At 50.6% G+C, this 227084-nt stretch overlaps 13 protein-coding genes and 1 long non-coding RNA gene across 51 annotated transcripts; 8 read left to right on the forward strand and 6 right to left on the reverse strand.

Moving 5' to 3' along the window:
- Positions 1-7601: 7601 nt before the first annotated feature.
- SET (SET nuclear proto-oncogene) lies at positions 7602-14409 on the forward strand. The gene is made up of 8 exons (XM_033123767.1): positions 7602-8030; positions 9514-9571; positions 10221-10363; positions 10719-10822; positions 10923-11036; positions 11640-11810; positions 11901-12047; positions 12638-14409. Exons 1-8 carry the CDS (start codon positions 7958-7960, stop codon positions 12659-12661), a joined length of 834 nt encoding a protein of 277 aa, XP_032979658.1. The 5' UTR covers positions 7602-7957; the 3' UTR covers positions 12662-14409.
- A 2761-nt stretch (positions 14410-17170) lies between these two features.
- On the forward strand, positions 17171-28203 carry PKN3 (protein kinase N3). 3 transcript variants are annotated; one of them, XM_033122337.1, is made up of 22 exons: positions 17171-17558; positions 19476-19716; positions 19886-20031; positions 20457-20568; positions 20645-20772; positions 20994-21177; positions 22634-22780; positions 22865-22974; positions 23084-23227; positions 23631-23706; positions 23791-23959; positions 24150-24252; positions 24357-24424; positions 24746-24809; positions 24956-25047; positions 25442-25618; positions 26363-26425; positions 26530-26606; positions 27037-27179; positions 27268-27375; positions 27517-27553; positions 27709-28203. In XM_033122337.1, exons 1-22 carry the CDS (start codon positions 17535-17537, stop codon positions 27837-27839), a joined length of 2544 nt encoding a protein of 847 aa, XP_032978228.1. In that variant the 5' UTR covers positions 17171-17534; the 3' UTR covers positions 27840-28203. The 3 variants fall into 3 exon arrangements, with proteins under 3 accessions (XP_032978228.1, XP_032978227.1, XP_032978225.1); XM_033122336.1 differs by having other exon boundaries at positions 17499-17558; positions 27517-27597; positions 27709-28192; XM_033122334.1 differs by lacking the exon at positions 17171-17558 and adding an exon at positions 17592-17866 and having other exon boundaries at positions 27517-27597; positions 27709-28201.
- ZDHHC12 (zinc finger DHHC-type palmitoyltransferase 12) lies at positions 28146-31619 on the reverse strand. Of its 2 annotated transcripts, none has more exons than XM_033122351.1 (5): positions 31436-31619; positions 29778-29914; positions 29328-29405; positions 28956-29119; positions 28146-28781 (listed from the first exon to the last, which is right to left on the reverse strand). In XM_033122351.1, the coding sequence occupies exons 1-5, from the start codon at positions 31533-31535 to the stop codon at positions 28454-28456; spliced, it is 807 nt and encodes a 268-aa protein (XP_032978242.1). In that variant the 5' UTR covers positions 31536-31619; the 3' UTR covers positions 28146-28453. The 2 variants fall into 2 exon arrangements, with proteins under 2 accessions (XP_032978242.1, XP_032978241.1); XM_033122350.1 differs by having other exon boundaries at positions 28158-28781; positions 28956-29122; positions 31436-31604.
- LOC117031725 (uncharacterized) lies at positions 30994-42052 on the forward strand. Its single transcript, XR_004424603.1, has 3 exons — positions 30994-31122; positions 41156-41390; positions 42014-42052. It is a non-coding gene; the product is annotated as an uncharacterized LOC117031725 (long non-coding RNA).
- ZER1 (zyg-11 related cell cycle regulator) lies at positions 36302-63394 on the reverse strand. Of its 11 annotated transcripts, none has more exons than XM_033122343.1 (17): positions 62973-63393; positions 55588-55715; positions 52425-52676; positions 50935-51085; positions 50274-50710; positions 49796-49972; positions 48865-48979; positions 48556-48702; positions 48053-48226; positions 45013-45228; positions 44228-44269; positions 43940-44059; positions 43046-43161; positions 42513-42701; positions 41434-41531; positions 39665-39767; positions 37997-39413 (listed from the first exon to the last, which is right to left on the reverse strand). In XM_033122343.1, exons 3-17 carry the CDS (start codon positions 52580-52582, stop codon positions 39182-39184), a joined length of 2475 nt encoding a protein of 824 aa, XP_032978234.1. In that variant the 5' UTR covers positions 52583-52676; positions 55588-55715; positions 62973-63393; the 3' UTR covers positions 37997-39181. The 11 variants fall into 11 exon arrangements, with proteins under 11 accessions (XP_032978240.1, XP_032978238.1, XP_032978237.1 ...); XM_033122342.1 differs by lacking the exon at positions 55588-55715 and adding an exon at positions 62694-62786; XM_033122341.1 differs by lacking the exon at positions 55588-55715 and adding an exon at positions 62694-62874.
- Positions 63395-70351: 6957 nt separating this feature from the next.
- Positions 70352-83943, forward strand: TBC1D13 (TBC1 domain family member 13). Of its 3 annotated transcripts, none has more exons than XM_033123329.1 (12): positions 70352-70482; positions 71435-71508; positions 73038-73078; positions 73658-73719; positions 73867-73966; positions 74805-74887; positions 76835-76994; positions 79795-80005; positions 80572-80735; positions 81704-81864; positions 81987-82044; positions 82914-83943. In XM_033123329.1, the coding sequence occupies exons 1-12, from the start codon at positions 70460-70462 to the stop codon at positions 83223-83225; spliced, it is 1449 nt and encodes a 482-aa protein (XP_032979220.1). In that variant the 5' UTR covers positions 70352-70459; the 3' UTR covers positions 83226-83943. The 3 variants fall into 3 exon arrangements, with proteins under 3 accessions (XP_032979220.1, XP_032979221.1, XP_032979222.1); XM_033123330.1 differs by having other exon boundaries at positions 81707-81864; XM_033123331.1 differs by having other exon boundaries at positions 82898-83107.
- A 1807-nt stretch (positions 83944-85750) lies between these two features.
- On the forward strand, positions 85751-90457 carry ENDOG (endonuclease G). Its single transcript, XM_033123626.1, has 3 exons — positions 85751-87666; positions 88814-88923; positions 90111-90457. Exons 1-3 carry the CDS (start codon positions 87151-87153, stop codon positions 90391-90393), a joined length of 909 nt encoding a protein of 302 aa, XP_032979517.1. The 5' UTR covers positions 85751-87150; the 3' UTR covers positions 90394-90457.
- Positions 89832-97114, reverse strand: SPOUT1 (SPOUT domain containing methyltransferase 1). Of its 3 annotated transcripts, none has more exons than XM_033123624.1 (12): positions 97032-97114; positions 96408-96453; positions 96024-96149; positions 94359-94518; positions 94068-94157; positions 93906-93955; positions 93618-93748; positions 92595-92667; positions 92389-92487; positions 91831-91933; positions 91510-91657; positions 89832-90611 (listed from the first exon to the last, which is right to left on the reverse strand). In XM_033123624.1, the coding sequence occupies exons 1-12, from the start codon at positions 97065-97067 to the stop codon at positions 90519-90521; spliced, it is 1155 nt and encodes a 384-aa protein (XP_032979515.1). In that variant the 5' UTR covers positions 97068-97114; the 3' UTR covers positions 89832-90518. The 3 variants fall into 3 exon arrangements, with proteins under 3 accessions (XP_032979515.1, XP_032979513.1, XP_032979516.1); XM_033123622.1 differs by lacking the exon at positions 97032-97114 and adding an exon at positions 96743-96949 and having other exon boundaries at positions 90476-90611; XM_033123625.1 differs by lacking the exon at positions 97032-97114 and adding an exon at positions 96675-96770 and having other exon boundaries at positions 90476-90611.
- A 3963-nt stretch (positions 97115-101077) lies between these two features.
- On the reverse strand, positions 101078-123210 carry KYAT1 (kynurenine aminotransferase 1). Of its 8 annotated transcripts, none has more exons than XM_033122821.1 (15): positions 123078-123210; positions 120761-120828; positions 112056-112179; positions 109392-109450; positions 107424-107571; positions 105262-105411; positions 105097-105183; positions 104728-104856; positions 103387-103507; positions 102994-103070; positions 102779-102868; positions 102506-102692; positions 102347-102426; positions 101723-101809; positions 101078-101624 (listed from the first exon to the last, which is right to left on the reverse strand). In XM_033122821.1, exons 3-15 carry the CDS (start codon positions 112164-112166, stop codon positions 101559-101561), a joined length of 1392 nt encoding a protein of 463 aa, XP_032978712.1. In that variant the 5' UTR covers positions 112167-112179; positions 120761-120828; positions 123078-123210; the 3' UTR covers positions 101078-101558. The 8 variants fall into 8 exon arrangements, with proteins under 8 accessions (XP_032978712.1, XP_032978714.1, XP_032978711.1 ...); XM_033122823.1 differs by having other exon boundaries at positions 112056-112182; XM_033122820.1 differs by having other exon boundaries at positions 120761-120949; positions 123078-123195.
- An 82-nt stretch (positions 123211-123292) lies between these two features.
- Positions 123293-147645, forward strand: LRRC8A (leucine rich repeat containing 8 VRAC subunit A). 2 transcript variants are annotated; one of them, XM_033122817.1, is made up of 4 exons: positions 123293-123430; positions 126615-126785; positions 138947-141111; positions 145803-146740. In XM_033122817.1, exons 3-4 carry the CDS (start codon positions 138955-138957, stop codon positions 146076-146078), a joined length of 2433 nt encoding a protein of 810 aa, XP_032978708.1. In that variant the 5' UTR covers positions 123293-123430; positions 126615-126785; positions 138947-138954; the 3' UTR covers positions 146079-146740. The 2 variants fall into 2 exon arrangements, with proteins under 2 accessions (XP_032978708.1, XP_032978707.1); XM_033122816.1 differs by having other exon boundaries at positions 123294-123430; positions 126615-126721; positions 145803-147645.
- PHYHD1 (phytanoyl-CoA dioxygenase domain containing 1) lies at positions 146249-160911 on the forward strand. 8 transcript variants are annotated; one of them, XR_004424642.1, is made up of 14 exons: positions 147788-150160; positions 150472-150553; positions 152866-153024; positions 153373-153429; positions 155541-155616; positions 155758-155805; positions 157337-157392; positions 157476-157538; positions 157798-157919; positions 158143-158164; positions 159328-159456; positions 159553-159669; positions 160294-160420; positions 160521-160911. XR_004424642.1 is itself a non-coding variant. In XM_033122828.1 (14 exons), the coding sequence occupies exons 2-14, from the start codon at positions 150521-150523 to the stop codon at positions 160564-160566; spliced, it is 1041 nt and encodes a 346-aa protein (XP_032978719.1). In that variant the 5' UTR covers positions 147788-150160; positions 150472-150520; the 3' UTR covers positions 160567-160911. The 8 variants fall into 8 exon arrangements, 6 of the variants coding, with proteins under 6 accessions (XP_032978725.1, XP_032978719.1, XP_032978724.1 ...); XM_033122828.1 differs by having other exon boundaries at positions 159342-159456; XR_004424643.1 differs by lacking the exon at positions 159328-159456.
- A 1789-nt stretch (positions 160912-162700) lies between these two features.
- On the reverse strand, positions 162701-164691 carry DOLK (dolichol kinase). Its single transcript, XM_033122106.1, has one exon. The coding sequence runs from the start codon at positions 164377-164379 to the stop codon at positions 162763-162765; it is 1617 nt and encodes a 538-aa protein (XP_032977997.1). The 5' UTR covers positions 164380-164691; the 3' UTR covers positions 162701-162762.
- Positions 164692-164771: 80 nt separating this feature from the next.
- Positions 164772-206933, forward strand: NUP188 (nucleoporin 188). Its single transcript, XM_033122104.1, has 44 exons — positions 164772-164803; positions 171468-171522; positions 172465-172538; positions 175621-175705; positions 176267-176347; positions 176820-176864; positions 177603-177695; positions 177878-177997; positions 182089-182300; positions 183469-183583; positions 184217-184417; positions 185861-185950; positions 186509-186574; positions 187543-187662; positions 188222-188348; positions 189987-190139; positions 190345-190471; positions 190683-190770; positions 190865-190941; positions 191645-191759; positions 192872-192992; positions 193120-193186; positions 193953-194081; positions 194401-194540; positions 195357-195463; positions 196495-196701; positions 196821-196990; positions 197648-197717; positions 198144-198211; positions 198644-198839; positions 200494-200571; positions 200887-200972; positions 201237-201382; positions 201682-201863; positions 202968-203168; positions 203337-203429; positions 203833-203991; positions 204281-204418; positions 205021-205095; positions 205177-205404; positions 205516-205647; positions 205936-206009; positions 206141-206270; positions 206361-206933. The coding sequence occupies exons 1-44, from the start codon at positions 164772-164774 to the stop codon at positions 206535-206537; spliced, it is 5250 nt and encodes a 1749-aa protein (XP_032977995.1). The 3' UTR covers positions 206538-206933.
- A 956-nt stretch (positions 206934-207889) lies between these two features.
- Positions 207890-224724, reverse strand: SH3GLB2 (SH3 domain containing GRB2 like, endophilin B2). 6 transcript variants are annotated; one of them, XM_033122107.1, is made up of 13 exons: positions 224472-224724; positions 220113-220254; positions 219228-219356; positions 214804-214937; positions 214469-214561; positions 213032-213043; positions 212231-212293; positions 210549-210572; positions 210013-210102; positions 209626-209726; positions 209336-209350; positions 208986-209226; positions 207890-208632 (listed from the first exon to the last, which is right to left on the reverse strand). In XM_033122107.1, the coding sequence occupies exons 1-13, from the start codon at positions 224532-224534 to the stop codon at positions 208525-208527; spliced, it is 1215 nt and encodes a 404-aa protein (XP_032977998.1). In that variant the 5' UTR covers positions 224535-224724; the 3' UTR covers positions 207890-208524. The 6 variants fall into 6 exon arrangements, with proteins under 6 accessions (XP_032977998.1, XP_032978000.1, XP_032978002.1 ...); XM_033122109.1 differs by lacking the exon at positions 209336-209350 and having other exon boundaries at positions 224472-224701; XM_033122111.1 differs by lacking the exon at positions 212231-212293 and having other exon boundaries at positions 224472-224631.
- Between the last annotated feature and the right edge of the window lie 2360 nt (positions 224725-227084).

The following is a 227084-nucleotide window of genomic DNA, read 5'->3' on the forward strand; positions in this document are numbered from 1 at the left end:
TAAAAATAAAAATAAATTTAAAAGGGGGTATCTCAAGGTAGTTCTAATTTGTTATTTGTTTTATGACGCTCCTCTGGACTAGTCCTCACTTATCCTCTTCTTTCTGGGAACCGACCTGACCCAGTACAGCGTCACGTCGGAGCACCCTGTTCTGGCTGCTGCAAGCAAGGGATTTGGGGTTTGTCCCTCTGCTTCCAGAAGTGTCCTTTGCTGATACACCCAGAAATCTGTAGCCAGGGCATCTGCCCTCTCTTCCTGCACACATCCTGTTCCTCCTGGACTACTTTGGCTGTCCAGACACCTATTCATTCTGTGGTTTGGGGCTTAGCTGACTCCCAGTTTCATCACGAGAGTTTTCATTTTTGTTTCCTATACTGTTTTTGGACAATTTTGGGGGTAAAAGCAGAGAAAAGATGACCTTTTTGTCCTCAAATGGAAAATCCTAAATCAAAATAGGCAGGTATTATTATCATCCATTTTACAGATGTAAACACTGAGACTTAGGCTGGTCAAACGGTGACCCCACGATCTTGGTTCTAGCTATAACTCAGTTATTTTCCTCATGACCTGAGGCAAATCACTTCTCTCAAGTCTCAGCTTGTTCATCTGTGAAACCAAGACACCGTGACTTTCAAAATGTCTTAGAAGGAGCCCAAAATCCCTCAGAAACTGAGAAAGAAGGGAGAAATGGAAGGGAACAAGAGGTGATTGGAATGGAAGGGAACAAGAGGCCTCCCCCAGAGAGAGCTCAGCTTTTTACCGGTGTTGACACCATTGACTTATGCCTGAGATTTATTTTGTTGAGGGTAATTAATGGGGAAAAATAAACAGAAAAAAAATAAAGAAAAGGAAAATCACTGTACTATCTCAGAGGGTGCAAACTCGTGGCTCATAGGGTGAAAGTGGCCTGACCACATGTTTTACTTGTGGTCACAGGAGTATATAAACATATGAGTATGTTTTTAAAGTGTTTAATTAGTTGCTAAGTTCTAAAAATCCAGAGATTTCACATCAAATTGTGTATATCCAGTTTCTTTGGAAAAACAAAGATCTGGTTCAAAAATCACACAGATGTAGCAAGACCCAGATCCAGAAACCAGCCTCACTAGGGCTCCAGTGGCCCCAAATGCCCCCTTCTAGTGACAGTCCGCCCAAAGGCAAGGGCGACCACACTGGGGACTTCTAACAGCATAGATGAGTTTGGCCTGTTTTTGTACTTTATACAAATGAAATCTCACTGCCTTTCCTATTTGGTGTCTTGTGTCTTTCACTCAGCACAGAGCTTGCCGGCTGTATTCACATCATGGGACACTATAGTTTCATTGTGTTCTGTTGTCTCACTATCTCATAACATTCATCTGATTGGTGATAGACGTGTGTATTGTTCCCAGATTTTGGCTATTACGAATGTCGCTGTTTTACACATTCCTGCACACACTTATCACACATATTGGTGTACAAATGTATGCATTTCCGTTGGGGATATAGCCCAGAGTAAAATTGCTGGGTGACAGAGTAACTCAGCACCAGTTCAGCTTTGGTAGGGCTGGCACCGTTTTCTGACTTTTTTTTTTTTTTTTTTTTTTTAATTTTTATGAGTTTATTTGAGCCAAATTGAGGACATAGGTTGGGGAAGAAGATCTCAAATGCTCCCGAGCATAAGTTTTGCCATTTCTTCTATGCATTTGAAATTAAGGAGGGGATGTAAGGAAGATCACATGAAGGTGGGAGAAAGCAAGGTGGGGATTGGATTACAGACTATGTGCTCTTGTGGGGCTGGTTATGGTTTATTTCAAAACTATGGTTGTACCAACTTGCCTTCCACTAGCTGTTGGGAATTCCACTTGCTTGCCTTACTTAGCTATTACCTGACAGGGCCCAAGAGGCACTGGGGTTTGTGACTTCCAGACAAGAGGCCTTCTACAGGTTCTTTGAACTCCTAACCGTCTATCCTTTTCTGAAATGAGTGAACAATGAATGGCTGCTCCAAGTCTTCTCAAAGGTACCTGCTTTCCCCTCTTCCTTTGTAATTCTTGATTGGGGGTCTTTTATTTCAATCATCCCTCCAAGCTGAGACCTGGAGGTTGGGAAGGAGTGAGCCAGACATGGTGGTGGGGTTGGAGGAATTGAAGAGTGTTCCAGGCTGAGGTGAGGCAAGGTCACGTTTTGTTTTTCTAGAGGCCAAAGGAGAAAAGAAGAGGATAATTTCTCAATGGGGGCTGCATGATCCAGGGAATTTGGGAAAAGACTGGGGATTGGGCAGCTGGTGTTTCTTGTCAAGACTAGGAGGGTCCTGGAGAGCACAGACAAGGAAATACCTCCCTGCCCACTCGAAACCTAGGAAGCCCTGTAGAGAAATGCAGAGAGCAACTAAAAGAAGTTGATCTTGATTGGAGGATGGGTGAAAGGGATGAGGCTGGGGGAGGGGGATGAGGTGCGTGTCGCACTGTCATGTAAATATCGCCTCCAGGCCCTGTGGCTCCAGGGCGGGTTTAAATCTCCGTCACCTGGGGCAGCGTCAGTTTTCAGCTTTTTCCTGACGTTCATCCTCCTTTGGGTCTCGTTCTCTGGCTTTCCTCACAGTATGGCCCCCAAACGCCAGTCTTCACTCCCACCTCAAACGAAGAAACCAAGACTGCCTCCTGCCCCCAAGCCGGAGAAGACATCGACCTCTCTGGACTTGCCGAAGGGAGGTATGTCCCCACACTACATTTTATTGGAGATTTGAGGGATTTGCGAGGATTGACTCTTAAGTTATTTATTTATTTATTTTGCCCAATCCCTTTTGAGAGTTTTAAGATGTGACCCTCAAATTCCACTGAAGGGTTTTAAGCATGGGGTGAGTAGATTAGGTTTATGTAAAGAACCAAAGGAGTGAAACTTGGGGAGACCTGGAGCACATGGGAGCTTCTCCCTGCCCCCACACCAACACCTATCCAAGCTTGGCTCCAAGCTTCCAAACACCTCTCTTGGGTTCCCCATCTTGGTAAGAGGCACCACCAGCCAGCCTGAGGCTGGGCAGACACGTGTGACCCCTTTCTTCTTCACCCCTCCATATCCCGTCAGATCTCCAAGTCCTGGAGGTGCTACCCTCTCAATCTCTCATTCTTCCACTCCTCTTTCCTGCTGTTGCTGCCTGCCCACAATTCTAGCCACCTCCTCCTCTTCATTTGCTTCCAGCTTCCTCCTCTTCCCTTCCAGCCTGAGCAGAGCCAATCACGTGACTCCCTGGCTTAAAATCCTGGCTTTCCTATTGCCCTTTGAGGTATAGATGGAGACTTCCAGGGCCCTGCCTTCCTGGTCCCGGTGGGCCTCTCCAGCACCTTTTACTTCTCTTCACCTCTTGGTGCTCTATGCTCTCACCTCCGGACCCAGACACCCACTTGTTCTCTGCCCGATCACTGCCTTCCCCTCCCCTTATCTGTGCGTGTCTCCTTGTTCTCCAGGTCTCTGCTGAAAAGTCACTTCTTGCATGCATTCTCCTTTGAGCTACAGCTGCTGGGCGTTAGGAACCCCCTTCTGCCCTAGCGTCTCCGGAGTCCAGCCTAGCTCGGCCCTTACAGTCATTATATTGTAATTGTTAGTTACATATCTGCTCCTCCCCGCCATTAACCGTTAACTTGGAGGTGAGGAGTACATTTTGCAGACACACAGCTTGGCGCCAGGCACAAAGCGGATTCTTCTGGTGATTAGGCCTCCCTGACAGAGTTGGGATGTGGCGGGGCTTTCGTGGGGGCTGGGTTTGGATAGGTAGAAGGCAAGATAACACTGTCCTAGGAAAATGTGATAGCAGGCTGGCTCAGCTCAGCAGGGAGGGGCTCAGAGTCTGAATCTTTCTCATTTGCTGATGTGGCTGAGGTCCAGCTATGCTCGTGGAAGGAGCACTGGTGGCAAGTAGGACTTTACTGAGTCTTGGTCCAATGGATGCAGAGACCTGCCCCGCTGGTGCCCCATTGTGGTAAAGCTGGATGGCCATGGTTTGAAACTTAGCTCTGTCTGGCTGTGTGACCTTGTTGGGCAAGTGACACAACCTGTGTTCTTTCCTCTTCTGCAAAATGGGCTCAATAGTACCTATCCGCTAGGCTTGCTGTGAGGCTTAAATAGAAGTAAAACACTTAAGACAGCGGTGGCACACAGTCTGCTCTTGAGATGGGTTGTAAATTCCTTGCCACTCGTGAACAGCAAAATGCACACGAGTCTTCCTTCCATTTAGCTTCCTGGGAAAATGAACAGGACCAGAAGGTGCAACCCCAGTCCTTCCGAGGTGGTTCATTTAGACCCAGATAACTGCTTATGCCAGTCACTGGGCACTGATCTGCCAGGCACTGTGCTAAGCACTTCTATGTCCACCCACCCTCACAACAGTAGCGTGCTGTGGATAACCCCGTTTTACAGATCAGAAAAAGGAGGCTCAGAGGGGTGTGTGTGTGTGTGCGCGTGTGTGTTGGAAGGCCATCCTACCTAAGATTTCCTGGTCATCTTGGGATACTGCTCCCCTGCAGGGAACACCAACATCTCTCTGTTCCAGTTTTTAAGCTGTGGGGGTCTCCTTCAAAGGAAGCTGGGAAAGAGAGGAGAGGGAGGAATTCTGAGTGAGGTAAGAGTCCAAGGAGAGAATGTTGTAATCGGGCAGAGACCACAGTGCATAAAGTACAGTGGGTGAATTATCTCCTGGTGTGTCCATACCACTCCCTTGTTTACTGGAACACTTGCCCTTTCTCTTTCTCTTTCTCTTCTACTTCCTAGTGTGTGTTCCTTGTATTCATTTTCTTTTTTGTATTAGTTCCAGGTGTACAAAACAACAGAATGACATTTACACCCCTCACCAAGTGATAACCCCATCAAGTCTATTATCTATCTGACACCATACATAGCTATTACAATACCATTGACTGTATTCCTTACGCTCTACTTTACATCCCATGCCTATATATATATATGTACATATGTAGATATGTACATATATATTTTTTAATTATAGTTGATATTCGATATTTATATTAGATTCAGGTGCACAGCGCAGTGGTTAGGCCTTTATATAATCTATGAAGCGATCCCCCTCATAAGTCCAGTACCCATCTGACACCCTACACAGTCTTTACAACATTGACTATATTCCCCATACTGTATTTCACATCCCATGACTACCAACTGGTACTTTCTAATCCCTTCACCTTTTTCACCCGTCCCCCAAACCCCCTTCCATCTGGCAACCATCAGTTTGTTCTTTGTATCTATAGTACTTTTGTTTTGTTTGTTCATTTATTCTGTTCTTTAGATTCCACATATAAGTGAGATCATGTGGTATTCGTCTTTCTCAGTCTGACTTATTGCACTTAGCAGAATATCCTCTAGGTCCGTCCATGTTGCTCAAATGGTAAGATTTCATTCTTGTTTATGGCAGAGTCCTTGCGTTCATCTTGAGGTGCCGTGGGAAAGGTGAGGAAGAGGAGCAGGATGGTCCGAAGGGCTCCTTGGAACCTCTGCAGATGTGTGGGCAGATCAGGCACTTAGGAGATGCTGTGGGTCACTGGTACCTATACCTGTGAGCAGGTTTTATGTAGCAGCAACCCTCAGCAGTGTTTTTCAGACTGTTTCATCCTATTTGTGGGTCGCGAAATCATTTTGTGGAGTGCTCCCTGCATTTAAAGAAAATAGAAGATTAAGGATTACATCACACGTAGTAAGAGTAAGCATTGTTTTGTGTGTAGGTATGTCCCAGGTCCTAATGTCAAATGTACATCTTACTGTATGTAGGTCATGTCAAAAAATGGGAAAACTCTGTCTTAGGGCAGGGGCTTTGCTATCCACTAGCTTGCTTTAGAATCTTGGCTCTGTCACTTGCGTTAAAACAACAACAACAAAAAAATTGAATTTATGTGCTCACTTCGGCAGCACATATACTAAAAAAACTGAATTTATCTGTGAAATGAGGATATTAATAACTACATTGTGTTTCATGAAGATTAAATGAGAAAATGCATGTGCTTATCACAGCCTGTGGCCCATGGTACACGCTTCAGCAGTGCCCTTAGACCCTGGTATTTCTTTCCAACTCTGTTCACTGACATCACAGTGGTAGGAGGAAATTGTTCATGGAGAGAGTATTTATACACCACTGAAATCAGCAAATGTTACAATTCAGGGTTTATTGTTTATTGTTGGGTTTACAGGTTTATTGTTGTTCTCTTCTGGGAGCTGGTTGTCATTTACTAATCTTCCTCTAAGCCTGTACAATTGGGATAGGTATGAATTGACCTGGACTCGATGAGAATCAGGTTTGGAGGGGAAGCATTAGATAAATTTCTGGGTTTTTGGGAAAGTCCCAAGGTTTTTGTATTCTGTGTCCATCAACTACATGGCAATTATTTAATATTTATCGATTACTCACCATGGACTGTCTTGAACATTAAAGACACTACTTGAGCTTTAAGAGCTGGTAGTAAGATGTGCCTGCTGGAAGGCAAATAATCCAACCCCAAATTCGGGTTACAAACGCCCAGGGAGAGATTTCAGGCTTTTTGTGGTCCATGTCTTGGGGCCCTGGAGGAGGGAGTAGAGCGTGGTGCATTTGGTGTTATCTGGAAAGCATTAAACAGAAATGCTTTGGCCTTAATGGTTCAAAACTTCGCATCTAATGCAGGCTTTGGTGGTCCCATCATCTCTCCCTGGGCGAAATGAACTTAACACAACTACCCCATAGGTCACTCATGAGGCCCCAATGAGACGCATGCTGCACGTTGCTGCACTTGCTGCACGTTGTTTGGACTGGCACTTAGCAGTGAGTAGGGTTTTTTGCGAGCATAAGGCACTGAGGGGGGCCAGAAAGACCCGAAGATTAATGTGGCACCTCCTTGCCTTTAGAGAACTTCCACTTCAGTGCCGCTCTGCTTAAATGTCACCACTGACACCACGTTCTCATGTGTGAGCCTTTTTTTTTTGCATTTTATAATTTTATAACAAATAGTACTGAGGGGAAAAGTGACTTGCTCAAGAGCACACAGCTCGCTTGGACTGAAAGCCAGGAAAAAGCCATGTGAGTGGACTGGACAGCTTTGGTATTTGCAAACAAGCCTGAGTGGTCGGAATTGCAGCTTCCCCATCTAGAAAATAGGATGGAGCTGCCGCCTTCCTTCCGCCCCAGCAGTGTCCCAGGGCGCAGAACCCGGTGTGGATGTATTTCTGAGTGCCGATGTGAAGCCAGGCTACTACTAGGCCTCCACTTTTGGGGGGCTGCGAACACCCTTCTCCGCGCCACCCGCGGAGAAGGGAAGCCGTTGCGCCACCACGTGACGCGCCTGCCGAGGGGCCTGCGTGCTGGCCGGCGAGGCCCTGCCTGTTGGGCCGCTGCGCGCCCGTAGCGCGCAAATGTCCCGGGTCGGGCTGCAGAAGGGGAAAGCGGGGGAGGGGAGCGCAGCGCGGGGGGCCGGCCCCGTACGTCGCCGCGTTCCTTCCTCCCGCCTCTTCGCCAGGCCCTGTGTCTCCTCGCCGCGGTTCCGCCCCCTCGTCCCGGAGCCCCAGCCAATGGCTAGGCGGCGCGAGCCTCTCCGGCCGAAGGCGGGGCGTGCGCGCGGGGCCTGGCGCGCCTGCGCCCTGCCGCCCGCCCCTCGCCGAGAGGAGGAGGTGGAGGAGGAGGCGGCTCGGGGAGAACGAGCAGCGAGCTGGAGCGCGGAGCGTGAGTGAGGGAGCCCAGCCGCCTGCCCGCCCGCCGCCGCCTCCCCTCCGCAAGCAGGAGCCCGGGCCGGGGCCCGGCACGCTGCCCCAGCCCCTCCCTCGTCGTCAGGCCGCGAGGGCAGCGCGCGCGAGCTAGGGGGAGGGAGAGCGAGCGGGCGCCGGGAGGAGGCGGCCGGACCGAGCGAGCGCCCGCGCGTGTGGCGTGAGGGGAAGCCGCTGCCCGCCCCCTTCGCCTTCCCTTCTCTCCCCCTCCCCGCTCCCCCCCCAACCGCGGAGCAGCACCATGTCGGCGCCGGCGGCCAAAGTCAGTAAAAAGGAGCTCAACTCCAACCACGACGGGGCCGACGAGACCTCAGGTGAGGAGCAGGCGAGGCGGGGGCCGGCCCGCGCCGCCATCTTCGCCGCCCGCCTGGCCCGCAGGCCGCCGGCGGGGCGCGGGAGCGCGGGGGGCGCTGGGCGGACGGGCCGGCGCGCGCCTCGGCGCCCTTTTTTGTGCGCGCGGGGCCGGGGCCGGGGTGGCGCCGCGGCGGCGGACGGCGCTGCGAGGCGGGGGTGCTGCGGCCTGTTCGGCGCGGGCGGAGGAGACCCCCCCCTCCTCTCCCCCCTCCCTCGCTCTCCTCCCCCTCCCTCCCTCCCGAGAAGCCTCTCTTTATTGTGCTCCGCCATGATGCCTCGCTCCCATCAGCCGCCGCCGCCGCCACATGGTGCGGCCGGACGCGGCCCCGCGCTCGGGCCTCCGCGCGGCTCCCCCTTCGTGCCCGGCCCGCGGGCGGCGCCCCCGTATCCCCACCCGAAGGCCGGCCCCGGCGCGGCCCTCTGCCTGGAGATGGGGCGGGGTGGGGGCTCGGGGAAGCACGCGGCCGGCCGCGCACTGGGCCCGGGCTGCTTGGGAGGATGCTCCGGCCGGCCCCGGGTACTCCCCACGTGGGGCGGCCACCTCGTCGCGGCAGCGCGCTGAGAAAGCTGGCGCGGCGACCAGGGTGTCGGAGGGTCTTTACAATGGCCCTTAGAAAACCTCCTAGCCTTTTCTGTAAAGGCTTCCTCGGCAGGGGGCTGCAAAACCCGGGATGGTTACCGGAAATGAACCGCGCGATCAGGCCCCTTCACGCCCACTTAGCTTGTAGGTTTTGCAGTCTTTACCGGACAAAAGGGCACCTTTTCTTTTCCAAAGCTCACTCCCTTTTCTTCCTTTCTGTGGCTCGTAGTTTTGTGACTTCATGCTTGTTCCCTGTAAGTGTGCTCCAAAATCATGTGGGGCCGCACCTGTGATCAGCTCGCCAGAAATTGGGTTGGAGGGGTGAGAAAGGTCAGATACGAATCTTGGGGTTCGTATTCTAAGAAGGTAAAGTCGAGTGTTCACGATGGTGGGGTAGTTCTGCGACCCTTCCCTCGTTCCTGTCTTTGTAGGCGTGTCTGGTGTCTTGTAAATAGACATTGAGGGATATTTTCAGCTTTCTGTTAAAAGTGATTCTCCCATTGAGATATATAGGTAGTGTCTTGATTTTTGTTATTGGCATGGGTTACTTTCCGATTCTAGTTAACAGTTGGTCCTAGTGTGTTGCAGGTACGTAATGTGATAAATAATAAATGACAATTGGTCTTTTTCTTGTAATGTAACTATTAAGAAGTGCTTTTCTAGTCTAGCAGGTAGCATGATCTGTGAATAGTCTTTCAATTAAAAAATAATTTGTCAGCTAAGTGGACGAACACGTGGAGGGCACGACTTGTAGTTGTAGGCAGTTTCTTTTTTATAAACAGCTTTATTGATATAACTCACATCAAAGACAGTTAAGTTTATTCTCTAATTAGTATTGAGACTTACACATCTTTTTCTTGCAGAAAAAGAACAGCAAGAAGCAATTGAACATATTGATGAAGTACAAAATGAAATAGACAGGTAAAGTTTTTCTTAATTTACTTTGGAGAACTTTTCTGAAATGCACCTTATGGTCTGGTGGTCATTGAAACTATGGTCAGATCTGTATCCAATGGCTAAGTGGAGCTGATTGTAACTTAGTTGGGGCTATGAAGAGTCATTGTTATTTTTTGTGGAATGTTTGTAGTCACCAGAAAGCTCTTGATGAGAGTATACTGACCTTGTAAAGACTGGGTTTGCTTTCAAAAGCTACAAATTGTCTGAATTGCAGTGCATGGACTTCTGAAAGTTTAGCATCATGGCATCAGTGTTGCTCTGGTTTGCCTTAATAACTTTGTTACTTGATTAGCAGCCTCCCCCACCTTGTTCTGCCTGAGGGGAACAATTGAAGGTAGCCTGGTAACAGAGTAGATGAGTTAAATACACAACCTTACCAAAATTCTCTGAGCACTTTGAGAACTGTCTTTTATTGAGTGCTTGTTGGTAATGTGGATCAAATTGCCATCTTAGTTTTGACTTGAGTTTATACCTACAATCCAGCTGATTTGGTTATTATAAATAGGTACTTAGCACTATTCTAAATTTAACAAGAGTAAATAACTGTAGTCTCAGCAGTTTTTTGTATTTGTCCAATACCATCATTATCAACGTGTCTTTTCACTTGCTTCAGACTTAATGAACAAGCCAGTGAGGAGATTTTGAAAGTAGAACAGAAATATAACAAACTCCGCCAACCATTTTTTCAGAAGAGGTCCGAATTGATCGCCAAAATCCCAAATTTTTGGGTAACAACATTTGTCAACCATCCACAAGGTATGTTGTGGCGGCTTTGTTAAAGAATGGGATGTCCACTAGTTCAAGAGTGGGGCGGACCTTGGGTGAGGACTGGGTCCAAAGGATTGGTTATGTGCAGAGGTTGAAACACTCAGAGGGGAGGTTTGAATTAATGCCTTCTATTTAGAAGAGACTGTATTGTGAGGATTCCTGTTCAGTTACTTGATACAAGATAGTGACAGCTTGACAGCTTTGATACTGTACCATTTGGTTTTCAGATAATGAATTCATGAACCCAAATATTTGGAAAATTTTAAGTGTTTAACAAGCTCTTGAGTTGTTTGTTAATGCTGGTCTGTTTAATATTCATTTGACCTATAATTTGCTGGTCTAGTGTCTGCACTGCTTGGGGAAGAAGATGAAGAAGCGCTGCATTATTTGACAAGAGTTGAAGTGACAGAATTTGAAGATATAAAATCAGGTTACAGAATAGATTTTGTAAGTAACAGTAACTCGTTTGCCACTATGGAAATTAATTGGAGCTTCAATTAGAAGAACTGTTTGTATTGTTTTCTAATCCTGTAATTATTTATTATAGTATTTTGATGAAAATCCTTACTTCGAAAATAAAGTTCTCTCCAAAGAATTTCATCTGAATGAGAGTGGTGATCCATCTTCAAAGTCCACTGAAATCAAATGGAAATCTGGAAAGGTATTTGAGGAATTGTTGGGGGAAAAGTATCCTTTTGTATATTTTGATTTAGTTGAGTCATTTACCAATATTTGGTACTTTGGTAATGTGTTAAATGTGAATCCTTAAAATATAAAAAAAGTCTCCAGTGTGTTAAACTCAAATATAATAGCTTGGAGCTCCCGTTACAAATTACAGTTGCAACTTTTTAAAGAGATGGACTAAATTTTTTTTGGTTTCTATTTTGGTGACTGAGCTCTTCAAATGGCTTGCCACTTCCCAAAATCCATTTATGTCTGCATTTAATTAGTAAATGTACTTTAAATTATCATACTGTGTTATACTGGCTGTTAAAGTGGAACTAATTTATGGAAAAGGCAACTTTAAATGGTACCTTTTTGGGGAAAAGCTTGTCATAAAATTGGTAAGTCTTTGCACACCTAGAATGCAAAGGACTCTTTCCTCTTTACATTTTGTAATTTCTTTTAGATAAGAGTAATAGCGTAGATAATATACTGATGTCCTTTTTTTTGTTCTGCTTTTGGGTTAAAAAACTCGTTTAAATTGTAGGGAATATAGGTGTTGTAGAGAGCCTGTATCAAAAGTTCTCCCATTTTCCTTTAGGATTTGACGAAACGTTCAAGTCAAACACAGAATAAAGCCAGCAGGAAGAGACAGCATGAGGAACCAGAGAGCTTCTTTACCTGGTTTACTGACCATTCTGATGCAGGTGCAGACGAGTTAGGAGAAGTCATCAAAGATGATATTTGGCCAAATCCGCTACAATACTACTTGGTGAGTTGAAAATAGTATTTTAGTCAAGGTTGTACTTGTCTCATTTATTTGAAAATGAGTTCTTAAGATCTTAACTCTTGGTTTTTAAAGGTTCCTGACATGGATGATGAAGAAGGGGAAGGAGAAGAAGATGATGATGATGATGAAGAAGAAGAAGGGTTGGAAGATATTGATGAAGAAGGGGATGAGGATGAAGGTGAAGAAGATGAAGATGATGATGAGGGGGAGGAAGGAGAGGTAAAAGAAAATTTGGTTGAGTAAAAATAGTCTTTAAGGACTTCACCAGGTTACTTGAGGTGTATAGTATAATGGAACTGACTCAATTGATTATGGGAAGATTTGTAGAAAAGAGTAAGCTATTTTATTGTCCAGGAGTGAAAGAAATGTTGATAAGCCTGTTTTATTACTAATTTAACGAGTTCTGTTTTTGTGGTTAGTTTCTATGACTACTCCATTCTCTTTTCCTACCCAGTACTTAGCGAAAGTAGTATGGACAGTGCAACTGGTCAAATTCTGAGAAATCTTCCCAAAGAACAAACATTTGCATGTTTAGGAGACAAAACAAAAATTATTTTAGATTGGTTTTGGGTTTGGATGATTAAGTCTGAAAGACGGCCAATGGTTTGGTTAGTGCTTAAAGTTAATTTATCTGAAACAGTATCACTGGGTCTTTTAGTCAGGGTTTGATGCAGTGATGCATAGGTTCATAAAATTAGATGTCCCTGTAGTATGTCATGCTTTGTGGAGGCCACCATGGTCCCTATGAATGCTGGGGAATGACTCCAGAATTAACCGTAGAGATTAACTGTCCATTTTTTTTCTCACAGGAAGATGAAGGAGAAGATGACTAATGGAACATTGATGGATTCCAACCTTTTTTAATTTTCTCCAGTCCCTGGGAGCAAGTTGCAGTCTTTTTTTTTTTTCCTCTTGTGCTCAGTCGCCCTGTTTTTGAGGTCTCTTTTCTCTCCTTTACACCATGGTTCTCACCTTATTTTGGGGGAAATAATTTCAGCAGAATACATTGGGAAAAGAATCTCTGCCCCTTTCTGTTCCAAATTCATTTTTATCCCTTCCTGTCGCAACAAAAACTTTATGGAATCAACACCACCGTGCTCTGTGGGAAAAAAGAAAAACCTTCTGCTCCCTTAGCTCTGCTGGAAGCTGGAGGGTGCTAGGCCCCTGTGTAGTAGTGCATAGAATTCTAGCTTTTTTCCTCCTTTCTCTGTATATTGGGCTCAGAGATTACACTGTGTCTCTATGTGAATATGGACAGTTAGCATTTACCAACATGTACCTGTCTACTTTCTCTTGTTTAAAAAAAGAAAAAAAAAAACAAAAAAAATGGGGTTATAGAAGGTCAGCAAAGGGTGGGTTTGAGATGTTTGGGTGGGTTAAGTGGGCATTTTGACAACATGGCTTCTCCTTTGGCATGTTTAATTGTGATGTTTAACGGACATCCTTGCAGTTTAAGATGACACTTTTAAAATAAAATTTTCTCCTAATGATGACTTGAGCCCTGCCACTCGATGGGAGAATCAGCAGAAGCTGTAGGATCTTATTCGGAATTGACATCCTCTATTGTAATTTTGTTCCTCTTTATTTTTAAATTTTCTTTTTGTTTCACTGGAAAGGAAAGATGATGCTCAGTTTTAAACGTTAAAAGTGTACAAGTTGCTTTGTTACAATAAAACTAAATGTGTACACAAAGGATTTGATGCTTTTCTCTCAGAACAGGTTTGACTTGTATAACATATTGTCAAACTTTGTCAGGCTAACTCCCTATTTTTTGATACGCACTTTGCAGGATGACCTCAGGGCTATGTGGATTGAGTAAAGGGATTTGAATCAATGTATTAATGTCTCCATAGCTAGGAAACATCATGGGTACAATTTGCCATCAATTTCTGAAAGTTTCAAATCATTCGGGATACCAGATTGCTCAAAACTCAGTTCTGAGTATATTGTACCCTTAATTTGTATTTCAAATTGGCATTTTTTAAAAAAAATGGGCCTTTATTTACTTGGATATAATAATAGTGCCTGCCACCACCATCAGAGAGACCTGGTGCTCTAATGCCAAGTTACACACGGGGCAATTGCTGGCATGTCTTCGTTGGCACTATGAAATGCTGCCAAGAAGATAGGCTCTCAGAGTAAGAAGTCCGTATTGGTGGTAAGAAACTCAGGTGAGGAGTACTTCTGTCTCTAAGTACCAGCTATTTAGCGTATAGTTCTCAAATGAGACCCGTCTGTGTGAATCTGGGTGAGATGATGGACTCTGCTCTGCTAAATGCCATCATGCATAGAACATTTTGAGAAGCTACCTAATGCCTAAGCTTTTTAATGCTGTAAAATATAGTAGCTAAAATTAAATGCCACTTAACTTTTTCAGAGTTGAATTAATGGACAGCCTGGTCAAATTCAAAGCTGTTTGATGTATAAAACTTTATAAATGGAACTACTCCATCAATAGGCAAAGTGTAATGAAAACCTATCTAGATGGATAGTATGTAATTTCTGCACAGGTCTCTGTTTAGTAAATACATCACTGTATACTGGTCAGGAATCTTGCTCCAATAAAGGAACATAAAGATTTTTTTTGACTGGGGTCATTCTCCTTGTTTTGTAGAGAAAACGTTTCTTGGTTTTAGATTTAGATGATAAGCTAGTTTTTTGTCCTGTTACTTGCGTTCATAGTGACTGGGGAAGGGGGGAAAATCCAAATAGTTAAGCAGTAAGTATAGTATAGATGACATCTACATGAAAATGTATGAAACACATCTGAACGTATTACTGTTACTTTGTAGTAAGTTCCTGAAGGGATTAGATAATTGATTTTGAAGTCTCAGCATTTAAAGACCTTTTCACTAGTGAACAAAAAGCCATATGAATTAATACACATGGAAGTCAGTCATTTTTGTTTCACAAGTTACAGTTTACCAAAACTTGTGTGCTGGTGAGATTGTGGCACTGTTTGGTTATAGATCATATTAAATCGGATTTTCATAATGTCTTATTTTGGGAATGTGGTCAAAAACTAGGGGTCCCCAAAGACTACTAATTCTTGAGATCACCCTTTAGTTTCCTTGTGCCTGCAAATCTTGTGGAGAGCTCGGCTGTGGGAAAACAGTCATGACCTTCACGTACAGAGTAGCTAGTGTGCTTTGGGTCCAATTGCAAGGGGAGTTGGGCTGGCCCTTAGGCAAGTATATATTAGAAGGGGCTAGATGAACAGCTCGAAGCTCCTTTGATGTAGGACGTTTAAAATAGAAAAGAGCAAAAGGTGACTGTTTAGGTCATTGCTATGGGAAGAGGACATCCTCTTCCCAAGCTGTGGTGTGCAGTTAGGCTCAGCTTATGAAGGGGACTTTACATGAATTGGGGTGTAGAGGACAGGAGCCTGTAATGTGTCTACATATTATGTAAATTTCAAAACCTTAACAAATACTCTATTTTAGACCATCCCTGCCGTTGAGGTTAATGTTGGTTTCTCCAATGATGTCCTGGTTTGTAAAAGACTTAACTGTATTCCCTCTGTGACAGTCTCTTACTATTTCACCCAAGTCAGCCTCTAAAATGTAGTGTTTAAACGATCCATGGAGTACCTGGATGCCTTGGGCTGACCAATTTGCTTTATATCTGGCCTGCTAGCTGTTAGGCTGTAAAAGGTACGCGTTTTTGACTTGAGGGATGTTGGGGGCCTTCTGGGCTTCACTCTGGACAATTGTGTTTAGTTGATGTGGTAATCTTTATTACTACTGCTTTATAACAACTCAATTCATGGTTTCACTTGGTCCCAGAAACACAGTTTTGGTTTTTCTGCATTTTCAGATTTTGCCATGAACCCTTTCTGGCTATCACAAGAATGGAATTCTGTTGCAAAAGATGAAGACGTTCAGGGTTTCCTGAAGACAGACAAGTTCTTTAGGAAATGAATGAGTAGCCTTTCCAATTGTTTAGAGGGCAACATCTTATTTTGAAAAGTATCCCACACCCTACCACTGACCATTCCCTTTTCAATATGTGGCTGTGTTTATTGAAGACTTACAAATTCACTATGTAACAGGTCTGAAGGAAAGGACTGCAGTTTTGCGATTAGAACGAGAGGACTTATAAAAAGTGGAGGGTATGTGCCAACTTAATTAGTTGGTGACACTGTACTCAGATACTCCCCAAGGGATGCAAATCTAAGTGTAGATAGATTGATATTTGCAATATTGAGAAGAAAATGTATAGGAAGGGAAAAAATGTTTCCTTGCTAGGAATTTAGGTTCCTTTCAGTTTATACAGTTAAACAGCCAATTAGCTGGAGAGTTGGTTTGCTCTGTTCACTAGCCACTGGATGTTGAATGTAAACTTCAAATTTTCTAAGAATTATAATTCATGAAGTACCATCACCATGACATAAGGTATGGCTATCTGGTCAGACTCACCCATCAGCCTAGAACTTGGTTTCCCTGTAGGTTTGCCCATCCTGGGGTTCATGGATGGGTGGATTCTGCTACTGAACTTTCCCTTAGTGAGGCAGTGAAACACTTCTCAGCAAACTTGGAAAATAATTTTGAGTTCTTCGACATAGTTCAGCTTTCTGGCTGTAGGAGGGGATAAAGGATCCAGTAGACATCCTCCTGAAAGCAGGAGCAATGCTAGTTCAATTCATGGTGTGTTTTTCTCAAGCCTGTGACCTGCAGTCAGAAGTTGATAGTCTTTCTAAATTATGGTTAACATTCAGCTCAGGACAGCTTGATAACTCCCATTTTAAAAAGCCTACTATGTGCTGGGCTAGGCTATGATTAATACGTATATGAGTTAAAAGTGCCCCGACTTGCCTCTGATTATGAGATGTAGGCATGTCCCCCACTGAACCAAGTTGCCTTTGCATTTATTGATGCCACTTCGTTGATTTCCCATTGCAGGGAAATGCAGAATTGTCCGTGGCTTGCCATTTTCACTTTCCAATCTGTGAGGGGGCTGGTGGAACAGTGGCTCTGGCTGAGACAGAAAATCTCCAGTTGGATCAAGGGGTGGGGGCCTAAGAGACGTTTCGGTTTGTTCATCTGATTTGTAATTTGGCATAACTTGGGTTAGACTTTACTTTTTTCAGACGCATACGTTCTTATAGTGACTAGACAGGGCCAAGACTTCTTGGGGGCGACAGGTTTGGGATTAGCCCTTTTCACACCAATGACATCTGAGAAGATAAATTTAGGAGCAGAGCCAGGTCATGGTGTGAGGTTCGGAGAAAAGGCTGTCTAGGAGCCGACCCGCCACACAGGCCGCGCCCTGCAGTCGGTAGGCGGCGCTGTCCCCACTCGGACCCGCCCCTCTGAGCGCGCGGCGGGGCAACCAGAGAACCCCAGCCGGGGAAATGTCCCTTCCTGCCCTTCTATCCTGGGGTGGGGGTCAGTGTCACAAGGAGCCGGAACTAAGGCCTCGAAAGAGAAGGCGCTGGATCCCAAATCCCGCGGAACCTCTGATCCGAGGGGAGGCGCTGTGGCCTTGGGTTCGGGAGTGGGGTCCCGGGCGCCGATCTGTCGCGGCCGAGAGGCGTCTCGGATCCCAGGTCCCTGGAGTGCCCGCGGACCTCGGGAGGGGGCGCTGGATCGTACGGCTCCCGCGCCGCTTCCCGGGAAGTTTCAAGTTTGAAAGTCTTGGCCGAGGGGCCGGGGCTTCCGGAACCGGAGTGGTGGAGAGGAGGGGCCGAGCGGCCGGAGCGACGCCATGGAGGAGGGGGCGCTGCGGCAGGTGAACAGCACCGGGAGAGGCCGGGCCGCGGGGGGCGGGGAAGCCTCATTCACTGCCCTGGGAGCTGGGAACTCCTGCCGCGTCCCCAGCCCTGCCCCGTGTCCCTTCCCAACTCCTGCCCCGGGCCGCCCTACCCCTCGCAGGGCATAACTGAGCACTGGGGCTAAGTCTTTCATGCACCCGGGAAACTTCCCCAAATCACCCCAAGTGGCTCAGAACCTTCAGCCAGGCAGTCCACGAGCATGTCTGTATCCTCAGTGAAAGCCACTAGGGTGGGTCCCAAAGTTTCCCAAAATCGGTTCTTCCAGGTAGGTCTCTAAGGCCGATGGGAATCGGCGCGGGAAGCAAAGGGGGGCCATGCGGGCACATTGGGAGCGACCTAGGGGAAGAAGAATGCGTGTGCTCAGGGAGAAGGGGACGGGAGGGGCCAGTCCCTGCGCACTTGCGGGGGTGGGGCGTGGGGGGCCTTCCCAGAGCACGTGGGCATGCAGAGTGTGCACGCGAGGCGGAGGGAACCAGTGCCTGCGCTGGAACCTTTGGGTACTCAGAGGGTTCCAGCCCTAATGGCGAGGGAGGCGGGTTCCTGCCAGAGCTGGCAATAGTGCTGGTGGGTACGGGGGCCAAGGCTGTGTGCACGTCTGTTACGGGGGAGGGAGAGGTGTGTGTGCACGTGGCCGGAGTTCAGCCCTGAGCAGACAGGACCATGGACCATGCTCAAGGGAGAGGAGACCTCAAGAAGACGCCCTGAGTGCCCCCACCTCAGCGGCTTAGGCAACCTTCAGGGCTGTGTCTGCCCCCTCCCACCCCCTTCCTCCGGAGGCCCCTCCGCCTGTTCCAGCAGAGGCTTGTACACATTTTCCGATTTCCTGTGAACCTCCGCCCAGCAGTGGCAGCTGGGTGACTCAGGACCCTGGTGGCCTGGCCCCCAGCTCCATGGGATCTTTGTTTGCTCAGGCCCTTGGCTCTGGCCCTCTCCCCTGGAGCCGTCAAAGGATTTCCTGAGCCCCGCCCCTGCCCTCTGACTGCTGGGCCAGCAGGCCACGAAGGCTTGGGGTGGTGGGTCCCAGAGGCCAGGGTGTTCACCCCTTCTACTAGGCTCAGGAGATGGAGAGCAGAGAGGTAAGGTGGAGGCCTTGCAGGAGTCATGGGGGCCTCCTGGGTTCCCCGGGGCTGAAGTCAGCTTTGGCCCCCCATGGTCTGAAATGGCCTCTGGGAATGAGGGTTTCCTCTTCTTGCTCCAACCTGGGGTAAAGTCATGAGAAAGCCTACTTCCTCCCAGGAGCTGAGCTAGGAGTGGGCCCCCGGAGACCTCCCCAGCCTCTCTCTATGCCTCTGTTTTGCCATCTGAGGTGAGGCATCAAGGCAACAGCCCTGGCCTCTACTCAGGCCTCTGACCTTGGGTGAATCCCTAGCGGCTTTTCTGGCCGCAGGTCTTAGCCTGCAGCCCAGCCCTCCAGCAGCCTGATGAAGCGGGACTGGGTGGGCGGGACTAGGCCCCAGGAGGTGGTGGTATCTCCTTGTTGTGACTTTGGGCGGATTACTTAATCTCTTTCTGTGTCTCAGTTTCTTCACCTATAAAATAGCAACTGCACACCTCCTGCGGTTGTTCTCAGGATTGACAAGTTAACATATGCAAAGCTCTTAGAACAGACCGGGCACCCAGTAGTATCACGTGAACGTTGAAAATTCCCCCCCCCCCACCCATCTCTCTGATGTGGAGGACCAGAGCCTCTGCTGGATAAAGAGCTTTGGGGTTTCCACCTGGCTTAGGGATACTAGCTCCACGGTCAGAGATGCTTCCCACACCCCATGCGTCAGTCCTGGGTGCTGTCCATGCCTCCCTCTCCCTCTGTCTGTGGTGAGCTGAGGCTGGTGGCGGCGGGGACTGAGTGGCATAGCTTCTCTGCCATTCCACAGCCTGGGGTGGGCCACCGGCCCCCTGAGGATGAGAAAGAGGTGATCCGTCGGGCCATCCAGAAGGAGCTAAAAATCAAGGAGGGTATGGAGAACCTGCGGCGGGTGGCCACAGACCGCCGCCACCTGGGCCACGTGCAGCAGCTGCTACGATCCTCCAATCGCCGTCTGGAGCAGCTGCACGGCGAGCTGCAGGAGCTGCACACCCGCATCCTGCTGCCCAGCCCGGGGCCTGGCCCAGCTGGTGAGTGAGGAGTCTGGGCAGACCCCGCAGGACAGGAGGCGACAGGCTGACCCAGCCCCTCGGCCTCGGTCCTGACCACCCTCAGAATCTCCCTCAGGTAGCCCGTGCCCAGGAGGGGAAGGGAGGGAAGGAGTGAGGGGTTCACGTGCTCCACACTTCATGCACACAGAACCTGTGGCCTCGGGACCCTGGCCTCTGGCAGAGCAGCCAAGGGCCCGGCACCTGGAGGCTCTGCAGAGGCAGCTGCAGGTGGAGCTGAAGGTAAAGCAGGGGGCCGAGAACATGACCCACACGTATGCCAGTGGCACCCCCAAGGTAAGGCTCCTGGCCTCTGATGGGGAGGATTTGGCTCTCAGATTATTAGGGGAGGTGCTGATCCAGCCTCTATTCTGATAGGGAAATGCAACCCAGCCATTGGCCCTATAAGGGAGACACAGTCCTAACCCTTAGTCTGATGGGGGGTGGGGGGCACAGTCCCAAATCCCAGCCTTTTGGGGAAGGCATGGCTCGACCCCCTAGTCTAACAGAAGGCACAATACTCGTCTAATGGGGGGTTCCCGGTCTAGTAGGGAAGGCCCAGCCCCAGTTCCAACTCCCAGTATGACATGGGGAGCTTGACCTCTGCCCTTATCTTTTCTGATGCGGGAGGCTGTGCCCCAGACCTAGCCTAACAAGGGAGGCTTGGCTCTAGTCCCTGGTCTGACCATAGGGCTCTGGGCTAACATGTCAGCACCCCATAGGGGAGGAAGCTCCTGGCAGCTGCCCAGCAGATGCTGCGGGACAGCCAGCTGAAGGTGGCCCTGCTGCGAATGAAGATCAGCAGCCTGGAGACCAGTGGGTCCCCTGAGCCAGGTGAGGCCTCGGGAAGCCGGGATGGGCAGGGCAGAGTAGGGCACGGGCCTGAGGGCTGCTCCCTCCTTCCATCCAGGGCCTGAGCTGCTGGCAGAAGAGCTGAGGCACCGATTATGCATCGAGGCTGCCGTGGCCGAGGGTGCCAAGAACGTAGTGAAGCTGCTGGGTAGCCGGCGTACGCAAGACCGCAAGGCATTGGCCGAGGTCAGCCCATGGTCCCCTTCTCTCTGAGGGTCTCCTTTATCCCGTACCACCCTCTGCAGTGGCAGGAGGCACTGTGGTCTGGCCATGCAGGGTATCAGTGAGGAAACATGAGGCACATCCTGTCTAGATAGACCTCATCAGAGGTGTCTTCAGGTGGCATGAGCCACTGCCCTCCCCACCCCACACCCCCCAAACCCCATGAGCCTGTGTCCCGTCTGCAGGCTCAGGCCCAGCTCCAGGAGTCCTCCCAGAAACTGGACCTCCTGCGGCTGGCCTTGGAGAAGCTGCTGGAGGGACTGCCTCCTGCCCACCCTCTACGTGGCAAAGTGGCCCGGGAGCTGCGGACTGCTGTGTCTGGGAACCCCCAGCCTTCAGGGACACTTGTGAAGCCCACCGCCGTGACAGGTAGCCAGGAGTCCCTCCTACTTCAGATTTCTCCTTCTGTTCCAGAGAGGACCCTGAAACACAGTGAGGAAGAACTTTGGAGAAGGGTTCCAGTCCTGGCCCCACCACCCCCTAGCTGCGTGACCTTGGGCAACTGATAGCCTTTCTTTAAACCTCAGTTTATCCATCTGTAAAATGGGGATGATAACAGCACCTACTTCATAGGGTTGCTGTGAAAATTCAGTGAGTTGTTGCATGTGAAATGCTAAGCACTCTCTCTGCTGACACAATCAGCACTCACTCAGTGAAGCAATTATTTAAATGGGTCACCATGACAATGCTTAAAGTGCCAGTGATTGGGAGCTCAGAGCCCTGGAGGCCTTGGTACCCAGTCCTGGGCAGCTTGAATGGACTGTTAGAAAATTCTTAATCCTGAGCTGGATCTGACTCCTTGTAGTGGCAGCCGAATTGCAATCAACAAGTGATCTGAGAGTGGCGACTTTGGAAGCCCCGAACTTCCCACCTGAGACACAGCGCCAACAGGAAAGCCCAGTGCTTTCCTGCTCAGAGCTGGTGCAGGGGTAGATAGGCCATATCCCACTGTGAGCAGAGCTGGGAAGGGAAAGTACAGGGGCTGGATGGGTCCCCTCACCTGGCCTTAGGGCATCAGGAATGCTTCCTGGAGGAGATGGTGTCTGAGCTTGGCCTTGAAGGGCTTATGGGAGATGGCCAAATAGAAAAGCAGGGGAAATGGCTTGTTAAAGGGCCTAGAACTGAGCTAGCTGGGGCTCAGGATACCCCGTATACTGTCTCCTGGCTAAACAACTCAGTTCCCTGAGTTGTTCCTCCTAAGATGATTTTCTAACCTGGGTACTGCTTGTTTTACAAGGTCTCTTAGAGTGTAACCCTAGGCCTGGACTCCGTAAATGGTGCTCTTAGGCCCAGTTTATGTCCTCAAAGGCTCCTAGAGTCCTGCTGCTTCCTCTACCCTTTGAGGAACAAAACTCTAGTGACCCTAAAAATGAATCCACTTGGTTGGCAAAACACTCCTTGTAGCCATTTGCGAGGTGAGGCAGAGCTGGGACTCATTCCCACTGTACAGATGGGGAAACTGAGGCCCAGAGAGGAGGGACAGGATAGGCAACCAGGCTTCCTGCTCCCCAAGTTCTCATCCCTGCTACGGTGCTCCCCAAGCCCTGAGCAGCATGTCATCAAGAACTGGGCTCCATGCGGCCTGGCTGAGATCTTAGTCTTGCCCCTTTGCCTGAGTGTCTGCGGCACCCAGCGCATGGAGGGTGCAGGAAGAGAGGGCCAGCTGGTTCGCCTGGAGGCTGGCAGACGGCTGCCAAGGCCTAACATGGGCAGGGGCTGGGTTCCGCCATCTCCAGGAGAAGGTAGTGTTCTGGGGCTCCAGGGGCCCGTTGGTGGTGGCAATGAGAGGATGGCACCTGATGATGTCCCCCCATGCTCCCCACAGGGACACTTCAGGTCCACCTCCTGGGCTGTGAGCAGCTGCTGACAACTGTGCCTGGCCGTTCCCCGGCAGCTGCGCTGGCCAGGAGCCCCTCCCAGGGCTGGCTTCGGGGCAAGGCCAGGCAGCAGCGTGGTAGAGGCGAGCTGGCCAGTGAGTAGGGGGACGCAGGGAACTGAGGGACAGCAAAGGCCCCTCATACCTGGCCTGCCCTGAGCTCCAGCTCTGGCCCTGCAGGCGAGGTGCTGGCTGTGCTGAAAGTGGACAATCGTGTCGTGGGTCAGACGGGCTGGGGGCCAGTAGCCAAGCAGTCCTGGGACCAGACCTTTGTCGTCCCCCTGGAGCGGGTGAGGATGGCTCTTGAGAGGCCGGGGGTGGCCTTGGGCCACGGGGTGGAAGGCTGGCCAGGTAGGACTGGTGCCGTGTTCCACTCTCAATGTGGCCTCCCCAATGTAGGCCCGAGAGCTGGAGATTGGAGTGCGTTGGCGGGACTGGCGGCAGCTGTGTGGCGTGATCTTCCTGCGGCTGGAGGACTTCCTGGATAATACCTGTCACCAGCTGTCCCTCAGCCTGGTGCCACAGGGGCTGCTCTTTGCCCAGGTGCCCACTGGCCCCTGCCCTCTGACCTCGTGGGCCCCTGGCTCCATGAGAGCTAAAAGGGCCTTCGAGAATGCGACCTACCTGCATGGGAATGGAAATTGAGGCGAGGAGGGAGGAGGTCTCCAAGAATGGATTCCCAGGCTGAGGGACTCTCTGAGGACTTCACGCGAGTCTAGAGGCCTGTGCCCTTGTCCCGACTGCCCTGCCTCATCTCTGACTCTCCTCTCTGGGCCTGTCTCCCCACTGGGACCGATGAGGACATTGGATCCATCTCTCTGGGCCATTCTGGCTCTTGCATTATTGACACTGGAGGCTCAGGCTGGGATCCTGGAGGCCGGGGAGGTGCCTGTGGCTGATGGGGTAGGAAGGGACAGTTCTTCAGTCCTGCCCCCTGTCCCTGCAGGTGACCTTCTGTGACCCTGTCATTGAAAGGAGGCCCCGACTGCAGAGGCAGAAACGCATTTTCTCTAAACGCAGAGGTGTGGACAGGAGAGGGCTGTGTGTGTAGGGAACAGAGCAGGGGTATCAGGAAGCCTTGGGACTGAACCCCCCTTTCGCCCCAGGTCAGGACTTCCTGAGGGCTTCCCAGATGAACCTCAGCATGGCGGCTTGGGGGCGCTTGGTCATGAATCTGCTGCCCCCCTGCAGCTCCCCAAGCACGATCAGCCCCCCGAAAGGGTGTCCCCAGACTCTGGCTACACCCCAGGGGGCCACTGACCCTGCCTCGCCCAGGTGAGGAACCACCTCGCCCCAGGCTCCCTGCCTCTTGTCAGCATCCGCCTCTCCAGGCACCGTCAGTGTCTGTCTTTCTGTCCCTGTGGCTCACTTCTGACCCTCTATCTGTCTCTGCATGGCTGTGTGTCCATCCCCCCAATTTTTCTGTATGCCAGTGCCCTGCCATGTGTCTGCTTCCTTCCCACAGTAATGTGCCCCCCAAGAAGACTCCCTTGGGAGGAGAGATGAGGCCCCCACCCAAGCCCCCGCGCCTCTACCTGCCCCGGCAGCCAACCCCCGAGGAGATGCCGGTGAGGGGGGCATGGTAGTCCTGGAGGTGCTGGGGTGGGAATGGCAGGGCTGGAGGGAGAGAGGAAGGAAGCTTGCTTTGTTCTGAGCCCTTCTGCTCCCACAGCGCACCAAACGCCCCCACATGGAGTCCAGGACTCGACTTGGGTCGTCTGTACCAGCCTCAGCCACCAGGTATCCCCATGGGTCTCTTCCTGTTTGAGACATTACCCACTCACTCTAGTGTCTGTCCGTTCATACAGCCCTCTGTGGCTCCTGGGCGTATTCACTGGCTCGCCCTCAGCGTCTTATTCTCTGGAGCCCATTACTGAACCCCAGCTGTATGCCGGACTCTAGGCAACTGCTGTCCTAGGAGCCCTCACCCAGGCTCTCCAGGCCCTGTTCCTCCAGCCTCATGTGTGGGGACAGCCCAGGACCAGGCATGGAGGGTTTGAATTGGCTCTTGGTGGAGGCCCAGCCCTTGTCCCATGGGATTTCCTGTACCCTCTCTTGCAGGAAACCCCCCCGGCTTCAGGACTTCCGCTGCTTGGCTGTGCTGGGCCGGGGCCACTTTGGGAAGGTAGTAGACTGAGGAGGGTGCAGTGGAGGGGGCTGGGCAGCCCTCAGCACATGAGCCAGGAGGACACTGACTGTGGGATAGTGGGTGGGGGAAGAAAAGACTCCTCTGTACGGCCTACCGGGGCCCAACCTCTCTCTGGTCCCCAGGTCCTTCTGGTCCAGTTCAAGGGGACGGGGAAATACTATGCCATCAAAGCGCTGAAGAAGCAGGAGGTGCTGAGCCGGGATGAGATTGAGAGGTGTGTAGTGACACCATGGGGCACCTGACCCCGGAGGGTACCCAAGATGGCTGGCCTGGGCTGGTGGTACCAGAAGGCAGCAGAATGTGCCTGGGGCTTTGAAGAGTTGACCCTGGGGCTGACCAGGCCTAGGTTCTCTTTTAGTACCTGCAGTTAACGGTGTGCCCGTGGACAGGTCCCCTCTTATCTCTGCACCTCAGTGTCCTCATCTATAAAATGGGACAGTAGTGGTGGTGCAGATCCAATGACCCATGTGAGCCCCTGATACATAGAAACCATCACTCTACCTGCCTGGCACTTTGAAGACCCAGTAAGCCCCGGGTGTCGTGTGGGTGGCAGGGCATAGCCAGTGGAGGTTTTCCTTCCCTTTAAAACCTACTCCCCCCACCTGCAGCCTGTATTGTGAGAAGCGGATCCTGGAGGCTGTGGGCCACATGGGGCACCCCTTCCTGCTCTCCCTCCTTGCCTGCTTCCAGACCTCCAGCCATGCCTGCTTCGTGACTGAGTTTGTGCCAGGTGGTGACCTCATGATGCATATCCATGAGGACGTCTTCCCTGAGCCCCAGGCCCGGTGGGTTCCCATCCCTTTTGTCTGCCTCTTCCAGCAACCCTTCCCTGGTTCCCTATACCAGGCCCCCTTCACCCTGCTTCCTCTAGGGTGCTCATCAGCAGAAGAGCAGGGAGTCAGGAAGGCCTTGGTTCAAATCCTGGTGATCAATTCTCACAGCATTTGTATTTGTCAGTGGGCCTCAGTTTATATAACTATGAAATGGGTTAATAACCGTTTCATAGGCTTGTTGCATAGATGAGCATAACATTTATGAATTGTTGAGCACAGGGACCAGGGAACAGTTAAGTGACTGGCAGCTGGAGTTATTTCTTACCTACCAGGGCTCTGGAGTCTGGTCTCACATTTCATCTCTGCTACTAGCTGTGTGACCCTGGGCACATCACTTACTGGAGTCTCAGATTCTCATTTGAAAAATAGGCGTGATGAGTATCAACCGCAGGCTGCTGGGAGGATGCCGGGAGAATAAGGCATGAGAACACTTGGCAACATCGCTGGCACAATCTAAGAGACCCAGAAGAGTAGGCCCACAGCAGGCAGCAACCGGGACGACCCTGGGGTCTTTGTCTGGAGGAGCCCCAGCCCGCACCCACCCTCAATCCGAAGCATGAGGCTCACCACTCTCTCACCCACATCTGACTGTCTGAGACATTCGGGGGTCCCCAGGCTGTGGCCATCCTGGTGCTTCCCTGCCCCCACCCCCATGCGCAGTCCTGGGCCTGAATCCCCCGTATACCACCCCTCCAGGTTTTACGTGGCCTGTGTGGTCCTGGGGCTGCAGTTCTTACATGAAAAGAAGATCATTTACAGGTAACTTGCTCCTGAGAGGCTAGGGGAGGGGGCGAAGGAGCAGATGCTGCCCTCCTCAGGGGCCGCTGTTCCCAGGGCCCCTTTCATCTACCCCTCACCCTCAGGGACCTTAAGTTGGATAATCTTCTGTTGGACGCCCAGGGTTTCCTGAAGATCGCGGACTTTGGGCTATGTAAGGAAGGTGGGTGTCTCCTGTCCAGGTTCCTGTACCCTCCAGCTTTACTCAGCCTTCCTCAGCCAGTCCAGGCCAGCAGGGCGGTGGGCAAGTGGCATCTCCCAGGAAATCTCCCCACCCCTACCCTCATTCCAGGGACCAGCTGGGTGCATTGGCGCTTCTTTCCCAGCCCTAAAGAGTCCTAGCTTGCCCTTGGCCCGAGGGAAAGCCTGTGCTCGGAGCTGGGAGAGGGCACTGGCTTCTGCTTTCTTTGTGACCTTGGCATGTGAGCTTGGCTGAGACTCAGCGCCCACCTCCATCATCCCACCTCCGAGGGGCAGGGCTTGGCATGGAATTCGATACATGCAGTGTTAGGGTTGGCTGTTGGTTCTTACAGCCATAGAAGTTATTGTGGACGAGACACTGAACTGGCATCGGTGTGGATGTTCGTTTACAGGGATTGGATTTGGGGACCGGACAAGCACATTCTGCGGCACCCCGGAGTTCCTGGCCCCTGAGGTGCTGACCCAGGAGGCCTACACACGGGCTGTGGACTGGTGGGGGCTGGGTGTGCTGCTGTATGAGATGCTGGTGGGTGAGGTAAGTGCTGGACCAGGGTTGCCAGGGCCTCTAGGTCAGGGTGGGGTGGGGGTGGCCCATGCAGCCTGCTGAGCCCCCATCTCTGCAGTGCCCGTTCCCAGGGGACACCGAGGAGGAGGTGTTTGACTGCATCGTCAATGTGGACGCCTCATATCCCCGTTTTCTGTCGGTGCAAGGGCTTGAGATCCTTCAGAAGGTAATCACTGCAGGGTCTAGGGCTGGGCCAGACAGCTGTGTGGCGGCGTCCCCACCCATCCCTGGGGCCCTGTGGCCCAGCTTGCTTAGGGTACTTGGGGAGGTGGCAATGCCCTCCGTGATCACCTGTTCTCTTGCCCAGCTCCTCCAGAAGTGCCCGGAGAAGCGCCTGGGCGCAGGTGAGCAGGACGCCGAGGAGATCAAGACACAGCCTTTCTTCAGGGTTAGTGACCAAGGCGGCAGTGGTCCCCAGTGCCGGGCACAGGGGGAGGTGTTGAGGGACCACGTGAGTTGCCGTCCCTGTCATCTCAGCCACCTCTGCCCTTGTCCCCAGACCACCGACTGGCAGGCCCTGCTCGCCCGCGCTGTCCGGCCCCCCTTTGCACCTACCCTCTGTGGCTCTACAGACCTGCGTTACTTCGAGGGCGAGTTCACAGGGTTGCCGCCTGCCCTGACCCCACCTGACCCCCGCCGTCCCCTCACTGCCCGCCAACAGGCCGCCTTTCGGGACTTCGACTTCGTGTCAGAACGATTCCTGGAGCCCTGAGGGCCTCTCCTGGGGTCCCTGTCCCCTGCCCCCTAGACTATTAGAGCCTCACTCGCCCACCTGTCTGCCCAGCTGTGTATCCTGCCTGCCCAGGCCTTGCGTGGTATTTATCAGTCCAGGGGGCTGCTGTTGTGTGCTTGGCTCAGTCACTGGGCAGGGTGCTCCCCTCCCCTCTGCCTCCCAGACAGACCTGCACCAGAAAGGCTGGCACGCCGAGGAGTGGTTTGGTTTGTTTTTTAATACTTGACTTGCTTTATAGATTATTAAATTTATAAAACTGTGCACTGGAGGCATTCTGGTTTGGGGGGTGGTGTGGAGGTCTCAGAAGCCCGAGGTGTTGGTGCCCCAGCCCCCCACAGGTCCTCTTCCTCCCCTTCTTTCTTTGGAGGCATAACTGCCAACTGAGGCAGGGGTCTATTGCTCACTCTGCTCGGAGGCTGGGGAGGGGTGGGCACAAGTGAGGAGCCTCAGGCTCTCCGGCTCAGCCCTTTCAGTTTTCAGGCATAAAATGGTGGCCCTGCCTCCTGCGACCTTAAACAGCCCGGCTGCTGCCCTGCTCTTCTTCTTGCTCCTCGGCCCAGAGGGTCTCCCAGGACCCTGAGGGCCAGCCACAGAAGAAGTGGGCCAGGTTGCGGGTGAGGCCGCGGTCGAAGGGGTTGCCGGCGCGCTGGCGGAGGTAGGCAATGCGGTGTGAGGAGATGAACTCCCAGGTGGTGGTGTTGCTGGCCACCAGGTAGAGGTGCGAGGCCAGGAGCAGGATGGCCACCAACGAGAAGAGGGAGAGCAGCAGGAAGGTGGCGAACAGGAGCCCGCTGGACCGCAGCCATAGCCCCCAGGGCTGGAAGAACCGGAGGCCAGACCTGTGGGGCAGGATAGGGAGCTGGGGGAGAGCAGGGGCGCCCCAGGGAGCCCAGGTGGACAGGCCATTTGGGAGAGGGTCTCAGGCTCCTGAAGAGGGAGCCCCGGCTCTCTACACACCTCGTGGGCCCATGTTGCCCACCATCCCCCACACCCAGGGGAGGGGCGGGACCCACCATGCCAGGTGCAGGCCCCACAGAAGCACCACCAGCTGCAGTGCCAGGTAGGCCACGAAGAGTGGGTGGTTGCGCTCCCCCACACAGTTCTCCATCCAGGGGCAGTGGTGGTCGTAGCGGCGGACACAGCGACGGCACTCACGGCAGTGTCGGGCCCGTAGGGGCTGCTGTGGGCACAGAGGAAGTCGGGCTCAACGCTGGCTCCTCTCTGGACCCAACCGTGAGGGAAGGGATGAGGGCAGGAGAGCAGGGCCTGACTCTGGGAGGCCTTCCCTGTCCTGGAGTGGTGAGGCCAAGGCGCTGGGGCAATAGGAGGTCAGGGAGTCTCAACCGTGCCCCTGACCCCTCCCAGGAGGCCCCTGCATCACCCACCAGCACCATGCAGTGTCTGCAGCGCCGAAGAGGGATGGCTTGAGGAACCATGGCTGTCTGCTCTTCCTTGGCTTCCTCCTGAAAATGAAAGGCTGTATAAGATGGGGTCACCTTGGGAGGCAGATGGCTCTGGTGGGCATCTCCCTTGGGGGCCAGCTTAGCTCTCGGTGTGCACATTTTAGGACCCATCCCTTGCGTTATGAAGGTGGTAGACTATGGGCAGAGTGCCCTGAGCTGAACAAGGCTGTGTGACCTTTGCCAGTTGCTTTCCCTCTCTGGGCCTTGGCAATTTCCTCATTGTAGGATGGGTTTCCTAGGGCTGGCAAGAGGATTCACTGAGATGCCCCAGGAAAGCCCTCCACACAGAGCCTGGCATGAGACTGTTATTGGGGCCTTAGGTCCCCTGTTGGTAGGAGGAGGGGTTCAGGCCCCCAGGGTTCCCTTGGTTACCTCGGGTTGGGTCTGGATATTCACATAGCCCGGGTCCATGAGCGACACGGCCAGGTAGAGCAGCAGGGAGCCCAGCACAAGTAGCAGGAAGGTGAGGGGCAGGAGCAGTTCCCCCTGCTCTTCCCATTGCCGCAGCTCTGGAGAGGCCAGAGGAGGAGCGTGAGGCTAGGGCTGGGGTGAACAGGAGAGTCTGTGGGGGAAGGTGCATTGGGGAGGGTACAGCTGGGGAGTGAGGTGGGGAGTGTGTCCCTCCCTGGCTGAGCAAAGGCCTGGAGATGGGGTTTCATGAGTGGTCAGGTGTATCCCCTGCATAGGAGGAAGTTCAGTACCAGGAAGAAAAAAAAAAGTGGTTCATCTGCACTCTCTCTGGAGGGCAACAGGGAATCATGGAAGGCTATAGGGTCAGATCTGTTTCTGGAAACCCTCTCAACAGAGAGAAGATGGATCAGAGGTGAAGCCTGGAGGCAGAGAGGCTTATCCAGAAGGGAGAGGTGGTTGGCTGGACAAGGGCATGGGCAGGAAGGGTGGAGAGGAGGGGAAGGACAGATGGAAGTAAGGGGGTGAAGGGGCCAGACTTGACTGGATGCAGGGGAGAGGAAGGAGGGATCCCTGCCCCTGGCTCCATGATAGGGAGAGACTAGCCAGGCTTGACATGCCCATGCGACAGAGACACAGGAGGACGGGGCCGGCAGGCTCAGACGCTCCGATGGTGCAGAGAAGGCCATGAGGGTGGCCCAGACCAGGAAGCGTCCAGCCCATGCAGGTGACTGAGGATTCTGGGGTAGTGGGGGGCTGAGGTGTGAGGGGCGAGAGATAGCCAGACAGCAGAGTGTGAACAACTCTGATGCCCCTTGGTTGAAAAAGGTAACAGAGAAGGAAGAGGGTTGGGGGGCCCTTCCTGATGAGACTGAGGAGGTTTTTTTAGGCTAATGGGTGAAGACGGTGGAGGAAACTTGAAAAGGCCTTAGGAGGAAGGTAAGAATGCCCCCAGTCCAGGGGTTGAGGCTGGAGCAAGGAGGGAGGGGTGAGGGCTGCAGTGAGTGGCAGTGAGGGAGGGTGAGAATTTGTGCTGGAGGCAACCTGTGGCAGGTAAAGAAGGGAGGGAAGGAAGTGGCGGGGGCCCGGTGGGGTGAACGGGGGCTACCGGTTCAAGAAGCTAGGATGGGGACATGCGGGACAGGCCAGTCCCCTATGGGGTATATTCTCTTGCCTGAGGGTGGGAGCCTGGACTTGGGGAGCTGGTCGGCACGGGGCTGGGCAGGATGCCAATCCTTGATCTAGTTGATCCTTGGACTCTTACAGAAGGAAGGTTGTTTTGTCTTTCCCAATCCTTGGGAAGGATCAGGTGGGTTCCGGGATCAGGGAAGATGGGGGCTCGAGTTGGTTATTAGATCTGGTGGTCACTGCATGGGTCCTGGGTTGGACAGGGCGTCTGGCAGGGATCAGGAAGATGCTGGGATTAATTAGGGACCGACGGGGTACTAGGCGGAAATCAGGTGCCTCTTGGAATGACAGATGGGGAAGGGGCCTCAGGAGCTAGCGGAGATGGAGTGAATCCCAGGGTCTCTGGGGCTTCGGCGGGGGACCCAGTGAGACCCAAATGTCTGGGGAACCATGCAGAATCGGGTGGATCCGGGGTCGCGCGGGGTCCGGCTCACCGGTATCGTGCAGGAAGAGAACCAGCGTGATTCCCCAGGTCAGCACGGTGTGCCCGGTCCGCACCAGGACCCCAGGGGTGAGGAGCGCCCAGGGCGCCATAGCCTCAGCCCGGGGCCCCACCCGGAAGAAGCGCCCAGAAGGGCGGGCCCTCGGAGGGAGAGGGGCAGCATCCACCCAGGGATTGGCAGATCCAGGTGGTGGGCGGGGCAGGATTGGGCCAGAGAGGCTGCCTATTGGATGGCAGCTGCGGCCGAGTAGGCCCTCGAGCCAACAGGTGCCTGAAGAAACTGAAGGCGGGGCCGGCGCGCGCGCAGCCAGTAACTTGCCACTCGCAGTGCCCACTAGCCAGGTAACTTTCGAAAGCCAAGTAGCAAGCGCCAGTTTCCACGGTTCCGCTGGGCACCCACCCCTCTCTCCAGCCCCACAGTCCTGCGCATGCATCCCTAAGCGTTTCAAAGATCCAGGTGTTTGTTGTGACTCCAAGTTGCAGAATTGTGCCTGGTTCAAAAATGTGATGTCTGTGGCTTCGCCCGAGGTTGCTCCGTGGTGACAGATACGCTTACCTCCTTGCTATTCGTGTTCAGATGCTGCAAACGGGAATGAGAGCAAAGTGGAGGTCCGGGGTGCAGATTCTGGCTGTGAGGGGCCCAACTGGCTCCGGGTCAGACATTACAGCACTGCCCCTTCCTGCCTGTGTGAGCTTGAGCAAGTTACTGAACCACTCTGACCGCTATCTTCTGTCTATGTGATAGAAATGATAATAGTTCCCCTCTTAAGGTGGCTGGAGGATTAAATAATGGACATAGGACTGTCTAAGCCAATACCTACACCCTACCAGACTGACTTGTCCCACCGATGTTTCATCCTTCACTGCTCACATGCTTTACTCGGGTCCCCAGGGCCTTCCTCACTCAGCCCTGCCTTTCCACCTGCACCTCACACTGATACCAACATCCACCTTCTTTCTCCATTACGTTGGCCCTCTCTCAGCTCCTCTAGTATCTTCTGACATAGCTTTTTTTTTTTTGTCAGCTTAACATTCCTTTTTCTGTTGGGGAACTGATTCTTCCCCATCCCATGTGGTTCTGAAGGAAATGTGTCCCTCGCTCCATACGGTGGTGGGAGTCTCTATAGAGCATATAAAATATATATGTTGGATTGAGGTTTGCAAAACAAGTTGTTTACTAGTAGGAACAGGACTATGACCACACATGTGTGAGACTGATAAGAGTGAAGTGAAAAACATGTTTTTGTGTGAAACTGAGCATAACAAAATTGAGTGATAAACTGTCATGCGAGGTCTCAGCTCCCGCTCCCCGCACAAGAACGCAGGACATGATGAGGCCAAAAAGGAACACCCACGGAGCCATTGATAGGGGAGTCACACCACTATATTCTCGCTGGTGGATGGGTTGGAGACACAGGAAGCAGGAGCCACACGATCCGCAACCTGCTGTCCGCTTCTCTGCCAATAGACCCCACTTGCTAACTGCAATTGCGCTTGCTAGCTCAGCCACGGCCGTTATATCAGTGGCTAATGGCTGACCGGTAACAGCTGACGGCCAACTAGTCACAGCTGACGGCCATCTATTACCCGAGCCAGCATCTTTCCACGTGAGGCTGAGAGCCTGGAAACTGCTCTCCTGGCTCTGTCCCCACAAACACCACCAAAACAACTTCTGGTTATCACCCGAGAAGTAAACAAGTCCAAGGAAAAGAGGATAAAAGCAGAACTCCAGAGCAGTGCTGTGAGTGTTCCGACGGGGCGCTCCGGCTAAGACCCTCTGCAAGGGGCCCTCCGAAGTTCTTCCTTGCAAGATCAGCTCGCCTTAGACCCGTCGTGGGCCCAGTTGCCTCTCCCAGACCAGAAACCTTCTCCATCCTGACTGACTCTGGGACTTGGTTCGTTATTAAATCTATCCTATTCTGTGTAACCTGTGCTTTCCAGAGCATTGGTCTCTGTAGGGACATTGGCTCCCAAATAAAGCTGTGTTACTCACTCTATCTGAACCTGTGTGCCGGGACTTTGTTCCCCACTCGAGTCACGAGTACCAAGCAGGGACGTGGGGCCCTGCCGACGGGTTAATGTCCCCTTGGCTTTCAGCAAGAGACTGAAATGTAGTGACTGCCCTTATAGGCACTCACAACAGTCACATGTGGGCACGTGATTCTAGAAGTCCAAAATGGTGCCCTATCTTCATTGTCTCCAGTGATTGGTCCTAGGTAGTGGGCGTGTGACTCAGCAGGGGCAATCAGAATCGCTCCATAGAGTACTTAACAGAGGCTGAGAGAGAAAGGTGCTTTTGTTTGGATCTCAAGCATAAAGAATAGGATATAAGGGTAACTGGCATCTGTCATTACACTATGTGGAGAGAGACTGGCACGAGAGAATGAGGCCAACTTGTAAAGAGATAGAGATAAGCAGCCCTGAAATGAGGTGAGAGAAACAGTCTTAACATTGGCTGGGCCCCTACATCCAGCTATACCTGAAGCTGATATTAGCTCTAGGTTCCCCAGTTGCATTAAGTCAATGAATTCCCTTCCACTTTTTTTTTTTTTTTTTTTTAAGATTTTATCGGGGAAGAACAGGACTTTATTGGGGAACAGTGTGTACTACCAGGACTTTTTTCCAAGTCAAGTTGTTGTCCTTTCAATCTGAGTTATGGAGGGTGCCGTTCAGCTTCAAGTTGTTGTGCTCAGCTCCAGGTCCAGTTGCCGTTGCTAGTTGCAGGGGACGCAGCCCACCCACCACCCCTTGCGGGCGTTGAACCTGCAACCTTGTGGTTGAGAGCCCGCACTCCAACCACTGAGCCATCTGGGAGGCAGCTCAGCTCAAGGTGCCGTGTTCAATCTTAGTTGCAGGGGGCGGAGCCCACCATCCCTTGGGGGATTCGAGGAGTTGAACCGGCAACCTTGTGGTTGAGAGCCCACTGGCTCATGTGGGAATCGAACCGGCGATCCTGTTGTTCAGAGCTCGTGCTCTAAGCAACTGAGCCATCGGACCGCCCACCCCCTTCCACTTTTGACTAACCTAGATAGGTGTTTGAATTGAGTGTGTCACACTTGGAACTCAGTCTTGATCACTGCAATGGGGCATGCCAGCTCTAGCACATTACCACTTAAGTAATCCTGAAACTTCCGTGAGTCAGTTACTGTGCTGGTGTCAAAGAAACAAAAGTCGGACATTACTTAAAGTGGTAAGGACAGATTTTAATCAGTAATATGCTGTTGCAGTAGGATTGAGGGTCCAGCATGAACTGAATGTCACTTCAATTTGTACAGAGGACTGGGCATTTTAAACTGATAAGAACAGACACCACACTTGATTTTAGGCAAAAGGCTGAGAAGCGATTGGTGACTGGGCATTTTATAGAGAAGGAACGGTGGGGGCTTGAACAGACTCAGGGAAGTGAAAAATGACCCAGGGTTGATCAGTGTAACTGCTGATTAGGCCAGCTGTGTCTGCTAGCTGGCAATGCCGGTAACTGGGTAACTGACGTTAGGCTTCCATGTTCCCACAGAGACTGGGAGACTGAGGCGAGGCCCCATCCTTCCTGAGGATTACATTTCAAAGGAATGGCTTTCAGGTCCTTGAGAAAGACACTCCTGAATTGCAGAAGATACAGATAACATTTCAAAGGGACAGAGAAAGGAGTCACAATTATAAGGCCTTTTTAGTAAATGCTCTAAGACAGGGTGGTGTGTGGGGTGATGTCAGGTGATGACAAAGCGAACAGTCGATTCTGTTGGCACCCTTGAGCTTTCTCAGGCAGGCACTGTAAGGGGGCGGGTGTCATCCTAGGGGTGCAATCTTGAGCTCTTAGAAAGTATGTTAGTGTTTAAGTCTTAATGTGAGGGGGAAGGAGGTGGATGAAATCGCTTGCGCTAAGCGCCTGTAGTAGTTTTAATAGGTCAAGGTGGAGGCCTAGTTGAGAAGAGGGCTCAGGGAACCTGCCTAAAATTTAGTCAAGGAGAGAATCTTCTTCTCTAGGCACTGAGCATGTTCCCACCTGGAACGTGTGGGAATGGTCCTCCTTGATCTGGTACCAGCACCCAGACTGTTCTTTGGGGAATAACCCTTCCCCTGTGGGTGCAACCTCAGGAGTTCCTCAGGGGCACTGACGGCACTGCTGATAGTCACACAGAGATAACAGGTGTAAACCAGGTCCACCCTGGGCAAAGCCAGAGTCCAGTCATCTCATGATTTGTCCCCAGTGACTTCCGCTCATGCCCTCTTTCCTTCCCTGCTGCAGCCACACAGGGTGCTCCATGGTTCTCTCTGTAAGGCCCTTCTTCCAGCAGGGCCCTCTATCTGGGATGCTCCTCCTGTGGGCCCCCCATGGCTAGGTCTGGTAGCCTTGTCCTTCTGCTGCATTCAGCTCACAGGTCTCTTGCGAGAAGCCTCCCTGACTACACTGGGCACACCATGGTATCTCTGACGTCCACATGGGCTCTTCCCACTCACTGAAGCGGTGTGGCCCCACTAACTCCCTGCACACCCCCACCAGCCCACAGGAGGTGCCCTCGGGGCTCCCTTCTTCCTGCTTGTTGCACACCACGTGGTAATCTCATACCTAACATATCTCTCTACCATCAGCCCGAGCCATGCTGGGCAGGGGCTGTGTTGGTCTGTGGCCAGCTGTACCCTCCGTGTCTGGACACAGGGGTGCAGAGAACATGAGGAAAGAGGGACTCCAGTGCCATCTGCCATCTGGCCCCAGGCTGCAGTTTATTAGTCCTCTGGGCTGGGCACACAAAGCCACTATGTGCACCCTCCCAGCCATACTCAAGGCCCACTGCCTGAGCTGGCTCAAGCCCTCTGCTGACCCCATCCCTTCCGCAAAAAATGACACTCTGCTCTTCTCCACTTTGCACAAAAATGTATTTCTTTGACATCCCAAAGTACAGACATTCATCCAGGCCCCAGGTGGTAAAGCAATGAGTTGTGAGCTCTGCCTGGGGTCTGGCTCAGGCCACATGAGCATGGAAGGGAGGGGCAGCTGTGGCCCATCTGTCAAGCTGGGGGAAAGCAGGGCAGCTGCCCCTGCCCGGGGCTGGGAAAGAAAGACTCCAGGAGAAAAAGGCCAGGTGCCTCTTCCTTGGGCTGCTCCTCTAGCCTGTTCTGCCTGGAGGCAGAAATGCTAGGAGAACCCAAAAACAGGCCCAGGGCAGGAGGAGGGAAGAAAAGCGTGCCCCAGGGGCTGCCTGTGGAGTCAACCCCGCACCCAGGCCCCGGTTCTGTAGGGGTCTCCTCACCCCCGTCTGTCCACGAGAAGCAATTCGGAGTTCCGATGAGGGAGGACAGAGATTCTGACATACATTCGAAGTTCACGCTTCTCTGAAACACAGCCGAGATTTCCAAGGTAGTGCCGGGGCGTGGGGTGTGTGTGTGGGGGTCTCCACTGCAGGCTGTGCCAACTGGTCTGGAGGCATCTGCCTGCTGCTTGCTGTGGGAAAGGCTGGCGTGGGGCGCTCCTGCCTGTGAGAGAGGTGTGGGGCCTCTGGGCAGCGGGGCAGGCAGGGGTGAACGAGGCAGGCTCAGTTCTGCTGGTGGGGTGCCTGGGCACCTTGGGTCTGCGGGCAGATGAAGGGCTGGGGAATAAGGGAGTAAGTCCCTGGCCCCAGACGGTGCTGGCTTCTGGAGCTGGGGGCCAGTTCTGGGTAGGTTTGGCAGAAGGGGCAGTGAAATCTGCCCGAGTTCTGAGCGGCCCTGGGCTGGGGCCTTCCACAGCCTGGGACCTGGTGGGAGATTAGGAGGCAGCCTCCATAGCAGCGCGGCCTCAGGCAGGCCTGGCCAGAGAGCGGTAGGGCCACGGTGAGCCCCGCTCCTTGAGGGTCCCCGGGGGCTGCGGCTGCCGGGCCGAGGCCTGGGCACGGCTCCCTTCCTTGCCCCAGATGGCCCAAGCCGGGAGCACCAAGGCATCTGGGAGACCCACTGGGGTTAGTTTTGATCCCTAAACCCCATCAGCCGCCCTCAGGACCCCAGATGAGGGTCTCGGGCTTTGGCGGGGCTGGTTAGGGAGCTGAAGTGGGTTGTTAAAAGCCTGCTGCCTCTCCTAATGGGAAGCGAGGCCAGGGTCTGAGGTTACTGGGAGAGGACCGGTCACTCACGATGTTAGAGGCATTTAGTCTGGCGGGGGTGGGAGTGAGTGTGGCAGCGATGAAGGCTTGGAGTTGGAGCTTGAGCATGGCCAATGAAGCTGCGAGGACGCAGGGAGTGTTTCTTTTGTTTTTGTACAGAAATCATACACACAAAACTTCACACTTCCTAACCAAAAAAAAAAAAATAATATATATATATAATATATATATCTCACTAATGTTAAGGAAAAGCGTCGGTTGTGCAAAAGTCCCCTGTGTCCCTCCATCCAGTGGGAGGCTCCCGGGTGGGATCTGCCATCTGGCTGCTCGAGTGCTTCCTGCCGGCCCCGTGGTCCAGAGCAGTGGTGGCCATGCGGGTGGAGGCCTCTATCTGGATGTGTCCATATTCTCCTCTTTAAAGTTACTGCAGTGCTCAATCACCTTTCTGGAGGCAACGGGAGACAGAGGATTGGCAGGCGGGCTTGGGCCAGGGGAGGCCAAGTCCATCCCGGCTGATCAGGCCGCTGAATGTTTTGGTAAGTATCACCTCCCGGATGCTGCCTGATGTGTGCACAAAATGGCTGGCATGTGCGGAGAACCCAGGAAACGGGGCCCATGGCCATGGCCTCCATCGGCACCCTATCTTCCTCCCACGCTTCCCCCGCCCCCGGGCTCCCCTGAATCAGCGTAGGTCTGACCTCAATACCCTCTGATCCTTTCTTCAGCAACGTCTTCTTCTTCACCTTTGCCCTGCACACTCCGGCTTTTTCCTCTCCAAAGTCTACTACTGGGCCCCAAAGTGACTGCACAGCAGACTCGCCCTGAGGGCTGGGTGGTGGAGCTAGGGCGGCTCTGCTTGCAGGGCCGTGTACTACTGCGGCAGCCAGGCCCCAGCCCAGCGTTTGGGACCCACCACTCTCACCTCCAGTCTCTCGCCTACTCCAGTCTGGCCCTGGGGAACTGCTGCCCACTGCTGTCAGGTGTCACCCTGGCCTTCCTGTTCAACACTGAGCCTCTGGGCTGGTCGAGGTGGCTGGGTGGGGTTGTCCACTGCAGCCTTTATGAGCTAAAGGGGTGCCCCAATACGTCTTAGGAAGTAAGGGCCACGTGGAGTGGGACAGGAGTGGAGACGAGCTGGAGGGACTTCTCTTGAGCGCCCTGTCAGTGTCACTCACACCTGCCATCACACAGGCCTGCTCAGACACACGTGTCAGGTCTCACAGAGATGTTTACAGTGTCTGGGGTGGGTTACGGGTCAGTCTTACCCAGTGCTTCTCACATCTCCTGGGGTCCCTGCAGACAATGAATGTCCCTAGGCCCACCTCCCAGACCCACTGGGACAGAACATCTAGGGTGGGGCCTGTGCATTTTTAACAGTCTTTCCAGATGATACTTTAGGGAGATGAGGTGTGAGAACCACTTATTTTACCGTTCTAAAACTCAGACAAATCTGTCAATTCACGTTTAAGCAGTGCCTTTGGCCAAAAATAACTGCAGAAACGGGCCAGTCATGTCTTGGGAGCCTCTGAACTCCAGGCCCCTCCTCCATGATACTCTTTATTCTGCGTCATGTTTAGAACTGGGGTCGTGGAGAAAGCAAGGTCATTACTGCTGGGTGTGACGTGCAGCATTCCTGAGTCTCTTGTGTACAGATCAATGTGAGGTCAGAACCGGTGATATTTTAGAGTCTGTAGTGGAAACCACACAGCGATGAAACGCCTGACAGCTCTGAACGGGACCTTCGCGTTCAGACACTCATTTGCCCTCTGCCCCGCCTGATCGCTAGACTGTATTTTACCACACTGTGTCCTCTCTTTAGTTGGAATGTCTTTGGCCAGAAGGAATGAAAAATTCTGAGCTGACTTGCTGACACCCAGTGATGAGAGGATGGAATTTCTTGGGAATAAAAGAAAACGAAGCTTACAAACGAGAGCAATGAGGCTCCATTTAGAGCTTGATCATCTAGTTTCTGGCCACACTGTGGCTGAAATGAGACTCAGGGCGGCCCCAGCGGGACATCAGTATATTTCCACGCTCAACTCCAAATTGCCCTGGGGATTTCAGCCATTCCTGACCACCAGGGGGCCCCGCCGTGTCACCCACTCCCCCAAATCAAGGCCCTGGCAGATACACTGCCTGTCCCTTACCGGGCCATCTCCTTGGTCTCCTGCCGCGCGGTGGCCATCTTGATCATGTCCCTCAGAAGGGGCATCCCACCTTCTTTGATCAGCAGGGGGCAGTACTTGTCCGCTGTAGGGCAGTAGGAGGGATCAGGGTGGTGTTCTCTCAGCCTGGGCCCAGACACCCCCCTTGCTGCGAGGACTGCCCTCCCAGAGGGGTGGGAGGAAGGTGCAGGCCTGGGCGAGGGCACTGCTGCCACCGGGATGAGCCATGTTTGCCCAGCCCCGAGTCCACCTGGGAAGCAAGGGCTGAATATTCGGGAAAGGCTCTTCCCGATCTGGTATACAGTAGCATTTTTCCCCCAGAGCTCAGCCTGTGGAAAATATCACCCCAATCAGTGGCTTCTATTCTCTGAGAAGATTTTTTTTTCCCTGTAAAAACAGATTCCTAAGCCTTGCCGTTGGGTATTCTAATTCAACAGATCTAGGAACCTGTATTTATTTGTGTTTTTAACAAAATACCACCAGGTGATTTTGGTGACCAGCAGGGTTGGAACCACCATGCCTTCTGATTGGGTGGTTTCATGGTTCACTCCAACAAAGAGCATTCTAGGGCTTGGTAGCCAGGGCTTACATTCCATGGAGAACACGGGTATTTCCATGGACCTCCAGTAGCTCTATGTAGTAGGAGCTACTTGTATTATCTCCATTTTACAGATGAGAGTACTGAGCGTCAGAGGGATGAAGTAATTCATCCAAAATCACTCCAGAGGTTTGTCCAAGGGAGTCCCAGCTCAGGGCTCTTGCCTCTGTGTTACACTGCCTGCCTCTTTGAGGTAAGGTGCTACGTTTTAGTAAGACTAACCTCAAATAATAATAAAAAAGGCTAATGCTTACTGACCAGTCAGTATGTGCACGTGTTGGTATATGGTATGTTCTAAGCACTTTACATGTCTTATTTCACAGCAATCCTATGAGGTAAGTGCTACTATTATCCCATCTTAAAGATGAGGAAATGGAGGCACAGAGAGGTTGAGAAATCTGCTCAAAGTAACACAGCCAGTGGTAGGACCAGGTTTCAAACCCAGGCAGTTTGCTCGCAGAGCCTGCACTCTTACCCACTCTGCCAGCTAACAGGACTGAGCACTGTGTAGGCACTGGGCATGGCACTTTGTTGGTTCTCTTTTCACATCAATCCCATGGGGTAGGTGTAATTTTTACAGAGGAGAAAACTGAGGCCCAGAGAGGTTAAAGAACCTGTACGAGGTCACAGAACTAGTAAGGGAGAGAACTGGGGGTCACACTTGGCCTGTCATAAAGTCTCTTAGCACCACACCCTCTTTCTCTTCTCCCCCAAAGCCACTGAACAGAGGACAGTTCAGGCTCTTCTATGGGAGGGGAGGGAAGGACTCTCTTTGAGGAGATAAGATTTGTTTTCAAGTTATCTCCTGTTCTCTTGGATGTCTATTTCCTCTGAGGTTAGTTCTTCATTTGGGTGGGTCTTACTCTGTCTTACAGAAAGCATGGAGATTTTTGACTATTCACTCAAATGGAAGCAGGAGGCATGAAGAAAGCTGTCTGGGAACTCTGGACGGGCCATCTTGCGGCCAGGCCTGCTCTGGGGCAGAGGCCAGCCCTTCTGCTGTGTGCCCCACAAATGCTGGAGGGTAGAGGGCTGTGCTCTGAGGCCAGCCCTCTTGCTGCTCCCCACCTGCTCTATAAGCTTCCTGAGGGCATGTCTGCTTCCAGCTGGGTGAGTGTCCCTGAGTCTGAACGAAGGGCAAGTGAATACTCACGGTAGACAGACACGAGGTTGTACAGGGCCCAGGTGGCCCAATGCTGGCTGACGGGGGAGATACCCTGGGGAAGGAGGCGAAGAATTGGCTCAAACGACCTGTAGGAAGAGAAACCAGAGTCACTTCTGGTGCCGGGGGAGGGGGAAGTGCATCTTGCTTGGGCTTTCTCCTCTTTGGAGGGTCCTATGGACAAACCATGAGCCGGCCAGTAGGATGCAGGAGATACGGGGCATCTGGCCCTTCAGCCCACTTCAGGCTCCACAAAGGGAGCTCCCTTGTGAGAGACGTCAAGAGCATGGACGTGTAAGGGAGACAGGAGGGACACAGATTAGGTGGTGCAGCATCTGGGGACCTCGGCAAGGAAGAGACCCAGCCTGCGGACGGGGGCGAAGTACCCCGGGATGCAGAAGAAAGTGTGATTGCACTTGGCCTTCTATGGACCATCTGTAGTCATATCCAAAAGCCTGAAAAATGTATGTGCAAATCCCCAGACCAGTGATGTCATTTCATCTCTGCTAGGGAACAATATAACTGGAGCATCAGCAAGGCCGCAGGCATGAGCCCATTCTTCCCAACACAGGTTTTCAACTCCAAAGTCAATATTGGTGCAAGATGGGCCATCCACACATCGAAAGTGACCCAGTCATAACACGATGAGAGAGACCCAGATCTGTGGCTGGCAATGCAGTCATAAGGCGGTATGACCTGATACCAGCTGGACTGAAAGCATGAAAATCTGTGTACAACTGCTGGGAGGGGACACACCGGCACGTTAGAGGGATTTCTTTCAGGGAACGAGGTTATGAATGGCTTGTTTTGTTTCCTCCTGCGTGTCTGTATTTTCTCCTTCCCACCCCCACAAATAAACGTGTACCAGATGTGTGTAAATAGCAGGCTTTGGGTACACACGGTGTTGATGTGCATGACACATGCACCAAGCAGTACAGCTGAGATGTGCGCCTCTCTGCTCAGTAAGACAGAGCTGACAGAGGGCTAGAAGAGAGGCAAGAAGCTCTGACCAGACCGTGCTGGCAACGAGCGCCCTGTCCTAGCATCGCCCCACCCTCCCCACTGCACACCTGTAGTTGATATTTCTCCGTGAGTTGATGTCCCAGCTCTGGATGGCTGCCCACATGCGTTCCTCCACCTCTTCCCGCTGGGGCTCACAGATGCCCCAGGCCTCAGGCCCATCAAACATGATGTGGGAGAGGACGCCGCAGGCATTGTAGGAAACCTCAATCCCATCGGCTTTGCTCTCTAGCAGGTTGCTGCCAAGAAGAGAGAAAAATGGAGTCCAGTTCCCTCTAAGTCCCTCTTCAGACACCAGCTGCTGGACCCTAACTGACAAAGCAGATGCCAGAGGTACTACTGATTTCTTTATCACTTATTATCCATACCCAGATGACTTCTAAAAGGCACCTGAAGTAACTAAGATGAGATATAGCTACATGAGGACCATTTATGGAGGGTTCAATAAGAAACCACATTATAGAGGGAAGGCGACATTTATAACAGAAATCTAGGCTAAGAGCAGTTGCTGTGACTGAGCATAAACTGGAGCTCTGAGCATCCTGGCAGCCAAGGCAAAAAGGGAAAGGAGAGAAGGACCAACCTGAAGACACTGATGAATTGGGAAGTCATTAACTGGGGCCGCAGCTCCTTCACCTCTGCTACGTTCCCCAACAGTCCCAGCATATTCCGATGCAGTTCCTGCTTCTCTGGGAATTCCTGGCCAAACGAGAGCCATTGGGGCCACATCAATTAGCACTTAATTAGTGTCTGGTATTAACCTAGAAACTTTATGAGCGTCTGCCTGGCCATTCTGACTAGACAAAGAGGGGGTGTAATATGCTGTTCTCCTACTTTCTAGTGCAACACCTAGGACAGTGTTGGGTATACACTATAAGGATTAAAATGGTGGGGGCTCCTTGCCACAAAATCAGGGGCTGAATGGAGATGGGACCCATAAAACTGTGAATGGGACAAATATGGTTCTGTTTACCAAAGCTCAAAATATTAGTTTAATGGAACCCTCCAAGAAACTGGAGCAAGAAAACAAGGGATAAGTTTTAGGAGGAACAGCCCATCCTACCGGACAGAATTCGGTCCAGCTGACATCCCAATGGACCCCTGCCAGGCTTGGGCAGTCTGAGAAGGCACTGCTGAGAAGGGTGGAGCTGGGTTTCCCCTTGGAGGGAGGGCTCTCAGAGAGGGCCCGGACAGGCCATCTGGGTCAGGGAAGGTCTCTGGAGCTGCTGCTGCTTTTTTCTTTCTATTTTATTTTTTTTTTTGAATTTTCATAAGAGTTTATTTGAGCCAATCTGATGAGCTATGCTGGGAAGGAAGATCTCAAATGCTCCTTGGAGCTTCTGATTGCAGCAAATCCTGGGCTGCCCTTCCGTGGGAACCATGAGAAGGGTTGCTGGTGGATTTGGTTGGTGGGGAGCCTGGGGACAGACGAGTAGCCGTGTGGGTGCTCTAGGAGGCTGCCGCCGAGAGCCACTACCTTCAGGCAGTCCAGGAAGAGCTTCATGCCGTTGAAGTTGAGGAACATCTCACAGTTGTCGGGCGTCTCGTCCGTGATGTTCCACAGGGCGCTCCAGGAGAACTCCATCACCTGGTCACACTGAAGGCGGGGAAGGCTCAGCACCGGCTCACCTGGACAGGACCTGAGGGCTCTTGGCACCCAGTGAGGGGGTCCCCTGGCAAAATGCTGACCCCCCGCCCGCCAGGGGAAAACCAGTCCCTGCGTGGGCTGCAGATGGCAGAATGGCTCCATGAAGACTCAACTTACTATCTTGTCCAGCAGCTTCTTCTGAATCAGCTTCAGCATGGTCTGTGGGCAGAGAGCAGAACTTGCAGGGGGCCAGGCCTCAAGAGCTCTCATGCCCCCCAAGAACCAAGATGGAGAGAGGAGCATCAGCGATTCTATTCCTGGCTAATATATCCTAACAAGATCAAAGCTGCCCATCTATGTGGGAGGCTGCTAGAAAAAGTGCAATCCGCAGACTTGGTACTTGGCATCAGGAGGCCTGGGTGCTAGTGCTGGCTCCACTCTGACTCCCTGTGTGGCTCTGGGCACCGCCCTCTCCCTCTGTGGAACTCAGCCTCCCCAGAGAGAAAATGAGGAGACTGGCCATTCCTTCCTCATTCTTTCCTTCCTTCCTTCAGCAAATATTTATTATCTCCCCACTGCGTACTAGACACTATGCTAGAAGCTTCCCGGGACATAATGATGGAGGGAACAAGCATGGCGTCCTTCCCCACGGAGCCCACAGCCCAGTGGGAGGCCGACATTGCATAGACAGTTCTTCCCTTATTTAATCCCAGTTGGGAAGGAAAATCAGGGCACCTGGTCTGAGGAAGCAGGAGTGACTTATACAGTGGGACCTAACGGGTGAATGGAGGGGCTGGGAGAGGATGACAGAATGTTCTAGGTGGAGGACACGTATGGGGGTCGTAAGCAACATTCACTGCTAGGAAATCCATCCTTTGGTCTAGCCTGACTCCTTCATGTGGCAGTGGGGCTATGGCAGAGGAAAGGAGGAAGGCAGGGAGGGCCAGTCCGCCTGCACGCACCACAACGAAGCCCATCTTGCCCACGGCCTCCTTGTGGTCATTGTCCACCTGGCAGACCAGGGCGTTGCATAGGTGTACGGCAATGCGCTGGATCGACTCGTCCTGCCGTGTGGGGTTAAGGATGCTGAGCAGGAGCTCGTTGACCCTGCGGTACTGGAATTCCAGCTCCTCGGGGATGCTGAAATTGCAGAGGGTCAGGCAGCAGTTCCGCTGGACCTGGGCCGGGACGGAGACAAGTGGAGCACAGTCAGGGGCAGACTCGAGCTGGACTCGAGGGGCTCGCTAGAGGTGAGAGATCATCCGGAGTTGTGGTGATCCAGGAAGGCTTCCTGGAAGAGGAGGCTGTAAGGCTTTTTAAGAAAAACGTGAACTATTCATACAGAAGAGTGTATAAAATACAAATGCATAGTTTTACAAATAATTATACAGCAAACAAGCTTTTCTACCACCATATAGCCACCACCTGGGTCAAGAAACAGAACATGGCCAGTACCCAGAGGTCCCCAAAAATCCCTTCCTGATAATAAGCCCCTCTTTCCACTAGAGATACCCACTATCCCTGCTTTTTAATTCAAACGATTCTCTAGTACCTTTCTTCTTTTTGTTCAATCATAGGTTTGCAAGATCACCCACATGTTGTAAGCAGCAGAAATGTATTCCTTTTCATTGCAGTATAGTATTCCAGTTCATTCATCCATTCCACTGCTGGTATACATTTGGCTGGACTTCAGTGTTTGACTGCTTTTAACAATGTCTACATGCGTTCTGATCTCCACTCTCATGGGTTTCTCTAGGGTACACACGCGTGGGGTGAAGCTTCTGGGTCAGAATGGGTGCATGTCTTTAACTATACCAGGTCACACCAGGCTGTTTTCCAATGTGGCTGCACCAGTTTACACTCCCACAAGCAGTGCAGGAAAGCTCTACTTGCTCCACATCCTCAATCTCTCTCTGCATTGTCTGCAGGCTTTTTTCTTTTTTTATAGTGTTCTCAGCACATTTTCCTTGTCATTTAATTTCCTTCCATCATTTCTCATTAGATATTGGAAATTCACCATACTTTATTCGTTATATAAATTAGAGGATATCACCCTTGGTTAACTCTGTCTTTCTCCTTAAAAAATACATATATTTTTTAATTTGAGAAAAAATTTATTTTAAATTATAAAAGCAATACTTACTGTAAAAAGTTCAAATAATACTATCTGAGCAGAAAGTTCAAGTCTCCTACCTCAATCCCCAGAAGTAATCACTGTTAGAAGTTTGGTGCACATCCTTCTAGATTTTTCTACTATGCAAATACAAATATATATTTGGGGGATAGGAGAGGCAAAAAAAGGTATTATACAAATTGGTCCAAAACTTCTCTTATCAATATGCAGTGGACATCCTTTTAGGTCAGGATATACAGATATACAGTAATGTCCCAATATGTGGGTGGATCATACGTTACTCTTCCAGGCCGCTATTACTAAAACATTTGGGTTTTCTCTGACTTCTATTTAATGGGTGTATGCATAGCTTTTCCCTCTAAGGACATTCTAGCTGTGGAATACCTAGGCCAAAAGATAAATGTATTTATAGGTCTGGCAGGTTCTGCCAGCTGCCCTCCAGAAAAGTTGTTCGATTTGTACCTCACCAGTGGAAAGTGCGAGAGTGCTCTTCCTGCAACCTGTCAACGTTGGGTACCATCAATCTCTTGAGATGAAACATGACATCTTGTTATTTTACTTTTCATGTCTTTGATAGAGTTTGTTAATTTGTTTGAGAGTCTTCAACTAGCATTTTTTCATTTTAAAAAAAGATGCCCCTTTTAACCTGATTATAAAATCAATCTCAATGTGGAAAAAACAGTTGCTCTGAAGTCTATACAGTTGCTCTGAAGTCTGCAGTTGGAAGAAAGTGGGAAAGTGGGTCTTTTCGTCCCTGCAGAGGCTATAGCCCCACCATAGCCTTTTTGGAGGACAATTTGAGGCTACATACCAAATGTTTTAAAAATACACATACCCACTGCCCCAGCATTTCGACTTTTAGACGTAGTTATAAGGATAATCAATTAAGTGTAGTCAGCAAAGCCTTATTTGAAATAGCCAAAACGTACAAAAGCAACCAAAATGTTCAACCAGGGGGCGGATTCCATAATTGCAGCCCATACACTTGGGGGAGCCCCAGGAAGGGGTTGGGGCTTGGCCACTGCGTCTGAGCTCCAAAACAGAGTCAGCACCCGAGAGGCCTCTCCCTGGGTGAGGACACTGAACACTGCTGACACCAACAACTATGAAACTGAACCATTAAAACCAGCTGTCTGGGGGAGGAGAGCTGGGGTTGTGAACAACTGTTACTTCTAGTTAATACATTTTTGTATTAGTTGAATTTGTTTTCTAAGCATTTGGTGTCTTAATTTTTCTCTTTTAATCAGAAGAGAAAAATTATTTTAAAACTTTTGTTGTAAAACGTTTGTTGCTGGGGAGGGTTCACATTTCACAAGACACCGTTGAAATAAAAGTCCACGTAACGCGAGCGTTACGCGCAGAGGGAGCCCCATTTACTAAATAAATACGCACGGCCTAAAATCTGGAATGACAGACATTCAGTGTTAACAGGTGCTATCTCTGGGTGCTGGGACTATGGCTGGGGTTTTTCTTTATATCTGCTCATTATAATTTTTCTATAGTAAACATTTTCATTACTTTTATAAGAAAAGCACAGCTATTGAAAAAAAATAGCCCCGGCAGTGTTACTGGGTAGAAGGGCTGAGGAGTCAGCGTAAGCAGAGGCCCAGGGGCAGGAGAACAGGGTCCCTGGGTAGAGGGTGGTGGGGCCGGGGAAGGGGGCCCTGAATGCCAGGTCCTCGAGCCTGCGAGTGATGCCATGGGAAAAGGGGATGGGGAGGGGCAGTGCAGAGCCAGGCAAGAGAGGGTGGGAGCAAGCATGGCACCCTGAGGCCCTGTGAGCCAGCTGGCGAGGCTGGGCCACAGCGAGAGCAGGACAAGAGGGTCTGGGCCAGAGCATGCAGGGCTGTGGCAGGTAGGGGGCTCACCGTCACCTCCTGGTAGGATTCCATGCCATTCAGCACCACCTGGATGACCTGCCGGCGCAGCTTGACGCTCTGCTCTGAGCGGTACTCGGAGTTGGTCAGGTAGAAGAGGGCCGCACTGCCTGTCACTTGAATGTTCTTGTCATACTTGTGGCACTTGAGGGCCGTGATGACCAGCTATATGAAGACAGGGTGCGGGTCCAGGTGGGCAAGTACTATGGAAGTTGTGCAGGGAGGGACAGGCCCAGGGCTCTGCGAGGGGGCTGGGACAGGCCCTCTGAGCCTGGAGGGGGCAGACATGGGGGTTGGGGAGCAGAAACTAGGGCAGACATGGTGCTGGGGCAAGTGGGGTGCTATAGGGTCGGGTTGGGGTTTGGGAGGTAGGACTGCCGGTATCCTGGGGATGAGGAGGGGGTCTAGAGGAGAGACAGCCAAGTCTAGCCCCTCCCAGGTGGGGATGGACAGGAGCCTGAGGGCCCCCCTCTACCCCCGGCGTTGGGGCTGACCTTTAAGGCCCGCAGAAGCTGGTTGCAACGCTCGATGCGTGCGATGTCAAAAAGCAGGTTGATGGCCCGTGAGGTGATCTCGGGCCTGTGCTCCGTGTAGGCCTCGATGGCGTTCAGCACCTGCTCCTCGTTTTTGTCACCACTTACCTGGGGAGGAGGCATGCTCAGAACAACCCGGGAGAAGCCCAGTGGTGGAATCCTCAGCCCTCAGCTCCGTCTCTGGCCCCAGGGCAGACACCTGGGGCCCCGAGCCCACCCCATCCCTTCTTCCACGGCTCCCTGCGGCTTCCCTCCTCCACTCCCTCTCACTTTGTAGGCTGGAATGTGAGTGAGGCGGCACAGGGAGGTCTCGAAGAGCCCAAGGAACTGCAGTGGCCTCTTCAGAGCCCGGAAAGGCGTGATGCTGCTCTTGGAAGGCTCGATGCTGGGGGAAGAGGGTGCTGGGGTCAGGGGCCGGGGTCTGGGGCTGCCCTGGGTTCAGCACAAAGGCGGGCCTCTCCCTGGGGGTGGTTAGGCATTTACTAGGGGCCCTTTCCTAAGCCCTCCAGCTCATCTTTTTTTTTTTTTCTTTGCAAGGGCAGGGGACATAGACCCCACCTATTGGTGGAAGGCTGGCAAGGCCACATTGTAGAAGAACGTGTGGGGCGGACAATATGGTTATAGCCATCTTTGGAAAATGCTATCTGCCATTCTAGTGAGGACGTGTCACCTTTAGGTTCCACCAATGATCAGGAAGGGACAGGCCCATCCACCAAACCCTGCTAAAGTATAGTTGGGGACAGGGCTTATGGCCAATTACAGCTGGATGGGTTTGAAGCAGATCTCACAACCAACCAACACTATCTATCCCAACACCTAACGAGTGGCAGATACTACCAGCCTCATCTTAACACCACCACACTGTCTCTGGCCAGTCTGAACGTCAGAATTGCCCAGGCATTCCTGGTGCTTACACTTTCTAGCCTTTGCACGGGATGTTCCCTCTAGAATACCCTTCCTTGGGCAACCTCAGACTGTACTTTTAGGACAGCTTGGGGGCCGTTCCTCCTCCTCCCGCCTTCCTGATCGTCATGGCAACCCTGTGCCTCCCCTAATGACTTGTCTGTCCTCACTAGCTCATACAGCCTGGAGAGGGCAGGGCCTGGTTCGTTTCTTTATCTCCTGCACCCAGAACAGCACTTGGCAGAGGGAGGCTTGTTGAAAGACACCCCACCGGCGACCCTGGTGGGCAGGTCCCCACCTGGTCTGCCCTGCTTCCTCGTCCATCTTGGAGATGCTGCAGTTCTCCAAGATCATGTGGCCAGAGATGTCCAGGGACATGAGGTTCCCCAGCTTCTGCACAAAGAGGCTCAGCACCTTGCGAGTCAGCTTGAACTTATAGTAGCTGGAGAGGCGGTCTCGGGAAATGTCCAGGTGTCTGGAGATCAGGGTGGGGGGCACAGGTCAGGGGCCACACATAGGCTGGGGCTACCTCACAGACCCCTGCTCCTTCAGTCCATGGCAGGGGAGACCCATCCCTAATACAACTGCTGCAGGGCATTCTGGGAAAAATCCTGCTGGGACCCAGGGGCCCTCAACAGCCCTGAACCAGCTGAGTTTAAGGAATGGGACTGTCTCTTCCATGCCCACCTTCTCCCTGGTAAAGGGTCAGGAACCTTCTGGACTGACGACACCCACCTCCCCACCCAGCCCCAGCAAGCTCTGGGCTGGCCGCTCACCGCAGCTTATGCAGCTGGACGATGACCCGGATGTGGTCATCTGACAGGTCCATGTTGTAGAGCACAAGGGACACGAGGCTGTCCTTCCACTGGGTGAGGAAGGCTGCATCGCTTGTCTGAATGCCTGAGAGGTCCAAGGTGGCCAGCGAGTGGAGCGGCCGCAGCAGGGACTCCACGGGGACGCCATCGATCATTCGGCCCAAGTTGAGGAAGCGCAGGCGGCTGAAGCCCTCGAAGGTGAAGTCCTTGACCAGCACCTGGCAGGTGGGGTTGACGAGGCACTCGTCTTCACAGCCCCCGGGGTTTTCCTCTTCGTAGAAAATGTTTGCACAGCCGAAGAGGCTCAAGGACACCAGCGTGTGGCTGAAGCTCCTCAGCGTCTGCAGGCTCTTGGCGGACAGCTTCTCGCAGTTGGTCAGGTACAGCTCCACCAGGTCCTGGTAGCAGGCACAGCTGTCATCACCCCTGCGCGGACCCTGCCCTAGGCCGGGCCCTGGCTACAGGTGGGCTTGGGAAGGGGTCAGCACTGGGGGAAGAACACCAGCGGGGCCCTGGGGTTCTTGCCCTGGAGGCGAGCGGCCCCTGCCCCTGACTCACTCTTTGAGCATCTCGGGGCCGGCCTCCCACGACCATCCCAGGTGCCCGGTGAGGTAGGGCTCACCTGCTTGCGAATGGCTTCCAGGTCCTGGTCCTGCACCAGGTCCTCGCGGAGGTGGATACGGGTAAGGCGGGTGCTGCGGGGGTCTGAGAAGAGGCTGAAGAAGCTGTCGTGTGGCTCAAAGTTGCAGGCGGCATTGACAAGCTCCACGTACCTGGGAGGGAAGAAAGCCTGGCTCAGGGGATGGGCACCGCGACCCTCGTACTCCCTTCAAGGCCCAGCACAAGCGCTCCCCTCTCTGAAGCCTTCTCTGATCACTCCAGCATCAACCTATCTCCCTGTTCTCCTCCTCCTCTTCCTAATAGTGTCTGGTTAGATACTGACTACCCTACAGGTGAGACTGAGGGTGGCGCCAGGAACCCCTGCAACCAGGAGTCCAAAGGTACACCTGGTGATAAAGGGGCCTCTTATCAAATAGCAAATCCCAAGCTCTTCCTCCCCCGCCCCCAAACCACAGACGCCTCTAAAACAAACATACATGTCCACACTCATCTTCTTTAAGCCAGCTCTGCTTCCTTGGCTAGCCCCTCCCAGGGTCCTTTCCAACAGGAAAGTTAAGCCAAGGGGTTTGGAGTCCCCAGCTGATTGCAGGCAAGCACTCATTAAAGCCCTGCTGAGACAGCAGCTCATACAAGAATCCTGGTCTGGTGGGGAAGGCTTTGGAGTCAAACACTCTGGAATCTAAATCTAGCATGGCTGTTCACTACCTGGGCAACTTCACACTAGTCACTGAATTTCCCCAGACCTCAGTTTCTTCATCTGTAAAACGGACATAACTCTGGTCTGCAAAGCATCCAGGCCAGTGCTGCCTGACCCACATTAAATGATCAGAACATTATCATAAGTTGGGCCCCATCGTCAGGTCACACACAGGTTCCCACTTTTACATGTAACTGTCTGGTCTAACAGTTTCCTTTCTGCGCACCTCGAATGAATTTCCAGCGGTCAGTGAACACACATCATGCTTCTAGGAGCCCCATACTAGTGGGGAGTCCCTTGGAGGGGCCACATAAAAATTTTCTGAATGACTCGAATCCTAGTCATGAATCCAGTATTTGGGCATTGGTGTATAAATCTGTATATGACCATGTTCACACATAGACATGTGTTCACAGGTACAGGTGTGCACACATGTAGGACAGCACATAAGTCCTTCATTTACGAGCAGGTTTCTATACCTGCTCATAGTGTAATGCATACCTGCAGTTTCACACAAACATTCCCTGTGCTGCAGAAGCCCATGTGTGTGCACGTACCTATTCTTTCACATGCACACCCCTCCATACACATACCAACATGTACACATATAACTTGACAGTTATGGATACACCAGTATTCTCTTGCACCCACGGACACGCATGTGCAGGCACACACATCCTCACACATCCATATCCATAGCCACACCCTACATGGTGCACACACAATGGCCACAGTCTCTCAACACATGCTCGTCCTAAGACTTGCACCCCTGCCCCCGCTCCAGGCCTGCTCACTCATTGACAAGCCGGTCACAGATCTCGCTGGGCAGGAAGATGTCTGGATGTAGCCGCAGTGTCTCCTTATCCAGCAGGTAGCCCAAGGTGCCATCCAGGTTGCGCAGGCAGAAGTCGGTGCAGAGGGCCATCAGGGACTCAGGAGTGTCAGACGCCATGCTGGGGGCAGGCAGGTGGGCCACTCCCGGACGGGGGCCTCCAGGGGTGACGGTGAGGCCTCAGCACTCACAGGATCATTGGCAGAGCCACAGCCTAGAGAATGGGAAAGAAACTAAGTGAGCCACATACAAGGGCCGGAAGCACCAGCTGCCCTATGTCTACTCTCTGAGTAGGGAAATTGAGGTCCCACATGTCACACTCAGATTAGTAGCTTAGAGATCAAATATATGGTGATGGAAAGAGAACTGACTCTGGGTGGTGAACACACAATGTACTACAGATGATGTAGTATAGAATTGTACACCTGAAATCTATGTAATTTTACTAACAATTGTCACCCCAATAAATTTTAATTAAAAAACAAATTAGCAGCTTAGCAGGGCAACAGCCCAGCACTCCTGACTGCCTCCCTGCCACTCTCTCCTGAGCCACCATCTATGCGTGACTTGACCTGCAAAGAGCAGGGGGCCTTGTCCAAGCATTTCTAGGCCTTCACAATGTCTGTGGGCAGATTGTGTGTGTTGGGGACCCAATGCTTGGGTGGGGATAATAGGGGTCTTCATTAATAGCTATACGGGGGTGTGTCTTACAGTGTAACCTAACCTGTGTATAACTGTCACTGTTTGAACACTTAGTATGTGCCTGGGCTTTATAGACACGTTACTCCTGAATCTCATGATATATGATGAAGAATGAAGGTTCCTTCTAAGAGAAATGAAAATATACACCACACAAAAAGCTGTACATGAATGTTCATAGTGGCATTATTCATAATAGCCAAAAAGTGGAAACAACACAGGTATCCATCAACCAATGAATGGATAAACAAAAATGGCCTATCCATACAATGGAATATTATTCAGCCATAAAAGGAATGAAGTACAGATACCTGCTGCAACACTGGACCTTGAAAACATTACGCTAAGTGAAAGAAACCAGTCACAAAAGGCCACATACTGTATGATTCCATTGATATGAAGTGTCTAGCCAGAATAGGGAAACCTAGGCCTGGGAGGTTAAGTGACTGTTAGTGGGTTTGGGGTTTCTTTTTGGGGGTGATGAAAATGTTCTAAAATTGACTGTGGTGATGGCTGTCCAACTCTGTGAATAGACCGAAAACCACTGAATTATCTACTTTAAATAGGCGAACTGTATGATATAGGAATTATAGCTCAATAGAACTGCTATTAAACAAGTGAAGTCTCCTACTATTTTTATGACCCTGAGATAGGTAAAGATTTCTTAAATAAGAGTCATAGGAGGAAAAATGGTAAGCTGGTCTGCGCTGAAGCAGAGAGACTTCTGTTCATCCACACACAAAAATTAATTTGAGATGGACCTTAGACCTAAAGGTAAAATAATCAAGTTTCTAGAAGAAAACATAGAATAATATCTTTACGGCTTTAGAGTAGGCAATGATTTCCTAAATAGGTGATAAAAAAATACGAATCATAAAGAGAAATTGATAAATTGGACTGCTTCAAAATTTAAGACTCTGTTCATCAAAAAATAGCATTAGGAAAGAAAAAGAGCAAGCCACAGAGTAGAAGATATTTCCAATAATATACCCAACAAAGGACTCATATTCAGAATATATAAACAACTTCTACAAATCAATTTCTTAAAAAAGGATATAATAGCCAATTTAAAAATGGGCAAAAGACTTGAGCGGACATTTCATGGACAGGAAACATGGAAGAGGGTTTGGCTTCATTGGTATCAGTAAAACCACACTGAAATAATCATTTCCCACCCACCAGAATGGCTCTATTGAAAACAACAGCAACAATAAAGGCAGTACAAAGCCTGTATTATAATGAAGATACGGAACAACGGGATGCCACCCACACTGCTGGTGGGAGTGTGAACTGGACACTGCTGGTGGGAGTGTGAACTGGGAAGTGTAATTGGAATGTTGTGTGACACTAGCTATTAAGGCTGAAGACACACATACAGGGTGCCAAAAACATGTATACACATTTTAAGAAAGGAAAACTGTATTAAAATTGTAATATTTAATATATACCAATAACAAAAGATGAATACAAGTCACATTTGACTTCTGCAATACTAAGAGGTGCTCAAAGTGGTTACCATCAGCATCCAGACACTTCTGATTACGGCCAACTACTGCTGGAGCAACGCTGACCAAAGTGTCTACTTGTATACATTTTTTTGGCACCCGTGTATATTCAACGTTCAGTGATTCCACTCCTGGGTACACACCCAACAACAGAAAGGCACATATAAATGTTCACCAAAAGACACAGACCAGAACGTTCACAGCAGCACCGTTTATAATAGCCAAAACCAGAAAAGAACCTGAATGTCCACTGACATTCCAACAATTATGATCTATTCGCCAATGAAATACCACATGGCAATGAGAACGCATGAACTACTGTTAACACAACAGCTTGGACGAAACTCACAATGTTTTGTGAAAGGAGCCAGACACAAGAATATATATTCACATGCTGTATGAATCCATTTATGTATTGCTCCATTAAGTTAAAAAACAAGGAAGTCTAATCTGTGGTGGTAGAAGTAGGCCTGTGGCTACTTTGGGGGTTTGGCTGGACGCTGGATGCTAGAAGCTTCTAGTCCCTTACCTGAGTGCTGCATATACAGGAGTGTTCGCTTTGTGAATATTCAGGGAGCTGTATATCATGATGTGTGTACTTTTAAAAATATATAATTCAATAAAAAAGTTAAGAAAATGGCCTGGACACCAAAGAGGTCCAGATTTAGAAGGGAGTCGGGGTGCAGGTAAGTGGTGATCTAACGGATGGTGTGTCCTCAGCTTTGATAAGTGGCTAACAGACAATGAAAACTGAACCATCACACTCAAACGGAGTGAACAAGATAGAAAACAGTCAACCATTTATAGAATCATGGACAGTCAGGAATTAATCCCAAACATTTTCCTACCAGAGTCTACATCAGAAAGCGGGACAAATAGGCAAAGCTAATCTATGATGTTAGAAGTCAAGGTAGTGATTACCTTTGCGGGGAGGCAGCAAATAGAAAGTGACAGCGGGGCCTCTGGAAGTTCTGGGACAGGTCTGCTCACTTGTGGAAATTCATCGAACTTCCACCCACACTGTGGGCCTTGCCTTATCTAATGTGATACTTCAATAAAAAAAAAAAAGTACAGGCTCTGTGGTCAGATAGATTTGTTTCAACCTGACTCCACAATTCACTAGTAAATTTCTTAACCTTGCTGGACCTCAGTTTCCTTATTTGGAAAATGGGGACAACAATCCCTACTTCACAGGGCTCCTGGAATAAATGAAATGTTGGGAAAATGCTGTCTTAGGCTTGACACGACTTAAATGTACAATAAATGGTGGTTACAATACCATCTTCCCCCCGCCTCCCACCTCCCTCCCATTCAGGTTCAAGCCATTGTCTGTCAGTCTAGTTGTGTTGGACACAGCTCGCTGGCCCATGCTGGTATTATGAGTCTTGCGCTCCCCCCAGCTGAGGCAGTCGGTCACTGGTCGTCTGGCTGCCCGCAGCAGCCCACGGCAGCCCACGGCAGCCCAGCTCCAGTGAGAGCCATTGTTCACAGTCTTAACTGTAGAGGGCACAGCTCACTGGCCCATGTGGGGATTGAACCAGTGACCTCGGTGTTAAGACCACGGCGCTCCAACCACCTGAGCCACCGGGTGGGCCCCACAATACCATCTTATAGATGAGCAAACTCGAGCACAGAGAGAGGCTCCTCTGTCCAAACTGGGATTTGAGCCTTTTCTCCTGGACTTCATCACATAATTTCTCGGAAGGTTCTGAAGCAGTTTGGGGCCCTCCACTGTACCTGGCTTCTTGGAGCCTCCGCGTCCATATTCGAGCCTTCCAGGCTGCTTAGGAAATCCAGTGCGCGGACACAGAACACCATGCCCTTTGGAATCGCCAGTTAGTCCTAAGTTAGGTCCCATCACTTACTGGGGACCTTGCTCTAAGACCTCGGGAGTCAGGCCAACCTAGCTTCAAGTCTCAGCCCTGCTGCTTAAGAGCAGGTGAACTTGGCCAAGTGTCTTCACCTCTCTGTGCCTCAATCTCTTCTTTAAAATAGGGAGCGCTTTGTATAGACAACATGGACTGACATAGCACGGTGCCTGGCATGTAGTAACTGCTCAGTAAAAAGCAACTATCATCATCATCACCCCGCTCCAACCTCACCTGCCCTAGTCCCCAAGTACAGCACGGTCTGTTCCTGCCTAGCTCCAGGCCTGTGCTCCCCAGGCCTGGATCTCCTGTCATGAGGCCCACTGTGTCAGCTGTCCCACTGGCTATGTGACACCCTTGAAGGCACAATAAACAGGCTGCCTGGGTCCTGGGGATGGCCTTCCTTTGTTTTTCATTCACTGTCAGACCTTTGAGAGCCCAGCAGCCGAGTCTCTTACCTGGGAAACGAGCCAGAGGGAACACTGCTGGCAGGGAGACAGTCACTGCTGGAAACCAACAGGTCCAACCTCCTGGAGCCGTCACTCAAGGCCTCCAGAATGAGAAGCTCTCTGGTCTACCTGGTGCCCACAGCTCCCCTATTCTGGCTTGGCCTCCTTCATTGTACGGGCAATAGGCTTACCTTCAGACCTGTTCTCTTTCAACTTGGACCATCAAATTCAACTCATGTTTCCCTTTCTACTCTAAGTACTGCTCCCACCTCCAAAGACACATTCATGTCCCTCCTCCAGGAAGCGTCATCAACCACTGTAGTCCACATCACCTTTGAACTCTACTCCTTGCTTTGCTGTCGCCTACTCACCCTCAGGACTGAGTGTCAACATCATTTCCTCTGGGAAGCCTTCACTGACCTGCCACGGTGAGACTGCAGTATGCCCCCAACACGCCCACAATAACAACTCACACTTTGTCCTGATGCCAGCTTATCATCGTGGCTTCCTTGCCAGGAGCCCAGCTCTGTGAAGGCTGTCTCGGCTGGCACTGCATCCCTGGGCTCAGCACAGGTCATTTATTGATTCCCTCGGTAACCGTCTCGTGAGCACTGTGTGCCCAGTGGTGAGACACCAGACGAGGGCTTTGTCCTTGGGGAGCACACTGGCTCTGGACGGGGAGACAGCCCCCTAAGAAGCACCAAACCCACCCCACGGAACTGAGACCAGTGTTCTAAGGGAGAGGGAGATACCTGGGACTCTAGATACCTGTGCCGGGGACCGGCCCTGGTCTGAGGAGGCAAACAGGCTTCCTTGGAAGTGACATTTAGGCTTCTACCCAAAAGATGAGTCAGTTATTCTGATGGTGGGCAGAGAAGGGAAAGGCGTTCTAGGAAGCCGGAAAACATGTGCACGGGCTGAGGACAGATGGTGTGGGGCACTGGTACTGTAGGCCCAGCTTCACAACTATTTGCTGGACAAAAGAAGGGCTTTTGTGCACCCATGCGGGCCTGACAAATAGTAGGGTGTCAACATATACCTGTGGAAGGGATGACATGGGACTTGTAGGTGTGCCACACGTAGAAGCTGGAGGCAAAGCATGCTCTCGTATCCTCCCTGTCCACTGTGTCCCAGAGAGTGCCAGGCACCCGGTGTCAGAGAACCCTCATGACCCTAACAGAGAGCCACAGGGGCTTTGCCTGTTCTGCAGGTCTGAACCCAGTCACCCAGGTAGCCGTTCTGCCAAACCTGTTCCCCAGCTGGAAGAAACACCACCCTGACAGCTGCCAAAGTCACCAAAAGCCCCAAAAATACAAACCAGGCAGATGGCACCATCCGCTAACTGCCTTCGGGAGTGCCTACTGCGCTGGTTGGGGCTGGGTGAGCTGGAGGAAGGAGCCGTCCTCATGTTGGCACCGAGGCTGAGAGGCCTGGGGACTGGGGTGCCCGGCCACTTGTGCTGCATCCCGCTGCAGGCCTGGCACCCGCCAGAGGCAGCCATCTCTGTCCACCCACCTCCTAGAGTTCCTCATTTTCGTGGCAGGCACCGGCCACCTGGGATTCTGGCAACTGGGGACAGAGGTAACTCTGATTATGACAGAACACCACGTGGTGAGAACAGCCCTGTGTCTTTCTCCATCACTACTAGTGCAGGTTCTCTAAAACTGGATCTATCATGAGCCTATGACATCCTGGGGGTGGGGGACAATGGGGAGAGAACAACAGCAGCAGCTGCTGCCACCTCCTTGTTGGCGGCTTCCTGACATGGCGCTGAGCTCCTTATGGGCTTTATTTCAAATGGTCTCCTATTTAACCAAGAAAACGGCATCCCCCAGGACCTTGTACTTGCAGCTAATTCATTATTTGTGTAACAATTTGTCCAACAACCACATCCTAGGCTCGTGAGCTCTGGGAGGACAGGAACCTTGGCTGCTTGCATGCTCCTGGGTCCTCAGTGCCCAGCCTGTGCCTGGCACCAACGGAATAAAGGTTTCCTTTTGCCTGAGTCACCTCACGACACCTCACGACAGCACGAGGGAGATGGTTCCCGTTTTCTGATGAAGCCACCGAGGTTTGCCTGAAACCACTCTACAGTAGGACACAACCCTAAACCAAACCTGTGCTTCTCACCAAACCATTCAGTCTTCCGTCCATCCAACGGAGGGGAGAGAAACTAAGGTGCAGAGCAGGGAACATGGGACCCCACCAGCGTCCAGAAACCCCGCCGACAGAGAGGCTGGGGGAGCCAGAAGCTCTGAGCGTTGGAGCAGTGCCCATCCTGTGAAATATTAATCCAGGAGCTGAGGGGAAAACCCAAACAAGTGCCCTATTTACAGAGGCTGGAAGCTTTCCAGGAGGGAGTGGATCACAGGCTCGATATGGGGGGTGAGAAGCTGCTGAGAGGGGAGTCAGGGCAAGTGCCAGGGGTCTTCAGGAGGCAGGGGTGCAGGTGAGGATCCGAGAGCATCCCCAAGAGGCCGTCAGCCTGCAGGTTCTAAATCTGCACGGTGGGTTACGTTAGTAAGGTGTGGAAATGGACTGAGAGAATGTGCATCACCCCCCGATGGCGCCACCTGGAGGCAGAGGGGTCTGGGGGATCCTGGCTTCTAATGAACCTTAATGTTCACGTCCACGCTGAGCACCAAGAACTCTGTGAATTCTCTCAACAACCACAGGAGGCAGGAGTTATTCTAATCTACAACTTACAGATGAGGCGGCTGAGGCTGAGTGGCAAAGTAATGTACATGCCGACATGTATACATGTATTCGTTAGTTCAAGACCCAGTGGTTTGAGCTTTGCGTGCATGATCTCACTGGAGCCACAAATAACCTACGAGGGACATATGGATTATCATTTTGTTTTCCAGATGGAGAAACTATGGTTCAAAGAAGTGCACGGACTTACCCAAGGTCCCCCGGTAAGTGCCCGGTTCTCTCTACCATTATGCTACAGGCGGGAACCGGTTCTCTAAGCCTCAGCTCTGCCTTCTGTGGAGTATCCTTGGGCACTAAGCACAGATGGTTGGGTATCGCTGGTAACCGTCCTGTGGGCATATACCATTTGCTTGTCACGGGATGGGAAGCTTCCTGAGGCAGGGACACTGTGTGATTGTTGACGTCTCCATGACACAGTGAGTGTGTGACTGGCTGGTTGTGGGTGAAGGAGCTGCAACTCCACAAGGTGCCCAGGCAATATTTACAGCCTCACCATTCATTAAGGTCCTTATCTGTCAACATGTTGCAAATGTACCTACCTTGTGGGGTTGCTGAGGACATGCCATGAAATGATGGCAAGAAGGTGGTAACCACTAAGTATGGAGTGATTTCCTGAGAATAATGCTCAGAGAGACCCTTTGCTAATTTCTGAGGCTGGAATATTTCTGAAGCTTCAGTGATCCCTGAATAGATGACCCAAGGTGGGACTCTGAACTCACATTTCAAGAGTCAAGAACAGCTGGGGTACCGAAGCCCTCTGCCTAGGGGACCCCCAAAATATGTCTGCAGAACCCTGGTGACACTAACAATAACAAGAATGGCTCTTAACCTTTGTAGAGAGCTTTAGAGAGCACCGAATTCGTTCACAAGCTTGTTTCATTTCGTCCTCCCAACAGCCTTCAGAATTAATGTACAGATAGGAAAACAGAGGCCCCGCCAGGCAATGGGACTGCCTAAGCTCACACAGTGAGCCGGCCGCAGAGCTGGGGCTCGAACCCAGGTCCCCAGATCACCACTCTGACTTTCTAGCCACAACAGCCTCCCCCAACATGCTGGCTTTCAGCATCTAAGTGCTCTGCCTTTTCACTTTCAAATCCTCTGGCCCAGTTGCCCTGCTCAGCTATGGCCCAGGCCTGATGACACAGTCCAGGCTTAGGGGGTGAGGAGGGAGATCAACCACTGTTCCACTCCCTATAAGGCAGGCTGCAAATTCTCAGCCTCTGCTGGGCACTTCTGGGATCGACAATCTCCATCAGCAGGTCAGCCACGTACACCCCGACCACACATCTAAGGCCAACATATGCTGCCCTTCCCAACCTATCTTCATGTCATATTTATTTTAACACTGTCATGCTGCCTGTTTTATGTGGCAGGATGGGGATTTGCTGAGGTCTTTAGAAAGAAGTCCCTGTCACCTTCCACTGTTGCCAAAAAGCCAGGAACAAGCTACCATCCTCCCTGTATGATATGCAATCACTGTTCCCACTGAGGGGTAATAGGAAGTTTCTATCTTGTCTCCGCCACTGTTCCCCAAAATTCCACTGGCTCAGGGATGACACCACCAGCTGGTGCTACAAAAAAAAAAAGGCTTTCATGTAGACACATTCAAATACTTCTTCCTCCTCTCATCATCATCACAACTACTAGAATTGAGTACTTATATGTGCCAATTAATGTGTGAGCTCTCATTTAACCCAACAATCCCATTTTACAGATGAGGAAACTGAGGTGAAAAAAAGGTCCCTTGTCCAAGTTCTCACAACAAGGAAGCAGTGGCATGATCTGATTTAACCACAGTGGTCTATGGCTGTCCTTTTTGTATTTATCCCATCAATGGTCATTACAAAGATGGAAAAAGGGTACTTACAACTCAAGGCCAGAGCACAATGGCCATTTGTCATCTAAAACAAATCTGTATTTTCTCCAAGTACCAGACACTTCAAGTTAGTAGTTGTAAAAGGGTGCCCCATTAGACACCCCGTGACCATGCATCACACAGACAGCCCGATACCCTCCTCACCATATTCTATCCACTCTTCTCATTAACCACTCCTCCCATCCTTCACTCTGCTCTGGCCCTATTGACCTCATGCTGTTTCTTAAAATCATCAGGTATACACCTCAGGACCTTTGCACTTGCTGTTGAATGCTGTGCCTTCAGAGAGCTGCATGGCCTGCTCCCTCACTCCCTCAGGTCGCTGCTCAGATATCAACTAATTAGACACCTCTTCTGACCACCCTCTATAAAAAGGTGACTCTACTCTCTGGCCCTTTCCATAGCCCTTCCTGCTTTATTTTTCTCCACGGCCACCCTACATATTATGTTTATTATTTGCTGAATGAACTGAAACAGAGGCCCCTCACTCCTGGCAACCACCTCCTGCTCTAAGTATAGGCGCCTGTGACCCTTTTCAGAGCTGTCTTCTATGCTCATTCTAGCCCGTTTCGACCCTGAAGAGAAACATTCTGTGGGAAAGATCCTATGGGGTGATTTTCCCGTGGAGACATCAGACATCTCTCTACCCCTGAAAAACCAAACGTTCTGGCCGGCACAGGCAAATACTGGAAATCTTGGACTCCTTGGGCCAAAGAGCAGCCAAGTCAAGTTCCACCCAGAGCTGTAGTGGCTGGCACAGTCAGTTTCACTTTCAACTCACCTACCAGGCTCCTGGTTCCTCAGGTTTGCAACCCCACCCCATCCCTTTCCCACCCTGTTGCATTTCTCTGCACCTTGTCATCCCTTTCAGGAGCTGGTCCAGAACCCAAGCCGCCCCTGAGCTTTTAAGCACTGTTTTGGGGGAACTTAAGCTCGTCCAACAGGTAGGAGGGGCAGGGGCTGGCCCTTCAGCCCTACACCGATCCCCCATTTTGTAGTGACATCCAACAGGGCGTCATTTTCTCTCTGGAGGAAGGGAGCTCAGTTTTAAAGGCACGTTTCTCAGACCTGGCAGCAGGGGTAGAGAAGGGAGCCCTCCCACCATTGGCAGAGATGGACCTGTGCAAGTGGTTGCAGCTGCGATGCTGAGGCGATGCTGAGGCGCCGGAGGCAGGAGGGCAAGGGGCAGCACGCAGATACATCCCCTGGCTCCTGGAGCGGACGGGATGCTTACTCGGCGAGGAGGACCAGAGGATGCGGCCCGGGCCGGCAGGGGATCTCGTCAGGCTAGGGCCGGGGTCTGGGGAACACGGGGGTCGGCGGGGCGGAGCTTGGGATCCCGGGGGCAGGAGCCCCGGGCGGGAGGGGGTCGCGCCGGGGGGACCCCGTGGCCGTTACCTTGCCCTTAGGGCTGCGGGCCGCCGGGTGCTGGCTCCGGGGCCCGGCCCCTCCCCCGATCCGGCTCCTACGGCTCGGAGCCTGCAGTCGCCGCCGCCTCCGCTGTCAACAAACCCCGGGCGCGTCACTTCCGGGGCCGCCCCTTAGCAACAGCGAACCGGTGCCTCCGAAGGGTCCCGCGGCGAACGTAGGCGGCGGCTGCGGAAGGTTCCGGGGTCCGCGGCAGCTCCTCTCGTAGACCGTGGACCCGTGTGCTGTGGGAGGAGGGGGCGGATGGGGCACCCACCCCAGGGGTGAGCACGCGCCTCAGGGGCTGTTCCTGGCCTCTGGGGGGGTCCCGCTCGTGTGACCCGGGGTTCGGGTCCCGCTCAGTTCTGCGGCTCACCAGATCCCAGGCAATGGTTCAGGGCGGGACTGACTCCACCTTCCCCCGTCAGCATCGACGTCTCTCGAAGCGCCAGCCCCTATATCCAAGCGCCCTATTGAACATCTTCTCTGGGTTCTCCACAGGTAATTCACACCCACACGTCCAAACGCAGTCATCTTCCTTCCAAACGCGATGCTACTTCTCCAGCTAGTTAATGGGCCACCAGGCAACTCGGCTGTCACATGGGAAACTGGGAGTCGGCCTCGGCCCCTGCGTTTTGATCAGCTCCTGGTCCAGTCGCCAAGTTCTAAGGATCTCTCAGACCAACCCCTCAGTGCCCGCCTCTGTCCACTATCATTTCTTCTCGGGGGTTTCTGCACTAGCCTCCTGCTCCTTCCCCTCATTCTTTCCACAGTACCAGACTGATGTTTCCAAAACTTAAATCCGAGCTGTAATTCCTATGTCATACAGTTCACCTATTTAAAGTACATTATTCAATGGATTTTAGTCTATTTGCAGAGTTGTACAACCATCACCACCGTCAATTTTAGAACCCTTACAACACTTAACGTAGACGACAGGATACCTGTCCCCTGTCTCCCCTCTTTAGCCTCTTGTCCTCTCCTTACTTTTCCCTCTTCTCATTCTCCAATCAGCCAGTTTCAAACATTTTTTGTTCTTTTAATGATATCCTTCTCTCCCATCGGCTCAAACCGTATCTTTCCCACTAAATACTTTTCTTACTCGGATCTGTATCCAGCACACTCCTTCACCTTCTGGTCTCAGTTTAGGTGCTGCTTTCTTGAGGAACCCTTTCTTGACACGACCCCCACCCCTATTCCAATAACTAGCTTTGTGGATTTTTTTCCCTTCTGCATAGTATCTTTTTGTTTTTGACATGTGTAACTATGTACAATTTTGAATCCTTTAAAAAGTCTATTGAGTGGAGGCCGGTTAGCTCAGTTGGTTAGAGCATGATGCCCCGAACACCAGGGTTACCGGGTAACACCAGGGTTGCCGGTTCGATCCCCCCGTGGGCCAGTGTGAGCTGCGCTCTCCTCAACATGATTGAAACAACTACTTAGAGCTGATGGGTCCTGGAAAAACATACTTAAAATAAATAAAAGTTTTTTTCAAAAAAAAGTCTATTGATTTCAAATTACTAAAGTAAGCCTTGCTTGTTAAAAAAAAAAAGAAAAGAAAAAAATCCGAACAATAGGGAAATGTATGGCGGAAAAAAATGAAAATCCCCATCAAACCCTAGCCCTACTCCAATTTCATTCCCTTCCCCATAGGTGACCACTCTTCACAATTTGGTGAGTATCCCCTTAGTCCTTTAAAAATATGTATGTATATGTAAGAGCTAAAACTAAAACTTTTAGGAGAAAAACATAGTAAGTCTTAATGACTTGGGATTAGGCAGTGGTTTCTTCAATATGCCACCAAGCATACAAAAAATTGACAAGTTGGGTTTCATCAAAATTAAAAACTTTTGTGTTTCAAAGGGCACCATCAAGAAATGAAAAGACGGGGCCAGCCTGGTGGCTCAGGCGGTTGGAACTCCATGCTCCTAACTCTGAAGGCTGCCAATTCAATTCCCACATGGGCTAGTGGGCTCTCAACCACAAGGTTGCCGGTTCGACTCCCACAAGGGATGGTGGGCTGCGCCCCCTGCAACTAACAATGGCAACTGGACCAGGAGCTGAGCTGCGCCCTCCACACCTAAGATTGAAAGGACAACAACTTGAAGCTGAACGGCACCCTCCACAACTAAGATTGATTGAAACAACTTGACTTGGAAAAAAAGTCCTGGAAGTACACACTGTTCCCCAATAAAGTCCTGTTCCCCTTCCCCCCAAAAAAAAAAATCTGCAAAAAAAAAAAAAAGAAAGTGAAAAGACAACCCACAGAATGGGAGAAGATTTTGTAAATCATATGTCTAAAAGAACAGTAATCCAGAATGTAGAAAGAATTTACAACTAAATAATAAAAAGGAAAATAACCCAATGTAAAATAGGCAAAAGAGCTGATTAGACATTTCTCCAAAGAAGATATAAATACAAGTGGCCAAGATGCACATGAAAAAATACTCAACATCATTAGTCATCAGGGAAACGCAAATCAAAACCACAATGCGGTACAACTTCATATCCTTGGGATGGATATGATCAAAGAGATAGACAATAACATGTATTGTCAAGGAAGTGCCTAGATGGGGACCCTCCTACATTGAATGCCTAATGGTGCAGCTGCTTTGGAAAGCAATTTGGGGATTCCTTAAAAAGCTAAATATAGAGGTACCACCATATGACATAGAAATTCTACTCCTAGGTATCTAACCAAGAGAGAATGTTCATAGCAGCATTAGTCATAATACTCAAGAAGTGGAAATAACCCAAATGTCAATCAACTGGTGAATGGATCTGATATGAAACAGTATATTTATACAATGGAATATTATTTGTCAATAACAAAGAATGAAGTCCTGATACATGCTATGTATGACATGGATGGACCTTGAAAACATTATGCTAAATGAAAGGACCTGTCATAAGAGATCATACACTGTATGATTCTATTCATATGTCCAGAAAAGGCAAATCTATACAAACAGAAAGTAGATTAGTGGTTGCCTAGGGCTGAGAGGGTGGAGGAAATGGGAATGATTGCCAATGGGTACAGGATTTTTGGGGTGTGTGTGTGATGAAATGGTCAAAATTTGATAGTGACGATGGTTGCATGGTTCATGTATGATAATTGTGTATTTACAACTCAATATTCTAAAAACCACTGATTTGTTCACATTAAATGTACCCTCTACATATATAGTATTGAACTACATTCCAATAAAGCTGTTAAAATGCATTTATAGGCATGTGTATATGTAAACTCATAAGGCAAGATGGATTTAAAAATATAAATAAGATCATACTATACAAATTGTTCTGTGATATATTTTTATAATTTTTTATGATAAAATAGCCTGTTTAATTCTTTTGAATGGTTGCATCGTACTCCAAAATTTGCAGTTTTCTTATTGGTGGAGTTTGGTTGACCCAAAAAAATTCACTCATGAATTCTACCAGACATTTAAGGAGTAAATAAAACTTCTACAGAGCGTTTCCATAAAATTGAAGAGGAGGGAAGAGGCCATCATTACTTTGACACCAAAAGCAGACAAAAACATGACAAGAAGATAAAATTACAGACCAATATCCCATGTGAATATAGGTGTAAAAATTCTTAACAGAACTTTTAACAGAATAAACACATTACAGAATAAATTGAATTCTTAACAGTAAATTGCCACACAGTTTGTGGTAATTTGTTATAGAAGTCCTAGGAAATTAACACAATACTCTATATAGAAAATTCTATGGAATCTATAAAAAAACTTCTTGAATTAATGAGTGAGTTTAGCAAGATTTCAGGAAACAAAATCAATAAAAGCAATGAAAAATAAATAATGAACAATAATTTATTATCATAAATCAATTTCATAAAAATGGTAATAAAATAATTTTTTATTAAAATAATAAATAATTATTATAAATTAATTTTATCATAAATAATTTAAAAAGCTAATAAAAAGTATTTTGTGTATTCCAGTAATAAACATTTGGAAACTAAAATTTAAAAAATACCATTTACGATAGCATCAAAAAAAGTGAGATACTTAGGGATAAATCTGACCAATTATGTGCAAGTCCTATAACACTGAAAACTACAAAACACTGCTGAGAGAAATTGAAGACCTAAATAAATGGAGAGCTGTATTATGTTCATGGATCAGATGATTCAATAATGTTAAGATAGTAATTATCTTCAAATTCTTCTACAGAATCAATATAATCCCAACCAAAATCCCAGCAACTTTTTTTCCCTATAAATTGACAAGCTGATTCTAAAGTTGGTAGAGAATGCAAAGGACCAAATGTAAAAACCAAAACAACTTTGAAAAAGAGAAACACAGTTGATTAACTTACACTACCTAACTTAGGGACTTATTATAGAGCTATATAAGTATTATAGAGCTACTAATATGGTGTGGTGAGGCCAAAAAGATAAATAAGGAAATCAATGAAATGTAGCAGAGTCCAGAAATAGATCCCACACATATATGATTAACTGATTTTTGCCAAAGGCGCAAAGGTAATTCGTCTGGAGAAAGGATAATTTTTTCAACAAGTGGTACTGGGACAATTGGATACTCATATGGAGATAAATGCACTTCGATCCATACCTCACATCATTTGCAAAAATTAACTCAAAATGGATCGTAAATTTTAAAAAGGGATCATAGACATAAATGTAGAACCTAAAATTATAAAACATGTAGGAGAAAACCCTTATGATATCGGATTCTGCAAAAGTTTGTTAGATATGATAAAAGGAATTGTGGATTTTATCAAAATTAAGAGCTTAATTAAAATAAACACTGTTAAGAGAATATAAAAGCAAGCCACAGACTAGAAGAAAATATTTGCAAATCACGTATCTTAAAAAGACTTGTACCACTTCATACCCACTAGAATGGCTATGACCATAAAAACAGAAGAAAAACAAGTGTTGGTGAGGATGTGGAAAAATTGGAACCCTGTGCACTGTTGGTGACAATGTAAATGGGTATAGCCGTTATGGGTATAGCAATTCTGGAAGATGCAAACTAGTCTATAGCGCCAGAAAGCAGATAAGTGGTTGCCTAGGGTGGGGAGGGGAGCAGTGGGTACAAAAAGAGGAGGAAGGGAGGAGATACAAAGAGCAGGAGGAATCTTTTGGGAGCAATGGATGTGTTTGTCATTTTAATTGTGATGACGGTTTCACATGTATATACTCGTATGAGTATACATATGTGTATAGATATACGAGTTTACATATATATATATGTAAACTTATAAAATGTATAAAAGTATACACTTTAAATATGTGCAATTTATGGAACATCAATTATACCTCAAAGTTGGTAAAATTGTATTAAAATAAAACCACTGAGGGAACTGGGTGAAAAGTACAAAGGATTTATCTGTACTATCTTTGTAACTTCCTGTGAACCTATAATATTTCAAAATAAAAAGTTTAAAAATTAAAAAAAGAAAAGAAACACACAAATTAAAAAAAATTGTATTAGTGCTTGTCAAATAAAAACTGTACCAGTTAAACTCTTTAAAGCTGTTGGAGAGAGATCTTTTTCTACAACCTAGTGATGGTGGGTGCAATAGATTACTTTGACCAATCTAAGAGGTTGTTCAATTCATACTCTTTTTGAGTGTTAGTTCAATTTAATGTCATTTCAGGTTTTGGTGGGACATTTTTGTTTTTTCTTTGAAGTGCATGTTTATAGGCCTCTCTGTCTTACTTCCTTCAGATGCTTGCTTAGATGCCACCTCAGAGCAGCTGTCCTGACCTTGCTGTTCAAAATCACTGCACCACCTCAGTACCCATTCCTGCTTTATTTTCCTCTGTAGGATTTATCACCATTTGACACACTATTCAGTTTACTTATTTAACATGTGTCTCCACACTAAATTGTCAATGCTTCAAGGGTAGGAATTTTTGTCTGTTTTGTTCATTGCTAAATTCCCAATACCTACAATAAACCTGGCACATAATAGGCACTCAATAACTTTCTGGAATGAACGAATGTGTTTTGGTTTGTTTTTCCCTGTGGGGGTATTTGTCTTTTTCTTGTTGATTTAACAACTCTGTTTGTTAGAGATATTAATACTTTATCATAAAGGATACACATATTTTCCCCATTGATATCTGTCTTTATGATATATTAAAAATTGTATGTAGTTATGTATCGGTCTTATCTTTCATGGCTTCTGGGGCTGCATTTTCCTTCTCTAAGATCGTAAAGTTTTTCTAGATATTGTTCTAACGCCATAGATTTTTTCCCTTGTGGAGCTTTTAATTCATCTAGAATTTCTTTTTTCTGTCAGATGTAATGTAGGAATAGAACTTTATTTTTTTCTAAACGATAGCTGACAGTCTGTATTTTTCTTAACATATCATTTGTGTTTTTCTCTGTCTTCCTAGCCAACATATTCAAGGGCTGTTGAGTATTCTTTTAGCTGGAAAAATATTCCTTTCCTGTTGTGCAATTAAGTCAACATTTGTTCATTTCTTGTATTTCATATAAAAGAACTTAATTTTCGTATTCTGCAGAAACATTTAGCACAGTGCCTAGCACATAGTGGGAGCAGGAATTGTGGGATGAGTGAATAAAGGAATAGATAGATATCTGTGTGCCTGCTCCATTGGTCAGTGAAGTCCTGGTTCCCCCTCCTCTATGTGCTTTTTTTTTTTTTTTTTTTTTTATCTTGGGGCAGGGAGATAACCCTGTCCCCTACTCCACAGCTGGAGGGGGTTTTGAGGTTATACAGTCCAGTGACAAAGTTTTCACCGATCTGTGGAAAAATTTTTAAAGAAGGACGATTATGCACATATGCACACACATGTGTAGAGAAAGTGTTTAAGGCTGCCAACTGTCTTCTTGGGAAAGATCTTGAAAATTCTTGGCTTTCCTTTTCTATTGTTCTTATATTATGGTAAATTTCGTGTTCGTGAAATCCAAAATTCACGGAAACACTGAATTGTAGTCCTGCTTTCCATCTACTATTTATTGAACTGTCTGCTCTGTGCCATCACTGCTGTAAGGCTCGAGGATTGCATAATGAAAAGACCTGTATAGTTTAGCAGGGAAAGTACATTCTTGAACCAATGACGCAATAGTTTAATGACGGTGAGGAACGTGTAAGGAAGAGGACAAGGTAGCATGTAGAAACTGAGGCCCAGGGCGGCGCGAGTAAGAGCCCTCGGGTACACCGTCTCCACCGTCACCAGCGGGTCCTCAAGCCTCAGGATCCGCTGGGTGGAGCGAGGTGGGGTGTGGGGGCGTGGTCTTGACACCCTAATGCCCCGCCCACCGCTCCTGGCCACTGGCAGCAGGGGGAGGGGAGGCACGTGAGCGGGGCGGGGCGTCACGGAACGCTCACGAGGGCGGCTGCGTTTCCGGTCGGAGGCTTTTGCCGAGCGCCCCGCGTCCCTGGAGGGCGGCGGAGGCGGCGGAGGCCGTGGAGGCTGTGGAGGCAGCTGGGGGAATCCGGAAGTCAACACCATGTCGAGTCTGCACAAGAGCCGGTAAGGCGCCACCGGGACCGACTGGGCCAGGCCGCTGCTGGCCAGGCCGTCTCTTCTGTCCTGTGGAAGGGGAGCGTGGATGCGGCCAGGCGTCGGGAGTCTCCCGGCAGAAGGGCTCAGGCGCTCACTTTCTAACCTCATTGCCTGTGGGGGGGGCGCAGAGCGGAGGGACTTCTGCCCACTCCGGGGTCACCCCTTCTCGCTCTCTCTTGCCCTCGCCGTGGACCCCTGGTTCACCCCTTGCCTTGGGGACTTCCTCATGCAGGGCCTCAATGCCCCGTACCCTCCGGCCCCCGTCCTTGTTAACCCCTGCTCCAGTACCCTCCTCTTTCCAAAAGCTCCCTGCCCTCTGTGTCCATTTCTTATTAGAAATGATAGAAAACCTGGATTCTCCAGTCTGTCCCCTTTCACAGGCCAAATCCTGCAGCATTGGCTAAATTTTGCTTATTTTCAGTTTTCTTCCAGGACTTATTTTTTAAACAGTTTGCCCTTGCCTTCAGGTCTTCTAATGGTTGTATTGTTGATTCTGGATGGCTGCGTGCAGGTTAGACAGGTCCCTTGTCTAGGGATCAAATTACTCCTGGTTCTTAGGGTTCGTTGAGTTCAGATAGTGGAGCTGTGGGCTGGGCCTGGCCAGCAGGAAGTGCCCAATAAATGCCAGTTCACTAAATACTAGAATTTGTCTGATTTCATGGTGCCTGTTTGAGAACCTCTAGACAAGAGTATCTCTACGTTTCTGGTGTTAGAGGAAGACGTGATCTGTAGTTCTGTAGCTCCCCAAAGCTTCCTTTGATCAGGAAGCTGAGCTTGGCTGCCTTTGTGTCCTGAAGGGGAGGGAGGAGCAGGTTGAAGATTGGCGGTGTGAGGGAGCTGTGGGCTTCAGGACTGATCACGAAACCTGTCTTCTTGGGCTTTGGGTGTACGTCATTTGCCTCCTCCTCCTTCCTTCTAGGATTGCAGATTTCCAGGATGTTCTGAAGGAGCCCACGATCGCTTTGGAAAAGCTTCGGGAACTCAGTTTTAGTGGTAAGAGGCAACTCCATTTTCAGGGTTTTCCTAGAGCAGGGTTGCGGCTGGGAGAGAGGGGAAGGTACCAAGGCCACACCTCTTGGGGCCTTCTGCAGAGTCTGTGGATCTGAACAACCAGTGACTTTGGAGGGGGTTTCCAGAGGAGTGGCTCCCACAGTTAGCGTGTCTGTAGGCCTCAGGGTGCTTCACTGGCATAGGAGTGATACTTACTGTTTCCTTGGAGTAACTGGAGACGACTGACGATGGCAGAAAGAGAATGGGGAGGGGACTTCTTGAGCGAAGGCCCGGGTCTTCCTTCATTCTTCTGCAAGCTTCCTGTGCTGTAGAATTGGGTTAACTGCAGAGTGGTTCCTGGTTCTCTCCCTGGCTTGGGATCGAAGCCTACGCAGGCGACAGTGAACTTCGGTTAATGGAAGAGTCTAGCCGGGAGACACTGGCTGGAGCAGCTGCACCTCAGCAGTGTTTGACTTTGCCCTGGCTGGCATGGTTAACCCTCTGGCACAGAGATTTTCGTTTGTCTTTCAAAAGAACCCAAGGTGTTCTGTAGAGCTTTTTGGTGCAGCTCAGCCTTTGTATCTTTGTCAGCAAGGAATTCTTGAGGAGACCCCCCTCGTCCCCATGTAGATTCTGAGGTGGGAGCATTAGTTTCTGCTCGTGGCACTTAGGGTTACCATAGCAACAGCTGCTTTAGCAAGTTCCTGACAGTATTGCGAAGTTTGTCCTTCTGTTCAGGAGTGATATTTAGGCCCTGAAGACCTTGAGGGGTCCTGGGACCTGCGCTGAGCGGAAGAATCTGCCAGGTGTCAGGGGAGGCAGGGTGTGGTTAGGAGTTTGGGCTCTAGAGTCACACAGACCCGTGTTTGAGTCCTCGATTGCTCTCTTTACAGAGGAATTTCCTGAAGTGTAAGCTGAGGACAGTGACGTTAATCTCCCCTACTTACTAGAGTTATAAAGAGGATTAAGGGAAACGATGTCCGTAAAGCACAGAGCACTTAGCATTCGCAGCTTAGTTTGTATTCCACACATACTTATGGAAAATCTTCAGTGTGCCATGCCCTGTGCTAGGTACTGGCGGTATAAGACATGTAGTTCTTGTCTTTCTGGGGCTTACCCAGTTGTAGGGGTTACAGATGTTAAATAAATACACAAATGATGTTACAATCCTAGTTGTGATGGAGGCTCTGAAGGAGACCTCACGGAGCCATTATTTATAATAAGGGACCTGACTTTGATTGAGAAGAGATGGTGGTTGGTAAAGGCTGCCCTGGGGAAGAAATATCAAGGATGAGAAGGTGTTATCCTCAAAAGAACATTCTAGACAGAGGGAGCTCTGGGCTGGGGGCTGGGGTCATAGAGAGAAAGCACACACAGGATTACCATCTAGTCATGAATCTTTCTGGTGGGAAATGATTCTGGGAGAAGTACTCCTTGCCTGCTCCACTCGCTGCCAGCTGGCTCTGAGGTGGAGGGCTAGGGGGTTCTGGGACTCTGGCCTGGGGCGTGACCTTTGCTTGCTGTGTCCACAGGCATCCCCTGTGAGGGCGGACTGAGGTGCCTCTGCTGGAAGGTGGGTGTGCGTGGGGTGCGGCTTCTGCTCTGCTGAGAGTCCCTGGGTTCCCGCATGGGCTGCCCCTACCCCCAACCCCCTGTTTCTGTTCTGTCTTTCCTTGCTTTGTTTGAGGAAGCTTTTCTGGGAAGTTCTGGGTTTTCTGTTCCCCTTGGGATCTGCTCCAGGATCCCTTTGGGGATGGAACACTTTGGAACGCCAGCGAAGCCCTTTGCTTCCTGGTCCGGACAGTGCAGTGGAAGTGATGTTTATTGGGACAGAAAAGGCCATGCTTTGCCCAAAACTGTTATCAGCTGACATGGGAGTGGAAGCCCAGTATCCTACTTTCCAGCGCCTTTGAGCACAAGGTTTGATTATCATTTGGAAGAGTCTGTGTGAGGAAAAGAAGAAAGGGCTGGTTTGGGATAAGGGAGGAGGGAAGCAATGGGGAGGAAAGGGGAGAGTCCCCCCAGCCCACGCCTCCGTTCCTGGGCTTCAGCCCATCTTGCCTTCTCTGGCTGATATGAGACGTTTTCCTTGAGGCCTGTCAGGGTTGTGCTGGGCCAGTCACCAGAGCTTTGCTCCTCTCGCTCTGTGCAGATTCTCTTGAACTACCTCCCCTTGGAGAGAGCCTCATGGACTTCCATCCTGGCCAAGCAGAGGTGAGACCCAGAGAGAGCATGACGGGAGGGCCTGGATATCAGACGCTACAGGTGGTGTTGAGCCTGTCCTGCCTCCTGGTCCGGGCTCCCTGGGATGACCAATGGGAATCATCCCTCTCTTCTCTTCTCTCCTCTCCTCTCCTGCAGGGAGCTATATTCTCAGTTCCTGAGGGAAATGATTATCCAGCCTGGCATTGCCAAGGCCAACATGGGTGTGTCCAGGGAGGATGTGACCTTTGAGGACCATGTGAGTTGGGGTCAGCAAGCGGGGACAGAGGCTACAGAGTGGGCAGGGGTGTGGGCTTTGGAGCGGGTGAGGATAGGATGCAGCCAGTCTCAGTCCCCTCTGGCCCTTCCGGTACCTCTTTTCTCTATGGGCTGCTCAGCCCCTGAAGGCCATCGTCTGTCCCCTCTCCTCCCCAGGCCCGGTGAGGAATATAAGTGACAGCTGGGACTTGGGGAGTGCTGTGTGTGCAGCCCTGAGCCAGGTCCTCCATGTGCATTGTCTCCTCTTCCTCCTTATCCCTGTTCCTTGAAGAAGGTTCTGTGATTTGGTGTTTGAAAAAAGTCAGCAGGGTGGGAGTGAGGATAAAGTGCCTTTCTGTGGCCTGGAGGAAGCCTCTTCTTTCCTCCAGGACTGAGCTCCGCCCTGCGCCCTATGTGCTTTGTGGTGTAGGAAGTGGGGAGGGATCAGATCCAGGAATGCAATTGGCGACTCAAAGCATCAATGAATCAGATTCAAGGGACATCATGATACAACATTCATTCATTCATTCAACGAGCATATAGTGAGCCCCTGTTACGTGCAGCACTTTAGAGCCGCAGCATTGGGCAGAAAGAGTCCTGCCACGCAGGGATGCACTCAGCCGACGGCAGGGCTTGGCTGCCAGTGGTGGAGTTTGAATAGGATTTGGGAGGCTGCGGGAAGCCTGTGCTGCTTCTCCAGAAGCTCGCAGGCTGTCGCAGAGCCACAGCTGGGCCGCTGGTGGCATTGTTGGTGTGAGGCCGCTGCTCAGGCCTCCAAACTGGTATCTGCCCTGGGCCCCTAGCTGGGCCTAGGACAGCAGCTTGTTTTCTCCCCACAGCCACTCAACCCCAACCCTGACAGCCGGTGGAACACATACTTCAAGGACAACGAGGTACTACTGCAGATTGACAAAGATGTCAGGTAAGCAGGTGCGGGGCTGGGAGAGGGCCCATGGGGCTTCTGGGGACTTTCCCAGTTCTGTCCTTTCCCTTTCCAGCCCTGACCCACGGTGGGGCGGGGGAGGGTTGATGGGGTGTCCGGGTAGGTAGGTCCAGGCCCCCGTGATGCTGGGCCTGAGAATGGGGCTGGCGAGTGCAGTGGTGGGGGGTATCCGGTGCCCGCCTCTCCCTTCTCCCTGCCGTAGTTTCTGTTACATGCTGGGCATTTATGGATTCATCCGATCATTCCTTAACAGATCCTGAGTCCCTGCTATACGGCAGGCTCAGTGCCAGGCTCAGGGGTGAGCATTGAATAGACAGACATGGTACCTCTCCCAGAGGAGCCTAGAACCTTGGAGGGGAAGATGGGAAGACAGATGTTCAGCAAATTAGAGCTGTGTGATTATTAGCATTTGTGGTAAAGCTCTGAAGGAAGAGTTCAGGGGTGCTTCCCGGTGTCCAGGATGCCTTGCCGTAGGAAGCAGTGTTTCAGCTGAGGAGGTGTCTGGGGGAGGAGGGCGGGAAAGGCCTGGTGGGTGGGCTCTGCCTGGGGACGCCTTGAGAGCCCCTGGAGCTTGGCATGTTCAGAGAGCAGTGCAAAGGCCGGTGTGGTCGAAACTGCAGTGGACAGAGGCAGGGTTGGACCTTGGATTTGATCCTGAGGTCAAGGGACAGTCACGCAAAGGTCTTAAGCATCGGAGTGATAGGATCACATACGTGTTTTTGTAAAATGTGAGCTGCCCTGTATGCATGTGTGTGCTTTTCCACTTGGTAAAGAAATGCGGAAATGCAGGCTGTGCTGTCTTGTTGGGTTGGGGAGTGGCAGAGGGTGGAATCTCCCACAGTCTGGTGAGGAGCTAGAAGGAAGGCCTGGTCTGCAGTAGAGCTAAGTGGTTAGAGCTTGGGTTCTGGAGTCTGTCTGCCTGGTTTTAGTTCCACCTTCTCCAGTTGTGAGTTGTGTTTCCAGCCACTTACCACCCTGGGTGCTGCCCCCCTGCCTGGGCTCATTGTGCCCGGGGCAGCCCAGCCGGATGCAGGAGGGGGCTCTCGCCTCATTCGTTCCCAGGCTGGTGCTGGGGCTCCCTCTCTATATACGAGGGATGCTAATGGCCCTCTTTGAGTCCAGCACCATGCCTTGAACCCAGTTCTGGAGCAATAGGTTCTGTCTTCCACTGTGGTGATTGTAGCATGTTCAATGTTTGCAGAGGGCAAGCTGGCAGTGTGGTGTGTATACATCTGAAAAGTGTGCATAGTCTGTAATGCAGATCTTTTTAAAGTTTGATCCCATTCTAGAGACTGTCTTCAACCTGCTTTTCCTCTCACTCTGTGTTGGACATTTCCCATGACAACTGTGTAATATTCTATTGTGTAATGTATAGCTTAACTAAACCTCTTTTAGTTAAGAGGTTTGTTTAAGGACACTTAAAACAAACAAACAAAAATACACACACACACACACATACACACACACACAGACACACACACACAGAAGGTGCCAAAAAAAGGTATACATATTTTAAGAAAGAAAAACTGTATTAAAATTGTAATACTCAATGTATACCAATAACAAAAGATGAATACAAGTCACGTCTGACTTCTGCAATTACAAGAGGTGCTCGAAGTGGTTCCCATCAGCGTCCAGACGCCTCTGATTAACGTGAACTGCTGCTTGAGCAACGTTGACCAAAGTGTCCACTTGTACACATTTTTTTGGCACCCCAGTATATGTGTGTATTTACAGATACACAGGAATATGGGTATATATACATAGATAATGACTATTTTGCTTCTTAAACACTGTATTGTTTTTTAAATGAAACGTTCCTAATTGTTTTAAATGCCCTTTGGGTGCTGGGACAGCCGGCAGCGGGGTGCCGATAAAATGTCTAGACCTCCGTAACGTACTGTCATCTCCGTTCCCTCGTGACAGGAGGTTGTGCCCAGACATATCGTTCTTCCAGAGGGCCACTGAGTACCCGTGCCTCCTCATCCTGGACCCCCAGAATGAGTTTGAGACCCTTCGTAAGCGGGTGGAACAGACGACACTGAAATCCCAGACGGTGGCCCGGAACCGGAGCGGGGTCACAAATGTGAGAGGCAACCTGGGGCCCCCAGGGCCTCCCCATGACTGCCTTTACCTTCTTGCTTCACTTGGGCCACTGGCCATTGGGCGCATGACCATGTGCCCTGCCAGTTACCTAAGGCAACGTTGGTCCTGCCAGACTCCACTCCTGCCAGGGCTCCTTTGGAAAGTCAGAGGTCAAAGCCTGGGTGTAATGGGTATTGGGGAAGGGCCCTGCTATGCAGTGAAGGAGCTGCACCGCTAGTCTTATGGTGGAGATGGCTCTTTAAAAAGCAATCACATGTGTGATGGGAGCGAGGGTGGGATGGGGAGCTGACCTGGGCTGGATGTTAGGGAAGACTTCCCTGTGGCAGTGACATTTAAGCTGAGGCTCGAGTCAGAGGAAAGAACCTTCCAGGAGGAGAGGAGGGTGTCTGTGGAAGTCCTCAGGCAGGAGAGGGTGTGGTGTGTTCAAGGAATAGAGGAGTCCCCTGGCTAGAGGCAGATGGAAAGGGAGAGGAGAGGGTGGCTGGAGGATGCTGGAAAGGTCGGTGGTGGTGAGGCCCCCAGGGGCCTTTATCCCGAGGGCTGGGGAGCCCCTGCCACTTTGCTGTGCGCAATGTTGATGGGAACGGGCAGGAACAGAGGTGGGGAGAGGGCCTGGGAGGTGGCTCCATGGTCTGGGCAAGGGTGGAGATAGAGCAGAGAGACTTAGCAGGTAGAATTGATAGGACTTGTGCTGGCCAAGTCATGTTGAGTGTTTGAACCCCAATCTTCTACAGGCTCCTGTAACTCTGAGAAGCTGCTTATAGCCAAACGAATGTATTGTCATTTTTTTTTTTTTGGAATTTTTGTAAGAACCCAAAATGACGACAGTTGCAGGGAAGCAAGATCTCAATGCTCCTAAAAGTGTATTATCTTATTCCTTAACTTACACCTACTGCGTCGGTACCTGGAACTCTCACTTGTTCCTCCAAACTTTTCACTGTCCTCCAATAATGGAAAAATCCTCCATAACCTCCAACAAGCTAGAGACAGATACTACGGCAGAAACTTTTCTTCCCTAGTGGAATGATTTGATCAAGGCTCTCTGTAGGAGAGCAGCCATTTTCTGCTTACAGGGGTGACGGGGGCAGTTACAGCTGATCCAGGGATCTGTGTGCCTGTGACAGCTGGGCGTGTTGGGGGGTGCAGAATGCTTGGCTGAAGGACTGTGGGCGGGACCTGCTCTGTGGGCTGCACTCTTACTCTGCTGCTGACGTCCTGGCTGCAGGGCCCGGTACGGCCCTGGCTTCTGTCATTCATTTCACTAAAGTCCTAGAGGGCTGCGAGCCGAGCTCTTGCCCATTTTAGGTTTGGACATTGTCCTGGGGGCAGAGCACCTGACCAGAAGCTTCATCCCGAGGCCTGGGCCCTGCCGGGGCAATGTGAATTAGTGCTGACCATCTGTTTCGGCAAGAAATACCAGGAAAATTGAAGGCCCAAGAAATTCCACCTTCCTGGGCCTCCGTTGCCGCTTCTGACCTCTTCTATAAAGGACAAAATTGCCCTGCCTGGCTTTTGAATTGCCAAGAGGGTGAAATGAGGTCATGGCTGTGCAGAAAAAGCTGCAAAGCTGGAAAGCACTGGGCATTCTTGGAGGCCTGGACCTCAGGTTCTGGAGTCAGCCAGTCTCGGTTCAACTCCCAGCGCCACCACTTAATGAGACATGACGAGTGACCTAACTTTTCTGAGCCTCCGTTTCCTTACCTTGAACATCATGTTGAGAGACTGTTCGAGGTGGTTTAGAGCATTACATGGAGGCATACTTGTAGAGCACTGGCATACACCTAGAAAGCTCTCAGGAAATGGTAATGATGTATGTTTATGCCTACACGTGTATATAATGGGAAAGGGAGCTAAATGTCCCCAGGGCCCTGCACTTCCAGGACAGTTTCCTACACTGTCCGGCCTGGGCTTGCCTGTGGCTGCCTCCCACAGGTAACCCCAACCACCCGAATCTTTACAAAGCTCCCGAGAATCCTGACAGGCAGCCAGTGTTGGGGGCCTTTGCTCTATTGCTTGAGTTTTTAGCAGGGATCATCATCTGTTTGTCTCCCACCTTTTCTTACGAAAGTTTTGAAACACTCAGAAAAGTTGAAAGCAGAGTACAGTGCACACCTATGTATGTTCCACCTAAATCCAACAATTGTTAACATTTTGCCATATTGGTGTGTGTGTGACATATAGACGGAGTAAGAAGAATATTTTTGTTTTGTTTTTCACTTTGAAGCCAGGACCCAGTCAAGGTTTGTATGTTGCATTGGGAGGTTGTTTCTTGGTCTGGAGCAGGCCTCCACTCTCCCCGACCCCCCACAGCATTTGACTTTTTGCAGAGTCTCAGCCAATTGTCTTGATTTTGACATATGTGAAGTTTTGTTTTCTAAATCCAAGTATAACATGCAGTAAAATGCACAAATCTCAGGTATACAACTAGATAAACGTGTTCTTGTGTATTTACCTGTGTAACTGCCACCCGGATCAAGACATAGAACATTTCTGTCATGCAGAAAGTTCCCTCGTGCCCCTCCCCAGTCAGTACCCCTCTCCTCAGAGGGAAGCACTATTCTGGCTTTTATCACCATACGTTCGATGTTAGTCCAGCCGTTGTGCAGAATGTCCCACGTTCTGGGTTGGTCTGCCTGTTTCCTCAGGTGGTGTCACATCCCTCTATGCCCCGTGTCTCCCATAAGCTGGAGGTTAAGTTCAGGCTTAATGGCAGCCATTTCTAGTGAGAACACGTTGCACATATGCCAGCAGTCGCCTTACGGGCGCCTCTTCTCCCCCAGATGAGTTCCCCGCACAAGAACTTGGCGCCGTCAGCCGTGAATGAGTACCAGGTGCTGCCCAGCGGCTGTGAGGCCCACTGGGAGGTGGTGGAACGCATCCTGTTCATCTATGCCAAGCTGAACCCTGGCATCGCTTACGTGCAGGGCATGAATGAGATCGTGGGGCCCCTCTACTACACCTTCGCCACCGACCCCAACAACGAGTGGAAAGGTAAAAGGACTGCCCACACCCCTTGTTGCTGGCTCCCTGGAAGCATGGACTGAGGAAAGTCGGCTAAGGGGCTTTATCAGGCTGTGCAGCTCGTGTCGCTCTCTGGGCCTCTGTTTTCCCTCTGTCAGATAAGGGGGTTGCCCTGGATCCTCTCTGAGATCCTTTCCAGGTAGGACTTTCTAGAATGTTGGAAGTTTACTGATCTCTTGATATTTGCAACTGAATTTCTGATAGAGGAGATGAGATGTATACATAGGAAGCTGAATGATAGAAAGAATTGAATGATTTGAAAGATGTCGTCAGAAGAGCACATAATCAATTGCTAAGCGAGTATACAGTGTTGCCAGAAGATGTGAGAAGAAAGAAGTGATGTCCTTAGTCTGGGGTGGAGAGAGGTCAAGGACAGACGGTCCTGAGCCTGACCATTGCGACGGTGGGGGGTGGGGCGGCGCAGTGACTGGGTGACGCTCAGAGGTGAGGGAAACCTCTCACGGAGCTGAGAGATGGGCTGGGACAGCAGGGCACCAGCTCCCTGTGGCTGCCGTCACCCTGCCCGTCTCGCCCAGAGCACGCCGAGGCAGACACCTTCTTCTGCTTCACCAACCTCATGGCTGAGATCCGGGACAACTTCATCAAGAGCCTGGACGACTCGCAGTGTGGCATCACGTACAAGATGGAAAAGGTGTACTCCACCTTGAAGGATAAGGACGTGGAACTCTACCTGAAACTGGTGAGGACCCCCAGGACCACCCGGGCTGGGCGGACAGAGGGAAGGGGCAGAGGACAGCTGAGCACCCCAGGCCGGGGCGAGCTCGGCTTGCGTCTGGGGATTGAAAGTGGCCACTTCTGCTGCCAGGGGGCGCTGACCCGCCTGCTGAGGCAGGACTGGGGGACCGGGTGGCAGACACTGGGAGGCCAGGCGGGCTGGCGGTGCAGGGGAGTTGATACGCTACCCATCGTGTGCCAGGCGCAGTGTGAGGTGTTTACCATACGCTACATTAGTTCAGCCTGTTACTCCTCTGAGAAAAGAAAGGTGCACTTCATTTTTAAAAGTTAAAAATCATTTAAAAAAACGATTGCAGTGATATTCCATGTTTCTTTTAGGAAACAGTTCAGTAAAAAGAAAAATTGTATATAAACAGAAACAGTTGTGGGAACAAGATATTACATGTAAACATCTTTTTAAACAAATACGGAGTTACGTTTTTGCTGTTTTGTCACATGCCTTTTCAGTTAATTATATTCACTGTGCCTGACCAGAGGGCCCATCTCTGTTGGGAATAATTGCCTTGTGGGGTTGTACGGAGTAAATGAGTGAGATAATACATTTGACTTGCTGAGCACAAGGCCAGGTTGCAGTAGGTGCCTAATGAGTGGTCTCTTTGTCCATAATTTGTACAGTGTTTTAAAGGAACCCGCGCGCTCCTTTATAAACCTAGAGTGCTTATATAAAAGTTTGGGTTTATGGCTTCTCTTTAAAAAAGTCAGAAGATCTGACCACAGTGGCTGGCAGCAAGCAGCAGCTGCCGCTTAAACTGAGCGAGGCTCGGTAGGCGGCCCGGTGCTTCCCGCCTCGTGTGCCTGGCACTCACACCTGGCCTGCTGCTTCTCTGAATTCACATCTGAAGGCTGTATGGTGTCACGTGGCAACCAGCCAACACGGATTCTTGCGCCTGCCCCGTGCCTCTGTCTCCCCAGCAGGAGCAGAACATCAAGCCGCAGTTCTTCGCCTTCCGCTGGCTGACGCTGCTGCTGTCCCAGGAGTTCTTGCTGCCTGACGTCATCCGGATCTGGGACTCCCTCTTCGCTGATGACAACCGCTTCGACTTCCTCCTCCTCGTCTGCTGCGCCATGCTCATGTGAGTGTGGCTGCGAGCAGAGGGGCGAGTGTCAAAGCAAACGCACTGCGGGAAGGGGCCCAGCTGGGCTTGCAGTCACAGCGGCCCAGGGTCCCAGCGCTTTTGCTGCTTGTTTTCCTTAGACTGATCCGGGAGCAGTTGCTGGAAGGGGACTTCACCGTAAACATGCGGCTCCTTCAGGTAATGGAGTTTGGAGGGGCAAGTTCAAGTCGTGACCGTGAGACAGACACTTACCAGGCACCCACCCCATGCCAGCTGCTGTGACAGGCTGGAGTCAGGAGCAGCAGAGTATAGCAGGGCTTGAGTCCAGACCCCCGAGGCAGATCTGGGTTTGGATCTGGGTTTGAATCCCGGCTTTGCCACTGACCTTGACTATGGCGTGGCCTTGACTGAATGACGGCCCCTCTGAACTCAGTGCTCTACAAAAGTTAATCATACCCGGGACATGGCGGTGCCCCGTCTGTGGTAATCCTCGTTGGTGGTCATGCTCAGACCTGGGGCAGGAAAGCGTGGGGCTTCGTGGTTAAGAACATGGGCTCAAAGGTCAGACAGCATTGGGTTCACATCCTTTTTCTGCTATGCTAGTCATGTGACCTGAGCTAAGTGACAACCTCTCTAGTCCTCTGTTCCTTCACCAACACCTGGCCTGGGGTTGGTTTTCAATAGCTTCATTGACTAGATCTGTACAATAGGCCTAATCACAGTGATCCCCTCATTGGGTTTTTGAGGTGCTCCCGCGAGCTAATGTATGGACAGTGTCCAGGCGGGGAGAGGTGAGGCGGGGGGCCCTAAGGGAGGGCTGAGGCCTTTGGTGGTGCTGGTTGGCTGGTTACGTTAGTGCTGCAGTGAGTGTCGCATTAGCTATGTGTGGGTGTTGGGGCAGAATGGTGGTGGCTGGTAACCTGTGGTCCCTACCCCTGGTACCCAGGGCCCAGCATGGTGGCAAATCCCAGTGGGAAGGGCACAGGTGTGGCAGAAGTGGTGAAGGGTGAGCTGACTTCAGAGGCATATTGTTGGCCTTTCCCGGGCCCAGGATTACCCCATTACAGATGTCTGCCAGATCCTACAGAAAGCCAAGGAACTCCAGGACTCAAAATAACCTGCTGGCACCAGGTCCCGATTTGGGAGAGAAGACACCGATCCCCAAGCCCTGGCTCCTGGGCCACGCAGAAGCCTGTGGGACCCCAGCCCGAGGAGACGCTGCAGGACTGGCCTGCTCCAGACGTCACCTGGCTCCCTCCCCCTGGGCCGCTCCCACCGGGGACACACTGTGCCATGCTCCTTCCTCATCACCGGGCCCTCTCCACTCTTCAGCCCTGGGACCCTTTGCCAAGGCTGCCGAGCAAGGCTGGAGCTCCTGAAGTTGTTTTCTGGGGCTGGGGCAGATTGGGGGCACTCGGGGTTGGCAAAGGTCCCTTCCCTCCTCTGCTCTGCTGCCCCCTTCCTCCTCTCCTGCTCTGGTTGCGGGGAGGTGCTTGGCAAATGAGCCAGAAACAGTTTCTTCCGGGGGTTGGTGCTGAGGCTTCTCCATGGGGAAATTACACTGTGAGGGAGCTAAGAAGCTGCCAGGCCAGGCCCGGGTCACACCCTCTGTCCCTGTCATTGAGTGTGTCTCTTCATCCCCCAGGTGTCTGTCTATGTGTCTGTCAGTACGGATGTGAGGCAGGGGAGGGTGTCTGAATCCCTCTAGGTCTCTGCGCGTTCTCTCTCTCTCTCTCTCTCTCTCTCTCTCTCTCTCTTTCTCTCTGCCTCTGTCTCTCTCCACCATTCACAGAGGCTGTGTGTGACTCTGTCTGCTCCTCTTTCTGTTGTTCTCCCTCCGCCCTTCTATCTTGGGGTGCCTTATCCCCAGCCTCCTCCCCTCACTCATCCCCTCCACACCTGTGAACCCCAGAGACAGAATGAAGAGCCGGGCTCAGCAAAGCCCCTGGAGGTCAACATTGGCCTTTGCACCGAGTTCCCGTCTCCCAGCCCTAGGCTCCCAGGTCGCTCAGACTGGGAGGCCACAGTGCCTCCCTAGAGGGCCTGAACCTGCTCCCCACCAGAAATCTTGGAAACCAAAAGCTGCTGAGAAATGATGGTCCGTGACTCTTTGAGCCTCTTTCCCTCCTTTCTGCCCAGGGATGGAGGAGGGAGAAGAGGGAGAACTGGGTCTTCCGGAGATTTCCCCAAAGGAAAAGGACATGAAGGTGATGTTGTTCCAGGGGTGGGGATCCAGGTGCTTCAGCAGTCATTCCCATGGCTTCCAGGGCGCAGCCCAGGGTGGGGAGCTCCATGAAGGGCAAAGGGGACCAAAGGGAGCCTTCCTAGATCCAGGGGAGCCCTGTCTCCCCCGAGTAGGCTGAAGGAGGTGCTGGCCCTTCTCTAGTCTCCCCCTTGGGCTCTTCTCAGGATTTGGGACAGGTGCACTTGGAGCAGGACCAGCTGGCTACTTCTGCTGGGCAGTGGGAGAGCGGGCTTATTCTGATCAAGTCCCCTCCTCTTATGAGGAGGCAGGTGCTTTGGGGCTGGAAGGCTGGGTAATGTAGCAAGGGTCCTCGTCTCCTCAGACTGGCTGGTAGGTGCCCTGTTGCCCTTAAAGCCTTCCTGAATCTGGCAGCCAGGTCTTCTGCTGCCCATGTGGGCCAGGAAGTTTCCCCTAGTTGACTCCTTTACCAGTCTGTCCCTTGGATGCTACTGGGATTTTCTGCACTCCTCTCCTAACACAGTTTTTGGGAGATTTTTTTTTTTTTTACTATTTATTCAGACTCCTGGTTATTTATTGCAGATTGGCCAGTGTTTGGTTTGGGGATGAGGGTGGGGGGCTGGGAAGGTAGAAAGGAGTTGGGGACACAGTCCTCCTGACTTTCTGAAGTCGGACTCAACAGCCTCTCCTCCTTCTGGGACCTTCCTGGTTCTCCAGCAGGTCCTGGCTGGGAGGGCCCTGAGCTCTGTGTTGGAACGAGTGTCAGGGAGGCTTGAAGACCCCTGCACAGAGCAGACACACTGCTTCCCGCTGGCCTGCCCCACCTTCTTCCCAGAACTTGTCAGCTGGTTGTTCATTTCCAACTTGGATCCCTTCACAGCCTGAGGCTGGGGCCACAGCCTGGGACCCAGCAGACACTGCCCAGGATACCTGATGCATTCCCTCTTGCCTGTCCCCTTGCCTTCCCTTTTGGGGCCGTACTACTTGAATCACTGCGTCCAATTTGCCTCAGTGACAGGCCTGAGTCCAGTACCCTCTCCTTGATTTTGGGATGAAGGCCAAGAGCACATGTCCAGGTTAGGCTGAGCTCCCCAGGATACTGCCCAAGGAAAGGGCCTGCCCTTGGTGATCACCCCACCCCAGACACTCAAGGGATGTTCCCAGATAGCCAGAGTGCCCAAGCCTCCTGCTTGGGAAGCTGCCCCCAGGAATTTGGACACAACACATTAGGCTGTATGAATACAGCAAGTCTCACTTCAGAGGGTTAGAATGTTAAGTCTGCTTGTGTGTTTCTTTTTGTTTTTTTTTAAATCAGTTTTGTTCTTTGAATCAATGCTATTGATAACAAGTCTTTAATAAACCATGTGTTCTTTGCAGTGGGCATTGGTGCTGTGATGGGCTGAAACTTTGAGACCTCAGAGCAGGAAATAAAAGTTTGAGCAGGGATAGAGTCAGGAGGTGGTTAGAGTGGTCTAAGAAAGGCCAGGAGATTTCTTGTTGGAAGAGCCAGTTTTTGTCTTTGTTTTGTTTTTTCCCCTTCTTCCACCTCCTCCCCGCCGGCACTCCGGTTCAAGCCATTGTTTCTCAGTCTACGTGTGTAGGACACAGTTCCCTGGCCCATGCTGGTATTACGAGCCTTGTGCTCCCCCGGCTGAGGCAGTTGCCATCATTGGTTGGCAGCTCTCGCTGGCTGCCAGCTGCTCACACCAGCTGCCGGCTGCTCATGCTGGCCGCTCCTGGCAGCACACGGTAGCCCACTGAACCTCATACCGACCTCTGGCTGCTCACGGCAGCCCAGCTCCAGGGAGAGGCGTTCATGTTCACAATCTTAACCGTAGAGGGCACAGCTCACTGGTCTATGTGGGAATCCACGGCTTTAGGAGCATGGCCCTCCAACCACCTGAGGCATCATGCTGGCCCTTTGTGTTTTGTTTTGTAATTTTGTTTCACTTTTACTGAGCTTAATTGACATAAGAAGAGCCAGTTTAACTCATTCAACCATGCAATTTGCAGCTAGGTGGATGGAGGGATTGTGGATGGGGAAAGGCATTACATCATAATTTCACAGCAAGTTTTTTAGATGGAAAAAACTGAAAATTCAAAACCAAATCATTCCCCACAATCTGGAGAAAATCACTGATAATGTTAGTCTTCACAGATGCAATTTTTGTCAAATAATTGTCTTGGTAATTTTGTGTATTGTCAGTCCTCTCATGTTAGGTGGTGAACAAGTTGCTGTATGATTTTAAAATGTTTATAAGCTATATACTATTCTACCTAACATGCTAAAAAAAAAGTCAGAAACCAGTCTCTGAATATTATTTAAATAATACTGTGGGGAAGTTTTGTGTTTGAATCTTTGCATTCCTGATTTATTTCCCAGCTCAGTACTCTAAATGGGTTGGAAGATATGAACCTTTTTAAGGCTTTTCATACATAATTGCCAAGCTGCTTTCTGGAATTGTACCAGTTTCTTCTCCACCCAGCAGTTAGGATCGGCTGCCTGCATCCTTGTTCTCACTCTGGGCAGTCTTCTAGAACTTTTTGGCTTATGGTGGGATGATAGACTCCAGTGTCAGACACCTCAGGTGTCTTGTCCTTATTCTGCCAACTAGGAATTCCTTCTCTGAGCTCTTTTGAGGATTAAATGAAGTGATCCAAGCGCTTCAGACCAGTACCTGACACATCCTTGGCGCTCAAGAAGTAAGAGCTCTGCCCAGGCGCAGAGGAGGAGGGCCCTCGGTGGAGATCCGTGAGGAGGCGGAGCCCGACCGGCTGGCAGCGGCCAATCACAAACCGAAGCGGCGGTGCCACGCCCCTAGGGTCGGCATCTTAAAGGGCAAAGAAAGGGCACCTGGAGGTCCCCTCCGAGCGGGTACCGATTCTCTCTTCGTTGGATCCCCAAGCCTTTCGGATCCTTTGTGAGTGAAAGGAACGGAGATTGCAGCTGCCCACGCCGCCGCCCGGCCCCATCCCCGCGGTGGGCGCTTCAGGCCGGCGCGGTCCCTTTAAGAGCCTCGCGGGTCAGACTCGGGAGACCGCGGCGTTTTGTTGTCCCGCCCGGCCGTCCTCCATTCGAGTAGCGGTCGCGCTCCCCAGTCATGCGGGCGCTACGAGCCGGCCTGACCCTGGCGCTGGGCGCAGGGTTGGGCGCAGCTGCGGAAGGCTGGCGGCGGCAGCGGGCGGAAGCACGGCCGGCGCCGGGGCTGCTGGGCCGGTTGCCAGTGCTGCCCGTGGCGGCAGCGGCCGAACTGCCCGCCGTGCCTGTCGTACCCGGGGTCCCGACGGGCGGCGGCCCCGGTGAGCTAGCCAAGTACGGGCTGCCGGGGCTGGCACAGCTCAAGAGCCGCGAGTCCTACGTGCTGTGCTACGACCCGCGCACCCGCGGCGCGCTCTGGGTGGTGGAGCAGCTGCGCCACGAGCGGCTCCGCGGCGACGGCGATCGGCGCTCTTGCGACTTCCGCGAGGACGACTCGGTACACGCGTACCACCGCGCCACTAACGCCGACTACCGCGGTAGCGGCTTTGACCGCGGCCACCTGGCCGCCGCCGCCAACCACCGCTGGAGCCAGAAGGCCATGGACGACACCTTCTACCTGAGCAACGTCGCGCCCCAGGTAGCGCCTGCGTCCCTGGCCCGGTGGCAGAAGGCGAGGCCAGCCCCTCACCTCTCGGAGCCTCGGTTTGCTCCTCTGCAGAACGGGGAGGCTGCCGAGCCTGCGCGCTAAGGCACGTGCTTGCTAATCACACCGCGCTCCCTAATTGGGAGGGATGGAGCACTGCGCTCGGAGCATCCGCTTTGCAGTCTGACCCTTAGGGCCCCTGGGCTTCTTTCCTCACCTGTAAAATGGGGATATTACTGTCATTCACCTACATTTTGCAATAGCGCTGAGAAACTGAAGACCTGGTGCATATAAAAATACTGAGCACACTGGCCCACAGCAAGCATTTGATAAATAAGTATTAGCTATAATGAGGGAACAGGATCAGCGAGGCAAAGTGACTGGCACAGTGTCACACATCGGGAGGAAACCCGGGCAGTCTGTCTAGAGGACCGTGAGCTTTCAGACACTGTCCTACCCTGCCTTCTAGGAGTAAAAGGAAAGGCACCTGCTGACACTCGGCTATTAGTAGCAGTCACTGTGCACCTTGAGCAGGCTGCCCGACTTCTAGCCCTGTTCCCACCAGGGCCTGGCATCTACTGGATGAAGATTGATGTGGGGCCCTGGGTGAACCCCGTGAGGTCCGAGCCAGTGACCCTCCCCCAGCGGTACAATCCCCTACCCATTTGACTAGACACTGTACTGAGGACCAGAGAACTCAACTGATGAAGTCTGGAGCCTGGCTGTGCACGTGGTTTAGAGCAGGAAAGGATAAGAGAGATGATTGGGAGAGCTAGCCTTCCCATGAGCCCCTGGGGGTAGGGGCAGGGCCAGGCCTGTTTCTCTTTGAAAGCACTGCTTTCCTTAGTTAGGCTCTTTGGAGCTGGCAAACGACTTTGAGACGTGGGCTTTGAGACCTGGGGCGCTTGCTAGTCCTTCTAGGTGGGGGTACGCTAGCACCCTCTTGAGCTCTAAGCTTCACCCTCGTGGCCAGATGGCCTAAAGGAGTGTCATTCATTCCTTGAACCAGTTTCCTCCTCATGCTTGTCACCCACCCCCTGCTGGAATCTCCTGGCTTTGTGCCAGTGACATCCCTCAGGGCCTGCGGCAGCCCCATAGGGGAAAGGTTCCAGCCAGTTTCTGAGCCCCTCTCTCCTTCCAGGTGCCCCATCTCAACCAGAATGCCTGGAACAACCTGGAGAAGTATAGCCGGAGCTTGACTCGCTCCTACCAAAATGTCTATGTCTGCACAGGGCCGCTCTTCCTGCCCAGGTAAGGCTAGAACTGGGGGGCCTGGGGACGCCAGGGCCTCCCACTCACCCCACCCAAGCTTGTTGCAGGCCCTGGATCAACACGGCCAGGTCATTAGTCACCTGGTTTCTTGGCAAGTTTATCCATTCCCTACCTCAGGCCCCTGAATTCCACTTCCACAGCCAGGGACCTTTGGGATACTTACCCAGACCATGCCTCCTGCCCACAAGCACCAGGCCCTGTGTCTGCCCTTGCTCCTCTCCTCCATCACCTCTTGCCATACCACCCAACCAACCTCGTGTTCTGCCCAGACAGAAACCCTTGCACCAGGTTCTTGCCTTCAGTCTTCTCTGCATGGAGCAACCCTCCCTTGCTGTCTCCCAGAGCCAGGGTTTGACCTCCACCTCCCTGACCCTGAGCCTTCACTCCTGTCCCTCTGCAGCCCCCTTTCCAGATAGAAGGGACTGAGCATCCTCTGGACATGCTCAGTGATTTTCAGGCCGGCTGAAGGCTGGGATAAGGGAAGCCATGGGTGGCGAAGCAGCTGGCTCAGGAGTCCAGGCTGGGATGGGATACAAGAACTATCACCAGGTCTCTGGGCGCTGTGGGCAAATGACCTCTATACCCTCTCCCACGAAATGGGGATAATACCCGTTACCTACCCTGTGGTTGTTTAGGGGCCAGAGTGGGATGGTGGATGTCACCATAAGGGCTCAGCGTGGGCTGGCTGAGGCCCTGATAAACTTGAATGAGCCAGTGCCTCCTATGGCCTGCCGAAGTGGAGCTGACTGCTGAGGGTAGGCACTTGCTACCTGGGCACTTGCTACGCAGGTGCTGGGAATCCAGCTGGCACAGCCGGCCCAGTTGGTGCCCACCATCCACAGGGAGGACAGGTAGTCATCAAGTGTCTGCATGGGTGAATGTGAATATATAGGCCAGATTCTTTCAGCATTTATTGTCACCACCCACTGCCTGACCCAGTGTTGGGCACGAGGACAACAGGGTAAAAGTGAGTCTCTGCCCTGCAGGGAGCCCCAGGCTCCTGGGGGGGCCAAGAAGGGCCGACGCCTCATGCTGAGGGCGTGGTCCTGCAGGTTGACTCAAGTTGGAGGTCAGGTCAGGGAATGCTTCCTGGAGGTGACGGCCTTGGGCCTGACCAGACTTGCTGGGAGCCCTGAAAGGCCATGTGTGCCTGGGTTTGCCTGCAGGACAGAGGCTGACGGGAAGTCCTACGTGAAGTACCAGGTAATCGGCAAGAACCACGTGGCAGTGCCCACCCACTTCTTCAAGGTGCTGATCCTGGAGGCAGCAGGTGGGCAAATCGAACTCCGCTCCTATGTGATGCCCAACGCGCCTGTGGACGAGGCAATCCCACTGGAGCGCTTCCTGGTGCCCATCGAGAGTATTGAGCGGGCCTCAGGACTGCTCTTTGTGCCCAATATCCTGGCACGGGCGGGCAGCCTCAAGGCCATCACTGCAGGTAGCAAGTGAGGGCGGCAGCCCAGCCAGTCTGAGGGTGTGGGGCTGGGTCACATTAAAGGCGGTTATTTTTGGAGACAAGTCTTGGCTGTGTTTGTCACAGGTGACCCTCAGGAACCTCTGGCTTCACCGCTTCTTCAGTCTTGGGCCTGACAGAAACTTCCACTGGGCTGGGTACCCGCTTGGGTGAGGCCAGGCTGCAGGGCAGCCAAGGAGATGAGGATGGCTTCCTGGAAGAGAAGTACAGCAACAGGCTGGGGCCTTGGGAGGCTGGCAGGTGCCCCAGCTCCCAGCCTGTCCTCAGCGCCCGACTGCGCACGACCTGCCTCTCGTGATACGCTGCCCTCAGCAGAGCCCTGAGGCACTATGGACAGGCCCAGCATGCTCCTGCCAATCTGCCACTGGCTGACTGCATGCCCTGCACAGAAGGGCATCACCTCCCTGCCCCTCAGTCTCCCCTCTGTAAAATGGGAATGATCGGGGGGTAATGAGAGTACCTGCCTGTCAGGGTCAGGGCAGGTGACAGGCAGGAACTTCTCAGCCCTTGGTACAGGTACTGGATGGGTATGGCTGGCAGGCTTGCAGCCCCAGGCCCCAGCAGGGCCCTCAGCGACAGGTGGACTGGGAGAGTCCACCTGTTTAATCTGATGGAAGCAACAGTGCCTCCCCAAGCAAAATGTCCACAGGCACGGCGTTCTGTGCTGAGCTAGGGGTGAGGCCAGGTTCCTTGGATGCCCAGGACTAAGGCGCTCAGCTAGCTGCATCCGGGCCCCCAAGGAGAGGGCTGCCCTACCCACTGCGGTCACACAGGAAGTGGAACACCAAGTGTACAGCAAAATAAACAGAAGCCCAGAGAAGGGGTGGGTGGGGTCTCCTGGGTCATCCAGCCTGGAAACAGCTGGACGGGCACCGGCACCTGGGAGCCTTGATTCCCAGGTCACTCATCCTGACCGGGCCGTTAGTCTGTGGTGGTGAGGTCTAGGGGGTGAGGAGACCGTCTCAGGGCAGCCTTGGGCAGGAGGTGACAGGGAGAGAGCTGCAGCTCCCCTTGGCCAGACCCCGAAGCCCTGGCTGGTGGCTAATCCTCGGGAACAGCAGGCTGGAGGCGGGGGAGGCAGGCGGGCTCACCTCTGTGCGGATGGTGCGGCTGCCCTGGCTGGGGCAAGTGTTGACATACAGATCGAAGAGGACACTGGGTTCAGCCACCTCCAGGTTGGGGTCAGCATCCACTGCAGCTTCCAGCCCCTGGAGGCCTCCGAACACCACGAGAGCGTGCCTGGCACCCACAGGTGGGGAATCATTGACTATTCATCAAGGCCACACTGAAAGCAGCCCCCCGAGCTCTCAGCACCCCCACACAGTAGAGGCCCAGTCTGTACAGCTTTGCCCCCACCAGACTGGCTCCCTGCTCTGTTCCCCCTTCTCCGGCCCATCCCAGGTTGTACCCACCTGAAACTGGGAAGCTGGGCGGAGGCCACATCTGAGCCTCGCTCTGATGTCCCGATGGTCAGGTCATACCCATCCTGGAAGGGGGCCTCAGCAAACACAGCACCTGGGGGAGAAGCCAGCTCAGTAGGGCTCTTGCTTTCCACAAGCCACAGCTGCTTGGCTGTGTCTGTGTACACTGGGTGGGGTGGGGTGTGGAGGAGACGGGGACATAGGTAAGGGAGCCACAGCCAGGCCCTCCGCTGTTCCCAGGAAGTCAGGGATGATCAGGAAGAGACCACGCCTGTGCTAGATGGGGAAACAAAGCCGAAGGTGGGTAGGAGGGAGCTCTGAAGATGTACTGCACCTCTGACTTATCTGGTCCTTTCGGTCCCGACTCCTACCCCCAAGACAGACATTAATTGATCACGATACTTCTCCTCAGAAGTCCTTCACAGCGTTCCAGGCAGAACACTCGGGGAGACCAAGGCCCAGAGAAGGAAAGGCAATTGCCCAAGGACACACGGCACATTGGTAGAATAAGGACTAGGCTCTCTGTGTCCTCCCACACTGAGGACTTACTGAGGCAGGAGGCCAGTCGGACTGTGTAACCCCAGTAGAGACCAGCTTTGCTGCGAGGGTCCTGAGACGACACAACTTTTCCTAGGTAGGTCTTGCTTTCTGGAAGGGAAGCAGAGAGGCTGTGAAGACAGGGCGAGGGGACAAGCAAGTGGAAGGAAGAGGCTCTGACCCCTGAGGCTGCCCAGGCTGCGGAAGCTTCCAGATACCTGGGAGTTGCTTCTGGTTCAGTCGCACGGTCACCCGAAGTCCAGGTTCCAAGTTCTTGTCAATCTTCACCTCCTAGGGAGAAGCCAGAAATGGGTGCTGTTGCCCACAGGACCAGCAGGGGTCACTGCTCTTCCAGACTTGGGGGAACCTGTAGGGCCTGCAAGAGACCTAAGGGATTCAGGTCAACCTTAGATCTCCTCCCTGCGCCAGACCTGCAAAACGACTACCACAAGACACTGGTCAAAAATGAATGCTCTGGGCCTGGCACAGAATAGGAAGTAAAGATTCCATGAGTAGATGAAACCCCAGTTTTGTGCATTTTAGTGGCTATGCCACTTACTAGCTTACTAGGAGTCTGAGGGGCTCACTTAACCTCTCTGAGCCTATTTCCTCATCTGTCTCACAGGAAACTTTTCATAAACAAAAGCTGTTACACTACACAGGAGCTGGCATGAAGTGAGTGCTTAATGCGTGGGAGCTGTGATGAACAACCATGGATATGTGTGTTTTGTGCCAATTTTGAATTCAAGATAGGGCACTGCACTTTTTTTCCCTTTTGAGGGTTTCTCATGCTTCTCCATTTATCTGCATCTGGGCCATTCTGGTCTACTTGTACCCAGTGATTTCTGGTCTGTTATTTTTGAGGAAAGGGGACCCCACACATTTACATGTCTGCCTCTGACTCTGGAGACTTGACAGTAAATAGGTGGCAAATGAATGCTCCAATCCCTGCACGGCTCTGCATTTCACTGCAGCAGCTCCAGAGTGACTCTGAACTTGGTTTTGCAAGGTTTTGTTTTGTTTTTAGCATGAGGACCATCTTCTGTTGATTTAAAAAGTAAATTTGCTCCTGCTTTATCTACTGAGCCCCGTTTTAGGCATTTCTCTGGGCAAAATCAACATCAGTGGGGGACCGGCGGGCAGAGATGCCTGGGTCGCAGACACCCCACTCACATGCCCTGCCTGCCCTCCACAGCCAGGGTGTGTCTGGGAAGTATGTCCTGACTCACTCCAATCCTTACCTTCTTCATGCCACAGTTGACAAAGGAGCCGTGGCCTGGCCGGGTGGGCCGGTCCACCACGACGCCTTCTCGGAACTCGGATTCCTCATCCTGACGCATGTGGTGAGGGCTGTCCAGGGGGTTCAGGAGCCCTGTGGGTGAGGAGGGGTCAGAAGGAGTCTGGGAGGTGCAAAAGCACAAGGGGTGTGACAAGAACCCTGGACCAAGGTCCAGCTCTGCCACCGACCTGCTGCTTGCCACCAGGCACAGGCCTCGCCCTGAAATGGGGCTCAGGGTCCCCAGCCTCACCTGCAAACTGTAGATCCTGGTGCTTGGGGAAGAACGCCTTTCTTAGGTACCTAGTAAAGAACACAGATCTCAGGAAGTTCCCGGGGAGGCCACCTTCTGTCTGACCCCCACCTCAACCTTCCCTCCCTCATGCTCCGGGAAGTCTGCCCTTCACCCCCTTACTGTGGACACTCCAGGTACTGCAAGATCCGGGCCAGCTGCACGCAGGCCTGCCCCTTCTTGCCGACTCCCTTGAATTCCCCTTCCACAGTCCTGGAGAGAGAAAGATAGGGCTCAAGAGCCTACTGTGTTCCCTTTGAGAGCCCATCCACCCAGTCTGATCTTTGCAGTGCCTTGCTTTGCAACTCTGCCCATCAGGGTTACAATGGGGGCATTTCGGGCCGGGTCCTCAGCCCAGGCAAGCCCAAGCCAATCCTGGCAGCCCCTCCCTTCTCCCTGAGGATGGCCCCTCACTTGGCATCTTGGCCCTCTTCATCAAACACCACAATCTCATCCACACAGAAGATGGTGCAGGCTCTGGCAATCTGGCCAGCCAGGTAGGTGCGAAGCTCGGGTGACTGGGCGTTGTCGAGAATGGAGCCCGGCAGGGCCACGCTCAAGGTGTAGAGCCGCCCTGGGCAGGGGAGGGGTGTTCACAGTCAGTCTAAGAGGCCCGGCCCACGTTCTCCCCTTTCCTCTGTCCCCAGGGCTCAGAGTTAGAGAATTTTCCTATTGGGAGGCACTTTGAGATTAGCAAACTAGATCCAATGCCCTTCTCTGGGCCTCAATGTCCCCGGGAGGAAAATGGACTCAGGGTCTCCAAGGCTCCTAAGAGCAGGGCAGATCACCAGGCAAGGCCGGGGAGTGCTTAGAGGCACTGGCCTAGGTTCACATCCTGGCTCCACCCCTTACTGCCTCAGTTCTCCAGTTGTCAAATGGGGATAATGAGAGCTGTTATCTATTATTCGTGCCTTTGATGTGTGCACAAGTACCCAATAACCCTAGGAAGCACGTACTACCATGATCCCCATCAAGAGGTGGGGAACCTGCAGACCAGAGAGGTCAAATACATGGCCCAAGATCACACAAAAGGCAGGACAGCCGAGATATGGGTTGAGGCCGTTGGGATCTAGAGGGACCACCACACTCCCTCCCAGTCATACAAAAGGAGCCACATGAGATAATCCCCACAAAGGGCTTCCCCGGTATCTGAAACAGCTGACATGCTCAGTTGCCATCCTCACTGTAACCATCATCACTGGTAACCACTGGTCTTACAGGGTACCATAGGGCCCCTTGACTCTCTAGACCAGGGGTGTCAAAACTGCGGCCCACGGGCCAACTGCGGTCCGCAATCCATTATTAATTGGCCCACAGCAAATTCCAAAAATACATTTAGTTTACTTAAATAAACCAGGTGAGGCAATACATACTTCACCTCGAGTGAGTGGCCCGGCTACTTGTGTATTTTACCGCATATGGCCCTTGGTAAAAAACGTTGAAAAAAGTTTGGACACCCCTGCTCTAGACCTTCAGGTCTGGCTGAGGAGAAAAGATACAATTTGTTAGGGCAGGTCCAGATGTACTGAAGTGGAAGCACATCTGGCACAGTGTGGGGTGAGAAAAGCCAGGTCCAGAAGCCCGCGGTTAAAGTGGCTGCATTTTTCTAAAACTGTATCTATACATCTCTTTACATGTGTTTACGTGAGTATAACCTATTGTCTGGAGAAACTTTCACTGCAATGTTTGCTGGGACTTTTCCTTTCTTCTTCATAGTTTTCTATTGTTTGGGGAGTTTTGTTCTGAGTATGGATTATTTAATGAGAAGAAGCACTCTCTTATTGTGAAATCAGAGTAATTAAATGAAAAATGAAATTAAAGCACACAGGAAGTGCTCAATAAAAAAGTAAAAATAACTCATGATGATGATTTTTGAAGGCATAAAATTATGATCTGTGATGCTTACCCTCCATAAGCTTGAAATCTACCTAAGTAGGAAGTTAGGACTCAGTTTTCTGGGCCTCTCCCACACTCCTGGCCTCAGTTTCTCCATCAGGATAAGATGTCTGAACCCACTGGCCTCTGAGTTCCCTTCCAGATACGACATTCTCTGCCCAGCCCAGGACCCAGGCTGCTCACCTTGTTCCTCCTTCTGTGCAGCTGCCTCCTCCTCCTCCTGGCGCTTTGTCTGTTCCTCCTGCACCCGCTGCCGCTCCAGTTTTTTCATCAGCTTAAGATCCTTCCACTTCTTTTTCTCCTCTTTCTCTGGATTAGAGGACATCCCCGATTGGTGGAGTGGAGAGGAACTTGGAGCAGTGCAGATGGTGCCCTTTCAGTAGGATCAGGGTTCCCACTCAGTAGGGAGTGCTCCTGGATGAGCAGCCAGAGCCTCCCGGAGCTTCTGACCCCTTCCTCCCATCTTAGGTGCTGTCCCCCCAGAGGGGACAAACTTTGTGGCTTTCTGGAGTGGCCTGGGGAAATGTGAGCACAGACACTGTCCTCCACCCCCAGCCCCTTACTTACTCTGTTTCTTCCATTTTCGCCACTCCACCCTTTGGCCGTGTTCACCCTGGAGGAGTGGGAAGAGATATAGCAGTGAGGCTGAATGGTCACACCTGAGAGGGGTCTCACTTCCTGCTGGGAACACACACACTGCTGTCCCAAAGAGAGAGTCAGGAGAGCCTCCTGTACCCCACTGCCTGGGACCAGGCCTGGCACATAGGAAGCACTCAATTGAATTAGTTTCCAATGGAGAGAAGAGGAAACTGAAGCTCGGGGAACAGGACCTACCCATTGTCGCCCTGGGAGTCAGAAGAGATACGCTATGCAAGGGCTCGGAATTGCGAGCACTATCGCACCTCCTGAATCCAGGCCTCGGCCAGAGTAGCCACAAAGGGCTCCGGCAGTGGGTTACTGACGCTGTCCCGGCTGTGGCTCAGACCCCGGCTCCCACCTCCGGTTCTCATCCGGGCAGGGGGGCACGCGGCCAAGAGCATGCGACACCTTGGGGCTTCCGGTCTCGTATCAACAAGACGCAGGGAGAGGGAGGAGCGGCCTGACCGCACCACTGGTCCCTACGCGGCTGGTTCTCACGCCTCCACCCACTGTCCAGCCCGGGGGGGGGGGGTCCCACCTCTCGCCACCTACCGGGCCGCAGGGCCGCTTCTTCACGCGCTCCGCCATATTAGCCGCACACCGTCAACCACGCCTTGCCAATCAGACTCATCCCTTCCGGCCACACCTCCCCTGAGTCGCCCAATCGGAGGCAATGGCGCTCGGGGGCGTGGCCTAGGCTCCCAGCGGCTACCGGAGAGCATGGATTGGGCTGGGCTTGGAGGGTTGAAGCAACCCCGCGGAGGTGGGCGGGGCTCGTCACCCGCCCGGGTGTCGGAGTTCCGGGCCTATCGGTCTTGTCCTGGGACCCTCTGACAACTCGAGAGCCGCTCTCCTGCTCCGCACCGGGAGTCACTCAAAGCTCAGCTTGGTTTTGTACATGGGGACTCTGTGGCCCAGAGCTGGAACCAGATTCAGAGCTGGAAATGACCATGGACATGATTTAATCCAGTTCTCGTAGATTCATTCATTTACTCTACTCTCTCTTTTAATGAACGGACTTTATTTTTTAGAGCAGATTTAGGCTTAGCGAAAATTGAGCAGATAGTACGGAGAGTTTCCATTAACCCCTCTCCCCGTCCCGTTATCCTATTGTTAACGTGTTGTGTGTACATTTCTCAACATTGATAAACCAGTATTGATAATTATTACTAACTAAAGTCTGTAGTTTACATTAGGGTTCACTCTTTGTGTTGTATATTCTATGGGTTTTGAAAAATGCATAATGTCATGTATCTACCATTACAGTATCACACAGAATAGTTTTACTGCCCTAAAAATCCTCTATGCTCCCCCTACACCTTTCCAAACCCTTGGCAATCACTGATCTTTTTTACTGTCTCCATAGTTTTGCCTTTTCCAGAATGTTATATAGTTGGAATCAGCATGTAGCCTTTTCAGACTTCCGTCTTTCATTAAACAATATGCATTTAAGTTTCCTCCATGTCATCTCGTGGCTTGATAGCTAATTTATTTTTATTGCTGGATGCTATTCCTTTGTATGGATATGCTACAGTTTGCTTCTCCATTCACCTTTTCAAGGACATTTGGTTGCTTCCAGTTTGGGGCAATTATGAATAAAGCTGCTATACACATTCATGTACAGGTTTGTGTGTGACATGAATTTTCAGCTCATTTGGGTAAATCGCTAGGAGCCTGACGGCTGGATCCTACAATACAACGATGTTTAGTTTTGTAAAGAACTTCCAAACTGTCTTCCCAAATGGCTGTACCATTTTTGCATTTCTGCCAGCAATGAATGAAATATGCTTTCTTTTTTTTAAAATTTATTTGGGTGACAATTGTTAGTAAAATTACATAGATTTCAGGTGTACAATTCTGTATGACATCATCTATAAATCCCATTGTGTGTTCACCACCCAGAGTCAGTTCTCCTTCCATCACTATATATTCGATCCTGCTTTCTTTTTAAATTAATAAATTTGAGAAAATTTTCATTCAATCAACAAATATTTATTGAGCAGGACCTATTTTGAGGCAGGAATTCCCTGTGCTAATCTCCAGGGACACAAAGGTAAGAAAAAGCAAACACTGATCTGGAGCTTACAACCTAGTAGAGATTAATTTCTAAGTCAATATATGTGTTAATATTACAAGAGTTGTGTTATTTCGTCATTCACCCCCTCCCCCATATGAATGAGAAGGCAGAGTCATGTATGCTTCTAAGGGAAGATCTACCATCTCCAGCTGCCTGAGGTTACTCAGTCTAAGATCTAGAACCTGTAGTCACAGATTTGAGCAATAGGCAGATTTTGGATTAGTTCATGAGACATGGAACCTTTGGTCAGGGTGGTTCTACCCGGGAAATCTATGGGTTTACCCCATGGAGGACTTGCTTTACGATCAGGCTGTGTAGTATGGCAAGGGGCTCCAAACCTGAGCCTCTGACCTGGTAATTTGTTTCGCAATCTTGACTTTGGAAGAGTGTTAGGAGTACTAAGTCAAGGGTTGGAAGGGGAGGGAGGTCAGTGTCCTACGTCATAGAACCAAATATACTCCAACAGCAACTCTCTGACATTAAATGTGTGTCCTACACTTCAATTCAGATAATAACTACATGGAGTTAGCACAGACCCCATAGGTTAAGGGCTCCATTCCACAAGACTGCCTCCCACTTCAGGTGCCAGGTACAAGAGGGGTTCCCAGGCTGCCCACACTTCTGCCTGGCTGACTATAACTTCGGGCATATCCACGATCCTTTTCAGGTTCAATAACTTGCTGAAATGATTCACAGCACTTAGGAAAGTGCTACACTTACACCTTTTTTTTTTTTTTTTAAAGACATGATTGCATTTTTTTTTTAAAGATTTTATTGGGGAAGGGGAACAGGACTTTATTGGGGAAACAGTGTGTACTTCCAGGACTTTTTTCCAAGTCAAGTTTTTTCCAAGTCAAGTTGTTGTCCTTTCAATCTTAGTTGTGGAGGGCACAGCTCAGCTCCAGGAGGTCCCGTTGCCTTTGCTAGTTGCAGGGGGCACAGCCCACCATCCCTTGCGAGAGTCGAACTGGCAACCTTGTGGTTGAGAGCCCACGCTCCAACCAACTGAGCCATTTGGGAGCTCAGCGGCAGCTCAGCTCAAGGTGCCGTGTACAATCTTAGTGGTAGGGGGCGCAGCCCACCATCCCTTGCAGGATTCAAACTGGCAACCTTGTGATTTAGAGCCTGCGATCCAATCAACTGAGCCATCTGGCCACCTGGGAGCAGCAGCTCATTAACTTCATTCTAGTTGCGGAGGGCACAGTTCGCTGGCCCATGTGGGAATCGAACCGGCAGCCCCGTTGCCCAGAGCTCGTGCTCTAACCAACTGAGCCACCCATCTGCCCCTATACTTACTTACATTTTTATCATAAAGGATTCAACTCAAGAATAGCCAAATGGAAGAAGTACATAGAGTAAGGTGTTGGGGGGACAGGGTGCAGAGCTTCCAGGCCATCTCTGGCTGTGCCACCCTCCCAGCACATTGGTGTGTTCCCTAACCCAGAAGCTCCTTAAGCTTCATGGATTCAGGGTTTTTACGTAGGGTTTTATTACTGATGAATGATTGATGAAATCATTGGCCCATTGACTAAAGTCAAGGTCCAATGCCTTTCCCCTCCCTGGGGACCGGGGGTTGGGGCTGAAAGTTCTGACCTCTAATCACGTGGTCAAAAGGGGCTCGTTAGGAATAACAAAAGACACTAGTCCCATCATTGAGGAAATTCCAAGGGTTTTAGGAGCTCTGTGCCAGGAACCAGTGACAAAGACCAAATATATTTTATTATACCATATATTCCTACCGTGTTTCCCTGAAAATAAGACCTAACTGAAAAATAAGCCCTAGCATGATTTTTCAGAATGACATCCTCTGAACATAAGCCCTAATGCGTCTTTTAGAGCAAACCTTAATATAAGACCAGGTCTTATTTTCGGGGAAACACGGTATGAGTTCCCCCAATTAAATATATGATATGAGCAAAACCCAAGGACTTGTTATGCAAATATAAGTCCCCAGAACCACCTTCCCAATCCAAGAGCTGCCATTGCTTTCCAGTGGGACCACCCTCCCGCCCCCATCAAATCCCATTCTACCTTTGCCAGCTGGATGGCCTTGGGCAGGTTACCTTACCTCCAAAGTGGTTCCTTCACTTATGAAATGGAAAAATAAGTCTTGTTTAATGAGATCATGGGCACCCAAGTGCCTGGCATACACAGGTGCACAGTAAACATGAGCTACTTTTCTCTTCCGTCTAATTGTGTAATATCTGGCTCTCCTGACCTGCACTCTGACCCCTGTGGAACAGGACTGTGTGTATCTTCCCTACCAGACACTCATCCGAGGCCCCCATCTCCCACACACACACACACGCACACACACTCCACCAGTAACATACCTTCTGAACCCCGGCTTCTAAACCTGGTTTAGACTTCGCACAAGTCCCAGGACCCCATCCTTCTTTGGGCCTGTTTTACTCCACAAAATACATTTGTACAAAGAGGTGCTAGGATCTGAGATTCCTAGGAACAGAGGTGACGTCCATTAGCGATCAGCACCAGAGTGAGAAGCAGAGAGACGCTGATAAGTGTTTGAATAACTTAAAATTTTATTATGGGCAAAAAGTACTGGCTTGAAGCAACTTCCTAAGGTAAAGTTCAGATAAGGAAAGGGAGGAACACCTGAGCCTTGGCTGGGGCCAGCACAGGGCTGGGGTCAGGGCTGGGACTCAAGGCCAGTACACTGTTGGACTCTGCCTGTTGAGTGCCAGCCAAGTCTGGGGAGGCCAGAGGGGACCCAAGACCCTAAAACTTGACCGAGGGAGGGGCAGGGAGAGGCCCAGGTCTGGCCTCCCTCACCTCCAAAACAGGATTGTAGACACCGTGGGAAGGTGCTCCTGAATGCCCCAAGACTAAGGAGGGCTCTTCCCTACAGACATCTGTGTCACAGAGAGGGGGACCCCAGTACCACCTACCCCCATCTTGGGAATGGCTAAAACCTGGACAAAGACAGAACCCTGAAAAGTGTACAGGGACCAACCAAGTGACACAGGGCCCTGGGGGTGACGTCAGGCCCCGAGTTCATCCTTCCACTCCTGCAGCTTCTTATCCATGGCCTGGAGCGTGGATTCATCCTGCACCAAGACAGATTGATCCTACCCCTCTCCTCACACCCTCCAGCAGGCCTTGGGAAGTTTGGGGAGGTGCCCCCCTCCACAGCCCTGCCTTTTACCTTCACAAAACAGAAGCGGATATAGTGATCAAAGTGCTTCTGATGTGACTGGCTGTAGAAGACGGAGACTGGGATGGCCACCAAGCCCTGCGGAGGAGAAAGGCTGCGTCTCCACCGGGCCCCACAGCCTGGGAATCCCTGGCTTTGGGGGGACAGAGGACGTCCATGATGGAATGGGGTAAGGAGAGTTAGCGTCAATGTGACACCTCCCGGTGCTATGTCAAGGTCAGAGGAAAGGAATCCCAAAACATCATCCCCACGTCCCTCTGACATACAGAGGAGAGATGGAGGCCACGCCAGGGGTCCGGCAGAGCCAGGGAAGAAATAAGCCTTAGAATCATAGCTCTGAGCTGGATGGACCTCAGAGTTAATGGGCCAACTCCTCAATGTACAAGACCGAGGGCCTGAGAGGGCAGGAACTCCTGCCAGCCCACATGGCATCTTTGTGCAAATTAAAATCAGGCTCCCTGTTCCTTGAAATGGATGCAACCCTGTACCAGGGCTCATGGCAGAGGCTGGACTGGACTTTGGCCCATCAACCCCATGGGTGCCCATCAAGACACCCTTGAGCAGTGCACAACCTGTACAACCATACACAGTGGCCCTGGCAGACGACCAGCCCACCTTATTCTTGATCATCCACTTGACGAAGCGACTATCATAAGGCTCGTCCACAGCACCAGGCAAGTCAGGCATCCTCCTTTCTGTGGGATATAGGCCATGCTGAGCCCTGGGCAGCCTCCAGTACCCCATTCCCTGCCCAGCCCGGCCAGTCCCACGCACTGAAGTCTGAGATGTCTGTGATGAGGAAGTAGCTGCCCTGGGAGATCACAGGCCTCAGGCCCACGGACTGTAGGCTCCGTATCATGTGGTCACGCTTGCGCTGGACAGCCTGTGGGAACTGCACGAAGTAGCTGCTGGGTTGGCCGAAATGCAGCTGCTCCCGCTGGAAGCTCTGGGCTACTGCGGCCTGGGGAGGGTAGATGGACAAGCAGGTCAGGCGTAACTTGACCCTGGAGCCAGCCTGGGTGCTTTGGTGGCCCTGCCCCTCCTCACCTGGCTCTGCGTGGGACAATGAAAGATAGAGTTCTGGTGCACAGTGCGCAGGTGCTTCATGAGGCTATTCGGGCCCAGGACCCAGCCCACCTAGACCAGGAACACGGGAGGGGTGAGGCCCTTTAGGACCTGGCCAAACGCCTCCTTAATTCCCAGGCTCCCTTTCCTGCCAAGGTCGTAGTGGGGAAGGGTCACCCCCATCCTCGTTGACTCACCTTCCAGCCAGTGACACTAAAGGTCTTGCCAGCGCTGCCAATGGTCAGGGTGCGTTCCCACATGCCGGGGAGGCTGGCTGCTCAAAGTCAAAGAGAGCAGCTGCTGAGATGGAGGGAGGGGGCAGGGGAGGGGTGGTGGCTGGGCACGCAGGCTCTCAACGCTCTGAACTTCGCTAAGCGCTACGCTATTTACAGGACTTATTTCAGCTCATCCTCATGACAACCTGGAGGCAGGTGCCATTGCTCTCAGAGAAGTAAAGTCACTGTCGCAGGTCACAAAACCTGCCTGGTTCCAGACCCTTCTGTCTGAATCACCAGGCCTGTGCTGACTCCCAGATTGGGCTCGAGGCCCTGGCACCAGTGTCCAGGGCATGGGGGGCACCCTGGGCTCACCGATGCTGATGTGCTGGCACCCATCATAGACCAGCCACTGGTAGACCTCGTCCGAGATGCACACCACGTCATGCTGCTGGCACAGGCTGGCCACCAGCTCCAGTTCTGCCTTGGAGAACACCTGCAGGGACCACCCCCAAACAGAGAGGCCTGCTCAGAGAGAGAAAGGGATACGGCCAAACCCACTGCGAAGGGCTTTTCTGCCCCCATCCGAGTGAATCCTTGCAACACGGACCCTGTGAGGTCGGTTGTGAGATAACAGAACAGATATATATTGGTCTCTGCCCCCAGGTGCTGGCACAGAGCTCCTGAGACCCTTGTAATTTCCTAACTGATGAGAGAGAGCACTAGAAGCATCTTTCGGTGTAATGAGGCAACTCTGGGTGGGCTCCTGGATCAGGCTGGTCACCAGAAAGACCGCGTCATCAGAAGCTTGGCAATTTCATCCCGCCCACCCTGCCACTTCTCCCGAGTGACGAGAGGGGCTGGAAATGGAGTTAATTGATGATGTCGATGTGAGGAAGCCTCCGTAAAATCCACTAGTATGGGGTTTGGAGGGTGACGCACCCCACCTCCACCGGGACAGAAGCTCCTGTGCTCGGGACCCTCTCAGACCTCGCCCTATGTGTCTCTTCATCTGACTGTTCATCAGAATCCTTTATCATAGCCTTTAATAAACTGGCAAATGTAAATAAGTGTTTCCGTGAGTTCTGTGAGCTGCTCTAGCAAATTAATTGAACCTGAAGAGGGGGGTCATGGGAAGCTGAGATTTATAGCTGATTGGTCAGCACGGGTGACAATTGGACTTGTGACTGGCATCCGAAGCGGGGTGGGGGCAGTCCTGTGGGACTGAGCTGTCAGCCTGTGGGATCTGGTGCTGACTCCAGGTAGACAAGTGTTAGAATGGAGTTAAAGTGCTGGTGTCTCAGAATTTCTTGGGGTGGGAAAACGCCACACATATCTGGTGTTGTGAGTGTGGTAGTCGTGTCAGAGTATAGGAGACACACAGGAGGAAGACTGGGTTTTCCTTTCCATCAGTTTTGTCATGTTCCCATTTTACAGATGAGAAAACACTCCAGGAGATGAAGCCACTGTCCCAGGGTCAAGGGGACGTAAGTAATGGAGGCCCCCAGCCGGATCCACCACCAGCCCTCACACCTTCCCTGGGGAATGCTGCCCCTGTGCCAGGGACCTCCAGGGACCTCGGTCCTCAGAGCTCATCACAGGGAGCCCTCCCACTTCACAGATGAAAAGACTGAAGCCCCAAGGTAGCAAATCAGTAACCGAGTAGGGACTTGACCCCAGTCTGGAGGGGTCCCTGGAAGGGAGACTCTCAGTTACCTTTCCCAGGGGGTTGTTGGGTGTATTCAGGATCAGGGCTTTGGTTCGAGAAGTGAACTTGCTGGCTAGTTCTGTGGGGTCTAGCTGCCAGTCGCTGCTGGAATCTAGTTCCCGGTCCTTCGTGGGGGTCTGTAAGAGGAGGTGGGAGGGGGTGGCAATACTGACCTCACAGTCAGTGCTAAAGATTTGACCCTCCTCCCCCAAGGCATCTGTCCTCACGCTCGCCCTTTTGGGGCTCAGGACACCCCTCCCCACCTCCTGGAGAAACCGGTCTCCTTCACTTCCTTCCCTCTTTCCCACTTTCTAGTGTCCCACACAGCACACTCCTTGGACCCCTCTGCCCACCCACAGCCCAACCAGCATCCTTACCAGCTTCAGTGACACAAACACAGGACGACCCCCAGCCATCAATGTCATGGGCTCATAACAGTCAAAAGAGGGCTCGATGATGATGACCTGGTACAAGGGTCAGATGAGCTGGGCTCAGCCACCCTGACCGCTCGCCCCCACCCGGCCCAAGCCTCACCCACTCACCTCGTCTCCTTCATCCACCAAGGCCTGAAAGGCTGTGAACAGTGCCCCGTAGGCACCCACCGTTACCAGCACATTCTCAAACGGGTCTATCTCCTGGCCCAGCAGCTTCCCAAAGAAACTTGCCAGGATCTTCGTCAGTGGTGGGTAACCCTGCCAGGAGAGCAGTGTCAGCCACCTGGCTCAGCCTGGGCCCACCCTCCTGCTCTGCTGCATCCAGGCAATTCTGACATTTTCCAGCAGCGGGCCTGGGGCCAAGGGAATCCGTTCTTTCATCTCCGCTGTAGTGCTTGCCATCAGGCCTGTTCTGTGCCACGCCCAGGGCCAGGATGTGGTGGGGAACCAGACAGAGTGTGTGCCACACAGCCCCCAAAGCAGCGGAACTCCATACTGGAAACACTTGTCTTTGAGTTTAATGAGCACATTCGTCATCTGCTCCTCCCAGCAGCCTTGCAAGAGGGGTATTATTTGCTTGCCCACCATTTGGCAGGTAGAAAAATAAAGATCCAGTGAAAGGAAATGACTTGGGCACGCACAGCTGAGGTGCAGGAATAGGACTTTATGCCACAGCTTTGGAAGGGCTCCACTTGGAGAGGAAGATGGGATCCATACGCTTGTTTGCTGAGGACACTGACAAAACACTCAAGGCGAAGCCAAGTGACTGAAGCTTAAGATCGAGAATTTAACTAAATGATTCACTAAACCAGATCTGACCACATACAAATTAAAAATTTCCGTACAGCAAAATATACCCTGAGCGAAGTTAAAAGACAGAGAGAAAAACATTATAACATAAGGAATGATACAAGATGTTAACATATACAGAGCTCTTACAAAGCAACGAGACAATACATATCCAAATGAAAAAGTGAAATAGGTCTCGAAAAAGTGCTAATGCATATGAAAGAAGAATAATTGAAGAAGACAAGCAAATAAAAACAACATTGAAATATTGCTATAAGAATACAGTGTTCAGATGAGCAGATATTAAAAAAAATTGACAATGCCCACAGTCGGCAAGAGTGAGACAAATGGGTTGCCCTCTCTTTAATTTATAGAATGAACTGTCCTTGGGGTGGCCAGTTAGCTCAGTTGGTTAGAGCGCGGTGCTAATAACACCGAGGTTGCTGGTTTGATCCCCGCATGGGCCACTGTGAACTGTGCACCCCAGCTCTGAGAACATCTGTCGGTGGGAATGTGAGTAAACCTAACGAGGGGGTGGGGGCGCCATTTGACAATATCCATCACATGCTTAAATGCTTACACCCTTTGATTCTCTAGTTTTATTTCTGGGGATTTATCTGAGAGAAACACTCACACATGTGTACAAAGATGTACCCACAGAGCTATTCTCTGTGGCATTGTTTATAATAGTGAGATATCCAAACCAGTCCAGCAGTGCAGGGCTGGTTAAGAAAAGTGTGGCACATCTAGGCTATAGAATACTATGACTATGCAGCCATTAAAAAGAATGAGGCTATTCTGACATGGATAGTTGTCCCTGACATGCTGCTTAGTGAAATAAACAGTGACAGAACGTTATTTATAGTATGAGTCCATTTGTGTTAAAAAATACAAATCTCACATGTAGGTATATATACGTGTGTGCCGGTGTGTGTGTGTATTTATACAAGCATTTTAAAATGTTAAAAGCTTAAAAATCTAAACACTCAACAAAGTAGCCAACTGTTGGCAGTAGTTACCTCTGGATTGTGGCATTGGAAAGAATGTCCCTCCTGGCAATTCTGATGCATACTAATGTTTAAGAACCATTGCTCTATTCCTAGGGTTGGTAAATATTTACTCTGTGGCCCTTTAGAGAAAGAGTTTGCATTTAGAGTCAAAGCAGTCAGCAGCTTGTCTTTCAGGGCCCGGCTTAGGTGTCACCTCCTCCAGGAAGCCATCCCTGATCTTTCTTCCTGCTCCCACAGTACCCCGTTCTCTTTCACTACAGCATGTCAACTGCCTTTGTTTTCTGCTTTTTTTGGTTTCCTTTGTTTTTTTGGTTTGCCTTTCCCCCAGATCATGAGCTGTCCCAGGGACTGGAACAGAGGAGACACTCAGTGAACGCTGAATATTGCTGGACTGAATTCCCTGGACTCTGCCCCTTCCTCTCCCAGAGTGGAGGCCTGTGTCCAGGGGCCCGGAGGGGCTGGGAGACTCACAAACGCCCTGGTGTACTGGTTGAGCATGAAGTCTCCACTGATGGCTTGCTGAAACGCTTCCACGGCGAAGTCCGGGGGCGGGAAGTCAGGGAAGCCTTGTCCCAAGTTCACGGCATCACATTCACTGGCCAGTTTGGTGAACACCACCCTAGGCAACAAATGGAGAGTTGGCATCAGTCCACCCCGCCACCCCAACCGGGACCTCCACCTATTTCAAGGGCAAGGTGAGCGATGAACTGGGTTTGTTCTAGAAAAACTGGACCACTAGCATCTGTCCTGGCCTGAAGACAGATGCTGTGCTTTGCGATTTGGTGGGCCAGGTACTGTGCCAATCCCATGATGTCTCAGCCCAGGGGCTTTCAAAGTTTTCAACTGTGATGCACAGTAAATCATCTTTACGTCACAAACCCCGTAGAGCACAAACATGGAATCAACATTATCCTTTTGGTGTCATTTACTACAGTAGTTCCATTCCCATCCTATGCTATGGAGTTGCTGAAACTCAGAGAGGTCAGTGACCTGCCCAGAATCACACAGCAGCTAATGGCAGAACTGAGATGCAAAATCAGGACTAGGGTGCCAGGTTCCAATGTCCTACAGGGACTGGCTGCCCTCTAGACTGGGCCTGTAGGGTCCTGGTCCTGGTGCCCTCTTTTGCTCTGACTCTCATGACCCTTATCCCTCTTGACATTGCCCTCCTGTCCCGTGCATTCTTCCTAGGCCCACTCCTGCTTTGCCCTGCCTCTGCATGAGACTAAGCTTCTCCTGGCCTCAGTCTCCCTTTCTGTACAATGGCGGTGTTGAGTTTGAGAGTCTGCCAGGTCTGAGTCAGGAAAGAATCTTGCTGCCTCTCCTAGCCTTTCTCCTCGTCATTCCCCGTTGAGTTGAACCTTATCTGCAAAATGGGCCCCTGGCTGCCTAACCTGCTTCACAGAGAGGACAGAGGGTGGCAGGCTGAGGATCAGGCCCTTGGAGGCCCAGCCTAGAGCACAGCCGCACTCTCCGGGGCATCTGGGCCTGGCTCCCCCGTCCCAAACACCATGGAGCATCGAACGAGAAGATGGAGGGGGAACATCTTCGTAAAACACAAAGTGCTGTATGTGAGGGCAGTTTGAAAGAAAAGATCGCCCCATGTTTTGTAAAAACAACAGTCAACTTTTTTTTTTTTTTAAAGTATAGAGGTATCTCTATGCTCCTGGCCAATGGTCGGGGGGATGGGAAGGTCATTAAATCTTCCTCACACATCTTCCCATTGCAGCCATACAATCACTACCGTGTTTCCCCGAAAATAAGACCTTGCCGGACAACCAGCTCTAATGCGTCTTTTGGAGCAAAAATTAATATAAGACCCGGTATTATATTATATTATATTATATTTCATATTATAAGAACTGGTCTTATGGTAAAATAAGACCGGGTCTTATATTAATTTTTGCTCCAAAAGACGCATTAGAGCTGGTTGTCCGGTTAGGTCTTATTTTCGGGACTAGGCACATACTCCTTCTGTATTTGGAATAAGGCAATGCAGAAAAGCAATTAACCTCGGCAAACGTCCAGTGAAGAACTGCTTGCATCTTACCTTCTTCGTTTAGTTTATCTTACTCTGTACTAAGTGTGAAATAAAATAGTCCCTGGAAAGTCCCTAGCCTGTGCCCAGGTAATGGCAATTGCTATCATACAGTATTTTGCCTTATCGTCCCAAGGCCCTTGAAGGGAAATATAATTGTTTCCATTTCGCAGTTGGGGAGCTGAGGCTCAGGGCAGATGTGTCACCGGCCCCAGTGCCAGCGCCAAGGAGGGTGAAGCTGAGATTCGAACCCACGCCTGCTGCTTCAGGTCTCACCTCTAATGAGTTGTGGCTGCAAATCTGACCATCTCGGTACCGCGGAGTTGCTGTCAACTCTGGGACTACCAACACTGTCCCGCACCCCCACTCCCCCACACACCTCCCCGGTCCTGCCCGCTCACCATGGATTGTGGTCAATCCTGTCCAGCCTTCGAGCCTGCAGCCGTTTCCGCATGGTGAGCTAGAGACAGAGAAAGTGAAGGTCACAGTGGTGGAAGTGCTGCAGCCTGGGCCTGCCCAGTTAGGGAGGCAGCTATTTTGTCTGAACACAGCTCCACCCCATCCACTTCCGGGAAGGAGGCGGAGATCAGCACTTCCAGGGAGCAGGTGGGGCTCCAGCTGGTCTCCTAGGCTTGTCCAGACTGTGCCTGGCTCCTCCCCACTCCACCGGCTTGACTTGTGGGCCACCTGCCAGCCCAGCTCCGCAAGTCCTGAGACATGGCCTGGATTCAGTCATGGCCCCTTCAGTCAGGAGGGGCTAGGGGCCGAGGGGGAGGAGCTGGAGGAAGAGGGGGGAGGGTAGAACAGGGGAAGGATCGTGGAAAGAGTGACAGCAGCAGCTTCCACATACAGAGGTCTTGCTAAGCAGTTCCATTTACTTCGCAGGACAATCTGGCTGTGTCTATTTTATAGATTAGAAAATAGAGTGGTGAGTGATGTGTTCAAAGTCACACAACAAACACACTCAGACTCAGGCCTGTTTGAGACGAGGACACGTTTTGACTCAGGTGAACTTGCTCAGTTCTGGGGGAGCTCAGGGGCCCTCCTCCAGCAACCCCTTGCATCCCGTGTTCCTTCCAGCTTCTCCGTCACCCACAAGTGTGCAGACGCTGGCCAGGCCTAAGGGCCTCCAAACTCAGGTCCTAAGCCCGCTTTGGCTGGGTGACACTGGCCAGGTGATTTAGCCCCTCCTGGCCTCAGTCTCCCCATCAGTATAAATAGGAGCATGGGCTTGTGGTCCCTTAGAGGGTCTGTGGGTCTCAGATGGCTGACAGGTAGCAGAGCCAGGTCTCTAATGTTCTCAGCCACTTGCTGTGGCAAATAGTGAGCTCTCACTGTTTCTCATGGTCTAGCTCCGCCCCCAGCACCCCATCAGAGGTGCCATGATAATTCCCATCTAGAGATGAAGACAGAAAGCTCAGAGATGGTCAGGGATCTGCGCAAGATCAGAGGAGGAGCTGGGCAGGACCTTGGACAGGTCCCTTATCAGGGTGGCAGCGACAGCAGGGCTGCTACTCCCTGCGTAGCACCAGGTCCCCACCCTCAAGGGCCTGGGAACAGTCTGTATGTGCGCCAGGTTTTGCAATAGTCTGGGAGTCCTGCCAGTGTGAGCAATTGGAAGAGAGTTCAGCATGGGGCCTGGTACCTAGTGGGTGCTTTGCCGATGGTGGAGGCCCTGTCCCTTCACTGAATCCTTCCCTGACACCTATCACCAGGCCTGGCACTCAGTACACGTCAAGCTAGTTTAATGAGGGTGATCCCGGCCAGGGAAAATCATGTTATCACCAAAATGTCAATTAGTAGTGATTACCTTTAGTTGGTTTGTTAACAGATTTTTTTTCTTTTTTCCTTATAATTTTCTTATTTTCCAAGTTTTCTAAACTAAATGTTTTCATGGTTAAAAACGTGGGAGAAAAACTATGTTTTAGAGGAGGAATATTTATCAATGTTATATACTGATAATAGTAAAACAGGCTACAAAGTAGTATATAAAGTATGATTACATTTTGTAAAAAATATACCCTAATATATATTTGTATATACATACATTTTTTTCTATGACTATCTAGGAATAGAAAAAAATGTCTGGAAGGAAATATATCAAAATATTAACAAAGGTCCTCTCTGACTCTTTGGATTATAGATGATTTAATTTCACGTGTGTGTTTTTCTGCTTCCAAGTTTTCTGTATGGAGAGCATACCACACTGATTCTGATAAGTGCATTTTTTTGCATTGCACTTGCTTTGAATTTGGACGTGCCTTACAATCCATAGCATGAGTTTAACTGGCATGTCCCACATTTACTAGTCCAAAAATGTAACCGTGCATCTCACAATTGGTGGCATCATGGAGTCAACAAGGAATTACTTTTGAATTGGGGAGTCTTCAAAAATAAAGCAAAGACAGGGGTGGCTGGTTAGCTCAGTTGGTTAGAGCATGGTGTTAACAGCAACAAGTTTGCAGTTTCGGTCCCCACATGGGCCGCTGTGAGCTGCGCCCTCCTTAAAAAAATAATAATAATAATAAAATAAAATAAAAAATAAAGCCAAGATGAGTCAGGAGTGGGAGAGAGGATATAAGCTGGAGTGGGGGAAATCTGACGAGGGTTGGGGTGGGAAAGAGCAGAGGCGTACCGGGGTACAGAGAGAGGGAGAACAAAAGAAGTGAATGAGTTTGGAGGACATAAAAATAATGTGGGCACCCCAGAAACTTGGGGTGCTCAAAGGAGTGACCTTCAAGTATGTCACACAATACTGAGGTAAGTGAGGAAACAGTGCCTGTTCTTGGGCTTATGCAAAATGTATTCATTCAGCCAACATTTACTGAGCACCTACTGTGTACCAAACATGGGCTGGGCATGGGAGATGATGGGGGAGGCAGCCGGATGGGATTCAGATGCAGAGCTACAAGTTCTAGATTAGAAGCAAGGGCCAGGGAGGGACCTACATCCAGGATGCAGCCAGGGAAGGCTTCCTGAAGGAGGAGGCGTATGTCGAGATTTGAAGCCAGGACCAAGCCAGATCCCAGGGGCCCCAGGTCATGCATGTGGCAGAATGCACTTACAGTCTGGTGCAAGTACCGGGTGAGTGAAGCTCCAGCCTTCTTTCTCTGGAGGGACCCCACCAGGTGCAAATAGGTGGCTGCTGCATTCCTGAACATGCCTCCTAGAGCCATGGAGCACTGATGACTTCTCCAGGGACAGAGGAGAAGAGGGTAAAACACCCTGGCCAGAGAATGGCTCCAAGCCCAGGACTTGGGTCCCACACACACAGCGTTACACCTCTAATAATAACAACAATAAGGGCTAGTATTTATTGAGTGACCACTGTGTGCCAGGCATGGCAAGAAGTGCTTTGCTGCAGGATTATCATCCCTCAGTCCTCCAAACCACCCTGTGACCCCTCCCCCACCCCATAAGCTCAGGTGACCCTTTAAAAATGTAAATCTCCTCTAATGAAAAAAAATGATCCAGATGAAGATCCTAACAGCACCTAACATCACAGAGAGCATCAACCCCACACCATGTTCTGACTCTGGAAACACACACCACCTGCAAATTATTCCTGTCCTAAAACCAAATCTAAATCAGATAATGCCTCTGGATCACTAAAATACAAGGGACAGAAGAACGTGTTAAATGACATCAGAGATGCAATGAACAGATTCAGGCCAATGGAACTTCTATACAACAGATGACCCTGTTCTTCCACAAATAAAATGCAAGGGCAAAAAAAAAAAAGAAAAAAAAAGTCTGGGGCACTATAGATTAAAAGAGACTTAACAGACGTAAATTTAAAAAGTAAATACCTTGAAAAAGAAGAAAAACATTGGAGGACTCACTGCACAATTTCAAAGAGTACTAAGAAAGCTACGGGAACCAAGAAAGTGTTGTAACTGGCATAAGGAAAGACCTTGAAATGAATGGAATAAAATGGAGAGTCCAAAGATAAACTTTCACATTTAGGGTCAATTGTTATTTGACAAGGGTGCCAAGAAAATTCAGTAAGAAAGAATAGAATATCCTTTCAACAAATGGTGCTGGGATAACTGTATATCCACGTGCAAAAGTGTAAATTTGGACCCCTACCTTACGCCATACACCAAAATTAACTCAAAATGGATCACAGACCTAAAACTAAAAGCTAAAATTACAAAACTCCCAGAAGAAAACAGTAGTAAATGTTTGTGACTCGAGTTAGAAGATGGTTTCTTATATACAATACCAAAGGTACAAGCAAGAAAAGAAAAAAATAGGTAAATTGAACTTCATTGAAATAAAAAGCTTTTGTGCCTCAAAGGACACCATCAAGAAAGTAAAAAAGACAACCCATGATATGAGACAAAATATCTACAAATCGTAAGTTGGAATTTCTCCAAAGATATATAAATGGCTAATAAGCACATGAAAATATGCTCAATATTATTAGTCATTAGGGAAATGCCACATTAAAAATGCCACTTCCCACCCACTAAGATGGCTGTAAGAAATTAGATGGATAATTAGAAGCGTTTCGAGGATGTTGAGATAGTAGAAGCCTTGTACACTGCTTCTAGGAATGTGAAATGGTGCAGCTGTTGTGGCAAACAGCCTAGAAGTTCCTCAAAATGTTAAACAGAGTGTCACCATATGACCCAGCAATTCCTCTCTGAGGCATATATCCAAGAGAAATGACAACATGTTCACATAAAAACATGTACATGGACTCATAAGGAGCATGCTCGTAACAGCCAAAACGTGGAAACAACCTAAATGCACATCAGTTGATGGCCATCAATTGATAACAAAATGGGTTAATCCACATGATGGAATGTCATTCGACAACAAGCAGGAATGAAGTACTGCAACATGCCACAACAGGGATGAAACTTGAGAATGTGTTAAGTGAAAGAAGCCAGTCACACAAGACCACAAATTATATGATTCCATTTATATGAAACAGACAAATCGATTGAGAGAGAGAATAGATGATCAGAGGTTGCAACCTTAGCTGGGAGAGGGGGTGCTGGGGCTGGGGAGTGACTGCTGATGCGTCCGGGGTGTCTTTTGGTGTGATGAAAATGTTCTAAAACCAGATAATGGTGGTGATGGTTGCACAAGGATGAATCTACTAAAAACTACCAAACAGTACACTTTACGTGGTTGAATGAATGATATGGTGCGTGTATTATTGTATCTCAATAAAGCTGTTTTTAAAAATTGCCAAGGTTGGGGGAAAAAAGCGTCAGTGCCTTTGTGGTGGCCACGGGAATGTGTCTCTCTGACGCCAGGGGCCTGACTGACTGAGGGGACAGCTGTGCTCAGAATCCGTCCTGGTCCTCAGCACCGAGGCCGTGCTTCCGCAGCTGATCCCAGCCAGTGCCTGACGGATAGGGAGGCGGGCTATTGCTGGGAGACGAGGACTCCCACAGGCTTTGATGAAACTTTCTGAAAACTGCACTGCAGTCTGAGACTCTTCCTTCCAGCAGCCTTCCTTCCTTCCTCTCTCTTGCAAGGTGGGGGGGGGAACGATGGGGGGAACGATGGGGGGGTGTCAGACCAAAACCCTGAAAAAGTGTGTGTTTAGGGTCAGAGGCTGCTCTAGAGGCGCTATGGGCATCAGCCGGGTCCATGCGAGTTGGGCAGGGCCCCTAGGAGGATGTGGCCTTCAAGTTGTGTCCCAAAGCAGAGGAAAGCATACCAGGTAGAGAGAAGGGCGCAAAGACCTGGAGTTGGCATATCAGGCAGAGGGTGTCGGCGTGCTTCAGCCTCACTCAGCCAGGGGACCGAGGCCCACAGCAAGGTCAGTGCTGGGCATCGTCGGCGCCCTGTGTCTGCTGCGTGTTCTAGGGGGACCCACGGGCCCACTTGCCCAGCATTCAGCGGTTTCTCAGGACATGGTATTTTCAGGGCTAAAACTGGGACCATCCTGGGCAAACGGGGCTGGTGTGGTCCCCTTACATTGGCCAGATGCAGGGTTGGCTGCTCCTGTCCTGGGCCCAGTGTCCTGCTGACTCCTCCAGATGGACTCAATCCCATAGGGACGCTCCTGTGCCTCCCGACCCCCTGGCTCAAAATCTGCAGCTGCCCCGTAGGCTGATCCTCTCTCGGACACCCTCACCCACATGACTCCACGTCTATCAACTCTGCCCTTTCTCCTAAAGTGGCTGGACCCCCTGTGCCTCAAAGCCTTCATCATCTCACTGGATTCCAGTGGTAGAAATAACATGAACACCCTCAGCTCTAATTTGCTGAGCGCTCACCCTGCACGAGGCACTGTGGTAAGGACTGCACATCCGTCATCAGACCCTTTCAACAGGTGCTAGCCTCACCTGCATTAACAGGCAAAGACGTTGGTAACAAGGATAAAAGAACAACTACTGCTCACATTGAGCTCCTGGAGGTGGAAGGAGGGTCTGCACCACCTGGGGCTCCACACAGAGCGAAAACACACACTGAACAAGACCCCAGCTTGTGGCCCTACCCCCTCCTCTGCTACAACCTCGGCCCCTCACCCTCTCTGGGCACTGCCAGCTCTTGGGACTGGAGGTGGCCTGGGCCACCTGGCTCCACAGAGGGTGAGGAGAGCCTGTGCTGGACTAGGATACGCTTGACCAGACTCACTGCCCCGGGGCTGGGGCTGGCAACCAGGGCCGGGCTTTCGCTGCAGCGGGCTGCCAGGGCAGGGGGTGGTGTGTGTGCCCAAGTGAGTCTGTGGGCATGGCAGTGAGCATTACACTGCACCGTCCACGGGGCAGGTCTGTCCTACTATTGCTGAACCCTTGGTGCTCACCCAGGACCAGGCCCCAAACAGATCCCTGGGGAGAGGCTTAGAACAGTGGCTTTGGTGTCAGGCAGACCTTGGCCTCTGACCCAAGGCAAGTCACTTCACCTCTCTAAATGTCAGTTTCCCTATCTGTAAAATAAAAAGATAATTCATGAAGAGGGCTTCGCTTAGTGCCTGGCCCATAAAAGGTACCCAGGAAATGACAGATGTTAATAATAGAGTGGGCACTTTTTGAATATTCATTGAATTACTATAATATGGCACATGGAGATAGATGTGTGTGAATTCCCTCAGGTTTGCCGGCAGGGCTGACTCCTCCACCAGTCCTCCTCAGGAGGTCTAGTGCTGAGGACCCATGGAACACGCTTTAATTTTAATGTATTTTAAAATAAGAAAAAAAGAATACGATAATAAATATAATAATGGATTCAGCCTGGATGATATTCGTTCTTTATATCAACGCAGTTATAAAATGTAATTTTTATTTATTTTTTAATGGAGAAAGAGGGGCCCATGAAAATTAAAATGTGACCCTGAACATTGGCAAATGCTTGGGGTAGTTGTGACTTTACGTGCAAATATACGTGTTTGCACCTGAGTGTGTGCACACATCTGTCTTGTGTCTGTGAACGTGCGGGTGTAGTGAGGGCAGTTTCCAAGAATTCGAAGGAGAGGAAGAAGCCATTGGGGGTCCCCGCAGGAAGGGCACAGGTGGCCACGTGGGCTGCCCTCACCCATCAACACCGCTGTGCTTGACATCAGCATTAATAAACAAGGACTCGGTTGTTGTGGGCTTGTTGTTCCAGAAACTGCCAGCAGGGGGCAGGCAGAGCCAGCCTTGTCTAGACTTGGGGTGAGCTGGCCCTAGGGCTCCACACATAGGCGCACAGGAAGACTTTCATGCCTCAGTAGGGGACTGTGGCCTTGCTTCATTAAAATATGCAGCTACTAAAAGGAATGAGATTGCCCGTGTCATTCTGACATGGAGAGAGATTCAGGTTACATGGAAAATGCATGCTGAGGGGCGGCCAGGCCAGATGGCTCAGTTGGTTAGAGCACAAGCTCTTAACAACAAGGTATTTGCTGGTTCAATTCCCGCATGGGATGGTGGGCTGTGCTCCCCCTCACCCCCCCATAACTAGATTGAAAAACAGTGACTGGACTTGGAGCTGAGCTGCGCCCTTCACAACTAGATTGAAGGACAACGATTTGACTTGGAGCTGATGGGTCCTGGAAAAAAGCACACTGCTCCCCAATATTCCCCAAGTTAAAAAACAAAAAGCATGTTGATTTCAAAACTTACTGCAAAGCTATAGCAATCAAACAGTGTGGCTCAAAACAGTGTGGCTTTGGCATAACGATAGACATGTAAACCAATGGAATGAAAATTGAGAGCACAGAAATAAACGCAAACATCTCCAGCCAATTGATTTTTGACAAGGGTGCCAAGATCTTTCAATGGGGCGGAAATAATCTCCTCAACAAATGGACAACCAGATAACTGCAGGCAGAAGAACGCAGTCAGACCTCTACCTCACTCCATCTATGAATCAACGACCTTGATAACATTCTTGACAATGTCCTTTGATGCACAAAAGTTCTTATTTTTTATGAAGTCTAAACATAGAATTACCTGATGACCTAGCAATTCCACCCTAGGTGTGTACTAAAGAGAAATGAAAATATATTCACACAGAAACTTGCACATGAATGTTGATAGCAGCATTATTCATAATAGCCAAAAGGTGGAAACAATCCAAAAGTCCTGCAATACACGAATGGTAAATTGTGGTCTATCCATACAGTGGAATATTATTCAGCCATAAGAAGGAACAACAGACATACTGATCCATGCTATGACTTGGATGAACCTCGAAAACATTATATTCAGTGAGAGAAGCCAGACACAAAAGGCCACATATTATATGATTACTTTCATATGTCCAGAATAGGCAAATCCATAGAGTCAGAAAGCAGATTAGTTACCAGGAAATGGGAGGGAGGGAGAAATGTGGAACGCTTACTTAATGAGTCTGGGTTGTTTTTCTGGGGTGATGAAAAAGTTTGAAACTAGAGAGGTGGTGGCTATACAACATTGTGAATACACTAAATGCCACCGATTTGTACACTTCATCCTTTTCGTCTGAACCACTTCTGTCATTTATGTCGATAAATCTGCCTTCATTAAGTTTCTCTGGCTGCACATCTAGAGTTTGTGGAACAGTGAATAGCTGCGGTGTCCACATTCCTACAGTCAGCTATTTCTTTTATCACTCCTTTTATATTTGATTCAAATTTCACTCTCCGTGTTATCACTTTGCATTTCTTTGCGGCACTTTCATCTTTATTAGCCTGTCCCCTCTTTTGATGATCTGTTTCTGTAAAATGTCACAGGGGTTTACCTCTGGGAGACAAGAGGCAGCACAACTACATGCTTTGCTATCTGGATATCAACTGAATAACATGCATGGTGACCAATCAAAGACAGGCTTTTGAAAGCAGTGATGTGATTGGTCATTGAGCATTACGCACATCTGTTATTCCATAACAATTTATGGGCTGAAGAGCCAGCAGCAAAGTTCACACTTTATGCAATTACTCATAAATATAACATGGCAATATAACATGGCAACTGAAATTTGAACCGTGTTGTTGAGGGACTAGTGTCCTTTGATACACAAAAGTTAAAACTTACTTTAAATGGTAGTATCTGAAAGTCTTTCCTATCAGAACTGTACAAAGCAAGGACGGCTTAATTATGTATGTTTGTATATTAGGATGTTTCCAGGGATGCCACCAAGTTATTAACAGTGGCTTTCTCCGAGAAGGGTTGGGGTCATATAAACTTCTATACAGTTTGATTTTTTTTCAATAAGGCTGTAAAGCTCTGGAATCAGACAGACCTCAGGCTGAAGCTATTTACCAGCTGTGTGACTTCTGGCAATTATTAAACGTTCCTGGGAATAATTTCTGAAATGAAAATAATGATAGTACCAGCCTCATAGGGTTCTAGTGAGAAGTCAATGAGGTAACACCGAGTCAGTGTTCAACAAATGTCATCATTATTATTATTACCTAAAAATAAGTCCGTGGAGAAGTGCTGCAATGCAGGCAGCTCAGGCACAGTGACAACACTCAGGAGGCCAACCCCACCTGAAAAGCCAACCCCACCAAATGACCCTTACGACACCTTCTAGTGCAGCTTCCCAGGCATCTAAGATCCCAGGCTTCCTTGCTGCTAGGTCAGGAGCCGATGGCCAGTGGTCAGTGTCCTCCCCTGACACACGCCTCTAGCAAACTGGGCAGCTACTGGCCACCTTCTTGGCCAGAAGGCAACACAACTGATAACCAACAGTGGAGTGATCCCTAGGAAATGCCTCAGTGACCGGTACTCTGGTGGCTGATGTCAGCTTCACCTCCTGTTGGACCAGCCTTGCCAAACAGCCTGTGTTGATACCAGATAAAGTCCAAAGCCTCTTAAGCCTGGCCTTTGGAGCTAGCGTGAATACAGTTTGGAGTTTCCAGGCTCTCTTCTTTTCTGAATATATAAATCCTTTGCTTTTGAATAGACATTACCCACCTTTGCTCAAGGTGTACCCCTGTCTGGCACGCTCTCCAATTCGATCCCCCTGGCAGGACCTAGCCCCAGCTCTGCCTCCTCTCTGAAGCTTTTTGTGCTCAGCCAGGCCCTTGTCTGAACTCAGAGAGCACTTACTATGCACCTGACCCCTGTGCTAAATTCTCTCATCTTCACAAAAGTCCACCAGGAACACGTTATCCCCATAATCTCCCAAGAGGAGAATGAACAGAGCACACTCAGCTGAGAAAACCCGAGCAGGGATTCAAACCCTGGTTCACCTGTTTCCAAAGTCCAAACTCGTCCCCTCAAATCCCTGTTTCAGGAGGTGGGTGGTGGCACCTATATCAGCTCCCCTGCCGGCAGGAGACCATCAGCTTGTGGGGACAGGAGCTTCTTCCCTGAATGGAAGCTTGCACGGGCAGGCAAGGTGATTTTGGCTTCACAAGCTGCCACGTCACCTAAGCCAATTCTACTACGCAATCAGGACACTGTGTTTCTTAACAGTGGTACACTTGGTAATTGGGGTGAGTCAGTTCTGTCCTGGGCTGATCTATCCCTATCCAGTGCCTAGAAGGGTATATAGCATTCCCAGGCTCAAAATGTCAGGAGCGTCCCAGTTACTGAGCAAACACAAACCATGGCACCTCTGGAGCAGGGGCCTGGGAAGGGGGTACCATGCCCAGGCAAGACCAGTCTGTTACATGAACAATCATGGAAGAAGAAAGCTTGAACTTGGACTGGGATAAAACGATCCCTGCTCCACTGGGAACTAAATATGGGACCATAGCACAGCCTCTCTAAGCTCAGCTTCTTCATCTGTACAATGGGGACAATAACAATACAATCATTCCCAGAAAGCATTTAGCACATGTCCTGGCTCACAATACACTATTAATATTTAAACACATAAGGCTTTCCATAAAGATTAGTTAACCAAGCAGGACAACAAAGTCTCTTTTCAGATAATGAATCCCAATTTTGGGGGCAGGAGGGATGGGAGGAGATCTAAAAACAGAATCCCGATTGAGACAAGTGTTTGGTGAAAACTTGTCAAGTGAATGTTTCTGCCCTGAGGGAAGTGACAGCCTGTCAGGGAGTTCTAACAAGTCCACTGACTTATACACAGCTCCCCCTGGGTTTGGAATTGGCAAAGGAGAAAGGACTTCTGGAACCCAGGCTGCAGGTTTCGGGCCAGAGGGGTTGGTGGGTGGGGACCCCAAGTGAGACACACAGTAGGTACCCTACTCCTTATGCCTCCTGGCATAGAACTCAGATCCAAAATCAAAATCTCACTCTTTAGGGAAGTTTTACACATGGGAGAAAATAACATATGTACATATATTTAGTGCCTGGCAGAAATATTAGAGAGTCACAGCAGTTTTACAGATGGAGAAACCAAGGCTCAGAATGGGGAAATGACTTACCCAAAGTTAAGAGTCCTAGAAAAGCACAGAAGGACCCCCGTGGTAAATTCAAAGCTCGTACCACTGTCCTGGAATGAGTAAGTAGGATGAGCGTTAGGGAAACTGTCCAGGGAGCTGGCAGTGTCCCACATCTTGTTAGGGCAGAGTGATTCCTCTTCTGCTGCAGCTGGAGTGACTTTGGCTTGCTGGCTACAGAAGGGAGGAGTCATGCCCAGTTAGAGGTCCCAGTACACGGGCAACCTGAGAACCCACGTGAGCAGACAGCCAGGAAGACTGGAGGAGCTTCTTGTGCTGACACCTTTATTCACATGAGCAGTCTCTGCGTCAGTGAGTCGGCTGCCACTCTGGGAGCCAAATGAATTGTCAGGGGGCATCAGTGTAAAGGACTCTCATTGCTCTTAACTCTCCTGAGTTCCTTTGTCACCCCCACCTGGATTATAAAATCAGGGAGTCCTACTCTTTGGAGACGTGAAAAGTTAAGTGTGGAGTGTTGGGTGGGAAGCCACAGATGTTACCATATGGAGTCATTCTCCAAGAGGAAAGAGTGATTCACACAGAAGCCAGGCTACATGTTTCTAACCTGCATTGTCTTTTATCATGCCAGTTACCTTCGGGTATGAGTGTGTCTCTACTTCAGACTCCAGCCACATCATTTCTCCTTCCAGACATCCTACGCATCTTTCAGTCACAGATTTTAAAAGTCACCTCCTTTGAGAAGCCGTGATTCCACTTAGGGTTGAGCCAAGTGCTCCCTCCATTGTGCTTCCAAGGCCTGAGCTTCTGCGCCCTGCAGCGCTCATCACAGATGCTAACTGCAGGGTTTCTGTCACCCTCCAAGGACAGGAACTGTGTGTATGTCCTGTTCTCCACTGATCCTCAGCCTCTGGCAGCTCAACTAGCACACCGTAGGTTCCCCAAAGTATTAATGCTGGTGATTCAAGGAGGCTGAGGGAGAGACCAAGGAACCCAACCTCTGCCAGGAAGTGAGGCCTGGTGGCGACCCTTTTTGGACAACTTTCTTAACTTCTCTGTGCTTCACTTACTGATCTGTAAAATGGGGCTAATCTGCATGTGAAGCACAAAGCAGGCCAGGTGGGAGCACTCAGTGTCAGACCCTGGAGTTGTGGTTGTCAGTTTTATAGGTGGGACATAGAGACTCAGGGAGGGACATGCCAGGTCACAGTCTCAAGGTTGGGAAAGGGGCAAACCTTGGGCTCCAGTCTGGGCTTTGGGCTCCAGTGTTTGCCTCTTCCTTCCACACTTCAGGTTGTCTCCTGTCTGTTCCACTTGGTCAATCAGTAAACGGCCAATAAACAGTTATTGGATACCTGAGGTGTGCCAGGCCCCACGCTGGTGTTGTATGGTTGATAACAAAAAACCCTTCTCCACAGGGAATGGATAAACCAGAACTGTGGGCATTAATGTAAAATCCTCCATGGCTCAAATTCCAGCTTCAAATTCCACTAGCTGACAGTGAGATATTGCCAAGGTCCCTAATCGCCTAGAGCCTGTTTTCTCCTCTAATAACGGGAAAGTAAGACCTCCCAGCAGGAGAGCTGCACTTGGTTGGAAGAGAGGCATTGTTATCTTCTTCATTCTATTTTAAAAATAACCAACCTGTGCACATGGTAATAAATTCTTCCCCCTTGCCAGGTACCCCGGGGCCCAGTTCTTCTATCCCAGGCCACCCCAGTTAACTTCTTGTGCATCTTACCAGACGTCTGGTGCACACACCCACAGCCACCCCCAAACCCCATATACGTTCTTTTACACAAACGGTAGAGCAGATCAATGCTGTTCTTTTTACATCTAAGGTATCTTGGAAGACACCCCATATTATTAGTGCATACTGAACATTTTTCGTGTTAGTGGCTGCACAGTATGACATTGTATGGATTATTGTTTGACGTGGTTGCCGTTACTGTTTTCAGCCTGGCAGTTGACAGGACTCGCGATCCACGGAGCTGCAGAGCTGGAGTCCGTAACCCGGTTCCAAGCCCCGGCTCTGCCCAGAATTTGCAGTTACCTTGGGCTCCATCTTCCCCACCGGTACGACTGCGGAGTGGGGAGGGGATGTGGATGCAGAGAGAACCAGCCCGGTGGGTCCCAGTGTCCGAGTGCGGCTCAGCGAGAAGCGCGCGCAATTTATTCCCGCCGGTGGCTCCCAGCTGGAGTAAACTTTCCGGCAGCCACTCTGCTATCCCAGCACCCAAACTCTGCGAGCACTTTTGCACACTCCAGCTCGGAACCGGTTATCATGCCCTCCGGCCGCGGCATCTTACCTCTGGGCAGCAACGCTCAGGCATCAGTTACTCACCTGCGCCTCGGCTGCTTCACTGCTTGTCACCAAGGGCGCCCGGAAGGTTAGAGTCGTCCCTGTCCCTTTAAGGGGGCCGAGCCCAGGCTCGGCTACTTCCGCCCCAAAGCAACATGGCGCCAGCAGGGAGAGGAGCAGGTAAGGGCGCGGAGATAGCTCCCCTCAAAAAGATGGCGACGCCCTGGCCGCCGCGTTCGCGCCTGACGGTGACGTCACTTCCGGGGCGGAGGAGGCTGAGTGGTGCAGTGAGGGACAAACAAAAGGAGGCGCCGGAGGGGCGCAGTGGCCGGCGGCGGGACGAGCGGCAGGGGTCGAGGGGCTGCCTGCTGGGCGGCCCGGCGTGGCTGGCCCTGGTGAGTAGGTGGGATGGAGAAAGGGGCGCGAGCTGTCACCTCTCAGAACCCACTCCTTCACGCCCCTGCCAGCTGCCGGGTCCCGGGCGCCCCGAGCAGCTTCGGCTCTGTCTGCTGGGGCCGGCTCCTTGGGGCCTCCCGCCGCAGTTCAGTTCTGTCTACGTCGGGGCTCCCTCCTTCCCCGGGTCTTCTGGACCGCACCCTCTCCCTGGTGCCGCGGCGCGCGAGCCCCCCTCCCAGGCACCCCGAGCCTCCCTGCGCTCTACATACCGGGAGTTTCCGCCTCGGTTCCCCCAGGTCCCCTTGTCACCCCCTGGGTTCCCCCAGATCGTCAGCACTCCCCACACACACACCCCCGCTTCGTAGAGGTTCCACCTCTGGGCTCTCTTCTTGCCAGATCGTTATCGTTTTCAAAGGTCCCCCTGCTCCCTTCTCCATGGTTGCCCGACCCCCTCCTCTCCCGTTGGACCCCTCCCTCTTCTTGATCCGGCGGGAACAGTGCCCCGACTTGAGGGCAGGATCCCTAGCTGGGCTCTTGGTGTCTGTCTAGGCTGGGGTTCCTGGGAAGACCGGTCCGGGGTCTGGGGCCCGTGTCTTGTGCATCCAGATAGGCCTGAGGGCCAGCTCTGATTAGGTCCGGGCTGGTCCCGCTATCGGTGAGCGGAGATCTTGCGGAGTTGGCTCCCAGACTGAAGGAGCATAGCCCGGGTCCTTAGGGTTCACGATGATTCTGCTCCTTTTGTTGATTGCTTTTTCCTTGGTCCGGACTGGAGTGAACCAAGATTGGCCTGGTTCTCAGCTGATGCAACTGCTGCCTTTTTTGGAAAGGAGAGATGGTTGGGGGGTGTCCTGCAGCCTCTTCCTGGTGGGGACTTGGCTGAAAGGGTGGAGCGGGCATTCCCCTTACTTACCTCTTCCCCCGCCCTACCAGGAAACCTCTTGAGGATGAGGTGTGAGGATGAGGAGGGAGAGAGCTTGGTAAGGAAAAGGGAATTTGGGCCTAAATTGTGGAGGAGGGATTTGGGGGAGCTGAAAGCCTCTTGAGCGCTTCTCCCACTTTTCCGTTAGGAGTCCCTGTCCCCCCGGCCAAACTGTATCCTGCCATCTGAGCAAACATACTGGCCGACAGACTGGAGGCAGGAGAGGTTAGGTCTGCTCTTGGTGAGACTTCCTGTGAAGGGGGTGGAAAAGTGGGAGTTTATTCCGAGGGACTGGTCAGTGCCCGTGGCGTTGCCTTCATGAAGGTCAGCTCTTCCTCTGGCTCACCAGGGAGGCAAGGAGAGGTGACATGCTGGGGCCCTGGCTTTCGGAGAGAACCTGGGGGCATGAATGCCATAGGCTCTACCTCCCTGTCTTCCCGGTTGTAGAGATTCTTTGGGGTTTGGGCCAGTGCCCTTCTGCTCTCCCAGGGCGGTGGGACACAGAGCAGGGGCCCAAGACATGTTTGTGACTTCCTCCCGGAAACCAACCAGATACTTTTGTTCTCCATCCCTGGGGCACACCCACTAGGAAGCAGTTTCCTCTGCAAACTTTGAGTGGCTTTGCTAGAAAGTGGGGGCTCCGGAGGGTTTCCCCAGTCAGTCAGAACTCGAGGAGGTGGCTGGGTCTTGGGTGGCTGCCGGCCTGGTCTGGACCTCACCGGTAGGAGTTGGAGGAAAGGAATCAGCCTGATTGCTGACGCCTTCTCCTGAGAGTGGCGTTGATTCTAGGTGTTTGCTTGGGGACACTGAGGTACAGATAAATGGTCTGAGACCTCACGAGGAGTCAGGGGGGATGGACGTGGGACGCTAGAGCCCAGCACACCATCTCCTCATCCTTTGACTCATTCATTCATTCGTTCATTCATTCTTTCATTCAGCCATCCTTTAGTAAGTACCTGGTCTGGTCGAGAAATGGTGCTAGGAGAACACAATCCCTGGCCTGGCCTCCTCTGAGCTGCAGTCTCAGAGGAGAGGCAGACAGGAAAACATTGATACAGCTGAATGATAGAAGTATTACAGAGGAAAGCGGTATTAGCTCTGGGTGAACATGTAGGGGGTAGTCACTGTGTGTTTCCTGGAAGAGGAAGAACTAGAAGGATCAGTGACAGGGAGTCCAGAGGCCCGAATTCTGGTCCTGGCTCTGCCACAGGCAAGTGACTGGACTGCCCAGTGGGTACCCCCATCCTGCCGAGGGGGGCGGGGCGGGGTAGAGGCTGGCTTAGATAATGACAGACGAGGTGCTTTTCTGCCTAGTTGCCATCACCCCGGGTGGGATTGATGAGTTGTTGTCTCCCTGGGAGGCGAGAGGCCGTCTTCTGATCCTTCCCTCCCAGCACAGTGCCTAACCCTGAGTTAAGTGCTCAGTGGCCTAAGTGGTTGGAAGGCGCCACAGTCCCTCCTAGAACCGTCCAAGTCCCTTTGTCCCTTTGTCTGCCTGCACTCCCCCCCCCCCCCCCCCCGGCACCCCACCCCCCCACACCTTCCTGCTAACTCCTGCTTAGCCTTCCATGTGGCTGGGCCACATGCCCTGCTCCTGGCTGATTTCAATGCTTCCCCCTACCCCTGTTCTAGTCTGATCACGCTTCTCTCCCCACCCTGCTAACTTTTCTTGTTCACGCTTGTGAACAGCTCTGAGCAGAGCGCTGACATGTAGGAGATGCTCACTAAATGCTTCTTGACTAATAAATGACGGTCAGGTTTTGTGTTGGATTTGAAGTCCTGTGTGTGGGCTGAGGATTTGTCTTGGCCTGCTCACCCGCTATAGTGTTTCTCTCTCCACTTCCCACCTGCAGACCTGGCTCTAGCCAGGCTGAACCACTCAGCATTCTCTAGATGTCATGTTCTGTCCCCTCCAGGCAAACATGTGCTGTTTCTTCTGCCTGGAATGCTCTTTCTCCATCTCCTACTCCCTCAGCAGTCAACTCAGGCCACACCTTTTCCAGAACTCCTTCCCTGACCCCACCGGTGTTTGTTCTGTGTTCCCATAGCATTTGGGCTCCCCCCAGCAGTGTCCCGGGCTCTCAAGAGCCAATTGTGACTGTTGACTTGGCATCTCCCCCGTAGATTGTTTGATTCTCTCTTGTCACCCCAGAGCCCAGCTGAGGTCTGGCACCGAGCAGGCACTCAGAAAATGTTGGCAGCACAGCAGGTAACTCTGCTAGTCACACACATCCCTGCTGACAGTAGCTCTTGCTTTCTCTTAGGGAGGCAGCTTCCATGGCGCGAAAGGAATGCCAGAACCCTGCCCAGAGAGACGTGGGCCAGCCTCAGCACCGACAGCCAACGCGCAGATAGCAGAGCCGTCCACGGGGTAAGGACTGGGCCAGCGTGGGCCTCCACTTGGGGGCCTTGCCCAGCTTGGAGAGCAAAGGCTGGTATGTCCGTCTCTACAGTCCTTTGCTCTTCTCACTGTAGGCCCATGGCAGAGGTGGCAGGTCCTAGGGCAGAGGTGGCAGGAGATAGAATTCTTCCTGCTTCTCCCGACTCTGGCCAGCTGAGTCGTATGTGGTTCCGGTGCTCTTCAAATGCCAATGTTAAGTTTCCTTGCCAGCCTCTGTTTTATCTCCTGCAGCCCAGATCTTGTCAGTCTGGGTTGTTTTGAATGCTGTCTCGTGACCGCATATCCCAAGGTGTGTTCCATAGAACACCAGTTTCTTTGGTCACAGGGGGAAACAACTTCTTCTTCTTGCTGCAGGACTTCTCAGAGCCTTGAGTGCATTGAAAAGAACATGAGTCTCTGAGAGGGAGCTAGCAAGTCGTGTTTCTTCACACTCATTTGATCACGGGGATGGACCTCTGGAGATGGGGCTTCCTTGGCCTACATTTTGGAAAACAGTTTCCCAAAGCAGGAGAGTGCACTGGTGAGGACTGACATGTTGTAGTCACACCTGGGGTTGAGTTCTAGCTGTCGCGTGCTCCATGAGTGACCGTGGACCAGTCACTGTACCTCTCTGAGCCTCAGCTTCCTCATCAATAAAAAGGGGGTAATATGAGCACCTTACCTCCCTTTCAAGTATTTTGAAGAGTTAATGTGTTGACATAGGGAAGGCACTTAGAGTGTGTGTCCCAGACGTGTTCCCTAGTCACAGCAGGTGCATGTACAGACTGCTTTATAATTTGTGAAACACACCTTTATCAGTGACCTCCTTTGATCATTTGAGGAAGCTCAGGCAGTGGCCTTTATCCCCCGTTTATAGATGTGAAAACTAAGTCTCAGAGGAAGGAAGCAACTTCCCGAGACGCATCAGGAAGGAAGACAGGGACATGCGACTTCAATCTGATCCTGGAATCCTGGGCCTGTGCTCTGTGCCCAAGGCCTTCCTGCACCCACTTCCCACCCCAGCTTTTTGTTAAGGAAGGCCTGGCCCTCCCCAGCCTGGATGTTAAAAGAAATAATAATAATAATGATAATAATAATAATTATCATTATTATTATTGTAGTCGCTAACATAGTTGCATGTTCATTATGTTTTTATAATGTTTTGGTTTTAATGTCATACAGAAAGTGAAAGTCTCCCATGATCCGCATCTCCAGAGGTGTGAATGGGGAGGTGTATGTTATTCCACATGTATTACCATTTGCTTATTTATCCACAATCAGGTCCCGTTACAGCTGCTGGTTCACAGCTTGCTGTTGCTTCATTTAACGGTTTCCCCTGGACCGCTCTCCCAGGCGAAGGGAGGTCTGTGAGTCTGGGTCTGGTCAGAAAGTCCCGACACTCTCCTGGTTCTCCGAACCCCACTGCTCCCCTCCCTCACTGTGCTGGAGTTTTTAAGCAGAGGGAGGTGGGAAATGCCTGGTGTGTGATTTTGTTGACTCTCTTGTTTATTGGGACAAGGTCAGCAGATCTGGGCCCTGCCCTGTAGGAGTTTCCTGTTGGTTTTGAGGAACTCTGTCCCGCAGAGAGAGGCCCGCGCTGCAGTGTCTCTGGCCAGCAGCGAGCAGGAAGCCGCAGGTCCCACTTATCTGCGGTCAGAATTCCTTCTCTGTGCTGGGCGCGTGGTGGGAACCGCATGGGCCGGCCTGAGAGTTTGGTCTCCAGGTTTCGGCTCCCTGTCTGCCTGAGGCAGGGGACACACATGAGTCGTTGCGTTTGCCGGAGTCTGGCCCTGACTTGGTTTACCCTGGCAGTTCCTGAGGGAAGCCTCGGTCTTGATCCCCTGGGGATGCTCCTTTCAGGTTTTAGCCTTGAGGGTGGGCAGGTGAGAAGAAGGTGAGGCGCTACCCTGTGACCTGGGTCTGAAGACGCTCTTTCAGGGCACAAGCGACCTCAGGGTGGGTTTTGGCAGGAAGGGATTTGGGCCTGGTGACCTGGTTTTGTGGAGCTGGGAGAGGGGTTCGGTAGGATCAAGCTGGGGGTGAGGTCTGTGCCCGAGATGTCTCCCTCACCTGGCAGGATTCGCAGTTCACTGGCCTGAACCCCCCTCTGCCTTGTGTTTCCCTCACACCCTTTCCCTGGAGTCTCTTTCCTTCTCGCAGAGACACTTCTGGCCACGACCCCCAGGAGGTGGCCTCTCCGCCTTCTCCCTCCTTCCAGCCGCAGAGCCTTCAGGTCCCGTGGTCATCTTCAGTGGCCGCGGTCTGAGCGCTAGGTAGTGTGCCAGCTCACGACATACATTTGCCACCTTCCCTGTCACCTATGTGAGGTAGTCGCACCATTTTACAGGCCAGGAGACCAAGGCTCAGTGAGATGGGGGCTCTTGCCCAAAGTTGTACAACTTAGTGGCAAAGGCAGGACTCGAACCCAGGTCTGTTTGCCTTGGCAGTTCGCCTGTGCTTTTACCCCACCTCCCACTTTTCTGTTTCTCTAGGTTCGCGCTCTTGAGGGTACTTCAGAGTCGCCCAGGAGCTTGTTTAAAATGCTGTTTCCCCTGGGCCCACTACCACAAACCTGCAGTCAGAGCCTTGGGGCTGGGCCCAGGACTCTGCACCTCAGAGAAGCTCCCCAGGCTGGTGGTCTGCAGGCCACACCAGGAAACACGGACCAGGGTGACTCTTTCAGCCCTGGTCCCCAGGTCTGGTGACGGAGTCCCTCTGCCACGAGCATTGATGCCCTTGGTATAGATGCCAGCTGAGCTCCCCTCAGGAAGGATTTTAGTGACCTCCCAGTGTGTGTGCAGGGGGCGGGCTGCAGGAAAGGCATTTAACCTTCCCTCATCAAGGATGTGTGGGGCTGAGGTTTCTGGAGTAGCTTTTACTCCCAGCCACAAACAGCCCCTGCTGTCTCTCCCGATGCGTTTCTAGTGCATCTCGTAGCAAGTTCTACATTTAAACATCTCTTGAGGGCTTAAAAACCTCAAAATTAAATAGATGGTTGCAATGTAGCCTCATGCCTGGAGCAGTGTTCCGCCGGAGTAAAAGTGGCTGTAAAATTCCACGGCTCTCACTTGCCACCTGGACATTCTCGAGGCACTGCTGCCAAACTCACGCCCTCTGAAGTCGGTGTGCTGGCAGATGCGCTGACCAGGGCCGGGGCGGGGCGGCGCGGCATGGGAATCCTCTACGCACAACTCCCAGCTGGTGTCCTGGGTCAGCATCCCCGGCAGCACCCTGCTCCAGGCCAGAGAGCTGGGCCCCTGGCATCTCCCCTGCAGCCGGGCCCCCTCACTCCCAGTCCCCTAGGATCTCAGCAGAAGATGTGTCTGCAGCCTCCCTTGGGTGGTCCCGCCCACATTTTGTAACCTGTCCAGGAAGGCAGTGCTAGTATTCATAGCAGATTAAGACTGTCTCTAAGGCCCCTCTGCCTCCACAGGCCCAGACCAGACACCTGGCTTCTGGGCCCAAACCCAGAGCTGGGCTCCCTTCCAAAGTTTCCTTAAAGCTGTACTCGAGAGACCAGAGGCATTTGAGTATGGCCTGCCTATGGTTACCTGCAGCACCCTGGTTTCCCAGGCCCCCTCAGGGAAAGGGGAAGCATCTCCAGGGGTCTGGGTGCCAGGGTGGGCCCAGAGGACCTGCTTGCCTTTGAGGCAGATTAGCACAATGGAAAGTTAGATCCGGGGTGATCTTTCCCGCCATCTAGCTTTGTGGCCTTGGGCAGGTCACTTAACCTTTCTGGGCCTCATACCCATACAGGGACTGGTAATACCGACTATAGTAATAACAGCAGCTAACATTACAGAGTCTCACTACATGGGAGGCACTGGGCCAAAAGTTTCTATGGACTGCTTCCTTCATTCCTCACCACCACCCAATCAGGAATAGACTCGTCAGCCCATTTTACAGATGAGGAAACCAGAGCCCTGGGACGTGAAGTGACTTTCCTGAGGCCACAGACTGGAGCCACCTTATTGCTTTGCGTGGAGATTGGGAGCTGAGGCACAGGAAACGGTGCAGTGTCAGTAACCAGCAGCTCTAACACCAGCCTGGTGGGGTGCGGGAAGCCCTCACCTCCAGCTTGGCCTTGAGCTCCTGTGTGCCGGCTCACAGTGGGGAAGTCCCCCACCTGTCACCCTTTACCCCAGAAGGCAGGCCCTGCCCTTGCGAGTCTGCAGGAGGGTGAGCCTATAGGGGCGGCCCAGCCCCAACGTGAGAGCAGTTTGGAACTGAAACTGGTGCCCCACCCCCGCTGGCCCGAACTGGCTCCCCTCTTCCTTTCCCCAGGAAGTGAGGGTGTGCCTTCTACACAGGGAGAGTGCCAAGCTAGGCAGCACCCCCAGCTCCCAGCCGCTGACTCATTCCTGTTGGGTGTGGGGGCCTAGAGGGCAGTGCCCTGCGCTTGGGTGTGTGGGGGCTGTGTGCACCCGATGACGAGGTCACCTCCTCCGCCCTCTGGCTCTGGGACCAGAAGAGGCCTGGGGGTGCTGACCAAGGAGCAGATTCGCAGGCCCAGAGCCTTCCAGGGACAGGGCCAGTGACCCAGTGTCTTCTTGGGGCCTCTTGGGAATGACCCTGCCCCATTCTCTGGGAGAGTGTTGGAGGGACCGCCTTCCCCACAGTGGTGGGGGAGGGCAGCTGGCCTCCCACGTCCCCTCCTCCTGGGAAGTTTTCCCAGCGTCTCTGTTTGGCCTTCAACAAAAGGCTCTCTGTGCCCTGTTTACCCACTGCTTTGCCTGCTGCCACTGCTCAGGTGTGGAAGCCAAATCTCTGTAGGCCGTAGTGGGGGCTGGAGTGTGTTGGGTGGTCTCCCTCCGGGACTGAGGGGCCAGTGTGTCATTTCCTTGACCCCTTTTCTGTCTGTAAGAAGCATCAGAAGGAAATCAACAACAGGAACCAGGCTTCACACCTGAGGGGTGGTTCAGTGAACAGAACGCTGACTATCCACCCCCATCCTTTCCTGGGGTCCTGAGCTGGGAGGTGCTCCAGAAGTTCACGCTCGGGGAGTTCTGGGAGGTTCTGGGGGCCTGGTCTGTGTTATAGGTGTTTGTGCTTGCGGCTCAGCCCTCACCTGGGTGTCTTCCCCTCCCCCAAATTCTCAGAGGGTTTTCTGCCCTGGCAGCTGGGTTGTGGTAAGTAGAGGGTGCCTTCCTCTATGCCAGACACAATATACATTGTCTTATGTTTAATTCTCACCATAAGCCTCTGAGATAGGTATCGTCATAGTCCCCTTTTACATGAGGAAACTGAGGCTCAGAGAGGAAGTCATTGGTGCGTGAGCTCACCCACTGAGGTGTTGCGACCCTGCAGTGAGGACGCCGCCCTGCTCCCTGGGTAGCGCAGGCAGGAGTGGGCCACTCTTTTTCCAACACAGTAGATGGCAGGTTCTTCTTGTAAAGTCTTTTAAAATTCTTAGAAACCTCACAGGGAGGAAGACCTTTTGGGTTTTTCTCAAGTATTTTTTTTCCAACTTATAAAAGTACCAAATTTAAACCCTAGAAGATGGGTTAAGTCATTCACATTGTTATGCAACAATCAGCTCCATCCATCTCCAGAACTCTTCTCAGCTTCTCAAACTGAAACTCTGTCCCCATTAAACACTTACCTCCTCATTATTCCCTCCCTCAACCCCCGGCACCACCATTCTACTTCCTGTCTCGATGAACTTGACTCTTCTCGGGACCTCTGATCAGTGGAATCCTACGGCATTTGCCCTTTTGCAGATCATGTGTTTTATATACTGGTCAACATCTCTTTTTCTATGTTTTTTTTGCATTTTTTTATTACTTAATATTGCGTGGCCATCTTTTGGGTCACTATACAGATCTATAAGATAGGTGGCGTTGTTCTTATTTTAAAGTTGCAAAAACAGAGGCTGGGGCTAAAAACGGGCTAAATAATTTGCTTAGGGTCATGGAACTATTTCATGCTAGGGCTGGACTTGAACCTGTGTCTCCCTAACTCCAAAGCTCTTGTTCTCTGCACTCTCTGAGATCTGCCTGCCGCCAAGGGGAGGCTGGGGCCCTCTGGGGTGCTTCGCTGACTCCCCAGTCCTGCAGCAGGAACCTGGGCGCGCTTCTCCCCACCTGTGTGTGCTACTCCCTACCCACTTCTGCATCTGGGGTGGGGGGCAGGTTCAGGAAGGGATGATGCTGCGTCTGCAGGAGCCTCAGAGACCACACAGGTGCTGCCGTGCCCTGAGGAGCAGGCCAGTGGGAAGGAGCCAAACCTGCTGCCCTGGCAACCGGTCCAGTAGCTGCTCCTCCAGCTGATTGTGGCAGGTGTGTGCGGACCAGAGCGAGGGCCAGGCAGGAGGGGTAGAAACGGTACATTGCGTATGAAATATTTCCATTTAAGCACACAGAAAAGTATAAAACTAGAACAAACATCTTTTATCCAGGACTCAGCTTTGTCAGAACTTAATTTTTGCAATAATTGCTTCAGATTCCCTCCCTCCCTCCCTCCCTCCCTCCTTCCCTCCCTCCGTCTCTCTCTCCCTCTCTCTCTCATGCTGTCATTATTTCAGGCACAATTGAACCTCTTTCCCCAATCCCATTTTCTTCCCCCTCTAGGTGAAATTATTACTTGATTTTCGGGCTCCCCATGCAGGTTTTTAGACCTTCACTACACTTGGATATATACGTTATGTGATGTGTGTGTTATGCTGTAGCTGGTTTTTGGCTCAACATTGTTTTTGAGGTCTAGCCACGTTACTCATGTAGCCGTAGTTCACTCACTTCCATTGCTTTGCATTCCGTTGTATAATTAGAGCAGTTTATCCTCCCCCTCATGGACGTTTAGGTTGTTGCTGAATTTCTGTTATCCTGTCGGTGGCTTCACATGTATGTGTAAAGCAACTCTCCAAGATCTGTAACTCGGGAGAGAAATTGCTGGGTTGTGGGACCTGTGTACCCTCACCCTGTCTCTGGGAATTCAATATTTTTGCCAATCGCAGGGGACTGAAATGGCATCTGATTGTTTTAATTTGCATTCCTTGATTAGTCATGAGGTTAAGAATTACTTCATACATTCATTTTCATTTGCGTTTTTTCTTCCTATTCATATATTTGGCCTTTTTTTTTTTTCCTACTAGATTGTCTTTTTCTTATGTTTGTAGGTGTTCTGCATTTGTTCTGGATATTAAACCTTTTTGGTAGTTCTACACATTACAAATATCTCCTCCAAGTGGTGGGCTCTTTTCACTTGTTTCTTATCATAGCCTTTGATGTGCATACATTGGAACTTTAATGTGATCAATATATCAATCATTTCCTATAAGGGTTTGTACTTTTTGTGATAAGACATGCTTCTCTATCTTAAAGACAGTAAGCAGGGGGCGCAGCCCACCATCCCATGCGGGAATTGAACTGGCAGCCTTGTTGTTAAGAGCTGGCAGCTCTAACCAACTGAGCCATCTGGCCGCCCCACCAGCAGCTCAGCGGAGGCAGCTTGTTTTCTTCAATCTAGTTGTGGAGGGCGCAGCTCACTGGCCCATGTGGGAATCAAACCAGCAACCCTGCTGTTCAGAGCTCACGCTCTAACCAACTGAGACATCCGGCCGCCCTAAAATCTTTTTTTCTTGATTACATAAATGACATATGCTTATAATAGAGGTAAATTTGGGGTGAACAAGATTATAAACAGCTGTCTAATCTCACTACCAAGGTTGTTTGAACATATATGAAAACTTACTGAGGAACGGTTACTATATCACAGTTTTGTTACCTACTTTTTACATTTAACATACTCTGGAGATGTCAAGTCCTCAAGTGCTTTGCTCTGACGTGTTTTCATTGTTTCCTAGCATTCCATCACCTGATCATTTGATAGGTACTTCTCCCGTCACTTGTTGCCAATTTTCCTGGGGTATAAATAAGATTGTGATGAACATTCCTGTAACCAAATCTTGGTTCTAGAGTTTTTCCCAATCAGTTGCGTCCTTTCTCCCACCATGTCCCCTTCCCAGGCTCAGCCCAGTTCAACAGACCTTTACTCCCTGCTCTGTATTCCAGGCTCTGCACAAGGGACCAGACGAGCACTGCTGTCCTGCGGGGCTCCCAGCCTCCTCACCCGATCCCTCTGTGGTCTCTTGCCCTCTGCTTCCGGGCTTTACCAGGTGCAGACAGGGTCTCCCACCTCGAAGGTGGGTGTTGACCCCTGACCTCTAGGAGGGCACTGTCTCCAGCTTAAAGTGATGCATGTGTTCTGGAAGAAGGACAATTAGCTGGACCAGAGCTCAGGTCCAGCAGGGCACATTGCCTTTTGGTCTTTTCTCTGCCGCCCTGATTTCAACCCTTAATCTTTGTCCTCTATTCAGGATCCTCTCCAGATTCTCCATCTCTTGGGGCAGAGGCCTGACCTAAGCCAGCTCCCTTGTTCCCTCCTGAAATTACCTTCCTAAAGCTGCAAAAGAACACCAAATCCCCACACCCAAGGGCCAAGTTTTTCCTTTTTTTAGGCTACATTTATTTTAAATTCTGTACTGTTTTTCAACTGCAAAGATAATGCATGCTGGTAAAAATTGCAGTTTCCTTCCATTCTGCCTCCCGTTCCCACTCTAAGAGGGAACGCTTCCCACGGTGCAGGGCATGTTGATCAAGGGTTTGTCTTTATTTATTATGCTGGATCTCGTTTTCTTCCAAAACGGCACGATGTGCAGAACTACTCCGTTCTGCTGAAAAGCCCCTGTGGCACTCTAGTGCCTTCTTTAATGTACCAGGATGTGCTATGGTGTGCCTACTGTGTGCTGGGCCTTGCCTAACTCTCTCTGCCAGGGGTCTGCAAGCCTACGGACAGTTTTCCTTCTTCGATTTCCTTTCTTCGTGCTCTGTTTCTGTGCACTTTCATTCATTCATCGTGAGTCTGCTGGAGTCAGGATTGCCCTGGAGGGCCAGGCCCGAGCCTGTTCTAGCCCCATTTCACAGATGAGGGAACTAAGGTTCAGACAGGATAAGTCACCTGCCCAACGTCTGCACTCCTGAGTGGCAGTGCCCAGAATGGCCCCAGTGTCCCTCCACCTCTATACTTGCTCTCCACCTGCCCAGGGTCCCCCCTAGGCGGTTTGGGGAACCTCATTTCTATGACTTGTTGATAGAACTTGCCAGGGCTTCTGTAACCATCCCCAATTTATGGATGGGGAAAGCAAGGTGCCCAGAGGGCAGGAGTCCTGGCTGCCCCGCCTCCCGGCCGCACCCTCCGGCCCATGCCCTTCGCTGTGCCCACTCCAGGCTTATCTTGCTCTGAGGTCTCTTAAGACCCTCAGAATTTATCGAGCACCTACTGTATACTGAAGACTCCTGTCCCCAAGGAGCATCTGGTCTGTCTCAGGTGACGAGGAGGGCAAGGAGAATTGACACCAGACCAACCGACCGCCCGCCCCACTCTGCACTCAGCCACAGTCTACACTAAGCGCGCTATAAAAGCGTGAAATTCCTCGGACTCTTCCCAGCAGCCCGGGGAGGTGTCCTGCGCATTGTGCTTGTACAGAGGCTGCGGCCGAAAGCCTGTGGTGAGCCTGCCCAAGGTCACCTGCCTGAAGCTCTTCCCAGCAGGCCTTTGGCGTATGTCTCTCCTGCTATGGCCACAGCTGCCCCTGCCTGCACACCGGGTCGAGTCTCTCCCAACCTTCCCCACTTGCTCACACTGGTCCGAGAGACCCCTGAAGTGGGGGACACACCTTGGTCACTTTTATTGCCCCCACCGGACCAAGCCAAGGGCTGAGCAGAGTTCAGGATGTGCTTGGAGACCAGGTGTTGGGGGGTCTGGTGGGGCTGAGAGCCAGGCATGTTGGGACAGAAAGATTTTACTGTTTTCTTCCTCTCTGAGTCTCAAGCTCCCTCACCCGGAAAGAGAGCTGTGAACAGTGCCCGCCTCAGAACCAGGAGTCTGGAGGGCACGGTGTGCAGAGCTCCAGACAGCAGGGGCCCAGACGTACCCCTCACTGTGAGACTGCTGTCCTCCAGGCTCCCGACACACCCACCCCGCCCTCCGAAACAGGGAGGATGCAACCACATCCTGCCTGATCTTGAGCTGCCTCCACCCCCCACACCTGGCATCCTGCTGTGAAATACTCATTCTGGACTCTCCAGGGCAGGCTGTGGCAGGCCCCAGGCCCTCTCCTCTTGGCCCTTCCTTTCCTGTCCTCAGTTGTTGGGTGCGCCCCTGGATGTGGACTCGGGGAGCCAGGACAGGAGAGACGGGAGGGCGAGCTGGTGTCTCGAAGTCCGGGTGTCTCAGCTGGAGGCTGGCTGCATGAGTCAGCGGGCCCTCCCCTGGACTGCCACTTTCCCAGGAGTGTGGGTGTGTAGGAGCCAGCTGGTCATTAGAGGACCCGGGCCTTCCTGTCGTCCTGTCCTCACCTGGAGGGCTGACCCCTGGGCTGGAGCCACCAGCCCAGGGCACTGCTGATGTCTGCTGGCCCTGCGGTGACCTGAGTTCTGGGAACCCCGGGGCATGGGGTAGCTGCACTCCTCAGCTCAGTGTCTTGGTACCGCTGGCGTGTGGGGCCTCTGGGTCGGTAGAGAGCAAGCACACACAGTGCAAGGACCCAAGCGAGGAGGTGGAGGGATAGGCCCGGGCTTGGTCTTTGCTCTGCCCTCAGCAGCGTGACACGGGGCAGGTGACTTCACCTCTCTGAGCCTTAGTTCCCCTATCAGTGGAGTGGGGCCAAAGATAGGCCTTTCTTCTGGACATGGAAAGGATTCCATGAGGGGGACCCCGTGGGAAGGACTAGCACGGTGTGTGGCACGCATCCATCTAAGTGGCCCGATTTCCTCACAGGGTCCTGGTTTGCTTTCCTCCTGTCCTCCGCACCCATCCCAGAGCGCCCTAGAAGGACGTGACAGGAAGTTTGCCGGGAGGCCCTGTGTAAGGAAGGGTTCGTTACCATTGTCATTATTTGTATTATCAGGAATCAAAATAAGGTGCCCCAGTTCCATACCCTTGGGCACCCTCGTTGCTCCCCAAGAGAAACAGACCCATTTATCAAAACACAGGTATTTACACCTTGGTTTAAAATCTAGATTAGAAAATAGGGCATAAAGTAAAACCACAATTTTATTTTTAAAAAATAGACACAGAAAGGACTGGAAGGTTATTACTCATTGAAAAGCCAACAGTGGGTAACCCTGGGTGGTGTTTTTTCGGAGGATTTCAATTTTGTCCTTATGCTTTTTATATTTTCCTGGCATTCTCCTGTGAGCATCTAGTACCTTTTTCATCTCGTTGTGTCTTACAGACCGTTCGTTGTAAGAGCAATGTACCTTGGCAGGTTGACCAAGGACGGGATTCCTTCCGCACATTTATTTTGTTGCTCACCTCCTGTATGTCAATGGCTGGATTTCCTGAATGTAGTTTCTTACCAGGGTTCCCCAACGTTGGTCAATCATTAGTGTCATCGAAGTCACATATTAAAAAATCAGGTTCCCCGGCTCTACCCAAGACCTACTGAACTGGACTCTGGCGGGAGAACCTGAATTTCCTTTTGCACACACACGGACGCACACAGCCTGAGATAATTTTCCATAAATACATATGTGTGATCATGTGATCCGGCTTCGAGAGAACAACCTTTTTTTCTTGCTCTCTCTCTCAGTCGCCTCCCCCAGGAGCCTGTTGGCACACTTGCTATGTCCTCGGTTTCCCCCAGTGTTCGCGGAATCCTGTATGGACATAACTACATGCACACATGTAGGAGTTGTTAGACATCCCTATTTGTTTTATAAAAGTGAGTTTATATTAAGACCCTTCTTCTGCATTTGACTTTTCTCACGTTGCAGAAATCTCTTCAGGTCACTGGAGCAGCTTCATGGCAGCTGGCTCCGAGTGAACTGGGTGTTTTCAACAAGCCCTTCTGGTCAGTCTGAACATGAAGAGGATGGATCTAGACGGGAATTCCCGAAAGCTCTTCCTACAATTCAGGGGAGGCTGTGGGAGGCTGCATTAGTGGTCTGTTAGCGTGGGCCCTGACCTCAGTGCTCAGTCTTCCTGTCTGTTAAATCGGGAGGCTGCCTTCCTTCTCCCACGGCGGTGTCTCAGCCACCCGGTTGTCTCTAGAGAAAGGCCGATCCACAGGTTGGCCCATGAGTGTCAAGGCTGGGTCTCCCCCACTAGACTTGAGGTAGAACTTTGAACAATAAGTCCATTGTCTCCTTCCCCTGACCCCTTGGTCCCAGAAAGCCAGGCTACCCTGCAGTAACCCCTCCTGTGGGTCCCTTTCAGGTTGAGCCATGATTCCGGTGACGGAGCTCCGCTACTTTGCGGACACGCAGCCGGCGTACCGGATCCTGAAGCCGTGGTGGGACGTGTTCACCGACTACATCTCCATCGTCATGCTGATGATCGCGGTCTTTGGGGGCACGCTGCAGGTCACCCAGGACAAGATGATCTGCCTACCTTGCAAGTGGGTCACCAAGGACTCCTGCAACGACTCGTTCCGGGGCTGGGTGGCCCCAGGCCCAGAGCCCCCGTACCCCAACGCCACGATCCTGCCGACCCCTGACACGGGCCCCACGGGCATCAAATACGACCTGGATCGGCACCAGTACAACTACGTGGACGCCGTGTGCTACGAGAACCGTCTGCACTGGTTTGCCAAGTACTTCCCCTACCTGGTGCTTCTGCATACGCTCATCTTCCTGGCCTGCAGCAACTTCTGGTTCAAGTTCCCGCGCACCAGCTCCAAGCTGGAGCACTTTGTGTCTATCCTGCTGAAGTGCTTCGACTCGCCTTGGACCACGCGGGCCCTGTCGGAGACGGTGGTGGAGGAGAGCGACCCCAAGCCGGCCTTCAGCAAGATGAACGGCTCCATGGACAAGAAGTCGTCGACGGTCAGCGAGGACGTGGAGGCCACCGTGCCCATGCTGCAGCGGACCAAGTCTCGGATCGAGCAGGGCATCGTGGACCGCTCGGAGACGGGCGTGCTGGACAAGAAGGAGGGCGAGCAGGCCAAGGCGCTGTTCGAGAAGGTGAAGAAGTTCCGCACCCACGTGGAGGAAGGGGACATCGTGTACCGCCTGTACATGCGGCAGACCATCATCAAAGTGATCAAGTTCATGCTCATCATCTGCTACACCGTCTACTACGTGCACAACATCAAGTTCGACGTGGACTGCACCGTGGACATCGAGAGCCTGACGGGCTACCGCACCTACCGCTGCGCCCACCCCCTGGCCACGCTCTTCAAGATCCTGGCGTCCTTCTACATCAGCCTGGTCATCTTCTACGGCCTCATCTGCATGTACACGCTCTGGTGGATGCTGCGACGCTCCCTCAAGAAGTACTCGTTCGAGTCCATCCGCGAGGAGAGCAGCTACAGCGACATCCCCGACGTCAAGAACGACTTCGCCTTCATGCTGCACCTCATCGACCAGTACGACCCGCTCTACTCCAAGCGCTTCGCCGTCTTCCTGTCGGAGGTGAGCGAGAACAAGCTGCGGCAGCTGAACCTCAACAACGAGTGGACGCTGGACAAGCTGCGGCAGCGGCTCACCCGGAACGCGCAGGACAAGCTGGAGCTGCACCTGTTCATGCTCAGCGGGATCCCCGACACCGTGTTCGACCTGACCGAGCTGGAGGTGCTGAAGCTGGAGCTGATCCCGGATGTGACCATCCCGCCCAGCATTGCCCAGCTCACGGGCCTGCAGGAGCTGTGGCTGTACCACACGGCGGCCAAGATCGAGGCGCCCGCCCTGGCCTTCCTGCGCGAGAACCTGCGGGCGCTGCACATCAAGTTCACGGACATCAAGGAGATCCCGCTGTGGATCTACAGCCTGAAGACGCTGGAGGAGCTGCACCTCACGGGCAACCTGAGCGCCGACAACAACCGCTACATCGTCATCGACGGGCTGCGCGAGCTCAAGCGCCTCAAGGTGCTGCGGCTCAAGAGCAACCTGAGCAAGCTGCCGCAGGTGGTCACGGACGTGGGCGTGCACCTGCAGAAGCTGTCCATCAACAACGAGGGCACCAAGCTCATCGTCCTCAACAGCCTGAAGAAGATGGTGAACCTGACCGAACTGGAGCTGATCCGCTGCGACCTGGAGCGCATCCCCCACTCCATCTTCAGCCTCCACAACCTGCAGGAGATCGACCTGAAGGACAACAACCTCAAGACCATCGAGGAGATTATCAGCTTCCAGCACCTGCACCGCCTCACCTGCCTTAAGCTGTGGTACAACCACATTGCCTACATCCCCATCCAGGTGGGCAACCTCACCAACCTGGAGCGCCTCTACCTGAACCGCAACAAGATTGAGAAGATTCCCCCGCAGCTCTTCTACTGCCGCAAGCTGCGTTACCTGGACCTCAGCCACAACAACCTGACCTTCCTCCCCGCCGACATTGGCCTCCTGCAGAACCTCCAGAACCTGGCCGTCACGGCCAACCGGGTGAGTGGCCTGGCCGTGGGTGGCCCGCAGGGGGGGGTTGCTCTGGAGGCCCAGTGTCTCAGGACCTCACGTGTGGTTCCCAGCACCCGGAAGGAGCTTGTTGAAAAGAGGGTCCCCGGGCCCCACTCCAGACCGGCTGGATCCGGATCCGTGCAGTTGGGAGCCCACCTCGGCCGCGCACTGCTGCCGAGCTCTCCTGCCAGGAGGAATGGTGTGGTGCAGTGGGCCCATCCCCGAGGTGCCCTGCTGCAGGTTCCTCGCAGGCAGGGATGTGCAGGGCCAGGAGCTCCAAGGCCGGGGGTCCTCTCACGCTCTTGGGGCTGGGTTATGGGAGGCAGGACTTAGCCTGGAGCTGGTGGTGGTTTCCTCAGCTTGTCCACGACCACATTTGGAGCTGAAGGACCAATGTGGGCCCACCAGGGACAGACACGGTGTGGTGGCTACGGCCCCCCGAGGTGAAGCCAAACCGTCTCCACGGCTCCTAGCACCACTCTCACCCCTCCCCTCTGCATTGGGGGTGGCGGAGGGCAGAGCTGGGCTTAGCTGGGGCTGAATTTTCAGTTGCCTCTCTGGAGAGGAAGTAGTGCAAACCGTTGCGGGCGGCAGTGTGGGAGGCCACGCCCTGGAGACACCCTTGAGACCGTTGGCAGTCCCTGTGCAGTGGCACCTGGGCACTAGGCCCTCGCCTGGCCTGAGAAGCAAGGACAGCTCCACAGAGGCAGGCGGATGGGATGGAGGGCAGGTGCTCCTGTGGCTTTGTGGTCTGGCCTTTGCAATGGAAACAAAGTCACAGCCTCTGGGGGGACCTCCCCCTGTCCACTCCTCCTGGCGACCTGCAGGGAAAGGCCAGAACAGATCTTGGAAAGAACAGATCTTCCCGTCCCTACTTTCAGGGCAGAGACTCATAGTGAGGTGGATGGTGATGGAAGTCTGGCAGTCCGTGGCCAAGGGCTGGGAGACCAATGGGAGGGCCCTGACTGAGCCACCACCTCTGCGCCTCCATTGCAGGCAGTGGCATGGAGCAGCCCTGGCGGTTAGAGAGCACTTGCTCTATGTCAGCCTATGCAGGGCACAGTCCTCCAGCAGCCCCAGACACGGAGGCAGGCAGCCCCCGAAATCCCCTGCCCGGGAAAGGACACGCCTTTTCCAGTGTGACTCAGATTGGAGAGTCTGGGCACGCCAGACCTCGGACCACTTAGACGCCTCGCTCCCTGCCTCTCTGACTGCAAACCAACCTGTGTCCTCCATATACCAGAGATGGTGGCAAATCCCCCAAATTAAAACGGTGCATACGTGGGAGAGTGAATGAGGGAGAAGGTCAGATCCCAGGTTGCTTCCCTCTGGAGAATCTGCCCCCAGAGCCTGGGACCCTCCCATTGATCAGGAAAACTGGGCTCCTGGGCAGAAGCCATGTTTGGAGAGTACCAGAAACCCCAACCCTTGTTGAATACGTGTAAGGGGCCCACGTGGCTCCCTCAGAGCACAGTATGGGCCAGATTGCCCCTGGAGTTGGGTCAGATGTGGTCATCCCACAACCCTTTGGAACGCCTGTTGTGTCCTGCTCTGTCGGGAGCGGTGAGGGCACAGGGCTTGATGGGCCCTCCAGCAGGGGGAGGGTACGGCCAGCCTCCAGCCTGGTTCCCTGTCCTGTCCTCCACCCCAGCTCCTCACCCCCAGCATGCTTGTTAGGTCATGCCTCTTGGCTGAGGTCACTTCTCAGGAAAGGAGCTGGCGGCAGGCAGGCACACTGTCCCCAGGAAGGAGACCCTCCGACACCCTGTTTCTTGCACTGCTTAATCACATCCTGTCCCCGCCCCTGGAATGCCAGAAGCCTTATAGGGAAAATAGCTCACTTGGGCGCTCTTAGTCGGGCTCCTCCTTTTAAGCCAGAGCCCCTCTCCTTCCCTCTGGGCCTTGATGGCTCCTCGTGGGCCACGTTGGCCTGCAGGTAGGCCAGCAGGGGTGGGGATGGCCCTTGACTACTATTTTCCCAGGTTTAAACTTACGCTAAGGAATACCTTGATAAGGCAGTCATTCCTTCGTCCACTCAATCATACGTTCATTGATTTGGCAAATTTTTTCTTTTCTTTTTTTGAGTACTCCTAGTGTGGAATGAGGTGGTGGGGACACAGGGACGAACAAGGCCCACGGGCCACCCATCCTGAGCTCACCATCTCGTAGGGAAAGACAAGTAACCAACAATTAGCACAGTGTGACGAGAGCTACGCTGGGCCACGAGGCGCCTGGGAGCACAGAGTGGCCTCAACCCACACTAACCCAGGGCTGGCGGGCTTCCTGGAGGAAGGGACATTTCACCTGGCTCTGAGGGATAAGGAAGAGTAAGCCAGGCGAGACGAAAGGGAGAGTGTAGTAGGTCCTGTCCAGAAGTAACTGAAAGCGGCTGGGGAGGAGCAGTGAACCTCTCCTACAATTTGGACTTTCCCCTGAGGGCAGGGGCCAGGCTGTTCACCAGGGCTGGTAGGAGCGTCCTGTTCTTCCCACTTCTATTTAGATGATCGTATTTTTATTTATTTCATGTCCATTCTCCTTGCCAGGCCCTAAGCTCTCATGACAAGGACCTTGGCTCTTTCGTTCAATGCCTGACTTGTAGCAAATGTTCACCGAATTCTTGCTGATTAAGTGGATAGAGGAGCAAGCTGACTTGCAATTTAGAGAGATGGTTCTTGCTGCGGTGTAAGGGGGTGGTTTGGGGGGCACGATAAGCGGTCATGGGGTTATAGAGACCCTGCAGGAGCAGGGGTGGGGCGTGCCTGCACTGGTAAAGACTGCCAGGGATGGGGAGACACGGGCGGATTTCGGAGAGACTTTGGAGGTAGAACCCACAGGATGTGGGCTGGGTTGGATGGGGAGGAAGGGAGTTGTCTGGGTGACTCCAGGTTTCTTACGTGGCTGTCTGGATAGGTGGAGGATCATTGAGACAGGACGCTGGAGGAGGCACAGGTTTTCAGAGAGGAGAGCGCATGCTCCATCCTGGGTGTGTGGGGCCCTGCGGAAATATGGCCCATACTGTGCTCTGAGGGAGCCACGTGGGCCCCTTACACGTATTCAACAAGGGTTGGGGTTTCTGGTACTCTCCAAACATGACTTCTGCCCAGGAGCCCAGTTTTCCTGATCAATGGGTGGGTCCCAGGCTCTAGGGGCAGATCCTCCAGAGGGAAGCAACCTGGGATCTGACCTTCTCCCTCATTCACTCTTCCACATATGCACCGTTTTAATTTGGGGGAGAGGAACAGGATTTGCCACCATCTCTGGTATATGGAGGACACAGGTTGGTTTGCAGTCAGAGAGGCAGGGAGCCAGGCGTCTAAGTGGTCCGAGGTCTGGCGTGCCCGGACTCTCCAATCTGAGTCACACTGGAAAAGGCGTGTCCTTTCCCGGGCAGGGGATTTCGGGGGCTGCCTGCCTCCGTGTCTGGGGCTTCTGGAGGACTCCTTCCTGGCTCTGCACCCTTGGACACATTGCATTTCACCTTTCCAGGCCTCAGCCTCCTCAGCAGGAAAATGGGGACAGTGACAGAGCAACCTCAGAGCTGGTAGGGTCCCTCCCACCCATCACATCTGAAGGAGGTCGTTTTAGGACAAATAGGCTCCATAAGAATTAATGTTTATAGCTGACACTCACAGAAGGGCAGGAGAGAAGCTGGCATTTAGGGTGCTCATCCTGGGTGCTCCTTGTTTGCTCCTTATTCATCCAAGTGTGACTACTTAGCAGCGTGTGAGCTGTTGAACCAGGTTCAACTTGGCTTCACCACTTTCCAGCCGTGAACTGCTAGGCAAGTTAGCTTCTGCAGGGCCTCAGTTACCCCATCTGTAAAATGAGAAGAGTGTTTATAGAGTATTTACAGATAGTTCCGAGGGTTCAATAAATGAATAGTCTCAGTGCGACCCTGCCCTGCCCTGCCCTGCCCATGTAGTGAGCTGCTAATGGATGTTGCCTGTTATTCAAATTTTGCAAAATCAGAAGGAGGGGACTCCAAATGGCCAATACTGGGCTCCCTGCACTCATGATCAGCCTGTGAACTTGACAGATGAGGAAACTGAGGCCCAGGGAGGGAAAATAACACAGCTGGGATTCTCACCCCTATTGGTGAGCTCTCCCAGTTCTCAGCAACATTTAGAGGTGTGGAATTTTCTCAGCGTGCTGCTCTGCTTTCAAAATTGTTCTTAAACCAGGCAGGACCAACAACAGGGGTCTCCCAGCACCTGGCTCCTGGTGATCCCTGGGTGTTGGAGAAGGGGGTGGAGTTGGTAGTAGCTGGCTGGTGTGATATGCTTCTTCGGGTACCAGATGTTGGGAGACAGCAGGGAACAAGGTGGACCCAGTCCTGCCCTCTCAGAGCCCACAGTTCCGGTGACAGGTGATCACTCAGTTTGACCATGGAGAGATCAGTGCTATTGGTGGGACATGGGTGCCATAGATGCCCCAGGGGGTCAGGGAAGGCTTCCTGGAGGAAGTGACTGCAAAGCTGAGACCTAAAGTATACATACAAGTAGAAGTGAGCCAGATTTTGGCCCAGATTGTGCTGGTGCTGGGCCAAGTGAGCTGAAATGGGCCTCATAGAAGGTGCCGGGGGAGGGAGGGAGGGCGGGAAGGGAAGCCTCTGCCCGGAGGCCCTGAGGTCTGAGCTGTGCCCACCTCACTTTTCCCCCTGCTCCTTCCTTCCGCTCCAGATCGAGGCACTCCCCCCAGAGCTCTTCCAGTGCCGGAAGCTGCGGGCCCTGCACCTGGGCAACAACGTGCTGCAGTCACTGCCCTCCAGGGTGGGCGAGCTGACCAACCTGACCCAGATCGAGCTGCGGGGCAACCGGCTGGAGTGCCTGCCCGTGGAGCTGGGCGAGTGCCCGCTGCTCAAGCGCAGTGGTCTGGTGGTGGAGGAGGACCTGTTCAACACATTGCCCCCCGAGGTGAAGGAGCGGCTCTGGAGGGCCGACAAGGAGCAAGCCTGAGCCATGGCAGCAGCCGAGCACAGGGACCACCAGGGGTCCTCCGGCCCTGGAACCCGGAAACCCGGGCCAGCCAGCCCAGCCTCCACCGGGGCAGGAGCCTGGGGTCGGGGTGACAGCACAGTACCTGAGGGGCTGGCCCCTTTTCTCCCTCTGAAACTCATGCCCCCCAGGGCAGGCGCCTGTTGGGGAGCTCTGTCTCCCAGCGCAGTGTTTGGACAATCAGGACCTCCTCCCTGGAGGCCATCTCTGCCCCCGAGGCTGAGCCGAAGCCAGAGGTCCAGGGACGTCTACTTAGCTCTTGGTATTTATTTTTCTCCACCTCCTCGCCCCCGTGCCCCCCCATAACTTATACATTCCCAAGTATGTTCAGCTCAGATAGGGGGTGTTTAAGGAAGGGTGGGCTGTGTTTCCCTTTTCCTTTTGTGGTGATGCCGCCAGCAATTAGTGCCCACCCAGCCTTGAACAGAGTGGTCCAGGGTGAACCAGCTGTGGGACGGTCGCCCCAGTGGTGCCAGGCTGGGCTCTGGCGGCACGGCCATGGGAGAGCAGGCCACCAGGTGGAAAGGCCAGGCCTGGGGCTTGCCTCATCAGTTTTAGATGTGTTTTCTTTTTTTTTAAGTAAAAATTTTTTAAGCTTTGAAAATGAAGGGTTTGGGTATTAATAAGAAAAAAGCTAAAAAAAACCCAAAAAGCAACACTAAAGGCCAGTGAGTTGGAGTTGGGGTTGGTGGGGGAAACTGTGTTCCTTGAACAGAGCAGCGAGACACTGAATTGTGTTTCCTCCCCCCTGGGGTGCAGGCTGCAGGATGTCTTCCAAATGTGGTGTGACCTTGGTCCAGAGTTCTGTTTGTTCCTCTCCTCCCCTAAGGCGGGGATTTTTTTGTTTTGTTTTGTTTTTGGTGTCTTGTTTTCTTTCTCCTCCATGTGTCTTGGCAGGCGCCCATTTTTGTGGCTTTTGGCCAAAGGGAATGTTCTGGAGCTGCCAAGAGGGGAGGAGACGCGGGTTGGCTAATCCCCGGATGAACGGTGCTCCGTCCTCCCCCACCCCTCCCTCATCACAGTGTTAAGGAGCCGAGAGGAGCTACCTCGCCCGGACTCTGCTTTCCCACCTCATGTATCATGAGTTTGCCCAGTGCCACCACTAGCCTCAGCTGCTTACATCAACCTTGTCCCCACCTGGTCCTTCAGAACAGACTGTTGGAGGCGGGGTCACAGGTGGGGACATCGCCGCTAGAAGAGCAGGCTCCCCAGGTTTTGGTTCCAGTTTCTGTCCCAGGTGCCTTGGCACACGTGGCCCACTCAGCACCTGGGGGCGGGAAGCCACCTCACTTTAGATCAGTCACTGGGGTCCCCGCCTTAGATCAATCACTTGGACACTAAGGCACGTTTTAGCGTCTCTTGTCTTAACAATTATGTCTATTTGTCCATTTGTGTTTCCTGCGTCGTGTCATCGGATATAATCCTCAGAAATAACGCACACTAGCCTCTGACAACCATGAAGCAATCCGTTACCTGTGGGTCTGAACTTGTAGACTCATTCAAATATCAAATAAATCTGTAACAGAAAGTAGCCTTTGGAGGCCTCCATGTTGTGGGGGGACCCTTCCCTCAGCTCTGAGGCCGGCTGGGCCCTGTGGACTAGTTTGTTGAGTGAGTACTTATTGTGGACCTACAAGATAGTTAACTGTGCTCCTCTCCCCATGCCGTGGACGTGAGCTGGACAGAGCGGCTGTGACGTGTCGGGCGTGGGCCCTAGCCAGGGCCTCCACAGTCGGCATATTCTCTGCCGGCCCAGGCGTGGTTTGGGCCCTCATGGGCTTTGATGGGAAGGGGGAGGGAGGGGAAGGCACTGAAATGGGAGTCAGTAGTCTGAGGGCCTTCAGTCATCCATTCAGTCATCCCCTAAATGAAGCTGGGCAGGCTCGTTCCCTCCCGTGGCCTCCATAGCTCCATCTGTACAATGGGAATTTCCACTCGGTGCTCTCATAGGTCACTGTCATACCAACAGCCAGTCCCCCAGGCTCTGCAAAGGTGGGGCTGAAGTCACACGGGAGAGCCCGACCTGCTCCCAGCCCCTCTGAGGGCCTGCTGAAAGTGCTGGGGTCCAGGGCGGAGGCTCAGGGAGATGGGCAGAGCTGCCTTCAGATACTAGCTCTGCTATTTATCTGATGTTGGGCCTCAATGTCCTCATTTGTAAAGTCAGGATGCTGTTGGCAATCTTGCAGGATTGTCCTGAGGCTTACACATGATAATTATGCAGGTCGGCGGAGTTTTCAGCAGAGACCTGGCTCCTAGTACCCAATAAACGACATCTTTATCCTGGACCAGCGAGGCTTGCCCTGGGCTTATGTAGGGGCCCTGGGGCGGTGGTCTTTTGGTGAAGGAGAAATGCGCTTGGGTCTGACCTTGTCCTTAGCAATGAGGCCTTACCTGTTGCTTGGGTACCTCCTCTGGGACAGGCCAGAGTCTATCCCCCCTAACTCCATGGGCTCTGACCCCTGCAGATGACCTCAGGACTTTGTCCCTCTGCCCTGGTTGTGGGCTTTCTGACTAGGAGACTGAGCAACGGGCCAGGACCCCCTCTAAGCCCCTTTGGGTCCCCACAGTGGAGGCCTTCCCTTCCTGTCTGGTCTGGCCCTCCCTACCAACTCCCATGCCCTCTCCCCAGCCTTGGGGCCACCCAGTGCTCAGAGCAGGAATGTTTGATCTGAAGCTGGTTAGCTTTTGAAAAAACCAACACCACCCACCCACTTCTCAAAGCCTGAGCTTTGAGAATGAAGGAACAAAATCGAGGGAGGCCCAGCTCCTCCCCCTCTTATACCCTCCACCCCAGGACTCGCCACCCCACTTAAAACCACAAGGGTGGTCTTTTTTCTGATTACAACAGCAATTGGAAAACTTGCGGAAGTTCAAAAAATAAAATTAAAATACCCTCACATTCTACCCAGTACAGCCCCTGCTAACTTTTGGTGAATAGTTGGTATTTACTAAGAGCCAGGCCCCGCGTCAAGCTCTTTATCAGCAGTAAAGCATCGTCCTCCTTACAAGAGGTACTTCTTATCCCCAAATTACAGATGGGGAAAGTAAGGCGTGCGTGAGGACTGACCCCAGTCTGCCTCATTGACTCGCCACTACTAGCCTTTGGTGGGGTTCCCAGGAGATTTGCTAGTCCACCCCAAGGGACCCTCACTGTACTCCTGGCACGTGCCCCTGTTGAGTGGCTGCATCAGAAGGGGCCAGGACAGAGAGCTGAGTCTCCGCTGGATTTCCCACATGGGTCTTTTGCCTGCCCTCCTCACCCAGCCTAACCCCTCTGAACCTCTTGTCCCTGCAGCCTCAGGAGCCTGGCGAGGCAAGCAGCGACTCCCAGTGCGCTGGCCCAGAAAACACAATGTGACTCTGGGCCAAGGCTCCTGGGGGCTGAGCTGTGTCCCCATGTTCACTCCCGAGACACTCTGTCCCTTCGCCATTCAGAAAGCATCATTTCAGGGACAGCCAGTGCTGCTTTTCAGAGCTGCAGCCAGAATAGCCTGTCTACTGAGCAGGGCCAGCTAGTTGGGTGGGTGTATGTGTGCTGTTCCAACCTATGGCCTCCACTGGACCAGCCTAACTCGAGACACCAAACATCGTGGGCCTGGGGTGGGGGTGGAGAACAGGAACCATGGCTCTCCCTCGTGCTGAGAATCCAAGCCCCCACTCCCTAGCCCCTTCCTTCTTCTAAGATCGCCTTTATCTTCTGCCTTCCTCTGAGCTGCCGGCTAATGTACAGCCTCCCTTCCATAATCCTCCCAGGACCTAGAGAATTTCAGAGCTGGGAAGAGCCCAGACAGCTCCCTGAGGACCTCTTCCACCTTTGGAATGCAAAGTCACACAGGGCCAGTCTGGTGTGCACGCCCCCCAGACCCACACTGCATTCCCTCTCCTTCCCCCCCAAGTGTTGATGCTGGTGGCCTGGGAACTTTCTAATCCCCAACTGTCAGAGGTCACAGTTAGTGGTGGCATCTGGACTGGCATTCAGGTGTCCTCCTGTTGGCCCAGCTTCTTTGCCCAGATACTCCTGGAATTCAACTTCTGGGCACCTGGTAAGCAGCCAGCCCCAGTGGTTTCTGGAAAGTGGGAGGGAGCAGTGAAAAGCCAGGAAGGAGACCAGAAAGAGCTAATCCTGGATGAGCTGGGAGGATGGACCCAGTGTCTGGGGTCAGGGCAGAGGCAAGGGCCCCTCCAGGCACAAAAGCCAGAGGGGGCTGGAAAGGACTAGGGGTCAGCCTGGAGGGGGCCCAGGCTGGGGTGGGGGCAGGGCAGGGATTGGGTTTTCTCTGGGTAGGGAAGGGTTAAGTCCTCTGTGACTCCCAGGCTCAATCCACTCACCCCTCCTGACCTTCTTCCTCTCCAGCCTTGGGCTCAGCACGCAGCAGAGCTACCGTGAGCCCAGCCTCCTTCTCATGGCCTGCCTGAGCCTCTCGCAGCTCCAGAAGGTAGGGGCCTGCAGGATGGGGCTGGGAGGGTCAGGTAAGAGTGGGGAGCCCCTCCAAACCTCTAGTAGTGCCCAGTTCCCTGGAACTCAACCCCCGCCCTTGCCATTTTTCAGAAGAGGAAACAAGCTCAGAGTGGTTGGTTCCCACCCACGACCTCTAACTTCTCCTCACACAGCCCGGGGACATCCAGACCGCAGGACCGGGGTGGGAAGGGAATGTGTGTGTCTGACTGAAACCCGTAATAAAGCACTGGGATGAGCCAGTCGGGGCCGGGATCCGGGCCTGCGGGGAGGGGGAGGCGGGGCCAGAGCCGGGGCGGGGCGGGGGGTCCGGGGGCGGGGCCAAGGAGGGGCCGTCCGGTTCCCGGAGCCAGACTCGGGCTCCAGGGTCCCACGTGCTTTCAAAGACTAACTCGAGGGAATTAGAGCAACCGCAGACTTTTAAATAACATGACCCTTATAGTTACTGATGGCAAAAGAAAAAATACAGAAAAGAGGTTAATTTTAAATCACAAATTCTTACACTGATACAATATCTAGAATCTCTATAAGGTCCATCATAATAGCTACCGCTTATTGCGTATTGAGTGATTGCCATATGCCCAAATTCTCATGATGGCTGGGACACTAATTTGTACTCGGCTTTTTAAAAAAATCAGGGACATAGTCTCATGTCAGTAAATATTTTTTACCACGTGATGTTTTTCAGCTGTGTCGTGTACCTGATAGACCATACTTTGTTGAAGGATTCCCCTTGCCACTTCTGATTTATTGCTGTCATTAAACAAGCCTCAGTGAATACCCCCATACAGACATCTTTGCTCCCCCATTTGCCAATCCCCCAACTTCTTAAGAATTCTATTAGTGTGTTTAGGGATCCCAGGAGAGTTAGCTGTGGACGACCCAGTTCTGAAGGAGGCGATTTTCAGTTTGATACTGAGATGAGGATTAAGTTTCTATCATGCAGAGCTGCCCAGAGACAGAAGGGCCCGGGGTGGGTGGTCATGAAGGTCTCAACATTCTGTGCGTGAGTGGAAGCCAGAACTGAGCATTCATGGGGGGGGAGGGAGGACAGAGGGAGGGAGGGGTTGGGGGGTGGTGTCAGTAGTTGGAAATCAGACACTTCACAGTGGCTTCAGGTGACTTTCAATGCCCCTGTTCAGGTTAGGACTTTATAATGCTCTGCAAGCAAACGTGTAGGTATCCCTTCTCTCCTTATCTTTATCAATAGCCTCAGAGTAGGAGGACTGGAGGCAAATCAGAATAAGCCATCGGTTTTAACTGCCCACTGGCTGCCCACTGCACTCAGGATAAAGCCCAGCTCCAGCCTGGCCCGCCCCGCTGCTGCCTCCCTTCCACTCCCACCCTCACTGTGCTCCCAATTCCTCCTGTTCCTCCCTTGCTCAGGGCGTCACACTTCCTGCTTCCTCATCTGGAATGCGCTTCCCTGTCTTTTGACTCCCATTATTCTGCTGGTCCCCTTTAAATGTCACTTCCTCAGAGCTGCTGCCCTGAGACCCCTCCATCCTCCCCATCTGGTTTACATTAGACTCAAGCCTTTAGTTCTCTCACTGCCCTCTCCCTCCTTGCACTCAGCAGTTTGTGATAGTTTGTTCCCCTGTGTGTTGGTTTGTTCCATCTCCTTTGCTAGACTGTAAGCGCCAGGAGGGCAGGCATCACGGCTGGCTTGCTCATTACTGAATCTCCAGCTCCTAAAATCATGTCTGGTACACAGTAAATGCTCAACCAATTTTATTAGGTTGGTGCAAGTAATTGCGGGTTTTGCAATTATTTTCAACCTTTTAAACTGCAATTATTTTTGCACGTGTTTCCCTGAAAATAAGACCTAGCCAGACAATTAGCTCTAATGCCTCTTTTGGAGCAAAATTAATATAAGACCAGCCTTATTTTGCTATAATATAAGACCGGGTATAATATAATATAATATATCGGGTCTTATATTAATTTTTGCTCTAAAAGATGCATTAGAGCTGATGGTCCGGCCAGGTCTCATTTTCCGGGAAACGGTAGTTGAATAACGAATGAGGTTGTATTTCTCTGTGACCCAAGCCCACTGGAGGGGAAGGTGGGGTGCACCTTTCCTTCCCCCTCTTTCTTCCTTCATTCCAGCAGCCAATATTAATTGCTTCTCACTGGGTTGCCAGACACCAGGGCCAGGGGTGGGGACAGAGCAATGAACAGGATACTTTGTCCTGCCTTCACTTAGCTTTGGGTTTGGAGGAGGGGTCAAATCAGTTCTCATAAAGATCATTTGAGGGCTGGGGGAAGCCTGAGTCTCCTTCCTGCCTGCAGTTCCAGGAGGATGGATTCCTGGTGTTGGAAGGATTCTTTTCTGCAGACGAGTGTGTGGCCATGCAACAGAGGATTGGTGAGATCGTGGCCAAGATGGACGTCCCTGTCCACTGCCGCACGGAATTTTCCACCCAGGAAGAGGAGCAGCTGCGAGCCCAGGTAGGTGATGGGATCTGGGCTTTGATGGGGAGTAGTGGGGGGCTCGCTCAGTCCCCAGCCAGAGCAGTAGCCTGGAGGCCCATGGCTTGCTCTGCGTTCTGACAACAAATTAGGCCCCAGCCTTCCATGTACCGGGCTCCAGGCTAGGTGCCTTAAATGCATATTTCCTTCACTCCTCACTATGCATGTAGAAGGTCAGAATTATGGTCCCCATTTGACAGGTGGGGAAAATGGAGCTCGGCTCACTTGTCCCAAACCACAGGGTAGTAACTGGTAAGAGTATGGATTGGAACCTAGATGTGATACCAAATCCGAGCTGTTCACTGCTCTGCTGTGCTTCCTCCGTAGTTCTCCTGCCACAAAGAGCCTCCTGTGGTCAGCAACCCAGGAGCCTGTGATTCTGATGCAAGGCTTACCCCGGAATGAGATTAGAAACTCTGCTTGTTTCCCTCCAGTGACCTGATAGGACTCAGTACAGTTTGAAATGGGGAAGTTGAGACGTGGGGGGGTTCTCTTAACTCTTCCTAGTCTGAATTTATGAGCCTGTCTGATCCGGGCCTCCAAGCCAAAGCTGTCTGTGGTCCAGACCCCTAGTGGTGCTCATTCACACTCGCGTCTGAGGAGCTCCTGCCATCTGGTGGACACAAAGGGAATTACAATGGCTAGAAGCTTTGCAACCCAGAGAACTTGGACTTTAGAAGGAAAAAGGGTTACAGAATGATAATTTCCTCTAAATAGTCAGTTTCATTTGGAAGCACTCCAGCCTTGTAGGTGGGGAAAGCAGAGATGGGGGTCCTGTGACCAGGGTCACTCAAAGGTTCTGAGGAGCTCCAGACACCAGTGAGGGAGTGGTGGGAGGACGGGAAAAGAAAGTGTGTATCTTGGTTTGTAATGCTTGTAAAGAGCTCAGCGCAGTGCCTGGTGCTCAGTAAACCCTCAATATTCACTAGTGATCTTGTGAAAGTCTTTGAAATGGGTACTAAAAGAAAAAAAGATCGGGGGTATCCTGTCTAGTTTTCCCTTCCAGCTTACCTCCACCTTTCATTCTTTGAGTCATTTTACAACTCTGTAAATTGTATAGAACTGACAAGAATGCATAAGATAGTTGTCTATAGAAATGGATATGAACTGGATCTAGCAGACTGCAATTATTACTCAGTGCTGATTACAATTATTCAGAATGCAATTATTATTGCCTTGTAGATAGATCAGTTTTGCATCGATTTGTAAATTCATTTCCACATTGGTTGTTGCCTGTATGTGTGTGGTTCTTGGAATTCTCCTTTGAACATCTTACTGGTTCCCTTGTGAATTAATGAGTTAAAGTAAAGCCTTTGACACATTTCGCATCATTATCTTCAGTATTATTATTACACTTCCCTGACTTGTTTCCCTCACCTAGCTAAGCCTGGAGCAGAGGAGCTAAGAATGATGAAAAAACTTCGTTTTTAGCGGGAAGGGCTTTGAAGGGGCCAGGCAGGTCACACGTGAGAGTCACGCAGGCACATGTGAGAGAAGATGTGCACATGCGAGTGAGTGGCATGGCTGTGCCCCTGGGGAACCCAGGTTGGGGGGTTGGTGCCACTCAACTCCACTCATACGCCACGCAGGAAAGTAGGGAGATATATATGATGGCGGTCTAGGGTGGCTAACGCCATGGGAAAACATGGGGCATCTTCTTGGAGCATCGTTTTCATATGCTAAGAAATTTAAAACATGATGTTAAAATTAACAAGGAGGCTATGAAGAAAATGGAAAAAGATTAGTACAAGCTTATATTCATCGAGCATTTAGCCACACCTTTGCTTCGTGTTTTCTATTTAGCAGCAGCAGCAGCAGTAATACTGCTACTGATAAAAGCAGACATTCACATGGCACTTCACCCCCTTCCAAGGACTGTTCTAGTACTTTGTGTATACCAACTCATAATCCCTACAACACCCTATGTGGTAGGTACCATTGACAGCATCTGTATTTTATGAGGAAACTAAGTCCAGAGAAGTTCAGTAATGTGGTCGTGGTCACACAGCCAGTCAGTGGCAGAGCTGGGAATTGTACCCAAGTGTTCTAGCTCTAGGGTCTTGGTCTCCACTGCTGTAAGATTCAGCCTCTACCAGAAGCTTTCAACAATTCAGGAGAGGTCCGTTCTGTTATTATTCACCTTTTGCAGACAAGGAAACTGAGGCTTTGAGAGGTAAAGCAAGTGATCTAAGCCAACCTGGGAACCAGGCCTGTCTGATTCTAGTGCCTGTCTTTTGAATCACACCTTATTGAGTGTAAGCCATGTGACTTATGAAGAGGTTTCCAAGAAATTCCATGCTTGTAGCTTCCAGCTATGCTTCCAGGCACTTGGGGTTCCCGTTCCCTGTCTGTGCCTCAGTGGACAGGTCTGAGAAGTGCCAGTGGCATCTGCAGCCCTGTGGGATGACAAGCATCTGAGGCCTCTTCCCTCTTCTCCAGGCCCAGCTCAGACCCCGTAATGTTCTCTCAGTCCCTCTGATGTCCCCTCCCCACAGGGCAGCACAGACTATTTCTTGAGCAGTGGTGACAAGATTCGATTCTTCTTTGAGAAAGGCGTTTTTGACAAGAAAGGTTCGGAGCTGGGGCCCTCGTGGTGGGGGTGCACTGGACTCTGGTATCTCCCCACCCCCAGGGCTGGGGGGGTGCTGGGCCAGCTACCCGGGGGAGGCTGGACTCCAGCTCTTCTGCCTTTACCTGTTTCTCGTGCCACAGGAAATTTCCTGGTCCCTCCAGAGAAATCCATCAACAAAATTGGCCACGGTAAGCTGGTGCCTGGGGAAAATGGGGAAACTGAGGTCTGAAGAGTGTAGGGGCGTTACCTAGAGACTAAAGTAATTTATTGGCCCAGAAAATGGCATTTCTGATTACAGCACCCCGTCTGGCCCTGCTCTTCTGCATCGTATGACGCTGATGACCTGGCAGTGAGAAGAGGGGTCCACCGAGCCGCCTGGGCAGCTGCTCACATGCAGACCCCTCAACTCTCTACTCCCTGGCTTGGGGCTGATCCAGGCCCCAGGCATGGGGGCTCTTCGGTCCCACTGATTCCTGGAGCCCCCTTAAGGAGCACTAACATGTTGACATGGTCTTTGTTCTGAGAACCCTCCCCCCCACCAAGCTGGGAAAACCTTTTTTTTTCCCTTTCAGGATCATACATTATAATTGATTTTGTAGACGGCTTATTTTTCTTTTTTTATAACTGATTTATAGATTCAGATATTTTTATTGTGTATTTAGAGCAGAACCCGTGTGTAACTTTTTTATTTTTCCCTTCTTCTGCCTCCCCTCCCCCACTTCAGTTCAAGCCCTTGTTTCTCAGTCTAGTTGGGTAGGACACAGCTCCCTGGCCCTGGCTGGTATTATGAGCCTTGCGCTCCTTCTCGCTGAGGCAGTTGGTTGCTGATTGTTGGTCGGCCGCTCACAGCAGCTCACGGCAGCTCACGGCCACTCAGCTGGCTGCCAGCCACTCATGGTGGCACATGGTAGCCCGTGGCAGCTCTCAGCAGCCCATAGCAGCTCATGGCAGCCCAGCTCCAGGGAGAGGCATTGTTCACAATCTTAGCTGTAGAGGGCGCAGCTCACTGGCCCATGTGGGAATCGACCTCAGCGTTAGGAGCACGGCGCTCCAACCACCTGAGCCCCCCGGGCTGGCCATAGACTGCTTATTTTTAACCTTGAAGTTATATCATGGTGGCTTTGTAAAAATATTGTGGTGAAATATATATAACATAAATTTCACCATGGTAACCATTTTGAAATGGACCATTCAGTGGCATTAAATACATCCAGCCCTCACTTTTTTAAAATGAGGTATAATTGACACATAACATTTCAACCCTCACTTTTTGTAGTAACAATAAAAGCAAATAATGAGAAGAGTGACTATTCCGTGCCAGGCCCTGGGCTGCGGCTGTACATGCATGAGCGCCACAAGTCCTGTGGCAGCCTGGGAGGCAGGGCAGGCCTTCTAGTCCCATTGTACAGAGGACACGGAGGCTTACAGGAGACAAGGCACAAGTACCGAGAGTGCCACCAAGTGATGGCCCCTTGGAGCCCTTTGTCCTCTGAGGAGTGGGGAGTCAGGGCTGGAGTGAGGTTCCCAGATGGCTGAAAGGTCAAGAATAAGGTCATGAGTGGAGTAGAAAGTGTCTGTGGGGCCCATTCCTTGGTTATAAATAGGCAGAAAGCTTACTGTACACAGAATCGTGAGACTGAAGCCTGAGTCTGGATGCCCAGGGCTAGGTGCGGGAGGGATGAGTGGGGACTGGCCAACCAGCCCGCCTCTGTCCCACAGCTCTGCACGCCCATGACCCTGTCTTCAAGCGTGTCACACACTCCCCCAAGGTGCAGGTGAGCAGAGGTAGGGCGAGGGTGGGCGGGGGTCCAGATGAGAGTGTGGGCAGGATGGCAGTGTGACCTCTGCCCCCTTCCAGGCCTTGGCCAGAAGTCTGGGCCTCCAGATGCCTATGGTGGTGCAGAGCATGTACATCTTTAAGGTGAGTTCCCTGTCCTCCCCAGGCCTCAGTTTATCCTCTGTAAAATGGGCACAGTATTCATACCAAGCCCCTCCTTACGATGGGCCAAAAACTGCCTCTTGGAGGAATTATTAATATGGGGGGGAACATGTAAAATCCGCCTTCTCTGGCTAAGGCGCCTGGCACTTGGCTGGTTCTCAGTTAAAATTCAGTGGCAGGAGGGAAGGGGATCCTCAGGACTCCCTCCTCCCATCTTTAGCTATTGAAATGCTGTTCCCAGGTTTCAAGGCCCAGCTCAGTGCCACCTCCACCAAGAAGACTTCCAGCTCCCTTGGGAAGAGAAGGACCGGCCTGGTCCCAGCCTCTTCTGCTGCCCCTCACTTCTGCCTGGTGTTTTGTTAGGCATGTGCGAGGCCCGACGGAGAGCGCCCTGTCGGGCAGGGGGTTTTTCTCTGTGCCACCCTCCTGGGCCTGGCACACAGTAGGTGCTTGATAGATGGGTGCTAACGTGAAATTCTTGGAGGTAAACACCTGTGGCCAAGGAAGAGCTTCCCACAAGACTCAGAGCAGCCCCTGTTCCGTCCTGCCCTCCTCTGGTCTCACCTGGCCCTTCTCTTTCTTGCAGCAACCTCGCTTTGGCGGTGAAGGTGAGCAGAGAGCAAAAGCCATGGAGGGAAATCTGGGACTTTAATGGTTGTCAGATCTTCCGGGGCAGGGAAGGTGCTTGCCAAGATGTCATAGGCCAGGGAGGAGAAGCCACCTTCCATTCCTTCCTGGAATAGTGGATTGGGAAGGTGTCCCTTGGCACAGTGGTTCCTGAACCTGGCCACCACTCCTAGCTGGTTAAAAATACAGATTCCCAGACCCCATTCCCTGAGATCTTGAGTCAGTAGGGCTGCCAGGGCCTGGGAATCTGTATTTTTAGCAAGTTCCTTGGAGGACTGATTCAGCACAGAAATTGTCGATCTAATTCCAAACCCCACTGGATGCACAGATACTCTTTATGGCTTCCCTTGTGGGTGACCTCCAGTGACTGGGAGCTCACCCCCTCACAGGCAGCCCTTTCCTTCCTTGCGTGAGCCCCAGCTGGCCTCCTTGTGACCACCTCCCCCCCATTCAGAGGACAGTGCCCTGAAGGGATGGCCATTCCGTCCCCAAGTCCAGCACCCCATTTCCTTCAGCCATTCCTCCTCCAAATGTTTTGGAGCTCCCCGCTTCCTCTGGACTCTGTCTGGAAGTTTGGTCCCCCAGGAAGGAAGGAGGCAAGACTAGCACCCCTTTACTTTGTTATTACAAACGAAGGTCCTTTGTTCAGTGGTCCTCTGTCCTAGCTGGGCCCCATATCACAAGGGGTAGGTGTTTAAAATGTGGATGCTTGGTCAGTTGTCCCCCCCATTTCACACTCAACTCTCCAGTCTTATACCACCAGGTAGATCATCTGGTGGCTGGAGGTGCTTGTCCCTGGTTACGGACGGTGGCCTTAGTTACCTGGCTGGAATTAAACAATAGCAGCTACTCTTTAGCAAGCAGTTACAATGTTGGGTCCCATGCTGGCACTTTTCGTACATCGTTATGTGGAATCTTCCAACAGCCCCATGAGGTAGATTATTGTTGGGGCCTCTTTAGGGTTTAGGAAAATGAAGCTTTGAGAAGTGAAATCTCGTCTCGAGTCTCCGGGCCAGGAAGTGGCCAGATTCTAACTGATCATGAGAGGACTGCGCTGGGAGGGTTCTGAGAGGACTGGGGAGTGGGAAACAAGGCCAAGGGGAGGTGGGGCTGGGCTCCTCACGCCCAGGTGGGCCTGCCGCAGTCTCCCCTCACCAGGACGCCTCCTTCCTCTACACGGAGCCCCTGGGCCGGGTGTTGGGCCTGTGGATCGCAGTGGAGGACGCCACGCTGGAGAATGGCTGCCTCTGGTTCATCCCTGGCTCCCATACCAGTGAGGACACCTGTCTCTCCCTGCCCACTCATACCCTACCCACCATGGGAGAGGGACCCAGAAAAAAGAGGCTGAAGGCTCCATCTTGGTCTGCAGGTGGAGTGTCGAGAAGGATGGTCCGGGCCCCTGCTGGTTCAGCACCTGGCACCTGCTTCCTGGGGTCAGAGCCGGCCCGGGATAACAGCCTCTTTGTACCCACACCAGTGCAGAGAGGTAGGCTGGATGCAGAAGGCCCTGAGGCCAGGCCCAGCTCACCTGAGGGCTGTGAAGTCACAGAATGAGCGCGTCACTGGACACTGGGAAGTCAGGAGGCAGTGGGATTAACAGCAATGTCTCCCGAATCAGGCTAGATTCCAGACTCTGCTACTTCTGGCCCTTTGGGCAAATGACTGAATCTCTGAGCCTTGGTTTCCCCAAATAGAAAGTGGGGAAGTCAGTGCGACGATGTATCTAAGATGTTCACACAGAACGTGTGTGGCGCACAGCAAGCGCTCAGCAGACGCCAGCTATTAGCGCCTCTCTTCCTTTTGGGAAAAAGAACTGAAGTCCAACTCAGTGATCACTGGCGAGACCCCAGCCGACTGGCACAGTACGGGCAGGTTCCGCCTGGCTCTGCAAACATCGTGGAAAGGGATGCCCTTGCTCAGGCTTGCCAAGGGCATAGGCCCCAGCAGAAGGGACTGGTCCCAGGGGAACCTGCGTCCAACAGCAGCTTCAGACCTTGGCGCAGGCCCCTGAGCTTTCAGGAATGGGAATGGGGAGAACTGCTCGAGTCTTAAAGGGCCCAGTGTCCCTTCCTGCCCTGAGTGTCTTCCTGCCCTGCTGTGTCCCGACCAGGAGCCCTTGTCCTAATCCATGGAGAAGTGGTGCACAGGAGCGAGCAAAACCTCTCCAACCGTTCACGCCAGGCCTACACTTTCCACCTCATGGAGGCTTCTGGCACCATCTGGAGCCCGGAGAACTGGTAGGTGGCAGGGAGGGTGTGTCCCAGTCTTCCTGAAGAGGTCCTGGAGGTTGGAGGGGCCGGGGATACTGGCATCTCAAGGTCATCTTGTCCTCCGCAGGCTCCAGCCAACAGCCGAGCTGCCCTTTCCCCCCCTGTACACCTAAAGGCCCTTGTGAGGCTGGGCACGGTCCCTTCCCAAGGGAAGCTGTGGGCTGCAGACACCAGTGCCTCATCCGACCGCCCAGCTGCAATGGGGAAGTCACATCTCTCCTGTGGGCGTTCCTTCTGCCAGTGTCTGTGCCCCTTGGCCCTGCAGTCGGGCAGGCAAGGGGTGGCAGCCGGGCAGCAGGAGCCCGGCTGGAGGCCTTTCCCAAGATCTGTCTGACCCCTGCCCCCACACAGCCCCCTCCTACAGGCAGCCTCCCAGGCACTTCTCTGCCAGACACTTACTCTCTCAGATAGAGCTCTATGTGGTGTAAGACACTGAATAAAAATGACTTCTGAGTGCAGTTCCTTGATCCTTCTTTCCCAAGCAGCCTTGTTCTCCAGATGACAGTTCTGCTGAAAATCACGCTGGGTACTCTAGCCCTGTCTGGGGAGGTTTGTGTGACTTCCCTAACAGTGAGTCACAGGTAGTGGGCACTCACTCACTGTGCCAAGAGTTTCCCATGTTGTATCTCACTGAGTCCTCACCGATGGACCTCTTACCATCCAGTTTACAGATGAAGAAGCCGACTCATGGGGAGGTTATGTGACCTGCCCAAGTCACACAGCGTTCAGTTGTTCGGCAAGCTCAGCCTGACCCAGAGCCTGCGCTTCTAACCTCTGCGCTCCTGGTACTCCTCTAGGGAGGGGAAAAGACGACCAGGGCTGGGAACCCAGGTCCAGATTCTGGTCCTGGCTCTGCGACCAACTGCTTTCTGGACTCAGGCCAGGCCCTTCCTCTCTCTGGGTCTGTTTTCCTGTCTGTATAATCAGGGGCCAGACAAGGGCTTCCATGGGTCCCCCCTGCTTGAGCATGCTTGGCAGGCACCCAGACCTTTTGTAGGAATAAGTACCAAACCCCACACCTGTTTACCCGGGGTCTGGCCCAGAGGAAATCGGGGGCCATGATTCCAGACCACAGATGTGTTTTGTCTGGGCCTCGGCGTTTTTTTAAAAACTTTTTTAAATTGGGAGATTTCACCTAACAACCCCAATTTCTAAGCTTCCTTGAAAGCAAGTCAACAGTACTGAGCCTGTGGTCCAGCACGCTGACGACTGGCAGCTGCAGCTGCCTTAGAGGTACATGTGCCCTCTGTGTGCTGCGTCCCATCCTGCATTGCCTGCCTGGCCTCAGCGGTCATAGGAGTTTGTGAGCCTGATTTCCAGTCCCCATCGCCTACATAGACAAGCTAGGCTCAGAGGACAGAGCCCTTTCCCACGGCCACAGGGAATCAATGAGGCAAAGCTACTGCTCTTCCCTGACCTTTTGCCGCCTTGTCTAGCAAGCAGAAGGGAGCCGGAGAGAAAGGAAGGCTTAGTCAAGTCTCCTTTGAACTCCACAGGAATGTCTGAATACTTTCTTCTGAGGGAAAGGGCGTGGTAGTGATTCCATGAGCTCCCTAGAGCTCCACTCCTGGCTTTTGGCCTTGATGGGCCAAAGTTCTCACCTCTTCCTGCTAGGCTCCTCCCTACCAGGCGGGGAGAGAAGTGGGCAGAAACCTGCTCTTCTTCCCCCAGCCCTTCGTCACATGCAACAAGCTGATTTCACCATCCCCTTCAGCTCTCCGTAGCCCAAATGGGAGAAACCACATGCATCTGGCGAGTTTCCTCTTGGGTTCTCCTCCAGATAAAGTTAAGGTCACTCTGGTCTCCAAGTACAACCCATAAAAGTACAACCCTTGGCTTGCCTGGTTTTTTACAGAGCACTGGCCTTGGGTAATAAGGACACTTTTCATTATTGATTGCTCACGATGTGTGGGCCCTGGGCTGGACCCTGCACACACCTCACCTCACAGGATCTTCACAATAATAACATGGCTCTTATTGTTTCCATCTTGCAGACAGGAGAATGGAGGCCCGGAGTGGTTAAGCCACTCACACAGTTCAGAAGGGGTACAACCAAGGATTGACCAGATTAGTTTGACACAGAATCTGAAGTGTTAACCATTATACTCTGGCCTCCAGTGCCCACTGCAGCCCCCTCTGAGGATTGCAAGGTGGGGGGGGGGGCCCTATACCACACTCAAGTTCTTTGAGTTGTTGCACTATCCTTTTGCCTTTTTGCTTTTAAGTATCAGCAAAACTAAAACCAGGAAAGCTTTAATTTTTATTTTGAATCTAAATCGACTATTTCCTCCATTGTTGCTGCACAGCAGCTAGGCCATCAGCAATATCAGGAGATAGAGAGGCAAAAGGAGATTGTCTATCTGCGTAGTGTATGCTTCTAGGAGGGACACCGTGCTGATGGACCCCAAAATCCAAGCATAACTGTGGTTTAGGTCCACTCCACTGTCAAAGATTAAGATCAGAGCTACAGAAATGATCTGGGCAAATATAGATGTCATGGTCCCCTCGAAAGTCTTTTTGGTTCCAGGCCAGCGGATCTCCCCCATGGTGCTGCCAAAGATGGAGGCCACCGTGTCGCCCACACCCACAGCCAGGACACCGGCATAGGGGACTAGGGCCCTCGCCCCACCCAGGCTATCCTTCTGCGTGCAGGGTCTGGGGACTAGCCAAATGGGAAGAGACATGCCCAGGAGCAGGTAGATGTGTGTCAGGATGAGTGGTCCGCTGTCTCGTTCATCAAGGAAGAGGCACAGGAGGCTCCGCAGAGTGTGGCCCAGAGGCTTAATGCGGAAATAGCGCACATACTCCAGGAAGACGAAGACTGCCAGACATACAGTGGCAGCCACGTAGAGCAGAGGCCGGTCAAAGATGATACCTGGTATGTAGGTGGCTACCACAATGAAGTGGAAATACTTCCGGGCAATGATGGGGGCCTGGTGCTTCTTGGACTCGGAAGATGATCGCTTGGCATTCTGGTACAGCACTACCAGGCAGGCAAAAGCGGCCAGTAGGGACCAGTAGGCTAGGAGGTAGAGGCGGGTTTCCGTCTGGAAGAGGAATTGAAGAAGCCAGAGCAGGGGGTTCCTGTGGATGAGCCGCTGCAGCCAGGGCACGACCACGCCAAGGCCCAGCACACAGGTCATCAGGTGGAAGAAGATGGAGGAGGCCCAGGTACCTGAGTCCATGAAGACAAAGAGGATGCTGAAGAAGATGCCCATGAGCACCATGCCGACCACCACCACCAGCAGGAAGAAGTCCACGGGGTCCCCCTGGCTTTCCACCACTGTCAGAGAGCGCTTGATGAGCTGGTTGAGCATGAAGCTGATGCCGCTCAACACCAGCAGTGCCTCCCCAGGGGTGAAGCAGCGGGGCAGCAGGTACAGCAGGATCATGTTGAGGTAGACAAAGATCAGCAGGACCTCCAGGACCTCGATCACCTCACCCACGCTCAGTGAGTGCTTCATGATATAAATGATGACACCTCCCGCCAAGCTCAAGATGACACAAGTGTTGGTGGGCACCGGGCGAGTGATGCCCAGTGCCAACACTGATGAGAACAGGGCCACTGCCATGCCAGTGGCTGCTACCACAATTCCAAAGCGCTCGAAGTACGGGTGCTCCGCAGCCTGGCAGCGCTCCTTCATGACCAGTCCGAGCAAAGGCATGACCATCGAGGAGGGCAGGAGGCCACTGTTTGCGGACATTCGGAACTGGAAGACAGCGCTTCCCTGCTGTAGTAGCCGGTCCCATTTGTACTGGACGTAGAAGGCCTGCACCGCGAGGGCCACAGCGCACCACGAATATCGATCCAACACGGTCGCGTGGATGCTCAGCACCACCGCGAACACCACGGCCGCCTCTGCCAGCACCGACCCGCTCAGCGGCGCTCCGATCCCCGGGGCCGGGGGAGCACACTCTCGGGTCATGTCTCCAGACCTGGGACTCCGGGCAAGCCGGGGCGAGTATGGTCGCCTTGGATTCTGGGCACCTCAAGCCCGTCCAGGCAGAGCCACAGCTTCACCCAGCCAGCACCTTCTCTCTCCGTTCTCCAGCTGCGAGGAGGGAAGCTCCACTCTACGCCACTCTCTGAAGTCTGGGAGCTAGTGCTCGGTCACCCTCCACCGTCTCCCGCCACTCGGCCACCTTCATCACAGTCTCGGTCGCCTTAGCCGCGAATTCTACCCCTCTCTGGGCATCGCCATCTTGACCCCGCCTCGTCATCACGTGACGGAAAGCCCCGTCCACGCGTCCGTCCGGAGGCGGGCGGTCACGTGGGCCGCCGCTTGGGGGCGGGGCCAAGGCGCGCGCGCGCGCGAAGATGGCGGCTGCCGCCGATGATCCCTGTGTGAGGTGCGGAGCGGGCCGAGTCGGCCGGGGTGGTTGTGAGGCGCAGGGTCGAAGCCGAACGGAAGCGGGGCAGGAGTTGGGGGCGAGACCTGGTGGCGGTGTTGGGGCGAAGCCCGGCTAGGCAGACGGGCGCCGAAACGGGAGGCGGTTACGTCCAAACGGTCCCGGCGCGCGGGGATCTGAGGCGACTTCTCCAGAGGAGGGCCGGTGCCTCAGCCCTTTCCTCAGCTCCGGCCTCCCGTCTCCTCACTCAGTCCTTTTCCCTTCCTTCCCTCCCACCGGCGCGTCCCTCGGTCCTTCCCGTCCCCCACCCGCCCTTTCTTGTTCGGCTTGACGCTCCCTGGAGGCGCGACGAGGCGCTTCGCGGTCGCCCGGGGCAGCCCCCACCCGCGTCCCCGCTGCAGCCTCCTGTGCCCTGCCCCGGCGACGCTCCCCAGATTCCCCAGGTGCTCTCGTTTGGAGATGGTTCGTGTGGCGCCGAGCCACCTCCCTGCAGTTTCTGCCCCGTTTCTCCGCGCAGCCTTTCATTCATCCATCTAGTCATGTTCTCAGGGGTTGATTCCGTCGCCCACATGCCCAAATCCTCCAGGAGACCCCAGGCAGGGCCCTGGGCTTGACGGACAGGAAGATGAAATGTTAAAGAGACAGTTCTTTCTTAATAGAGCGCTCACTAGCGCCAGACTTTGGGGAAGCGCTGTCGGTGCATTATCTGAATTCTCCTAGCTCCGTGAGACACCTTCTGTTTTACAGATGACTCACAAATCCAACTCAGAACTAGCTGAGTGCTAAAAAGTGAGGCTTCAAGCCGAAGTCTTGTCCGACTCCCGGAGCTTTGACCAGATCACACCTCCCTCTTCCACGTTACAGCTTGAGGTGTCTTCTGTTCTCCCAGCCACTCTCCCTCCCCAAGTTAAACATCCCTGTCACTTATTGCTCCCTGTGCCAGCGATGTTTCCCCGGTTTTGGTCTCATCCACTGCTGTATCCTCAACACCCCGAAGAGCCTGAAATTGTCTCTTGGTAAATATTTAGTGCACATCTTGCCCATCTTCTCTGACAGCACTTCCTTCATCCATCAGCTCAGTGAGATTCTCTTTGGAATTTCCATCGGGCTGCTTGGGAACTTGTGAGGACCAGCATTTTCCTCCTCTGCTGTTTCATGTCAGCTGCTATATCAGGCAGCATTGTGGTCACTGCCCTCCTTCTCTTAGGCTTCTGTCCTAACCATTGTGGAGCTTGGGTAAAGTTTAGCTCCTGCAGAGTCAGGCGCACTCTTTAATGAAAGAGAACAAGGGAAGTAAAGCATTGGTTTGTCTGAAAGATGCTTTGATCATTCTGGGAAACTTACCAAACTCGTACCTGAAGGTGGAAGAAATGACACAAGGATTTCTAGGCACTGCTTTGCTCATAGCCTGTTTTAGGAGAATGATCTTTCTTTTTGTGCAGGAAGGCACATTGCAACAATTGAGATTATCCTGAGCAGCCGCCTTCTGTTGGAAATGCCTACAGGTCTGGACCAAGAGACAGTTTTCTATTCCTAGTACCTTCTTATTTGCAAATGACTTCAGACAGCCCACCTTACCAACTGAGCTTGTTTCTCCCAATGTGAATCCTTTGTAGAATAGTATTGAGGTGACTCTGAAGCATGGAGGAAAGTCGCTGCATATATGAAGGAGTTGGCACTAGTCAAAAATGGAATAATACTCTTCAATCACTCAGGGTTTTGGGAAGGTCAGTCAGGTCAGGGTTTGGCAGAATATTGGTGTATTGGGGTATCTCTTGTGTTCTCAGTTAATGTGGTTGTAGAAGTCTGAGTGGTGTGTGTGCTAAAAGCCAACTGTAGTTTGAAACGTTTGCTGCCAAGCCTGAGTCTCAGTTCGCTCAAGGGAGGTGCACCTCATCTGTGGGGTCACAGCAGCCATAGGCAGTGGCCGCTTTTATTATCTTCATGTGGAATATAACTGTTTCTTGAAAAAACTACTGAGTAGGTTGGCTGTGTCTCCGCCTTCCAGCACAAGGACGCAATTGTAGAGACTGTTTTTCCTGACGTCCCAGTAGCTTTCACCCAAAGGTTTCCAGCCCCCTGGATCTCTCTAAGGAAGATAATTTCCAGTTTCCATGAATTCTAGATCTTTCTGGAATGGAGTTTCATGTTGTCTGCTAGAACACTGGACTGGAAGGCAGTAAAAATTTTTAACTTTACCTTAGAGGCAAGTTGTTTGGTTTCTGTGCCTTAGTTCCTCCTCCAAATACTTAGTTCAAATTTATTTATTGTGGAAATAAATGAGAGGTACTATAGCACATGTTTATCTAGAGAGACGCTGTTTATGTATATATACATATATATATATAGACGATGTTTCCCTAAGGCTTTGGATTGGATGTTATAGTTCCAGCCGTGTCTGTGTCTTGAGAATCACCTTCAGGTCCCAATTTGAGGTGAAGTTCATTGATTCCTGGATCAGTCCCCAGTGGTCTCTCATCTCTGAGTTTTTTTGTCTTACATGATTATGTTCCTTTGTAGTGGTTAATTTTTAGGATCAAGCTCTTTATTACTTTCTACTTTTTTTGCTGATTGTGTAATGTGTGCTTAACGCCCTTCGTTACTCCCAACACTAAGTGTATGAGCATCGTGAAAGTCTTAGTTACTTGTATCCGCATTATTCCTGGACCAGTAAATGTATAGGAACTGAGAAACCATTAACACTTATTTCCACAGGGAGTCCCTTCCTGATAAACTACCATTTTCTTCTTTGTTTTGCCTTCTCTTTGCATTTCTGCAGATACTTGTTTTTTGTTTTTTCCCCCTAATTTTTCTCTTCCAATTAGATTGCAGGTCTAAAAGGGATTCATATCCTCCTCCTTTGATATTTGTTCATCAGCATGTATTTTGAGCCTCTCCTATGTGCCAGCCACCGTGTTAAGGGTATAGTTTGCCGCTGTAGAACAGAAAGCTTCACCTCAATCTTTGCTTGCTTGTAGGATGAGTTCTTGGGTGCAACTTGAGGCAGTGTAATGTAATGATTAAACTCTGGAGTCGTGCAAACCTGGGTTCAAGTTCTGGCTCTACTATATATTAGCTTTGTGATCTTAGGCAAGTCATTTAACCACTCTTAAACCTTAGTTTTCTGCTGAGATAATGGGGATAATAACAGAATCTGCGTCATAAGTAGGTTGTCAGTAGTTTATAAAACGGTGTTGAGTACTTAGTGCAGTGCCTGAAATATTACAGCTGCTCAGTAAATACTGGCTATTCTTATCAAAAACTCATTTTCAGTAAACTTTGTTTTTGACATCTTATAACAAAAAGACCATAACATGACATAGTTTTGTCAATGAAAATTTTAATTTCTAAAGAAATAGTTGTGGGTTTGTTTGTTTGTTTGTTTTTTGAGTAGTAAGCATAAAAGTTACTGCTTTACTCTAGGGCAGTGATCTCCAATCTTGTTCAGTAGCAGAATTTTTTTCTCTCTCCTCTTCCCCCACCAAAACAACAACAAAAAGCTACTAATATAGCAAACATAAAAGGCAGGGAGGGTCTATACTGACCAGGTCTTTTACCTGCTCCTCTGAACATCATTAGGAGTTCCTATGGGTACTCACTTTAAAATGTAGATTTCCCATGCCCTGCCTCTGAGAAAGGGTATCTTTATGTGATACCCAGAAGTCTGTAGTGTTACTGTGTTATTCCCAGGTGATTTTGCTGTTTGTGGTCTAAAGACCAACTATATTTTGAGAAACACTCTTTTAGGATATTGTATCTTTTTTTTTTTTAAAGATTTTGTTGGGGAAGGGGAACACGACTTTATTGGGCAACAGCGTGTACTTCTAGGACTTTTCCAAGTCAAGTTGTTGTCCTTTCAATCTTAGTTGTGGAGGGCGCAGCTCAGCTGCAGGTCCAGTTGCTGTTGTTAGTTGCAGGGGGCGCAGCCCACCACCCCTTGAGGGAGTTGAACCAGCAACCTTGTGGTTGAGAGGACGCGCTCCAACCAACTGAGCCATCTGGGAGCTCAGCGGCAGCTCAGCTCAAGGTGCCCTGTTCAATCTTAGTTGCGGGGGGCGCAGCCCATCGTCTCTTGTGGGAATAGAGAAGTGGAACCGGCAACTTTGTGGTTGAGAGCCCACGCTCTAACCAACTGAGTCATCTGGCCACCTGGAAGCTCATTGACCTCATTCTAGTTGCGGAGGGTGCAGCTTGCTGGTCCATGTGGGAATCGAACTGGCAGCCCTGTTGCCCAGAGCTCGTGCTCAAACCAACTGAGCCACTACTGTTCGCCCCTGTATTTTTTTTTTAACTGTGCAGATTTTGGTGTAACAGATGGCTTGAATTTGAGAAAACAAGGAATTCTGAACTTGGCAGCTGGTCCTTGAGTATGGATAGTGGTCTTCTCAGTTTCTTCTGGGAAATCACTGCTGCCTAGCTAGTTAGGGATCTAAGTTCTGAAAGCAAATGCGAGTAAATTAAAGCTCTTTGATGCCCAAGCTTCTTGAAATAAGATGGATAATCAAGAAAGAGTGATTTAGCTCAGCCTTCAATTAATAATAAATTTCCATTAATCATGATGTATGGTTAGCCCCATTATTGGCTTGTGTTATATAATGGGTATCTAATCTGTCTTGTGGAAGCCGGAAGCTATCCTTGGTAAAGGTAAATGCCATTTTAAATAAAGCCCTCCCTTTATATTTTGCTAATTCAGATTTATCGAACAAATAAGTTAGATAATTATTCTCTTTACAAAAGTCATTCTTTCAAAATTTACTGTAAGTTTTTTTAAATAGTGAGCTTGCATGTGTTTTTAATCACTTAGGGTTTAGTTTCCTCGTACCTTTTAATATACATTGTCCTTATAAAGGGAGATACTTGTTTCACTAACTGGATCTAATCTCCTAACTTTTGAACAGCGGACCCTGTCTTGTTACCAGAAAAATGATTAGTGATTGATTCCACAGTGCAGCTGTGGGGGTTGGTGGCTAATTGAGCAGAAGTGAAGTTGTTTCTTAAAGGCATTACCCCTGAGAGATTTATAATTCTCAGGTGTGTTTAAGCCCCTTGGTGGAAAAATCCTGAGAGACAGATTTTAAATAGAGCTAGTGCTTTGTGTTACAGTTTTAATGAGGAAAACTTTTTTTTTCAATTTATCCTCCAAGTTAATACAGCTTGTATTCTTTTTGTTAAATGTTCAATATATTTTATTAGGATATTTTCATCTTCTCTCTACAGATAGGTTTTCTAAGCAGTATTAATTATTTCAGGTTACTATTCTACAGCTGATTTAGGATTTCTCAAAATATAATCCCGATGCTTTTTATAACCCATTCTTGAGAGAATTTCTTTTTCTTTTTCTTTTTTTTAAGATTTTATTGTGGAAGGGGAATAGGACTTTATTGGAACAGTGTGTACTTCCAGGACTTTTTCCAAGTCAAGTTGTTGTCCTTTCAGTCTTAGTTGTGGAGGGTGCAGCTCAGCTCCAGGTCCAGTTGCCATTAGTAATTGCAGGGGGTGCAGCCCACCACCCCTTGAGGGACTTGAGGAATCGAACCGGCAACCTTGTGGTTGAGAGCCCACTGGCCCATGTGGGAATCGAACCAGCAGCCTTCGGAGTTAGGAGCATGGAGCTCCAACCGCCTGAGCCACCGGGCTGGCCCATTTTTTCACACTTTTAATACCTCTGAAATCGAAATGTATTTTATTATTGATGACTTGTAGGGCATAAATAGTCATGTGTCCTGCAATTAATGGCATCTTAAATGTGTTGAAGTATGGTGGCCATCCTCATTTTTAACACAGTCCCTCTTGGTTTCGGTCTAAATCTTATATTTTAGTTTCTTAATTTTTTAAAAGATTTTTATTAAAATAGAGCTAACATACAATATTATATTAGTTTCAGGTGTACACCATAGTTATTCAACATTTATAGACCTAAAGAAGTGATCACCATAAGTCCAGCAACCATCTGACACGGTACCACGCTGTCATAATATCATTGACTATATTCCCCATGCTGTACATTACATCCCTGTGACTTACTTGGTTTTTGTTTTTTTAATTTTTTTTTTGTAGGGGGAATTTGGAACAGTGTGTTTTTCCAGGACCGATAAGCTCCAAGTCAAGTCGTTTTTTTCAATCTAGTTGTGGAGGGCGCGGCTCATTGGCCCATGTGGGAATTTAACTAGCAACCTGGGTGTTCTGAGCACCAAGTTCTAACCAACTGAGCCAACCGGCTGCCCGACTTACTTGTTTTATTATCTGGAAATTTGAACCTCTTATTCCCCTTTACCTTCCCCCACCTTTAAAATTTTTCAGTTACAGTTGATATTCAATATTTTATATTAATTTCAGGTGTACAAGTGTAGTGGTTAGACATTTACGTAATTTAAGAAGTGATCCCCCTGACTAGTCTAGTACCCACCTGGCACACACATAGTTATTACCATATTATTGACTGTATTCCCTATGCTTTATTTTACATCCCATGATTATTTTGTAACTACCAATTTGTACTTTTAGTTTCTTGATTTTTATTTTAAACATCAAACTTCTAAGACTATAACAGGATTACTGTCCAAAATTTTAACAAATTGTTTTGTACATTGAGCTTTTTGCCTTGGGGGGTAGACAAAATAGCTGTGAGACAGCTTAGTCAAGTCTGCTTTCTGTCATTTTTCAGGAGCAGTAGAGAACTGTGGACAATTCTGCTTGGAAGGTCAGCTCTGAGAGAACTGGTAAGTGGTGGTGTTCTTGAGTGGATTCTATTCGTAATTCTTTGGGTCGTTTATATTATTTAAAAAACCACCTTCTCTTTGAAGTAGGAAGTAAAAACATTTTTTTATTCTAAAACTTTATAAACATTACGCATTTCACTTCTTTCCTCTGAAATGTGTTGTGTCTTATAGCCTAGGTGCCGAAGTTTTCGAAATTCAGCCTTCCTTAGTGATTCCTTTCCTGAAAAGATACCAGTGATGCTTGATTGGCTGCTGCTGGTTGGGGTACAAATACCTCAGGCTAAGAAAGATTCTCAGGCCTTTTCTCTGTCTCATACTTTACTGGCCTTTTCTACTTATTAATAGCTAGCTCCTTAGGTCCCAGAGGCTGTGGATTCTAGGACATTTTCAAGTATATAATCAATAAAGTACAATTCTTCATGTTCGTCCTCGGGTGCTCTGACCCTGTGAGGGTAAAGTGTGATGATGACATTTAATTATTTCTGTTATTATTGTAATTAATATAAGGAATGTTATACCTTTTTTAGAGCCTTAACATTTTTTGATATGCCTTCATCTGATAATTCCATTTCTAGGATAATAGCTGAAAAGAAAGAAATCCTGAAAAAGTAATGCACAAAGCTCTTTACCATAGTGTTATTTATATTAATAAAGAATTTAAGTTAGCTTAAGTGTATCTAACGTTAGAGGAATGGTAAATAAATTGTGATCTAGCCACCTGATAATATATTATGCAACTACTAGAAAGGATGTTTATCAAGACTTTCATAATAAGATTAAATGATGTTAGAATGTTACACAAAGAAAAGGAGGCTACAGAATTCTATATTCAAAATGATTTCAACTGTAGGGGAGAACGGATATTAAAAAGGAATATGTAATCCTCAGTGTGTTCCTGGAGTCTGATTAAAATTGCATTTGTATAATTTCCTTGTTTTCCAGAATCAGATTGAGGCAGAACTGAATAAACACTGGCAGCGACTGCTAGAGGGGCTTTCTTACTATAAGCCTCCCAGGTATGGCAATCCTGTGTGTCTGGTTAGAGTAATTCCCCTGAGGAAGCTGTCATAGATGAAACCATTTTCCTGTATGATTTCATGGTATTGCTGGGTTAGGCAGATCAGAGAGAATACAATTTGGTTACCAGTGGAATAGAGCAGGGCACATTTTTTCTGTCTCTTGGAAGAAAGGGAAATTCCTTCTAGAAATATGGTATTGTTGAATCCAGCTTATATAACTGTAGTGTCTGGGGATGAGGATTTATTAAATATCATAATTAAATATCAATTATTCTAATGTTTATTTTGGTCCACATTGTTTGTGTGAGGCACTGTCAGCACCAAATGCTGGGGTACACCAGTGAACGATGATAACAGCAGCTGGCAATTATATACTCTGTACTAATTATATATATATAATATATATGTATATAAATAAATATATATATACACACACATACATATATACACTCAACTAAATAGTACCTATCTCAAAGGCCTATTGTGAGGATTAAATAACATGGTAAGTCAAGTGCTTAGAATAATAATTACATGTATACATATATAATTGTTATATATGTATATGTATTTTACTGGGCAGTGGAAATAAAAATATAAAGTGGTTTAAAAAAGAAGAGACTACACCTGGTAGGACTAGATTCTTTTATCTTAATTCCTAGTCGGGATCTCGTTCTGTTATGCATCAGTTCCCAAGCCACCCTCATTTCCCTTCTACTTCTGAACATCTGTTGATTTTATTACATCTTCACCTTCCATCTTTATTCTCTTAGGTTAATGAAGAACTTTTTTTGTTCATCTATTAACCCTTCCCCCATAATTATTTTGAAGTAACTCCCGGACATAGTGTTATTTTATCTATAAATAGTATCTATCTAAAATATATGGACTTTGAAAAGTATATTATCACATTTAGGTACTTTTATTATTATTGTTTCCATTTTACAGATGGGGAAACCAAGGCACAGAGAGGTTAAGTAACTTGCCCAAGGTCACACAGCTAGTAAGTGGTAAATCCAGGATTCGAACCCGGCAATTCGAACCAGTGTCTGTGTTCTTAACCATCATTCTATGGAGCCTCTTTTAGAAAACTTAACTTTAACCTAGCCTTTGTGTTGTGGATTTTCTGTGAAATGCGAGAGTCTCAAAAAAAACAAACACAACAACATGCTTTAGTTCACAAAATAGACATTTGTGGCATTAGTTTCTTTTTTTAAAAAAAGACAAAAGTTCCCTTTGTTGTAGCATGGGATTTGAAGTATGACAGATATACATATGTTTTTTTCCGTTTGGCTGCTCACATCAGCTCACAGCAACTCGCAGCAGCTCACTGCACGCACGCCACAGCAGCTCACTGCACGCCACAGCAGCTCACACCGACCTCTGGCTGCTCACGGCAGCCCCGCTCCAGGGAGAGCTGTTGTTCACAATCCTAGCTGTAGAGGGCGCAGCTCCCTGGCCCATGTGGGATTCAAACCAGTGAAGTTGGAATTAGGAGCATGGCGCTCCAACCACTTGAGCCACTGGGCCCCGGCCCGACATTTTTTTTAACAAATGCCGGCTTGATTTGAATTTACCCAAACAAAAAAAATTTTTTTTTTTAAACTTAATTTATTTTAGGTGTGTTTTTCCAGGACCCATCAACTCCAAGTCAAGTCGTTGTTTCAATCTAGTTGTGGAGGGCACAGCTCACACTGGCCATGTGGGGATCAAACCAGTAACTCTGGTGTGTTAGAGCATTGCACTCTAACCAACTGAGCTAACCGGCCGCTCCCACCCCCGCCCTCCCCCCAGTTTTTTTTCTTTAATGTCCTCTTTCTGTTCTAGGATCCAATCCAGGGTACCATATTGCATTTAGTTGTCATGTCTCTTTAGCTCTTAGCTCTCAGTCTTTCCTTGATTTTCATGACCTTGAACAGTTTTGAGGAGGACTGGTTAAGTATTGTGTAGAATGCCCTCAATTTGGATTTGTTTGATGTTTTTCTCATTCTTAGATTGGGGTTGTGGGGTTTGGGGAAGAATTCAGAGAGGTAAAGTACCATTCTTATCACATCAGGACACGATATACACTGAAAGTCATCCACATGAAATCCCTGGTGATGTTTGCTCTGCTCACTTGGGTAAGGTAGTATTTGCCAAGTTTCTCCTCTTTAAAGTCACTTTTTTTCTTTTCCTATTCTATTTTTTGGAAGTGAGTCACAAAGTATAGACCACTCTCAATGTGGGAGTGTAGTGGAATTAAACTTCACCTCCTAAAGTGGGTACCACCTATGTGTATTATTTGGACTTTTTCTGTAAGGCAGATTTGCCCCTTGTCCCCTATTTATTTGTTTGTTATATCACTAGGGACTCGTGTATATTTATATTTTGTTTATACCTTGTCCCAGCTTTGGCCATTGGGAATTCTTTCAGGTTGGCTTCTATGTCCTTTTGTCATGTTCCCTCCTTTTGTTTTCTGAGTATTTGCTTGCTTTCTGGCACTGCAATGTGCCCCAGGCTTGTCTAGTATTTTCTCCACCCCAGCCCTAGGTCAGCCATTTCTCCAAAGAGCCCTGATACCTTTTATTAGAGAATGGTATTAGAAACCAAGATCTGGGTACTGGGTGTACTCACGGATCCTGGGGTGTCATAGCTTCTAGGCCTTCTCAGTGGACAGAGCTAGAGAATATATGTATGTATACTAACAGACCTGGTTTTAAATTTCACCTTAACTTTTTATTAGCTGTGGGATTTTGGGTAAATTATTTATTCTTTCTAAGTATTGGTCATTCCATTTGTAAAATGGAGATAGTAATATTTACCTTTCAGGATAGTTGAAGGGATCAAAATAATTAATGTAACTGATATCTACAAATAATATTGTTACAACATTTGTAACAGACATATACTATATTTATTACCAAGGCATAAATAGTTTTGTGTTATAAAGTTTGTAGAGGGGAAATGTATGTGTGTGTGTGTAGTCACCTGGAGGGCAAAAAAAAAAAAGGTCTGTAGTGAAAATATCTTTTAAGTGTTTTTATTTTAAACCCCTAGAGGTCATTGAGAATGAGGAAATGATTCGTCGTTTTTTTTTTCATAGTCCCAGTTCAGCTGAAAAAGTGAAAGCTAATAAAGATGTACCTTCACCACTGAAGGAACTGGGTTTAAGAATCAGCAAGTTTTTGGTGAGTAAAAATTAGCACTGGACTCATTACGTGGAGTGTGGATGTGCATGGTTTTTTTGTTAGTGATTGTTCGTGAAAATTCAGTGTATTTCAATTTGGGAGATTAAATTCAGCATATTGTGTTTCAGAAATACCCAAATTGCAACTGTAATTGCTAAATGCCACAAATCAAATTGCCTGACCCATTTATTACATACCATAGAGTTTTCTGCAGCATGCATGTGGTGTTCTTTAAATTGACTGGACTTTATTTAAATATGTAGCTGTTTCCTTTTAATTTTGGAAACCCAGATCATGCCTACTGCTGTATTAATGTGCTTGGTGAATAAGTGGAGTTGTTTCTGGCATGTAAATTTGTCATGTAAATTACATGTCAGTGACTTGCTCCTTTTTGCTCTTATTTGGGTTAAAATTGTTATGTTGTGTGAAATCTTTTAAAGGATTTTTATTTATTCAAGTTCTTTGTTCATTCCAGAGGACAAATCTTTAGAATGTTTTGCATATTATGTGTGGTTTCTGAGCTGAGGTGGCTGTTTCTCACTTGTGACCTCTGTATTTTAGGGTCTTGATGAAGAACAGAGTGTGCAGTTACTCCAGTGTTACCTTCAAGAGGATTACAGAGGTACTCGGAACTCACTAAAGGTTTGTGGTTATGTCCAGATCCCTTCTCTTGCCTTTATCCTTTTTCTTGTTGGCTTTAGACATTTTAGGGTGTGGGTACCAGTTCTTTGCCTCAGAGGTAGGTGATCAGATACACTGTCTCAAGGCTTTTAAAAAAACATATTCTTAAGCTGAGGTCTGTCCTCAGGCTTGGAGGGTGGCAAGAAGTCAAGGATTGACATGTTCATCATACAGTCTCAGGATATCATAGCTGAAAAGGGCCTGGGACGACATTTAGCCTGTCCAGTCCCTCATTTTACATAAGAGGAAATTGAGGCCAGAGGAGAAGGCCAGGGACTTGGGCACAGACTTGGATAATATTAGGTAAAGAAATGCTTGCAGAAATGAATGGACAATTATAATCTTGGAGGGTAAGGTGAAGATGTTTCCCTTTTTCTTTGTTAATTGACTTTTGCTTATAAGGTGGCTTCCTGACTGTTCTTTTTTCCTTCAGACAGTATTGCAAGATGAGAGGCAGAGCCAGGCCTTAATCCTGAAGGTCAGTAGTAGTCCCCATTTCCCGCAAAACTGGGTGCCAGCTTCTTGACCTTGTTCTCCCAAGCATTGCTGGAGTTTGACTCTTGTAAGCATTGAGGTCTTAATGAATCAGCTTATTAACTTATTTGTGAAACGAGGTTTTTTCCCACTGGACCCAGGTGAGGCCTTTTTTCAAAGGAGATTCTTCAGCCACTAGCCGTGGGAACTGGTTCATGGATATTTTTTCTCTAGATATAAATGTAGCAGGGTTAATTTGTATTTCTTTATCATCTCCCCGCGCCCCCCAAAACAGCCTTCTCACTTAGGATCTCATTTTAAAATGGAATTTGACCATGACTTCTGAAGTACTTTTCTATTTGGTATTTAGTGAGAATTAAGTACATTATTTACAAGCAATTAGGACATATACCAGTAGTGTTTTTATATTTGCTTTCATGTATTTGGTTGTCAGTACACATAGCATTGTGTGTACTTGAAAGTTCTGAGAAATCATGCTAGAAAAACTTGTTTATATTATTAAATAATTCTTTAATCTTGCATAGCTTCACTTGCATGCTAGTTCATGAAGGTTTTTTCGCTTTCTTTTGGCCTAACACTGTTTCTTTCTATGATTGCTTATACAAGTTGAACTTTTCCTTTCACGTCTTTAAGTGACCTCTTTATCAGTAAATTTTTTTTAAATTGAGTATCTTCTGTGCAAAGGTGAGTAACTGATTTAGAATATTTGGGTTCTTCCCAGATTGCAGATTATTACTATGAAGAAAGAACCTGTATTCTGCGTTGTGTCTTACACCTTCTCACTTATTTCCAAGATGAAAGACATCCTTATAGGGTAAGCCCATTTAGTCCTCTTTGTTCTCGTTATCCTGTTACAAAATATAAAATTGTTAAAAAGGGCTGAAAATTATTAAAATTCAGCCCTTTTTAATAATTTTATATTCATATTCATGTTCATTTGAATATTTACGTTTTACTCTTAAGTATAAGTTACTCTGTTTTGGATTTTTTTTTAAGGTTGAATATGCAGACTGTGTTGATAAATTGGAGAAGGAGCTAGTTACAAAATACAGACAGCAGTTTGAAGAGCTTTATAAAACTGAAGCACCAACATGGGAAACACATGGGAACCTCATGGTATGTGGTTATTGGGCCCTCTTATAATTCTTAGGAGAATCGGATACCCTTTCTCATAGAGCTCCAAGTTAAATTATTTATTCATTTATTAACTTAAAACATTTATAGATTATCATTCTTTAGAAAAGTTTATACATGTCATATGGATCCAAACATTCATTACTTTAACTAATGGTACTTAATTCTGGACCTTTTCCCTTGACTTTGTCTATCCAATTAATTTACTTTCTGTTCTTAACTAAAATATTCTCTTAGGGGTTAATGGAACTCTTAAACCCAAGATATCATCTCCCTTTATTATGATTGTCTGTTTAGTGTATGACACTAGTCTGATTATTTTATCCTAAATCTTAAACCAATCTGCATTTATAGATTAATAATATTACATATTATAATCTTTTGTTTTGAAAATGATGTGTTTATTAAAACAATTCAACCAAAACACAGATAGTAGCTATTTAAAATATTTAATAGAAAAAAAGGGCCCATTTACAATAGCAAAAAAAGCATAAATTTCTCAGGAATAAGTTTACAACAGTCCGAAATCTAAATGAGGGGAACTTTAAAATTCTATAACAGGTATAAAATAAATCATAACCAAGTGGAAATACAAACCATATTCTTGAATGTAAAGATTCAGAACCATAAGAATGTCAGTACTGCTTATGTTAACCTATAAATTTAGAATAATCCCCTCAAAAATAGTGTTTGTTTTGCCTTTTATTTTGGAACTGGACAAGCTGATTCTAAAATTCATGTGAAAAATAAGTAAGAATATCCAGGAAATCTTTGAAAAAGGAAAATAATGAAAGAAAATTAGTCTTATTAGATAATAAGACTTATTAGATAATAAGACTACAGTAATTTAAAGCATGGTATTGGCACATGTATAAATACTCGTAGACTGATGAGAGACCGTAATATAAATAGCTAAAGACCAAAATACTAATAGGGAATTAGTGTATGATAAAGGCAGCATTTCGGATCAGTGGGGAAATAAATGTTGGCTTATTCAATAAATGGTGCTGGAACTACTGGATAGCCATCTGGAGAAAAATTAAACTAGCTCTATCTCTTACATTCTACCAAAAGACAATTAGATAGATTAATGATTTAAAGTTTTTAAAATTCAATTGTAAAAGTACTAGAAGAAAACATGGGAGATAGTTTTGTTTTGACTGGAGAAGTCTTTAAAAATTTTTTTATTTCCATTAAATGCATTTTTATTTTTTTGAACAGCATATAATTGTTTATTTTTTTCAGTTACAGTTGATATTGAATATTATTTTGTATTTGTTTCAGGTGTACAGCATAGTGGTTAGACTTTTTTTTTTTTCAAGATTTTACTGGGGAAGGGGAACAGGACTTTATTGGGGAACAGTGTATACTTCCAGGACTTTTTTCCAAGTCAAGTTGTTGTCCTTTGAATCTTAGTTGTGGAGGGTGCCGTTCAGCTTCAAGTTGTTGTCCTTTCAGTCTTAGTTGTGGAGGGTGCAGCTCAGCTCCAGGTCCAGTTGCCATTGCTAGTTGCAGGGGGCGCAGCCCACCATCCCTTGAGGGACTCAAGGAATCGAACTGGCAACCTTGTGGTTGAGAGCCCGCGCTCCAACCAACTGAGCCATCAGGGAGCTCACTGGAAGCTCAGCTCAAGGTGCCATGTTTAATCTTTAGTTGCAGGGGGCGCTGCCCACCATCCCTTGTGAGACTTGAGGAGTTGAACCGGCATCCTTGTGGTTGAGAGCCCACTGGCCCATATGGGAATCGAACCAGCAGCCTTCGGAGTTAGGAGCACGGAGCTCTAACCGCCTGAGCCACCGGGCCGGGCCCGGCCCCTTTAACCTAGTTTTCTTTATGGGAAAGTTTTAAATTCTGAATTCTGTTTTCTATAGTTGATATAGAGCTATTCAAGTTTCTGTTTCTTCTTGGGTCAGTTTTGGTAATTTGTGTCTTTCAAGGAATTTGTCCATTTCATCTAAGTAGTCAAATTTACTTGTAGAAAGCTGTTAACATTTGCCTTACTATTCTTTTACTCTCTGTAGGATCTGTAGTGATGTCTCCTGACTCATTTCTGATAATGGTAGTTTTTGTCATAATTTTTCTCTATTGTTTGTCCATTTTATATTTCATTGATTTCTTCTCTTTAATATTTCTATGTATTTACTTTGGGTATAGTGTTTTTTTTTTAATTTTTTTACGGTAGAAACTTAGATAACAGATTTTAGATCTTTTTTAATAAAGAGCTATAAATATTGCTTTAAGTATTACTTTTAGCTTTATCCAACAAACTTTGATTTGCTGTATTTTCATTATCATTCAGTTCAAAGTAGTTTCTAATTTCTGTTGTGATTGTTTTCGACCCTTGTGTTATTTAGAAGTATGTTGTTTAATTTCCAAACATTGTATGTTTTCTTAGATCTCTTGTTATTAATTTTTAGTTTGATTCCATTATGATCAAAGAACATACTCTATCATTTTAGTTTTTTAAAACTTAATGTCCCGTAGTTTATGTCCTATCATATGTGATCTGTTTTGGTGAATGTACCATGTTCACATGAAAAGAATGTGTATTTGGCAGCAGTTGGGTGTGGTGGTCTATAAATATCAGTCAGGTCAAGATTGTTTAAATCTTCTATGTCTTCATTGATTTTTTTGACTAATTGTTCTGTCAGTTGTATAATATTGATTTTAATAGCAAAAGATTGGTAATAACCTAAATCCCCATCCCAATGGGCTGGTTAAAATAAATTACGGCATTTCCATGCAGTAGAGTACTAGGCAACATTAGAAATAATGAGAGGACTGGCAGATAGATTACTATGCAGCTCTAAAAAGAAATGAAAAATAAGGAAATTGTTAAAATACTATTAGAGGAAATAATCTTTAAGATACATTGTTAAGTGAAAATAAAGTGCAGAGTAGTTTGTGTGATATATTATTTAGTTCAGGGATTGATGGATGGATAGACAGACTATAAATTGAATGAATGTATATGGCATATTAACAGATTGAGAGACAAAAGCCTCTAACAGTGGTTGCCTCTGGGGAGAGTTTTGGATGGGCAATAGGAATTGTAGGGAGGGAGACTTTTTTTTACCCTATCCTTACACATTAGTTTCCCCATATCTGCAGTTCCTCCTTCTTCAGTTTCAGCTACCCATGCTCAACTGCAGTCCAAAAATACTAAATGGAAAATTCCAGAAATAAACAATTCATATTTTAAATGGAGCACCGTTCTGATAATGTGATGTGAAATCTCAAGCTGCTCTACTCCATCCATCCGGAAACTGAACCATCCCTTTGTCCAACACATTCACACTATGTACAAGACCTGCCTGTCCGTCACATAGTAGCCTCAGTTATCAGACGACCATCATGGCGTCACAGTGCTTGTTTCAAGTAACTCTTATTTTACGTAATTCCACATTCACATAACTTTTATTGTCATATATTTTTATAATTGTTGTATTTTATTCTTAGTTATTGTTAATATTCATACTGTGCCAAATTTATAAATTAAACTTCATCATAGGTGTGTATGCATAGGAAAAATCCTAGTGTATATGGGGTTCAGTACCATCTGCAGTTTCAGGCATCTACTGGGTGTCTTGGTATGTGTCCCCTGTATATACAGGAGACTACTATACATATATTACCTAATAAAAATAACTTTAAAAATTTAAATAAGGGCCGGCCTGGTAGCTCAGGTGGTTGGAGCGCTGTGCGCCTAACGCCCGCTGGTTGGATTCCCACATGGGCCAGTGAGCTGCGCCCTCTATAGCTAAGATTGTGAACAGTGGCTCTCCCTGGAGCTGGGCTGCTGTGAGCAGCTGGAGGTCGGCATGAGCTGCTGTGCTGTCGTGGGCTACGGTGTGCTGCCATGAGCTGCTATGAGTGGCCAACTACCTCAATGGAGTGGGGGGCGGGGCAAGGCTCACAATACCAGCTTGGGCTAGGGTGCTGTGTCCTATGCAACTAGACTGAGAAACAACGGCTTGAACCGGAGTTGGGGGAGGGGGAGGAAGAAGAAGGGGGAAAACGATTTAAATAAGTCTGACATTATTTCTCCCATTTTTTCTTCATTGGTTGTACAGACTGAGCGCCAGGTGTCTCGCTGGTTTGTTCAGTGCCTTCGGGAACAGTCCATGCTGCTAGAAATTATTTTCCTTTATTATGCGTACTTTGAGATGGCACCTAGTGACCTCTTGGTATTAACCAAGATGTTTAAAGAGCAAGGATTTGGTAACAGGCAGACCAACAGGCATCTGGTGGATGAGACCGTGGATCCCTTTATGGGTAGGATTGGGTAAGTAAATGGACCAAAGACACAGAACTCGTATAGGGTTTAGAGCATTGATGGTTAGTGAATGGACGAAGGTCATACCGTGTTTCCCCGAAAATAAGACCTAGCCGGACAGTCAGCTCTAATGCGTCTTTTGGAACAAAAATTAATATAAGACCCGGTCATTTTTTATTATAATACAAGACCGGGTCTTATATAATATAGTATCGTATAATATAGTATGGTATAATATAATATAAAATATAATATGTAATATAATGTAATATAATACCTGGTCTTATTTTAGTATAATATAAGACCGGGTCTAATATAGTATATGATATGATAGGATATAATATAATACCGGGTCTTACGTTAATTTTTGCTCCAAAAACGCGTTAGAGCTGATTATCCGGCTAGTTCGTATTTTCGGAGAAACACGGTAGAACTCATACAGGGTTTAGAGCATTGATGGGTAAGTGAATGGATTGAGGCCATAGAACTTGTACAGGGTTTAGAGCATTGATGGGTAGTGTCCTGTGAATGGGTAAGGGGAGAGGGAGGTGGAGAAATAGATGGGTGTGCTGCCATGTTCCAGGTCATACAGGGAGTAAAGACTGGGATTGAGAGGGACATGTTCTCTCCAAGGAAGTATTGCATTCTATTCTTTTACTTCCTGTCTTCATCTAAGAGGTTCACCCATTCATTCAACAAAATATTTGTTGAGCACCTGTTGCAGGCCAGGCCCTTTGCAAATGCTAAGACCAGGCAGGCTAAACAAGGCAGCTGTATTCCCTGCCCTCTTTTAAGATCAATCTGTAGACTTTGAATTTTATGGCAGTGGATATATTTACATTTTGAGACCTGTTCCCTCTGTGGACAAAGATGTACACTTGAGCAGTGAGATAGTGTATCGGGGTCAGATGTAATTGGTGGCTTTAGAAACCTTCAGATCTGCGCTTTGGTAAGCACAAGCCACATGACTGTCAAGCACTTAAAATGTAGCTGGTTGAATTGAGATGTGCTGGAAGGGTAAAATATATACTGGATTTAGAAGACTTAGTATGGAAAAAAAGAATGTAAAATAACTCATTAATAATTTTTTTGATGTTGAAGTGTCTTACGTGTTACCTTATTCTTCAGTGAGGTTCAGAGTAGAATATATGACACCATAATGCCGTTTTCTTTTCAGCTACTTCAGTGCCCTTATCTTGGTGGAAGGTATGGATATTGAATCCTTGCACAAGTGTGCTTTGGATGACAGAAGAGAACTGCACCAGTTTGCCCAGGACGGGCTTATTTGTCAGGTGAACTTGAAGCAGCCTCTTTTCTTTTTTCAGACCTTTTATAGTTATAGTATGTTTTTAACCACTCAACTATACTGCTGCATAAACTTTCTCTTGTGGAATTTGAGATTCTACGTTGTTAAGAAGTTAATTGGGTCTGGAAGAAATCTCAGATTTGTTATCTGATCGTTGAATCTGTAAGAATGAATAGAGTCACTCAGGGACATGGTATAGGGACAAAAGAGGCCCAAGGACAGAACCTTGGGGGTTGTCTGCATTTATGGAGCCTGTGAAAGAAGAAGAATAGGGAAGAACTTTGATAGGGGATGATTAGAAAGATAGAAAATAAGGAGAGAGCGGAGAAAGTTTAAGAAGGATTGGGACATTTTCTGAAGAGTCTCCATTTGAACATGTATTTTATAATATTAGATTAAGACTGCTTAGGATCCGAAGAAAAAAATTGTGGGTAAAGGGAAGAGGACCTGAGGGGTTTATTAGTGAGGCGGCTGGGGGTTTGGGAAGAGTAAAATACCAGAATGGGAGAGAGGGGCCCTGTGGATAAATGGAAGACACATGACGCATGATGAAGAATCTGTGGAGGGCTCTTGATCCTTTCTGTTTAGTGACACAGCTGTTGTTTTCTTTTCTCATTAGGATATGGACCGTTTGATGTTGACCTTTGGGGACATTCCACATCATGCTCCAGTGCTTTTAGCCTGGGCTCTCCTCCGTCACACCCTGAATCCAGAAGAGACGAGCAGTGTTGTCCGGAAGATAGGTGGCACGGCCATCCAGCTGAACGTATTTCAGTACTTGACCCGACTGCTCCGCTCACTGGCCAGTGGGGGAAATGATGTGAGGCTCAGGCTATTGGTGTTTGAGCGTGAGAATGGGCAAAGAGCAGGGCAGAAGCTCATTAATGACTCGGGGTAATAGTAATAATAATTGTGATAGTGACATGGGTAATGATGGTAAGGTAGTAACTGACCTTTACAGAGCCCCCGTTATGACCAGACACTGCTCGGCATTTTCTATACAGTCTCGTAGTTCATCCTTGCAACACTTCTTTGCCCTGTGGATCATCATCCTGTTTTATACATTAGGAAATGGAGACTCAAGCAGATGAAGTTTGCCCACAGGAGTAATAATTGGCAATAATTGCCACTTGGTGGTGGGTACGGTTGGAACCCACTGTGTCTGACTCTCTGTCAGTGTAGTATATGCGTATACTACGCAGTGTAGTATATCTCCTAGAAGATACTCCTGCTTTGGGAGCTTATTCAGCTGTAACAGGATGTATTAGCAAATCTCTTGAGTGTTGTGTTGGGGCTTAATTTGAATGGCACAGTTTAGTCAGCTTGTTTTGACATGCTAAAATGAAACCTCAGCCAACTGTCCCCATTTGTCGGCACCGGTTGATTTATCTTGGTGACAGTTCAGGCAGCTGCATCATTCATATCAGCACATAGAGACTATCCTTTCTATAGGCTGGAGGTGGTTTTCTTCCCTATGAAAATTTCAGTCATTTTGAAAATGGTTCCCTTTTGATTTTATTCTTTTTTTTTAAAAGATTTTATTGGGGAAGGGAAACAGGACTTTATTGAGGAACAGTGTGTTTTTTCCCAGGACACATCAGCTCCAAGACAAGTTGTTGTCCTTTCAATCTTAGTTGCGGAGGGTGCAGCTCAGCTCCAAGTCCAGTTGCTGTTTTTAATCTAGTTGCGAGGGGCGCAGCCTACCATCCCATCTGGAAGTCAAACCAGCAACCTTGTTGCGAGCAGGCGCTCTAACCAACTGAGCCATCCGGGAGCTCAGTGGCAGCTCAGCTCAAGGTGCCATGTTCAATCTTAGTTGCAGGGGGCGCAGCCCACCATCCCATGCGGGAGTCGAACTGCCAACCTTGTTGCTGAGAGCACGTACGCCAACCAGCTGAGCCATCCGGCCGCCTGGGAGCTCAGCGGCAGCTCAGTGGCAGGTCGTTGTCTTCACTCTAGTTGCAGAGGGCGCAGCTCACTGGCCCATGTGGGAATCGAACCGGCAGTCCTTTTGCTCAGAGCTCGCGCTCTAACCAACTGAGCCATCTGGCCGCCCCTTGATTTTATTCTTGACTGTCTTGCAATATTTGTGGTTCCTGCTTTTTCTTTTCTCCCTTTGTCTTTCTGATCTTGGGACAAAATTAGGAAAAGGGTGAAACCTCATACTCCCTTCCCGTTTGTTCTCAGGGCCTGTATTAATGTGATAGGGTTATGCTGAATCTGGGTTGCCCAGAATTACTCACCAACTCCTTCGCCATTACAGTGCACCACCAGCACCGCATGCATGTGTGTCTACGGACTCCTGTCTTTTGTTCTGACCTCGCTGGAACTGCACACACTGGGCAATCAGCAGGTCAGTGTCTGGTTTCGTGAGGCTGTCTACGCTACCCAGCTTTGCAATCATAGCCCTAAGGTACCGCTTTGGAGCTGATAAAACACACACCCAGATGCCTTACATGTAATTTGCCTATTGCTGTTAGTTTCATATATTGTATTATGCAAATGATACATTTTTTTTAATTAAAGTTTATTGGGGTGACAATTGTTAGTAAAGTTACATAGATTTCAGGTGTGCAATTCTGTAATACATCATCTATGAATCCCATTGTGTGTTCACCACCCAGAGTTAGTTCTCCTTCCGTCACCATATATTTGAAATGATACATATTTATGGTACAAGAATCAGAAAGTGCTGGTAAAAATGTGTAATCCCACCACATAGGATAACCTCTATTAACATTTTGATGTGTTGCCTTCCAAACATTTTCTGCATATATACATACATCAAATATAATAATACTCTAGAAATGGAATCACAATATGTGTACTGTTTTGTAACCTCATTTTTTTACTCTGTAGTGCATCTGTCCTAAACATCTGCGGGTGCTAATAAATATTCTTCTCCCAACAGGATGTAATTGACACAGCATGTGAAGTCTTGGCAGATCCTTCTCTTCCAGAACTATTCTGGGGAACAGTAAGTATGTCAGAGAGAGTCATGCTATGGTATTCTCTGTAGCAAAAAAATTGATCAAGCACTTACTTTGTGATAGGTCTTATACTAAGCATTCCTGTTTATTTCTCGTTTCATCTTTACAAAAATCTATGTAGATAGTATTATCATCACCATTTTGCTTATGAGGACAAGTGATGCTCAGAAATGTGAAGTGACTTGCCCAAGGTCACCTCACTAGACGGACAGCCAGGATCGGGATCCAGTTCTGTCTGACCTGAGTCTGTCGCCCACATTATTAACTGGTGTGTTATCTGTCCTCCCCACCAAGTCTGTTTGCACACTGGAAGTCTCAGGCACCAGTATTGCTGTAACTCTTGAAGGTGCTATTGGGGGGTGGTAAGCGTGTCCTATGAGTTGTCAGAGTATACTGTGACTGGTTAGAGTAAGAATTTGGCAGAGAACAGTTTCTCAGCAGGACTTAGTCTTAACATTCCCAGTAGCCTCCAGCCTCTAGGTCCAGCTGATGAATAAGTCTGTACTTGTAGTTTGTCCTGACGGATCTGCCTGTATATCTTGTCCTTTTTCCTGAGATGCTATTCTGTCTTACAGAATCACAGTGTTCCTGGGAGAAACTGGTATGAAATCATGTTTAGATTCAGCATCTGTTGCTTTGTAGGGTAGCTAATGCTGACATGTTGGGTTCTTTTCGCTTTAGTGGAAACATGTCATGCAAAAGTGAACAATGTCTTCCTAAAGAGAGGACAACGGGGAAGAGGTCACTGCAGGCAGTAGTAGCAATCTTTTTTCTGGTCCTGATCAAATCAGTTGTTGATAGCTTTTTCCAGTGGAAATATGGAAGTCTTAAATCATTAGGGAGGCTGCCTAAAGAAAAGGATTAATTATAGATTTTCTTATGATTGTTGGGCAATTCGGAGATTGTTAATTTGTAGATAACGTGAAGGTCAGTGACTTCTCCCCGTCCGCCATAGGAGCCAACCTCTGGTCTTGGAATCATTCTGGACAGTGTATGTGGAATGTTCCCCCATCTCCTCTCCCCACTCCTGCAGTTGCTGCGAGCCCTCGTATCAGGGAAGTCTACTGCCAAAAAGGTAGGTTGTTCAGTTAGATGCCCAAAGAGAGTGGGAGATGTTTTTCAGGAAACCTTTTTGCTTTCCACATTGATATCCCCCTGCCATGACAAGAATTAGTCTGAAATTGAATGAAAAATGCCAAAGATAGTGACTTAATTCTATAAAATTAAATGAAAATGTTTTTTATTAAGTACCTATTGTAGATACTGTGCAAATAAGACAAAACATAAAGTTCCTTAATTTCTAATTGGCAGAGATGAATTGAGATAAGAAATAAGTAACTAATAAAGCTAGGTGGTATATAGTAAATGTCATTCGAGTAGTAAAGACCATAGTGTTCAGGAGAGGCAACTGTCTCTGGAGTGGGGGGTTCTTGAGTGGGCGTTAAAGAATGGTGAAGATTTTGGCAAGGGGTGCAGTGGCAATTCCAAGAAGAGGCACAGTGGTGGGTTTGTGAGAGGTTTGAGAGTCTTCACATATGGTACACAGTCTGGCCAAAAGCATAAAGGCAGATGTTGGACCCTTTTCATGTCCCTTAGGTTAATGTGTGGCTGCGTTTTTTTCTGCATGTTGGCAGGTGTATAGTTTCTTGGATAAGATGTCTTTCTACAATGAACTTTATAAGCACAAGCCCCATGACGTGATCTCCCATGAAGATGGAACTCTCTGGCGGAGGCAAACACCCAAACTCCTTTACCCCCTTGGTAAGATAAGGAGCCCCTGTTTCAGTAGCTTCTGTCCCACCGGCCTGTTGGGCCTCATCTGTTTATACCTCACTGCTGTTTTAATTATTTCATGCAAGTTACCTTTAAAGCCATTCCTTTTCATCTCCACTGTGCTTGTTGATTTGTTGATAAATTATTAGTCAGTTTCTTACTTTTTTACATCATTAGATTTCTGTATTTTAAAAATAATGCATTTCAGTGTAACAAGGGAAACAATGCAGAGATGCATTTTAAAAAGTTACTCTCTCTTCAGACCTGTCTCCATCAGATAATCAATGTTGAGTTTGATGTGTCTTTTTATACAATTCTGTATACTCTCACAAATTCATTCTCCAAGCTGCTATGATTACATATCGATCTGACTCATTCTTTTTAGTAACTACATAATTATTCTGATGTTCCATAATTTTTCATCTTTCCCCTTCTAAAGGATATTTAGGCCAGGTCAGGTTTTTGCCACTATAAACAGTGCTACGTTTGGTACCCTTATGTACTGGTGCTTTCAGTACATGGAATCCCCAAAGTGGGATTGTTGGGTAAAAGTGTCCACACAATAAAAATTTTAAATACATGTCCATTCCACCGATGCATGAAATAGATTAACAAAATGTGTATACACAACACACACACACACGCGCACACACACACACACACACACACACAGTGGAATTATTATTCAGCCTTAAAAAGAAAGGGAATTCTGACACGATATAACATGGGAGAATTAGAAGACATGCTAAGTGAATAAGAGTCACAAAAGGATAAATACTGTGTGATTCCACTCATATGAGGTACTCAGAGTAGCCAAATTCAGAGATAGAAAGTAGATTGGTGGTTGATGGGGGCTGAGGAAATGGGAGAATAGGGAGTCATTGGTTAATGGACAGAGTTTCAGTTTTGCAAGATGAAAAAAGTTCTTTAGGTGGATGGTGATGATGGATGGTTGCACAACAATGTGAATGTACTTAATTCCACTGGACTGTATACTTAAAAATTGTTAAAATGGTAAATTTTATATTCTATATATTTTATAACTTTTTAAAATAAAAAGTTTTGGATAGATAGTGCCAAATTGTAGAAGAAAGTTACAGCAATTTGTTTTCTACCGGCAGTGTGTAAGAGTTACCAGTTAGTATTTGTCAGCTCATGTTTATTCTGGGGGCTCAAGGAGCAAAATGTAGAAGGAACAGCCTTACTCTTCTAGCCCTGGCATCAGCACCGACTTATCCAGTGACTGAGGCACGTACAGCCCCATAGGGCGATCTTCCTGTAGTCATCGTCTCAATGGGAAACCTCTCTGCACTCAGCTGTTTTTCAGACACATGGAAAGACTTACTTTACCAAATGACAAGAGAGAGGGTGTTCTTTCTTTCTTTATCCCTTTCTTTCTTTCTTCCTGCCTTCCCCCCTCCCTCCCTCCCTCTCTCCCTTCTTCCGTCTTTCCCTCCCTCCCTTCCTTTCTTTTTTTGCTTTTTAATAGAAAAGGCTGCGCAGTGTTACATACTAGGAAGAGAGCCTGTGTATCTCTGTGATTAAATATTGGTGTCTGGTATAGGAGTCACCTCTTCCTGTTGTGTCCTCAGATGTTAAACTAATTTCTCTTCCTCCCTTCCTTAGGGGGTCAAACAAACCTTCGCATACCTCAAGGCACTGTGGGCCAGGTCATGCCGGACGACAGGGCTTACCTGGTGCGCTGGGAGTACTCCTATAGCAGCTGGACCCTCTTTACCTGCGAGATTGAAATGCTCCTTCATGTTGTTTCCACTGCAGGTGAGGTCAGCTTCGGGAGACATCACTATGGGAAGAAAAATGGACATGCTTAGAGGATTTGGGGGGATAGACAGAGAATTTCAAAATAAAATTCAGAACCATCCAGATTACGATTAGTGTAATTTGTTTCTCTGGGTCTCAGGGACTATTCAGTGATCTTAAAGGAATTGTTTTCCATGAAGTCACAGGCTCTTTTGCCCCTCAGATGTGATTCAGCACTGCCAGCGGGTCAAACCCATCATTGATCTGGTCCATAAGGTCATCAGTACAGATCTGTCAATAGCAGACTGTCTCCTGCCCATCACGTCCCGCATCTACATGCTGCTGCAGCGGTAAGTGTCTGGTCACACCCACGAGGTTCAAGTCCTCCCCACGTTCCTCTGTGGGGAGCCCTGGTGTGATATCTGTCCCCAGATGAGGGCTTTCCTGTTTTAACATCCCTGCTGAGCGGAGGAACTTGCTAAGAGAGAACTGGAAAATATTTGTAATGGAACAAGTCGTATTATTCATTTTACCGAGTACAGTGCACTGCTCTCCAACCAGGTTAACGACAGTGATCTCCCCACCTGTGGATGTCATTGCTTCTTGTGTCAATTGCTTGACTGTTCTGGCTGCCCGGAACCCAGCAAAGGTGAGCCACCATGTCTTCTGAACAGCCAGAAAATGTTGCACTTGGTATATACCTGAGGACACAGGGACATTTGACTCTTTCTTTTCCTACTCAGGTCTGGACTGATCTTCGTCACACAGGATTTTTACCGTTTGTGGCCCACCAGGTCTCCAACATGAGTCAGATGATTAGGTGAGCTGGGTCTATATTCCCTGGGAGTATCAGACATTTTAGGTCTAGGCTAGCTAGACGTTAAAGAAGCTTCTCTGTGCTCCTTTACTCTCTCTGCTCCTTGGCTGTTAAGCCCTCTGACTGGAAATAGGGATGAGTAAGGACAAGGCAAAGGAGACAGTGTGACTTGGGGCACAGAGGCTGTTCTCTTCTAGGCCAATGCTGATGTTTCACAGTGTTTAAAGCCAGAGAGAGAGAGACAGAGACAGATTTCTCATCTAGTCGCAACCACCTTAAGTACTCGGGAATTAACTTTCCAGCCTCAAGCATCCAGACATGTGGATCCAGAGACTGGGCTTCCCTTTCTTAAGTCAGAGTCACTGTCCTTTTCCTTGTTTCATGGCTACTGGAGCTCTCCTGGTTGACCAGTTGTTAACGCACAGCGCGCCATCTTATACCTGTGTTCTCTTCTGCTCTTGCATATAAGACAGTGACAGTTTCCTGGTGTTTATTTGACTGTTCACTTTAAACCTCTTGAGGTTATATATCAACAAAAGTTCTTAGTGTTTACCCTCGGTATAAAATTGCCTAAATTTGATTAATTCCTTTGCAGAGTTTTCCTGTTTTGTGCCCAAGTGATCTAGACAATAACAAGAATGTTCTGTGATCACAGTTTCTTGAAACTTTGTGATCGCCACATCATTTTCCCCTCTGTGTTTCCCAGTGCGGAGGGGATGAATGCTGGAGGGTACGGAAACCTCCTGATGAATAGTGAACAGCCCCAGGGCGAGTATGGGGTCACTGTTGCCTTTCTGCGCTTGATCACCACTCTTGTCAAGGTAAAATCTGCTCAGGTAGAATCATCTGACATGCTTTCCCTGCCCATTGCTACTGCTGTCATCTTGTCTGCCAGCAGGACAGTTGTCCTGAAGTTACGGTGATAGCAGTTTGTGTGTACTGAGTATTTACTGTGTGCCAGGTTCTATAGTAGATGCTTTATCTGTGTTAATTTGTTTAACACTTAGAAGCGGTGTGGTATAATACACTGACTGTCAAGCAACTTGACTGTAGCCCAAGGTAATACATACCTTTTGTATCACATGCCGGTGTGTCCATGTGTGAATGTATATTCCTGAAGCAAAGTTTCACAGTCCGACACTATGACTGCACAAGGCGCACTGCAACATTTTCTAATCAGCTGATCTCACAGTTCAGTAATGGATCACAACTCAGTTTGAAAAATACTGGTGTAGCATGGATTTTAGAATCAGACAGAATCAGGTTTATATCTCAGGTTGACCACTTACTAGCTACATGACCTTGGGCAAGTACAGAACCTCTGTAAACTAGGAACGATCAGTGGTCTCTACCCCGCGGAGGCCACATGTGAAAAGCACGTGGTACATTTCCTGCCTGCAGGAATCAATCAATGAATGCTTAAAAAGATAGGAAGAGTCCTTTATAGAGATAGTGATTTAGATACAGATATTTATGTATAAACAAAGAACTCCCACTTTTAAAATAAGGAAGCTGATGTTAACAAGTAATATTAGAATGAAGAACTTTGAGGAACAGACCTCCTTTCTGGTTCCAGTGATGGTAGAGGTCAGCGGTGCCTGGTGATGACGACAATGAAACGCATTCTCCCTCATCGGCAGTCCTGTAGCCTTTGTGTTTAAGGCGCCTCCCTTCTGACTAGACTTAGCCTTTATCCCTCTCCCTCATGAAGGTGCCTTTTGACAGTGTCGCATTATCTTTTTAGTCCTTCATGCTAAAGAAACCCACATAACTTGGACTCAGTGGAACTAGAGTGTTCTGATGTTTCTTTTTTTTCACTGGTGGCTCAGATTTGCCCAGATTTCCTTTGGACCTATGGTTTTGAAGTTCAACTTCTAGTAACCAACTGACTTTTCCTCAAATGGCATAGCCCTGACAGCTTGGCTTCTTGTAGGGGCAGCTTGGTAGTACCCAGAGCCAAGGGCTGGTGCCCTGTGTCATGTTTGTGCTGAAGGAGATGCTTCCCAGCTACCACAAGTGGCGTTACAACTCCCATGGTGTGAGAGAACAGATAGGTAAGGAAAGCTTGGACAGCGAAGGTCTGAGGGATTTCTGGCTCCCCGGAGAACTCTCTTTCCCTTTCTTGGGATAAGGGTCATCACACAAGGCCCCATCACTCCTGTGTCTTTTTCCGGAGTCCAGGTTGCCTGATCCTGGAGCTGATTCATGCGATACTGAACCTGTGCCATGAGACAGACCTGCACGGCAGGTATGAGGACCCCCATTGCTAGAGCCTGGTACTCTTGGATGCTGCCACTGGCCAAGAGAAGACGTGGGCTTCTGCTGCAGAGCCATGTCATCCTTCAGAGGCTGAGCCCACAGCTCAGTACTCTGGAGGTTGATTTGCTTTCTTTTTTTTCAATTTTTATTTTATTTATTTATTTACTTTTATTTTTCAATTTGCTTTTCACTAGACTGTTCCTCCTTTCTCCCTGTGGAGGAGAAGAACAAATGAAGTAGGGATGAGATTGTTCCCAATAAGATTGTTACACACACACACACACACACACACACACACACAGACACCATATTTTATGATCTTTACAAAAGTTATGTATGTTCGTTGGAAAATAGTCAGTGCAAAATGCCCTTTGTAAACCTGTTTTCTGGCGATGACTATTAACAATTTAGTGTGTATTCTAGGTTTTTTCTTCTGCTTGCTAATTGCTCTGTAACTATTCCCGTGCCACTACATATAGTTCTGTCTTGTTTTAATGGTTCCATGCATTCCATTGTGTGGATTAATCACAATTCATTTCAGTAAACATATCCATTAACTGATGGACATTTAGATCGTTTCTCAGGATGATCTTTAACATCATGTCTATGTAAGGAAAGTGATCAGAGTGCTTTCATCTGGCAAAGAGAGCTGATCTGTGTCACTCATGTCCAGTTGGTTAGGTTTGGACAATGCCTTTTCCTTCCAGTAATAATTTGGCGGCTCCCAGGTAACTCAGAATGCATCTGTCTTCCAGCCACACCCCCAGCCTGCAGTCTCTCTGCATCTGCAGCCTGGCCTACACAGAAGCCGGACAGACGGTTATCAATATCATGGGGATCGGCGTGGACACCATCGACATGGTGATGGCTGCTCAGCCCCGCAGGTAGGACTCCCTCTGCCCTTACCCCTGTACCTTTATTGTGGCTCCATGTTCTAAGAGCTTCAGTTTAAATGAGCGCGCAGTAGCTTTTTAAAGAGAACCTTTTTCCTCCTAGAACGTAGCCTTTATGTCACCTCGTGGTGCTGTATAGACTGGCACATAGCAAAGGGAGTTGATGACCCCTCCTCTCTCCTAGTTTGGAACCTCTGGCAGGAGCTGTTGAACTCTGGGATGATTGTTGGAATCTAATTCATGAGAGCACATATGTTAGGAATGACATCATGTCGTCTGAATCAACTTTGGTTTCTGTTTGGCACCCTAGTGATGAGGCAGAGGGCCACGGGCAGGGCCAGCTGCTGATCAAGACAGTGAAACTTGCATTCTCCGTCACCAACAATGTTATTCGGCTGAAACCTCCTTCTAATGTGGTGTCTCCCCTGGAGCAGGCTCTCACACAACATGGTATGTACTTCTTTTCCGTTCAGCAACGTTTCTGCTATAAGTCTATACTTCAGGCTGTGTTTATAGACGTCGGCAGTATTTTCCGATTAACTCCATAAGGAAATTTGGGGATGATCACCAGCTTCCATCCTGGACATAGAAACAGGAAGACTGGATCATACTTCATTTCTGCTTCCTACTGATGACAGAATAATAGTTAAGACTCATGTTCAAAGTCAGACTGCCGTGGTTCAAATTTTGGCTATGATCAGCTGTGTGACCTTGGGCGCATTATTGAACAAGTCTGCCTCATGTTTCTTGTCTCTAAAAAGGGGATAATAGTAGTATCTACCATATAAGATTATAATGAAGATTACGTCCTGTAAAACATGGAGAGAAGTTTTTGTTTTAAGTATTGACTGTTACTATTCTTTGACCTGAAACTACTCATTTAATCTTTTTGGGACCCATTTTCCTCATTTTCAAGTAGGTTTTTGGATAAGGTCTAAGACCTATTCTAGCTATATCATTCGGGGTTTTTATGATTTTTGCATTTCAGTGCAATGCTTCAGTGTGATGTCTTTTTCTAACCTATTTGGTAAAAGACAACCTATTTTATTTTCTTCAGAATGTATTTCTGCTCTTAGTGAACCCCCAAATCCTGCTTATCCTCTTGGCTACTGAAAAAAGAAAATGATGTGGCCATCTGGATTCGCTCTGGTCCTCCAAGTACTTGAGGCTCATCCCCTCACATCTGTGAGCCTTTTGGACATCAGCCTCTCTTAAGAACTTGAATCAGGGACACTTGGTATCTAACTGCTTCCTGTGCGTCTTCAGGTGCCCATGGGAACAACCTCATTGCTGTTCTTGCCAAGTACATCTACCACAAACATGACCCTGCCTTGCCACGTCTTGCCATCCAGCTGCTGAAACGTCTGGCCACGGTAGGATCCCACTTAAGAAACCAAAGCCCCAGAAAACTGACTTTGCCTGGGACCACTCTTGCCTTCTCCTAAGAGAAGCAGCTGACTTGGTCTTCTCTGACTTTTAAAGTGACATAGCCGTGTGTGTGTACACACACACACACACACACACACACACACACACACACACTGTGTTTTATGAGGGATTTTTTTTTTCCTGATTGCAACATACATACTCATTTTTAAATATTTATTTAAACGTTACAGATAAATGTAACATAGAAAGTTAAGGTAGCCTATGATCCCCTCGAGATCCCTGTGAGCAGGTTGGTATGCATTGCTCTTATATATTAAAGGGTGTTTGCGTGTGCGCTTTTGCTGTCTACAAAAGTAGAATTCCACTCTACATACTGTTTTTATGACTCGCTTTCTTCATTTAACACCATATCTTACAGTCTTGCCATGTGGGCACATTTGGAGCTACTTCATTATCTCTAATGCTTGCATGGCATGCCATATAAAGGATGCGTCCTAATTTATCTCTCTCACCGTGACACTAATAAACAGTGCTGTACTGAACATTGTTACCCACAGAACTCTGTAAACTTTTGTTTACAGTTCCTAAAAATGAGATAGATGTCAGTGAACGTTTAAATTTGTATTAGACATTTCCAAATTGTCCTCCAAAAAGGATTGTAACAGTTTATACCCCTAACACAAAGTCTTGTATCCTTGCCACAGTGGCTTCATCAGTTTTTTAATCTTTGCTAATCAAGTAGGCAACACAATATTATCTCGGTTTTTACTCTGCATATATTTAACCACGAGAGAGGTTGCACATCTTTTGATGATGTTGATCATTGTTTCTCCTGTGAATTGTTGGGCATCTTGTGATATACTTTGGGGTGATGTCCCTTTTAACCCAGAGCTGTGTGTCTGGATGATTTTCCCTTTCTGCCCGTTTTCTGAGAGTTCTCCAGCACTCTCCTGCAGGAGCCGTTTGGTTTTTCTGGAAGGAGCGCTCTGAGCCTGTGTGTCCCGGTCTCCACCAGGTGGCCCCAATGTCAGTGTACGCCTGCCTGGGCAATGACGCGGCTGCCATTCGCGACGCCTTCCTGACCCGACTGCAGAGCAAGATTGAGGACATGCGCATCAAAGTCATGATCCTGGAGTTCCTCACCGTTGCAGTAGAGACTCAGCCAGGCCTCATTGAGCTGTTTCTGAATCTGGAGGTGAAGGATGGCAGTGATGGTTCCAAGGTGAGCCTGCACCGGGGATGAAGCTGGGAGACGGCTCCCTCATAGGTGGGTGCTGGGCCCTGCTCGTGTGCTTGCTGGCAGCGGCCACGGTCCTGAACTCTCGCCTGACCCTCGTGCAGGAATTCAGCCTTGGGGTTTGGAGCTGCCTCCACGCGGTGCTGGACCTGATTGATTCCCAGCAGCAGGACCGCTACTGGTGCCCGCCCCTTCTGCATCGTGCAGCCATTGCCTTCCTGCATGCGCTGTGGCAGGACCGGCGGGACAGTGCCATGCTGGTCCTCAGAACCAAGTGAGTCCGACTCCTCCAGAGCGCGTGTCCTTGTCTCGAGGTTTGTTGTGACAGATCACTGAGCATCTGCACAAAAAATGCTTAGTAGTGCCTGGGTAGGCAAGTGCGGGTTTCACTCCGCTGTTCTCTTTTTAATGCTGCCACCAGCAGGTGTCATCTTTACTCCTAGGTAAAGATATGTTCTCTGTAGAGTTCCCACCTTTTGTGTTCGTGCGTTCTGCCAACCCCAGCCCATTGTTTTGAGAAACAGTAGATTCAAATGAATGTGGCTTGATCAAGTTGTGCAACCGAATGAAACAACCTTTTGTCTTGGACCCTGTTTGCACAAAGGGAAGGAACTTCAGAAAGGCTAACCAGGGGAGTCTTGCCTCCTTTCCCTCCTCACTCATCTTTAGGGGACTATTGGAAATGAACAGTGGAGTGAACCATGAGAGTTTTTATTGGTCAACTCTACAACCTACAATTGTGTTTCTTAAGAGGAAAACATAATTTTATCTGTGGAACCCTTTACATTTCTGTAGGAGCAAATGGCCTTTGAGACACATGGCAGGATTGGGACTGGTAAACTATGGTGAAGTAACCACCAAAGAGAGGTGGAGAAGGGAGAAAGGACCATGGGAGAGAAAGTGTGATTTACAACATGTGTTTTCTTTTTAGACCCAAGTTTTGGGAGAATTTAACCAGTCCACTGTTTGGAACCCTTTCTCCTCCCTCAGAAACATCTGAGGTAAGCCATTGTGGAGCGGGGACAGAGACCGAAATCCTTTGGAGGAAAGGCTGGGCTGTGAGACTGATAGAAAGGTAGCTGTAGAAAACGGAGGTAGCTGTAGAAAACGATATCTCCCCTCATTAAACAACCAGAATACTGTCTTCACTCGAAACTTCTTTCTCAGAGAAATGCTTGCTTCCTCTCCCTGTGATGCTTTGGGAAGGAAAGTGGCATGTCACGCTCTGTGTTGATGGCTCCATGGTCTTCTCCACACACTCAGAGACATGTGGAACTGATGCTTCTGCCCTTGCAAGTCAGGTGCCCACTCACATTTGATAGGGAATGTGCTTTCTTGTTTCCTGAGTGTTGGGTCCCTTTCTGCGGGGACACCAGGGAAGAGGTTCTCCTCATGATCGGTGTCTGCTCTGCTCTGCCCCTCCACAGCCCAGCATCCTGGAGACCTGTGCCCTAATCATGAAGATAATCTGCTTGGAGATATACTATGTAGTTAAGTGAGTCCTTTCCCTTTTTGAGATTTTACTTAAGTGTGTGGGGGAGGGAGAGGCGGCCATGGTGGTCTACCACTGGGTGTGTGGCTGTACGAGCCAAGGCAGAGGAGAGAGCTGGTTTGGGGCCATTTATGGAGGGCCACTGAGCTGAGTCCCTGGCCAATCCATTGATGGCATTTATGATTGTCAGAAAGAGTTATTGTGAAGCAAACTCCATGTGCTTGGGATTTCATGGAGGAGGAGTCCTGGAAAAGACGTCAGCCTAACCCATTATGTTGAGCGAGAAGTCTGAGCCCCCCGCTTTGGAGGGATTGGAGCCGTCTGCCTTTAAGCCCATGTGAGGTTGCTTTCTCTGCCTCAGCAAGGGTCTGTGCCCATCTCATTCCCATCTGCTTTCAACCTAACGGTCGGTTTTGTTTTTTCTTGTCACCCTAGGGGCTCACTAGACCAGTCATTAAAAGATACACTTAAGAAATTTTCCAGTGAGAAACGCTTTGCCTACTGGTCAGGGTATGTCAAGTCCTTGGCAGTCCACACGGCCGACACAGAGGGCAGCAGCTGCACCTCCGTGGTAGAATATCAGATGCTGGTCTCCGCCTGGAGGATGCTTCTCATCATCGCCACCAGCCACGTAAGAACCTCCTGGGGCGAGTTTTCACTTTGGTTTCCTAGCAACAGTGTGCTGGGGTACCTATCAGATACAGCGCTTTGGGATGAAGCATGAATCAGGGTTTTTCCCTGAGAGCTGAAAAAATGTAATAGGTTCTGTGTCAAAAGATGGGGGCTAACCTGGGGTATTTGAGGGTGCGGGTCCAACAGGAGATCCTTAAGTAAAGTGCAGAGAAGTAAATTGAAATCCCTTCAGACGTTCCTAAAAGCTTCCTGTAGCTACCTTAACAGCCTTGGATAAGTCCCGGGGCTCCTCCCTTCATCTGCCTCTCGGGCACATGTGTTACTGCCTTCTTGCGCCATGTACCCTGTGGACGCTAGGTACATATTTGTTGACTAGTCAGCAGGTAGCTGTAACAGCTGCTGCAGCACCCTGTCTAGAGAGCAGTTTGTTTTCACTCGTTCTAGAAACTGCATTTCCTGGTCTTAGAAAAAGAACAGAGGCCATTAGCACCACACTGTATGTCTACTGAGAGTTGGTTTTTAGAGAGACAGCTAACATTTGAGAGGAGTTTGCATTTTTTTCTAGGCATTTTTTTGTGGCTTCACACCATCATGCTGTGTAGTAAGGACTTGGTGTTGAATTCTACCCTGGGGGGATCCAGATTAATATCTTGATCTCATTAATAATGTCAGCTTGATGGATGTCCCTTGTTCCAAGCATACTCTTACATCTTCTGTGACTTGTCCCCTCGGACTGCCTTGGTCTTGGAGCTTTGCTGTGGCGCAGCAATTGTGGAGCCCTGAGAATGCGGACACACCAAAGGCTCAGCCATCTTTGGGGAATGATTGATTTCCCCCAGGAATAACCTGGGTATCACCTGCCTTTTAGGCCCTAGCTAGGCAGTAGTTCCTGAATTGTTCTTGAAAACCTAACCAACCCTCCTAGGAAGTCCAGGATATTGATCATTCATTCATTCCTTGAATGGATATTAATAGAATGCTTACCATTTGCCAGGCACCAGGGCTATAGCAGTGAACAAGGCAGATCAGGTCTTTGATCTCATAGAGAGGGAGGCAAATTGTCAACAAACTCACAAAGAAATAAATATGGTTTCCGATTGTGGTAATTCACTATGAAGGAAATAATCAGGATGCAGTGGGAGCAAATGCTAAAGAAGAACAGGAGTAGTCAGGGAGGCCCCTTCTGAGGAGGTGATGTCCATTCTGAGACCTGAATATGTTAAGGTCGCCCAGGTGCAGAGCCTGGAAGCAAGAACGCAACGGTCTGGAAGTGGAAAAGAACTTGGTATGTTCAAGGAGGAGGAAGGAGGCCAGTAGGGCCACCATAGAGAGCACAGTGGGTGTCAAACCAAAATCATTTGGAGCAGGTCCTTTGGGGCCGCCAGGCCTTGTTGAGGAGTTTGTATTTCCAGTATCCTGGGAAGCCTTTGAAGGGTCTAGGCAAAGGAAGGGCGTCGTCAGGAGAAGGAGGTGAACTTGGACTTGATTTTGACCATATCTAAGAAAAAGAAACAGCAGGGCCCTCCAGCCCCTTTGTAATCAGAGAGACAGTGACTTATCAATGACTAATTGCCTGACAGAGGAGCTCACGTTTCTTGGCTTCTTATGTCTGAGAAATTTTCCCACTGGCATGCTTTTCTGTTCCTTTGCAGGCAGAGATAATGCACCTGACCGACTCTGCAGTGCGTCACCAGCTCTTTCTTGATGTGCTTGATGGGACCAAAGCGTTAGTAAGTGTGTCTGGGAGGTTTCATGCTCCTCCTCGGGAGAAGGTTTCTGAAATCAAGTAGCTCAGTAGTCTGCGGTTGCACAAGTGGTCAGGCCATAGGGCTGAGTCAGCCCGGGACGCCTGAGGCTGCACTGGGGAGGCAGAGGTCTGCTGCTGCGGTGCCAGCCCCAGGCCTCTCCCTGTGTCCCACCCCTGTTAGCTCACTGCTGAGAAACAAAGGCATGAGACGAAAGGTGCCCTGTGCATAGAGCTGGCATCCTGTGGCTGTACCAGCCCAGGAAGCCTGACTGCTAACTGGTCTGCTGTCCTACCTTAGCTCCTAGTCCCGGCCTCAGGAACCTGCCTCCGCCTGGGCTCTATGCTGTGTACTCTGCTGGTTATCCTCCTGCGGCAGTGGAAGAGGTGAGTGCCGTGCCAGGAGAGGCGGCCTGCAGCCGGGCTGCCTCACTGGGGCCCGCTCAATCCTCTTTCCTGACCCTTTGCCTTCCTGAAGGGGAGATAAAGGGGTGTGAGATGGGCTAGCTTTCCATCATGGAGCAGGACTGGCGGAGCAAACAAGATGCTCGGCCGACTGCCTGGTGGGCATCCCGAGATGGCACAGTGGCACGTTGTGGCCTTTCTGTGAGCTGTGTTCTCCCCGCCCTCTCCACTCCATGTTATTTCTAGAGAGTTAGGTCCTGTGGATGAGATCCTCGGACCCTTGACAGAAATCCTGGAGGGCGTGCTGCAGGCAGACCAGCACCTCATGGAGAAGACCAAAGCCAAGGTGTTTTCTGCTTTCATCACCGCACTGCAGATGAAGGAGATGAGAGGTGAGGGCGGGATGGGGGTGGGGCCGGGGCTGGTGGGCGGGGTAGGAAAGCGGCCCCACCTCTGCTGGCAGCCAGAGCCCCACTCCCCATGTGGGGATGCAGTTCTCCGTCTTGGAACTCTGGTCTTTAGGAAAACTCCTTTTCTTCCCACTTGTTTCTTCCCCCCGCTCCCAGGGGATAGAGACTATGCCTCTTGGCACCATGCTGTGTTCCCAGCTGCCTGCCTGGGAAGCAAACCCTGGTGTGCAGTGAGAGGTGGCATGGTGACTATGACCTTGTGCCCTCTGTCTGCTCTGCAGTGAGTGACATCCCCCAGTACTCACAGCTGGTGCTGAACGTCTGTGAAACCCTCCAAGAAGAGGTGATTGCGCTCTTCGACCAGACCCGCCACAGTCTAGCATCAGGCAGTGCCACTGAGGATAAGGACAGCATGGAGACCGACGACTGCTCACGGCCCCGGCAAAAGGACCAGCGTGATGGGGTGAGGGCGCCCTGGGAAGCTGCCTGTGCTTCCACATGCATCCAGCAAACAGTAGCTGCCTGCCTGCCTACTGTGTGCCAGGCCCTAGGGCTGCTTACTGACCAAGAGAGTTCACAGCCTGGTGGAGAAAGTTAGTAATATCAGACTAAATTCCAAAGAAGCACTGGAATGCCATGTGGCCAGTCCTGCAGGGGAGAGATACCGGGGAACGTCCAACATGGGGTTTTCACCTAATCTAGTGACTCATGAGAAAGCGCCCTTTCTGCAGTGACCTGAAGCAGGCTGGTGTGAGCAAAGGTACAGTGAGGTCTGGAGAGCCAGGGGCGAGAGGGTGGGCAGCCTTGTCAGGGTTTTTGATTGGGGTCCTAGGAAACAATTTAAGGCTTTTAAGCAGGGAGAGAAATGACCAGATTTGTGCTTTAGAAGGATCACTCTGGATGCAGTATAGAACAGTGCTTTTCAAACTGTGAGTCATGACCTGTTACTCGGTCTTGAGATAAGCTCATTTGGTTACAACCAGCATTTTTTTAAAATGAAGTAGAATAAAATATTAAAATGTCTGCGTGCTTTATAGCATGTGAGGGTGGGTACTGTTCAATGAAAATAGGTCTATACTGGGGCACAGTGTGAAGGTGCTTATTCCTGTGGGATGTGGTCAGAAATGTCTGAAAAGCCACCGGTATAAAGAATTGATTAGGGAGGATCCAGAGAGGATGAAGAAGCGCAGCTTAGGAGGTGACTGCCTCGTGCACCCTGACGCCACGCGGTGACAGAGTCCGGGGGAGTGACCAGATGTGGGACTGGAAGCAGCACTGACTCCGCGGATGGCAGTTTGGGTGACGGGGGAGGGAAGAGTCAAAGGTAGTCCTGTCGGGGGCTCATGAGTGTGGATGGAGTTGCCGGTCCCTGCCTGAGGTGGTCGGGGAGGCGAGCAGGCCTGTGAGACCCCGGTTCTGGTCTTGTCCAGCTCACTTGGCGCGTGCGCACGCATGTGTGTGTGACCAAGGCAGGCCTCGGGCAGCCAGGCGCAGGGCTGGCTGGTCCCTGTCTCCTCCTGCTCCGCTTCCTTCCCTCGTACCCATCTTTGTCCCTGGGCCCCAGCAGGTGTGCGTCCTCGGGCTGCACCTGGCCAAGGAGCTGTGTGAGGTGGATGAGGATGGTGACTCATGGCTGCAGGTGACCCGCAGGCTCCCCATCCTACCGACCCTCTTCACCACCCTGGAGGTGAGCCTCCGCCTGAAGCAGAACCTGCATTTCACCGAGGCAGCATTGCACCTACTCCTCACCCTGGCTCGCACCCAGCAGGTAGGCGGCAAGCCCAGGGCAGGAAGGAGCCTCCTCACTTGCGCTGGGCAGGTTCTGGCATTGCCTGCGATTCTCCCAGAAGCTCTGGTCTAGCCTGAGAGCTCCACCTGCCGCAGGTGGGCGTCTGCACAGCAAGCTTCCATCTCATTCCATGTCTGTCCTGCCCAGGGAGCCACAGCAGTGGCTGGAGCCGGTGTCACCCAGAGCGTTTGTTTGCCCCTCCTGAGTGTGTACCAGCTCAGCAGCAATGGGACGGTGCAGGTGAGTGCCGGGGGCCTGTCAGACTGCACCTCCAGTGGAAACGGGCGCCCCCGCCCCACTTGGCCCGTTGGAAGTTGCTCTCTTTAGTGGCTGGTGTACTGCATGGATGGTACGGAATCCCCGCCCCCGCCCCTGCTCTCACCCCCCCGCCCCATGACCTCCAGTAAGAGAAGCGCACATGGCTAGTTAGTGGCAGACCCGAGTCTAGAACCCAGGACTCTTGTATCTGCCTAGTGCTCTTCTCTTGTGGTCCTGCTGGTCCGCAGGCGAGACCATGCCCATTCCAGGAGGTTCCTCTGCCAGCAGCCAGCCCGCCTTCGCTGTTGTGCTGCCGGAGGCCTTGCTGTTTCCGTCAGCCGGGTTCCCGGCCCCATGTCCTGATTTTGTCTGCCGGTTGTCTTAGACACCTAGCACCTCTCGGAAGTCCCTGGATGCCCCCTCGTGGCCGGGGGTCTACCGCCTGTCCATGTCCTTGATGGAGAGGCTCCTCAAAACTCTGCGCTACAACTTCCTTACCGAGGCCCTGGACTTCGTGGGTGTTCACCAGGAGCGGACCTTACAGGTGAGGGGCTGCCAGCATCATCGTGGGGGCCTGGGCCATTCGGGACGGGAGGCTCGGTAGCTGAGTGGGCTCAGGGCCTCCGTTTCTGAGGTGCTCTAAGGGCTGCCGGCTGACTGGCCAACCTGTGGAGCTGCTCTGCTGCGTGAGGGGATCAGCTCAGACAGAACCTCTTAGTCGTAACGCCAAACCCCTGCTGTACTGCCACCTGTGTTAGTGGGCCCAGAACCTATCCTCCCTGCAGGCATGTCAGGTCCCTGTGTCACCCCATCCTTGCCTTCTCTGCTCCCAGTGCCTCAACGCTGTGAGGACGGTACAGAGTCTGGCGTGCCTGGAGGAGGCGGACCACACCGTGGGCTTCATTCTGCAGCTCTCCAGCTTCATGAAGGAGTGGCACTTCCACCTGCCTCAGCTCATGCGGGATGTCCAGGTGGGGCCTCAGACGTGGTGTCTTGGAGGGGTCTGGGGAAGTGCCTGGGGACAGCGCGCTGGCTGCTCTCTCAGGCACCTCCAGTGAATTGCAGCCCGCCCTGGGAACGTGGGCTTTTTGCTCGGAGCACTGCGTTTGGTTTCACGTTGCTTCCTCTGGAGCTAAATGTTCCCTCCTCAGCATAGGGCAGCCATGAAGGTTAAGAGCCTGGGCTTTATCGTTCAGGTCTTGGTCTGCTTCTCTTAGGAACAGGCCTGGAGCTGGGAACCAGCAGAGAACTGGGCAGGGAAGGAACACAGGCGTCTGTCTCTGCTTGAGTGTGACCTTAGCCAGGTCACGTCCCCTCTCTCTAAGCCTTTTTCTTCTTCTGTAAGATGGGTAAATACCCTCCCCGTTTGTTTCCTGAGGACTTATCGTGCCAGGCCTTGAGTTAGGTCCCGGGAAGCTGTCCGGGCATCTGTTGACCACAGTGTGCAGTTAGCATACTTAGTGGTTGGAAGAGTTTCAGCTGGAGAATGGGGTGGGGGGAACGTGGGCACCTGCTCGCGAGTCCAAGAAGCTGCCGCCAAAAGAAGCCCTCGTCCTTCCTGTGTCTGCCCCAGGTAAACCTGGGCTACCTGTGCCAGGCCTGCGCCTCCCTCTTGCACAGCCGCGCGATGCTTCAGCACTGCTTACAGGTAAACCCCCGCCCGCCACGGCTGTCGGGACTGCGCGCCCTGCTTCCTGTGCGCCACTTCCCTTTCTTGTCTCCCCTCCAGAACAAAAATGGGGATGGCATCCCCTCAGCCGTTGCCCCCCGAGTTCAGCGGCCTCCCGCAGCTGCCCCCTCCTGCTCCTCGTCCTCCAAGCAGCCCACTGCTGACACAGAGGCTTCGGAGCAGCGAGCCTTGCACATGGTCCAGTACGGCCTCCTGAAGATCCTCAGCAGGACCTTGGCGGCCCTGCGCCACTTCACCCCCGACGTCTGCCAGATCCTGCTGGACCAGGTACCAGCACCACCCGCTCTGCGCCACCAGCCTCCCCACAGTGAGCTGTGAAGGCTCGGCTGCTGCCTGGGGCCCTAGCTGGCCCTGGAATGCCCTTGTCTTGCCTTGCAGTCCTTGGACCTTGCTGAATACAACTTCCTGTTTGCCCTGAGCTTCACTACGCCCACCTTTGACTCTGAAGTGGCTCCCTCCTTCGGGACCCTTCTGGCCACAGTGAACGTGGCCCTAAACATGCTCGGAGAGGTAAGCTGGCTGCTCTCTGGCCCCATCCACCCAAGTCTTCCTTCCAGTTCATCCCTTACTAACCGTGACCTTGGACACAATTACCTAGCCTTTCTTTTGTGAAAGAGCCTATTTCTCTTTCACAAAAGCACTATGGTAGAGATGATCTCTGTTGAGAACAATTGTGAGGATTAAATGAGGTAACTAATAAAATTGCTTAGTGCAGGACCTGCCAGGTAGAAAGCTCTCAGTGAGTTGGAGCTGTCACTTGTTACCTGATTTTTTGACCCCTTGTTTCTCTTTCTCCAGCTGGACAAGAAAAAGGAGCCCCTTACCCAGGCTGTGGGGCTAAGCACACAGGCGGAAGGGACCAGAACACTGAAGTAAGAAAGCTCTCCTGGAATTCTGTCTGGGGTTGGGGCAGTCACGGGCCGGCTCCGCTCTTGGCTCAACAGCCTACCTGGCACCTGCCAGCTTGGCCCTCTGCAACAGTGCCAACCTTACTCCGTCCCAGGTCCCTCCTGATGTTTACCATGGAGAACTGCTTCTACCTGCTCATCTCCCAGGCGATGCGCTACCTTAGGGACCCGGCTGTGCACCCGCGGGACAAACAGAGGATGAAGCAGGAGCTCAGCTCCGAGTTGGTATGGAGGGATCAGGGCCCTGCCTGGAGGGGGCAGCGCCCGAGGGTGGGGGATGCTGGGCCTCATCAGCCTGCTTTTTCTCTCCCATAGAGCACGCTGCTCTCCAGCCTCTCGCGCTACTTCCGCAGGGGCGCCCCCAGCTCCCCTGCTGCTGGCGTCCTCCCCTCGCCTCAGGGCAAGTCCACCTCTCTCTCCAAGGCCAGCTCCGAGAGTCAGGAGCCTCTGATCCAGCTAGTGCAGGCCTTTGTCCGGCACGTGCAAAGATAGGGCCGCGGCATGCCGCTCGCCCGCCCCTCTCCACCAGCCTGCACAGCCCTGCGGGGGCCGCCTGGGACTGAGCAGCTCCTGTCCCCCTCAGCACAGCCATGACTCCAGCCACCCACCCACACACTGGCATTATTTTTGTAATAGAGCAAGGTCAGCCTCAGGGGTGCGGAGCCGCAAGTCCACTGTGCTCAGCGCCCCCTCAACGTGCCCCAGAGGTGTATTCCTTTCCTTCAAGCATTCCCCAGAGCACTTGCCCTGCGGCCCAGGGGAGAGGTGGGAGCCAGTGTCACGTGCAGCCAGGAGTGTGCACGGGTTTGAAAGTGTTTTCCATGCTCTGTTCTTGCAGTTTTTTGGTAATACTGTGGTCTATTTATACAAATATTAAAATACTGTTTATAGACAAGTGTGTGATGTGTGCCTTCAAAGCCCAGGAATGACTAGCCAGCCAGCTCAGCGCATGGAACAGTCTTCCTCCGCCCGGGGCCTGGGAGTGGAGCAGTTGGGGAAGGCGGAATGTTTGGTGGTTGACTCAGTAACATCCCTCCGTTAATGTTCACAGGTGCGTGTGCTGAGTGGACACTCAGCTTTTCCCTGCCTTGGTCTCCCCAGCCCCTGCCCCACACATACCCACTGGCCAGCTGGCTGAGCTTATCAGCGGGTGTGGCCTTTGGTGAAGCTCGGCTGCGTCCTATTTATAGCTGTGCCCCTGCCTTCCTCTGCTTCTGCCCCCTCCCCGCCCCTCACGCCCCGGCCGTCCTTTGGACTCCTTAGGACCTAGTTGTAAGGGGCTGGGCATAAGGGCCTTAATTTGAAGCCTGGTTTGTAGCCCAAACCCACCACTTGAAGTTTCTAGAGTCAGACTTGCCTGGGCTAACGTCCCTGTGTGGCCACTTGCCAGTTATGGTGCTTGGAGGGAGTGACCTGATCTCCCCTCATCTGTGGACATGAGAATATACATGAATGTGCTTCGCTCAATGCCGGGAAACGGGCAATAGTGTTTACTAGAGCTGAAACCATCACACGACTTGTACAGTCTACACCACTGTGCCCAAATTTAGGAAAGCTTTCCTTAGGAATAAAACGTCTATTATGCAGCTTCACGTACAGGAACTGCACTCGCTGCCATCTGAGCAGCGCAGGCCCTGTGGGAGAAAGGGCGTGCTGTGAATCATGCTCTGAAGAACTTCCCTTTCCCTCTGCCCTAGTGCTTCTGGGAGGGGCCGACAGCATTTTTGTACCACACCCCCCACTCAGGAGGAGGAACGCTGCAAGTGGGACGTCTTCCCCTCCCTTCCCCACCGCAGGGCCAGTCCCGTGAGGTCCACGACCCCTCCAGGAGCCCAGGCAACATGCACACGAAGAACAGTTTATTATTTGTCACTGGCTAGAAAGCAAGCAGACAGGCAGAGTAAAAAGATCAGTTAAAAAGTGAGTGTGAAGAGGTGCAGGCCGCAGCCACCATACTTGGCTTGAGCTGTAGGGCGCGAGGGGAAGGGTAGCACCGGGAGATGCTGCTCTGTGGCCCAGCCCTGCCTCTACGGCCAGGCTCCCCTCTACTCCAGTTCAGAGGGGACAACACGCAGTCCCCGCGGCCTGCCACAGACCCACCTGCCCTTACTCCTTTGCTGCTTTTGGCAACTAAAAGGCAGGTGCTCTTGCCAAAGGTGCACAGGGCTTCCTCAGGCCCTCTACGCTGAGCCCCCATGGGCCGAGGCGCTGGGTGCCGCAGCTGCGGCCGGCTCCTCCCTCCTTAGCAGGAGCTGGGAGGGCTGGGGTGCTCAGGGGACGCAGGCAGGGTCGGGGGCTCCAGAACCAGGTCAGAAGCAGGGTTGGGGGAGGGGCCCCTCGCAGCTGATGACGGGCAAGGACAGGAAAGGGTTCGTTGCCCCACCCTGAACAGCGAGGGCACCAACAGACAAGACAAATGGCAGGGCTGCGCCAGTCCTCTCCTGCCCAGGTCAGAGCAGGGGCCTGGGAGGGGTCCTGCTTAGCTGAGCAGTTCCAAGTAGGTGACAGGAACCCTGCCCTTCTTGTTGCCTCTCTCGCCGATGAGCCAGTCAGGGTCCATACCAGGCAGGCTGTAGACAGTGATGAGCTGAAGAGGAGGGCAGAGAGGGAGGTCACAGCCTGGCCAGGCTGGCAGAACTGGCCCGGGACTAAATGGGGACAGAGTTGGGATCCTCCTGTGATACAGGGGCACCTACACATCACCTCACCTGATAGACATGGCAGAGTAGCGACTGCTTCCGCAGGAGCAGAGCAGCCCCGAAGAGCCAGCCCACTCCCACTCCCACTCCCACTCCCCACTCCCGTCTCCTAGCTCCATACCCAGGGACCCTCAGAGCCTTGAAGACGGCGTAGGGTCTACAGGCCCAATGTCCCCAGTTCCGGTTCCCTGGGGCACCTATGCCCGCCCTTTCCTGCCATCCTTGTGGCACCCAGGCCCACCTCATCCGCCAGCAGGGCCAGCTCACTGCTGTCAGCTGCCTCGTAGTCATAAAGGACCCGGGCCTTACGGGTTCCGCTGGCGGGTGGAGCCACCTCCTCCAGGCAGAGCGCGGTCTCCCCTGGAGGGGCCAGGCCAGTCACAGAGGGCTCCACAGGCATGGTGGCTGCGGTGGTGGTGGGCGAGGTGCTGCTGAGGGGCGGGGAAGCGGGCTCTGTGGTCCCCACGAAGGTGCCTGGAAATCTGCAAAGAGGGGGCACATCTCAGTAGCTGGGAGCCACATCCAGCGCCACTTGGCGCCCAGAACAGCAGCTGGGCCCACGGCGGAGGTGAGGAGACCCCGCTTACTTACATGGCTCCCTGGGAGCTGGCAGCATGAAAGGAAAAGTGAAGCAATGGGAAAAGGGAGATGCTCCAGGCCGTCCCTGCCACCCTCCCACCCCACACTCAAGAAACCGCTTGGAAGTCCCCAAGGCCAGCCACCTCACTGTCATCCAGAGAGGGTTCCTGGACAGGCCTGCTCAGTCGGCGGCCCTCTAACCCGCCCTGTGTGCTGTGGGGCTTTCTGAGCTTGGGAGGTTCTTGCCCGGGGGAGGATGGGCTGCTCATGGGGCCTGGGAGCCAGGGGACCCCAGTGGGCACCTGCCCAGCTGTTTCTGTAGGTCCAGCATGTGGCGGTAGCACTGCGCGTAGTACGTTGTCTGGGACTCGACGAACTCATGGAGGCAGCGAAGGTGGTTCACCTGTGGCAAGAGGCCCAGTGGTGATGGGATGGGAGGTGTCGGGATGAAGCATCCCACCTCCAGCCCGTCCTCGGCCGGAGCCTGGCCCAGCTTTTCAGTGGCTTGTGGCCCAGCCTCTTGCTCCTTGGGGGAGGAGAGCAGTTCCCACCCTTGGGACTTGCTCCCCCCAGGCTAAATGCCCCCTCATGGAGCACAGGCCTTCCCCACCTGCTTCCAGGTTCATTCATGCCTCATTATGGACGAGGTCCGTGGGGACCCGAGGGGTGACAGGAGGAACAGGACTCACGTGAGTGCTACTGATGCCCTCCAGCAGGAGACGGGTCACCTCTGCCTGCCGGTCAAACTCTGTCTGGGCGACTCGGAGCTCCTGCTCAGACTGGGAAGGGCGGGGTGAGAGTGTGAGGGCATCGCCCCCAGCTTCCCACCCATCAGCCTCTCCTGTGCCCGGAGGCCCGCCCAGGGGTGACCGCCTGCCCTCCGTGGCAGATGGCATGTGCCCCCTGGACTTCAGGCCTGGAACCCTGACCCCTCGAGGAGCTACGGCCCCGCCTGGAGCCCTGTGCCAGTTCCATGACAGCAGTCCCAGAGACAGGCCCTCAGGGATGGGCTTTCACACTCATTCACGGGCCCCTCTGACATCACCATGCATCAGGGGAAAATCCAACCCAGTCGCCTCCAGGGGACCCACTGTGGAGGTCATCTCCCCACAAAGGGGAAGTGACAACCCTCACTGGCCCAGAACTAGAAACACACCTGCGCCCTGGGCAGCAGCTCTGCCTGGCCTCCCGCCCCCACCCCTCCACGCCCCCCAGCCCCACTCACCTTGTCCACCTCGTCATTCCAGAGCTGCGGAGACCACACAGGGCCGGTCAGCGGGGGAAGGAGGGGGCACCGGTCAGCAGGGAACAGGAGGCGGGGGAGGCCGGCTGAACCCCAGAGCCTGTGCCCTGCCCCAGCTCCTCAGACTCCAAGCTCTTCCCCCCAATACCCTTCCCCATTCCCTCCCACAACCCCAGCAGAAGCTGAGGCTGGGCCGAGGCCTGGTGTGAGGGGCTCTGACGTCACAGTCCAGTCCAACATGCCACATGCAGGGCGGGGGGCAGCCAGCTGGTAAGTCCTGCTTGGGTTTCTCCTGTAGTGTAAGCCCCCAGGCACTGCGTGGGGTCTCAAAGGAGACAAGCGTCCCTCACCCCACCCTGACACTCGGCTAATGCTGCTGGGCTGGGAGGCAGGGCTGTGTGACCCTGGGCCAGTCACTGGAGCTTTCTGTCCTTCGGCAGAGAAACGCAGCCTTGTGCCTGAGTCACACTGGGGTTCAGTGGCAAAATGAAAAACCAGTATCCACCCTCCAGAATATTTCTCCTTCCACTTAGCCCAGGAAGGGGGACAGGAAATGTGATCTAGAGCCTGGAGAAGAAAGACCCCCTCCTCCTGCCACCACTGAGGAGACCCATTTCTCCTGCCCAGTGCGGGCAAGGACGATAACCTGAAGTACGGAAAGCAAAACAAGGCCAGCCCTGAGGGCAGAGCTGTCCCCCGCAGTACCAGTTAGGCAATCCTATCATGGGAGCCACCTCCATGTGTCCAGAGGTAGGACGCCCAGCAAGAGGGGGCCTGGTGGGCTCAACTGGGGTTGACGCCCCCGAGGGACGATGGCCCAGCCACTGAATGACACACGAATACACGCGGCAACATGCTTCACAGAGATGAAGAAGAGCCAGGGGGTGTGTGTGGGAGGATGTCGTCCATGGAGGAGATGGAAGGACAGAGAAAAGGCAGAAAACGGCAGAGCAGTGGTTGTGATGGGCACGATGTGACAGATGTGATCAGCCTCGTTCCCAAACTAAACGGTAAATGGCAAATATCTCAATAAAGCCGCAGGAAAGAAAAAAGATGGCAAGACATTCAAAGTCTGCCCCGGGTCCCGCCCCATGCTCAGCTTCAGTCCTTCTCAGGTCACACCCTGGGCCAAACCTCTGGCCTTGGCACACGCTGCTCCTTTACCTCAGGGCCCCCCACGCCCCCTGCTCCTTCTCAAGGCCTCCTCAAGCTCTCACGACACTGAGCAGATGTGCTACAAAGGCAGCTGGATGAACAGCCATCCTTGTCACCTGTCTGTAGGGGTCTGTCAACGTGTGGCAGGCCAGGCCCAGGCCTTCTCTCTGCCAGGGGCTGCACAGGGCCGGCAGTCATGGATGGTGAGTGGGGCCGGGGAGTCGTGCCTGCTTTGTGGGGGGGCAGGGTTGTGGAGGGAGCGGGCAGACTCAGGTCCAATGGATAGCTGCCGTCCTGGCTTCACCACACTGCTCAGGGCAGCTGGTCCAGTCTCCACCTTCAGCATTTAGCGGGGAGAAGCAAGGCCAGCCACATGGTCACAGGGCAAGGGGACAGGCAGGCAGATGGAGCCTCTTGGGATATCTGGCTCCTGTTTGCTGTGTAGCAGGCCCCTCGCTGTGGGAGGGGTGGGGGGGAGGCCAGGGGTAGGGTTGGGTGGGGAGGCTTACCGCGGAGGCGCTGGCCGAGAGAATGTAATTACGAGGTCTAGTCTCCTGAAAGTCAGGCACCGTCTGGCGGGAACAGAGTTCATGGGGGGAGGGGTCACGCTGGGCCGGGGCTGGGCTGGAGCCAGGAGGCCGCGCCAGAGTCTCCCACAGGGAGATGCCAGGAACCCCTGGCCCCAGGGACAGGAGGCTACAGACAAACACGTCACAGACTCCCTTCTCCCCACGCCCACCATCTAGAGAGGAGGTGGGCTGAGAGACCCAGGGAGTTGAGACACAGGCCAGTGGGTGGACCACTGGGGAGACCAGGGGAGCAGACGCCACAAGGAGACAGCCTGCGCCTGCCGTCACACACTTGCCTCTGAACAGGTCACAGACTGGATCCGGCCCCTGGCCCAGGCGTCATGGCCCACTCCTCCCTGGGCCCTAGTTTCCCTCTGCCCCAGTTAGACCCAGGCTTCCAAACAAACCCCACCCCCCACAGCTTTCTCCATCCCAGAATCCCCCCACACCACATCTCTCGGTCCTGCAGCAAGGACCAGGCCCCTTTCCCACAAAGAAGGTGGACAGATGGATGCATGGATGGACAGTGACAGGCTTTCAACATTTGCAAAAAGCTGACTCACAGGCTTCAATGCCTGGTGTGTCCCCCCAAACAGAGGCTGCCCATCGTAGAGGCTCTGTTGCGGAGACCAGCTGCTTGCAAAATGCCCTGAGGACGTGCCCGGGCCGGCCCGGCCCTGCAGGCCCCAGGCCAGACGGGCAAACCAGAAGCAGCACGGCACGTGGGACAGGTATACTCACATCTCCCTCACACTGAGCCAAGTTACCCAAAGCAGAACAGAAAGGAACAAAAACAAAGAGTTAGTGAGACCACAGCGCAGGTGGGAGCAGGCCCCCCTGGCCCCAGCGGGAGGGGACACTAGGGGGACAGGCAGATGGACACACACAACCTGCCCTCTGGAAGGTGTCCTAAAGTGTGTGTGTGCGTATATTAGAGGAGCAGGGGTAAGGGAGCCACCTGCCGGGCTGTCCTCAGGGCGTCGCCCTGGGCTGCCGTAGCTGTGGATCGGGTGTCTGGGCCTAACCCAAAGGTTTGGGGCTGTCCGAGCCAACCCAATGGAGAAGAGGTCGTGCCACTCCAGTGACTAAGGAAAGGCTCCGCTGGCCTGGCTGAAAGAGTAAAAGCTTGTTCTGACCAAATTACTCCAGAGAGGTTGTCCAGCCCTGAGTGGCAGGGAGATTGGCCTGTTCAGGTGACTTAGAAAGGTCATCCCAATAGCCAGGGGTCACCCTACCCAACCTGCACAAGACTCCAGTGGCTGAGCCCCTGCCTCCAACCTGGACCCACACACCTAGATGAGCTGAGACCCTGCCCATGGCTCTGGCCAGAGGCACTGCAGGCCCAGGCCCAGGCTCCACGGCCCCACATGGCCACCCCGTGAGAGGGGGCGCACGGAGGGTTTGGGGCCAGAACTCTCACAAGCAGCTGGGAGCCTGGGCTGAGCCGGGCCTTCCTTGGCTGAGAGCCTGGGCAGGCCCAGGTTTCCCCTGGTGGCCTGTGGCTGTGAGGTGGCCTTGGGGTTCCTGTACCCCCGAGCAGCCTAGCATGCCACGAGTGTGCTCACCCTCGGGCCCGCTCTGCCAACCTGGGCCTAGCCCCACTCAAATCGTCCCACACTGCGTCCCATCCAGGCTGAAGAGCCTCAGTGAGCCGAGCGTAAAGGGGCAGCCGAGACGGCCTAGTCTCACGGGGCCCCTCAGACTTGCTCATTAGCAAGCACGAGGTCCAGCCTGGGGTTCTCCACACCACCGCAGGGGAGCCTGAGCAAGGGCGCCCTGGGCCCAGCGCTGCAGCAGTGGGTGTGGCAGTTAGTAAGGGGGAAGCCATGCCCGGGCAGAGCCGGGAGCAGAGCCCAGCGTCCAGGGAGGGAGGGCAGGGGCATGCGAGAAACTCTAACTGTGCCTGTCTGGGGAGCCTGTGGGGTGCCCTGTGCCCAGGTCGGGGCACTGCTGGTCAGCCCGCCCCATAAGTGTCTACCCTGGGACCCAGAGCTCTGGGTTGCAGGGTTCCCGGGGGTCGGGGCAGAGAGGTGTGACCCAAAGTGGCCAGCTCAGACCAGCGCCCCCTCCAGGCCTCTCCAGGCAGGGACAGGGGTGAGAGGTCATGCCAGGTCCCTTCACCGCTCCCCCTAGGCTCTAACCAGAGCCGGGGGGCGGGAGGCCAGCAGGGACGCTTACCGTGGCCTTGGCTTCTGCGGCCTTGGCCTTCTTCAGTCGTGCTTTGCAGGCATCCAGGTCAAGACGCCGGTTTTGGAGGAGCCGCCTCTCCTTCTGCAGGTGGAGAACAGAAAACAGTGAGTCCCTGAGGGGCCCTGGGAGACCCTGGGCTGTGGCGGGACTGGCCTATGGAGCCATGTGATCAAGACAGGGAAACTGAGGCCCAGACAAGGAAAGTCACCCACTCCAGTTCACAAGAGCCATGTCTGGGGAGGCCCCAGGTGTGTGGGGTTCCCAGCAAGGGAGGAGAGGGCTGCCATGGTTACGAGCAAGCAGAGTGGCCCAAGGTCCCTCACCGAGATGGTCTTCCAGTCCCCTTCCAGGAAGTTACGCAGGGGCGTGAGGAAGTTGATGGAGGCAGTGTGGATAAAATCCCGCTCTGCGGCTCCCAGGCGCTTCTCAGCTTCTGCCACCTTGGTCAGGGTCTTCCCTGAGAAAACAGAGTCAAAGATGAGGAGAAGGGTCAAGCTGAGGCTGCTCTGACCCCAGGAAGTAGTGGGGAGTTTGGAAAGAGACTTGCTAAAGAGGCAAGTGCAATGATGCTAAGTGCAGAAATGCTGGCCTGGAAAACGTGGGAGCAATCTACATATCCATCACTTGGGGACTGATGAATACATAGTGGGACATTCAAACAATGGAACATTACACTGCCATTAAAAAGACTGGGGGGGGGTAAGAGATTTGCAATAAAAGAGAAAGGAGCTCAACAAACCCACTCCCCAAAAAGCAACAATAAAATCAGACAGAGCTGTCAAAAACAACTCCTTTCTGGACTCCGGAAATTGATGAGCGGCAAGCAACAAATTGAGAAGCATTTATTCTAGAACTACCAAACTTTGGCAGAAACAATGGGAGCCTGTGGCTTTTTAGCCCAGGGTTGCTCCCACCTCCTCAAGCTCTGTGTGTAGCTCTACCACACAAGGCAGGGCAAGCCCTGAGGCTGGTAAGTCCGCTGCGGAAGGGGGCTGACTTGGTTTGGGCTGGAGCGCAGAAAAACCCGCAGACACTGTTGAAAAGAATAGTAAACTCAGTACAAAGTGATTGGGACAGGCCAACATCACCGCTAACTTGAAGATGGAATGTTGGTGGGAACAAGCACCAGACCTGCCAGAAATCTCACAGGAGATCCAGGAGACGAGATAGTCATGGCGGGCCTTGATGAACTTCCAGAAACCTCTGGTGGTCTGGAAGGCTTTGCATGTGTGTAGCACGCTCAGGAGAAACTGGAGAGAACCCCAGCTGTCTACTCGCCCGTGGCTGAGCAGGACGCTTTGCACACTCACAAAGCGAGCGCCGGGCAGACTTGTAAACTGCCCTGAATGAGTGCCCCAGCCCACGCACAGTGCACAAGGACAGCCTCCCGGGTGCACTGTTAAGCACAAGCTCTGACCAGTCACTGACTGACCACTAACAGGCTGACCTAGAAGCAACCTCTAGGAAGCTAGGCTGAAAAATAAAAAGAATAATTAAAAGAAAAAAAAGGCAGAGACATCAGCAGCTGCATAGTGCAGGGGCACAGACTCTAAACAATGACCTCAGGCAAGTCTCTAAACAAACAAACAAACAGCAATAACAACCCCTGGGGGATCAGATTCCAGAGCCACTAGGTTATCTAAAATGTGCAGATTCAACAGAGTACTATGAAGCATGCAAAGAAATAGATATGTACAGTCAATACACAGGAAAAAATAATAATCAACAGACACTGTCTCCAAGGAGGCCCAGATGTTAGACCTAGTGGACAAAGACTTCCAAGCAGCTGTTACAAATATGGTGTTAAACAAACGAACAGAAATCATGTTAAAAGAATTAAAAGAAAATATAACAAATGACTAATCAAATAAAAAATATCAATAAAGAAAATTCTGGAGTTGAAAAGTACAATGACTGATACGGCAAATTCACTAGAAGGACTCAAAGACAGTTTGAGCTGGCAGGAGGAAAAAATCAGCAACTTTAAAGAAAGATCAATAGAGATGCTCTAATCTGAAAAACAGAAAGAAAAATGACAGAGCCTCAGAGACCTACGGGGATACCATCAAGCAAACCAACATACGAGTGAGTAATAGGAGTCCCAGAAGAGAAATGAAAAGGGGCAGAAAAAAATATTTGAAGAAATAATAGCCAAAAATGAGCTGAATTTCATGAAAAACATGAATCTACATATCCAAGAAATTCAACAAATCTAAAATAGGATAAACACAAAGAGATCCACCACTAAGACATCTTAGCCAAACTGTTGAAATACAAAGACAAAAAGTCTCCAAAGAAGCGAGAGTAGAGTGACTCATCACATATGAAAGCCACAGTAAGATTAACAAAGGACTTCTCATCAGAAACAGCGGAGGCCAGACAGCACTGAGATGATATATTCAGAGTGATGAAAGGAAAAAAGTCTCATCCAAGATTCTACATACAGCAAAACTGTCCTAAAAGTGAATGCGAAATACACTCCCAGATGAACAAGATGGAAGAATTCATTGTTAGCAGACCTGCCGTGGACCTCAGGATCAAAGGAAATGACACCAGATGGTAACTTGAATCCGTATAAAGAAAAAGGAACACCAGTAAAGGTAATTATATAGGCAACTATAAAAGACAGTATCATTTTTTTCTCTTAACTGATTTAGAAGGCATAACACAATAATTATAAAATTGTACTGTTGACTTTACAAGATATAAAGATGCAATATGTATGATAATAACAGCAAAAAGGACAAGGGAGGAAATGGAGTATATTGGAACAACTTCTGTATTTTACTCGAGTCAAGTTAGTATTACTCTTAAATAGATAGTGATAAGATAAAATGCACATTGTAATTCACACTGTGAAACTATTAAGAAAAAAATTTTAACGTAAAAAAAGTAACAAAAATTATAATGTTACATTAGAAAATATCTATTTAACACAAAAGAAGCCAGTAAAAGAGGAACGGATAAACAAAAACGACCTGAGACACAGAGAAAACAGTAACAAAATGGCATATGTAAATTCAACCACACCAACAATTACATTAAATGTAAAAGGATCAAACACTCCAATCAAAAGGCAAATATTGTCAGAGTGGATTCTTAAAAAAGATCCAACCAGATGCTGTCTATGAGATGCTCTTTGGACTTAAAGACATAACTTGAGTGAAAATAAGAGGACAGCAAAATAGTAACCATATGCCATGCAAATAGTAACCAGAAGAGAGCAGGAGTGGCTGTACTATCAGATAAAATGGACAGTAAGACAAAAAAAAAAGTTACTAGAGACAAAGAACAGCGTCTCATAATAATAAAAGACTCAATGCATCAGGAAGATATACAATCATGAACATGGAGACCTAATACAGAGCTCCAAAATGTATGAAGCAAACACTGACAGACTGAAGACAGCAGACATTCCACAGAAATAGTTAAAGACTTCAACATTCTCAGTAATGGACAGGACGAAACAAAATCGGCAAGGACGTGGAAGACCTGAAAACACCATCGACCATTCTGGCCTGACTAACATCTCTACAGCACTACGCTACGACATCACACTCATCTTCTCACGTGAACACGGAACATTCTCCAGGAGAAACCACGTTCCAGGCCATATACAAGTCTTAATACATGTAAAAGGACTACAATCATACCAAGTATGGTCTCTGACCAAAGTGAAGTTAAATGAGAAATCAACAACAGAGGGAAACTTGGAAAATCCATAAATGTCTGGAAAGCAAACACCACCCCACTGGTGGGAACGTAAAAATCACACAGCCACTTTGAAAAAGAATTTGGTGATTTCTTAACAAGTGAAACAAATTTACCACATGACCCAGCAATTCCACTTCTAGGTATATACCCAGGAGAAGTGAAAATGTGTCCTCACAAAGGCTCGTGTGCAAATATTTATAGGGAAACAACCCCAAATGCCTATCAAATGGTGAATGGATAAAGGAAATGTGGTATATCCGTGCAATGAAATGCTATTCAGCAATAAAAAAGGAATGAAACCCTAAGAGACACGCTACAACAGGGGCTAACCTCAAAGATTATGCTAGGTGAAAGAACCCAGATACAAAAAAAACAATATATTTACCTGAAACTACAAAAAAAAACACAAAAAAACAAACAAAAACCCCACAGTATATTATGCGATTCCCTTTATATGAAACATTGAGACCAGGCAAATGTATAGGACCACAAAGCACATTAGTGGTTGGCTGCGGATGGGAATAGAGACTGACTATAAGTAGACACAAGGGATTTGTTGTGGGTGATAGAAATGTTCCTTAAATTGGATTGGGAGGATGTTTGTGCAACTCTAAATTTACTAAAAATCACTGAATTGCACATTTAAAACAGGTGCACTTTACGGCTTATAAATTGTACCTCAAACCTTTTTAAGAATTACAAAAATAAAGACTGTGGTGGCTCTGTAAGAGCTCCTGTGAACAGATATCTAAAAGGCAATGCCAAGTTTAACAACCAAGTAACAGAACAGACACACACTACGATCCCATTAAAAAATGCACACAAACCAAAACCGGTTAAGAGAGACCTCCATTTTTTTTACTCTGTTTTCATCTCCACTGTTTGAGGTTTTTACAAATAGAATGAATTCAGGTATTATATGTGTAATTAAAAAGACAAAGGAAGGAAGGGAGGGGGAGAGAGGAAAATAAGAGAGCAAGAGACCGTGACCCGCACCCCATGGGGGCTCCGAGGGCCTGGGGGCCTGGCTCACCGTAGGGAGTGGTGGGCCCCAGCTCACTGGCCGCTTCTGCCATATACTGAGCCAGCAGCTCCCCATTGGTGACTCGCGAAGGTACCTTCCTGTCCAGCTTCTCATACAGGAACTCTTCCACTCGGGCACCTGCCGGGCAGACAGAAGCCAAGTCACAAGGCTCTTTGGTCCAACCCAAGGGTAAAACCCATAGTGATAGAAACACTCCCAGAAGAGGGCCTGGCCACAACATCGCTGAGCCTGGTGACTTCCAGAATGTTCTCTCACGGATGCCCACTTCAATCCTGTGAAACTGGCCCTCGAACCTGTGGAACCCCTCACTCTAGAGAGGAGGAAGTCGTGGCTCAGAGACAGGTAATGCCTGCCCCAAGTCCCACAGCATGGGGTGACGGGCCCAAAGTCAAGGCCCCCCACTTTTCCCTCCTTACAACATGCCTTCACAGAACATAACACACATACGAACACCGCTGGCCCTGCACACAGTGGACTTACAGGCAGACTTACCAGCATCTCCACCCCGACGCCGTCTGTTCCCACAGGCTATCCCCTGCAGTTTGCGTCTGCCGGCTCTGTGCTCCGGTGTGACTCCGGGCAAGCCCTCTCCCATCTCTAATCCCACTGGTGTTTTGCCTGCCTCTTCTCCCAAGTGTGTTTCCGTTTCTAGGCATTTCTTTAACTCTGTGCAAAACTTAGCATTTCCACTGCCCCAGAGAGCGCATCTTAGAGCCCAGCACTGACTCTGCTGTTTTCTTTCACTGGGACGCCCCCATGGCAGCCTTAAGCCCCAAAAGTCTAACCCAAATCTCACTCACTGCTCAGTCCCACCTGTGAGGCTCCGCCACCAGCTTCCTGCCCTCACCCCAGGAGCAGCCCCAGTCCACTCACTGGGGTTAGGCTGCAGCAGCACCTCCGTCTGCCTCAGGATTTTCTCCGTCCAATTCTTGGTGCTGTCCGCCCGGGCCAGAAGGTTCTCAAAATGGGCATCGAGCTCGGTCTTCTCGGCCTGGCCGAACTTCTCTTCTGTGAACTGTGTGGGACAGGCTCAGAGGGTGGAAGGGAGGACTCCCCCTGTCCCGCCCACCCTCCCCTCCCCCCACAGCTGGAACCCAGGAGCCGAGTGCAAGAAACTTGCTGCCTCCAGCCTGCTCTGCAACCTGATCAAGTCCGGGCCCTGCTCCAGACCTTGGTTTCCCCTCTGTGAACCAGAGTTTGGGGATCACGGCTTCTTTTGGAAATCCAATGAAAGCTATAGATCCCTTTCCCCCAAAAAAAGCACATTTGTACAAAATCTGGCTCACAATTTGGAGGCATAAGGAACCCTTGGGGACCCATCACAAAGGCTCCTCCGAGTGTTACTCTGAAGGAAAGTACTTGGTAGAAAGTGCTCAGGGAACAAATGGGACACAAAGCAAGGTCTGGGGTTACTGGAGGCTCAGTGGGGGGTTGGGAGCCCCAGGGGGAAGTGGGGGATGCCAGGGGAGTGAATGGTCCCTGATTCAAGTCTCAGTTCTGCTACTTATGAGCTTTGTGACCCTGGGAAACTGGCTTTGCAGGAAACGCATCAGTTTCCTGAGCTGAAAAATGAGGATAATAAGTCACAGCGGCCCCTTCATAGGTTGTGAAGGTGAAATAAGGTAGATGTGGGTAAGACATGAAGGCCAAGGTCTGGCAGGCGGTCGCTGTTCCATGTGAGATGCTCTGCTCCTGTTAAGAGCTGATGGCACGAGAGACAGCTGGGAAGGAAGGAGTGTGTGGGAGGAAGACCGCATGGCTGGCCTCTGGTCACCTGGTGTGGTGGACGGGGAACACCGCCAGCCCATGGGAGCCAACTCAGCACACCCAGGGCCCAGAAAGCTCAGAAGCTCCACCCCAAGGCCAGGCAGGAACCAGGATGTCACATGGGTCCCCCACTAGAGCTGGCCGAAGCCATGTGGGCCACGGAGGAACAACCAGAAACCAGCCCAAGTCCTGGCCCCTCTGATCTAGGGGGGCCCTTGGACAAATGTCCCCATTTTCCAAACAGGGATGCCAAGTCCTTCCCCGGCCAGAAAAAACAGCCTACTCAAGATCACAACCAAACAGCAAAAAGGTAACACTGCAGGAATAAGATCAGTAATAACAAATACGGTGACTGTCTCTGCGGCCCAACCCTGTGCTGAGAGCTTTATACTGATGACCCATCCATAACTCTAGCAGCCCTCCAGGGAAGGGCAGTCCAGGTTTCCCATTTTACAGATGATGCTACTGAGGCTGAGCAAGGGGCAGGCGGTGATGGAGTCAGGGTCACTGTGGGCTGGGGTCTGGAGGCCCTTCCCACACTATTTGGCAGCGATGAATTATCCAGAGAGCAAGGACAGCTCTGGCTGCAGAGCGCGGGAGGCGGCCACCAATAGTCATGCAGCTGGGCAGCCATCAATTATGCAGCAGGGCTTGGGTTTCTCCCTGCAGGGCTGGGCGGGCCCAGGTGACAGCCTGCAGCTCCCCACTCGGGACCAGCTGCTCCTGGCCTCCTCCAACCTCGCCCCTCTCCTCATCCTCCTCGTCTTCCCCAAACTGAGGCCTCCCACAGCCAGGCTCTGGACAGGCCTCACCACCCAGCCGTTTGAGGTGGTGGCATTAGCCCCATTTTCCAGATGAGGAAACCAAGGCACAGAGAGGCAGTACCTCTCTGGTCCTCAGTTTCCCACCTGGAGAATAAGGATAACAGGACCCATCTGACAGAATATGCTTAGCACACGGTATAGGTCTGATTAACGTTAGCTGGTGTCATCATCATCACCGTTAATAAAAGGCCTCCTTCAGGTCCCTCCTGGGCTCTCAGGAGCTACCTAAGGACCTCCTTACCCCAATGGTACCAGTCACCCCAGTTTAGGTGACACGCGCCTTAGCATCTCCCTGCCTTACCACGGTTAATGGCAGTCCTCCCCCAGAGCCTCCTGGCCACCGGTCCCTGATACCCCACGCCTGCCCAGGTTCAAAGTCCTACCAGGCTTTGCCCATGTCTTGGGCATCCATCCCATGTCCACTGCTGCCTGCCTGGCTCGGATGATGACCGTGCCATTGCCTCCCTGGCTTGTATTATTAGTAATTCTCCTATTACTATTACTGCAATTACGCCTGATAGTATTAGTACCGTCACTTCCACGGCCATCCCACCCCCACTGGCATCTTAGGTTTTCCTGCCTCAATGCCCTTAGGGCTGTTCCCACCCTGGACCAACTTCATAAACCCCTCGTGACTTTGGAGGCACACTTCAGGGACTAGGAAGTCATCCCAGGATCACTCATGCAAAAGGGTCCTGCCCTGCAGATTCTTTCCCAGGGCCCAGGTCTGGTTCCCTCCCGGATGGGAGTGCGGTGAGGCTCTAAAAGGCGTCCCCGGTACCCAGAGGGTCTGAGGGCTTCCCCAGCATGTCCCGGAAACCATACAGAGGAGCTGCCCACACGTTGACACTAACCCCCGCCCCCCACCCCTCCTGGCTGACTTGATCCCGGGCAGACTGGCTTCGGGTGGGTCCCTGGAGGGTCCTCTCCTGCTCAGTTCACATTTCAGGCCCCTCTCTCCTCTGGCCTGCCACCCTGCCCCATTCCGGCCCAGTGCTTCAGAGGCTGCTGCTTGCAGCCTGAGGCTGCTCCCTGCGAGATGGCAGCAGTAGGGGGTGGGCGAGCACAGCCAGAGAAAACCGCTATTTATAAAGCTCCCAGCTCCCTCCTCCACCCTGGAGGCTGGGGCCTGGGCGCTGGCTCCCACTCCAGTATGGGCAACCCAATGGGCCTGCCCCCGCCGGGCGAAGCAAGACCACAGGGCCCAAGTGTCCCCATGCCTAGGCTCTGCAGGCCCTGGCCAGGTCAGGTGCCAGAGCCCCACCGTAGCAGGAAACCAGATCAAGTTCTTCCCAGATGTGCCAGATAGTACAGTTGCCATACCAACACTGGGGAGGATTCCCCGCCTTCCAGATGGACCGGGGCTGTCCCAGGGAGTCCGGGGTTCTGGCATTCCCACTAGGGCTCGGGTCACCCACAGGGCTGGGAACAACGAGCAGCAAATCCTCCATCAGACACTGTGCTTTCTAGTAAACATGGCAACATGGGCTTCGGAGAGACGGTCTGGAGCTGGGCTCCTCCAGAGAACCAACAACACGGCAAGGACGGACAAACACAGGACCTGTTCCCAGATGCCTCGGGGGCAGACTGGTGTTACACCCGATTGACAGGAGATATGGAGGCTCGCAGAGACGTGACTTGCTCAAGGTCACATGCTGCATGAGTATAATATCAACCACATTACCTCCAATAGTGCTTGCCTTTAGTGAGCTCAGACACGCACAGCGCCACAGAACCCTCACAGCCATCCTCGGAGAGAGGGATTGCTAATCCCATATTTCAGATTGAAAAACTGAGGCCCAGAGAGGCGACGTCCCTTCCCCAGAGTCACAAGAAGGAGCATCCACACCTACAGCTAACTCTAGGTCTTCACCATTACATTCAGCTGCCTCAGTTTCTTGCTCTGCCTCCAAGTGAATAGGACTTGTTCCAAGCTCAGCATCACTGGCCTGGACAGCCTCGCAAGAAGGGCCAGCCGCCAGCCCTTTCCCCATTCCCCAGGCCTGGGCAAATAAGACGAAACAAGCCTCCCAGGGGGCAGAAAGGAAATAACTCCAGCCCTCCTGGCTTCCGGACTGACTATCCAAGCGTGTAAAAGGGACATGGGGGAACCATGATACCACCAGCCCATTGCACAGGTGCGGAAACTGAGGCTCAGAGCAGGGGTCGTGGCGGATGCATGAGTCCTTGTGCTTGGGACTCAGCCTCCAAAGGCCTGCCGGGAGCCAGAGTTACTGCTGCACAAGGGCAGGGAGGCAGGCCCCGCTTGGTGCCCTCTTCGCTCCCCAGCAGAGTTCCCACCGGGTCCCTGAGCGGGCCCCAGGGCATCTGGGTAAACCCGGCCGGTCAAAATGGTGGACGCTAATAGCTCCACCGCAAGCAACAGGGCAGAGGCCCGGCTCGGTCCCCAGCACCGGGCCACGCCGAGGGTGCGGTTTGGCCGGCCGCCCGGGGCTCTTTCTCCTGGGCAGCGCAGGAGTAGGGGATGTGGAGGGCTGGGATGTCCGCGACAGGGAGAAGGGGGCGGCAGCCTCGAAGGGCTTCTCCTGGCGCCCCGGGATCTGCTGCAGGGGTGCTACCGTCCCGTCCCACATCCGGGCCCCAGAAGCGGCCGCGCGGGGCCCAGGGCGCACGGCCTCACCTGCACCGCCCGGGTGAAGAAGATGCCCGCGTCCGACGCCAGCTTCTTCATGTTGAAGTCCATGGCGCGCCGCACGGCCGGCCGCGCCCGGCCCCAGCGAAGCCTGGCGCCCCCCGCCCGCCGCCGTCTGCCCGCACCCCGCCCACCTGCTGCCGGTGCGCCCGCCCTTAGTGCGCCCTCCCGCCTGCCACCGCCGCCACCACCGCAGCCACCGCCGCGCTGGCCCGAGCGCGCAGGGCGGGGCGCCGAGTGCGACGGGCGGAGCCTCGGAGCGGGGTGGGCGGGGCGGAGTGGCCGCGCTGGATGCTGCTCGCTGCCGCCCCCTCCGGCCTCCGCGCGCCGCCTGGCCGGCCTGTCTCGCTGCCTCGTCTTCTGGCCCCTCGCCCGTTTGTGCCTCTTCAGCTCCCTTTGTCCATTCTTACACCCCTCGTTTGCTAGGCCCTCTATCTCCCTACTTCTCGGCCTCTTTTGCCCGGGGTCTCTTTGCACCGCCCACCACCACCACCTTGACCTCTCCCGCACCCCTCTTCTTCTGCCCTTGACCACGGTGACACAAAGGACAACTGAACCAGGAGACAGGCTAGCTGGGACTCTCGTTCTTCCACCGCTTGGGAAGAGTTGGCTTGTTTGTCTCCCGGAAGTCTTCTGGGTCCCCAAAGTTGGTGGAGGATGTGTGGAGGGGTTACAGTGAGGAAGGGAAGAAAGGAGGGGAGGCCTCGGTTCTGACCAGGAGGAGGAAGTGATACCCTCGGATAATGGACATGCGCTGACCTTGAACCCAGCTCCTCACAGCCCCAGACAGGCGAGGGGATGGCCTGCATGTACATTCCCCCTCCCACGGGGCTTGGAAAGAGGTTTATTAACTGTCTCCACCTGTTCTTGTTCCTCACCTCTAGTCCTAGTCTTTTAACCTAATAGAGAGCTCTGGTCCTGAACTGGTACCCTTTCCTCCCTGTGTTTGTTCCCTGGATGCCTGGCTTCGTTTATCTCCCTACACTTACCCAAGTTCCCCATCACCTACCCAGCTTGTCTGTGCAGGGTGAGCCTGGAATCTCCTGGGAGTTTGTTCACCCTGGTCCCACTTCCAGCCCTGGTTTTTTCAGTGCAGATGGAGCCCAGGCAGGTAAAGTTTTGAAAAGCTTCCAGGTGATTTTGCACACTCCTGGTTCAGAACCGTTGATCTGAATTACTATGTGTATGGAGGCATCGTCAACTTTCACGTCACTCACAAACCTGCAGTGCATCATCTCTATGTGTTTCTTTGTATATTTCTATTTGTTCACTCTGTGTCTATTCGTCTGTATTGATCATTGACTCATTTACCAGTGTCTGTCTATAGCTGACCATATTCTTTTAGCCAACGTCTAGCCATATCATCTTTCAAAAGGCATCTATCAATATAGTTACATATCCATTGACTCAATAACTCACATTGAGCACTGTTAAAAAAATATATTTATAATCCTTGTTAAAGATGGTAAAGAAGACTTTATTCAAGAGAGACTAGTGCAGCATGGGTTTTGCAGTAGGGGAGACGTCAGGCTGAACTCCAAATACAATAAGGACAAATGGAGATTTATAGCCAAGGAACAGGGTGGAGACAGTGGATAAAAAAATGACTAAGAGGAACATGAAGGCTAGCAGGATTCTTGCTGAAGGCAGACCAGGGTGATAAGCTATTAAGGGTGGAGAATGAGGAATTTGTTTAAATATGGAGGTTAAGCAGATACCAAGGATGAGGGATTTTTGCTAAACGGAATTATAAGGATTCTTTTTAAAACTGGACTCTACAAGGATGGAGATGGAAGCCCAGGGTCAGGTACGGTTGAGCAGTGGGCTTGAAGCAGCGCCTGGTTGGGACCCCCACAGTAGAGGCTTCTCTGAGTCCCGGGCCTCACCTTTTCTTGACCTACCTATAGCTTAACAATAGATCCACCCCTTGTGGCGTGAGCTCGGCAGGTCCCCCGTCCCACCCAATTCCCTGTTTTAGAAATTACCCTGAAATTTAGGATGAATACCCTTAGGCTCATTGAACACACCTCTATGGTCTAGCATTCCTTTCAGGCTAATCCCATCATTGTCCCTGGATTGCTGACTCCTCCACAGAAGCACATGGCCAGAGGGAAGGCTCCATGCAGACCCCCATAACCATCACATAGCCTCTGGAGGAATGCCCAAGCCGGTCTGAGAATGTTAAGTGAGTTTTTGGAGGTGTTAATCGGCTGCCTTCTCAGACCACCGGTGCTCTGATGATACCTATTGTACTACCCACCTCCTGTGTCAGTCTACATTGGCTGAATGTTGCAGGCAGCATGAGTCCTGGACTCGTTTGGCCTCCGATCTCAGGCTCATAAGCTGATTCAGGTCTGGTCAAGGAGAAAGTCTTTGTCAGTACCCATTATGTGCCAGGCACTGCTCTAGGTACCAGGGATGCAGGAGTGAACAAACGAAGGTCCCTCTCCTCTTGGGCAAACAAATATATAACATGTCGGGTAACAAGTTCTGGGAAGAACAACAGAACAGAGTTAGGCGAGAGAGCGAGACACTAAGTGCTAGTTATTGCTGATCTTATAGCTGTCCCATTCCAAATGTTTCACCTATTTATCTAACTTT

Source organism: Rhinolophus ferrumequinum, chromosome 12 (assembly GCF_004115265.2).
Source record: "Rhinolophus ferrumequinum isolate MPI-CBG mRhiFer1 chromosome 12, mRhiFer1_v1.p, whole genome shotgun sequence".
In the NCBI taxonomy this organism is placed as follows: Eukaryota; Metazoa; Chordata; class Mammalia; order Chiroptera; family Rhinolophidae; genus Rhinolophus; species Rhinolophus ferrumequinum.

Coding starts and splice junctions, on each gene's coding strand:
- ENDOG (XM_033123626.1), top strand. CDS start 87,151: ATGCGGGCGCTACGAGCCGGCCTGACCCTGGCGCTGGGCGCAGGGTTG. Junction 87,667..88,813: donor TGAGCAACGTCGCGCCCCAG/GTAGCGCCTGCG, acceptor CTCTCCTTCCAG/GTGCCCCATCTCAACCAGAA. Junction 88,924..90,110: donor GGGCCGCTCTTCCTGCCCAG/GTAAGGCTAGAA, acceptor GTTTGCCTGCAG/GACAGAGGCTGACGGGAAGT.
- ZDHHC12 (XM_033122350.1), bottom strand. CDS start 31,535: ATGGCGCCCTGGGCGCTCCTCACCCCTGGGGTCCTGGTGCGGACCGGG. Junction 29,915..31,435: donor TCTCTTCCTGCACGATACCG/GTGAGCCGGACC, acceptor TGGCCTCTCCAG/AGCTGCGGCAATGGGAAGAG. Junction 28,782..28,955: donor TGGGGCCTGCACCTGGCATG/GTGGGTCCCGCC, acceptor CCTGCCCCACAG/GTCTGGCCTCCGGTTCTTCC.
- LRRC8A (XM_033122817.1), top strand. CDS start 138,955: ATGATTCCGGTGACGGAGCTCCGCTACTTTGCGGACACGCAGCCGGCG. Junction 141,112..145,802: donor TGGCCGTCACGGCCAACCGG/GTGAGTGGCCTG, acceptor CTTCCGCTCCAG/ATCGAGGCACTCCCCCCAGA.
- TBC1D13 (XM_033123329.1), top strand. CDS start 70,460: ATGTCGAGTCTGCACAAGAGCCG. Junction 73,079..73,657: donor TGAGGTGCCTCTGCTGGAAG/GTGGGTGTGCGT, acceptor CGCTCTGTGCAG/ATTCTCTTGAACTACCTCCC. Junction 80,006..80,571: donor CCCCAACAACGAGTGGAAAG/GTAAAAGGACTG, acceptor CGTCTCGCCCAG/AGCACGCCGAGGCAGACACC.
- ZER1 (XM_033122340.1), bottom strand. CDS start 52,582: ATGGCGTCTGACACTCCTGAGTCCCTGATGGCCCTCTGCACCGACTTC. Junction 49,973..50,273: donor GTCCAGCTGCATAAGCTGCG/GTGAGCGGCCAG, acceptor CCTGATCTCCAG/ACACCTGGACATTTCCCGAG. Junction 44,060..44,227: donor AGAAGCTGCTGGACAAGATA/GTAAGTTGAGTC, acceptor CCCCGCCTTCAG/TGTGACCAGGTGATGGAGTT.
- SPOUT1 (XM_033123622.1), bottom strand. CDS start 96,880: ATGCTCTTGGCCGCGTGCCCCCCTGCCCGGATGAGAACCGGAGGTGGG. Junction 96,454..96,742: donor CCGAGGCCTGGATTCAGGAG/GTGCGATAGTGC, acceptor CCACTCCTCCAG/GGTGAACACGGCCAAAGGGT. Junction 92,668..93,617: donor TCAACTGTGGCATGAAGAAG/GTAAGGATTGGA, acceptor GCTTCTCCCTAG/GAGGTGAAGATTGACAAGAA.
- SH3GLB2 (XM_033122107.1), bottom strand. CDS start 224,534: ATGGACTTCAACATGAAGAAGCTGGCGTCGGACGCGGGCATCTTCTTC. Junction 220,255..224,471: donor TCTTCACCCGGGCGGTGCAG/GTGAGGCCGTGC, acceptor TGTCCCACACAG/TTCACAGAAGAGAAGTTCGG. Junction 219,357..220,112: donor GCTGCTGCAGCCTAACCCCA/GTGAGTGGACTG, acceptor TCTGCCCGGCAG/GTGCCCGAGTGGAAGAGTTC.
- PKN3 (XM_033122334.1), top strand. CDS start 17,801: ATGTCTGTATCCTCAGTGAAAGCCACTAGGGTGGGTCCCAAAGTTTCC. Junction 19,717..19,885: donor CCCGGGGCCTGGCCCAGCTG/GTGAGTGAGGAG, acceptor TCATGCACACAG/AACCTGTGGCCTCGGGACCC. Junction 20,569..20,644: donor CAGTGGGTCCCCTGAGCCAG/GTGAGGCCTCGG, acceptor CCTTCCATCCAG/GGCCTGAGCTGCTGGCAGAA.
- KYAT1 (XM_033122819.1), bottom strand. CDS start 120,891: ATGTGGGACACTGCCAGCTCCCTGGACAGTTTCCCTAACGCTCATCCT. Junction 109,451..112,055: donor CCCGGTACTTGCACCAGACT/GTAAGTGCATTC, acceptor CTCTGTCTCTAG/CTCACCATGCGGAAACGGCT. Junction 101,810..102,346: donor AGTGGATGATCAAGAATAAG/GTGGGCTGGTCG, acceptor TCTCCTCCGCAG/GGCTTGGTGGCCATCCCAGT.
- SET (XM_033123767.1), top strand. CDS start 7,958: ATGTCGGCGCCGGCGGCCAAAGTCAGTAAAAAGGAGCTCAACTCCAAC. Junction 9,572..10,220: donor GTACAAAATGAAATAGACAG/GTAAAGTTTTTC, acceptor CACTTGCTTCAG/ACTTAATGAACAAGCCAGTG. Junction 10,823..10,922: donor CAGGTTACAGAATAGATTTT/GTAAGTAACAGT, acceptor TATTTATTATAG/TATTTTGATGAAAATCCTTA.
- PHYHD1 (XM_033122828.1), top strand. CDS start 150,521: ATGGCCTGCCTGAGCCTCTCGCAGCTCCAGAAG. Junction 155,806..157,336: donor CATCAACAAAATTGGCCACG/GTAAGCTGGTGC, acceptor TCTGTCCCACAG/CTCTGCACGCCCATGACCCT. Junction 160,421..160,520: donor ATCTGGAGCCCGGAGAACTG/GTAGGTGGCAGG, acceptor TGTCCTCCGCAG/GCTCCAGCCAACAGCCGAGC.
- DOLK (XM_033122106.1), bottom strand. CDS start 164,379: ATGACCCGAGAGTGTGCTCCCCCGGCCCCGGGGATCGGAGCGCCGCTG.
- NUP188 (XM_033122104.1), top strand. CDS start 164,772: ATGGCGGCTGCCGCCGATGATCCCTGTGTGAG. Junction 197,718..198,143: donor CTCCCTCAGAAACATCTGAG/GTAAGCCATTGT, acceptor GCCCCTCCACAG/CCCAGCATCCTGGAGACCTG. Junction 204,419..205,020: donor AGCTCATGCGGGATGTCCAG/GTGGGGCCTCAG, acceptor TGTCTGCCCCAG/GTAAACCTGGGCTACCTGTG.